Genomic DNA, 286,772 nt, shown 5'->3' on the forward strand with positions numbered 1-286,772 from the left:
AGCTTAGGTGGCTGTGGACACAGCTGAGGGGACGGCCGGCGACGGCAGAGCCACAGGTGTCCTGGCTGGCCCAAACGGGCGCCCTGAAGGCCCTCAGCGTGTGCCGACAGCCCTGGGACCTCGTGATGCCATGCTCCTCTTGGGCACAGACAATAAAGCTTCTTGGAACCTCAAAAGGTCTAGAGACCCTTGGATGACCTTATCTAGAAGCAGAGTGCCTGGATCTTGTCTATGGGGATACAGAGCTAACTCCTTATCAGTCCTTTACACTTTTCAGGACAAGTTTTGATAGGTGGCAAAAGGCGTTCAGAACCTAAGACTGTGCTATCGGCAGGCAAGACTCAGAGGGCCCTGGGCAGCTTAGGGAAACAGGGTGGGTATAAAAGAGAAAGTCTGCCTCCTTTGCAGGAGAATTGGTTTTGCCCCTCTTATTATAAGAGACATCTTTAAAGCTCCTTCTCTAAAGAAGTAGGAATAAGAATGAAACCGATCAAGAGGCCCTTAGAACATGCAGCTGCGGTACATGGAGGAAAAGAAGCTCCAGGGCCACAGGAAGCCCGTGGAAGCCTCAGCCAAAGGCCGTGAGCTCCTGCGGAGAGAAAGCTACTCTGTGCAGGTGGTCAAGGTCAGGAATGAGTATTCCAGACCTGCTTCACAACTGCACCCAGCCTAATGAAAAAAGTACTGCCATTCTGAGTCATGTGACCTGATTTTAAAATATTTTATTACATAATCTTTTCATGGCACCGTCAGGAGTAACAGAAAACGTTATTCCCAGTTCCTAACCACATCCTGAAAAATATACATTTTTATTTATATATTTATATCAATACTCCACCCCTATCCCACAATTACACCACCTATTATAGGTCTTTTGTTTAAAGCAGGAAACTATTCTCTCAGGTAAGAAAATATATATGGAAGCTAAGTGAAGTAATGGTTAGAATGAGTGGGGACGGCGTGGCTGAAGGGGCAGGGAGGAAGGGGTGAAGTCCAGGGAGGGCGGGACGCATCACCGGGGTCCAGCAGAGGTGGAGAAAGACAGTGTATAAAAAGGCAGCGTCAGGCAGGCGGGCTCTGGTGTCCTCGGTCCATTAGGAGATGGCCTTTGCCTCAGGAAGGAAGGCTTCCCAGTACTTTGCCAGCTGCAAAGAAGTGGGGACAGTCAGCAAGTGCCCCATCTAGTGGCAGAGCCTGAGCCTGGGAGGGGAGCAAGCAGAGACGGTGGCACCTCTGACACCCAAAGGGAGGTTGGAAGAGAGGCCGAGCTGAGGACATGGCCAGGCTAAGAGCGGACCCTGGGACAGGCTGGCTAGCCAGCTGCACTGCCCGTGTGTCTCTCCAGACCTAGAATAATCTCCAAAGACAGTCTTGGTTCTGCCCCGGAGGGAGGACCCCTGTGGGGTCCACGGCTCTGCCAAGCTTGGTCAGCTCCTCACAGCGGGGCCGCTGTTCCACACACTGACCGGGGGCCTCAGCTGCAAGAGCGTTAGGTGGTATCCAGGGGTTAAAGGGAGAGGAGAGTTGGGGTTTGTCCTTAAAAACTAGCTCATTTTAATTTTAGGATTAGGGCAATCCTGCTTAGCAAAAGACCCTATTGGATGCTCCATGGTAGAGCAACAGGGACTCCTTTTAATTATTGATTACAGAGGGCACAGCTGCCCCCTGCGCCTCCCCACCCCCCGAAGGGCCAGCCCATCCTGTCACAAAGCCGCCGGCGGGCAGCTGGCTGTGGGGCGCACTGCAGGGGGAACGGCCTGCGAGACTTACGTACCTGCTGCTGTGAGTACAGGAGTGTCTCAAGGTACTTGATCACGTGGTTTTTGAAGTCCTTGGATTTCTCTTTCTATAGGAGACAAGAGTCTACACTAAGCACCGACCACTGAGACAGCTGATTTTTCCCCTCGAGAGGATGATGTGATTGCTGACCAAGGCCAAACAAAGCCTCAGGAGGCAGAGCCAGCAGTGGAAACAGCTATAATTTCCAGGCGAACTGCCTCTGCCAAGGCCTTGCGAGGCTTTCTGGCATGGCAGGGTGTGGGGAAAGGGAGACAGAACAGGGACCAGAGGGTATATGACAGCTGCAGGCTTTATTTTGTGTCCAAGTTCCGCAGGAAGTGTAGCACACCCCCTTTGCCTTAGGAACAAACACGCAGACATGACCACGAAGATATGAAGACACACACACACACACACACACACACACGGCCACACTCTTCAGAACAACTGCCAAGACCCTGGCAGCTCCATCTCTCTCCACTCGACGAACCCGCCCCACCACTAGAGCCGGCACTGTGCACTTATGAGGAGTAGAGCCACTTCACCTCAAACCGTATCACTTCCTTTCGGACCACAGTTGAGATCCTTTCAAAGTCCCTTTCATACTGAGTCACCCGAGCCTCCCACTGGGAAGAAAGAAAAAAGAATCAGTTAATGTTATGGTACTATTATTAGTCTTTGCCTTTGGACAGCAATTCTGTGTATGAGACCTCAGTTACTCATTAAGTCTGTCTGTCTGTCTGTCCCTCTAGGCAAGACCAGACACCAAACAGGGACTCTGCAGGAGGTGCCCGTTGCCCCCAGGCCGGCCCTGGGTCTGGGGGAGCTTGGGCAACTCCAGAGCCTCTGGCTGAGGGTCTCATCAACGAGGCTGGGGGCCCCAGAGAACCGAACCTAATTCTCGCCAGCAGTCATATCTCAACTACCTTGGAGCTTTTCAAGGACCCAGCTGGGACCCTCCCAGCACAGCTTCTGACCGGACAGGTCTGGGCGAAAGGGTGGGAGAGGGAGGGGGCCAGGCCTCACGGTGAGCCTGGACTCCTGCACTTGCTCCCTTCAGACCCCGTCCTCTTTCTCGCCTGTTGTGGAGTTCTGAGCATCTGGGTGGGGCGGGACTGGGCTCACCGAGGAAGCAGCGGGAGCCCCTGCACGTAGGGCGGGGCTCTAGTGCAGAAGCCCTTGGGGCCTCACCTCTGCGATCTCGTCCTTGGCCTGCTGCAGCTTGTCAGGCTTGTTGGCCCACAGCAGCCGGGCCTCGGCCTCCCGCTTCTTCTGCAGTGTGGCCTGGGCGTCCTGCCAGCGCTGCCAGGTCTTCATGCGCTGGTCAAAGGCGGCCTGCGGGGTGCAGTGTCGGGGAAGAACACAGCCGGCCCTGCAGCAGCTCCACTGGCTCTGCCTGTGGGCTGTCCCAGCAGCTGGGCCAGGGAAGCACCGAGCAGGGACAGGTTTCACAGCCGAGTGTTAGTGCTCAGCTGAGGTTTAATGTCAAAAAGCACAAGCTTGGGTGAGACTCATCTCCAAGCCTCCAGTGGGCTGGCGCTGGGCAGCTTCACGCCACTCCCAAGGCTGGAAGGCCGGAGCGGTGGGCGGTCTGATGCCAGCACCCAATAGCACAGCTTCCGAACGGCCTCAGCCCAGCAGGCAGTCCCTGAGTCTACACACTTTTCCTGAGTGCCTGCCACAGGCCAGGAAACTACGAGTACACAGGGCTCTGCTTTCATGGAGCTTATAGTCTAACAGAAAAGACCAACATCATATTAGTAATTACCAGTAAGTGCCCTGGCTGGTGTGGCTCAGTGGGTTGAGCACAGGCCTGTGAACCAAAGGGTTGCTGGTTCGATTCCCAGTCAGGGTACATGCCTGGGTTGCAGGCCAGTTCCCCAGTGGGGGTGGGGGTTACACAAGAGACAACCACACATTGATATTTCTCTTTCTCCCTTCCCCTCTAAGAATAAACTTTAAAAAATCTTTAAAAAAGTTACCAGTAACTACAAGTATGCAAAGTTGAGAGAAACAAGCAGGGCACTGTGATAAAACCGAGGACCTAGCTGGCCTGGGAGATAACTCAGGGAAGGGCGACCCAAGAAAGCAGCCTTTAACTGACACCTGCAGGTGGACAGGGTGACTTCCCAGACCTTTAAAAACTTCAAGCTCCCACGGGGACCTGCGCCCCTTCACCCCATCCACACGCTCAATCACTCTAGGCGATCCCCCAAGAAGCTCCCTGAAATCCACTCAATGGCCCCACAGCCCCCTGGCTTTGCAGGCTTCAAGGGAAAGCCTGGAGGAAAGGTCTGTGCCAAGGGCGAGTCTCAGCCTGGGCCATTTGCTCCCTTCCCTGCCAACTTCCCCAGGTGTTTTCTAAGCCACCTTGGTACAGGGCTTTGCCAGCCACTAAATTCGCTTTCCCAGCAGTGCCACTGGGGCTCGCTTGAAATTTTTTAACAGCTTACAGTTAAAGGCTTAAGCAAAGGGTGACCTCATATCTGGGAGTCAACCCTACCGCCCTGGGCTCACAGTGGCACAGTCCGGGTTCCGGGAAGAGCAGAGAGACATCCGCTCACATCTCTTGTAGCGCCACCGCTCACGGTCATGAGGAGGGCGGATGGGGAGTCTCGGAGGACAGCGGCTTTCGGCCGCGTGCTCTGAGGTGCGCTGCCCCAGCACCGGCAGCGCTAGGCTCCCCAAAGAGTGCTCTTCCCTGAGGTGGCTCTCCAGTCTACGTAGCCTGACCAGCCCCAAGAATTCCAGAGCAGGTTACTTTTCCAGCTTCTTATCAGTCTGGAGTTAGCAAATGAAACAGCACAGGGAAAGGACAACAAGCAACCCACAGGCTCCACTCAGCAACACGAGCACAGAGGCAGCCAGAGCCCTGGGCGCAGGCGGCTCCTGACAACACAGACGCTTCCTGGTCAGGATGTGCTGGGGATGGGAAGTGGAGGTGGCTCTGCTCCAGCTCAGAGGCTCACACCCACTGGTGCCAAGTTGGATCAGGGACAGACTTAGGCCCTTATTAAAGGGGCAGGTGCCAGGCTCTTTTGGCTCTTTCCCATCTTGGGGGGGGGTCATGCAAGAGCTAATACCCCTGCTTGGGGAAGCTTCCTGGGCTGTTCGAAAAGGCCATGGGAAACCAGACTGTCCTGGTCATGGGGAGAAAAGAGGAGATGCACGACCCCAGGGCTGCAGCGTTGTTACCGGCGGGGTCAGCACAGCACACCAAGGGCTCCGGTGACAAGCTCTCTCAGCCCCTGGCCACACTCCTTCATGCAATGCCAAGCCGGCTCTGTGTAGTTACCTGACTGCTCTCACTGAAGGAAAAGGGGAAGCCAGCAGAGCTCTTACCAGGGCAAAGCCACCGCTCACTGCTAGGGAGGCAAGGCCCAAGGGCTGAGGAAATCACCGCTCCAGGGCCGGGACAGCAGGTCTGGAATAAGCCTTGCTGGAAGAAAGGAGCATGGGGGATGCTGTCCAGCGTCAACAATAGGAGGGGGCTACTTGGAAATTCCAGGCTGGGCCTCAAAATGACTTCGTGGTGAGCACCTCACAGCTAAATGAATTTCTTGGTTCATGGGGTACCTTCTCTGAGAGCAGAAAAAGTTACACCTATTTTGAAGTACAGTAAGTGAAACTTTCTTGGGAACAGGAAGAGTAAACGTAAGACAAATTAAGTCAAAGGGAGGAGAAAGAGGAAAGAAAACAGGAGCTTACTCGGACTATGGCCAGGAGGCGAATGTAGTCACTCAGGAGCTCGGCAAGGAGGAAGAAGTCGCTGTTGGCCTGCTCCTGGTGGAGCTGCTCGATTTTCTCTTCCACCTCAGCCAGCTGGGAGAGCGCCCGAGACAATGCTGTGTTGTCCTCTGAGCTCCCGAGCATGGCCAGACTCTTTGCGAACTGGGCTGTGTTCAGCGCTAGCTCTGGAAGGAGGAAGACAGCAGAGGCCTCTCATCTCACAAGGAAAAGGGACAAGTCAGCTGGCACTGCAGGCCTTGCAACCCGTTCACACCACAGTCAACTGGGCTGGAAAGCGACAGGGAAGGCAGCGACCACCGCACGTCTCCCCAGCTGGGTCTGCCTGGAAAAGACAGCTCCGGCTCTCCTGACGAGCCAGAGCCCGGTCAGTACAAGCAGGCCACAGGAACGACTCTGATGATTCCGTTAAAGCTCATGTGAATGATGTGCACACACACAGTCCTGTGCATTCTAGCCGAGGCAAACATTTTACGTGAAGGGCCAGATACTTTAAGCTTCATGAGCCACCTATAGTCTTACGAATGCTCTCTCTTCTTTCACTCATCCCTTTAAAAATGTAAAATCCGTTTCTGGCTCACAGCAATAGGCCCTGGGCCAGATCTGGCCCACAGGCTGAGCTCTATTTTGCCAACCCTCACACTGGTCTCATTCTAATGGTTTTTGTCTGTTCTGATTTCTGATGATAAGCATGCTTTTAAGACAGAGAAGAAAAGCATTCAAACTTGGCACAATTCACATGCTCTTTAAGCAAATCCCACCACAGGAAAGTGAGGAAGGGTTAGGAGATGTATCTGGTTTCCCTCCATTTACAAATTGCCCATTTGACTGTGTAGCCAGAGTGTGTGACGCCATTTTGTGGATACAAGCCACCAACTCAAATTATACCAACAGAAGCCCACGTCCCAGGCCTGGCTGTGTCTGAACGGAGTCCCTGTGCTACTCCAGGTAGGAAGTACAAAGTCCACAGTGGTGAGTCACGTTTCCTGCCAGGAGACGCGGGGCATATCTTTTCCATCGGAACATCAAGGACTAGGTGGGCTGAGAATTTCAACTTGAGCGGCTGAGAGGCTTGGGAACAGCATGCCCTCCCATCTCCAGTTCACTGGAGTCGCCCACTTCCCCAAGCTCCAAGTGCATTTCAGAGGCTGTTACCTTTCCTATGGTTGACTAGCATCTCTACAACAGCATGCAGTTTCCGTAAGCGCTGCTCCTCACACTCTACCTCCTGGAGCTTCTCCTCGAACCACTGAAACACACAAGCCCAGAGCTTTACTGAGGCGACTCACATGGGCACGGAGCAGTGTCTCCTTGGCAGCATTTTAAGAAGGGGGCTGAATTATCAAAGAAAGTCTGCGCTTTCAGAAATTTCAGGACTCATCAGGGCTTCCCACCCACAAGCCTGAGAGTGTAGGGGAAGCTGAGGCGTGCGGGGCTACTCACAATGTCTGATTCATTCATCTTGATGGTCATTTTGCTGACCGCATCCGTGGCTTTGTTGAACATCTTAAGGAGACCAGCGCCACTCAATGCCTGGGTACCCACAGCACGCGGCAGCTACAAGACCAAGAAGGCGGGATGGGAAGTTATCGGCTGCCCCTATTTGAGGCTCAGAAGCATTAATAGGCATCAGATGGCATGACCAAAACTTGCCAAACAAATTATTCCAACTATGGGTTTTTGATTTCAAAAGCAGACAAATCCATCACCAGCATGTACAGAAAGAAAAACCAAAGGACCATGCTAAACTGAATCAGCAAAATATTTTGCTTTTGACATTGTGTGCAGAAAGCAGAGTGTGAATGTCATGTGGCCAGGTGACCTCATTTGAGATTATCTGCCCGCCCAGGCATGAAGCACTTAGATAGCAAGTGTACCGTTGTTAGAAGTCAGACGTTCCCTCGGACGTAAGGTGTTGAAAGACTTTGATGTTGTGCTGTGATTCCATCTGGACTCCCCCCCGTGATTAAAGATCCAAGGACAGAAAATTATTTATTAACATTGAGGCTTTTAGAGATGATGTAATTAAGCCAAACAAGCCAACTATTTAGAAACAACTTGACTGGTCCAGTCTTCCACCACTTTCCCACGGCACGGACGGGACGCTGGAGAATCTCCATGCCCGGCACCCCGTGCTGAAAGCCCAGACTCAGTGCTCACAGCTCTCAGGGCAGCAGTTCTGAACTTGGTGCCGTTCAGGGGACACCTGGCTACGTATGGAGGTCATTTTGGTTGTTAAAACCGAGAAAGGGCTGCTACTGGCTTCTAGTGGATGGAGCCTAGTGGGTTTAGGAATCCCAGAGGAATGAAAAGATTTAAAGTGTTACACAGAATTTTTAATTAAAAAATTCCATTTCGAGGGGGAATACCCATATACTTAGTAGAATTTTCTCCACTGGAATACTATATACTATATGAAAATTAAAAACAAATTAAATATAAAAACAGAATGAAAAATACAAAATGATGGTTCCACCCTTTCATTTATTTCCTTCTAGTTTTCTTCCCTATGAGATACACCATTGTTTTATTCTAGCGTTTCTTTTGATCCTTATTAACTAACATGTGTCTATGGCTGTATTTTCAGTTTCATGTTTCACTTTTTATAATTTTTTTAATATGTGCTTGTAGCAAATGTATATAAGCATTTTTGTATATGTCCTGTTTATGATGAGAATAAAGTATTTGTTGTGATATGTTTTAGTTAATTCTTCAATTGTTAGTAATTGGGCTATCTCCAATTTTTCACAACCACAAATAGCCTACACATAGCCTGTAAAGAAAGACTGTCCCCTTTTGCTACATGGCATGTCTGTGGTTTGTGGCAAGGGGTTTTGGACCAATGACCCTCAGCTCCTGGCACAAAAAATGTATTCAATCTGAGCTAAGACTAACCCATGAGTGGCAGGCCAAGGACTCGCCACACAGACCACTGTGCTGACGCAGTGAGAAAGCGAGGCTGTGGCGTACAACCGGTCGCTTCCGACTACAGGCAGAGTTTCTCTTCTTTCAAAAGCTGAAAAATACTTGTCGCTCTTAGGGGTTTATAGTAAACTAAAATATAGTCTGGTACTAGCCGATATGCATGTTAACTGTTCAAATATCTGTTGAATGATTAGTTTTGCTTTACCAGGGACAGCTATAAATTAGGAACCTCAGTTTGTACAATACTAACCTCTTCTTTTTCCAAGAACTCCCTGACATCAGGGTCCTGTAGCATGGTGGGGTGGTTCACAATCCTCTGCAGGTACCTGTGGGGTGAGCAGTTAGCCGGTCAGTCAGGACGGCCATGGGCCTGCCTATCGTGCAGTGCTGGCAGGGTTACAATGTCTTTCATTGCTTTAAAATGTCCTCAGATAAGGCACCTAAGTATGACTCTGCTTGTAAGCACATTCAAGTTCATGTTCTTCACCTTCTAAAAAGGGAAGAAAAACAACCGGGCAGAAAGAGACCATAGAGAGAGTTATGCTTCTCTGACTGGCCCAGGCGAGCATGACCACCTGCCAGCTCCAGACGGAAAAGGAGAGATGACGCGCTGATCCTGAGCCGGCAGGTGAGAGACTTGGGGCAAGTCAGACGTGACGTGAAGGTGCGAGTCTGTCATTCGCCCAAGCCGCTCATCTCTACTAACTCCAGTGAACGCCTCGCAACTGAGCCCAAGGTTTCAGCTTCTCACTAGCTCTCACGTTATTCAGGGAAATGGCTGTAGGGCCGCACCTTTCTAGAGCGGCCCTCCGTTTTTCAAGAAATTCTGCAGAAGAGGAATCTTCCTTTCCAACTTTTACTTTCGTCATTCCTGGAATGGAATTTAGAAAGCAGAAATAATCAATACTCATCACAAAAAGAATAAACCTGTGAAAAAAGCCCATAGGAGGAAAGGCAATGAGAACAGTGTCGCTCCTGGGCCACACATAGGATGTAACAGAAGGTTCGCTGCAGGACAGTCATTTGCTCAGTTAGGACTGAAGTGCTGAAGGTTCTAGACTCTGGGACTAGCGGAGTCTGTGTTTGCCGGAAGGGCCATGGGACGCTGGGCACAGATCGAACACCAACTAATGGGAAGGTCCTTCCCCCACCCTCGTACCCCAACCCCCATCTGACTTATACTTCAAGTCGGAAGGAAGAGCAACAATTTAAGTCCCCTGGATACCAGCACAAACACCCCCGCCACACACACACCTATGGAAGCTAACACCAGAACCTTCCACCATACCCAAGGAATGAGAACTTGCTATTTCTCTAGACCTCATGAGACTTATGGAGCAAACACTGGAAACGCTTCTTTTCTAACCATAAGATTCTACATTGTTATATGAAAGTTTCATTAAAAAATACAATAAAGATTCAATAAAAAATAAATAAAAGGAAATAGAAATGTTTACAATAAAACTTAATCAAGTTTTAAAAAAAAGTTTCATGTACTAAGTAGAAAGTATACTGTAGAAGAATGCAGAGGAAAAACCCCGAGCAGAATTCAAGACCACAGGCTTACCTATCAGGCTCTTCTCTGGGGGAGGAGGGACAATGAAGCCGTTCGGAGAATGTTTCTCTGAAAGCTTCTCGTAAAGACCCAGAAAGTCACTAAATCTTCGTTTCACTGCAAACTGTTTACTTCTGAACACTGGTAAGCTTGTCTTAGGGACAGAAAAAAACAAGGAAATTTCATTCTAAAGAAGGATGGAGGAGTATCTTGAAGGTCACCCAGCTGACGTCAAAGGACGTCATTTCCCAGATCCCTGTCTTAGCCACCTAGTAAATAACTTTCTCCAAGGTTGAGATTTTAAAACTGTTTTGAGTTACAGCCCCTCTGGCTGACCAGAGTCTGTGGAGCCCTTCTCAGAACAATGATGTTAAGATTTTATTTATTAATTTTTAGAGAGTGGGGAAGGGAGGGAGAAGGAGAGGGAGAGAAACATCAATGCGCGACAGATACCATACATCGATAGGTTGCCTCTAGCACGCCCCCCACTGGGGGCCTGGCCAGTAACCCAGGCTTGTGCTCTGACTGAGGAATCAAAATGGCAATCTTTTGGTTCTCAGACCAGTGCTCAATCCACGGAGCCACAACACACCAGCCAAGGTAGAACAATGATTTTAAATGCATAAAATATATAGGATGACAAAAGGCCACTCATTAAATTCCAACATACAGTTTCATTCCTAGGTTAAGAACCTTTGCCCTAAGGGAACACGTCAAAGTCTAGTATAAAGCTCAAGTTCTATGGTCACCTACAACCTGTTCACCCTGCACTGACTTATTAAGGGTGTTAGCTGCTAGAAAACTAAAGCCAAGAAGAATAAACAGTGCTTCTAAGGGGAAGATCAGATGAAGTGTCTATATTGTGGACACTTTAACCCCTACGGTGTCATGGGATCTACAACTTACAGGAGACAGAGACACCTTGACTGGTATGGCTCAGTGGTTGAGCACTGGCCTACCAAATAGGAGGTCGCTGGTTTGATTCCTGGTCAGGGCTCACGCCTGGGTTGTAGGCCTGTCCCCAGTTGCAAGTGGGCATCAATGTCTCTCTCACACATTGATATTTCTCTCCCTTCCTTCCCCTCTCTAAAAATAAATAAAATCTTAAAAAGAAAAAGAGGAGGCAGAGACACAATATAAAGAAGACGTCTAGTAAAAAAGACTAGGTCTACATCATAATGCGAGATCATTTACTACTCACCATGTCAGTAACATGTAAGGAGGCAGGCCTTGCCAGTGATTGGCCAGAAAAGGTGTCAGTGGGGACTTTTACACCCTGCTGATGGCAGCACAAATCAGTGCAAAGACTTTTTTAAAAGTCTGTGTTCCTTTTCTTTAACATTTGCCTGCCCAGGGGAACTACTCCTGGCTCTAGGCCCTAGAGAAGCTCCTCTGTGCGCACACCAGGAGACACGTGCAAGAATGTTCCTAGTTCAGAACTACAGAAACTGGAAACATGCCAAAGAGTCACAACATGAAAACAGATGAATGTGCTCTAGTCACACCAGGGACTAACTACAGCTACACACCACAATGGTTGCTCTGAGAAATAATGCTAGTAGACAGCACTATTTTCAGCATGGTGACATTTTCATGACATTCAAGAACAAAGCAAAGCAGTATAATGTTTAGAGATACATATATGAAGACTTTTTTTTAATATAGGAGAGACCACTCTGGAGAGCAGTCACCTCTGAGGCGGGGGTATGATGGGGAAACACGCAGGTGATTCAGTGGTACTCATCTTAAGAACGATGGTAAATTCGGGGCTTCATTTTTTAATGCTTCATAATCTGCACACAACATTGTGTAAGTTTTGTATGCACTAATGTTATATAAAAAAGGAAGACCAGACCTGAGGGGCAAAAGGTTGGGGAAAGTATTAAAAGCAGCTCTATAAAGGAAATCTCAGAACTGACAATGTTTAAACAGGCAGCATACAGTTTGGGGCAATCCAGCAAACGAGCTCTAAGCCACATAGTTCCTCAGAGGGACAAGACTATGCCAGATACACTCACTGCATGTCTAAACAACACTTACAAAGTCTCACACTGAAGGGTTAGCTCTCTGGAGGAAAAGTGGAAAGGTTCAGATGAGATTATCAAGGGGATGCAGGCTTGCTCCATCTTGAGTAAACTTGAAGGAAGATGTTGGCAAAGAAACTAAAGAAATACCCAGAAATAATCTGAATGATGACCTTCTTGGTATAAGCATACAGTCCTTTAAGGCAGTCATGAGCAGGGGCACCTGGACTCACCTGAGTTGTAACTTTGTAGGCTACATAGGCATTCATACCGTCCCCTGTGGGAGAAGGAGAAAGCAGCAGAGGGTTATTCTGTAAGCCAAGGCAGTGCTAATCTTGTTAGCATCTGACCAGGAATCATGAGCCACAGAAGCCCTGTGTAAGAGGGGACACTTGTTTCATCTCCAAGCTTTCTATACCATCCTAAGTTCAGTTCCTACTTTGCCTCAGGGCATCCATGCATTTCACACCCCATGGATGCTGGCTGGGCCCCAGTTTGAGTTAGACAAGAGTCAGCTCCCTGTTCAGAGCCAGGCTCCATTTATGCCCTCCACAAAGCAGCACTGGATCCCGACAATCCATCAGTTGTTACCATGCCAATATTTGGGCTGGATGCACACATCTGTCTAAAACCAAACAATCCTCTTGCTGTATAAAGCAGGAGGAGGAGAAGGAAGCATCTGATGTAAAAGGAAACAAGTAGTTCTACCCTAAGCTAGCTCGGGGCTTGGTTTGCTCTTTCAGAAATGCTGTCAGGCACCCCACTGGCACTGGGGGATATGGATCTCTCTCATCTATCACGTCCACCCTGAGCACAGGGCCTGGCTGGAAGAGGCTTCGGCTGCCTGATGTCACACACAGCTCCCTTTTCTGGAGTGACTGTTTTTCTAAAACGGCCTTTGTTAAGTAATTTGGGATTCAAACAACTGTTTTTCTCTGTATTAGTGTCCTGACCAATGCCACGCAGGGGCCATTCAGGGACGTAAAGGCACCTCCGATCCCGAGCCCTGAAAGGATATACATCAGGCTGTAGACAGATATAGCTCCACTGCCAGACTCTGGTGTCTGGGGTGGCTTTTGTTCCTTTCTTCCCCACTTCTCGCTTCTTCCCCACACAAAACAGAAAACCAGGCCAACAGTCACTAGGTGCTTGTGCAGGTGCTTGAGCTCCTGAACTGGTGTTGTGGGAAGGGCCCAGGGGAGAGGGTGCAGCACGGGATCCGCAGGGTCACAGACCGCAGCTGGTCTCAGTGAGGCTGCAGCTGATCTCAGTGAGGAAAGCACACAAAGACGCTGGAGACTGTGCAGGAATAGCAGGTTTGCTTCCTCTACCTCTCCATCCTTTACCAACAATAGCATGTATAAAATGGAGATTATGTACTAAGCTTTAGAAATTACTTTACATTGATTATTGCTGTTCGTTATCTTCCAAACCATGCTACTGCATTGCCTAAGGCCACTAATGATGCTTCACACTGATAAAAGGAAAAAGATATCTAGATTTACTTTACAGAAAAAATATTCAAAACTTCATTCACAGTGGAATGGTTGTAGTCAAATATTCAAAAGGTCAGTCCCATAACCTAGAGCCTTCAATTAGGGAAAAGTCTCAGTGCAGATACACATAAAACACAGTAGCAAAGCAGGATCTTCAGACGCTTTGCCTGCACATCAGCTCTCTCACTGAGGAAACATGTGAGAAAAGGGAAATAATTTCATGTGCAGAGAAAGTTCAGAAGATATAGAAATGGGCAACTAATACAGCAGTTTTAAATTTACATTAATTTACTCCTGGCTGGTGTGGCTCAGTGGATTGAGCGAGGGCCTTCGAACCAAAGGGTCACCAGTTAAATTCCCAGCTGGGGCACGTGCCTGGGTTGTGGGCCAGGTCCCCAGTTGGGGGTGTGTGAGAGGCAACCAACAGATGTTTCTCTCTCTCCCTTCCTTCCCCTCTCTCAATAAATAAATAAATAAATAAATAAATAAATAAAATCTTCAAAAAATATAAATTTACATTAATTTCCTAAATAATCTCAGAATGTTGAAGACAGCATATGCAAATTACCAAGGCTCTAAAAAGCATGTCCCGGTAGAAGTAAAATTATAATTTATTTAAATGTGTTTGGGAATGAGAAGCACATGTTGAATAAACAGCCCACACAAATAGAAGGTGTTCTTATTCAGATCAGGCCTTGAATATGAAAATGCTTTAAGCAGCTTTCTTGGCTGAATCTTGATTCTTGACTAAGAATCTAGACTATGGTTAAGGGGATAAAGGCTTATCCTGAAAGCGATTTGTATTTAAATAAATCTGATCCATGTGATGTTTAAATTATGGGTTGAATTGTGTTCCCTAAAAAAGATACGTTGAAAGTGCTAAACCTCAGTATCTCAGAATGTGGCCTTATTTGGAAATTGCTCTTAATATACTCCCGTTGTTTTAATCCGCCCCATTCATAGTATTTTGTTATGGGAGCTCTAGGAAACCGATACACCACCTTCCTCTCCTGGTTCAAACATCATGACTTTAAAACACTACAACAACTTTTTACTTATAATTTATCTTATTCTGGCTAGGATTTAAAGCAGTTAATAAGTAGCTTAAAATCAATGTGCTTATAGAATATTCATAAACATTAGATACGCCAGAGAGTATTTCAGACATGTAATCCAAAGTTCTGGTCCGAAAGAATGAAAAGAAAAACAAAACAAAAAACCAAACCCCCCAAAAGACAGGGGGGAAAAAAAGTTCCAGTCCAGGCTCTGGCAGGGACCACACTGTACCTGACAGGAAATCTATACCTCACTATTGGTCCACAGTTTCCTCTGCTGTTGGATGAGGGAACTGTGTAAGATGCTCATAAACAGCTTACTAGTGCAACACTCCAGGAAAAGAAAAACTCAACATTTTAATGACAAACTATTTTGGCATAAAGTCTGTCTACTTAGACTTTATAGATTCCTAGTTCAGAACAGACAGAAGGTTGGACACTGCATTCTTCCTCTTAACCGTACAAACACCACCCTCCTGGAGGAGGACAAGGCTCTGCACAGCATCTTCTGTCGGGGATTCACCTGAACAGGGAAAGAGGAAGCCTCTAGCTCCCTGCTCACTAACAGCTTTCCCAAGCGTGGGACATGGGAACGCTATCCTAAAAGTCCAAGTTCAGGCCAAAGCCAACTATTGTGCTTTTTGAAAATCTAATTTTAATTTGACCAAGATTCAACCTGGATCTTTTAGTCTTCACCTAAGAAAGAGAGATGCAGACGCCCCCCACTTCATCAGTATATTAAGGGTACATGAGAAATAATACATGATAAAAATTCCAAACCTCTTGAGGGAAAAATAAATTCAGTATTCGCAAATTATACAACACGTGTTTTTTGGGTGTTTAAATGGAATTTATGATCTTAAAAGGGAGTAAAAGGTCTCATCAACTCTGTGGGAGAAGGCAATGTTCAGATTTTAAAAAGGGGATTCTAATAGTATTTGATGTCTGATTTTTCTGCCTAAACCTACAAAAATCCTAAATACAGTCCTGGCTGCTGTTTCTGGCCTTAGAGGCATAGTAAGGAGTATAATTTTACAGGGAAGATCACGGTGAAATACTTTACGATGGCTAGTTCAGCACTGGGGGTAATCACTTAGAAATCAGCCACCGATGCTTCACACAGCACATCCTGACATACTACGAGTCCCGAGTAACTCACCTATCTTCTCAGGATCAGTTATACCAACTGTCAAATCAAATTGGTCTTCCTGTTCTTCTTCCTCTAGCTTTTAAAGAGAAAACAATGATGAGAGTTGGTATACAAAAAGATTACTAATTTTACCCTGTATTAATCTTATACCAATATAATATCCAGGTATATCCTGCCCTGGCCTGGTGGCTCATTAGATTGGAGCATCATCCCATACGCCAAAGCGCTGAGGTTCAGTTCCCAGTCAGGGCACGTACCTAGGCTGAGGGTTCGATCTGATCCCCTGTTTGGGGCACATATGGGAGGAAATCAACTGATGATTCCTTTTCACATTCATTCTCTCTCTCAAAACACAATAAACATACCCCTGGGCGAGGGTTACAAAAACAGATACTTCCTACTACGTATCAGAGTTCGGCTGTCCATTCCCAACAATCCTAATGAACTTCCACAATTTTAAGTCGGGGTCTGCTCAAAGGCCTTTATTACAGTTATTATCTTAAAACCTGATTTTGATCGTAATAATTACTAGATTTTGGAAAATCTGACTCTGCCAGGGTAAAGAGGGAATGAAGAAAGAGACTATACTCTTGAACATGAGCGCTTCAGACACTAAATAACATTAGTGGCTGCTGAAAGCCTGCGTTATCATCTGGGTAACTGCTACCCTGCCCAAGGAGGAGCACTTATTGGATTCTGGCTGTCAATCATAAATGTCCTCCTCAAAAGTCACAAATATTCACTCAAGGTTCATATTCAACTGAACTTCAGACTGGCAGCACAGTCCTGAAAAAAAAAAAAAACCCACAAGACCAACAGCACAGATTCTCACCTCCTCGTAGCTCTGCTGGGGCTTAGAATTTGTGGCTTCCTGTGGAGGAAGAGATGTAAGGGCTTTGGCTGGCGCCTTCTTCCGATTATTCTGTGTGCTGTCCAGTGATAGCTCCACTGTGGCGTCTGAAAGTGATTCATATTTGTAATGAAGGTCAACAATGAGTCTTTCATGGCTAACCTTCAGTTCTACAGGCTGTGACAAGAACATGGCAATCACTCAATACTCAGGTTCTCGCACTAAGAGAACATGAATGAAGAAGTTTTTACATGGATAAAAGGGAAAGATGGTCAGGGCAGCTTAGTAGAGCAACATCTCTCATTTCTAACACAACTACTCGGCTACCCTTCCTACACAGAATTTAGGCAAGAACCACCTATTAAGCAAAAAGACTTCACAGCCAAAGTAAGTGTGCCAATTTATTTTGTCTTAGAAGTATTCCTTTGAAATCTTATAAGAATCCTATTTATTCTTGTTATAATTGTTATTAAAAAAGAACGAGGTTGATTATCTGCTTTATAAGCCAATACGATAGAAAAGTTAAGTATATTGAGTGTAAAAAATGACATCAAAGGAAGAGTAAGGAGAACTGTAAACTAGAAAGAACGGACCTAAGATACGAACACAGTAACACTTGGGAAAAGGCACTGTTTGCCACACACCAGGATGGCAGTGTTGTTTTCACACAGTTTAAGACCTGTTCACAATTATGGTTTTAGATCATCTTGCAAATATTGTTATGTTTAACACATGTGGTCCAAGGAGGATAAAAAACATGTTAATATCTAAAAAATCTTTCTACCCTGGCTGGTGTGGCTCAGTGGATTGAGCGCGGGCCTGCGAACCAAAGGGTCGCCGGTTCAATTTCCAGTCATGACACATGCTTGGGTTGTGGGTCAAGTCCCTAGTAAGGGGCAGCAATAGGCAAGCACACACTGATGTTTCTCTCCTTCCCTTCCCCTCTCTGTAAAAATAAATAAATAAATCTTAAGGTGGGGGGAGATCTTTTACATGTTCATGTACATAAAACAGAACCATGCAGTAACTCAGTCACACTAAGATTTCAGGTCTGCTTGTAAGGAAAGATCATAGGAATGTTAAGGTCCCAAAGGCACAGAAACCTTCTTTTCAATCTGTCATAACAAAGATAATTCATTTTTGCAATTCTCCTCCAGAAACTTTATACAAAATTAATCACTCAGAATGAATAGTGTTCACTTTAAGCTTCACAGATGAAAGGAATTGGAAAATATTCTAAATCTTTATAGACCTCTCTGAACGTCTTCCCCTCATGTCTTTTAAATTCCCTAGCCGAGTACTAGTATGAGTCTTCCCAGAACCTGACCTGCACCCCCGCATCTTTCCCCATCCTCACCCTTTGCTGCGTTAAGGATCCCACTCCAGCGGCAGCTGCAGCCTCTACAAAGATTCCCTTACCTCCAGCTCTTCCCTCTTCGCCCGGGTAGAGCGCCACAGTTCAAACCTCCTCCTGGGCATGTCCCTTTGCATTTCAGATTTAACATATCTAAAACCCAAACTCACTTTCCCCTCAAAGCCAGTTTCTTCTTTAGAACGTAGTTCTCAAAAAGTACCATTTTCTTCTCGATCCATGAACTCGAAACCTTTAACTCTGTCTTCAACCCTGATTTTTGGACACCCATTATATCCAATCACGAACACAAGACTCTGTTGATTTCTCTTTTGGAAAGTTTTCACCTTTCCCTCCCTATTTCCATCACCTTATTTTTGCTTTGTCATTTCACTCTTGAACTAATCTGTGAATGCCTCCTGAAGTCTCTAGTCTTTTTCCACTGCAATCCATTTTATATAATTCCACTAAATCAGTCTTCCTAAAACATCGCATTGCCCACATCACTTACCTAATTCAAAACTGTCAATGGCTCTTAACTGGCACCAGGATGGACATTTAACTTAATTATTACTGACATCTAAAACCCTACTAAACTAGAAGACCTGACTTGGGGTGGTGAACACACAATATATAGATGACGTGTTTGAAAACCGAACACCTGAAACCTACAAAATAATAACCAATGTCACAGTAAATTCAATTAAAAAATTAAAAAATAAAATAAAAATTGGAGAAAGTTAAACCAAACAATAAATAAATAGAATCCTCCTAAACTGCACTTCCAGCTCCATCTTCCACAGCTTCTCTCAGAAACCCCTGAGAAGCTCACCAGGTTTTCTGACTGTCCTTCAACCACACCTTGGACTTCCTCCCAACCATCTACACTCTTTCCTCGTTCTTCCTACATAAATTCTCCTTCCAGAGAATCTTCTAAGGTCACTCTAGACCAGAGTGACATTTTGGGCCGGATAACTCTTTGTTGTGAGGGTCTGTCCTGCGTGTTGTAAGGTGTTCAGCAGCATTCGTGGTCTCTACCGCCCAGATAATACTGGCAGCACTCTCAGGAGTGATGACCAAAAATGTCTTCTACTATTACCAAATATCTCAGGGGAGGGAGGGGGAAATTACCCCGTTGAGAACAAGGTACTCCTGCTCAACAAATAATTATTGGGCCCAAAATGTTAAGAGCATCAATGTTAAGAAACCCCCAGCCCTGGCCGGGTACCTCAGTTGGTTAGAGTGTCATCCTGATATGCCAAGGTTGCAGGTTTGATCCCCAGTCAGGGAACATACAAGAATCAACCAATGAATACATAAATAAGTGGAACAACAAACTGATATTTTTCTCTCTCTCTCCTTTCCTCTCTAAAAATCAATAAGAAATTTTTTTAAATTTTTTTGAAAAAAAAAAAGTCCATTCTATACTAGTGTTTTACAAACTGTGGATTGTGGCTCATGTGGTAACATGTGAAATCAGTTCAATGGGTTGAGAAACAACAAAAAACTTCAGACTGCATTTGAAGTAGTAAGGGGAAGTCATTTAATAAAACTTGGTTCAGTTTTATACAAGTATGTATATATTTTGGATGATAACACAGAATATATTTCTTACTATGAGTCTTGGTCATAGAAGTCTTAAGACGCTGCTTTAGTCTGACCCGAGGCCTCTGTGAGCTCCCATGACTGGGTGCTTGTCACTGCTCTGGCCACGTTTGCATTACTGTGTAACGGTCTAACTCATGCTCTGAAGTACCTGTACATGTATGTCTTGCTCCCTAGACCTGCAATAATCTTAGTGGCAGGGACTGCATATTTTATGTTTGGACTTCTCCACAATCCTACAGCTATGCTTACACACACTCATATTTTTGGGGGGCGGGGAGGGGGCTGTGGGGAGGTTCCTTTAACTCAGTAATTTAGAAAACCCCTGGTACAAGTGCTGAGTCTGTGACTTGCCTGCAAAGAGATCCTGTGGCTCCTGGTCTTGTTCCTCATGGATCCCATTTTCTGTGGAGCCGCTGCTGACAGGAAAGGAGGTGATTCTCTTCGGAGACTGGGGCTTACTCTAAAAACAAAGAGACATTGTGAATAAGACAGTACTGTTAAAAGCAAACCTAGAGTGACTTTTTGAGCAAAATATTTATTCTGAATCTTAATTTAAGGCAACATGCCTCCCGAGGACATCATTGGTTTCCCCGATTACAACCTTCCCACCGCATCCCTCGATGAGAGGGTGAAACTCAAATTCTTCAAGTCTTTGGATCATTGGTCATTTTTCTTTCTTTCTTTTTTTGAAATTAAATTTATTGGGGTGACAATGGTTAATAAGATTATATAGGTTTCAAGTGTACAATTCTATCAGAGTGACTTTTAACGCATCCCTCGGTCACTCCTGCAGGTGTTTAGCAGAAGACAAGAGCACTGGTCAGCCAGTTTAACAGGCAGCAAGTCAGCATTAGTGAAGAAATTGCTGTGCAAGTCGTCACAGAGCTAAAGGAAACTCGTGTGTTTTAGAGTTAATTTCTAACCCCATAACCTTGCCGGACTGCCCTACCCCAAAGCACATGATCCTGCTGCGGGTATGTGCACACAGAGATAATTTTCAAAAGAGCCTGTCCAAACGCATTTCTCCTTCTCAGTTGATGACCTTTATTCTTTAAACGCTGATGGGCACATTCTAGTGACTGGAACGCACACTGGAGTCCAGAATTTAAACTCGGATCTTGGCTCACTCTGTGGCCCTGGCTGAACTGTTCACTGAAGCCCAGTTGTGTGGATATTACTGACCCTTCTGAGGGACAAACGAAGGTTTAATACTTTACATCTAATGCCATTTGTAAACATAACTTATCTTTTCATTCTTTAACTTGCAGAGACACAATTTTCAAGCATATCCATGTCAGACTAGCAGAATAAAAATTAGTCCTGCTTAGCCTAGTGGGCATGTAGCGAAAATACTGTCAATCCATGGTCTTTATCAAAAGCTCAGTGATCAGCCACAAACGAGGGAGGGGAGAGACCCAGACCAGTCACCAGAAGGAACAAAGCTGGATTGTGCAGGACATGAACAGAAAGCTGGGAATCTGGCTTCAATAGCCATTGTGTGGTATTGCAGGGTTTTGAAGTCAGGCCCCAAGGCCAAATCAGTTAAAGACTCGACTTTTGGAATCCCTTATGAAACGTTTCCTTAACAAATCGGAGGGGTTTTGTTCCTCAGAAACAGGCCTTTTCTGACCCGACAGAGGAAAGTTCACTGTCTAGTGAGCACTGTGAATGTGCCATGCAGACAGCTTCACACCGACACTGGGACCACCCTCATGAAAAGAAACTATTACCAACACTTAGGTGTGTACTAGCAAGCAATGCTTCCACTGAAATTTTTCTATGTTAATAAATTTAATGAGCACTTAGCTGTACATGCTTAAATGTTCCAGCAATTGTTAAGAAACTCCCAACTGCTTCTACAATCTTAAAAAGCAGGGACATAGACAACAAATAATAGGACCGAACAAGCCCACATTTCCCTTTTGCCTCACACCTTGCCAACTACCTTCCTACATATTCACTCCCTTCCTATAAATATTACTGTGCTCTTGTACTGCATAGGGATCTAATAAAAAGCCATCTGATCTCTTTTTAATTCAGTTCCCACTGATACCAGTCATATGTAGATAGAAATCTGGGAGACTGAAATTCAAGATACATCAAGGATATATGTATGCAAATGTAATTTACTATTAACTCACCACAGACACCGAAGCATCAGGAAAAGCACAAGCTGGAATTTAGCTATTTTAAAAAGCAGCTAGAACTCGCTGCTGTGATATGGAGATGAATAAGGCCAGCTTTCTATTTCTGATTTACCTTCTCAAGTTGGAAGTGTCAAAACCATTTCCTAGAGCAGTGCTAGAATAGCAGGGTGTCTGTCTCTGGCTCTATCTCTGGGTCAGAGGAGACAGACCCAGAGGGATGGCAATGAAGTGACAGCTGGAGCTCAATTACCTGTCTTTCTCTCTCCACAAGACCATCTTTAAGTCCAAACCGTAGCTGCCTGACTAGAACTGTGATGCTACCTACGAGAACAGAAAACTGCTCCTTAGATGTCCTCTGGGACCCCATCCAAAACACCGTGCTGAGTTCTAAGGACGCCGAAGACCAGTTAGATTGATTATATACTTACTAACCGAATCTTTCCTCTGTGATTCTTCTGTGTACCAATCTTGTATGCAAATAAAACTTATGTTTTCTGTTTTCATCCCATCTGACTTTTTTTCCCACGTCATTAAGAGTTCTATAAAAACCCCCACTCTTAGTGACTTAGCTCTCTATCATACGGGGATACCACAACATAGTCATTTTCCTAATGGTAGGTGGAATTTAGACAGTTTCCAGGTTTCTTTTATCATTACAAATAATGATGTGATGCCCACTCCTATATAAGTCCACATCTGATTACTTACTTGGGATAGACTCTTAAGGAGAATAATTGGACATAAAAATTTCAAAGGCTCTGCTAAGCTGCCTTTCAGAAAGACCACCACCAGCTCACATCTCCCCTTCTTCCCCCAGAAATGTATAAAAGTACTGCACCCATAGCAACATTAAGCATTCTCTCTTTTAATAAATATTTGCCAGGTTTCCACATATTTTCCAGCCATCTAAAACACCCCTGTGGAAGTCCCGTAAGACTCAGCTGATTTCGCAAAAGAAACTTTGCAGGCTAGAAAGGAGTGGTAAGAAATATTCAGTCACAAAAAACAGGGACCTACAGCCAAGATTCCTCTACCCAACAGAGATATTATTTAGAATCAGAGGGCAGAAAGCTTTCCAGACAAGAAAAAAACTAAAGTAGTTCATCATTACTGAACCATTATTATATGAAATGTTAAAGGAACTTATTTAAGAAGATCACAACTATGAACAATAAAGTGGCAACAAATACATATCAACAAATGAATCTAAAAAACAAACTAAGCAAACAAAAACAGAGATGGAATCATGGATGCAGACACAATTTTGATGGTTGCCAGATGGTGGGGGCAGAGAATGGGTGAGAGGTGAAGGGACTAAGAAGTACCAATAGGTAGTTACAGAATAGCCGTGGGGATGTAAAGTGCGGTATAGGAAATGGAGTAGCCAAAGAACCTACATGCATGACCCATGGGTGGGGGGATCGCCTGAGGGAGGGTGCTGGGTGGGGGGCAAAGGGGTAAAAACAGGGACAACTGTAACTGCATAATAATAAAATATAATTAAAAATAATTATTGCTAATAAATAAATAAAAACGAATAAAACACTCTTGTGACTTGTCTTGACGTCCTTTGTCCATTTTTCTATGAAAAGTTAATTTTTATTAGTTAGGCGTACACTTTTCTTACACAAGTATGTTAACCCTCTCCCTGGCATCTTGTATACTATTCCTCCCATACTTTATCTCCGTTCAAACTTGCTTTTTTTTTAAAGAGGTTTTTTTTTTTTTTTAAACTTTTATTTATCTTTAGAGGGGAAGGGAAGAAGAGAAGGAGAGAAATATCAGTGTATGGTTGCCTTTCTTGTGTCCCTTGCCGGGTTCTGGCCTGCAACCCAGGCATGTGCCCTGACTGGGAATCGAACCTCGATCCTTTGGTTCGCAGGCTTGCGCTCAATCCACTGAGCTACTCCAGACAGTGCTTCAAATTTGTTTTATTTTAACCTTGGCAACATAAGAAACATCCAAACCTGTAGAAACAATTTTTAAGTTTATTTGAGCCCAAACTGATGACATATGTGAGGGAGCAAGATCTCAAATGCTCCTGAGCATAACAGTTGGCAGTTTCCTTGTATGAATTTGGAATTAAGGAGGGAAGGTAAGGAAGATTACATGCAGGTGGGAGAAAGCGAGGTGTGGATTGGACTACAGAACAGTTAAGATTATGTGCTCTCCTGAGGGTGGTCAAGACTTTCAGGGGCAGTCAAAGGTGAGTTAACCTAGATGCACAAGAACAAGAGGCCAGGGCTTGCTTAAAAGCCTTTTGCTAAAGAAGTTAAAGGCCTGGGACATGACTACCAACCATTACCTGCCCAGTTAGAAATGTATAACTTGTGCGCTGGCTTGTGTGGCTCAGTGGATTGAGTGCCGGCCTGTGAACCAAAGGGCTGGGTTGCAGGTTCAATTCCCAGTCAGGGCACCTGCCTGGGCTGTGGGCCAGGTCCCCAGTAGGGGGCACACAAGAGACAACCACACACTGATGTTTCTCTCTCTGTCTTTCTCCTTCCCTTCCCCTCTCTCTAAAAATAAATTAAATTAAAAAAAGAAATTTATAACTTATAACAACACTATTTTGGCCAATGACCTTACCAAATTTATTTTCAGTTAGTTATTTGGATTGGCACTGGACAAACTAAGCTTACTTCTTTAGGATTGTTAAACAACAAAACTTCTCCCTGTAAATTTAAAGATCTAGTTGACATTATTCATTGATTCACAAATCAAGAGGAAGCATCCCATCTGGTAAACAGAGGTGCTTCGAGAAGTTGTGCAAAATGGAAGGTTTTAAAGGCAGGAGAGTGGGGCAAGGAATCGCTGGTAAGAGAACAGTGTTGTTTCAGGCAAGGTCATCAACTTTTTGAGGGACAGGAACCTGACAGGGGTTTTATCCTGCAGATTACCTCATGAGCGCTAACCAGGAATTCAGACTGACTGACTGTTCTGAGGTCCCATTTCTCAGGAAGCCCTTGGGCACTGTTGGTGGGAATGCATATTGGAGCGACCACTGTGAAAAACTATATATGTAGGTTCCTTAAAAACTTAAAAAGAGAGCTGCCTTATGACTCAGTGACTCCACGTCTGGGTATTTATCTGAAGAAACCCAAAACACTAATTTGAAAGAACATATGCACCCCTATGTTCATTGCAGCTTTATATACAATAACCAAGATACAGAAGCAACCCAAGTCCCCACCAACACATAAGTGATAAAAAGGCTGTGGTACACACACATACACGCACAGACAGGAATATTACTTGGCCATAAAAAAGAACAAAATCTTACCATTTACAGCAGCATGGATGGATCTAGAGGGTATTATGCTCAGTGAAACAAGTCAGTCTGAGAAAGACAAATATTTTATCTATACATGGAGTCTAAAGAACAAAACCAAAGAAAACTGAAACAGACTCATAGACAACAGGCTGGTGGTGGCTGTCAGAGGGGCGAGGGATTGGAGAAATAGGTGAAAAAGGTGAAGGGAATATTGTAAAACCGTAAGTAAGAAGGGTGGTTATAGAACAGTCAGTCATGGGGATGTGAGCACAGCACAAGGAACAGTCAGTAACAGTGTGAGGACTACACGTGGTGGTGGGCCCCTGAAACACCAAGAGGGACACTGTAAAGTACGTGACTGTCCAACTACTATGACGTATATCCAAAACAAACACAAAATTAATGTTCGATCTCAACTGTAATTGAAAAATGAAATTAACAAAAAATAAAGTTTATATTTCTGGGAGAGGTGGAATTTGGAATTAAATCTTGGTTTGCTATCGTGGAGGCAAATGACTCCATTTGGGGCACCTGTTATTTCTTTTCTTTGGGCTGAAGAGTATCAAGCAAACAGCTGTCTTTGAGGCACGATATTCTCAAGCGTTATGTAAAATCGGATTCAGAAGCCGAGCAGAACTCCTCTCAGTACTGAGAAGAAATGAACCCCTACTGGTGGTATCCTATACTGGCCTCGGACTGTTAACAGAAAGAAGTCTGCCACAGGACTGCAAAGCCTCTGATACTGGTTCTACAAAAAGTGACCCCAGGGGGTGATCTGACCACAAATTCTTAACTGGGCAGGTCATAGTGAGGAGTCATGCCCCAGGCATGTACCTTTTTTAGTAAAAGTTTTATCTTTTGATCTTTGCCTTAAACAAGCCCTATTGATTTTTCTAGTGCATCTAGGTTAACGCACCTTTGAATTAAGCATATAATCTTGCGTCCAATCCCTGCCCTGCTTTCTCCCTCATTCATGTAACCTTCCTTACACTCCTTCCTTAATTTTGAACATATAAAAGAAGCTGCAAAACTTATTCACTGGAGCATTTGAGATGTTGCTTCCTAGCAACTGTTCAGTTTACATGAATTTTTGTAAGCCTTACTTCATAATCCATATTTTAAAAACCTCTTAGAAACTATACATTTATTCGAAGGGGACTAAATATTAAGCAACAGGAAAAAAATTATATTGTAAAGAAAATAGTACGTTGTGATGTACGTAACAAAGCCAAAGCCCAGCCCTAACTTCCTCTGCCTTCCCCATCTTTTTTTTTTTTAAATAAAGGACGCTTTCTTTCAGTTAGTGATAGGATCCCAGGCTAGGATATGCAGCACTTGCTGACTTTTTTTGACTGTTAATTCTAGCAGGTGGTTCTGCTGATAAGCTGTTTAAAAAGTTCGAGTGTTTCTGTTTATAATTTTAAGGGCATGCAGACAACCCAATTCTAATTCTCAAAAAGGCACTAGAAAGATTGGCCAGCAAGAGAGCACTTGTGTTAACAGCAAACAGGTATCCCTCCCCAACTACCAGCCTCAAACCAGGAGGACTAGGCTATTAATGCAATTTTCTTAGCTCAGGGAGGGACAGACCTGGATTGCTGTCCCTCAGGGCTGACGAAGCCATTCATTACTGAAAAGTCCTGTTATTCTGGGTAACTTCCCTTTAGGATATCCAGTAACCAGTTGAGATTCTTCCTTCTGTTGCTCCACTGTTTTTGCTCCATAGAGAACCCTTGCATTATGTTCACGGGACCTCAAAAGGGCAGTGCTGTTAAAGCTCAACTGCAGCCCTGGCGGGTGCGGCTCAGTGGACTGAGCACCAGCATACGGACCAGGTCCCCAGTTGGGGGTGGACAAGAAGCAATTGATCGATGTTTCACATGTGGATGTTTCCCTCCCTCTTTCTCCCTCTCTCCCCCCTCTCTGAAAACAAATAAATAAAATCTAAAAAAAAAACAACAAACCAACCCCCTTCCCCAAATCTCAACTGCACACATAGGTCAAATCTAAATTAAAAACTAAGGCAACACTGCTTCTGTCATTTTTGATAGAAAATTAGTATAATTTAGTAAGGTAAGACAAAGCTATGAAGTTTTGTCATTATACTAATGTAACAAGGCAAGGACAATGAGGAATAAGTCAATCCTGGAAGCTATACCCATATGTAACAGGTCAGTCAGAGAGTTTTTAAAAAATTACCCAGGAAGACTCTGGCATGAAATACTGCTGCTTTTGCCATCTTTACTTCTAGGGAGAAATGAGCAAAGTGGGACAGTGTGTTAGGTTTCTATTGCTGCTGCAACAAATTATCACAAATTTAACAGCTTAAAAATGCAAATTTATTTCTCATAATTCTGTGGAAGTCAATATAGGTTTTCCTGGGCTAAAATCAATGTGTCATTAGGACTGCGTTCCTCTGTGGAGGTTCTACAGGAGACTCCACTTCCTTGTTGGTTCTAGCTTCTAGGAGGTGCCCCTGTTCCTTGGTTCATGGCTAACTTCCTCTATCTTCAAAGCCAACAACGCAGCATCTGTGTGGCTCCCCTCCCCCATCGAAGGCAGTCAATCATCTTGTCTTCATTAAAAAAAATTTTATTTTGTATCCTCACCCAAGGACATGGCCATTGATTCTAGAGAGAGGGAAAGGGACAGAGAGAGAGGTAGAGAAACACTGACCTGCTGTTCCTTGCATGTGCCCAAAACGGGACCGAACCTGCAACCTAAGTATGTGCCCTGACTGGGAATTGAACCTGGTTCACAGAATGAGGCTCCAACCAACCAAGCCACACTGGCCAGGGCTCTGACTCATCCATCTCTAAAGAATCCTGTGATTACACTGGACCTAGGCAATCCAAGATAATTTCCCTACTTTAAAGGCAGCTGATTAGCAACCTTAATCCCTCTTTGCTTTGTAAACTAACACATTCACAGGTTCCAGGTTTAGGAGATGGAACCATCTCCTAAGGGAAAGGGAACAATCATTTTGCTTATTACAGGCAGTAACTCCTCTCCCACACCATGTTGCAAAAACAGCACACACGTACTGCACTAAAAGCCTCCGAGTCGGGACACCGACTGTCCACTGGACCTGGGCATAGCTGCATCTTACTCTACAAACTGGGTATCTGAGTAACCCAAATGATTTAGTAGTATCACCCCCCTCACACCTTAAGGAGTTAAAGTAGGGGTTCTTATCCTGGAGTCCATGAGCCACAAAACTCTGGATGGGTCTATAAACTTAGATGGGAATAAAACTATAACTTCATTTACACTAACCTCTAACTGAAATCCAGCATTTTCTTCCATTATAACAAATAGGCAATAAGCCATAGTAGTAATAGCAGTACCTGAGGCTTTAATAGAAATGAGACATTTTATATGACATTACAGTTGTTATAAACCTCAAAATACCACTTATACTCACTTCTATTTAAACACTATGGTAGTTATTAGACTGATCCCTAGATCTTATTACTTAAAGCATCAAAAAAGCACACGACTAATATAAAATTATTTTAATATTTTCATAACTGAATTTTAGTGTAGTTGGCTTCCTTCATAGTCTTATGTATTATACATTCAGAGACATTATTTTGAGACTAGGTCCACAGGCTTCCCAGGACTGCTAATGGGTCCATGACAAAAAAAGACAGGGACTCTCTGAGGCTGAGGAACTAAGGAAAATAGTAAAGGGGGAGCTGGAAGGGTGAGGAAAATGACCCCGAAGCTGACCCTGAGCTGGGGGGAAAACCATGAGCAAGCCCATCAGAGCCCTCAAAGTGAAAGGGCATACACGCCGTGATCTACCAAAATTCAGCTACTGACATTCTACCGAATTCTCTGATATAATTTTCCCACTGAACTCCTGGGGGCTCAAAGTACTGCAACTTAGCAGGGCCCAGAAAACTGCAGAAGATCAGAACACTAATGGGTGCATTGACCGTTAAATGGTAAAAGCAAACCCAGTTCAATCTGCCCTGCATGCAGAATGAAGCCCCAGCTGTTCATCTGACTAAGCAAAGAACAGGACAAAAAGTTGAGCAACAGGCTTTTCCGGGAGATGAGCTACTTCATGGCTACTTGCTCTACTAAGTATCCACTACTCGTGATGTACTTATACCAACAGTTAAGAGTGCTGAGCAGCTCTGAGGACCAAGAAAGAGAAACGATATAGAGTATTTTTTGCCTCTCTCCCCTTCCAAAGAAATCCCAAATGGTCTCCAGAGATACCGTAACACCCCTGAGTAAGCAAAGGAACATCGACTCCCACAGAAACCAGAAGTCTGACTGTCTTTCCCAAGCTCCAACTTGAATTTTAAATAATTTTTAAGTTGGGTTCTTATTAGTGTTTTTAAAGTCTTTTCTTGGACTGCTTCCTCCAAAAGGGTTTTGTAACTGTTTATTAGCTTTTCCTCCATTATTTTGAAAGCCAGGTTAACTGCCAGTACAATTCTGTGATCAAATCCTTGCAGGTGTGGCTCCGTTGGTTGGCACATCATCCTGTAAACCAAAAGGTCGTGGGTTCAATTCCAGGCCAGGGCACATGCCCTGGTTCGGTCCCTGGTCAGGGGCGGTAAGGGTGTCCTCTGGCGAGGGTAAAAGACAAAAAGAAATGGACGAATCTATGTACTTTGGGAAAACCTAAACTTATCAGGAGGAAAACTTGTCTAAAATTTGAGCTAAGCATTAAAATAAATCTTTGGATATAATACCAGTTTCTGACTTTTTCAAGAACATTTGTATCAGACCTGTGTGAAAAATGTAGAATTTAAAAAATATTTTTATTTTTATTTATCTTTAGAGGGCAAGGGGAGGAGACAGGGAGAGAAATATCAATGTATGGTTGCCTCTTGTGGGTCCCCTGCTGAGAACTGGCCTGCAACCCAGGCATGTGCCCCGACCAAGAATTGAACCGCAATCCTTTGGTTCGTAGGCCCGCACTCAATCCACTGAGCTACAGCAGCCAGGGCAAGATGTAGAATTTTAACTTATGAGCTTTTGACCAGATCTGACCACCTCTAATGACACTGGCTCGAAAAACAAGTGTCTGAGACAATATGCCTACAGAAAATATCATACTGTAGAGGCGCACATACCCATGACCATTTACTATCATAAGTTGCAAATGACTACACCATTAACGAAATAACTTAAGCAATAACCCTTTATTTAAAAATACTATTATACAGATTAACTTTCAGCTGGTTAAGAACACAGAAAGGATAGTATCAAGAAACCTACTGAGTGTTGTAGTATACCTTTGGGAACAGCCATCATTTTGCAGAACTTAATTCTCTAATTAAGATATTAACCAGCTAAACTATTAATCTCTTTAGGGTTTTTTATAAAGTTACCAAATTCTGTCCAGATATTAAGAAGTTATCCTATATGCACTCAAACAGGAAATAAATTAATCTTAAAAAAGAGCTGAGATGGGATTACAAAATGGTGCAACTGCTATGGGAAACAGCATGGAGGTTCCTCAAAAAATTAAGAGGCGTACCATGTGATCTAGCAATCCCCCTTCCGGGCACAGATGTAAAGGAACTGGAAAGCAGGGTTTCTGAGCAGCTGTCTGCACATTCATATCCACAGCAGCACTGTTCACAATGGCCAAGAGGTAGAAGCAACCCAAACGGTCACTGAACATGAGTGGATAAACAGAACATGGTACATACTCATAACCGATGGAGTGCTAACCAGTCTGAGAGGGAAGAAAATTCTGATGCATGCCAGACACGGATGAACCTTGAGGACATTAGGCTAAATGAAATCAACCAGTTACGAAAAAATAAATACTGCATAACTCCACTTATATGATGTTATCGAATGCAGTCAAATTCATAGAAACTGAAGGTAAAATGGCGGTTACCAGGTGCTGGAGGGAGAGGGAAAAGGGGAGTTATTATCTAATGGGTATGATTTCAGAAATGCAAGATGAAAAAGTTCTGGAGATGCGTTTCAAAAAACGTGAACACACTTAACACTACTAAACTATAAAACCAAAAATGATGATGGTAAATTGTGTGTTTCTCACCACAATTTAAAAAATAAGCTGATTTGCTGCCCTTCGGGATACCTGTTGTATTGATCACAGAAGCAGGGCTGGACTCTAAAAATACCATGTCCCTTCCTGTCTAAATGTTAAACAGCTGTGGAAATGTGTAAATAATTCTTTTATTTATTTTTTTCACTCACTCAAGCACATTGTTCATTGCTTTTAGAGAGAGAGAATGGGGATGGGGGTGGGGGAGACAGAGAAAGACAGAGACATTAATTGGTTGCCTCTTGTACACACCCCCACGAGAGGTCCAACCTGCAACCTGGGTCTGTGCCCTGAACAGGGATCGAACCTGCAACCTTTTGGTTTACCGGGTGCTACTCCAACCCAGCCACACTGGCCAGGGTGTTAATAATTCTTGATTAACCAAAGACTAACTATTCAATACATGACTTTTTACACCCCCAGCAATTACTTCTTTATCTTATTTCTTTTTTATGGCTATTTCTCTAATTACTGGGGTTTCAATTCAAGAATAAGGGTAGTGGGAAAATGTTTAAATTAGTCTAATATATCATCAAAAGTTATCAAAATCTGAAATAAGGACATCATTTATGTTTTCTCCCCCACTCTCAGCATGAGAATGGCCTTCACAGTTCTCCCTTTACTTACGTATTTAGGTTTTTATTTTTTGACTTGGAGAGTATGTTTATTAAAGTTGGGGACAGTGAAACAAGAAAGGGCTTAGGATACAGGCAACAGGAGACAGCCTAGGCGGGGCTGCTTTGGTTCTCTAGAGACATTATAGGAAAGGAGTGAGCCAAGGCGGGGCTGCTATTGGCTTACTAAAAAGAGGAAAGGGGACCCTGGAGACAGGTTCAGGGGGTTGGTGTTAGATGAGCCTCCACTGCCCATTGCTCCCCTGGCTGCAAGTCTCAGGGGGAATCTTATAGTCCAGGAGATGCCTGCCGGACAGAGAGGGAAGAGAGGGGTGGGCCTGCTCCCAGGAGGGAGAGGGTTCTGCCCGTATTCAGAAGGCAAATCTGACTGTGGTCCTGGCATACTTCTAAAAAGAGATGGCTAGATAAGAAATCCTGGGCTGACAAATAAAGAACTTACTTCACTTCTATCATTTAGGCTTAGAAATATGCCAATAAGACCAGTGGTGTAAAACGAGGTGTAAAAGTATGTAAGTGGCTTTTACAGTTTTTTAACATAATAATTTGAAGAACTGGGAGAGTCAAAGGAATGGTTCCAATTTAATCCACAGTTTTATTAAAGAAAAATTAATCCTCCCAGAACTAGGAAGACTTTAACTAAAGAGATACATATTCATATCAGAGGTTCAGATAATATATTTAGATTTTAGACCTTTTTATTTATAGACCCACAAGGTAAGAGGGGGAAAGTCTTAGGTATTCTTGAGAATCAGACCTTCCACAAGCTGGTTTTCAGTCTTAAAGCAATGACTTCAGACTTATTTTAGTAATTCTTTTAACTCCAGTTTTTCCTTGCAAATTCTAAGACACATTATTATTACAGGCTGCCCTTTCGATTATAAATCAAACCATACTTTTATTACTGAAATAACAAAGCCTCTTGGGCTGTGAAAAAGAGCAGATGGGATGATTAACAGCAGCAGCTGTTACTCAGTATTCAGAAAATCATACACGTATCATAAATGAGTTTTAAATTTTCTATGCCTCAGCTTCCCAATTCTTTAATGCTCCTCTCTTTGCCTCCAATATGCAACAAAACAATATGAAGATAAGTTAAATCAGGAAGATGTCTACGTTGATGATTTCTAGCTAATCAAATCAATTTCACTGGTTTGATTCGACAAAACATATTAACCATTCTGGAGTTACGTAATTTAACTTTGTAATCCATGATTAGATTTTGTGGATTTTTGAATAAGAAATTTCAGGTTACAAAATGCTCAACTGTCTGAAGTGTTTTATAGGTATATATTCTAATTCAGTCCTCATAAGAATCGCTAGAGGTAAATACTATTATTATTCACATTTGGTAGGTGTGAGAAAACTGTACAAAGTAAGTGCCTTGCCCAAGGTGAAGCCAGGAAGTAACAGAGCCTGGATTTAATCTCACTTCAAAGCCCATGCTCCTAACAATGTCATTCTTTAAGATACAGAAGAAATGCAATCCCCTATCTTCTCACATTGGCTCACAACTAAAGCAGGTATTAAAATATAATTTGTATTTAATGACTATTTAACAAGAAATTCACAGATGGAGGTCTTGGCTTCCTGAAGATTAACAGCAGGGCAGGCAGCTCAAAAAATGACTTACAAGTGGCATTTTAGTTTCCTCAGCAACTCAGTTTTCCTGAATCAAAATATAAAAAATAATTATGCTTTATGTGGTACAACAAGGTCATTCTAAACCTTTCCTTCTCCCTCTAGCTGGAAATTAGGCAAAGTATTTTTTACAGTCTTATAAGAGCGAAGTACTGATGCATCTGTAAAATAATATGGTTAGATCAATCAAATCATAATAGCCTCTTGAACTTTTTAAGGTAACTACAAAAAGCTCATCCTCCCAAGGTCCTTTTTTGGAAAACAAATCATTTGTCAGCCTCGGCCAGGTAGCTCAGTTAGTTAAAGTGTGGTCCCACATGCCCTGGTCAGGGCACATACAAGAAACAACCAATGACTGCGTAAGATAAGTGGAACAATAAATCAATGTTTCTCTCCCTCCCTTCCTCTCTCTCTCTAAAAATCAATACATAAAAATAAGAATTTAAAAAGTAAAAACCATCATTTGTTTCTGAGATCAATCACTCTTAGTGCCAGGGTTTCTATTTTGAGATATCAATCTGACATCTAACAACCCAGCAATTACCAACAGGAGGTGTTCTCCATGGTGTATGGGAGAATTACTAAAGGAACAGACTAAAGATTTGTTTTAAGTGGGCTACAGAAAGACTAAGCAGCAAGTTATTTCTCAGGATAACAAGGACTCCACTAAGCAGTTTGAGCTGTTATATTAGTTTCAGTAAATGCTTTTTGAGCTGGGATTATGAACTCAATTCCTGAATACAGTATATGGAAAATTCTAATAACTGTCATAGAAGGTATTTCCAAGAAACAATCTTTTTTTGAAATACAGGAGGAACAAACTTTCCTCCACCCTCAAGAATCTTTTGGCTGGTCAAATAATCAAATATACACGACACATATTAAGAGAAAATAGCAAAATAGGTCAAAAGAGGTAATCTGTTATTGGCGAGGCCTCTAATTCAAGTTTTTCTAGGTAGTGGCAGAAGTTTCCCTTGGGCCAGAGGCTAAAGTTACCTTTAGCTCAAAATAATCAGCATACCACAGAGGCACATCTTGGGGTGACTTGTTCTGAACCCCTACACTGACAAATGAGACAAGCCCCCGACTGTTTCAGGCACATATGTATAAAGAATTTTAAGCTGTTTTTTTATTTAGTCTCTCATACACTGAGTAGCTACTACGGAGAGAAGCATTACCCAAGACAGAAAGATACATAAATTCACAGATCTAATGCTTAAGAAGTTTTCATCCTGGAAAGAACTGTATGAGTCAGTATTCTTGCAAAACAGCCCAAAACATCCCCACTGGTTCTACAACTGAGAACTGATTTCCACATTCCATATACAAAGATTAGTTTCTCCAAACCGAACTTTTATTAGAAACCTGGATATTATTATGGGCAACACCGTTTTCTCCTCACATTTACAGATTAGCTCCCACGAAGATACTTAGGCACTTTAACACATCCCTTGAATAGGAACAGAGCCTGTGGTCTGTGCAGTGATTTATCTAGCAGGCCGTTTTTTTTCCAACAGACTCTGGCAGGATTTTCCCAGAGATCAGGAATCAACCTAAGGCTTATAAAATAAACCAACATCAAGAAAGGCCCTTTGGTAATTACAGGTTAAGTGTTGAGCTAACAAATAAATTGGTGGTCGGGTCACTATCCTGGGCCACTCCGTATAACATTATTCGTCCTCAGGGCAGTAAGAGGAGTGAAAGACTGTACCCCACGCGCTAATCTTGACCTATGAAATTAGCCCTGCAAGAAACAACCAGCAAAAACAGCCCCGTGAGTCCGTGGGGTCACTACAAGGCGAGGCCAAACGCCGGCCGGCCTCGGCGACTCCTTGCAGTCAGGGACTCGGCGGAGAAGCCACCACAGCCCTCACTCCTCGCGGTCCGCCCCGGGGGCCGGGAAGCCAGGCCCTACATCTCGGCGTTCATCCAGGAACCCCAAACCGCGATTACTGTCACCGACGCAGGGTCTCCTTGGGCCCACTCTGCCCAGCCTCCCGGACCCTCCCAGAGACTTTCTTCCCTTTTGGGGCACCCGCCCGCCCCCTGACCGCCCCAATAGCAGAGAACTCACTGCCGCCGCGGTGCCGGTGAAAATATCCTCCCCCTCAGTGTCGCTGTCCCCAGCCTCGGGTTCTGAACCCCCGGCCGCCCCCTCGGACTCCGGCTCCAGACCAGGGAAAGGCGGAGGGAGTCTTTCTGAAGCGCTACAGCCACCACCACCCGACGCCATCTTCCTGCACCCGCGGCGGAAGCCGCAACAACAACTTTATAGAGAGAAAACGCCGCGAGCAAATCGTTCCAGGGACGAGGAGTAGGATGATCAGGACTAACCCCGCGGCTCGCGCCGGGGCGGGACTTGGCCCTGGGGGTGGGGCGGGGCTGGCTCCAGGCTCCTGCCTAGCAAATCTGAGCCCTGGATCCTAATTCCAAGATCTTAATCAAGAGGTCAAAGGGGCAGAAAAGGAGGAGCTAGAGGCTGCTCAGGCTGCCAGGGCACTTTGTGCTCAGCATAGTGCTTAACAGGCCCCTTAAGATATCATTTGAGCAAAAAGGAGTCTGGAGACCTCTGCACACCACCTACCCATGCCAAGCACAGTGCCCTTATAGAGCTTCAGTAAATATGTTTGACTGAGGTCTCTGAACAGATTGCAGTAAAGTCTCGCCGTTGCTTCTTTGAACATTAGTTAATTCACTCAAGAAATACATGTTGAGCATCTACTACTGTGTGCCTGGCACCCTGCTCTGCATCTGAGATAAATAAAGAAGAAATAAAGAAGTTCCTGGCCCTCTAGGCGCTTGAGGGAGACAGGCGCATGTAATATGACATGTAAATTGACATGTAAATACAGTGCTATAATCTGCTGTGCCAGCCGAGTAAAAGAGATGATCGATTCTATTTGTTAAAGTCAGGAGGCCTCACACAGGAAGTGAAACCTCAGTGCCCTAAATTTGGTTGCAAGGATCACCTCAATCGCTGTGGAGTAAGTAAAGTGGAACAGAAGGCGGGGAAATTAAACTCTGAAGAAAATTTTCTTGGGACCTAAACTATTCACAGGCTGTCTGGTGAGCCTAAAGTCTAAATCAGATAGATAAAATAAATGGGATAGCTTATCAGGAGATAATTCTGAGAGATAATCCTGACTTTTCAGTAGAGGTTAGAAAAAACTTGGCATCGCCTTTGACAAAGGTTGTTTGTTTCTAACTGCAAATTCCTCAACAACAGGGTTGGCTCCCTCACAGATGTTAGCTCCTCAAGGCAGGGGCTCTGCCTTGGTACCTATAGATCAAGTCCGGCAAATTAGATACCCAGTAAATGTTTGCGATTTGATTGGAGGGATGAATGGATAAAATTAACATCATCAATCGTGTTACTGGGATTCACCACAGCCACGAAACACTAGGGGACTTATGGCATTCACTTTAGGATAGTGATCTTGAATGTCACTATTGGATGCAGTGGACACAGCAAGGAAAGCTCTCCTTTTTATTCAAAGCGATTGGCAGAAATATTCGGCCTGTAGTGGGGAATTGTGCTGGCCTAAACCCCTACGAGACTAGAAAACCAAAAAGCCCTCCCTTCCCCCCATCCACGCCTAATCATTCTTTGCTGGGCTCCCAAGACATCCCATTTTAATAACGAAAACTCACTTCCGGCCTAACTAAGGAAGTAAAAACTTTGGGTGGAAACTTCTCCTTCGGAGAAATAACAGGAATCTTCGTGCACAAGCTCCTCGAGGATGAGAAATCAAGGTCTATTTTCCCCTACCTCATCAGGATTCATCTTTAGTTTATAGAGGGCGCTGAGTGAGGCAATCGGTGGTGAGTAATAGACCGTTACACCCTACCCACCTCCCTTGCCCGGGGGAGACTACATGTCCCAGAATACAGCTGTCTTCCGAAGAAAACGTCCCATTTGACCCATTAGGCAGCGCGCCTCACGTGTCACGAGCAATTTTGTTTTTTAAAGTTCTAGTCCCGTAGAAACGGAGCAAAGCATGCTGGGGTTTGTGGTCCTTGCGGCGCCCTTCCCTGGGTTCCCCGCGCTACTGCGTCCAGATCCGCCTATTCTCTGCTCCCCCGAACCTTAAACCTTGTCTTGGCCCCTTTGGAGACCAGGAAGTTGATAAATCGCAGGGCCAGCTGCTGTAAGACGGTGGCTCGGGTGGGACAATCGCCAGGGATGGCGGAACGCGAGGATGGAGCGGGTGTCTGGACTGCTCTCCAGGACGTTGAGCAGAGTCCTGTGGCTCTCCGGCCTCTTTGAGCGGGGAACTGCCCGGCAGCCCCGGATCATGGAAGAGAAAGCGCTAGAGGTTTATGGTAATTAATTTTACTTAGGGTAGTATTTGGAGTTATACGTGGAGGTCGGGGGTAACGAAGACCTCACTTGAGGGCTGGGAGTGGCGACTCTAGTTTTTGCTGGATTTCGTCGGGAGCGTGGGAAGCGTTCTCTTTGGGGGGTCTTAAGTCACGCGGCAGTGTGAATCGTGGTAGGACCGAGGCTTTTCCTAAAACCGGGGCGAGCCAAGTCGGGAAGTTTTAAACGCTCCTTTTCCTCGTCTGCCCTACTTCCTAGTGGCGGAGCTGGCGTCTAGGGTGCTTGGTTAGGTTAGGAAGCAAAGCTGACTTGGTTGCACTTTTTGAGCCTCTTTTTTTTTTTCTGTCCCTGGACACGTGCACCTCCTGTCACCGTTGAGAGCACTGCTGTAGTGACTGTCGAGTCGGGGACTGGCCCAAGGTCACAGCCACTTTCTTCTGCAAAAGCAATAGGCAGGGATCCCTGAAAGAAGAGGATAAGATAGTCTCCTCATAGCTGGACCTCGAACTTACAGTTCCTTAACACAGCTAAGCCTAGAGTGCAAAAAACAAACAAACAAAACAACCAAACAGACACACAAACACACACCACCACCACCACCACCACAATGTTCTTTTTAATCCCTGGGACCATCTTCATTGTATAGATGAGAAAACAAAGGTCTAGAATGGTTACACAACTAGCTGGATGTCACACTGCCAGTAAGGAAAAAACTGAGGTCCATGTCTCCTGATTCCAAACTTAGTGCATTTTCTCCCTCTTCACAGTTAGTTACCTTATGACTCTCCTTTTAGGATTGCTTTTTAAATTTTTTATTTTATTTTTTTTAGAGATAAGGGAAGGGAGGAAAGAGGAGAGGGACAGAGACATCAATGTGCGAGAGAAACGTTGATTGGTTGCCTCTCCCACACCCTCAGTGGGGGGCCTGGTTCACAACCCAGGCAGGTGCCCTGATGGGGAATGGAACCCCAGACCTTTCATTTTTCAGGCCGGTGCTCCTCCCACTGAGTCACACCAGAGAGTACTGTCTTTGCAAACTGAAAAGGAGTAGCTAACTAACGTTCAGAGGTTTCTGCTGAGAAAGAAAAACATAACCTTAAGAATACAAATGTAATACAGATAAGAATTATAGGCCAGGAGAAGGAAGCCAGGGATGGAAAAGACCTTTGAAGCTGATCTAGTTTACCTCTCTGTGCCAGAGGCAGAACCTAATCAGTCCCAGCCAGATGATCAATATGAGTGGAATGACCTCCACAAAGTGGAGGACACGTTGGACATGTAGATGGACACGTTGTCCTGTCAGGCCTCTAGCTATGGCTTCTAGTGGCAGCAAGGCCCATGGGGTACAACTTTGGGAGAGAGAGAGAGATGATGTTGTCTTCAAACTTACAACGAGGTCAATGTTATTAACTAACCCTGTCTTCCCTTCTTTGTGTTTTTCTTCCTTCTTCTGATGCCTAAATTAGGTGCTTTTCACAGATCTGTCTTTGGGTCTCTTAAAGTCTCAATGCCCAGGCCATATGACAAATCAGTTAAATCAGACAGTCTGGGAGTAGGACTCAGAAATTAGTTTTTGTTCATTTTTAAATTATTTTTTAGTTATATTTTATCGTTTATGCTATTACAGTTGTCCCAGTCTTTACCCTTGTGCTCCCCTCTGGCCGGCCCCCACTCCCTCAGTCAGTGCCCACACCGTTATCCATGTCCATGGGTCATGCATATATGTCCTTTCGCCACTCTATTCCCTATGCTGTACTTAACATCCCCATGACTATTCTGTAACTACCTATTCGTACTTCTTAATCCCTTCTTCTTTTTTGCTCGTTTCCCATCCCCATCCCCTGCCATCTGACAACCATCAAAACGTTCTCTGTGTCTGTGATTCTGTTTCTGTTCTTCTTGTTTATTTTGTTTTTTAGATTCATTGTTGATAGATACGTATTTATTGGCATTTATTGTTTATATTTTTTATCTTAAAAAGACTTTTTAACATTTCATGTAATAATGGTTTGGTGATGACGAACTTTATCTTTTTCTTATCTGGGAAGCTCTTGTCTGTCCTTCAATTCCAAATGATAACTTTGCTGGGTAGAGTAATCTTGGTTGTAGGTCTTTGCTTTCCATCACGTTGAATGTTTCTTGCCATTCCCTTCTAGCCTACAAAGTTTCTTTTGAGAAATCAGCTGACAGTTTTATGGGAATTCCTCTGTTAGAGAAACTAACTGCTTTTCTCTTGCTGCTCTTCAGATTCTTTACCTTTAGCCTTTGGTATTCTAATTATGATGTGTTTTGGCGTGGGCCTCTTTGGGTTTATCTTGTTTGGGACTCTGCGCTTCCTGGACTTATATGGCTATTTCCATCACCAAGTTAGGGAAATTTTCTGTTATTATTTTTTCAAATAGGTTTCCAATTTCTTTCTCTCATCTCTTTCTGGCACCCTCGTGATGTGAATGTTGGAATGCTTGAAGTTGTCCCAGAGGCTCCTTGCACTATCCTCATTTTTTTTTTGAACTCTTTTTTTTTTCTTCTTGATGTTCTGAGTAGATATTTTTGCTTCCTTATATTCCAAATTGCTGATTTGATTTTTGGTTTCATCCACTCTACTGTTGTTTCCTGGTAAATTGTTATTTATATCAATTAGTGTAGCTTTCATTTCTGCCTGGATCTTTTTTATGCTTTTGAGGTCCTCGCTAAGTTCCTTGAGCATCATTATAACCAGTGTTTTGAACGCTGCATCTGGTAGATTGTTTATCTCCATTTTGTTTACTTCTTTCTCTGGAGTTTTGATCTGTTCTTCCATTTGGGCCATGTTTCTTTGTTTCCTCATTTTGACATCCTCCCTGTATTTCTCTGTATTAGGTAGAACTCCTACGTCTCCAGGTTTGGTAGGGTAGCCTAATGTACTAGGTGTTCTCTAGGGTCCAGTGGCACAGCCTCCCCTTTTACCCAAGTTGGGTAATCAAAGTGCACCCTCCATGTGGTCTGTGTACACCCTCTTGTGGTAGTTGGGCCTTGATTGCTGTTTTCACATCCAAGGTCAGCCACTGCCTGTGTTCTCTCCAGGGTCACACAACACAAGCTACAAAGCGATCTGCAGATGGCTGTTACGCATGCTGGGCTTGGAGGTGCCCAAGCAGGCCAAGGACTAGTGCTGCTGGTCCTGGGCCTGGGGTAACTTAGCAGGAAGTATAGGGCTCACTGAAGACAGAGGCTGCTTGCTGAGAGAAATTAGGAAAATCTGCAGCATGGGCCAGAACAAGCCATTCATGTGGAAATGCTGATGACAACAACTTGGGTGGGGCAGGCAGTATCACTACTGTCAAGAAAACAGAGTGAGCCAGGTTGATGGAATCTCAGATATGGCCCTGCAGGCTCTGTGGCTCTCTGGGGGAGGGCTCAGGAAAGGAACAATGGCCTCTGCCAGCCCTTCTGTCTGGGAGAAAGCTGCCCTCCCCCCCAGCTCTCGTCCTGATGCTGGACACTTCAGTTTCTCCCAGTATGTCTCTGATGCCTTTCAATCTGCCCCCCCCAAGCTGGAGCTCAGATGGAGTGAGTCTGAATAAGTTGGTGCATGGGCCTTTTAAGAGGAACTGCCCGAGATTCCAGCAGTTTCTATCTTCCACAGCCTCAATCCTCACTGGTTTTCACAGCCAGGAGTTATGGGGACTTATCTTCCTGGTTCTGGAACCCTGGGCTGGGGGGCCTGGTATGGGGCTGGGACCCTTTACTCCTGAGATATCTCTCCCAATTTTTATCTGCCACACATGGGTGTGGGAACAGCCTGTTCTGCATCTCCACCCCCTACAAGTCTTGATGTGGTTTCTTCTTTGATTCTGTAGTAGTAGGACTTCTGTTCAGCTCTATTTCTGATGGTTCAGAATTACGGTTGTTGTATAGTTTAGTTGTAACTTTGATATAGTTGTGCAAGGAGGCAAATGGTGTTTACCTACATTGCCATCTTGACTAGAAGTCCCGCTTTTTGTTTTTTTAAGGGTTTCCTGGTGATTCTGTTGTTCAGCCAAGATTGAAAACTACTGTTCTCAGTCTTCCTTGTGAGTCTCATAGGTTCAACAACTACTCTAGCCTTGGTGCTCTCTTAACCTTATGTCGTGGTTCATTGTTTGCTGGAATGTACCATTGGTTTGTTCCTTCAGCAAAATCATTATGTATACAATTAAAATCATTTGCCATAGCCCTCACTCAAATTCATTCCTGTGTTCTGTTATTTCAATGCTATCAGGGTTCTCCCAGACACTTACACTTAAAATCTGAGTCATGTTCCGTTTTTTCCCTTTCCTTCTTTTTTACTTTTAATCAGTTGTCAAATTCTGTTACCTTTTTAAAAGATATTATTTATTTTAGAGAGATGGGGGAATAGAGAGGGGAAGAGAGGGAGTGAAACATCAATGTGTGGTTGCCTCTAGCACACCCCACACTGGGCATATGGTCTGCAATCCAGGCATGTGCCCTGACTGGGAATCAAATAAATTCTGTTGATTTTGCCTCAGAAATTACTTCTTCCTCTGTCTCTCTCTGTTACCATCATTAGGTGCCTGTTTTAGGCCCAACTTTTTCAGCTGCTCTCCTTGGCCCTGCTCTTTAGTTCTTGTCCATCAGCTGGTGCGTGAGTTACCATTTGACAGTGTAATGGTGGCCATGTCACTCCCTTGTTCAGAATCTCTTGAGCCCTGGCTGGGCCCTGGTGTGGCTCAACAGATTGAGCAGCCTGCGAACCAAAGGGTTGCCGGTTCAATTCCCAGTTAGGGCACATGCCTGGGTTGCAGCTCAAGCTGTACACCCAGCAGGGGGCACGTGAGAGGCAAGCACACACTGATGTTTCTCTTCCTCTCTTTCTCCTTCCCTTCCCATCTCTCTTAAAGTAAATAAATATTTTAAAAAGAAAGAAAAAAACCTCTTGAGGACATCCTGTGCTTGGTGGTTTGGCCCAAACTCTCACATCGTCTTCATTTATGCTGGGTTCCAGGCAAACTAAATTTCTGGTTCTTTACTTTCTTTCACCTTAAATGTCGAATATTAAAATGTTACCCGTTCTCAAAGGCCTGATTCAGATTCCACTTCCGTAAGTCCTGATATTACAGTCTCATAAGCTAAAAGTTAGTGCTTCCTTATGAGCTTGTAGGACACTTTCCCTGTTCTTACGTCCTCCCTACAATGTTGAATCCAAGACACTGGATATCTTCTAATAATAATCTAAGAAAACACTTTTCTCAAGAGGAAACTACTAGTGGGGAATCTTGTGAGAAATCTGGTGAGTTTCTCCAGTCTTTGCTTAAATGCAAAGAAGAGTATACATTTTAATTAGGGCTGGCAAAATCATCTTATTTCGAATATTTGTGTTTTTACCGTGCCTGTCTCGATTCTTCAGATTTGATTCGAACTATCCGGGACCCAGAGAAGCCCAATACTCTGGAAGAACTGGAGGTGGTAACGGAGAGCTGTGTGGAGGTTCAGGAGATAAACGAAGAGGACTATCTGGTTATTATCAGGTTCACGCCAACAGTACCTCATTGCTCTTTGGCAACTCTTATTGGTAAGGTTTTATGTACAGTTATATGTTTAATTCTCAATTATTCTAGCTGATACTGACCCAGAATAGCAATTAGCATCATGTATCACAACTTCATGGTTTACAGAGTATTTTCATGTACATTCGGCTCATATCTGTGGGTTCTGCAATGGCGGGTTCACCTAACCAGGGATCAAAAACATTTGGGAAAGAAAAAATGACGTTGTTCTGAGATGTACTACATAGCTAGGCCTAAGGTGGTTGCATCAGTACTCAATATGTACAGACTTCTCTCTTGTCATTATTCCCTAAACAATACAGTATAACCACTATTTACATAGCATTTACGTTGTACTAGGTATTATAAGTAATCTAGAGATGATTGAAAGTAAACGGGAGGGTGTTCATAGGTTATATGCAAACACCAGGCCATTTTAATATAATGGGCATGAGCATCTGTGGATTTTGGTGTATATTGGACAGTGAGGGACGACTGTGTCCATCTTCTGTAGTCATCACAGTTAGCCTATGAGAGAGTTAATGTTGTATTATCTTCATTTTATAGATGAAGAATTGGAGGTTGAGAGTTTAAGCTCAGGATCATGTAGCCAAGGAGTGGTGGAGCTGAGACTGAAACCCAGACCACCTGACTCCAAATGTGTTTCTCCTCTAGGTGCTACTTCTCTTAGGTGCGCATGCGTACAGCTGGTGGAGAGTGGGTGTAGGCCATCTCTTAGTTTTGGAGCTTGAAATGGGCACTGTCAGACTAGCACTACTGCCATCACTGTCTTCTCCTTTTAAGGAGAAGCATCTGTGTAGTTTGGGCAGACGTCCGGTGAGAGGGTATTTTTTGAAGTGGTTTTCTATTGGAGAGGTTGCATTTGTAATATTTTAGATTAGTTAGCAGTAAGATATACAATAGATGTGTATAGGTGTCTACCTATTATTTACGTTTTAAAGAAGATAAAGGAATTTTATTTCAAACCAAATCTGTTCATCAGTAGCAGATTGATTAAATAATCAGTGATGGTGTGTTTATTAACACTGGAATACTATGCAGCAATAAAAAAGAGTAGATGTGCTGTCCATGTGCGTACCTGGGAACATCTCTTTAATATAATATTAGGAAGTAAAAGCAGTTATGCTGTTGTTACACTTGTGTAAAAAAGGCAAAAATGTGCATTTGTACTTGGTTGCATGTGCAGAAAGAATGCCTAAGAAAATGAAGAGCTGTGGTTGGGGACGGGTAGCAGTAGCAGTGGGAACTGGTCAGATGGAGGACAGGATGGGAGGGAGACTTTCACGTGTATCTTTTTATATAAGATGGGGCAAAAGTAGGTTTACAGTGGTGAGTACATGAAACACAGCTTATTCTTGTATTATTATTTATTAATTATTGTATTATTTTCCACATGAACAACTGTAAACCTACTTTTGCCCCCTCCCTGTATTTTTAAGTTTTTGAAGCACGGGAATATATTGCCTATTTAAAAACAGACAAGTTTATAAAATGGGTTGAATGGGTAAATATTTTATTATTATTTCTACTGTTGTGATTTGTGTGTTTCTCCTCTCACTTGTTGACCTGGGATTCCTCTGTTAGTGGCTTCCAGCCTATGGGCTACATCTTATCTTGAAGGATGGTTAAAACATAGATACTATTGTGGTTATTAAAATTCCAGTAGTAGAAAAAGCATTGTTGAACTCATAATTATTTTTTGTTATTGGACAAATTCTGAATCAACAGATATTGAAAGTACTGCTACTATCCTGATATGAAGGAGATGTCTTAAAATATTTTGAGCCCTCGCTGGTGTGGCTCAGTGGATTGAGTGTCAGCCTGCAAACTGAAAGGTGGCAGTTTCGATTCCCAGTCTGGGCATAGGCCTGGGTTGCTGGCCAGGTCCCTAGTTGGGGCATACAAGAGGCAACAAATTGACGTATCTCACACATCAATGTTTCTCTCTCTTTCTTCCTCCCTTCCCCTCTTTCTAAAAGTAAATAAAGTCTTTTAAAAAATGAAAATGTTGACTTCCGGCCAAGATGGAGGCGTAGGTGGAAACACTGTGCCTCCTCACACAACCAAGTTTAAAGACAACAAAATTTTAGTAACAAAAACACAACCAAAACACAGAAAATTGAACTATATGGAAGTCCGACAACAAAGAACCCTTCAGCCAGACCGGTAAGAGGGGCGGAGTCAGTAGCTGGTGGAGTGGGGTTGGGCAGGAAAAAACCTGCCGGATTGACTCAAGAGTGCAGGCTGCGGTTGGCAGATCCCAGGCGTGGGGTGGCAACGGGCGGACCCTGTGAAGGCGCTGGCGGCTGGCTGACTGCAGTCACACATTTGCGCACAGATAAACCAGGTGAAGGAGCGAGCAGTGAGACAGTCCGCACAGGCTAGGGCCCCAGTGACGGGAATTAAAGCCTAAAAGCACCAATTGGAAAAACTTTCGTGGTTGAGGTGCTGGGAGAAGCTCCCAGGCTCACAGAGAGTTTGTTGGAGAGACCCACAGGGTCCTGGAGGGTGCACAGACCCACACACCAGGGGGCTGGCACCAGGGGGGCCCAGTTTGCTTGTGGGAAGCAGCAAAGGGAACCAAAATCTGGGAGAGTGGAACAAATGCCATTGCCCCTCTCTGACCCTGCTCCCACACATAGCATCACAACCCAGCTACTGGGGTTGTCCCACCCTGATGAACACCTAAGGCTCCTCCCCTCATACATAACAGGGGAGAACAGACAAAAACATTATGGCTCAGAAAGAACTCAAAGCCCCAGAGCCAATACTTCTAAGCGACCAAGAGATACCCAACCTATCAGATGCACAGTTTAAAACATTGGTGATCAGGATGCTCACAGAACTGGTTGATTTTAGTCACAAATTAGAGGAACATATGAAGGCTAAACTAATTGAAATGAAGGGAAATGCTCAGGAAACCAATGTGATGGAAAGGAAACTGGGACTCAGATCAAGGGAGTGGACCAGAAGGAAGAAAAATATGACCAAACATAAAAGAGTGAAGAAACAATTCAAAAAAATGAGGAGAGGCTTAGGAACCTTCAGGACATATTTAAACATTCCAACATCTGAATTATAGGGGTACCAGAAGAGGGAAGAGGAAGAGCGACATGTGGAAAAGTTACTTGAACAAATAATAAAGGAGAACTTCCCCAATCTGGCAAAGGCAATAGACTTCCAGGAAATCCAGGAAGCTCAGAGAGTACCAAAGAAGCTGGACCCAAGAAGGAACACACCAAGGCACATCATAATTACATTAGCCAAGATTAAAATGAAGGAGAGAATCCTAGAAGCAGCAAGAAATAAGGGGACAGTCACCTACAAAGGAGTTCCCATCAGACTGTCAGCTGATTTCTCAAAAGAGACCTTACAGGCAAGAAGGGGCTGGAAAGAAGTATTCCAAGTCATGAAATCCAAAGACCTACAACCAAGATTGCTCTACCAGCAAAGCTTTCATTTAGAATGGAAGGGCAGATAAAGTGCTTCTCAGATAAGATCAAATTCAAGGAGTCCATCATCACCAAGCCCTTATTGTATGAAATGTTAAAGGGACTTATCTAAGAAAAAGAAGATAAAAAAGATGAACAGTGAAAGGACAGCAAACTCATAGTTATTAACAGCCACACCTAAAACAAAAGCAAATTAAGAGGACAGCTAGATCAGGAGCAAAACCATAGAAATGGAGATCACATGGAGAGTTAGCAACAGGGGAGTGGGAGGAGGAGAAGGGGGGAGAAGGTACAGAGAATAAGTAGCATAGACAGTAGATAGAAAATAGACAGGGGGAGGGCAAGAATAGCAGGGGAAATCTAGAATCTAAAGAACTTGTGACACATGGACATAAATGAAAGGGGGGAATGGTGGGGAAGGGGTGTGCAGGGTGGAGGGGAATGAAGAGGGGAAATAGGACAACTGTAATAAATATAATCAATATTTAAAATCAAAATCTATTTTACAAAATGAAAATTTTTTAGTGCAAGTTACTTAATCTTTCGCTCTCTCTTTTTTAAGAGATTTTATTTATTTTTAGAGAGAGGGGAAAGGAGAGTGAGGAGAAAGAGAGGGAGAGAAATACCAGTGGGGACCTGGTCCACAACCTAGACATGGGCCCTGACCGAGAACTGAACCAGCAACCCTTTGGTTCACTGGCTGGCCCTCTATCCACTGAGCCATACCAGGCAGGACAAAGATTTTATTTATTTTCAGCGAAAGGGGAAGGGAGGGAGAAAGGAAGGGAGAAAAACATCAGTTGGTTGCCTCTCACATGTGCCCAACCAGGAAACTGTCCTGCAACCCAGCACGTGCCCTGACTAGGAATCAAACTGGTGACCAGCGCTCAATCCACTGAGCAACACCAGCCAGGGCTGTCAGGCTGTATCTATATCAGAGTGCTGCCGTGCTGTAAGGCTCAAAGGAGACCTGCAGTGGATTGAGCCAAAGCTGTTTTCAGCTACTGTATTAGCTGTGTGCTTTTCAAGACCCAATAAAAAGGGATAATTGGGGCTTTTTTTTTTCCTTCACAGGACTGTGCTTAAGAGTAAAACTTCAGCGGTGTTTACCATTTAAACATAAGGTAAGGAAAATGTTTTTTGTTGTTTTATAAAGGTTTTGTTGAGATTTCATAGAAATTATACACTTCACCTACTCAAAATGTACAGTAGTTTTTAGCATATTCACTGCATTGCACAGAATCACTACTATTAATTTTGTTTCCTTTTACATTATAGTTTATTGATTATACTATTACAGTTCTGATTTTTCTCCCTTTGCCCCCCCTCCACCCAGCACCCCCCACTCCCTCAGCAATCCCCACACCATTGTTCATGTCCACGGGTCATGTGTGTAGGTTCTTTGGCTACTCCATTTCCTATACTTTACATCCCCACGGCTATTCTGTAACTACATATTTGTACTTCTTAGTCCCCTCACCTCCTCACCCATTCTCACACCCCCCTCCCATCTGGCAACCATCAAAATGCTTTCCAAACCCATGGTTCTGTCCCTGTTCTTCTTGTTTGCTTAGTTTGTTTCTTAGAGTCACTTGTTGGTAGATACATATTTATTGCCATTTTATCGTTGATAGTTTTTATCTTCTTATTTTTCTTAAATAAATCCTTTTATCATTTCATATAATTGTTTGGTGATGATGAACTCCTTTAGTTTTTTTTTTCTTTTTTGTCTGGGAAGCTCTTTATCTGCCCTCATATTCTAAATGATATCTTTGTTGGGTAGAGCAGTCTTGGCTGTAGGTCCCTGCTTTTCCCGACTTTGAATATTTCTTGCCAATCCCTTCTACCCTGCAAAATTTCTTTTGAGAAATCAGCTGGCAGCCTTATGGTGCTCCCCTGTTGGTAACTAACTGGTTTCTCTTGGTGCTTTTATCTTTAACCTTTGGCATTTTAATTATGATGTGTCTTTGTTACCAAACAGCAAGTGGAGTCCTGCTGCCCGCCACCACCCTCTGGGCAGAATTCCAGAGAAAAAGGTTTGGTATGAAGAAAAGGAGTCTTTATTCAAAAACAACACAATTTTGGAATAATAGCTTTCCACATACATTAGTCACTTACAGCTTCAATCACGTAAGCCTATCAATTAAGGTTAAACTCTTTAACTCTTTAATTAATTAACAGCTTTAATCACTCTGTTCTCCTGTCATTCCCCTGTTAGTTTATAATTATCTTCTATAAGATTAGTTTACAAACAAAGCAACATAAGGTACAAAAGCCACACAATTTTGGAAGATTGGCAGGCTCCTGCCTCAGAGCCCATTCCCTCTAGAACAGCCAAAGAAAATAACCCTGCCACCCTCTGCCAGACCAGCCCCGTCCTAGGCTGTGCCTGGAGTTTCTTCTCCCATCCCAAATCCGTCCAAAATACCATCCTTTGGGAAATGCAGGCAGCTGCAGCATGATCGCCCAGGCATCTCTGAGGAAGAAGAGTCCAAGCACCCATCTCTGCTCTCTTTTTATTTTAAATCTTCTGGGCCCTAATTCCTTCCTGGGGCTCTGGAGTCTTTCAGCTTATCAGCCAATCTAGCCCTAGACTGTTTACCATTCCCTCGGGTAACCTCCTGCGGCCCCTCCCTAACCCTCCTCAGTGATCTGGTCAGGTCTCTGTTTCCTCTTGGCCTGCATCCACCTTGTTCGGGGCTCTGTGCTTCCTGCATAGGCATGTCTGTTTCCGTCGCCAAATTAGGAAAGTTTTCTCTCATTATTATTTCAAATATAGATTTCCAATTTCTTGCTCTTTTTCTTCTCCTTCTGCACCCCTATGTTGTGAATTTTGGAATGCTCGAAGTTGTCCCAGAGGTTGCTTACACTATCCTCACCTATTTGGATTCTTCTTCTTGTTTTGTTTGGTTGTGTTTTGCTGACTTATGTTCCAAATCATTGATTTGATTCTCAGCTTCACCCACTCTATTGCTGTTTCCCTGTAAATTGTGCTTTATTTCAATGAGTGTAGCCTCTGATGGAGTGTAGACTGGATCTTTTTTATGCCTCTGGGATCCTCATTAAGTTCCTTCAGCATCCTTGTAACCAGAGTTTTGAACTGTACATCTGACAGATTGCTTATCTCTGTTCTGTTTAGTTCTTTTTCTAGAGATTTTATCTGTTCTTTCATTTAGGCCGTGTTTCTTTGTTTCCTCATTTTGGCAGCCTCCCTGTGTTTGTTTCTGTGTATTAGGTGGAGCTGCTATGACTTATCGTCTTGTTAGTGTGGCCTAATGTAGTAGGTGTCCTGTAGTGTCCAGTGGCACAGCTTCCCCTATCACCCAAGCTGGGTACTCAAGGTGTGCCCTTTGCGTAGGCTGATCACACCCTTCTATTATAGTCAAGCCTTGGTTGCTGATGGCAGGTCAATGGAAGAGATTTACTCAGACCAGTCAGCAGCAAGGATTAGCTGTGACCACTGACCATCAAACTTTGCCCTCTGTAGAGGGTCAGCTGTGCAGGGGCAGGGTCATGGTGCTCCAATGTGGTCTGTAGCTGTCCACTGGGTGTTTAGACTCGGATTTCCTGGGTGGCGCAGGCCAAAGTTAGCTCCCATCTGTGTTTTGCCCAGGCTGCCTTGCCTCAACTGTAAAGCAATCTGAGATGGCTGCTACTTGTGCTGGGCTTGGAGATTCCCAGGTGAAGCCAAGATGTGAATCCTCGCTGGCTGCTGCTAATGACAGGCCTGAGGCTGCTTAGCAAGAGGTACAGGGCTCTTGGGGCTCATTGAGGCCAGCTGTTGCTTATTTGAAAGGGCTTAGGAAGTTGTGAAGCATAAGCCAAGACCCACCATTCATAAGGATAAGTCCTGGTTAACGGTTTGAGTGGGCTTGTAAGTTGGGTGGATGTGGTCTCAGGATCTCCGAGGCAGGGCAAACAGTTTTAGCCAAGTTGATGGAGTCTCAGTTACGGCATCACCCTGCTCTCTCTGGCTCTGTGTGGGGGAAGGCTCAGAAAAGGGAGAATGGCTTCCGCCTGCCTTTCTGTCTGGGAGAAAACTGTCCTGCAGTTCTTGCCTTGCCACCAGACACTTCAGTCCCTTCCTGTGTGCCACTGTTGCCTTTCAAGCTGCCATCCTGGTGCTGGAGCTCAGAGGGAGTGAGTCTGAAAAAGTCCATGTGTGGGTTCTATCAGGGGAATTGCCTGGGATTCCACAGTTTCTTTCACTGACTCAATCCCCACTTCTGGTTTTTGCAGCCAGAAGTTATGGGGACTTACCTTCCTGACACTGGAACCCTGGGCTGGGGGTCCTCGCTCCCAAGATCTCTCTCTCAAATTGTTATCCACCACATGTGGATATGAGATCATCCCATTCTGTGTCTCTGCCCCTCCTGCCAGTCTGGATAGGTGTGATTTCTTTAATTTCATAGTTGTCAGACTTCCATTCAACTTGATTTCTGATAGTTCTGAGTGATGGTTGTTCTATAATTTAATTTTGATGTGGTTGCACACAGGTGTGAGCCATTTTTACCCAGGCCACCATCCTGACTGGGTGCCTAGCTTTAGTTCTACCTTAATGATTTTTGGCAGTGGTCCCAGTCTGGCACATCCTCTTGCTGCTGCCGCTGCTACTGTCTGATGCTGGAGTTTGGGCCCTGGCAGGGCCATGGCTCCCTGTACTATTAATTTTGGAACATTTTCATCATTCCCAATAAGAAATCCTGTTATCAAACAGTCACTCTCCACTTCTCCACACCCTCCTCCATTCCTCGGCAACCACTAACCTACTTTTTGTCCCTCTAGATTTGCCTGGTCTGGACGTTTTGTTTTAATGGAGTCATCCAATTTGTAGCTTCGACCGGCTTCTTTCTCGTAGAATAATATTTTCACAATTTATCCATGTCGTAATATGTATCAGTATTTCATTCCTTTTTATGGCCTTCTACTGTTCCATTGTGTGGATATACCATATTTTATTTATCGTTTGTCAGTTGATGGTCACTTGAGTAGTTTCTGTCTGTGTTTAACCTTCTGGGGGACTGCCAGACTGTTTCCCACAGCTGTTCCACCGTTTTACATTTCCCGGCATTGAATGAGAGCTCTGATTTCCCATGTCCTCGTCAGCACTTCTTTTTTTCGTTGCAGCTATCCTACTGCATTAAAGTGATATCTCATCGAGGTGTTGATTTGCATATGTCTAATGGCTAATAATGTTGAGCATTTTTCATGTGCCCAAAATTTAAAACCAAATAAGGTCCACTTAAAAGGGCTACAAGAAACCTCTTAAGTTTAGAATCTTTTATGCTTGCAAGGTACCAGACCAACTGCTTGGTTACCCTGAAGTATAGTTCATGTAGCAATAGCATGGTAAATGCTTGACTCTTCTTTGCATACCATTTTTCAGAATAATGAGTCATGCATAATTGTAAACCAGAGGAAATGAGTATGAAGATTTCATATCTATTACTCTGTTATCTCCTTGTCTAGAGTAAGAGTTAGTATTATGCAGCTACAGGAATTTATATGATGTTTTGTCTTTCAAAACACTGGACTAGGGTGTGCACCTCCAACAGCTAGACCTGGCCTGCTGCCTGGACTGGCACTCGGGCCCAAGGCCAGCTGGAGGTGTGGGGTCCCCAGAGCCACCTCCTTTCACCCCATGTTTCCCAGTGGCCTGACATGTCACCAGGGAGCTGGATACCCATGGCTGACTTGCAGATTGGACCCCTGTTTGGCACAGCTACTCCACTTCGACCTGGCATGCCACCCACCGTGATGGACCCATTCCGATAATGCCTGCTTGTGCCCTAGCCCCAAACCCCAATGCCCACCCAGCTACAGGGATGCAAGAGGAGGGACATGCAGATAAAGTTCTTCCTCAGCAAATTCAGGACCTTGTCCCAGAGTCTCAGGTGTACATGGGTCTCTTGGCTTTTGAGTGGGAGCTGGATCAGACCATTGCTCACAAGTGGATGGAGATCCAGGAAGTCATCAAAAAGCCTCTAACACAAAAAATGAAAGGTGCCCTGCTGGTGTAGCTCAGTGGATTGAGCCCTGGCCTGCGAACCAGAGGATTGCAGTTCGATTCTCAGTCAGGGCACATGCCTGGGTTGCAGGCCAGTTCCCAGCAAGGGGACTCATGAAAGGCAACCATACATTGATATTTCTGTCCCTCTCTCCTTCCATTCCCCTCTAAAGATAAATAAATAAGAAAATTTAAAAAGTAAATAAAAATTATTAAAGAAAAGAAAGGTATGGATCTATATTCCCAATACGTTAAATCCCAGCAAGGTGGGAGGGCACCATGCAGAAACTGCAGGGACACCTGGAGTAACCTCAGCAAGGAACAAGGTGGCTTCTTGGACATTCCAAGTGGAGGCAAACTCCTGGACAACCTTAGCAAACAGAAGAGGAAGTTCTTGTCACTCTTAAAGAGCCTTGTCTTTGAGCTAGACAAGGAATCGTTTAGCTCAATGAGCCTGACAACCACCTGGTGGAGTGGCATTTGCCCACCACCCAGGAGACAGATGGCTTCCAGGTGAAATGGCCTGGAGACCTCAAGATCAAGTGCACCCTCCTGCTCATGCTAAATCATCAGCCTCCCCAGTACAAGTTGGTCCCCAGACTGGCGGGGCTGCTGGGAGTGCACACATAGATGGGGGCCACCATCATGCAGGCCCTGTGGCTTTACAACACATACAGCCAGCTGAGGGACAGGCTTGAGCACGAGTTCATCAGCTGCATCGTTACTTCACCAGATCTTCAGTTGTGGTCAACTCCACTTCTCTGAGATTTGCATGAAGCTGGCTGGGTTGCTGCTGCCTCCAGACCCCGTTGTCATTGACCATGTCATTTGCATGGGCCCTGACAACCAGAAGACAGAAGAAGGCATCCTGTTATGACATTAATGTGGAGGTGGATGACCTACTCAAGACCCAGATGAGCAATTTTCTGGCCTTTACCACCAATCAGTAGGAGGTTGCCTCCGTTGTTGTCCAGATCCCAAAACCATTGAGTTCATCAACCATTTGAAGAGCCAAAGGGATTTCATTCTCTGCTTTAGCACCAACCCCCAGGACTTCATCCAGGAGTGGCTCCATCCCCAGCTCTGAGGCCTCAGTATCATCACTGATGTGATTGAGAATCCTGAGGAGGAGAGATGAGCTGTTTTCTACCACCAGCCCTGGGCCCAGGAAGCAGTGGGAAGGCCTGTCTTTGCCAAAGTGAAGCAGCGAAGGCAGGAACTGGGACAGATGCTGCAAACTCACCTGACCCGACTGTTCAGGGATCCCTTCCTTTTCTCCCAGCTTTGGAGCCATCCTGTCCCCAGCCCGGGAGGGACCACCACCTGAGGCTGCAGACACTCGGGATCAGGAAGGGGGTGTGTGGTTTTTCCTGTCATCCTCTGCCTCTCAGCTTCTCAGCTTTGGTTTTATAAATGTACTGATAGAATTCCTTATTTCTTGAACCCTATACCCTTATTACTGTATATGTTGGCTTTAATTGGGTTCACTGCTGATGCCTCTGCCCTCTACAGGCAGGCCCAAGTAGAACTCCTGGAGGCCCTGCCTTGACATTGTAATGGGGGTGTTTCACAAGGAAAGGCTACTGGCTTTACTTCTTAACAGACATCCCCTTGGGACAAGCAAGTGGCCATGCTGGCTCTGGGGAGCTGGGCAAGGAAGAAGGGCACAGCTCACACTGTTCCTAGCCTTTCTATTTTTTTTTTTTTTTTAGATTCCCCCTGTCCCCCAGTGAAAGGGGAAGGAAGGGAGGCGGAGAGGGAGAGAAATATTGCTGTGTAAGGGAATGGTTGCCTCTCACACACTCTCAACTGGGGACCTGGCCCACAACCCAGGCACGTGCCCTGACTGGGAATCGAACCAGCAGCCTTTCATTTCTCAGGCCAGTGCTCAATCCACCGAGCCACCCATCAGCCAGGGCTTCTCCTAGCCTTACTAAACCAATGTTCTTTGCTATGCCTACTAGCCTAGCCTTGCTGCTGGCTTTTTCCTTTCTTTTGGGTATTTACACTATTTGGGGAGCAGGCCGTTCTATGCAGGAGCCACCTTTTTGTACAAGGGATAAGTTGGGGGTTTTCAAGGAGCCCAGTTGGTGCCTCCTCCTCTATTTTCTTTGCTCAGTCTATGTAAGTGGCTCTGGCCGTCTCATCTCCTGGGGTGCCAGGGGGTTGCACCCCAGTGCTTGGGCCCAGGGCTTTAAAACCTAGAGGAAGGGGCTGCTCAAGTTCCCCGGCTTGGCTCAAGGTGTGGGTGGGGTGGGGGAGGCGGGGAGAACTCGTCGCTATTTGGAGCTTGGTAAGGAGGTTGGGGCTAGGGCTGGGAAACTGCCACTTTAGGCAGGTTTGGAAATTTCCACATAAATCCTTGTTTGTTGGTGGTACACCCCTCAAAAAAAAAAAAGACGGGACTAGATGATCTCTAAGGTCTCTCTTAGCCCTGATAGATATGCTATGATTTTTTTTCACTCATGAAAAACATTTATCTCAATAGTAAATAAGTATATAAGAATTAGTTCATATGTTCCATTGTTCTCTGAGGAGTAAACATGTCTTTACCATATAGCATGACTTGTTTACCACAAGACTGGTGGTAATTTCGTGGGTCCCACTCACAGCCTGGGTTCGTAGGGAGTAGCTGATCTGAGGGAGTGAGTGCGGCGGGACCAGGACGAGTGGCGTTCCCAGTGTCGTGCTGAGGATAGATTTGTTGGGGTAAAAGTGGATGGGAAAAGGAGGATACTGAAAACTGTATGCCGTGATCCCATTTTTGTAAAATAAGTAAAGGAATGTCCATCCGTGTGTGTGTGTGTGTGTGTGTGTGTGAAATGTGTTTGATTATGGGGGTATGGAGAAAAGTATGGAAGAAGTCACACTGGATCATTAATGTAGCTTTCCTGGGGAGTGAGGCAGGAAGCAAGTTTAGCTACTTGATTTGGGAAGACGAATTAGAGTGCAGGAGGGATATCATAACCGAAACATACATGAGATCTTATTTGTATAAAATTATATTGGTGTATATTTTAAAAAATGCAATGCCCCTGCAGACCTTTCCCAGATGACCAAAACTTAGAATCCTACTCATTTCAGCCTTTGTTTCAGAGAAGAGTCTGGGGACCTTGTTCCTACGTCTTTGATGGAAGAAATAGGATTTGGACTTTTATCCCTGGAATCTTGAATCCATTGTACATTCCACTTCACTTCTTATCTTGGAATGCTCTAAATGTTTTGCTTTTAATATTTTTTCTTTCTAGCTGGAAATCTACATTTCTGAAGGAACCCACTCAACAGAGGAGGACAGTAAGTGAATCCTGGATCATTATTAAAAACAGCTTCAGGTAGTACTTTGTCTGGGACACCAGGCTATTCCTCCGGCCAAGTATCTGTTGGGCCTTTTGCAGAAAAAATTCACAGTCAGTTACAAGCTCTTCCTCGAGGTGTGGCAACACAGGCATTTAATGGAAGTACTTTTCTCCGTAGGACCCTGGGGGAATCCGAGTTAGTCTCTGTGGGTGTCGCTTGGTTTAGGCCAGCAGTCATGTGTCTATAAACAACATCCAGGTCTAGGAACCTTGACTTAAAAGCTCTGAAGAGACTTGGTTCTTTTCTTTGGTGGCAGGATAGAGAACTATGTACTTGAAATTAAAGGTCTAGCAAGTAAAGCTTTAGAGACTCTTGGGGTAGGTGTTGTCTTTCTGGGTTAATGTATTAAAATGGAAGTGGGGAACCTTCTTTATATAAGGACCTCAGGGCTACAAAGAGAAGTCAATCAGTAGCTTTTTAAAAATAGCAGAGGGTGGGGTTTGGGAAAAGCAAAAGACAAAATGTTCTACATAACCTATGTGTTACATTAAAAACAGGACAGAACTTTACCTACAAGTAATAGAGTGCAAATAATGAGAAATTCACTTAAATGCATGTTGTGCTTAGCTTTCATCACTAGTAAGTTGAGAAGTTGGAAAACAGCAGAGGAGGTAAAGAAAGGGATAGTAATAGAGTAAAAGCAACAATGAGACAGACACAGAGGAAGACAGTGACTCAGAAACACACAGGAACAGATGCACAGAAGAACGAACACGGAGGGGAGATGCAGAGGGGGACGGAGGCCCACTGCTTTCAGAGGACAGTCCAATTGGGAGACTTCAGAGGTACCGTCAGGAGCGCTGCTAAAACCGCGGCCTGCTTTCACAGTTCCACACATGTAGAGTATTTTACTCCTCACACATTACATTTATTCAAATCCCAGAAAGGGGTGGCTTCTACCTCTTAATTTAAAACAGTTCAGGTACCCTAACTCCACTCTTGTTATGTTTTTAAAACACCACTTAATTATGGGATTTTATAATAGCATATTATAACTGGTTTTAAAGGATTTTTTTATTTGCGAAGTATTTATTGAGTGTTCTGTGTGTGTGGGCACAGTTTGACCTTTGAGATACGTACATCCTTGTCCTTGTGGAGTCTGCATTGTAGGAGGAAGAAAAAGGAAGAATTGCATTTCTTTACATAGGAATCTATATGGTTTCTACTGTGACATTTTAGCAGGATCCCCGAAAAGTTGGCCTACATTAAGAATGTGGACATCCTGCCCTGGGTGGTGTAGCTCAGTGGACTGAGCACGGGCCTGTGAACCAAAGTATCGCAGTTCGATTCCCAGTCAGGGCACATGCCTGGGTTGCAGGCCAGTTCCCAGCAGGGGACACATGAGAGGCAACCATACACTGATATTTCTCTCCCTCTCTCTCCTTCCCTTCCCCTCTAAAGATAAATAAATAAAAATCTTTAAGAAAAAAGAATGTGGACATCTCTCTTTTGACCTCTTCTGTCAGAATTATTTTTAGCAAATTATAGGCAACCAATATGGGGCAATAGCTTTATTTTATGAAGATCCATGCAGACTGGTTTAAAAAAAAATACTAGTTTCTGTTAACTGGTGAATAGAAAGGGACATAAACAAAAAATTTACACAAGAACTAATAAATAAACATGGGAAAAATCAAGAAATTGCAAATGACAGCAGTAATCAGAACTGTGTTCGCCTCCTGTTCTGTGTGTGTATATGTATATTTGGTTTTTGTTTTAAATAATGCCGGGCATGTCTGTCAAAATGATGGCTCACATATTGCTGTTGGGAATATAAATTGGTAAAAAATATGGGAAAGTTATTAAATTATGTAATTCAAACCACAAAAACACTCGTATCCTTGGATCTAATAATCCCACTTTGAAGAATCTTTCCAAAAAGGTTATATGTTTAAAGGTGTTCATTGTAGCATAGTCTTTGTAATTTGTTTTATTTTTTTAATTTATTTTTTTCTTCATAGTTTAGAGCACTTAACAATTTTTGCTGTGTTAAGTAAACCTGTAATTTAAAAAATAGGCTTCAGAGGTAAAAAGAGCAATATTCAAAATTGTATTCACCCTGAGTGTAACATTGAAATACGTATATGGACAAAGACTGGAAGAAAAGAAGTGAAAATAGTTGGGCAGCATCGTAGGATTATAGAGGATATTTTTCTCTTTAAGTCTCCCTTCCAAAACTTATGAATAATTAACTAGAATCAGCTGTGAGTTCTCAAGGAGTTGAATTCTCTAACAGTCTGAGACAAATACGGTCAATTGCCATACATTGACATAATTCTGCTAACTTTTGTCTGTGTGTTTTGCAGTCAACAAGCAGATAAATGACAAAGAACGAGTGGCAGCTGCAATGGAGAACCCCAACCTACGGGAAATTGTGGAACAGTGTGTCCTTGAACCTGACTAATAGCTGTTTTAAGAGCCATTGAATTTTAATTGTTTGATTGTTTAAACTCTTTGTAAAATGTAAAAGACTCATGTCTAATACATAGGTGATTTATACCTCAAAGCATTTTTTAAAGGATGGTTTTCAAGCAAGATTTAATATAAGGTAGTACTTAGTTTGTTCAATGTATAACATCCTCAGGATTTATAACGCTTAAATGATCAGACAAAAATATTTTCTAGTTATGTGTAAGAACGAGTTGCTATTTTTCTGATGCCCATTCTGATACAACTGCTTTTCATGTCAAATATTTACTGTGCCCAAATATATTAAATTGAAATCATTACTCTGTAAAATAAATAAAACAGAGATGACTTTTGTAATGACACATCTTATACTTTTTTTTTAATCCACACGCAAGGACATACTTACTGATTTTAGAGAGCGGGGACGGGCAGGAGAGAAAGAGGGAGAGACACATCGGTGTGAGAGAGAATCATTGATCTGTTGTCCCTCGTAGGTGACCAGGTACCAAACCCACAACCTAGGTATGTGCTCTGACCAGCAGTCCAACCCGTGACATCTTGGTTTACTGGACACGCTGCAACCACCTGAACCACAGTGGCCAGGGCCACCTTTGAATGCTTTATTGAATTTTCAATGTCAGTGTCGACTGTAAGACTAAGGTTTATTTTCTTATTATTATTGTGGAATCAGAGATCTGAGAACCAAAAAGAACCCTTAAAATCAGGCTGAGGCCCTGCCTTCCTTCAAGGAGAGTCCTGGACCCAATTATAGATGAGGAACAAATGTGGAGACGGCCAGATGACATACATCATTTTGAAGATGAAGAATTCCCCAAAGCAGTTTTGATTAAAAGTCTACATTTACAGTCTCATTTACTTACTTTGTCCAGTTCGTTTTAGGGGATAATGGGCATTTTGAGTAACAGGGAGTGGTAGGCAGCCTCCATGATGGCCCTTGGTTATCTTGATTCCTGGTATTCATGCCTTTCTGCAGTTTCTTTCCATCCTGAATCAGAGCTGGTCGACGGGAGTAAATAAAGAATCAGAGGTGACAGTATGTGATTTCTGAGGCTAGATCACAAAAGATGCTGCTGCTTTCACCTTCACCTCTTGGGTTGCTTGTTCTGCGGAAATCCAGCCTCCGTGTCTGGGGAATGTGGGAGCAGCCCTCTGGAGAATTCCAGTGGAGAGGAACTGGAGCCTTCCACCGACAGCCAGCACCAACTTGCAGATCCTGTGAGTGGTCCCAGTTGGAAGCGATTTCCCAGCCCTCATCAGGCCGATATCTTTATTGGAATCTCACAAGACCTTGAGCCAGTGCTGTCTGGTTAAGGCACTCCTTAATTTTTGACCCAGAGAAGCTGTGAGCAATAATAAATGTTTATTTGTTCACACCACTGAGTTTTGGGGTGATTTGTTGTGCGGCAATAAGTAACTAACATAAAAGTTACTAGAATGGAACTCTTCGGCCTCAAATTTAATTGAGGATTCTAGGGGAAAACAGGAGGACTTGTTTCATGGCTGTTGAGGCCTTTTACCTACTTGAATATAAGTTTTGAGAGAACCGAGACGATTTGGTAAGGAGATTGATGAAGAGATTTCTTTGGATAAGCCTGTTGCTGTGCTGATTCCAGCTCCCATTTTGGCAGAAGGGTAGGGAAGTGGCTCCTTCCACCACTACAAGCTGAGGAGGAATTCAAGGGGCCAACTCGGAGTATGCAAATGTGTTCTCCGCAATTTGGACACCCAGAAAGCTGATCCCTGACTCAGGACTGAGAAATAAAGCAAAAGTGGGCTAGGGCTTGGTGCCACTCCTACCTAGGAAACCTAGGGGGTAAGAAAAAGGTAAAGCTAACTACTTGGTGATAGTTCTCTCTCATGGCCAGGGATGCATAATGTTTCCTGTGGATTGTGTTGCGGGGTCATAGCTGACGTCCAGCAGGCCATCAGCAGAGCCAGGGAGACCTCCACAGAAACGTGTTTGCACATACTGCCTGCTGCCCAAAGACTGAGGACCAGACAGCGAGTGGACAGCTAGGGCGGTGATGCAGCAGCTGGAGTCAAGGGGCGCAGCAGCAACCTCTGGCAAGCTCATGAAAGTGCCAGCCCAAGAGAAAGCCAGCTCCCACCACCACGTGCGCCCAGAGAGCACAGAGTCAACTGGGTAAGTATAGCTGCTTTATCTCCAGTGTTTCTCCTCCAGCTTCTGAGGCAGTGGTAGAACTGCTGGCATTGAATAGGAAGAAAGGAGAGAGAGCAAAGGATTCCATCCACTGCTCTGCTATAAACTTTAGGCCTGAAGCAAGCTCAGACTGGCAAGAGTTAACGCCAAGTCTGTAGTCTTGACTGTTAGATGTGACTAGATACTCTATTTTTTAAAATGTTTTATTTATTTATTTTTAGAGAGAAGGGAAGGGAGGGAGATAGAGTAGGAGAGAAACACTGATCAGTTCTCTCTCACACACCCACAACTGGGGCCCTGCCCACAACATAGGCATGTGCCCTGACCGGGAATTGAAACTGACCTTTCAGTTCACACTGGTGCTCAGTCCACTGAGCCACACTGGCCAGGGCTGTGCCTATTTAATGTAATGCAATGAGATCATAGGGTTAAATGTAACGGGAAGATGGACAAGTCATGTGTTTGCCTAAGTCTTCACGCCTTGGCAGAGGAAGATCATATCTTCTCAACAAAGTTTTAAACGATAGTGGGGGCCAAATATAAAACTAATTCTTATCCCACATACAGGTTATAGAAGTCCTCTTAAGCCCTCTTGGCTTCTGTCAAGGCTCTGCACTGTGGGAATGTCTCAGCACAGCTTCCCCCTGTGTTCTTCCTCTCTTCCGAGACTACTAAAATGCTGTCAGAGAAACCACAGAGATTATTCATCAGAGTGCTAGCTTTATGGAAACGTCACTATCGATTCCTGATTTTTTGCCATAAAAGTCTTCATTGATTTATCTCTTACAGATATTTTAAAGTCTGTCCTCTACTGTACATGCATAAATGCAGGAGTAATGGGATGTTGCTGATTTTTAGTCATCACTGTATTACTTCTTTCTAAATTACAAACCTATCAGAAAAGATTCTTGGCACCAACACTAAGTTCCTTACTTCGTGGCAGATTACGATCAGGGCAAGAGCCAGTATAGTCGGTGTGCACACTTTCCTTATTTTCCCACACGGTGCACACAATAATTAAAAAAAATGAGAGACTGACTTAGGAACCTCCAGGACAAATATAAATGTTCCAACATCCAAATCATAGGCATGCCAGAAGGAGAAGAGGAAGAGCAAGAAATGGAAAACTTATTTGAAACCATAATGAAGGAGAACTTCCCCAGTCTGGCAAAGGAAATAGACTCCCAGGAAGTCCAGGAAGCTCAGAGAGTCCCAAAGAAGGTGGGCCCAAAGAAAAACACACCAAAGCACATCATAATTACATTAGCCAAGATAAAAAGGAGAGAATCCTAGAAGCAAGAGAAAAGGAGATAGTTACTTACAAAGGATCTCCCATAAGACTTAGCTGACTTCTCAAAAGAGACCTTATAGGCAAGAAGGGGCTGGAAAGAAGTATTCCAAGTCAAGAAAGCCAAGGACCTACAACCAAGATTGCCCTACCAGCAAAGCTTTCATTTAGAATGGAAGGGCATAAAGAGTGCTTCCCAGATAAGGTCAAGTTAAAGTAGTTCATCATCACCAAGCCCTTATTATATGAAATGTTGAAGGAATTTATCTAAGAAAAAGAAGATAAAAATATGTACAGTGAAATGACAGCAAACTCATAGTTATTAACAACCACACCTAAAACAAAAACAAACTAAGCAAACAACTAGAACAGGAACAGAACCACAGAAGTGGAGATCAATGGAGGGTTATCAACAGGGGAGTGGGAGAGGGAGAGATGGGGGAAAAGGTACAGAGAATTAGCAGCATAAATGGTAGGTAGAAAATAGACGGGGGGGGGAGGTAAGAATAGTATGGGAAAAGTAGAAGCCAAAGAACTTACATATATATGACACATGACATGAACTAAAGGGGGGGATGTGGGTGGGAGGGGGTGTGCAGGGTGGAGGGGGGTTAAGGGGCAAAAATGGGACAACTGTAATAGTATAATCAATAAAATATATTTAAAAAATAAAAGTAAATATTTTTTAAAGATTTTATTTACTTATCTTTAGAGGGGAAGGGAAGGAAAGAGGGCGAGAAATATCAATGTATGGTTGGTTGCCTGTCATGCATCCCCTGCTGGGAACTGGCCTGCAACCCAGGCATGTGCTCTGACTGGGAATTGAACCATGATCCTCTGGTTCGAAGGCCTGCGCTCAATCCACTGAACTACACCAGCCAGGGAAAATATTTTTTTAATTAAAAAAATAGAAATTTTGTTCTGGCTGGTGTGGCTCAGTTGACTGGAGCATCGTCCTGTGGACCAAAGGGTCGTGGGTTTGAGGTTGTGGCAGTTTCCATCTCTGGTTGGAGTGCACATGAGGAGGAAACCAATAAATATTTCTCTCACATCAGTGTTTCTCTCCCCTTGCCCCTGCGCCTATCCTTTCTCTCTAAAAGCAGTGAAAAATTATCTTCAGTGATGATTAAAGTAAATATATAATTTTTATTCTTAGCTTGTGGGTTGTACAAAAGCAAGCACTGTGGATTTGGCCTGTGGGCCATTTGCCAACCCCTTTTCCATAAGAATGATTATCACCCTTTTTGGAAGGTCTCAGACCTGTCTGAGACTGACAAAAGATTCGGAAGGGACCGTCTCGCTCGAAGAAAAAGGCACGCATACAAAATGTTCCTGTGACTCTAGGATTTGCTAAGGAGCCAGAGGACTCCGGATTCATAACTCTGGGGTACAAGTGATGACAGCTAAGCGCCTGGGCTTCCCATTCCCTAAGTCCTCAGAGCCCAGGGGTTCGCAGCCTTGGTTGGGAGCCACGACTTTCTCAGACCATAACAAATAATCCAGCTTTCTCGGCTCTGCTGTGAAGCAACCATTGTCTTACCCAAACCGTAGATGTCCCCAGCTTGTCCTAATACAATGAACTGTAATTAGGGGAGGGCTGTTCGTTAGGAAGGAACAGGATTGCTATAAAAGCTGTACTGCCTTCACAGCTTAGTTGGTGTCCCTGGCACTCATCACTGATGCACCGTTACTGGAAACATTCTATTTTTAAATCTGCTGGTGAGTACTGAGTATTTGTTATATTATTTCTCATATCTTTGTGTATGTAGTATGAAGTATTTTACAGATAGAAAAAAATTTTAAATCCACTGGATGTGGCCTGAGCCAGTGTTCGTCACTGACTCAGGTGAAGCTGCCTGGAAGGATGAAGGTAAACTCAGTCCCTTTGCGAAGTTACTGGGGCAGATGTGCCAGGGCACGGGGCTGCAGTAGCTGAGCGGGCTTTGAGGTCCTCTCCGAGTGCTGTCAGTATATACTGACCTTGACCCTCACGAAGGAGGTAGGTAGTTCAGAATACAGACCCTGGTGCCAATCTGTTACTTGTTCTAATACTGTTCTAATCTTACCCATTTAATAGCTGTATGACCCAGGGCAAGTTACCTAACCTCTGTTTACCTTAGTCCCTCATTTTGCAAATGAGGATGATAAAAGTCCCTATTTGATAGAGCTGTTATGAGGATTAAGAAGGAATGTTAGGAAACGCCAAGCACAATGCCTGGAACATAGTAAAATGCTTTATTAGCCCTGGCAGCTCAGTTGCTTAGAGCATCGTCAAGAGACACCAAGATTATGGGTCCCATGCTTGGTTAGGGCACATACAGGAATCAACCAATGAGTGCATGAATGGGTGGAACAACACATTGATGTTTTGTTTCTTTATTGATGTTTTAAATGCTTTATTAGTGTTTGTTAAATAAAAATAGAGGAAGAGGGCCCCTTCGCGCTAAATTACTTAATAGAGGAGACAGTTTTCCTCTCGACTGGGTGCAGTTACCTGGGGAGCACTAGATGGCAGCAAAGCCAGCTTCCTGGTTTCCAGTCGTTCATCCACAAACAAGACAGAGCACTGATGGCTTAGAGTCGGCTGTCCTAGGTGTTCCTGGCACCCGATGGGGAGCTGCCAAGGGATCCCTGGCCCCCGCCCCCTCAGGGCACACTCAGCAGCTGATGAGCCTGATTAGAGCCTGCATTAAATGGTGTCAGACCGCACTGGGCTCATTGCAGTCTGTGCCTTTGTTCTGGAAGACTTTTTTAGATACGAAATTACTTTCTCAAAGATTATGGATAACTTTGAAGCTTTGATACATATTACGGAATTGCCCTCTGAAAAAATTGTGGCAATTGATTTCCCACCAGGAATGCCCGTTTGTGTCCCTACCTCACACTGAGGCAGAATAGTAAGAAGCTAGGAAAATTCCTGGGCAAGTGGAATGGGGAAACTGAGACAGACAGTTGAACAAACTGACTGGGGAATTTATGGCCTCCTTAGAGATAACATCTAAGCCTCAATTATATTTCAGCTCCAGGCTCAGAAAAGCAGCAAAACCTGTTGGGCAATGCCAGGACCAGCTGCAATGACTAAGGACCCCCTGCCCAGACGCTGACCAATCAGTAGAGACCGCAACTCTGAAAGAGCACACCTGGAAAACTGGTGAATATCCTGCTGAAATCCTCCCCTGAGACCTCCCCTAAGATTTCTGCTTGCAAGAGAGAGAGAGAGAAAAACCTTCAAGACCAAGTACCCACACACTTCCCCCCTCTGGGAAGCAGCCCAGGCCTTTCCTTTCTGCCTCTTCTTCCCCCCCAGGCACTTATCTCCTAAACTGCAAGAGTCCCTGAAAAACTTGCAACCAGGGGAGCAGTGTGTAGCTGCAGCTTGTCCTAGGCTAACACCCTGAATCTGCCTTAAGGCCCCTTTTCTCTGACTTCCCAGTGACATAAGGCAGCCTCACCTAGGCTTTCTCCTATTGCTTCCTCGTTGCTAAGCTCTTCCTTGTTTCACTGTCCCCAGCTTTAATTTCAGCCTCCTAGTCACCTGGACTCATGTTGTAATATCTTGCCTGCACAAAGTCAAGAACCCACACACAACTGGCTGGCCCTAGGCAGACTGCTCAGGGCCAGGTCCCCTGTCTGGTAACAACACTATTTTGGGGCATTATTATTATTTTAAGATTTTAATTTTTATTTATTAGAAAGAAGGGAAGGGAGGAAGAAAGAGTGGGAGAGAACATCAATCAGTTGCCTCTCGCTCGACCCCTACTAGAGACCTGGCCTGCAACCCAGGCATGTGCCCTGATTGGGAATCAAACCAGCGACCTTTCAGTTCACAGACTGGCACTCAATCCACTAAGCCACACCAGCCAAGGTAGGTATTATTCTTTTAAAAAAATCTTTGCCTAATATGGAGGATTAAAAATGCTATTTTCTTCATGTGCATTTGTTAAGATTAAACATTAAAAATATTTCTATTGGGAATTTTAAAAAACCTGTTTCTATCCTTTGCTCATTTTTCTTTTGAGATATTCACTGAAAGCTATTTATATACAATGTGAATATTTAGCATTTTCTGTCATATATACTGCAAGTATGTTTTCCAGTTTCGGGGGGTTGCATAGACTTGTTACCAATTATTTGTTCAGTTTTTGAATGAGTAATACCTTCAAGAGGTTTAAACACCAAAAGACATACAAAAGATATACAGTGAAAAGATTCTTCCCAACCAGTTCTCAGCCTTCCCCACCAGGTTTCCTGGTTAATCAGTTTTTACTCATTGATCCAGAGAGTTTTCGTGACTACGAAGTGCAATACAAATATACATCCTCTTTCTGCACAATTTTAGCATACAGCATGCCAGCCCCAGCTGTTCTCTGCCTTGCTTTATTTATTTATTTACTTTTATTTAACATTTAGGGATTTTTTATTTTTTTTAACTTTAAAAAAATTTTTTTTATTGATTATGCTGTTACAGTTGTTCTATTCCCCCCTTCATTCCCCTCCACCCTACCCCCCCCATCGCCACCATTACCCCCCCTTTAGTTTATGACCATGTGTCTCAAGTCGTTTAGATTCTATATTTCCCATGCTATTCTTGCCCCCCCATCTATTTTCTATCTACTGTCTACGCTACTTATTTTCTGTACCTTCTCCCCCCTTCTCCTCCTCCCACTCCCCTGTTGCTAACCCTCCTTGAGATCTTCATTTCTATGTTTCCACTCCTGATCTAGCTGTCCTTTTAGTTTGCTTTTGTTTTAGGTGTGGTTGTTAATAACTGTGAGTTTGTTGTCCTTTCACTGTTCATGTTTCTTTAACTTCTTTTCCCTAGATAAATTCCTTTAACATTTCATATAATAAGGGCTTGGTGATGATGAACTCCTTGAATTTGATCTTATCTGAGAAGCACTTTATCTGTCCTTCCATTCTAAATGAAAGTTTTGCTGGATAGAGCAATCTTGGTTGTAGGTCTTTGGATTTCATGACTTGGAATACCTCTTTCCAGCCCCTTCTTGCCTGTAAGGTCTCTTTTGAGAAATCTGCTGACAGTCTGATGGGGACTCCTTTGTAGGTGACTGTCCCCTTAGCTCTTGCTGCTTCTAGGATTCTCTCCTTCATTTTAATCTTGGCTAATGTAATTATGATGTGCCTTGGTGTGTTCCTTGTTGGGTCCAACTTCTTTGGTACTCTCTGAGCTTCCTGGATTTCCTGGAAGTCTATTTCCTTTGCCAGATTGGGGAAATTCTCCTTTATTATTTGTTCAAATAAGTTTTCCACTGGTGGCTGTGCCTTTCCCCCTTCTGGTACCCCTATAATTCGGATGTTGGAGCGTTTAAAGATGTCCTGGAGTTTCCTAAGACTCTCCTCATTTCTTTGAATTCTTGCTTCTTGACTCTTTTCTGTTTGGCCATTATTTGCTTTCTTCTGGTCCACTCCATTGATTTGAGTCCCAGTTTCCTTTTCATCGCTATTGGTTTCCTGTGCAATTCCATTCATTTCAATTAGTTTCGCCTTCATATATTTGTCTAATTTGTGGCTATCATCAACCAGTTCTGTGAGGATCCTGATGACCAGTGTTTTAAACTGTGCGTCTGAGAGTTTTGCTATTTCTTCATCACTTAGATTTATAGGCTCTGGGGCTTTGAGATCTTCTTGAGCCATTTTTGGTCTGTTCTGGCCCTTTAAGTGTGAGGAGCGGAGCCTTGGACTCCCAGGTCGCTGGGTTGTGACGTTGTATGTGAGGGTGTGGTCAGAGCGGGGAAATTGCGACCCCCTCTGCTGTTTCTCACAGCTGGGTGAGGAGCAGAGGCTTAGGTGGTTCCCCTGGGCCAGGCCACTCAGAGTCGCTGGGTTATGACACTGTATGTGGAGGTGGGGTCAGAGCAGGGAAATGGCCGCGCCCTCCCTGTTGCTTGCAGTGGGGACCGGCTGGGTCCCGGTCCAATCGCCCACTCCCTTGCTTGTCAATCCGCGCACAAATGTGCGACCACAGTCAACTCGCAGCCCTGCTCCCTCGCTGTTTCCCCACGGTTGCTCGCTTGGGTCGCTCACTAGGTCCAACCCTGCGCCTGGATTCTGCGTACCTGAGTCCATCCGACCGAGTTTTCCTGTGCAACCCCCGCTCCACCAGCTGCTGGTTTTGCCCCTTACCGGTCAGGATGAAGAATTTGTTGTTAACAGACTTCCGAAAAGTTCAATTTTCTGTGTTCTGGCTGTGTTTTCTGTTGCTAATATTAAGTTGTCTCTAAACTTGGTTGTGTGAGAAGGCACGGCACATCCACCTATGCCTCCATCTTGGTGGAAGTCTTCGGTCTCCTCGGGTTTTTTTAAATATGTTTTATTGATTATGCTCTTACAGTTGTCCCATTTCCCCCTCTCCCCGCACCCCTCCCACCAGCATTCCTGCCCCCTTAGTTCATGTCCATGGGTCGTACATATAAGTACTTTTTTTTTAAAGGAATTTTTTTTTTAAAGATTTTATTTATTTATCTTTAGAGGGAAAGGGAAGGAGAGAGGGAGAGAAACAACAATGTATGGTTGCCTCTCGTGTATCCCCTGCTGGGAACTGGCCTGCAACCCAGGCACGTGCCCTGACTGGGAATCGAACTGCGATCGTCTGGTTCACAGGCCCACGCTCAATCCACTGAACTATGCCAGCCAGGGCACATATAAGTTCTTTAACTTCTACATTTCCTATACTTTTCTTAACCTCCCCCTGTCTATTTTGTACCTACTATTTATGCTACTTATTCCCTGTATCTTTTCCCCCATGCCTGTCCCCCCACTACCACCCTCCATATGATCTCCATTTCTGCGATTCTATTCCTGTTTTAGTTGTTTCCCACTAATAAGGGCTTGGTGATGATGAACTCATTTAACTTGACCTTATCTAGGAAGCACTTTATCTGCCCTTCCATTCTAAATGAAAGCTTTGCTGGATAGAGCAATCTTGAATGTATGTCCTTGCATTTCATGACTTGGAATACTCCTTTCCAGCCCCTTCTTGCCTCTAAGGTTTCTTTTGAGAAATGAGCTGATAGTCTTATGGGAACTCCTTTGTAGGTAACTGTCTTCTTTTCTCTTGCTACTTTGAAGATTTTATCTTTCTCTTTAATCTTGGCTAATGTAATTATGATGTGCCTTGGTGTGTGTTTCCTTGGGTCCAACTTCTTTGGGACTCTCTGAGCTTCTTGGACTTCCTGGAAGTCTATTTCCTTTGCCAAATTGGGGAAGTTCTCCTTCATTATGTTTTCAAATAAGTTTTCAATTTCTTGCTCTTCCTCTTCTTTTGTCACCCCTATGATTTGGACAATGTTAAATATGTCCTGGAGGTTCCTAAGCCTCTCCTCATTTTTCTGAATTCTTGTTTCTTCATTCTGTTTTGGTTGAATGTTTATTTCTTCCTTCTGCTCCAAACTGTTGATTTGAGTCCCAGTTTCCTTCCCTTCAATGTTGGCAACCTGTACATTTTCTTTTCTTTCACTTGTCATAGCCTTCACTTTTCCCTCTATTTTGCAACCATACTCAATCAATTCTGTGAGCATCCTGATTACCAGTGTTTTGAACTGTGCATCTGATAGTTTGGCTACCTCTTTGCTGCTTAGTTTTTTTATTTTCCTGGACCTTTGATTTGTTCTTTTGTTTGGGACATTTTTTTTTTTTGTATGGGTGCTCCTGTTACATAGTAAGAGTCAGAGCCTTAGGTGTTCACCAGGATGGGGCAGCCCACATGGCTGCTTTGTAACATGGTAATGTGGGAGGGGTCTGAGAGGAAACAGTGCTGCTTGCTCCTCTCTCTGCTGGTTTTCAGTCACTTCCCCTGCTACCCACAAGACAGTTGGGCCCTTCTGGTGCTGAGTCCCAGGTGGGTGAGTTTGTGTACATTCCAGGACCCTGTGGGTCTCTCCAATGAACCCTCTTGTGAGGCTGGGAGCTTCTCCTGCCACCTCAACCCCCACAGGTGTTTTCAACCAGAAGTTTGAGCCTTTATTTCCCCGCACTGGGACCCTGGATTGTGTGGTCTGTCTCACTCCCTAGTTGTTCCTCCCAGTTTATCTGCATGCAAATGTGAGACTGCCCACTCTGCCAGCAGCCACTTTGCCGGGAGTCCTCTCCCTGCCCAGCTGCTGGTCTCAGCCCCTCCTACCCATCTGGATGAATGTTTCTTCTTTAACTCCTTAGTTGTCAGACTTCATACAGTTCAGTTTTCTGTCAGTTCTGGTTGTTTTTTGTTTTAAAATTTGTTGTTGTCCTTCTTTTGGTTGTGCAAGGAGGTACAGTGTGTGTACCTACGTCTCCACCTTGGCCGGAACTCACTTAACATTTTATTTTTGAGATATTCCCATGTCAGTCTACAAAGAGCTTTCTCATTACTTTTTATCATGTTAGAGTGTACCATTCTGTGTATTATATTTTATTTAAGAAGCTTCCTATTGATATACATTAAGGTTTTTTACCATTATTTTGCCATTACAAATAATGCTACAATGAGCAACCATATGTATGTATACATATATATATCTCATATTATACATGTGAAAATGGATATCTAGGATAAACTCATGAAAATGGATTGTTAGGTAGACAATCTATGCATTTATAATGGATAGAACCTGACCAATGGCCCTTTACAGAGATCGTGCCACTTACTCTCCCACCATCAGTGCGTGGAACAGCCCTTTCACTACAGACACATAGGGCATTGTCAAACTTTTAGAGTTTTATCCAACTGATAGGTGAAAAATTATATCTCAGTGGAGTTCAGTTAGTATTTCTCTAATGAATGAGGTTGAGCACCTTTTTTATGTGAGAGACATTTGTATTTCCTTTTCTGTGAACTATCTGTTCATATCATTTGTCTGTATTTCTTGTTAGTCTTTTTCTTAATGATTTGTAGGTGCTGTTTACATATTAGAGAGTAGCTCTTTGTGGTGTGTGTTGCAAGTTTTTTCTAGTTTGTCACTTGTTTTTGACTTTTTTTATTGCTGTGAAGATTTTCTTTATTTTTACGTGATTGAATGTATCTGTCCTTAATTTTATGTATCCTGTATTTTTTTGTCATAATTAAAAAGGTCTTTTCTCCAAGATTATAAAACATGTTTCCTGCCTTTAACTTTTATGATTTAACATTTTAACATTTCAGTCTTTGAGCTGTGTGGAATTTGTACCTGTGTATAATGAGGAATGAAGCCAACTCGATTTTTATCCAGCTGGCTAATTATTAGCCAATAACGTCCCTTTTCATGTTTTTTTTTTTTTTCCAATCTAGGATCCAGTTACTCCTCACACATCGTACCGAGTTTTTATGTCTCTTCAGTGCCCTTCAGTCTGAAACAGTCATGGTTTGCTTTCACGACAGGTTTCTAGAGCACCAGTCAGCTATTTTACAGAACATCTCTCCGTTTGGGTCTACCTGACCGTTTTCTCATGGTTAGACTCAGCTTCCCCATTTTTGGCAGACTGCCTACAGGTGACGCATCTTAGTGCGATGTCAGCAGGTGCGTGTCAGTTTGTCCCATAATTATTGACGTGTTTCGTGATTATGTAGAATTCCCTTTACAAACAAATGGACATGAGTTTGCAAACTTTCCCCACCAGCTCTCCCCGCCCAAGTAAATCCATTTTGGTGATAAAAAAATAAATAAAATACAATGTTATTTTGATAAAAATGAAAATTAGAAAAAAGAAAGCAGGTGGGATCAGATTGATAGGGAAAAAAGCAGATAAAATCACAGCTCAACGTATAGCAGATCATTATGACGTAAATATTCACGGCTCAAAGTTGAGCTCCAGTATATTGTGATGAACATTTCCTGATACACCTTTTTGTTTTTTTACCCCCGGAATCAAAATCATTTTGTCATTCATTCATTTAATTTCTCTATTTACTTACAATAAAGCCATCCCCAAACTTTCGAAGAGCACCCCTCATTGGGTTAAAACACATTGCCAGATGTGGCAGTTTCACCTTTTTCTTGGAGACACCGCCCCTGGAGCCCTCTGTCCCCTGGAGATTCTCCTGCTCCCAGCTGGACGGGCTGTGGCCCAGGCCCACTGAGCACTGTATCCCGGGGCTGCCCCTCGCTGTCATCCGGAATTCCTGGGGTGCCACCCACCTCTCTCTTGTGTTAGACTCTCTGACAAAGTGAAAAACTCTGGATGTGAAAGATTTTCTTTTTTTAAATCCTCACTTGAGGACATTTTTTCATTGCTTTTTAGAGAGAAAAGGAGGGAGAGAGGAAGAGAGAGAAAAAACATCCATGCGAGAGAAGCATCGATTAGTTGCCTCCTGTGTGTACCCAGACCAGGGACCAACCCACAACCTAGGTATGTACCGTGACCAGGAATCGAACCCACAACTCTTTGGTAATGGGGTGGAACTCCGGCTAACTGAACCACACTTGCTAGGGCAGAATGAAGATGTCTTTGTTTGATTCCTGGCCCTTCAGCATTGAGCATGTTCCTGGCTCTCCCTATATGAGTCCGGTTTTTGCCACTCAGCACAAGGCTAGAGGGACTCAGGCTCACTGAGAAGCTGGAATAGCAGGAACCAAAGAGGCTCAAACAATCTGTCCAGAATGCCTCTACTACTTCCAATGCCCACTGCGGACAGCTCGGCTTTACGCACTTGGTATTCAACTGCTGGACAGAAGTACCTGACCGGTCAAGCCAATGGTCTCACTGATACCGAGGTTGGGGGAGGAGGATTTTCTCTTTTCAGTTTTTGTGATGGGAGATGGTTTATCATGTCCACTTATACCCTAATACTGCCTCATAGTTGTTTTCTCTCGAATAGGAAGGGGAGATTGGAAGTCGGACAGCCAAAACAAATGTGCATGTCCACTATACTCTTTGAGTCTCACTTTCTCCATCTATATATAAAAATAATAATTATATAAAGGTATTCAACTTGGAGATTAAATGAGACAATAGGAAACCATTTAGTACAGTTTCTATTTTATGAGAGATTCTCTATAAATGTTGGTTTGATATGAGTAGAAGAATGAATATATTCTATGTGGATGGAATGAAAGAAGTCAAGATGGAGAGGCCAGAAAATCTGAAAGGGATAAGTTGAGGGAGTCTGGAGTTCCTTAGCCTGGATAGCAGGTCTGGAGGGGAAGGAATAGGGACCAGTCCTGTTTGGGGCAGAGGTCACTACAGACAGCTGAACTTGGCCTTCTGTGCCTTTGTCTTCCTGGATGTGGCTGCTTGTAACTGAGTCAGGACATGATCTTAGCTGAGATGCAGTCAGCATGCAGATCAGTGACCCGAATGGGCAGGCCAGCTACACAGAGGTCATGGATCAGCCAGGGGTGTGGAAGGATCTGCCTGCAGGGTGACCAGGTCTGGTCCTGAACTTTGTGTTCAGAGGAAGATGAAGAGGAAATGCTGTCCTCCCATCCTTCCCTTATGGACCCACCAAAGGCCTCTGATGGTCCAACTACTTTATCAGCAAAGTGTGGAGAAAGATGACAGGAGTCACTCAAAGCGCCCGTTAACAAACACAGGAAGGTCAAGTCAGCATGAGTTGAGCAGAAATGATTTTGACATCTAAGAAGAGTTCTCTCCTCAGAACATCCTCCCTGCTCTAGCTCCCGGTCACTCAGGGATCAACTGTCCTTCCTTGGGGCTTTCTTGGGTCTCCCTTGGGGTCCTGCCCAGCTTCTGGCCCGGCTCCAGAACATGGGGTTCTGGGCATATATTCCCACGATATCTCCTCTGCTTTGCTTTGAGCTCCCAGAGGGCAGGGCTGGTGCCTCACTTCCCTCAGGGCCTGGCCCACGATGAGTACCAGGAAATGTCTGAAAAATGAATGAGGTCAGAATTGAGCTGAGCCTTAGATAAATGAAGAACAAAGGAAGAAAGTATTTCAGAGACAGAACAAATTGGCAGAACAAATGGCTGGAGAGGTATGGCATAAGCGACAGGCTGTCGTGGAGGGGGAAACATCTGTTTTGGAAGAGAAATGGACATTTGTGCCAGCGCTTTCTCAATTATTTTGTCTGGTTTTCATATTGGCCCTGAGGGAGGTATGATTATTCCCATTTCACAGATGAGGCCACTGAGGCTCAGAGTGGGGAAGTGACTTGCCTAGAAAAGGCTGAAAACAATATAAATAGGCCTATCTGATTCTTGAGCCTAGAGAAGTAGGTGGGTGGAATCTGTAGCCCTAAAGGTAGACATAGTTTGGGAGCCTTGGCCAAGCATCCAGTGCCTGTGTACCAACCTTTGCCCCAAACAGAAGGTGATAGTATATGGCTGGGTCCTGACCCCACAGAGTGACCCCTGTGCTGGTAATGGGGTCGAGGCAGCAAGTGGCAGGTGGTTTCATATCCCCAGCCTTCTGTACACCCAGCTGTTCCAGCTGTGGTCACTCCTTCTCTCCCCTGACCTCCTACTCTCCTGGTCCTCTTCTTTCAAGTTTGAGTCAAGCCTCTCCTCCTGCTCAAGCCCCTCATGATGTCTTCTGGAGTAGCACTTCTGGGCACTGAGTTTGCACCACCCCCAGGAGGTGCCCTTGGCTATTTACAGAGTGAGTGAGTGCACATGTGCCCAAGAATACCCATTCTCCAGGGCTTCCTAAGAAAGGCAAAGCCTCCCATGCCCTGGCCCCTTTCTGTCTTTTCTCCCCCCCTTCCCCGTCCCATCCCTGTGGTAGGGTCCAGGCCGTGCTGCATACAACAGGGCTAGAAGTTGAAGCAGCAGCCTCTGGCCACAGAAGCAAGCGGGCCTCCTGAGTCAGGAAGCAGGAAGAGCTGCCAGGTTCACTCCTCACCCCTGACCCTGCATGGCTGTGAATGGGAGAGAAGAGGGCACAGAACAGGGTGGACAGGACTGGGAAGGGCAGAGAAGTCCAGCTACTAGGCTACCTTTGGGAGGAGGGGGCTTCCTGACTGCCTTTCACCAGGGGGGCAAGCCAGCTGGGGGTCGGGGGGCCACCTGTGCCCTCTCCAGGCCTACCCCGATAGCCTAAGACAGAAGTCAGCACTAGGTGCGTCATCCAGAAGCCTGCCTTCCAGACTTTATTTGACACTTGCTAAGAGCCTACTCTGGCTCTTGCTGAGGTTGGGTGGGGTATAAGAATGGGTGAGATCCATTTCCTCCTCCAGAGGAGTTCACAGTAGATATTTAAGGAAGAACAAGCATAGCAAAGACTCATCGAGCACTTCATGTACCAGACACTGATAGGAGTCCTTCACATATATCCACCACTAAGTGGATGTTCACAACAACCTGCTAGAAAAATGCCATTCTTAGCTCCACTTGACCAATGGAGATAATGAGGTGCACAGAGATCCTGATGCTTGCCACAGACCACACAGTAATTTGCATGCTGGGTTCCACATCCAGGCCTCTGGCATCAGGGTCTCTGCACTTGGCCCTTACACTATGTATTGTCTAGGCCATCCCTGGTGCCAGAGGCCCCCTCTGTCACAAGCAGCATCTTCCTCCTGGCCCTGCCTACTTGTCAGCAGGTTACTGGGTCCTGTAAACTTGCCAGGCACCAAAGTATGCTTTAGGGTGTCCCCACCTTCATTGAATTTCACTGTCTGCCTTGGTTACATCTTTCCTGCCCTGGTTAAATCCTGCCCTGGTGGACATTTTGTAGGATGGGGTGAGGAGGGTGGTAGTAGAATAGCTTAAACAAAGGCTTGGAGGCAGATACAGCCAATGATCCAACCTGGCAGCAGAGCTAGAAGTGCATGCACAAGAGGGCAGAAGGTGTGTGCATAATGGGGACATGTGGGCTGGAGCCTTCACTGCCGAGGGAGGCATTTGGACTCTGTTTGGTCAGCTGAGGGAACCACGCAGGAACTGGAACATGTTGCGTAATTCTTAGCTCTTAATACCTGAACCTTCTCCTGGCTTCCTTCTGGAGTAGGTGTCCTCGTTGCCACCACCCTTGGGGCCTCCCCTTTTCTGCCCACTGCTACGTTGGCCCCATGTTCAGTGCTCAAGGTCCTGTTGCTGGTCTCCAGTGAGGGTCTGATAAACTCCTTTGCCCTTAAGCACAAAATGCATTTCCAGATGGTACCTTCCTAGGCAATTGCACTTTGCAGATTCAGTGGAAAGAGCACCAAACTGAGATTCTTGAGGAGGCCTGGTTCTACCTCTCACTGGCTGGATGGCCTTGGGCAAGTGGCTTCTTTTTTCTAGCCTCAGTTTCCACATTTGAAAAATGAGTAAGCTGGATGAGAAGATTGACAATGGCCCTTCCAGTTGCAATGTTTTTTGACTATTTTTCCAACTGTCGAATCCAAACATGTCTGTTTTGCCTCAGGCACGGGGATGCGGTTGCTGCACACTGAGTACTGAGCATGGTCTCTGCAGGGAGTGGATGGAGAGGCTACGTGTAGGTGCTGCAGCTGTGTCAGCCGAGCCCAGCCTTGGATTCACCATGGCTCAGGCACTAGCTATGTGCATGAGGAAGCCTCCAGAACATTCCATCGTTCAACCACTCAAGTCTCAGCTGAAGCCCCAGAACAGTGGAGCAGAGTGCTGTCCACGGTCTGAAGTCCTGACCCTCAGAATTTGTGAGCCTAGCCAGATTGTCATTTCAGCCTCCAAGGCTGGGGCGGTTTGTTATGCATTCATAGTTAACTGGAAATGAGCGGGTGTTTTGAGGGTGGGTGGAGGATGAAGCATCTCCTTATGCTGGTGAAGCCTCAGTGGATGTCCTCCTCTCCCTGCTGACTTTGCAAGCGACCACCTCTGGTCTTGGATAATTACTCCGGGTAGCATGGCTCTTGGCAGAGGAAGCTCAGAGCCTGCACTGTCCTGGGATATTGTAAAGTTTATAAATAAGGAAGCTCTGGGATCTTTCTGCAGGCTGTCCCAGACTTGGAGGGGTTGGTCAGCCTGAGGCCGGCTCATCTGTACTCGTCAGTGTGGGAAAGGCTAAAGGGCACAGGGAGGCTGTTGACTCTGGTCAGGGTCCTCTAGCGCACAATAGCCCCATTAGGCATGTGAGAAGGGGTGTTTCCCCTTCCTTATGGATGAAGGAAAAGCTCAGGTGCCGTGCTCGAAACTACACGGGGGGAAATGGCAGGGCTGGGCTTTGGGCACAGCCGCAGGACTCTACAGCTGTCCTGAGAAGCCCCGTGGGTGGCCGAGGGATGAGAGCTCTGAAAAGGGACCTCCATTTCCTTTAGCTAATCTCTTGGCTTGAACTAAGACCACTGAACTTGGCTGACATTCTGTTTCTCCTTCCTTCCCCACCCTCCTCATCCCTTTTTCCCTCCAGGGATTTTGAGGTAAGGAAGAGAGGAGGAGTCCATTCCCAAGTCCTTTAGGGAAGGCTTGATGGCCATAAGGGGCTTCGCTCACTAACTATTCCAGCACCCGGGGCACTGGATGGCAGGCCAGGCCAGGCTGCTCCCCAGCTGGGGAGTGGTGGAGAGGAGGAGACTGTCCTTCCCCATCACAGCCCCCTTCCCGCTGTGAACCGCAGTGGTGAGGTTCCCACAATATGTGCCGTGTCAGGAAGCCTGTTGGGTGGCAGGGAGGAAGCAGCCTATTCCCTAGTAAGACTTCCTCTCTCACGGTGTGTGTGTGCCTGCGCGTGCTTGTGTTTGCTGGGGGGAGCAGAAGGAGGGGTGTGCAAAGAAATCCGTTTTCTGAGCGATTGTGCCAGGCTATATCACGCCTAATCGATTTCCAGGCAAGACTTAGAGAGGTTAAGCTGACTTGCCCAAGGCCGCAAAGCACGTGAGCAGTAGAGCGAGTAAGGGCGCCTAGAGGGTCTCACCAGAGCTCTGGAGGTGACCGGCCAGACAGGGCAGCAAGGCTCTAGGCCCTCACCATGGGTCTGTCCCGAGGGGTTCCCAGCAGGGGGCGCCCCGAGCCCCGTCCTGGGCCGCTGGGCGCGCCTCCAACCAGCGCCTGGGACAGGGCTGGGCGCTCCGCCCCTGGGCTCCTGCACAGCTGGGCGGGCAGGCGGATGGGCTGGAAGGCGCCCGGAGCGCCGGGAGAGTGGAGCCGACAGCCGAGTGCTGCGCACCCTGCTGCGCCTGGGTGCCCGCAGTGCCCGTCGCAGTACAGCCTTCCACTGTGAGTAGCGCCTATGTGCCGCAACTGACAGGAAGGGGCGCGTGGTCCGACCGCAGCGGTACCCCGGGGCTGGGGCTGGCGGGGGCAATTTGCTCCGGGGCGCACTCTCAAGTTCTCCAAGTCCATCGCCCGGGTCCCTGACGCTGCCCGCGGGTATGGCCGGCAGTGGCCTTGGGCGCTGTGGCCTCACTGGAACGCCTGGACCTGCCCACTGCACACCCAGTGTGCACTCCTCTGAAGCCCTGGCAGTTTGACCCGAGGGACTGGGGCTGTGGCAGAGGCGTGGCACCCAGGGAGGAGATGGGAGACAGACTTCTTTCCATCAAGTTAGGGCCCCTTGACGGGGTAGAGCACCCCAGATTTCTGGGAGAAGAGGGGCCAGGTATTCTCAGCACCAGCCGCCTCTCACGACTCCTCCTCCCTCCTTGCTCCAGGAGGTGATGCGAGGAGGCTGCTCTGTATGCAGCTTCCTATGTGGCAGAATGAAGCTGAGAGGCCTGACACCAGGATCCCGGGGCAGGACAGAGCTGGGCCGGGGACAGGGCAGCCAGTAGGTCTGTGCGGGCTGGGACAGAAAAGGCATAGAAGGGTGCTGTCAACAGTTGCCCCTGACTCCAGGCCAGGGAGGCATTGTGGGTGTCTCAGGGCATGTGTGCACCTGGCCATTCCTCACCATAACTCTGCAAGGTGGAAATTAGTATTCTCACTTTAGGAGGAGTGAGCTTGCAGGCCACATAGGTAGTGGTAGATTAGGGGTGTACACTGGAAGAGAGGATGCTGGGGCAGGTGCGAAGACCCCTGTGAGCAGGGGGAGTGTGCACAGTCTCTGGCACCTTGTACCCTAGTATCCAGTGGAGGCCACTGGGGGCTGCTGCTGCTGCAATTTCTGACACGTGTTTCCTGTTAGCCCCTGTGGGAGGTGTTCCTGGGAGAAACCTGGTGATTGAAGGGTGCCCTTGCCTTGGCCCATTCAGCAATACTGTCAGAGTCCTGTTCTTCCCAAAGCACCCATCTCTCGGGAAGTGTTTTTAGCACTAAGGTGGCCCCAGTGATAACCCAATAGATCTGGGAGAGGCTTGGGCAGGGGGCACAAGTGGGTGTGGCTGTGGGGGCTGCGCTGTGCTGGGGCAAGTTTCCAATGGGCAGAAGTGAGGCTTGGACTGACCCTGACCACCTCCCTAGTTGTTAGATGTGGGGGTGAACAAACAGGGCTGCCCAGCGGAGCTGAACCTTCATCAGAAGGACATGTCAGCCTGGCAAGTGGCTCATCTTCTTTGAGCCCTGGCTTCCTTCTCAGAGACTGGGGCAGATCAAAGACTTGGGTGCCTGGAAGGGCCCTGTAGTGCTAAAGCCCCCTCCCTTCTATTGTCAGAAGCCTGAATATGATGGGTCCTGACAGCAGGAGGAGGATGGGCAGTGTAAGGGAATAATCACGCCCGCCCCCTTGCAGCATCCCATTTCACTGACTTGCACTGGGGGAGTGAGGGGAGTGAGCATCTCCGAGAGTTCAGCAGAGTGAGCTAGGGCCAGCGGGGAAGCCAGCTGCAAAGGGTTGAGAGGGTCTCCTGTGGGGCGATCCTCCAGCTCTAGAGGCCTCCTCCTAGGCTGTCCCTCAGGGGCCACTGACTTTCCCAACCCCGGTGCCACCCTCGGAGGTGCTGTCAACAGAAGCCTGGGAAGAGCAGCTGGAGTGGGCCAGCAGTGTGACTTTTAGTGATCCCTTCCCCTGTCTGGACCTCAATTTCCTCCTTTTGTAAAACGAGTGGCTTAGACTAGACAGCAGTGGTTTCCACACACCCCCCCCCCCCATAAATTCTTACATGGAAACCCGGCATGTAATATGGCTGAAGTGGAACTGCGTTGGCTCCCCTTCCTCACACTGGTGGCTTTTGAAGCAGGGTCTAAAAATCCCCAGATGACCTTTGATGCCCTTTTCTGTGAGGTTCTAGGAAATCTGTACTAACCCTCAGAATTGTTGCCTAGTGTTGGGGGCGGGGGCAGGAATGTGAATTCTAGAGGTTGCATGAAAAGAAACGTGGGCATGAAGAAGGGCCTCATCCTTGGAATGTCTGCAGCTGATGGCCTGCACCTCTGGCCAAGAGCTGCCGCTGTGTCCTTCCCCTCTGCCATGTGGTTTTGTCTTTTCAGGGCCAGAAAAGTGCCTGTGCCTCTGGGTCCTAACTGGTGACTGTCATTCCACCTCAGAGTTTCTCCCCTTTATTTTCATGTTGCTAAACTGGTAGCATGCAAATTCATCTTGGGGAGAGATGTAAGGCAAGGGCTTTAAGTTGTCATCAGCTGTTTTTACATGACGGGGTATCATGATTTACAGAGTGCCTGCTGTCTGCCAGCTACCATGAGGGGACAGAGGTGAGAACGTTACAACCCCTGCCCTCATGGGTCTCCAAGACAATAGGCAGGAGTAAGCAACTCACATTTTGGGGACTATCCAAGCAGTATTTAAAACATTTTACATATGTTACCTCATTTGTCCTATAAGGTGGATATTAGACTCATTTTTTATTATCTAAAACTGCAGACAAAATAAGTATATATCCTATCAACCCAGGCAACCACCACCCAGATCCAGAAACAGCGATGTCAGCACCCAGACACCTCCGTGGGTTTCCTTCTAGGCAAATCCCTCACCCGGGGCAGCACCGGCTGCAGCACCACAGAGCGGCTTTGCCCGGGTGAAGGCTTTTGTGTCTGGCTCCTCTCGTTCCACATTATGTTTGTGAGTTACACACATGTAGTTGCAGAGAGCAGTAGTTTATTCTCACTGTGTGTATATTCTGTCCACAGTATGGGTACACCTCTGTTTATCTGTTCTTCTATTGCTGGCCATTTGGTTGTTTCCAGTTTCTAGTTCACGGTGCTGCTGTGAGCATTCCAGTGTGGATCGTTTGGAAAACATCCGCCTGCGTTTCTCTTCGGTGTGTCCATCGAAACCGCCCAGAGGTTTTCCAAAGTGGCCCAGCGTTTAAGAACCCTGGTTGCTCCACGCACTAACCAGCACCAGGCCTTGTCTAGACTCATTCTCCACGTGCATAATTTGAAGCTCAGCAAAGTTGTCCTGTGCTAAGTGTGTGCTAGTAAGTGGCAGAGCTGGGATTTGAATCCAGGCCCATGTGACTGTGGCATCTGTGCTCCATCCCTCTGGGTTAGACATAGACATAGATTATGATGGGCCAGAACATGATAAGCTCTCACCCTAAAAATGTACGAAGAGCTCTCTCTGGGAATTTAAAAAGGAGCAGAATTTTAATCCGTTTTGGCAAGAAAAGGGGTCACGGAGCCTCACGGATATGGTAGCATTTGTGCCTTGAGAAGGAGTTTCTGGATAGGCCTCCCCTGGACAGGGCCCAGGCAGGGCAGAGGCATGGCGGGGGTGAGCGTTCTGGGAGGATGGGAAGGTCTTCTTTAACTGTAATATGGGGTGTGTGGGGGGGGAGGAGACCGAGGTCAGGAAGGGCCAAACTGGGGGGACTAGTTTGTCCCTGGGGACTCCCCGGCCCTCAGCCCAGCCAGCCGGGACGGGGACCCCGAGGATGGGGCTTGTCCCCTTACTGTGGAGCTGGGGCTGCTGTGAATCCAGCGCAGCCCCGATAGCTAACAGCCCTGGCCTCCAGCCAATGGCAGCTCTCAGCTGCTGCAGGGACCACTCTCAGGGTATCTGCCAACAGAATTTTTGGGGGTTTTCTGCTTCCATCTAGCTGTGTGTCATTAGTAACCTTACTAATTTGTAACCCCCACCCCACCCCCAAGGACCTGACCCAAATAGTCTATTTGGAAGGACTTTTTTCAGCACAAAGAAGATGGTAGGTAGCAGTCCTACTGCCTCATGGGCTCACCTCAGGAGACTTGCCAAGACGGAGGTGAGGGGTGAACATGGGTTGAGCCTCTGAGTCTGGTCAAGCCAGATTTGCTAGGAGGACCCCCAGACCTTTCCTCAGAAAGGAACGGCATTGGCTGTCTGAATGGCTGTGGGAAGCAGAAATGCAAATGGTAGTCTGGGATGAGTCAAACAATGACAGTAACAATCTCCCTGTTTTTTGCCCAGCGGTTTGTGCCATGTCATGGCATGTGAAGTAGGTGATATTGACATTGTCACTCCTGTGTACAGGTGCGGGGAACTGAGACTCAGAGAGGGTGCCAACCTGCTGTGAGTCACACGGCCAATAGACAGCCAGCCTAGCCTATAACTGGGGCTCTCAGAGCCTGCTCTTTGCAGTGTCCCCTCCTCGCTGGGCCCTGGCCCCAGGGTGGAGCACAGGGTGAAGACCAAGCAGGGAGGAGGGTGTGTGATGGACCTCGAGTGCCCACAGGCAGGGGCTCGGCAGGCGACCCTGAGAGTAAGGCCTGGCTGCCTGGCCAGCTCGGTCTGGAAGTCTTCAGGGGTGTGTGTGCCTTCGTGGAAGGGAGGGAGGCGGGCAGCATCTTGGTACCAGAGCTCTAGTTTGCAGGGGACAGAAATGGAGGAAAGAGGGTAAAATGTACACACCGCCTGAGAGTTAGAACAGCTCCAGCCACTTGGTGTGGATGAGACACACCCTTATGTGATGGTGCCTCCACCCAGACTGATGTAAACAGCATCTGGGGTTCATGGGGTCCGGGTATGGCTGGTGTCTGATTGACAGGCAGAAGAAGAGCTGCCAACGCTTAGCTGAAATGAGCTCTGAGAGGCCTGTGATAATGACTCCTGAAAGACACTTCCACAGGCAGCTGGTTTATCTTTGTGACTTGCAGACTGTGTCCTGGGCCCTGCCCTTGGGGTGCCGTTGAGGGAGGCATGCAGCCGTTCCAGGAATGGGAGCGCTTCTTGGGGAAGGGGGATCCCAGGGCAAGATGCAAACAGTCTCTTCTGATGGAGGAGAGGAGTGAGCAGTCCTCACGGCCCAGCTCTCTGTTGGGTGCCCTGGGCAGGCAGAGTTAGCTCCATTTGACAGATGAGGAAACTGACGCTCCTCTTTGTCCCCAGAGCCTGCTGGGGGCAAAGCTGGAACTAGAACCTGAGGCTCCTGCCTCCCGATGCCTGTTGTAATCGGTCACACCGCTCCCGCCCATCTTACTCTTGGGGTGATGAGTAAGAGACTTTACAAATTAGTTCAGACCTGAGTTCAGGTGGCGCAGCCCCCGAGGGAGCTGAGGTCATGAAAATCCCTTACCTTTCGACTGCATTTTACAGTTTACAAAATGATTTCATGATTTGTCATTGGTTTTTACAGTATTAGCCCCCTTTTACAGATGGGGAAGCTAAGTCTCTTGGTGTTTAAATGACTTGCCCAAGCAAAACTTGGACTTGAACCTACATATTTTGACTCAGAAATGAGTGCTCTTTCTCCTGCATCACGACTGCCTCTTCCCTCAGTCAACCCGAACTTCCTGAGAACAAGTCACTGAAGTTGGTTGGCATGGCTGTTCCTCTGAACTTGGTCAGAGCAGATCCAGATAAGTGAGGAGGGCTCTTTTCTGTCTCCTTCCTCTGAATCAAATCAGCCATCCAGTGTCGGTCACGGGAAAGGCTTGAGCAGACCAGTTCTTGAGGAACGAGGGCTGCAGATTGTTGCTGAATTATTAGCTCTCTTGCAGCTGATTACTTTTAGGCTCAAACTCTCAGGCTTGTGTCAATTTATACATCTCTCCCGATCTCAGGTTCATGGCTGTGTGTGCCAGGCCTCAATGAGGAGCCCAAACATGGAGACCTTCAAGCAGCAGAAGGTGGAGGACTTTTACGACATTGGAGAGGAACTGGGGAGGTAAGAGGCTGTGAGCGGCGAAGGGGATGCGAGGTGGAGCCAAGGATGCACTTCTGTGGGTGCACTTGCAGTCGATCTTGCCACGGGATTCGTGGAAAGCTTTAAAAACAATCCTGAGGTTTATTTACTTTTTATTGAATTTTTGGGGGTGGCATTGGTTAACAAAACTATACAGATTTCAAGTGTGCAATTCTGTAATACATCATCCGTATGTTGTGTGTTCACCACCTAAAGTCAAGTCTCCCTCCATCACCATTTATCCCCCCTTTACCCTCTTCTACCTCCCCTCACCCAGCCTTTCCTCTGGTAATCACCGTACTGTGGTCTGTGTCTATGAGTTTTTTGTTTTTGTTTTTTGACTTTGTTTAATTCTTTCACCTTTGTTACCTCCCCTCTAATAGCATTCAGTAATCCTGAGGTTTATTCAGCTTTACGGGCAGCTCTGCAAATCGTCATCTCTCTGAAAATAAAGCCTCCAGCCAAAGGGGCTAGAATTGTCAAGTTCTGTGTTTTGAGTACATTCTGGCTAAGAGTTATGTCGAATCTAACTGATTCTCGGTTTATCTGTTACTGTTCTCCCAAAGCCCTCCCCAGGCTTTGCATGGAGACCTGACCTATCAGTTTTCTTCTCCGAGTTCCACTTGGCATTCCCCACAGCTCCCAGGATTTTGTTTCATAAGCTCAGAGCCTGCATGGGAGGTGAAGTAATCCTCCTCAAAGTGGATTTGCATTGAGTAACAAGCCACACGAACCAGCATAGTCATGAAGCTTCCTAGGATCTGAGTTAACAGGAGGCCCTTCCTCTTCATTGAGCTCTTGGGGCAGGACTAATTCTTTACTTTCTTTAATTTTAAAAGACAAAACAGAAAGAGCTTCCAAGCCACAGCCAGACTCTGAGAAGAATGGGAGGCGCTGGCACTTCAAGTTCAGGCAGCACTTGTCCTGGGTGACTGGACGGCTGGGTGTTGAGGGGAGAAAGTGACATGCAGAGACCCCAGAGCGGGGTGAGTGGGCTCACCTAGGCCATCCAGGGCCCAGTGAAAGGGGGTACAAAGGAGGACAGAGGCCCAAAATCTGGGGGTGGCCAGTTGGAGTCTGCCTCTGAAAGGGAGGCTAGGTTCTTTTTGCCTCGGGTGCTTCTTCTCACCTTGGTGACACCCGGGAGAAAGTGGCATCCTCAACAGCAGATGCTGCCAGTGGCATTTGCTTCGGAGGCCTCACCTTGGTCACACCCTGCGTGTAGGGCTCAGTGCTAAGTGCTGTGGGGACGAAGATGAGGAGAACACAGGCCGCCTCTGCCTTCCTGGGACTCCAGCTGGGGGTGTGGGCAGCTGCTCACACAACAGGGATGAGACTGGTGCCAGAACTGGGAACTGAGCGGTGGAGGTGGGAGGCTCCAAAGAAGGAAATACAAGCAGTTTCCTGGGGGAATTCATCTATTCGTCCTTCCCAGTCCTGTCTTTCCCCACGCACTGCATCGGAGCTATGAGAACTAGAAGAGGTCTCACGTTTTCTGATCTTCCCTGTAACAGGGCGTGAAGCCCCACGTGTCTCACAGGCTGGGGGCCCTGAAAGGACTTCACCTACTTTTCTAAAGTGCTAACCAGACAAGGAGGGGGTCAGAGGCAGGAGAGGCCTTTGGAATGGCTTGACATGCTAGGACTTGTGGTCTAGAGGTCAGATGAGCTGGAAAGCCAGTAGGGGTCCCTTCTAACAGGCCCTTCCTCTGATAGTTGAAGAAACTGAGGCTCACAGAGGGGAAAGTCTTGCCTGGGGCCATGACCAGGCTGGAAGTAGAGCTGCCTCCAGGTGACAGCTCAGCTTCTTTTCTTTTTTTTTAATTTTTTTATTGATTATGCTGTTACAGTTGTTCTATTCCCCCCCTTCATTCCCCTCCACCCTACCCCCCCATCACCACCATTACCCCCCCTTTAGTTTATGACCATGTGTCTCAGGTCCTTTAGATTCTATATTTCCCATGCTATTCTTGCCCCCCATCTATTTTCTATCTACTGTCTATGCTACTTATTTTCTGTACCTTCTCCCCCCTTCTCCTCCTCTCACTCCCCTGTTGCTAACCCTCCTTGAGATCTTCATTTCTATGTTTCCACTCCTGATCTAGCTGTCCTTTTAGTTTGCTTTTGTTTTAGGTGTGTGTTAATAACTGTGAGTTTGTTGTCCTTTCACTGTTCATGTTTCTTTAACTTCTTTTTCCTAGATAAATCCCCTTAACATTTCATATAATAAGGGCTTGGTGATGATGAACTCCTTGAATTTGATCTTATCTGAGAAGCACTTTATCTGTCCTTCCATTCTAAATGAAAGCTTTGCTGGATAGAGCAATCTTGGTTGTAGGTCTTTGGATTTCATGACTTGGAATACCTCTTTCCAGCCCCTTCTTGCCTGTAAGGTCTCTTTTGAGAAATCTGCTGACATTCTGATGGGGACTCCTTTGTAGGTGACTGTCCCCTTAGCTCTTGCTGCTTCTAGGATTCTCTCCTTTATTTTAATCTTGGCTAATGTAATTATGATGTGCCTTGGTGTGTTCCTTCTTGGGTCCAACTTCTTTGGGACTCTCTGAGCTTCCTGGATTTCCTGGAAGTCTATTTCCTTTGCCAGACTGGGGAAATTCTCCTTTATTATTTGTTCAAATAAGTTTTCCACTGGTGGCTGTGCCTTTCCCCCTTCTGGTACCCCTATAATTCAGATGTTGGAGCGTTTAAAGATGTCCTGGAGGTTCCTAAGACTCTCCTCATTTTTTTGAATTCTTGCTTCTTGACTCTTTTTTGTTTGGCCATTATTTGCTTTCTTCTGGTCCACTCCATTGATTTGAGTCCCAGTTTCCTTTTCATCACTATTGGTTTCCTGTGCAATTCCATTCATTTCAATTAGTTTCGCCTTCATATGTTTCTCTAATTTGTGGCTATAATCAACCAGTTCTGTGAGGATCCTGATGACCAATGTTTTAAACTGTGCGTCTGAGAGTTTTGCTATTTCTTCATCACTTAGATTTATAGGCTCTGGGGCTTTGAGATCTTCTTGAGCCATTTTTGGTCTGTTCGTGCCCTTTAAGTGTGAGAAGCGGCGCCCTGGACTCCCAAGTCGCTGGGTTGTGACGCTGTATGTGGGGGCGTGGTCAGAGCGGGGAAATGGCGGCGCCCTCCCTGCCGCTTGCTGACCCGCTGGGTTCTGGTCCAACCGCCCATTCCCTCGCTTGTCTATCCGCGCACAAATGGGCAACCACAGTCAACACGCAGCCCTGCTCCCCTGCTGTTTCCCCACGGTCGCTCGCTCGTTCGCTCACTCGTTCGCTCACTAGGTCCAACCCTGCGCCTGGATTCTGCGCGTCTGGATTCTGCGCGCCTGAGTCCGTCTGACTGGGTCCTCCTGTGCAACCCCGCTTCACCAGCCACTGGTTTCACCCCTTACCGGTCAGGCTGAAGAATTTGTTGTTAACAGACTTCCGAAAAGTTCAATTTTCTGTGTTCTGGCTGTGTTTTCTGTTGTTAATATTTAGTTGTCCCTAAACTTGGTTGTGTGAGAAGGCACGGCACATCCACCTATGCCTCCATCTTGGCGGAAGTCAGGATCGACAGCTCAGCTTCTGAAGGGACAGTCCTACCTTTCTCTCCTCCCCTTCTCTTCTTCACTTAATGTTCTGTTGTGCACCAGCCACTGCCCAAGAAGTGGTAAGTGCACAGGGATATTCTCGAACTCTTGCAGCTCATGCTCCATTGGCAGAGAAAGGCACTAAACCAGTGAGCAGGAAAGGGAGCAGGAAAGGATGCGTCACTGTCACTGTAGCATGCCTTAAGGGCTGTGAATGGAGACAGCAGGGTGCTAAAAGGGAATAGGGGCCATAGGTTAGACTGGGCAGTCAGTGAAGGCTGTTCTGAGGAAGAGACTCTGAATTTGAGAACTGAGGGGTTTATGTGCAGGTACTGACAACAGCATGGATATAAGCCCAGAGATGGGGAAGGTCCTGGGGTCTGAGCTGCTGGCAGGAGGCCAGTGTGGCCTCCAAATGGGAGCTGTGGGCAAGCCGTGCCGGATGAGGTTGGAGACGGCGGTGGGGCCAGATGCAGCTGGCTGGCTCCCTGTCAGCACAGAATGGTGGAGAGGTTTGGCCTTAGGGGCCCCGCAGACTGGGGCTGGGGTCCTCTTCCTAGCTGTGCAACCATAGGATGACTTAATCGCTCTAGGCCTTAGTTTTCTTACACGTATCATGGGAATAATGATGGTACCCACCGCACAGTTGTGGGGATTAAATGAGTTGCTGAGTCTGTGGTGCTCCTCACAGAGCCGGGCACAGGGTAAGTGTTCAGTGAACAAGAGCTGCTGCCCTTGGAAGTGAATTTGGTCCTGTCTCCCCCAGGTAGAGCCCCCAGGAGACAGGTGTGGGACTCTGAGGCCAGGACAGCAGGGGAAGGAGGCTGTCGTTCTTATTTTGGACAGAGCTGTGCTCGATGTTCCCTCCGTTATCCGTGAGCGCCCTAGCCTCCACTCAGGCCTTTCCTCATCAAGTCCTTACTATGCAACATTGAACATGAGTGACAGTCCTTTTTCATTTTTACCTGCATTGATGGATGGAGCTCACAAACATAATGTTGAGTGAAGGAAGCCAGACTCAAGGAGTCCCTGCTGTATAATTCCATTTGCGTTAAGTCTGAAACAGGCAAAATGAATTAGATATGCTGGAAGCCAGACTACTGGTCATTTGGCGGATCAGAGACTGGGAGGGAGCACAGGGGGACTCCTGGGGCGCAGGTGTTTTTCTGTTTCTTCATCTGGTGCCTTTTTCACTACTGTGTTCATTTCATGAAAATACATCAAGCTGCACATGTACATTTTCCTGTAGCTAAAACCATGTATTAACAAGCAAAGAATCTTGAACTCCACTTCCTGCCCTGGTCTGGTCCCTGAGGCACATGTTTTTGATTCCTTCGGAGGCCTCATCAGTCCTTGTCCTACAAGTAAGAACCTCTGTGAGAAGAGCTGGAAACCCCAGCTTTGGACGGGAATAGCGTGCTCTGGCTGGTGTGTCCTGAGCTGGGCTGGAACTGCACCTGGGCCTGCACATCGCACCTGATTCTGGCTCTGCACTCACATTTTCAGCAGCAGCCTGCCTGGGATGCTGGAGCGGTTGGAGAAATGCTGGCCTGCAGATTCTGGCCTCTCCCAGACTTGGGAGCCACCCAAGGGCAGAGCAGGGGAATATTACAGCGGGGCTCATAGAGAAAAGCCAATTCAACCCCTTGTTTTATAGATAAGGCTAAGATCAGAGAGAAAGTGGTTTGTCCAAGGGCACGTGATAAACCAGTGATAGGCCAGGGTGGGGACAGGAGGTGTGGCTCCCGACCTAGGGTCTGGCCACACTAGAGGACCTGCAGGACACAAACTCACTTTTTCCTTTAATTTGCATGCTTCTGGGACGTGGGGGAGAATATATGGTAGGGTGGTCTTTTATGTTTGACCTGGAGGGTAGAGTAGGAGGATCAGCGTCAGGAGGCGGGCATCTGGGAAGGAGTAGTGTTCTCAGAAGAAGGGCACAGGTAGTTAGGTCCAGGGAGGAATGCTGTGTGGTCAAGGGTACAAGGCAATTTAACGTGCGCAGCATATAGCAGTCAGTGGTTTCTTCTTCCTATATTTACACTGCTTTCCTTTACTTAGATTAGTAGATTATTACATTAACATAAAATCTTTAAGTGTTACTGTTGAACTGGATCTCAACAAGAATTTAGTTCAAACCTCCATTTTATAGGCAAGAAAAGTGAGGCCCAGAGAGGGCAGGTGATTTGTTCAAAGTCACAGAGCAAGAAATATAGGAGATGGAATTTACAGAAGCTCTTCAACTACATTGTGCTGGTTTAAGGAAACAGATGGAAATTATCTATATGTACATTCCACAGTCCCCACGTCTCTCAGGTAGCCTGCCTCCCCATCACCCCACACATCCAGCAGCCATCCCCTCCTCCCTCCCTGTGGAAGACAGCAGCCTTAATGCAGCCCCACTCCTTACAGGAGGCTCACTGTGCTCGGAATCCTGTTAGGCACTTAACCTGCAGAATCTCCTTTTGTAGGGATTGGAGCTTCGGGCCAGGCAGGGATCCACTGCGCTAAAGCCTCAGGAATTCCCTGGGACAGCCACGTGGACAGGGCTGCCTGCCAGACCTGAGTCTCCCGACAGGGTCCTCTGTCGTTAGGATCACTCACCACACGCTCGGCTTAGCCTGGCAGCCTCTTTTGTGAGAGAAACCAAAGCCTTCAGGGCATGTGTAGAGCCCAGATTGACCTGGGCTGGGTGCTAGTGACAAGCACTACAGAATAGCAGGAACAGTTGTTTGCTTGCTTGTCTCAGTCCTGGAGAAAAGGGGTTTCAAGGGGAAAGGCTATTTCAAAGCAAAGAGCCTTTTACTACTTCTTTTTACATGAGAAACAATTTTGTTTTATTATAGAGGTGAAGCATGGCAAATGGCTTAAAGTTACGACGAGTTAAAGTAAAAAGTAGAATTCCTTCTGCTATCCCTCCACATTTCGTGCCCACAGGTAGATTCTGATGGTAATTTTCTCTTTTTTTTATTGTGACTTTATATAGTTTATTTATTTATTTTTTATTGTTGTTCAAGTACAGTTGTCTCCTTTTTCCTGATGGTGATTTTCTAACAGGCAAGTCAGAACTTTTTCGAAGTGAAGCCAAGTGTGCACTGGACCCAGGTAGGCTCACGTAGCCACAGCAACCTACGAGTTGCTCTTCTCACATAATGAAATGTACTGAACATCCTTTTACAGACAGGTATTAGATCTGTGAGACTTATTTTGGATGCAAGTTTTTTTAATGACAAATTTAGGAAGACAACTTAAGCCAATAAAAGATTAGCAGCCTTAACACAGCAGCTATTTTTATTTCCTCTGTTTTACCTTCTAATCTTTCCACGGCTGTTTCTCACATCCACACACCCCCTCTTTGGTGTCTACTCGAGGTACTCTAGGCCTACAGTTAACCTTCCCCCGAGTGCTAAGCTCCCAGGGCAGGTCGGGGAGGTGGCGGGGGGAGTGGGGAGCAGGAGCAGTGCTCAGGGCCCTGGGGTTGTCGGGGGAAGAGATTAGGCCGATCCAGTCTCACAGGTGTTGGTGCTGGGCCGTCAACTCCCTGAAGCCAGGTCCACGTCAGTTCTCTTATTTTGAGTATTGCTACAGCTACAATACCAACACAGAGGCCAGAGGTCCCCAAAACTCTGTCACTTTCCTCTACACTTGTTGTTTCCTCACTCTTGGAAAAATTAAAATTTCCCCTCAAGGTCAAGATCAAAAGCTATTCTCTATGGCAAAGCCTGCCGTGACCCACCCCATCCTAATTACCTCTTATCCAGGGCTCACACCTCTATTGAGTGCTAGTGTCGTCCTGTCTCATGTTACACAAAGGGTTCCTCTGGTCATCTACCCTCTGGACTAAAGTTCCTCCAGGCTGGGCTCCTGCAGGCCTCATCTTTTATCTCTCCATTCCCCTTCCCTGCCCCCCCCCCCAACCATAGTGTCCAGCCCGGGCCTTTTATACTTGATAAGCGCTCAGCTCCCATAGATGCTCATCAGTCAAGTGCAGAGCTGTCTGGAACCTGCCTTGAATTAAGTCTGAGGCAGCAAACGTCAGCCAAGTGCCCAGCTCCCACAGGCCTTGGAGTCCATGAACATCCACAGTTCCCCAAAGGCACAGTGGGAAACAAAACACAGAAATTACCTCCATTTCCCGGACACGCATTCTTGTAGTTAATTCTTATAACACCCTGGGAAGCAGGTATTATTCCCATTTTAGGGATTAAGAAACTTCGTCTTTAAAAGTTGGAGAACAGGGGGACTTTCCTCAAAAGCTAATGAAATGAGAAGATGGAACAGGCCACGAGATAATTGGGGGACCCCCACCCTCCCACCCGAACACTCGCTGTTTGTTTAGAGGAGGAAGCTAGGAGCCTGGGTGGGGCAGCTCCTCCCAGCCCGATCTGGGAAAATGCAGGCAACCACCTGAAGTGAGGGCTGAGCCAGAGGCTGAGGAACTGCAGGCCTGGGCTTGGGCAAGGGGGGACTCGGAGGGGGCGAAGGGATGGGGCTGCCAGGAGGACAGGCGGCTGCAGAGGGCCCTGGGTGATAGAGGCTACGGGCGAGGGAGAGAGGCGCTTTGATCACGCTTTGTTAGGAAAACAAAGCACAAAGCCACTCAAACAAAGTGGCTGCGTTGCATACACTTGGGGCAGAAGCTGGCACACGGAGCGCATTGCTTGCCTGAGGGGCAGGTCTCGTGGTGGAGCTCAGTTTGCATTGTGAAAGCTCTCAGAGCAAAGGGGAGGTACTTACAGGGTGGGGCAAACGTAGGTGTGCCTCCGTTCGTGTGGAAAATAATACAATAATTAATAAATGATAGTACAGGAACACACTCTGTGTTTCATGTGCTCACAACCATAAACCTACTTTGCCCCACCCTGGATGTGGGGTGATCAAAACCATTATATACCTGGATCTACTGTATATACTTTCTTTTCTACTTATTCGTTGCCAGTGTGTACATTTTTGTGTTGTGCTGTTTTTCAGTTCAACATTCTATTTATACCTTTTGTGTATACAGAGTCTAGGTAACTTGAAACATTTTTTGTTTTGAAATAATTTCAAATTGAACACAACGGTTTCAGAATAACAGAACTCCCACACGCCCTTTATCTAGAGACCCCAGTTTTTGACATTTCGTCGCTTCCTCTCCCGCTTCCTCCTCCCCTCCCTCCTTCCTTTCTGTCTTTCTCACCATTGCTGTTTCTGAACCATTTTGAGAGTCAGTCGCAGGTATTTTGCCTCTTTATCCTGAAATTCTTCACTATGCATCTCCTAAGACATAGATATTCTCTTTCATAACCACAGTGCCGTTTTTAGATTGAGGACGTTTAACTCTGATATAATATTTTGATCCAAGCTCTCACTCTTACTCCAATTTTGTCCATTCTCCCACTAGTTGGCTTCTTAGCGTTTCCCTCCGTGCAGAGCAAGACCCAGTGCAGACCGTGGGCTGCAGTTCGTGGGAGCATATATCTTCAGGCTCCCTCAGTCCGGACAGTCCCTGGCCTTTCTCTGACTTTCATGACGCTGACGTCATTGGAGAATGCCAACTTAAAAAAAATAGGTATAGAATATATTTTTTAACTTTGTAACATGCTGGTTTATAGACATTCCCAGTTTACTCAACTTTCCCCTATTGTTTCTTACTCCTAAAAATAAGTGTTTCTGTGGACAAATTTGTTTAATTTCCCATCCCTGCATTATGTCTGTGGGGTGTATTTCCAGAAGTGGAATACGAGGTCAAAGGTTATAACTGATTTTTAATGGTTAAAACCGGAGATACCGAACCAGTTTACTAGGTCACCAGCATGCACTTATTTCCTTGTGGCTTTGACAATGCTCACTGTTTTGTGTATTTCTGGTAGTTCCAGAGTTTTATAAAGATGCATTACTGTGTTTTTGCTGTAGGGAAATTTAAAGTGGTAGAAGTTTTCTGTGCTTCTCTGTTAATTCCGAAACTTATTCTCTCACTACTTTACCTTTTTTTCATAGTGTTTATACTTCATTTTCATTTAGTTACATTTTTACGGATCATTTGAAGTTCTGATAGCAACACAAGGCAGGTAAGGCAAATACGATACCTCCCATTTTATGGGAGATGATGAAAATAAGGCCCAGAAAAGGTACCTGAGACCAGAGACAGCGCTCTTCGCTGTAGATGGATGGTGGTACCTCTGGTAGAGACCATCAGGTCTTGGGGGGGGCGGGGGGGGACCTCAGAATGCCAAAAGAGTTCCGCTGGTTTGTCTCTATGTTTAGACGCTGGCAGGAAATGGCTCTATAAGAAAGCTTCCTGAGAGAGTGCTGTCGGGAGGGAGGGACTCCTTTGGGGACGGGTGCTTTGAGGCCAAAGGAGAGGGCTGTTGCCCTGTTCTTCCCTTTGCTGGGGAGACCAAAGTGAGGGGTAAGCGAGAAGGCCAGTGGTAGGAGTTAGGCCCTGCGGTACCCCTCACCTTCGCTGTAGTAAAGTACCCCAGGGCTCTGGCCATGGGGGACCGCAGTTTCCAGGGCTTCTTACAGGGGGAGGGCTGCCGCCCTCAGAGCCTGTCTCCCAGAGATTGTCCCACACCCCAGAGCAGCCTTCTGCCGGCTTTGTAGCCCAGGAACTGTCACCTGCAAGGACTCCTACAGTGTCTAGTCCAGGGAACAAAAAACTGTAGTTCTGTAGTCAAATCTTCTGCCACCTGTTGGTGAATGGCCCTGAAGCCTAAGAGCGGATTTTATAGAAGGACAGTCCCGACAGATTCGATGACAGGAACATTAACTTTCAAACCCAATTTAGCAAAATGCTTTTCTCCTCACTTAAAAAAAAAGTCTCTTCTCATTGGAAGACCTGTATTACCAAAAACAGGCAAAACAAAATAAAACCCAGTTCTTATTATATTTTTAAGTCCACCAATTAAATACTTGTTGAGATTTAGTTTTCTCCTTTGTTGTATGAGAACCTACATAATACCCTTGATTTTGCCTCTTGGCCCATGACACCTAAAACATTTACCGTCAGGCCCTTTGCAGAAAAAGCATGCCTGCGCCTGATCTGCTTCAGTAGAGTGTACTACATAAGCAGCAGAACTTTCGAAAGGTAGATTGTTGTGGGGTGGGGGATGGGCTGTAAACGGGTCAAAGTGAGGGTGCAGCCCAGGGAAGGAGAAGCAAAAGGTGAGCGCACATGGCTTGTCACCCCCCCACCCCCCACCCCCGGCCCTCTCATAGCCCATGAGGAACCTCTGAGAAGCCCAGGGTCAGAACCTAGGCCAATCCTAACCTCTTCAGAGAATGCTGGGGTGGGAAGAAGGGGAAGGAGCTCCCTGGGTATATTTTGTACTAGGCACAGGGTGGGGCTAGGGGCATCACCTGGTTTAATTCTCTTGAGCCCCATGGGGTGGTAGGTATTTTTCCCAATTTGCAGATGAGGAAGCTGGGGCTTAGAAAACTTCACCAACTTGCCAAGTTTAGTGTCAGAGCTGGGATTTAAACCCACGACTTCTGATTCCTGGTCCAGTGCTTTCTTGGAGGTGCCAAGCTGCCTAGGATTTTCTTTCTGCCTGTGGAGAATTCTCCAGAGAATAGAGAAAGAGGTCGATACTATTGTTTAGTGCTCTTGGTGGTTTCCTGGACAATCTGCTGAGATCCAAGGTGTCCCATGTCCAATCCACTTCCAGGGCTGGCACTGCTTCCCTGCTCACCCCACCCACTGGCTGCCAGCCTCTAACCCTGAAGCCCTACTCAGGACCCTAATCTTAAATCCTGATGGCCTCTGGTAACTTGGCCACAAGGCCTGGAGGGTAGCAAAGTATCCTTCCTGCCTTGGGTTGAGGTTTATTTGGGGGTGGGACACACCAGCTAGAAAGGAGAGCTTAGCTGCCGAGGGGCTGCCGAGGGGCTGGCTGCAGCATGGCTCTACGAGGCACAGTGCTCCTACTAGACTTTTGCAGGAGCTCCTGCCAACGGAGAGAGGAGACGGGGCAGAGGGGAGAGGGTAGCTGAGGGGGTGGCAGGGAAGGGCGCTGAGCCCTTCCTGTCAGGGGGAGGGGCTCAGGGCTGGAGGCTGATGAGCCTTAGCCCAGTGGTGAACACTCTGGGCACTTGAAGCCTCCAGGCCCCAGTCTGACCCTGGCTCTGATACTGTGAGCTGTTGGGCCTCAGAGGCAGCTTTGCTCTCCTACGGTCCGTTTCTTCATTGTAATGGTCTCTGTCTCACAGGTTTGTTGAAATACTGTGGAATCATGTGGAATCTGAGTCTCTTCATGTTTTCCAGCCTTCTGGGGTCCCATCATTAATGTCCAAATGGGAAAAATGCGCATTCCATTCCAGGGCAACAGGAAGTCCTGTTCCTGACCCACTGATTCTCCCCAGGGAGTGCTCACATCCTCCTCCACCTCGGGTCCTTGAACTCAAGTACCCCTTCCCCTTCACGAGAGGCTGCACTTCCTCTGTGGCCCTGTCTCAGGCAGGAACCCAGGCCCACTTCTGAGTGCCTCCTCACCACCGAGACTGGTTAAAGGGTAAACCAAGTTTCATGTAAGGCTTGGGGACAGTGAGAGGAATTTTGACACAAAGAAGGAAAAGGCTTAAAGCAGGAGAGAGATACCTCTGTTTTTTATTCCTGGCCTCTGTTATGATACTAGGGTCTTCCAGGATCCTGCCCCTGGCCCCAAACCAGTGCCATGCTTTCTCCTTATCACCCAAGGGAGATCCCTGGTTCTTTCACAGACAGACTGTATTGCTGTTGCAACCTCTGCCTCAGTGGACTCTAGGTCTCTCTTTTCCAGAATCAAAGGCTCTTTAAAGTTTCTTCCAAACAAAAAAGCCATCTCTGACATCCCTTTCTTCCCCCTCATTCCTGCCACAGACGTAAGGGACATAGCCTGGCAGGTAGGCAGTGCCTAGCAAATGCCACAGATATGGACATCATTGTGCTAAAATCCCAGCAGTCCAGTTGCTTAGAAGAGCTCACACGGAGGAACTGGGCTAGGCAATCGGTGAGATTCCCCATGTGGGGTAGGCCGGCAGATGGGAAGTCATTGTCTTCGAGTTACAGATCCGAGGCACGAGGACCCAGTCCCAGCCTTCATGAGCAGGGAGGCCAGATGGCGTGGAGGTGAGGCTGTGTGTCCACAGGCATTTGTAAACATAGGTCCAAGTAACAATCTTGAAAAGATTCTTAGAGAAAGATTTTAGAGGCATCTTAGAGCCAGCTAACTGCAGCATTTCCAGAATTCGGGGTCATGGAATTCTTTCTCATGTTTCACCTGAGTTCTGACATAGGATCCTTCTTGGGGTCCACACAGGTCTGAGAAAGCGTCAGCTCCCACCAGGCCAGGAAGCACTGCCAGACCCTGGCTAAGCTGGCCTGGCTCCACCGCACCCCACCTCCCCCACAAGCCCTCTGGAAAAGTCTGTGGCTGGGCCATCTCTCTGGGCAGCTGAACCACTCCTCTCCAATACATAGCCAAGAAGTCATCCCTCAGGCTCAGGGACAAACCTGGGTGCCAATCCCACCTTTACTACTGGTGGCCTGTGTGACCTTGGGCAAGTTACTTCACCTCTCTGAGCTTGGTTTTTCTTATTTTGGAAATGCAGAATGGACCACCTACTTTATCAGGCCAGGATTTAAACTTAGATCTCTCCTGACTCTAGAGGATTGAATGAGATTATGATTGAAACTGTAGACACGGTGGTTGTTGTCATGGGCAGTACCTCTGGATCAGAGAAGCATTCTAAAACAAACACACATGCATGCATACGTGCCAGGGATTCAGATTTAGAAGGTTTGCAGTAAAGAATGTACAACTGGATCCAAGACCATTCCCACAAAATGGTACTTGAGATACATAGTAGGCTCTTAGAGATGTTGGTTTATTCCCTTCTTTCCTAATAATAAGTCTCTTTATTATCCTCTGTCTAGTTATGTATTATTTTTTTTATAATGCAAAACAGATTTACTTGTATGTACAGCAGTGGGCATTCAGCTGACCTAAGGACCTATTGCAATGGGAAGACTTGCTGTATTGCCTTCAAGTCTCATTATCTGACACTTCAGCAGGCTTTTTAAATGGGTCTTCCTGCTGGGCCTGCATTTCTCATTTCTAATTTCTTGTGATGTACAAGCTGATGAACCAGATAGCCTATGTTCCTCTTCTGTTTATCCAGGTACTTTCCCGTGAAATGTGAGCTCAGTTCCACTGTTTGCAGAAGCCAAGTTCTTCTGGTCTTTCTGGTTAACATATTCGTCAACTCCAGAGCAGACTCTAGAGTTTGTATGCCTGTTCCCCAGTTACCTATCTCAGGCCTCTTAATTCAGGAAGGCAGATTTCACCCTCATGTTTTCTTAGATTATCTTAGAAACTGCTTTGCACATCCCCTCAGTGTGGTCTTCAAAAAAATGCAGGAAGAAGAGGTGCTCTGTGTCTTCGCACCATATGGCCTAGTAACAGGCCATAGATGAATAAGCGTCACTGACGTGCAGCTCATAAGATACCACTCGATTAATAGCCCTACATTCTTCAGAGAGGGGGCTCTGGCCCTGGGGTGCCATCTCAACATTAGAGAAAACCAGGCATAAGAAGTGCTACCCAGCCTGTTATGTTATTTTTACCTCCTCCCCTTTGCTCACACTAGACCCCTGCTGGGAGTCCTTCACCCCTACCCCCCCCCACTCTTTCATGGTGTCTACTACGCTCAACATTCCTTTCTTGCCAAAACTATGCTCTTCTTCTTTCTCCTCAGACCCCTCACAGCCCCTTGCCCCATAGAGCTGCCCCTTAGAGCTGTGCTGAGTGGAGTGGATCCTGGTACGAGGGTGGTCCCTGATTGGACTAGGGATGGTCACTTGACTCAGAGTGACCAATTCATTGGCTAGTTGGTATCCTATGAGACAGCTGGGCTGAAAAAGCTCTGCCCACTAGGAGGAGTGGTAATTAGCTAAAAATAGCTTTTCTCTGAGACTTGATGCAGAATGTGAGGAGGGAGTGGAGCTGCCAGGGAAGATGCAGTGATTCCATAAGCTAATTCCTTGTTGGCCTCTGGGTTTACTTTCCATTCCTGTGTGGGTCCTCGAAGAGCCCGGGCAGCACACTTTGCCTGTCTTATCTCTGTCCCGCCCATGCACGGGGCCTCCAGTTCCACAGGTGCCCAGGTTTTGCTTGCTCCCAGAAGCCTGCCCTGACTACTGCAGGTGCGTTGACTGCAGGCAGGGTTCGGAGCGTCTGCTCTGTGTTCCACAATGTCCTACAGTATGTTGTGGATTTTCTAGTTGTCATTATTTACCTTTGAGTCTGCTTCCACCCTCTCTGCACCATCCCTGAAGAAAAGCTACCCTAAAGCAGCTCGCAGTCCAGAGAGCTTTCTGATCACAGGATCTGGAGGTCATTCTCTTTTATTGCCCAGTGCCTTACGCAGTGATAGGCACATAGTAAGTGTGCAATAAATGTTGGAATGAATTCTGGTTTCAGTTGGCTCCTGTTCTGGGGTTGCTATTCTGGCTTTGCACTTTGATCTTAGTCAAGTTTCTCCTCCTCTCTGGTCCCCAGTACCCTTCCCCCCTCGGCTCTAAAATTTCATGGGTCTATGAAGTACCTATCAAACATGTAGTAGGTAGGAGATGCTTTGATGGGCACTAGGGTGGGGAGAGGTGTTGCTACAAAGATATCATTTATATTTCTAGGAGCTTACAGAGAGATTGCAGAGGTAAATAAGCAAATACATAAACAGCCTGTGAGAGTATCAGGCTCAGCAGCAACTCAAGAGCTATCAGAACATAGTGCAGCTGAAAACACACCCAGACAATACATGTGGTACCGGCTCAGGACCTGGCTCCTTCGTGGCCTGGCACAACTGGGAAGGTGGTGGGAGGTGGGAGCTAAACTGAATGGTAGGTGGGATTTGGATAGGCTGAGCAGGGAGGGTGGGTATTTCGTGCATAGGTGGACTTGAGCCACCTAAATGGACAGGATAATGCAAGGTATGTTTGGGGGAGTGGGTCCCCAGAGGCTGGATGAGGGGTCTGGCAGGGAGGCAGTGGGCAACCCCAGGGTGGACAAAAGCTTAAGCCAGCCATTAAAGTTTTTAATAATATTGGTCACAGGAATAGGGGGAATGGTACAGGTGTAGGATAGTGGATGATTTCATTGTTTTTTACTATACTTTTCTGTATTTTCTAAACTGAAAAAGTTTTACATGTATTTCTTATGTCCCTTAGAACAACTTGCTTTTTAAATATTTCATGCTCAGGAGTTCATGCTTCAGATTGGTTTTGAGCCGGAGGGAAGGTCGGTGGGATTGGATGGAGAAAAGCGCATGGGAAGAGGGCCAGGGGGCAGTGATCATTGTAGAGAATGTGAGCGGACGAGGACCTGGAAGTGTCACAGAGGAGGCATGGCGGCGTCACTGCCTGCCTCCTTCATGCAGAAAGAACAGACTCGGTGAACCCTTGGCGAGGGGTTAGTCAGCTGGCATGACAGTGGCTACAGGGGAGGGAAGGAGATGGTGAGGATTCCATTCTGGTACTGGCGACGTGTCTCCCCTTCCTTCTGCCAGAACATTCTGGCCGAGATACCCCAACAGGTTTGGAAGGAGTCATTCGTCATCATGCCGTTAGAATTTAGACTGGATGGGTCCCACAGTGCCCTCTGTCTGACCCCGTCAGTGCACTGTGGGCTCCTAGAGTCACTTTGGAATGTGAAGTAGTCTGCTCTCCACAGAAGTATTCACCCTACACAAGTTATTATTTCTTGGAGTGACTTGACTTCTTTTTCTTTTTCTTTTTTTAGATTTTATTTATTTATTTTTAGAGAGAAGAGAAGGGAGGGAGAATGAGAGAGAGAAAAGTGTTGATGTGTGAGAGAAACATTGACTGGCCATCTCTCACATGTCCTCAACTGGGGGCCTGGCCCACACCCCAGGCATGTGCCCTGACTGGGGATGGAACCAGCAACCCTTCGGTTCACAGGCTGGGACTCACTCCACTGAATCCCACCAGCCAGGGCAGAGTGACTTGACTTTTAGAGTCTGCTGTTCAGGGAACATGTCTGTTGGGTGAAGTATGCCTGTACATATGGTAGCTCAAGTCCTCATTCTAGCTAGTGCTGACTTTTTGGTAGCTCTTCCTAAATAAGAACTTTCAGAAATAAGTCTGGGGAAACGTCACCCAATGCTTGGAAGAAAATGACCATTAACTGAGAACAGAACTTGAACTATTTAAATGTTAATAGCTGCAGGCGCTCATTTAGTAATAACAACATTGTACATGTTCTTTTCTCTCTGTGGAGTTGCCCAATAGCCAGCACCTAGAGCACTGCCAAGGTTAGCTGACGCTTGCTGATATGGACTGGCGTTTGGGTGGTTGCTCTTGTAGAACGATCCTCTGTGCCCACAGGTGTACGTCTCTAATGCATTTCCCTTCCCTTTTTGTTGCCTTAGTTTCCAGGGTAAGTGCTTCCAGGCCAATGTCTGTCTAAGACATGTATTCCCTATATTCTCTCTGATACAGGGTCAGGAATAAGTGGCTGGCAGATTAAAGTGGAGGGTGTGACTACATTAGTCCCATTATTCTGTCCACTCTACCCGTCCAAATCTCTCTCAATACCTTCTAACCTTTCTCTCCTCTGGCTGCGGTCCACATCTTTTAATGAGATGTTCTTTTCCATCTTCTGAGCACCTTCTCTTTCATCTCCCTTCCTCTCTTCCACCAGTTCTACTCAGGCCTCAAGGCCAGCCCCAGTCATCACTCCATCCAGCTTCAAGCATCCATAACTCTGGGAGTCTGTGCCTCAGATATAATTCTTCTAAGTAGGTTTCTGAAGGTTCATTCTGTACTCCTAGCCAGGCTGTGAGACCCTTGAGGACAGGTGCAAAGAAAGTTGCACTTTCTTAGTGTTTTCACTGCCTCTAGCGTAGGGTGGGATGCACAGTAGTCATTCAGCAAACACGGGGACCAGTGCAACCATAAACTGCTCAGCCAGCTCAGCCTCCAGGGCTTGAGTTGCATCTTCCAGCCCAGGAACCAGTAGAAGTCAGCAGCATCATTTTTTGTCACAGCGACATTCTTTGTTTTCTTGTCTGGAGGGGGTGGAGCAGGGGAACTGGCCAAGTGTGCAGTGGTCTTTGACATCTCAGCAGCTGTACAGAATGCTCACTTGTTCTCCCTCTTATGTGCCAGAATCGCTCCACATCACAGCTTCTCTCTGCGCTGGGTTAACCTAGTGACTTCTGTCTCGCTCTTACTTCTTTAGGAAGTGGCTGAGCCTGGTTCTGCGAATGCAAGTGGAGTATCTAGTCCCAGGGCTTCCCTTTGTGGACAGGCCTGATCTCAACTGAAGAGAAGAAGTCCTGTTGCCATGGAAGTCCCAGATCAGGGCTGTGGCTTTCCTGGGGTTGTCTGAGGAGTAGAGAGTCTCATCTGAGGCGTTTAAGCCATCAGATGGACCTGGAGTAAAGAACTTGATTTTCAAGTCCCACTTTGGCCAAAAATACATCGTGTGGCCTTAGGCAAAACACTTCCCCCCTCATGGCCATGCCACCACATTTTGGGGGTACAAATGGGACCTAAGTGCAGGTCTCCTCACCCTAGGTCCTTTCTTCTTTCCACGATTGCTTGGAAACGCTGCAGACATTTGGTATCACAGCAAGTCACCTATTCTGTCCATTTTGACTTGTTTCTTTTAGGACCTGAGGTGCTCTTAGGACTAGGGACTTTCTTCCAGAGACCTGCTGTCAGACATCTATCCCCAAAACATAATTCTTTTATGTTTCCATCCTATGGATACTTTCCTTTAGGTCCCAGATTTCCCTGGGGCTACCCAACAGGTCTGTCTCTTGACAACTGCGAAGAGATTCTTCCCAGAAGTGGGCAAAGTCACATGCTTTGAAGCAATGTGTGAAGCAAGTAATGCCTTTCTGTAGCTGGGCTCAGTAAAAGTTTGTCAGACAAATAGATGAATGAATGAATGAATGAATGAATGAATGAATGAATGAATTCCAGCAGAAAACAAGAGAATTGCTGATGCTGTGGTATCACCTTAATCATTGCTGCAGGAGACCAGGCCAGTCTTGGGGTGATCCCTCTGTGAAACTAACCATCTCAGAGCAGCACGAGCCCCATTTAAATCTGGGGTGATGAAGTGGGCTCTGTCCCTGCTGCCGTCACAGCTGTTGCTCCATGTTTATGCATTTGACAAGACAGTGCAATAAGAACTCTTATGTAGGGGTGCAGGGACCCAGGTTCTGGTGCTGGACATACATGTGCTCAGCACCACAAGTCCTTCCCCCAGAGGGCCTCTGTTTTCCCATCTCTTAATGTTTAAATGCCTTCCAGCACTAGCCACCTGGACTTTCTGATTATGTGAAGCATCCTTGCTGGGCTGGAGCTATCTGTTTGGTGAGGGCAGGAGCCACTCACCTGGTGGTGTGGCCATGGTGTGGCAAAGCCTCTGGTGCCACCGAGACTGCTGCTGCTGCTGACAGGAGGCAGGGACTCTCAGCACCGAGTTATGTTGAGGGCCTGTTTTAGCAACACTGCAAGTAAATATTGACTCTGCAGCACGAAAATGGAAAGCAGAGATGACTGCATTAACTCACTCAAAGGGTAGAAGTTCACCAAGCCCTGATAAGACAAGATATAGTTATGAAATGTGTAGGTGTGTCACCAACAAATAAGTTGTTTAGAGGTGGGGAGAATGGAAAACACAGCAAGGAAGCTTTTGTGGGCAATCCATAGCTGCTGTCTCCTCGGCACTGGCTGGCCTGCTTTATCTATCTGTTTTAAACATGCTTCCAGCATATAGAAAAATGACTGGAAGGAAATACACCAAGATATTTACTGTGACATTTTCTAGAGATGGTGAAATTGCCGCTGATTTTTTTTTCATATGCTTTGTCTATTTTTCACATGTCTACAATGATCACCTATTACTTCTGTAATCAGAAAAGGGCAGTGTATTAGAAATGAAATATTTTTCTTTGAAGGGTGTGAGCTTTTAGAATCTTCTAGGTCCCTCAGATCATTGTGTGTTACCTACTGGACTTTGTATAGTAACATAGCTGTCAAGAGAAGAGGCCATATGAGAGGAGTTATTCTTCTAAATAAACCCTGATTTGAGTGTGTTTACTTATTAATTTGTACTCATGAAAGCAGAATGTTGGTGGGAAACATTCCAATCACTTGAGACTTCAGGGGTTTTTTCCTAAGTAAACAACCACTTACTGCTCTGTGTGCTTTCTGTTTGCCAACCCTGTACTTCATAGTGTCCAGGCCCAGCTTGGCCCAGAGCGGGGCAGTCTGAGAACAGGGCACTCTGATTAGTGGTTACCTTTGAGCCAAAGGTAGGAGGAAGCACGTATGGAGGAGGGACTAGGCCTTAGGATTTGTAGCATGGGGGCGGGGGTGCCCTTATAATAATAATTACCACTGATGAGGCACTAACCATCTACCAGGAGGCTTCCACATATTATTAGTACTGTTTAGAAAACTGTGTGTGATAAGCATCAGCTACCTTTCAGGGATGAGGAAACCAGGCCGGGAGTCAACTCTCCCCAGCTCCAGAGCCAGTCAGCAGCCAGCCCTGGGTTCAAGCCCATGTCTGCCCGACTGGGAAGCACTTACTCCTGCCACTGCACCAGGCCGCCTCTCAGTGGTTTGGGGTTTTGCACTGGAAAACAGAAACCTCCAAAGGGAGCCTGAGCCAACAAACAAGGACTGAGGGTCTTTGGGGGACTGAGGCAGCCCCAAGTGTCAAGCATATTTTTGCTGTCCCCAGGGGCCCACGAGACCACAGGCAGGCCTCTTTTGAGGCTCCTTCTGGCCAGTTCAGAGGGCCTTTCGTCTTTGGACTGCTTATGTGGCGGTGGTGGGACAGAAAGAGAGAGAGAGAAACTGATGTGGCAGAAACATCTGTATGTGCCCTGAACAGGGATCAAACCTGCAACTTTTGCTGTCCAGGACAATGCTCCTATCAACTGAGCCACCTGGCCAGGGCATGGCTGTTTAGCGTTTAGCTGGATTAGTAGACCTAATTTCTGAGTCTGCAGCAATGATTGCCTCTTTGGGCTCACAGATACAGTCCTCACAGGCCTTGGAATGGGCCGGGCGCCTCCCTGGCTGCCCACCTCCCCTGGAACTCTCTCTACCTGCAAACTCTCAGTGGAGAACACTGGGCCTGCCCCCATCATGGGGGAAGGCCTCCCTCCCAAGAATGATTGCCTTGGAGTTGGATTTCAGTTAAAGTTTGTCTCCACTGATTTTATTTTCTTAGGAGAAAAGATGTGTGTTTGCGGGGAGGGACTGAATTGTGATGTGTGGTGTCTTAAAAAAACTGTTTATTTTGGCCTAGGCAGCTGAGATGATTGAAGCTCAGTAGTGCCCATTATGGAAATGCCTTACCCTGTGGTTCTGCAGAATGGCGGCTGGAATATTTTTGGTTTTCTGGCAAAGCCATAGAGGAGTTTGAAATTTGATGAAGAAGGTTTCCAAGTTACTGAAATCAAAAGGAGGGGTGGGATCTTATACTTCCTATGGCCCAGGGGTTCGTGCCCCTCTGAGGCTCGCACCACTCTACGTACCTTTTATTCCTTACACAGTAATGAAAATCACACTAATTACCGACAGTCCCGTACATTATCTCATTCGGCTCTTGTGGCAGCATTCCTAGACAGGCAGAGGCTGTCTACCCCCTTTTACAGAAAACCAAGCCTCGAGGAGGGTAAGCGGCCTGGGCCCGCAGTCTCAGCAGTTAAGCCAAGGTTTTCTGACTCCAGCCCAGGAAAGGCAAGAAGGTTTGCACCCAGTAGGATGTGGGCCTGCCGTGCCCTGGAGTGCAGGCTCTCTGGGCTTAGGGAGATGTGAGCGCTGCCAGACCTCACCATGACTGTCCCGGGTCCCAGCAGGGGCATCCTCTGTAGGAAACGGGACGGCCTCTGGGGAGGTGCAGTTTGGGGCTGTGCGTGGGGCTTCGCCTTCATGGTTGCTCTTCGGTCTCTGCTGTAACTGCCCTGTGAGACAGCAGGGGAGGTAGATGCTGTTAGCCCCATTTTACAGATGAGAAAACTGACATGTCAAGAAATCTCGTCACCTAACTCGACATTGGGTGAGTCACCCAATGTCATTTATTCATTATTTACATATAAAAATATTTTTAAAGGTCTTATTTATTAATTTTCAAAGAGAAGGGGAGGGAGAGAAACGCTGACGTATGAGAGACTGTCTGCCTCTCGTGCACCCCCATATGCAACCCAGACATGTGCCCTGACTAGAATTGAATCAGTGGCCTTTTGGTTTGCAGGCAGTGCTCAGTCCACTGAGCCACACCATCCAGGGCTCACATAAAAAATATTTATTGGGTGCCTATTGGAGGTACATAGGGGACTGAGGTCACAGCTAGTGACCAGGGGAGGAGGGAATTGAAGGCAAGTAAGAACAGGGAACATAGTAGGTACTCACCTCTGACTGCTGAGTCAGAGCCCCTGAGGACAGCCCCTGCTTGTGGGTTCCTTTGTATCTGCCGCAGCAATGAAAACAGGGTGGGCTCAGGCCAAAGTTTCAGAGACACTTTGCCATTCATATAAGTAATGATGATGGTAATGACTACCATTTATTGTTCTATTGTACAGCAAACCCTAGTCTGGGCGTTTTATGTGAGCTGTTTCTAATTGTCATAGTAACCCATGCGGCATGGCAGTGATTACTTACCCCCCTTTACAGATGGGAAAACTGAGGCTCAGAGACATCAAATCACTCATATCCCAAGTGACCCTGGAATTAAAATCCAGTGTGACTCCAAAGCCAGAGCACTTTCCATGGACCCACACTGCTTCTCTCTGATAATGGACTCTGAGAAACTTGCTGGAGAAGGGTGGTCCAGTTACCTTTGGGGAGCTCATGCGCGCAGAGGGTCAGGTGTAGAGGGGGCTGGAGTGGGTGGACAGGATTTCAGCTCTGGGCAGAGAATCTTTAAGAGGCCATGGGCCCTGCCAGTGGCCGCTGGTGTCCTGGGAGATGGCTGGACAGGTGGGGTGGGTTCCTGTTTGTGGCCCTGCCTCCAGCGGGCCTGGAGTTCTCAGGCTACTACATCCTCCCGGGCCCTCCTGGGGGGGTCCCACTACCACAGGCCTTGTGACCCCTGTTACCCAAAGATATGTGACACCGTCTCTCAGAACCCTAATCCTAACCCTGACCCTAAACCCAGGCCTGCTTTTCCATCTCTTTCCCCTGCTGCGTTAGATTTCTGGGGCTGCCATAACAAATTACCACAAACAGAGCGATGTAAAACAACAGACATTTATTCCCTCACAGCTGTGGAGACCCGAATTCTGAAATCCAGGTGTCGGTAGGGTTGGTTCCTTCTGGAGGCTCTGGGGAGAATCGGTTTCAGGCTGTGCGACGCCCTCTCCTGCCACCTCACCCCGACTTACCACCCTGCGAAGACGGGCCCTGCTCCTCGGGCCAGATCTCCTCATCCTTCCCCGCCTGCTCCTCTTCCTCTCTGCCTCTTGCTTCTTTGGTAATTTCTCACTCTTCCCTCAACTGCGGCACGTCTTGTTTTTATTTAATAGTATTAGCTTTTTGTGTACAGGAACAGGTCTGCTTTTTTCCATTAGATGTGAGCTCCCCTGAGGTGCTTGCCTATGGTCTTTGATAAACACCAGTTGGCGCCTCACTGGCTGCTCACCTGGCGGCGGAAAGTGTTTGTAGACGCCCGGTCTCATCCAGAACCTGTTGGGACAATCATACAGTGTTCTACCTGAGACCTTTGGCAGCATCTGAGTCCAACACTCAGGTTTTCCGGAGGAAAATAAGAAAACTCACACAGCGGGTGACTTCTTCCTAAATTATCAGGTGGCTCGAGCAAGTCGCCCACTTTCCGGGTTCTCATTTCTCTCTCTGGAAAACCAGAACATTGGACTATCAGATGCCATCTGGCAAACAAACTCAGAAATAAATGATAAAGATTTTTCAAGAGTCTTAGAGTTTGCAAACTTAGAGTACAGCTAGGCAAAATCCCAGAAAGGAAAGTTAAGGGTTCTTGTAGTGGAAAGTGCATACTTGGGATTAATCGGTCCCGCATTCTTAGCCTCAGGCTTGGTCCAGGAGGGTTACCAGCCAGATGTCAGGCAGCCTGGGTAATGGATGTCAGGTGGTCTAGATAGTCCTCGAAGGGCAATCAGAGGATTACCTGGAGGTCTGATGTATATCTAGGCATTCACGCAGGACTGGAAAGTTTGAAAAGTTTAAGTTCTCAGGTTAGAACAAGAATAGTCTTTTCCTCGTGCTTCGACCTGTATAACATTAATAATTTTAGCAGCTCTGTTGAAGTGACTCCATCTTATTTATTCCCTATCTCCACTCTTTCCTCATCTCAAAGTTCCCTTTCAGGTACAACACCATGTTTGTCCCAGGGGCCTCAGGTCTCTGGAGGGCTGTGTGTGGTAATAGCAGGGCCCGGACCAACACGCAGGTTCTCCCCGTGCCGCAGGCAGGTCAGAGTGGCCCACTCCTTCCCCTCTGCCCCCAGCACCGCAGCCGCCTCTTGAACAACAAACTGCAGGGTGGACCACCCTTTTCTCTGCTAGCAGTTGAAGGCACAACCCCTCTTCCTAGGGAGTCAGGTTCTCTGGGCTGGCCAAGGCCATGGTGGAGGCCAGTGAGAGGAAAATGAAGTGAACAAACCCTTGATCCAAATTGGGGCAGCCTTGGGGAAGACCCTGGCAGCGAGCCTCCCAGCCCAGAACCCTGGCTGGAAGGCGTTTCTGTCTGGCGGAGCTGCCAGCCACGCCCCAAGAAGGTCTAGGATTTGCTAAGCGAAATGACTAATAAGTCCCGAACTGGAGATTTCTATCTTCTCACAATGGCATCATGATTTATGCATCTGAGGCTAGAACATTCGCAGCGACTGGGCCCTTGTTTCCTGTGGCTTCCATGTGATGAGCAGCCAACTGTATTTTTCCAGAATGGATAATTTTTCAAATCTAGGTTGCTTTCCCAGTGGCGGCCCGGAAACCCATAACTCTGGTTACTTAATAGCAGCCTCCTTCCTGGGTCTGCAGGCCCAGGAGGGAGGAATTTTAGGAGGAATGCATTCTTAGCTGGGCCTCAGCTCCTTCTTTGGTGGTGGGGGCGGATGTTTGGGCTCAGTGGTATTTCAGCACCTTCTGGCCCTCAGGTTCTTTGCTTTTAAATTCTTTCCCCTTCTCCTAGCCAGCCCTTCTGTTTTCTTGAGGTATTTGCTTCCATAGGGCTGCCGCAAGGTAATCAGAGACATCTCAGCTGCTTGGAAGCCTCGTGCAGGGTTTCACTTTCCTGCCCAGATTACCAGGTCTTAAAGGTACCTATTGTCGCTTAAGTTGTTAGTTTCTAGCCTTTTAAGATCGCACAGATTCACCTAATGTCTTCTGACTTGTGGCTCCCAGCCTAAAATCTCTGTAATGAAGAACAAGATGCCAGCCTTCAGGAAGAGTTAGGTTCACTCCATCTCCAACTCCCTCAGGCTGCAGGAGTGGGACCTGCCTCACTCTCCAGGACTTGCCAGTGCCATTGTCGCTGCTACCTGCACTCTGGCTGTAGGAGGAGTCAGGTCCTTAAGGATGTGGTTGCCACCCTGTGGATTGTTTGCGGCTAGGGGTGGCAGGGGGTCCACAGGCCTCCTTGGAGGACTGTTTGGGGCTGTCATGGCTTTTGCTTTTGCGCTGTTATTTTTGGTCTGTTTGACATTACGATCACACCAAAGATACCATTCGTATCCCATTTCCCCCAACTATGTTACAGTGTAAACATTTTTTCTGCCATTCCCTTGGTAAGCGTATTTATTGGCCCTGTGATGTTCCAGATTGAATTTTTTAACATAATCATGTTTAAATTTTTTTAAAGTAACGTACTGAATTTTTTTTGTTTTATTTATTTATCTTTAGAGAGGAATGGAAGGGAAGAAAGAGAGAAATATCTATGTATGGTTGCCTCTCGTGCATCCCCTGCTGGGAACTGGCCTGCAACCCGGGCATGTGCCCTGACTGGGAATCAAACTGCGATCCTTTGGATGTTTAACTTCTATAGTTGAAAAAGTAAACTGGCTAATTAAAAAAAAAAGGTGCATTTAAGTTTCATTCCCTGTCCTCCTGAGCCTTTCTATGCCCAGTCCTCAGAGGCGATAATTAAGTTTTTGTGTATCTTTCCAGAAATTGTCTGTGCATAAAATAGTACTATATGCATATTCTATATTTTTAAAAACATAGATGGGATTGTACTATGCATGTAGATGGGTTCAAAATGTTGTTCTGAAATTTGATTTTTGGATCTTGTGCATTTTCTCAGATCAGTGTGTGTCCATGTGCGTCTGGGTATGTTCTTTTTAACAGTTGCACAGGCCACCTAAGGTAGCAGGACCATAAAGAACTTACCCAGTGCCCTTGTTGACAGATATTTAGGTTGTTACCATAATGAGCATCCCTGTGCGTACATTTGCACACCCCATTTATTCACCTTCTACCTGCCAAGTATGGTTCTAGGCACGGAGGCTTCTGCAGTGAATAAGACAGACTTGTATGCACCACTCGTACCATTATAATTGTGAGATCAGTTCTTGAGAATAGAATCATCGTCAGGTTGATGTATCACATTTATTGAATACACCTAAGTCACATAGAATATTTTATGGAGTGTTTGATAAATCAGTGGCTGCCCGAAGCTTTCTCCCCTCCCCTTTCCCCGGCCACATTATGATCATCCTCTCCCCAGCCTCTGAGCAGTCGAAGGGCCATTTAGTGAGGCATCAGGAAATTCACTACAGCAGGAAATTGTGGCAGTTATATGTACCTGATGACACTTGGAGGGTTCTAGGGTACAGCTTTGCAGTGTGTCCTCACAGCTGTGTGGGGGAGTCAGAGTGGATGGTTTGCACTTTACAGAAGGAACAGGAGCCCAGAGAGATAAGGTTAGTTAACTAAGGTTGGCGGAGGGACTCCTAGCTGCCCACGAAGTTGGTTGGTAGCAGGGCTGGGATGAGGACCCAGGAAGAGGGGCATTCTGCTTCCTGGGACTCCTTCCAGGGGGACTTGAGGTTCCTACCATTTAAATTAAAGCGTTTAAAACCAGAAGAGAAGTAGTTTTTTTCTTTTCACTTATATGGGGTCTTAAAGGACTCGCATTTATGAATTGATTTAGAGCTGCTCTGTGTAACACAGTAGCCACCAGCCACATGTATTTAAATTTAAATGTAAAGTAATTAAAATTAACTAAAAATTACAAATGAATTTCTCAGTCCTAGTAGCCACATTTGAAGTGCTCAGTAGCCACCTGTGGTCAGCGGCTAGGGCAGTGGACAGTGTACTTACAGAACATTCCTATTACCCATAGCCCTGACCTACAGTGTCCATAAAGGCTGTAGCACTGTTTTTTCCCTAAATACTTGAATGTTTATGGAGAAATTTTTGAGATCATCTTCACTTTCTAATTTTACAAGTAGGGAGAAGGAGGCTTACAGATGGGAGGTGACGCTGCCCCCCCATCATGCAGCTGAGGGTTCGAAGTGACAGTTAGAACCAGTTCTCCTGCCCACCCTCCACTCCAACCCGTCCCATTTATCCTCAGGACCCCTTGGTGTGTGGCTGCATCTGTTCCCTTGCTCTGACCATTTCTGATCCTAAGGACCAAGATCAGGCGCCCTCTGCCATGTAGCCCCAGGTCTGCCTTCTTGCTGTGTCCTCAAGACCTGAAGACCACAGCGTGAGTCAGTCACCTCTGCATGGTGATGCTGTGCCCTGTAGGTTCTCTGCCAGAACTGTAGGTAGGCCAACTCTTGAACCCTCTCCTTATGTGGTCAGAACAAGCATCAATAGTTTCAAAACAAGGTTATAGGAAGCTGGGCTGCCACTCTGCACACAAACCCACCCCACCCAGCAATCCACACACTGGGACAGGTTTTGAAGGATGGGGGTGTGTGAAGCTTGGCTTGGATAAAACTGGAGATGCCAGCAGACTGACCCAGTGTTTTCAAAAGTGGGGGCAGGTATGCACATGAGAGACCAAAATCTCCTGTAGGGGCTTAGAACAATTAGAGTGCAAACTGAAAATTAAGATTATTGAGAGAGACTACCAGGCAAGATGGCAACATAGGTACAACATGGCTCACCTCTTCGCACAACCACATCAAAATTACTTACAACTAAATTATAGAACAGCCATCACTCACAACTGTCAGAAATCAAGTTGAATGAAAGTCTGACAACTATAGAATTAAAGAAACCACATGCATCTAGACTGGTAGGAAGGGTAGAGACATGGAATGGGCTGGTCCCACATCCATGTGTGGTGAGTAAAAATTCAGAAGGGAATGAGGAGTCCCAGCCCCATACCAGGACACCTAGCCCAAGGAGTCCAGTGCCAGGAAGACAAGTCCCCATAACTTCTGGCTGCAAAAAGCAATGGGGATTGAGTTGATGGAAGAAAGTTCTGGAGTCCCAAGCAGTTCCCCTTATAGAACCCACACAGAGATTTACTCAGAATCACTCCCTATGAGCTCCAGTAACAGGGTAGCAGCTTGAAAGGTACCAGGGGTACCTCTTGGTCTACCAGGAGGAACTGAAGTGTCTGGCACCAAGCTGTCTGGCTGGGGGACAGCTTTGTCCCAGACAGAAAGGTAGGCGGAGGCCATTGTCCCTTTTCTGAACCTTCCACCCACAGAGCCATAGAGTTGCCAGGCAGGTGCCATATTTGAGACTCCATCAACCTGGCTAACACTGCCCCACCCTGAAGATCTCCTGAGGCTCCATCCCACCCAACTTACAGCTGTTAACAGTGGCTTTTCCATATGAATGACTGGTCTTGGTTCATCCTAAATCCTCTCAAACAAGCAATAACCAGCCTCAGTGAGCCCCAGCTCCCTATACCTCTTGCTCAGTGGCCCCTGGCCCAGCACTAGCAGCAGCCAGCCTAGATTCACAGCTTGGTTTCACCTGGGAATCTGTAAGCTCAGCACAAGTAGCAGCCATCTCAGATTGCTTTGCAGCTCAGGCAGGGTGGCCCCAGGAAAAACATAGGGGGTGGGTCTGAACTTGGCCTACACCAGCTAGGAAACCCTAGGGCTTGCACACCCACTGGACAGCTACAGACCATGTTGGAGCACCACCACCCTCCCCCTGCACAGCTGATCTTCCATGAAAGATGCAGGTTGGCAATCAGTGGTCATAGCCAGTTCTTATAGCTCTCTGGTCTGGGGAAATCCCTCCCATTGACCTGCCAACAGCAATCAAGGCTTAGCAAGAGGAGGGTGAACTCAGCCTACAGGAAGGGCACACCTCAAGTACCCATCTTGGGTGATAGAGGAGGCTGTGACACCAGATCCTATAGGACACCTACTACATCAGAACACACTGCCAAGACACAGAGTCAAAGCAGCTCTACCTAAAACACATACATAAACATAGGGAGGCTGCCAGAATGAGGAGACAAAGAAACAAGGCCCAAATGAAAAAAACAGATCAAAGCTCCAGAAAAGAGCTCAATGAAATGGAGATAAGCAATCTTTCAGATGCAGAGTTCAAAACTCTGGTTATAAGGATGCTCAGAGAACTTAGTGAGGACCTCAACAGCATAAAAAAGATTCAGTCAGAAACAGAGGCTACACTAATTGAAATAAATAAAATAATTTATAGGGGAACAACAGTAGGTTGAATTAAGCCAATAATCAAATCAATAATTTGGAACATAAGGAAACAAAAAACAACCAATCAGAACAACTAGAAGAAAAAAGAATCCCCTCCAAAAATGAGGGTAGTGTAAGCAGCCTGTGGGACAACTTCCAGAGGTCCAACATTCACATCGTAGGGGTACCAGAAAGAGAAGAGAAAGAGCAAGAAATTGGAACTCTATTTGATAAAATAATGACAGAATTTTCCTAATTTGGTGAAGGAAATAGATATGCAAGTCCAGGAAGCACAGAGTCCCAAACAAGATGGATACAAAGAGGCCCACTCCAAGATACATCATAATTAAAATGCCAAATGTTAAAGATAAAGAGAGAGACTTAAAAGCAGCAAGAGAAAAGCAGTTAGTTACCTACAGGGGGATTCCCATAAGATCAGCTGATTTCTCAAAAGAAACTTTGCAGGCTAGAAGGAATTGGCAAGAAATATTCAAAGTCAAGAAAAAGAGGCACCTACAGCTAAGATTGCTCTACTCAGCAAAGCTATCATTTAGACTCAAAGGGCAGATAAAGAGCTTTCCAGAGAAGAAAAAACTAAAGGAGTTCATCTTCACCAAGCCATTATTATGTGAAATGTTAAAGGTACTTATTGAAGAAAAAGATGATTAAAACAATACACAATAAAATGACAACAAATACATGTCTATAACAACTGAATCAAAAATCAAACTAAGCACACATGAAGAACAAAGAGGGAATTATGGATTTGGAGAGCATTTTGATGGTTGCCAAATGGCAGGGTGATGTAGGGGAATGGGTGAGGAAGTCAGGGGATTAAGAAGTACAAATAGGTAGTTACAGAATAGCCATGGAGATGTAGGGTACAGTATAAGAAATGGAGTAGCCAAAGAACCTATATACATGACTCATGGGCACGAATGATGATGTGGGAATTGCCTAAAGGAATGGGGGATGCTGGGTGGAGGGGGCACAGGGGGAAAAACTAGGACAACTGTTATAGCATAATCAAGAAAATATAATTTTAGAAAAGATGATTGAGAAGGCAGATGGAGCCTTTGCCTGTAGTTGTCCTCTGGGGTTAGGGAGTGATGAGAAGTCACTGGTTTAAGACTGAGACAAATGTTGAAAGGGTCAAGAATGCCTATACTTTATATGCTGCATGGGTTTTATTTTCCATTCAACCTCATTCTCCTGAAAACTATACTTAGGTAGTTGGCAGAGAGTATTAAGCAACTGATACCTGTTATTACTGCTATTACTACTGGTACTGCTACTCAGTTCCTTCTTTACTACTACTACTACTACTACTACTACTACTACTACTACTACTAATGATAGTTACCAACTGCTTAGTTATTCTTTGCCAATTTTTCCAATTATAGTTTCAGTAGTAATGGTAATAGCAGCAGTAGTAATGGTAAACAGGAACATCTGAGCCAAAAATTATATCCATATCCATCTTTAGAGGCGGAAGGAGCTGATCCTTCTGGTGTCTGAGGATATTCCTCCGTGTGTTTGAACTAGTGGTTCTAAACATTAGTGGACATCAGAATCACCTGAAGGGCTTGTTAAACCATAGATACTGGAGCCCACCCTCAGGGTTTCTGAGTTAGCATCTCTCACAAACTCCTGGGTGATGCTGATGCTGCTGGTCCAGAGAGCACACTGTGAGAAGCACTGGTTTACATCAGCGGGTGCTAGAGAGAACTCAGCCTAAATTCAGTGGCACAGATTTAAATTCCTAAGCCCCTTTTGTGAATCCTCCTACCCATGTTCCAACTGTGCTGGCTGCCTAGAACAAGCCTCGGTGCCACCTGGAAAACACTTTTGTCGTTACTAACCTTGGCTGTGTTTCACATTTTCAGTCCTAACCACCAGAAAGTCTTGAGCTTCTCTGATGTGCTTGTCTTACAGTGGGTGTGGTGGGTTGTACTGATGAAGCATAAGGCATTGCCCTGCCCTTCAGGAGTTTAATCCAGTTTGGGGGTGGAGAAAAGACAAACACAGGGGGGAAAGTGTACAAAAAGATAAGTAAGTGTACTCAAGTTTGAAAGCTGACACATTCATGGGCGATGATCCCTGAGGGTTGGCATGGTTAGGAGGAGTTGGAACTTGAACTTAAGCAGAGGTAGGATTTAAGTGGGCAGAAGGTATCTCAGGATAGGCAAACAGGGCTAGTAGAAGCCTGGAGGTGGGAATGAATGTGTTGGGCTGTGCCTGCTGGGAAGCAAGAGTACAATTGAGCAAGTAGCGTGGGGCCAGGTGATGAAAGGGCCCTGGGGCCTGGCCAAGGCACTCAGGCTTGATGGGAAATGGAAAACAGGTCTTGAGCAGAGGAGAACGTGATGACATCAGTGTTTCAGAAAGATGGACTTGGGGATGTGTGGGGTAAACCAGAGTGTGGGTGGAGGACTGCGGGCAGGAATGCCAATCAGGAGGTGGTGCTAAGTGTATTATTTATCCATAAAAGTCTAGCTCAGGAGTGTAGCAAGTATGAAGTGAGTCTAGACGATTCCATTCAGAAAACTGGTACTGCAGACCTGCTGTGTGCCTAACACTGTATGAGATGTCTGAGGGATGGGTTACCATGGGCTCTGCTGAGGACCTCACAATTTAGTGAGGAACAGGGACATATAAAGAGGGAATTTCAGTAAAATGTGCAACATGCCATGAGGGAGGTGAAAACGGAGGAGGGCCTCGTGTCCAGGACACAGAACATTTCAAGGGGAAGATCAGAAGTGATCGAATAAATTCTGGCTGACTTTCCTGTGCTCCTTTTGACAGAGAGGAGCTCTTATGTTTGCAGACCAAAAACGGGGGCCTGCCCTTTCCTCCCATTGACTGTAAGGCCCTTGGTGACTCTGCAGCCCAGTGGCCTGTGTTGTGTAACCCCCTCCTTGGATTCACCCTGACTGGATAACTACAGTGCTCTGCTGTGCTGGTTGGGGGTATCCCTTCACGGGTTTATCATCTCCCTCCCTCCTTTTCTCTGCCCCTTCTCTCCCTTTTCCCCTTCATCCCTCCTGTTAAAACAACACAGGAAATTTTAAGAGGAAAGAGTTCACTCAACTATTCATCATCCTAGCACATTTTTGCATCTGTGTTCTCTACTACTTTTTGGGCACACATGTATATTTAAAAACAAAACAGAGATGTAATCAAACTGGTCATACCATTTGTACATGCTTAATATTTTCTTATAACATATGGAGTTCCTATTTATCATTTCAATGTTTGGGTAATCTTCCACTGCATCCGGAGCAACTAATTGCCACTGCTGCTCCTTAGTGGAGGATGTTTAGTTTCCATCTTTTCCACATCTGTGGAGCTGTGTTCTTTTCTTACGAAGTCTCTCCACAGGCTAGAACTCTGCACTCAGACTCAGGTCACCTGGGTTTAAGTTCCAGCTCTGTGGCTAGTTAGCTCTGTTACCTTAATGCCCTGAGCCTCAACTTCCTAGTCTGGAAAATGGTGATGACATTGACTGCACAAAGTGGTGAGATGTGACCCAGGGCCAATATACGTGGAAGTGTTTCATAAAGGATCTAAACATTTAGGCACACGGTTGACATCATCTAAGGAAAAGAATGTGAGTATTTTATGTTTTTTTCTTTTTTAAATCTCTTTGAGACATCATTCACATACCATGCAATTCAGCCATTTATAGTGTATAACTCAGTGGCTTTTAGTATGTTCAGAGTGTGTCATCACCACGGTCAGTTTTAGAACATTTCATCACTGTCTTCATTTCCCCCAGTCTCTCTAGCTCTAGGTATAACTCATGTACTTTTTTGCCCACATGGATTTGCTTGTATTGGTCATTTTATATTTGTGGAATCATACAATATGTGGTGTTGTATGGCTGGCTTCTTTCACTTAGTGTAATGTTTTCAAGGCTTGGCCATGCTGTAGCATGCATCAGTACGTCATTCCTTACAATTGCCAAGTAATACTCCATTGTATGGATATAGCACATTTTATTTATCTGCCCATCTGTTGATGGACATTCAGGTTGAACGGTTCTTGATACGTAATGCTAAAGGGCATCTATCAAATACTGTTGTGTGCCCCAAGGTGTTTGATGTGCAAAAAAGTAGGAGTCTTGGCCCCCTTTGCAGTAACAATCAAACTGCAGAAACTAGGTAACTGTAGGAAGCATTCAGAGAGCTGCCCCAGTGAGTCACAAGGGATCCCAATGCCAAGTAAGCACAGGCCCTCTAGGGGGTACTTTGCTTTCCTTTCCAGCACTAACTCTCTCTTGAGCTGGAAGATCAGAGGAGGCGCTTCAGGAGGCAGAGAAGCCTTCCTGGAGGAGGGGGGCTTCCAACTGGCCCTTTGAGGGTGGACAGCTCTTGCTGAGTGAGAAGAGGTGGACTTCTTAGGCACTGTGAGCAGGGGACAGGTTGTCATGAAAGGAGAGTGGAGGGAAGATTTGGGGGCACTGAAACTGGGGGTCCAGATTACAGGCTGAGGGTATCTTTTACCTTCCTATCACTTTGGGGGTAGTGAGAAAGGGTTGTGTGGTGGTGAGCATGATGAAGTGGAGATGGGCACACTCTTTTAGCTTCACCCTCTCCCTGTAGCTGGTAGAGGTTTTTCTGAGGAAGGTTAGCCTCCTTGCATTTTCAGTGGCTTCCTGGAGCCAGGCTACCTGTGGGCCAGAGGGAAGAATAGTCTCCACTCTTTTCTTGGCTACCTGCAAGAGTGACGTAATCTGGACTTGGGTTTCTCCTCTCCCAGCCGCCAGCCCTTCCCTGTAGGCGCCAAGGCTGAGCTGTCTGAAACATGAGACCGGTGGAGAGGCAAGAGGGCTGGGCCGCCTGTCAGGAGAACTGTCCTGTCCTGAATCTGTCACTGTCTGGGAGAACAGGGGACTTGGACAAGTCCATTCCCTTTGCTGGGCCTCAGTTGCCCCATCTGTAAAGTGAGGGTGTTGGTGAGAATTTGCATGGTTCCATGAGGTTTTCCAAGTTGTAATGTATGCTGAGGAATCTCAGAAAACTGACCCTGGTTGGTTCTGCTCTGCTAGGGGGAGTTTGCAGCTTCTCTTAAGAGTCCTTGCATAGGTTCTAGGGCTGCACATCCTTAGCTGGGGGGCGGCAGGGGCTGAAGTATATTGTACAGACTGCGATGTAACACGAGGAGGGATGTTTTGGTGTCCTCTGATCCCTGACCAGTCAGCCTGCAAGCCTGTGGCTCTGATTGCAAAGGTGGATTTTCTGACTCTGGCCTATTTTTGGTAAACTCGCAAAAGCTACATGTGTCATGATTCAGATGCATGCGGACCCCAGTGGCAGCTGCCGCTGTGGCAGCACAGGGGTCAGGTCTGGCCTGGGGAAGCGGGGTGGGCCAGTGTGGTGGGCTGGGATCACTCAGTGGGGGTTGGTCCTAAAGCCTTCTTGGGAATGATGGGGTGCCAAAGTGATGCTGCGCAGGCTGACTTTGCCCGTGTGGCCAAGACGTGGGCGGGATCTGGTTCTGCTCCTGGATCCAGGCCTTGTCTCTACTTTTCCTCTTCTGTGGGCAACACAGTTTCTTGTTTCCCCTTCCGCTCCCACCTTGGCCATCTGGCTCCCAGTGGTCGCTGTTGGCCTCAAGCTTGAGGGACTCCAGGCAGGTTGGAACAAGCCTGTTCCCATCTTGGGAGGGCACATGGCCTCCCACCTCCTGGGCTGTTTCGGGCATCCCTTTTCACGTCGTCTTCAGCACCCAAATGTCTTATCCAAACCGTGTGTGGTATTTCTGGACTAGAGGCTGGCATTTAGGTCCAAGGAGGACACTGTTTCTGCCCTTGTTTTCCATTTCTGTGGTGACCAGTAGAAACAGATGGCTTCTTGCACAGAGACTGAGAGTGGAACAAAGTGTTTGAAATAGCTGCTACTTTGGGACAATTGAGGCAGAATGATTTGCCCTGAGCTGAGTGGTTACCCCTCCTACTGAGAGCCTCCTGGTTTCCCCCACACCACAGGCAAGGAAGGCCCCACAGGGATGGGTATTGGACTGAACTCAGAAGACAGGCCTTTGTCTTGTTAAAGGCAAGATCTCACACCTTTAAGTGCAGGCCTTAGGCCAGAGCAGGACAGCAGGCAGACTGGCCAAGCTCTTTGGGCTCATTTTCCCCACCTGGGGAGTGGGGCTCCCTGCTAGTCACCTTCCTCACTCACCAGGTAGTAGAAGGATTAGGTAAGAGTATTTTGATAGCTCATGAAAATCCTCATCTGAAAGGAGCTATGGGAGTGAAAGGAATTATTGTTTCAAAGGAAAGAGAAGTCGTCACTGACTTCGGCCCTGAAGCCAAGAATGGAAGGTCAAAGAACAACCTGTGGCTGCTGCAAAGGAGGGCGTGGCTCTCTGAGTCACAGGATCCTTGGTCGTGCCCGGCGACTCAGGAGGCAGTTCTGCACGTGCTCAGTGGGCTTGTGTGTATGCTGCAGCCCCTGTGAGCAAGCCCACTGCCCAACCTTAGGCCCACCGTGTGACTATTGTGATGAAGGCTGGGGGAAGCCCCCACCTAACCAGCCAGCTGATTCTACTGAGGCCCAGCGGACTCCCCCTTCCCCTAACCCAAGCTTATGAGACTTTGAAAGTCTGTGTCCCACCAAGGAGTTCAAAATCCTCAACACTCTACACAAAGCTGTGCCGTCCGGGCAAACATATCAGTGTGAGGCAAGTCGTGGATGATGATAATAATGACTTTTTAGAAAAACAACCCCCCATTGAATTCATGGATCTAGGCATTGATTATTAAAGCCGCAATTATCACAAAGAGAAAGATGGCCAGACTGTATATGCCTCCTGATGGAAGCACATAGCACCACCTATAGAGATTTGCCACAAACTCAGACCTGGAGCTGATCAGCCTCTATATCCAACTACCAATTCATAGGAAATACAGGGGACAAAGGAACATGTTAAACAACACTGTGTGGGCACAGTCGGCAAATTCCAGACTGTGGGAAACTTAACAGGTCAAAAGACCTAGTATTTTCAGCAAATGAATTGTAGCATGTGTGTGTGTGTGTGTGTGTGTGTGTGTGTGTGTGTGAGAGAGAGAGAGAGAAAGAGAGTGAGAGGAGAAGGAGGAAGAGGAAAAGAGACCAAAACCTATAGATTAAGAGATTAAAAGAGACCTATGTAAGGTATGAACTTTATTTGTATTTTAATTTGGTGAAACAAACTGTAAAAAACCTTCATGACAGAATAGGGAAAATATTAGCACCAACTGGATATTGTGATATTAAATAATTATATTTATTTTTTATTTTTTAAAATATGTTATTTATTTATTTTTAGAGAGAGGAGAAAGAAGGGAGAAAGAGAGGGAAACATCCATGTTTGGTTGCCTCTTGTGCACCCCTCCCACAGGGCACCTGGCAACACAAGGCATGTACCCTGACTGGGAATCGAACTGGCAACCCTTTGATTATATATCTCACATCTTCTTTATCCACTCATTTATTGATGGACATTTAGGTAGCATTTCTATCTTGGCTCTTGTTTAAAATGCTGCAGTGAACATAGGGGTGCATATATCTTTTCAGTGTTTTTGTTTTCTTCAGATAGACACCTAGAGGTGGAATTGCTGTGTCATGTGGTATTTCTATTTTTAATTTTTTGAGGACCCTCATACTGTTTTCCATGGTGGCTACACCAATTTGTAATTCCTCCAGCTGTGCACAAGGGTTCCCTTTCCTGCGCATCCTCACCAACACTTGTTATTTGTTCTTTTTGACAACAGCCATTCTAACAGGTGTGAGATGACGTCTCACTGTGGTTGTGATTTGCGTTTCCCTGATGATTAGTGGCGTTGAGCACCCTTCCATGTGTCTGTTGGCCATCTGTATGTCTTCTTTGGAAAAAGTCTACTCAGGTCCTCTGCCCATTTTTCAATCAGATTTTAAAAAATGAGTTAATACATTTTAGGATGGTGCCTAGAATACAGAAAGAAATGTTATCTGTTTTATAAATAGCGTCATGTCTTTGCCATAGGGTATGACTGCAAAATAATGAGTGATTGGTTGTTGTTGAGGAGAGAAGATTGTGAGAGATGATCCTGGAACCTACGGATAGGATCCACAGGATGGGTATTTTGGGGGTAGGAGCCCCATGTCTCATACATACAGTTCAGTGGGCAGGCCTCACCAGTGAGAGAGGAAGAGGCATGTTCCGGTAAATCTGCCAGTCGGTCATCAATTAATTAACTAACTAAAAAATACTTATTGATAATTACGTGCAAATTGCCATGCAGTGGAAGACACAGTGATAAACAGGAGAAAGTTTAAGAACTTTTAAGATCTGCTACTTTGAAAAAGTTTTTTGATCAAAGCACACACACACAGGATATTGTTCAATACTAGGGCAGGGAAAGAAAGTTCACGTTCCCAACAAGAAAGACCAAATAAAAAAGGAATTTCTGTTTAGTTACAAATATTTAAAAAGTCAAATCATCTTATCATTTTCTCCAAACACTGTCTAATCCATGTTGAGCCACAATATTCGCACCAGATGTGGGTCCAGATGTGGAGGCTGATGGCGCACTTTCTCCGAGGTCCCTGAGCTCGGCTCCTCTTCTGCAGTAGGGTCAGGGGTATCTGTCCCAGGGGCCTCCAGGGGCTTGGCGACTATGAAGTAAGAGCTCTCACGTGAAACCATTTTGTAAATCATAAGGATTTACATAAAGAGTCTCAAAGAGTTACTTCCTATTCAAAGAAAGAGCCATCCAATAGATATTTATTAGTTTGTGTTATACTGCCTTTTCCAAAGTATGAAAGCAATCTCATAGGTCCAGATTTTCAGCAAGATGAACCAGAACCAAAGAGAATTTGGAGTGAATTTTGGGGTACCCAGGATTTCATTAAGTAGTGGATTGGGGGCTTGCTGTGTGTAGTATTTTATAAAACAGGGCTTCTCAGACTTTAATATGTATATGAATCACCTGGGTGTCAGGTTAACATGCAGATTCTGACTCAGCAGTGCTGGGGTGGGGGCGGAGATTCTGCTTTTCTAACAGGTGAGGTCACACTTTGAGGAGCAATGTTCTCAAGGGTGCAGGGTCCTGGGGTGAGGACAGGAAAGGAAGTGCAGCGCAGACCCTGGGAGGGACATTCCAGGAAGGTTGTGTTGGGAGCTGTGATTGCAACTCAACGCCCCCACTTCCTTCCCATCAGCATCTGGTGGGAAGAGGCTGTTGTCCTCCTGGGCTGTGTATTTGCTCTGAATTTTGGAGGGAGAACATGTACATTGTGAGTTCTTGGGGAAGGAGGAGGAAGGAAGGAGATTGCACCATCAAGTATGGTAACTGTCCTTTCTGGGTGGCAAGCTGTGTTTCCCCATGGCTAGACAATGATCTAGAGACAGCAGAATGAGCTTCCAAGTTCCTGTGTTCCGCCTCCTGTGGGGCTGCACGGCAGAATCCGGTGCAGACCAGAGCTTAACACACATTTGTTTGCAAGTAGTGGAAGTGGTTGAAGAGTGTTGACTTAGTGTTTCAAATAAGAGAGGGACTCAGGAGTAAGCAGTCAGAGGGGGCTCCCACCCCTTCTTTTTACATTCCTCGGATATCTTTGTCATTTCTACTCCCAGCTTGCCAACACCGGGTGCCCCCCATGCTGCCTTCTGGCACCCCAAAGACTTCCACGGCAGGACCCATCTTGTTCTGCCTTCTCCCTAAGCACCTCAGTTCTCCCCTTCCCCAGCTCTATTGCCTCTCCTCTTACATCAAAAATTTCTTTTTCTCTTCAGCATAGCTGAATTTTGCTTGTTGGTAGAAAAGCAATCTAATTCAATGAACTCATATTAAGGTATACATGACTGCCAATCCAACCAGCTACTAGTTACTTGTATTTTATGAGCTGTGGTCCACGTGGATTCCTCCCTATTTCTCTCCCTCCAGTCAGAACCTTCACCTTAGGGAAACCTGAGGCTCTGTACAGGCCTCTTTCACTGTAGACAGTGATACCTCAAGAGTCTGGGTGTGGGACACGGTCCAGGTCTGTCTGGATCAGGAGTGCCTGGTCAGAGAGAAAGGTTCCTTCTGCCTCCACAGCAGGCCCCAGTAAGAGCAGGAGGCCGTGACGTAAGAGAAGTTTGCTGTAGCTGTGTGGTTCTCACATCGAGTCCTATGGGACAGACTTAGGTAGGGTTCAGGGGTGTGTGTGTGTACAGTAATTAGGCAAGTGCTTTGTGTTGCTCCACTTTGAACTAAAGCATCTTTGCTTTTATATATTTTGTGCATCGAACTTCTGTATAAGGTTTATTTGAAACAGCATTCCTAAATGCAATAGGGCTTAATAGGCATTGCCTCTGGCAAGCAGAACTGGGGTGAGGGGCTGCTGATTCTGCTAAACAGACTTCAGTGCTATACCATTTTTATTTAGCCATGTTTGTGTCTATTACTGTGTTAAAAATGTAAAAAAAAAATAATGATAAGAACAGGAGCTGTGCTACTAGAAAAAGTTTGGAAATGCCTGCCAAATCCAAGACGCCAAGAACAGGTGTTGAATGACCTGGGGTCTCGGGCTGCTCTGCTGTAAGCTGCTCTGTGACCTTGGGCAAGCTGCTTTGAGTATTTCTTCAGCTGTGCAAAGCGTCCTTCCTCTCCCCTGTGGTTTGACCCTGCGATTCTGTGAGAAGCAGCCGTTGGCAGCTGTGGGGGCTGGACTGCCCCTCCCACACCCTGCAGAGCCCAGAAAGGCTTGGGTCGGACACCTTGCCTGACACCCGGCCCCATCATGCTCAGATAGTTCCTGGGCTGGAGGGGAAGGCGGATTTTGGCCAAGTCACTTTGTGTCTTTCTCACCATTGGGATCCATGGGAAAATTCCTCCTGGAACTTTTTGGCTTTTCTGAGGGACCGGGTGGGTCTCCCTCGGAGTGTATGTGTGGTGTCCCTGAGCTCGGTCTGTGCCAGACTGCTTACTGGGAACCCTGGGTGAGCTTCGGTGCCCCCGAGGAGAAGGCATGGATGTCTGGTTTGAAAAGAGATCTGCGAGGGTGCTTTTTCAGTGCTTAGTGGTTCTTATGTGAATGAGAAACTGCCGTCGATCACCTCTGTGTTCCCAGTACCTGCGTTCAAGACTCATTGATTGCGCTCGCACTCAGTGAGCATTTAGAGAGGCCAAGAGCTCAACAGTAAGATGGTGCCGACCCTGCCTTTTGGGAGTTTGCAGCCCAGGGTCGGGGACTCAGGCAAGTGGACAGTTGGAATAGCGCAGGGTGTAAGAGCTGTGTTGGGTGTGCAGTTGCGTGTGCACAGGGCACCTGTGGTCATGGTCACGGCAATCTGAGCTTCTCCTGGCTGGGCTTCCCGGCCGGGACCCTGTATCTGCTCTAGGGGTGGGCCCACCCAGGCCCACCCAGGCCCACAGAGACCTGGGCACCCGGGCAGAGGTCTCTGCTTATCTGGGGACCTTTCTCTGTGTGCCTGTGACCTTGCCAGGCAGACCCAGCCTCTGTCTGAAGACCCTGAACTGGAGGAAACGATGTGGTGGCAGGAGGCCCAAGGAGACAGTCTGTCCCCTGCCTGTCCTGGGCTCTGATGTGTTGAGACACAGCCTGGCTTCTCACTCTGCTCTGGAAGGAAAGCTGTGACCTGCCAGCTCTCAAGATAAGACAGGAATGTGTGGGGGCTGGTGACTGCTCTGTGGGCCTGTTTCTCTGAGGGTGGCGGTGGTTTTCTGGGTTACTGAGGGGCCAGAAAGGGCAGCCTGGAACCTCGGTGAGAACATCTGCTCTGAACCACAATATTCAGTGTCCAGTTTATCCACCCTTCATCCTTTCTCTAGCACCAAGCATGTGTGTGCTGAGTGTTCTCACATTATTCTAACTAAAATTTCTCCACAGTCCTGAATTCAATGTATCACTTTCTTTTCATAGGTGAGAAACTGAAGCCCAGGGAGCTAAAATGAAAACCATATGTATTGGTGTTTCTCGTGTGCCAGATGACATTCCGGGCACTCACCTGTGTCAATGCATTTAATCCTTGTCATGGCCTCTGAAGAGGTTGTCCTCCTCATCTTACTGATGAAGAAACAGACACAGAAAACTAAACTCACCCTGAGTCCTAGAGCCAGCTAGAACAGAAGTGGATCATCCTGTGGTCCTGCCCAGCTCTGAGCATGCTCTACCCCACCCCCCCCCCCCCCCCCCCCCCCCCCCTCCCCTCCCCTCCCCTCTCCTCCCCTCCCTTCCCCTCCCCTGCCCTCCCCGATCTGTTGATTAACCTCTGCCCTGGGGTTCCGTGAACCCTGTGGGTGAGGACAAGGCCACCCAAGGCAGCCTGCGAGGGAGGCCCAGTGGGTGGGCTTCTAGAGGAAAAAGGCCACGTTAGAAGCCGGGATCCATTCTGGATTACAGTTTGAGTAGACCGAGGAAGAATAATTCATGCTGGATGTGACACATACCTTTCCTGTGTCCCGACAGTTAGGCTGGAAGGGAACGTGTCGGGCAGTGCCAAATCCTGTAATGACTTAGAACAGAGTTAGAGGAACCAGGAAGGAGTGGCAGCCCTGAGGGTGCCTGGTGCCTGCTAATTGGGGCTGGTGATGACAGAGTAGGAGGCACAGCTGCAACTCTGAGTTGCTTGTCCAACAAGGCTCTGGCTTCTGCAGGGCAGACAGGGTTAGGTGGGCGGAGAGCTGGGAGGGAAATCTGCTTCTAAGAGGACTTAGACCTGTTCCATTCACTCCAGCCCAACCTCCAGGCTTGTGGGCATGGGGTGGGGGCTGGGTGTGGATCTAAAGTTGAGTCCCTTTCAGGGCCACCTGTGAGTGTGGGGGCAGAAGGGGGAAGGGACTGGTACTATATTATTCCTTTGGGAAATGCCTTCTGCTCTACAGTCAGTCTGCTTGGCCACCGGGATGGACTGTAAATGGGTGTTCCGGTGGTCCTGCCTTGGACCACGCCTTTAGCCACCTGTGAAATGGATCAAGTTCTGTCTTGGCAGGCGCGCCCTGCCGCTCACTATCTGTCTTCGTGCTGCGGTGATAGCAATGCAGAACCACTTAGAGTTAGCTTCTCCTGTTCGTGGATCTTAAGGATTTGAGGCAGCATACAATAAAAGGCAGAGAGAAGTAAAAAATCAAGGCAGAGGGTCAAAAGTCACATACCCTCCAAAAGGGTATGATTTCTCAAACCTGTGGTAAGGCCTGGATACCTGCATTTTAAACAAGCTCCCCAGATGATTTCGTTATATCCCCAAGTTTGAGATCCACTGGTATGAAGGAAGGAAAAAGGAAATACACCTAAGAATTGGGCCATCATAGTCGTCAGACACTGCTCAGAACAAAAGGGAGATAAGGTACATTACGTCATTTTCATTATCGGTTGTTCAAGGTAGACAGACAGCATCATGGTACTAATTTCCAAAAGAAAGCCATCACCTGCGTCCTGTTACAAAGGACACTTAACATAATGGATAATCTGGGGCTGGGGAGATACTCCGCATCCCTAAAGGGTCTGTCGGGCTGGTCACCCCTGCAGCTGTGGCCCACCCCAGGGGTACCAGACCTACTCTGCGGCAGGGGTCCACTCACCCTCAGATGCGGTCCCTTCTTGCAGTCGGCCAGTAGAAGGGACATTGCTGGGAGGAAGAGTGAGGTGACTTTGAGGAAGGGATCAGGTGTGGGGGATGCAGGATGGCGGTAGTCCCCCTGGTGCCTGTGCAGTAAGTTTGAAGGTGTAACCCTGATTCTGTGCCTGGATGGCCACAATGTCACCAAGTCACAAGGCATTCCCCCTCATAGGCCTCCTAGGGCACAGGAGTCGGGTTATTAAAGTGACAGGCAGGAGGAGACAGAGAGGAATTGAAAAATCTGGTTAATACCATTTGATGCTGAGAAAACCTAATGCTCTTTTACCATACAACCAGGGCAAATATTTGTAAGATACACAACAGAGGCTAATATCACATATATGTAAAGAGCGTTTTGTGAACAATAAGAAAAAGGAAAACACCCCAATAGAAAAATTAGCAAAGCATATATTGGTAGGTACTTCAAATTACCAACAAACATAGGAAAAGATGTTCATTCTTACTTGTATTTAACTACAAGTTAGTTAATTTAATTCAAGTTAAAACAAGCTATCATCTTTCAAGTATCAGTATATAAAGCTGAAAAAGTGATGAGGCAGTAGAAGAAATGTGCTTGGGGTGGGAAGCAGGGGTGCTGATGGTACTTGTGGCTGCTGGGGTATTAGCGGGACAGTCTTCTTGGAGGATGATTCGTCAAGTATCAGAAACCTTGAAAGGGTATATAATTTTTGACCAAGGCGTTCTTTATTTCCTGAAATTTATCTTAATGGAAGAGAATCAGGGATATACACAAGGATTTATACATAAGGGTATTTATATGGTGTTACTCATTATATTAGAAGTAATATAAATGTCCCACATGAAGAATTTGCTTTAAAAACCATGGTTTATCTGTAGAGTGGGATATTATTTAAAATTAGGTAGTAAAATAAATTTTAATTGTGTGCAAAAATATTCATTAAATATTAAGTAAAGAATTTTTTGAAAAACCAGTTTCCAAAATGGTATGTATGGTATCACCCCAATTGCACTAAACAAGTGAAAAGTGAACAGAAAAGACTGTAGTGTGACTGGAAAAAATCCAAGAGAGCACACACCAGAACGATGCCAATGGTTGTTGCAGGAACCCTCCTCCTTGTGCTTCCTCTTTCCTTTTTTTTCTTGGTTGTTGTTTTAAGTAATGTACATGCTCCTTTTCTAATAAAAAATATACCAAGAATGTGTTCTTTTTAAAGTAAGTCTGCCAGTGAAGTTCTCCGCATCGAGGGCTGCTCTGAGTGACTGTTTCTCTCCCACACACTTGATGCAGCCTCGGTTCAGGTCCTTATTTGCGTGAACACTGGCCGAATGCCTGCCTACTGCTCAGGCTGAGCAGGCCCTGCGAGAGTTACAAAGAGGACTTGGACAGTAGTTGCTCTCCAGGCTCTTCGGGGCTGGTTGGAGGTTGAGGGCTAAGGTGAACACCTAGGTTATTTCTTACAGAAATATGTTTGGCATTGGGTATTGTCAGCACGGGAATCCATGGTCACTTTATGTGGATTATGGAAAGGATACCACGGGGTATGGGCCCAGGTAAAGTGCACAACTCACAGGAGACAGACTGGTACAGGAGAACTTGGCACTGGAGGGAGGGGGTCTGACGAGTTTGGGGGGGAGGTATTAAAGAAGGTAAACTGTTCACTTCCCCATTTTATGAGGGATGACCCTGTACCCCCACATAATAGCAGAACCTCAACCGTCCTGAGTGTTCCTGTCTTCTCTCTGGAGTCCCTTTCTTGCTCTGCAGCATGGGTTCATGTTTAAGATCTCATCTACAGGTCCAGCCTCCTGGGCTTTGCCCAGTTTGCCAAGGCCAACTGGCTTCACACTTGGGGGTGATGAGGAGGCTGCGTGACCCAACTGAGCATTATTGTCTACTTGGCCCCTTGCTCTCCCCTTCCCTCTGCCCCACAGAGAGGAGGAGAAAGGGCAAGTTCAGCTTCCTGATGTATTTCCTTGAGAAAGTGGCTACTTGACAGGGAGGAAGTGAGGGAGAGGGGTGGTGACTTGGGGCCTCCACAGAATAGAGCCTTTCGGTATCACTCCCTGCCACTCCAGCCATAGTGAGGAGTTTCCCCTTTTCTGTCTGAATCCAGCTTTCCTTCCAGGCCTGGTTCAAATCCCATAAGGCTCCATACAACTTCCCCTGACCCGCCTCGGTCCATACTTCCCCCTCCCTCCCCTGAACTGCTGCAGCACTTACTGTCTGCCCACTCACTTGGCCCTGGGGTAGATGTTTCTACGCATCCAGAACATATTTTGTTTTTCTATTACTGTTTTGTCGGATCTCCCCAGTTGACTATAAGCCCTTCAAGTTGGACCCTGTTTATAGAACGTAGGATGCTGATTGATAAATGAGGGATGGAGGATACATGAGTGAATGAGTGGATTGGTGGATGGACAGTTAAGTGGGAACGGTGTGCGGGCAGACGGTGTCCTCCAAGCCCAACACTTCCGCGGTAACCTACCTCGTGTCCACGTCTGGAATCTAGACTCTAGACTGCGGGCAATGCCGGGGGCCTCTGAGCTGCATTTTTAGTGAAACCTTTTCTCGATATAACCAAGTCCATCTGAAATCAAACCTAATTTCAGGTACTGGACTTGTGAACTCATGTTCATTTGAGGACAGCCTCAAAATGTGCTTATGCTTAAAAATAGATCCTGAAAAGTAATCATACCTCAGCCCAACTTGGCTCTGCTCAACAATTCTTTCTGTTTTGTGCTTTAGAAGTATTTTTTTTTTCTGGCTTAAGAAAAAAGGTCAGAGGAAGGAAGTCAGTCTTCAGGGCCAGGAATTCAATGAGCTAACCTGTGAAAGCAGCTGCCGCAGGCCTGCGCGGGCAAACACCTGTGACTTTGTGGACCGGGGCCATGTATAGGTCAGGGCTCAGCTCCCTGGAGACTTCTGGTTCCTGATGCTTATCCTAAATGTATTCCCTACGGTTGACCCTGAGCTTGGCTTTGTCAGAGTCAACAGCAGAGTCCACCACGGGCTGGACTTCTTGGTAAGACTAGGTAATAATTTTGAGAAGTATCAGTATTTTCTATTTTTCCTTTTTTTTTTTTTGTCATTTATGGTTTGAAACTGCTTTGGAATGATTGAAGAACATGCTTCCTTGCCATAGAGCATACTTCTCAAATTGTTCCCAGGAGCTTTGGGGGATCCATGAAGCTCCTTTATGCATCATGGAGGTGGGCTTTGATTAGGTGGGCTGAGTGCCTCTCCCCCAAAACAAGTACTGTTTTTCATCCAGTTTACCTATTGGGCTTCTGTGCAGGATTAATTGGAGAGAGTTCTACACCTCAGATAAATTTAAAAACCATTGTCAGGAGACTGGAGAGGCATTGACAACATGGTTAGAGGGGAAACGGGTTCTTGAGACAGCGGGTCCTGGTCTCTGGCTGGGAGAAAAGGCCACTTCAGTGGCTCTGGGTGCTCTTGTGTTCCCAGGCCTTGTGCTGATGTTTCCGTCCACTCCAGAGTCCCCTCCCACCACGTGTGGCCCCGCTGCAGCTCAGCTGTGCCTCTCACTCTTCGCTGGCCTACCTAGTTCCTGATGTACTGCCCACCTGGCTTTTCATAAAGTTTTGCTCCTTACCCTCATCTCTGTGGCCTGAGACCCTGACCCACACTGTGCTCCAACTTTCCATAACTATATTTCTTCACCCTGTTTTGGCTTCCTCCTGGATATCTAATCCCTGGTTTGCCCTGACCTCCGGTAACCGTGTTCTAAGGTATTGTCTGCCTTCCTGGATCGTGGCACCACCTGGGGACCCTGCTCTTCGGCTGCCACGGTCCTCCCCAGCACTCTCTATTTTTAAGCTGGGATCTGAGAATGGGGTTCAGTGAGGCTGAATGAGGTTCAAGAATATGCTGGGATCAGAAAGTGGTGTCCAAGATCCAGATAGGGTGATCCGGTGGATGGAGAGAAAGAACAGTTCACACTCACAGAGAAATTACAGTTTGCATAAGATTTAACATAAATGCCCCATGTCAATCTCATTGCAACCTGGTGAGACTGGGATTGTCTCAGGTCTGTGTTACTACATGCAAGGGAAGCTAAGACTCAGAGTAAGTGATTTGCTAAAAGTAGTGGAGTGGAAACAAAACTTGGGTCTTTGACTCGAAATTCTGGACTTGGATATAGGAAATTAGAGACAGGTTGTTCACTCAGGCAGTGGGGGGGAAGGATCTTACTCGTGGGAACTAGGAGTGGTCTGGCTGGAGGCCGAATATGTTAGAAAGGGGTGGGGGAGCTGAGGGGCAGGGCAGCCACAGAGTCCCCACAGTCAAGCCTAACCAGACAGAGGAGTGAGGAAAGGGCTCGGTGACCCCATTCCCAGACAGGCTGTTGCTGTAGGGTCTGGGCGTTAGGTCCTCTGGAATCAGGCCAATCCGACTACAGATTCGAGTTGCCCCTGCCCAGGACTTTGAAACATGTTAGCTACAGGTCTCATCCTCTTCACCTAGTGAGCTGCACCTGGGGTGACCTTGACTGGAAGCTTCTAAGCATTATCCCTGCCTGTGGCCCTGAAAATTTGCAGGGTAATTCCAGAGGAATCTGCTCATTGTTCTCCAGGGTGGGAAGGGGAACTGCAGTGACTGTTGAGGGGAAGCAGGAGGAAGAACCTGGTCTCCGCGTCCTTCTGCCTTGGAAGACTTCCCATTTGATACCTCTCCCCTCACACGGCATCTCATCCCTGGGTTTGCCTTCCATGCAGCTTCCCCTCGCCTCCGCCTCGGTAAAGGGTGACTTCGGGGCAAGTTAAAAAAGTTGTGGACACTTTAGAGCTACTGAGCAAGAGAATGAATTAGGCTTACCCCATTCATAGACCTCACAAAACACCTGTAGCAGCCAGCCCCTGGAGCATTGCCCGTGTACACCTGTCTGGTTGTGGCTTCCCCTGGCAGGCGGGGGCCAGTGGGCAGGAGGAATGGTCTGCTGGGTGCAGGCCACACAGGTGCATTGTCTTTTAAGAATTCAAAACCAGTGATAAAATTGAATAAAGGTCAGTCTGCTTTTTATTATCACACTTGCTGGCAAATTTAAACAATCAGTGACAAAAATGCATCTCCCTTCCAGGGCGGGCCCCTCTCCTCACTGCTTGACACCCCACTGCTTGACACCCCACTGCTTGTTGGTTACCTCACGATCTCGCTGAAGCTGGAGGGCCTTGCCCTGCTCTCAGGGCCTGCTCCCTGGCTCAGCTAACAAGTCACTTCACTTCCCCGAACCTCACGTTTTCTGATTTGTGAAATTGAACTAACTGTAAATATAAATAGAATAAATACAAAATTAAGTTTTCAATATTAACGGAATAAATACAGAATTAAGTTATCAAAAGAAAAACTGGGTATAAGTATTGTAATGACCACATTGCTATACAAAATCTGAAGGGTGTGAGATTTGGGTCATGCCCGGGTTCATCCCCTATGGCAGTGAAGAATTCGGGGGCAGTCAAACCAGACTCTTCCATGAAGCTTTGGAGCTGGTATTGGAGACACCAACACCAGTTTGGGGGCTGAGGAACTGTGCTAGATTCACTCCTTATCATTTGGTTCCAGGCCAGATAGAAGGAGACCCTCATGGGGTGCCATCCTGGGCCCTGTTGGAGTCTGGAACGAGGCCCATCTGTCTCATTCTCTGTGCAGAGTGTTCTGTCCTCCCAGGGCGCTGAGTGAGTGAGGAGCTGAGCCTTCCATCTGGCAAGGGAGTTGTGTTCCTCACATAATTGCAGGACAGTATACTGGCAGAAGCAGGCAAGGTGGTTTCTGTGACTTGCAGATTTACTGCCTTCCTACGTGACTTTTGCAAGCCAGCCTCAGGCGCAGAGTTCCACCCACCCACGCCTCCTGCCTTTGTATAGCGCTGGATGGTGAAGTCCTTTCTCAGGCATTACCTTGTGATTTCCTCACCAATCCTGTGGGCTGCGCAGGCCAGGTTTTCTTATCCCCATCAGACAAGGGAGGGGACTGAGGCCCCGGAGGTTGAACAGACTGCCCAGGTTCATGGCTAATTGGGGCTTTGACTAGAATACAAGTCTTTGGACACCAGCCAAGAGCTAAGAATTTGGAGAGTGAAGGGAAAGCCCTTATTTTTGTTCAGAGTTGTCTCAGGCTCAGAGTTGTCTTTGGTGCTTTCTAAGAGGTAGCTTTTTTGAGGTTCCTTGTTTGAGCCCATGAAATTTTGATGGCAGATCAGGACTGGGAATCAGGCCTCCTAACTATTAGCCCTTTGCTGCAACTGACTGTGGGTTGGGTATTGACTGGTGCTGTGGGGGGAAGTATGCGTGTTTTGCTCACGTGTATCGCTGTTTTGGCATTCCCATAATTTTTTAATTTTTGAATGGAGATCATCGCCAACATAATTGTTTTGGCAATGATCTCCATTAAAGATTGGATGACTCCCCTCTGTTTCCTCCCTGCATAATGCCAACCTTAGAGGGACCCTCACTGTCACCCCTGGCCCCATCGCCTAACTGGGTGACCTCTGCGCTGTGGGGCCTGCACTTCTGGCTTTGGAACCTTTCTGATGAGTAGACAAGAGCCCATCACTGTCACTTTTTCACCTGCCCATGAGTCCGCTCAGGCCTGGCCTTGGTGTGTCTGCTCTGGGTACGGTGACCAGGGTGTGCCTGAATGCAAACTTCCACTCCTGGTATCCCCCAAGGCCCAGGGTGATCTTCTTTCTTGATATGCAAATAAATATTGGGGCAGTTAGATTGAGGACCCCTCAAATAAAAACCATGCTCGTGGGAAGGACAGCACTCCCCTCCTGCTTCCCTTCCCCCCTCCCTTCCTGTCAGATCAAAGAACTCTTGGAGAGGGGAAGGAAAAGGACAAGGAATAAAATGAGGAACAGCTGTGTGGGGTCTTCTTCTGTGAAGTGCAGATAATCGGAGAACTGCTGTAAGTCAGGGTTTCTTGGCCCTGGCCGCACAGTGGAGTCATGGGGGAGCTTTTAAGCATGGTTACGTCCTCACTTAATGTCATCAGCAGATTCTGCAACTTTAAGCAAAACAATATGTAAAGAAACCAACTTTTACCATAGACTAATTGACATAACAAGAATTAAATTTCAATAGCATCTCCTCATTTGTTATAATCAAATGACATTATTCAAGGATCTGCTGTATCTTGATTTCCAGGCTGTGGCCTCGACCTAGAAGAACAGCATCTCTGGAGATGGGACCCAGGCACCAGTAGTTCTAATGCCCCACACAATTCCAAGGTACAGCCAGGGTTGAGGACCACTGCTCTAAGGATGAAAAGAATTGTCTAATTACTCAGACCAGAGACATCCCCCAGCTGACTGTGCACTGGAATCCTCAGGGAGGCTTTTTGAATGGCACGGATTCCCTGGCCACACATTGCAGACCATTTAAATCAGCGGCTGCTGTGTCTAATGCCTCTTACTCAGCCTTCACGTGAGTCACAAACGGGTTGTCATAATAGCTACCATTTGTTAGTGCTGACTATGGGCCAGCATTCCAGATACTTCCAGTCTTCATAATTCCCATTTTACAGAAGAGGAAACTGACACTCAGAGCAGGTAGCCTCTTGCCCAAGGTGACAGCTTAAGTTCTGAACCAGACCTTGAAGCCTGCTTTTGTGGCCAGGGTCTGCCCCTAGTACGGCATATTCTCCACTCTTCCCAGGAACAGCCCAAGGAGAGAGAAAAAACAGCAATTCACCTTGGCTCTCCTGAGGCTCCCGAGGGCAGTTTGAGAAGAGGACCCCACCCTGTGAGGAGAGGGGCGCTGAGGGCTCTGGCCTGGGCTTTGACTCCCAGTTGGTCACCCCCTCTCAAAATACCTCCTTCGGTGGGAGGAAGAGGCTTGCTCATTAGGCCTGACCCCAGTCCCCTCTCATTGCCACAGCTGCTCTCACAAAGGGAGAACTCAATCAGGAAAAGCAAACACTCCTTTGCTTTTTGAGAGTCAGGAGAATTTTTTAAGCATGCAATACAGAGAAATGCTTTTGTTTCCCTCCTAAGAATAGAGGAAGTTACATCAAGGTCACCTGAAATACTTATTTCTGCCTTATAAAGACCCTGTGCCTCCACCTCCATGCTCTGTAAGCTTCCATAAATTGCTTAAAATCCTTAAGCTTCTGTTTCTCATCAGTCAGCTGGGAAGAGGGAGCTGTCTGCCTTCAGGGCCGCTGACGCCAGGCCCCTGGAGGCTCCAGAGCAGGAGGAGAGGAGTGTGGCCATCCCGGTGCTGAGACTCACAGCCGCCAGGACTGGAAGCTTCGTCAAGTGTTTGCTGGCACTCGCTAAAGGACCCGATGTCCCCAAGGCCCAGAGTGGCTCCTCGTCACCAGCTGTGTTAGAGATCTTGCTGAATGTATTCTCTCTGGCTTTGGGAGGACTGGCTTCACTCCACCTGCGTCAGCCGGGTGTGTGGACAGCCGAGAGCCAATGTTGGGACATACATAGCTGAAACTTTAACGTTAGTGGACAGTGTAACATAAATTTGGCTCCACCAAGCCTTTTCTGCCCAGCCCAGGCCCCAGGGCCCTCTCCCTTCCCAGAGCTCCCTCTGTACCTGTGTCTGGGCCTTCGGTCCCTGCCCTCGATTGCCCAGCACAAAGCCCGCACAGAGCAGAAGCTCAGCCAGCTCTGAGTGAGTGGAGGATGTGTGTCTGGTGGCATCTCTAAGGGGGTTGCCACGGCAGGTTGGCATATTCCCTGCTTGCTCTACTTGACTCTTTTTTCTCACTTAGGTTTATTTTGAAGGTTGCCTCACGGAGTATTATTCTAGTAATGCAATGGTTTAGATGTGATGCTATTTTCTGAGGTTGAGGCAAGTCTCCTGAGTATTTTATGGTGTAGCTCTTACCCCAGAGCCAGTAAGAGAGTACATCCTAAGTGTGGAGTCTGGTGGACCCTTTTTAAGCTTAACCTAAGATGTTCTGGGTTCTGTCTCAAGCAGTGGGCATTGTGGATAGCAAGAAAACATGGGGCAACGACGGAAAATGGCGCACGGGGAGTGGGAAGACTCCTGGGGGGAAGGGGGGTGGCCATGGGGCAGTCTCTGGGACTCAGCGCTGCCCCCACTGGCCGTTTGGACTGAGATGGTGAAACAGAGGCTGCTGCCCCTCCCTAGGGTGGGAGCACTCAGGGACGCTGGCTCAGAGCCACATGGACACCAGATTGTGGCTGCTGTCTCGGTCCACAGAGAGAGGGATTTCCAGGCCCAGCCCTGACCCCTGTACCTTAGAGGCTTTGTGGATGGTGGGCTATGCGCCTGTCTCTGGGGCCTGGCTCTGCCATTAACTCTCTGATGCCCTCAGGAGAACGCCTTGACTTCTGTGCCTCAGTTCCCAAACACTTTACAGCTCCATGGTCCCATCAGTTCTCTCACTGCAATGAGCTCCCACTACAGGTATTGACAGTGTTAGGCTGCCTCCAGCCCCACCAGGATCCCCGCCAGCCCAGCGCGCACGCCCTTCGTCCTTGTCTTTACGTCAGGTGCATCATCTGCCTGCTGTTTGGTCCCCCTTTGTCAGTTGCTTGGCTCATGTCGGGTAATTGAGATTTTATTTGTTAGGAGGGGGTTGGAGGCAAAAGGGAAAAAATGAGAATATAGAGGTGTTTGTTACCTCACAATTCCAGATGGACAAATCTACCCTTGTATCCAGATATGGGAGACACAGCTGGACGATGGTTACCATTAGTATTTTGGCCCTGCTGGTCTTTTTTTGTTTTTCCTTTTTAATCTTTTTATTATCTAGTATAAACCTCTGGACATTGTGATTTCCTCTGGTGAATACTAGACTTGGGTTCTAGCTGGGGCTTTGGAATGACAAGGCTGTGTCGCTTTGATCAGATCGATAACCTTCCAGGGCCGCAGTGTTCACGTCTGTACTCTGGAAAGGACAACGCTAACATTCCTTCGGGAGTCTCAAGAACAGAAGGGAAGCTCAGTGCCTGCCCCACTCAGCCACTGTTTGATGGCCAGGTGGGGATGCTGGCTGCTGGCGACAGGGTCTGTCCTGCTCAGCAGAGTGACTCTGCCCTCATGTTGCCTGGGGGCTGACAGGTCATTTCCCTGATGGCCACAGTGACACCCTAATTGTGTGAATCTGTGTCCCCACAGCGGCCAGTTTGCCATTGTGAAGAAGTGCCGGGAGAAGAGCACTGGGCTGGAGTATGCAGCCAAGTTCATCAAGAAGCGGCAGAGTCGGGCCAGCCGGCGGGGTGTGTGCCGGGAGGAGATCGAGCGGGAGGTGAGCATCCTGCGGCAGGTGCTGCATCCCAACATCATCACGCTGCACGACGTCTTCGAGAACCGCACCGACGTGGTGCTCATCCTGGAGCTGTGAGTGGGCTGTTGGGGCCCATGGTGGGCAGCAGGGCAGGCGGGGCGGCGGAAGCTCCAGCCGCAGGTTCCGGAGGGCAGCAGCAGCCAGACCTAAGCTTGGCCAGAGGAGATCAAGTCGGCGGTGGGTGGTTCCCCTCAGTTACCCCCAGCCTCCTTTAAAACCTGGGCCAAAGCAGGGTCCAAGCAGCAGGGACAAAGGGCAGCAGAGGGCAACAGTTTATTTAGGTCTGGTTTTTATTGGGCCCTGGGGATCAAAGGGAAGACATGGCTGAGGCTGGGGCCATTTCCTGGCTGGCAAATGGGTGGGAGGGGGAGGGGGGATGGGAGAGAGGGGAGCAGGGGAGGCTGTCAGGCAGGGGTCTGTTCTAAGGTCAAGGGAAGAGCAAACACCCTTCGGGCTTGGCAAAGCCCTTCTCCAGCCCTTTCCTGGAAAAATTCATTGCATTTGTGTTGTGATGCCTTTATTGTTATAATAACTATTATTTAGAGAGCATTTGCCACATGTTTCATGCTTGCCATCTGTTCGGTCCTCACAGGGACTGTGACGAGGGACATGTCCTACTAACGCAGTGAGGTTCCTTGGCATTCACTGTGCCAAGCAGAGCTCTTACCTCAGTTACTCCTCGTAATAGCCCTGTCCCTGGGAGACTCTTCCTAGTCCCACTTTACCAACAAGAATGCTGAGAGACCAGGTCACTTACCCGGTCTGGAAGCCAGGAAGTGGTGGGGCTGATGTTAGGGGACCAACCTTGGTCCAAACTCTCAACCGCTGCCAGCCAAGAGACAACTCTGAGATGATTTTGTGAAAAGGAATGTTATTGTGAGCTTATAAGCAAGAAATACGCGGGAGGGTCACTCCCAGAACAGTGCGTCCCTTAAGCAAAGCATCTGATCCCTCTCTGTTGGGGGAAGTCCTGCATAAACATCAAGGTGAGCTTTGTCACTGCATGGACAGGTGGGGACATTCAGGGCACCAGCAGTTGGACAGTGTGGCTGCATGTACATCGCATGTTCAAAACCAGTGGAAAAGGCCCACCTCCATCTGGAGATGTTGGTATGATCATGAGAAAAGTTTGTGAGGAGGTCACTACAGGGTCTTAAAAGCAGCTGGTCTCAGGCAGTTTCAGCTGGTTCGTCCCTTGGTCCTGAGAAACATCCGGGGCTTGTTCCTGAAAGCAGTCCTGGCAATTGTCAACGTAGGGGATTGCGGTTGTTATGGAAGGAATTTTAGCTGATTACCTCTTGGTCTTTCTGTGACACTTGGCAAATTACAACATACGCATCACACAAAACATATAAATTCTCGGGTGATCTAAGTGGGGTTGCAGGTTAACCAAGGCAAAGTTATAAACTCTGAACAGAATGTTAATCTATGCTAGGCTGCGTATCTGGGTTAGCTAACCCCAGGACTTGCGTCCACACTGCTGTGCAGACAACTGTGAGCGTGAGGTAGGGTGGCCTGATGCTGGCCCATCCTGTTGGAATCTGGATAGGTGTCACCAAGTTCTCAGGGACTGTCCCTCCTAGACGTGTCTCCATGGAGTGGAAATGTGGGGTTCTGCTAGACAAGAGAGTTTGAGTTGTGCTGTGGCACAAGTCACAGGGGCTGTGTCCAGTCAAGCAGCGAGACACTGTCCTGACACTGTTCTGAGCCTCATAGGCACGGATGCACCTGCCAGTCAGCAGAGGAGCGGTGGCATTAGTCTCAGCAACCCCTGACTTTGTGGTCTTGGGAAAAGTGACCTTATTCCCCTCTCATCGGTAAACCGGGCAGCCATCCTTACTTAACCTGCCTGCAGGTGGGGTGGACCACCTGACATTTGAGGTCACTCTAATTTGAGAACAATGCTCTAGTGTTGCCAGGATATAAATTTATGTGGCAGACGGGCACTTGAATGCTCTTACATTTGATTCTTAAATCATCATCTCAGTGTTTAAATGCATAGTGTTGCTCATGTTCTCCCCTTCTCTAACTCCCAGTGTCCTCTGCATTTCTCCCACGACCCTCTCAGCCAGCTGGACTAGTTGGTGTGTGCGCCTGCCTGGCCCAAACAAGCTTGGTGGGTTCCCACCAGGTGCCCAGCCATGTGGACACCCCAAGGTGTGACAGCCCCCAGGCTAAGTAGGGGTCAGCGGTTGGCACACTGATTCCTAGCAGAGAGTGACAAGCCCACCTTCACTAGGAAGGTCAGGCCATTTCTTTAAAAAGTCTATCATCAAAAAAACTTCACAGCAACTAAAGAGAAATTACATTCCTAATCCAACTGCCCAAACACAGCTACTTAGGGTTTTTTGTGTGTTTCCTCTGTCTTTATTTGTATACTATCACTGTACTTGTAGAATTTCCTGCTCTATTTTGCCCCCCGTTAACATGATTCCTTAAGTGGCTTTTCCCCTTTTAACCGACTGTATCGTTTCATTAAACTACATACTGTCTCTCCCTCTCCTTGATCATTTGGTTTTTATTTTCCAGCTTTTAATTATTATAAATTTTACTGCTGTAAAACAACTTTCTTCCCATAATTTCCCCCTTTTCTTTTGAACTAATTCTTTCAGATAATCCTCAGGACCGGGAGGAGTCGGCTGACATATTTAAGGCTCCCGGTATCCTCTCTTTCACAGGATGGTTAACCAGTACCGCCTGCGACACAGGTTCCTATTTACTGAAGCCTGGCTAGCCCAGGGCCACTTGTTTTAAAACAGGGTTCGTTACTTATTCCCTGTATAGTTATAAAAGGACACTTTGTTGTCGTTTTAATTGGTGTTTCTATAATTGCTGTGGAAATTGCCCGTTTCTCCCTGTTGGTGGAACTCCAAGGAGTCGGGGTCCGGGGTGATCCTGAGATATCCCTGTTTCTTCTGACAGGGCTCACGGTCAACCAACAGCTATGTGCCCTCTTCTTGTGAGCAGTCACCATTATTACATCAGTTGTCACACTAGTGCTGCTGTGACTTGCTTGAACTGCCGCGTTTGTTGAGTTCTGTCTGTTCCTAGTTTTTCTCTCCCCTCCTTTACTTTCCAGCTGTCTTACTGCTCAGGGTGCCTGTCCACATGGAGTGCTAGGAATCGCTAAGACTGCCTGAACCACTCATGACGAGGGAATGAGAGGGAAGACCTCCTGGGAGAGAAGGGCTTTCCGTGGGCTTTTGTGTTTGGGCTTGGTGACTCCTATTGGGCTGATCAGGGGCCTTTGGCCTCCTGGTCCTCATTGCGGCCCTACTAGGTTAGTGGGTTTGCTCAACGGGTGTCAGTGCCCACATGCTCAGTTGCAATTTGCAGGTTTGTGGATGGTTCTATGCTGATACCACTGCCCCTTATCACCTGTTGTCTGGTGTGGGCTTCTTCCTGAGTTCTGCTGAAGTGGCTGGCACTAGGAGAACATGCCCAGCTCTGATCTGAGTCCCTTTCAGCTGTTATTACCTGAAGCATAACCTCCTTAGCAGTAGCTGCCTCTGGTCAGGGCTGTTGAAGACCAGGCTGGGGAGGATTTAGTTGTCCATGTATATACGGTTGACTTCTATATGGTATAAAGGATATTTTCAAAATTTCAATAGATTAACTCATGTCACATGTGAAGCTTGCTCTGAAAAATGTATGTCTGCCCTGGGAGGGTTGGGCAGCTCTCCCATCCCAGGCCCCGGGCACTCTGGGGCCTCCTTGACTCTGAGTCCGTGGGAAGCTGTCCCTGGCAGTTGCACACCAAAGAATGGCCTGGCCGAGGGCTCCAAGGTGGAGGCAGTGCTTCCCAGTTCCCCGAACTGAGTCCAGCTTCCTGGGCCCTGGCAGCTCCACCCACATTCTTCACGTCACTGCCTATAGGTCATTGGAACACACATTCTCAAAGGAGTTCTGAAAAATGTTTCTAGCAGGGAAACCTACCTGCAGGGAGGAAGGACACAGAGGTCAGATCAGCAGGAAGGGGACTGACGTTGGGGACTCTGGAGCAGAGGAGTCCCAGATTATTAGGCTTTGCTTTCCCTCTGCAAACTAAACAGGTTTGGGATGTGAGAGGAGAGAGGCTTTGGAGGAGGCGGGGAACGGCCCCAGCAAGTGGTCTTGGGGCTGAGCGGCCCTTGGGAGAAACTCTGTCGGGGGAATGAACAGAACCTTGAGAAGAGTTGCCTGAGCATTGACGAGTGTCCCCAGCGTGGGTGTCCAGGACTTGGTGGCGGGCTCATCAGCCTTCCATCTTCTTGAATCTCCAGGGGAGATTCAAGGGCCACTGCGGCTATTTCCTTCTTCACTCAAAGGAGTTGTGGTCACACTGAGTCTCCTGCTCAGATCACACCTTCAGACAGAATGGCTGGTACTGTCCCCCAAAGTCATCACATAGTCTTCACATCGGGGGCTTTGTGTGACTGGACATGTCCCCATCACCACGCTATGCTTTTCCATTTGTGCAGCATTCCACTTAAGGTGGGCATGGTAAGCTGTGCCCCAGGTCACAGCCTCACAGAACCCCGCAGGGTCCGGGAGTATTAACAAGCGAGGGCTGCTGGGTCCTGTGTGTTTCCGAGGGGGACACTATCGACTTGAAAATTTGCAAACAGCCCTTAGGTCTCTTGCAAATGCCAAGGTTTCACTTCCATATGATCTATTCTATGTTGTGTTTATATTTTTAATTTTTTTCTTTGCTCTGTTCTTTTATTCACCTACCTTCTGTAGGTGAATATCTTTCTTGCACAAGGTGCTGTGAATGTAAAGATAATCTAGCTGGGGAGACACAGATAATGGTACCCGGTGTGACAAGGACATGGTGCTGCTAAGCAGGGTGCCAGGGGACTTGCCCGGTGCCCAGAGTGCCCATGAGCTTTCCTTTCCACCTCAGCAACTCCAGCTATATAACGTGGGGGACTGGAGCTGAGAAGGTCTGTGCCTAAATCATGGGTCTGGTGCTTACTAGCTGTGTGACCCTGGGCCAGTCGCTTGCTCTCTTGGTAGCTTCAGTTTTCTCACTTGGAAAATCAGGACAGTAGCTCCATCTGCCCCTCAGGGTGAGTGTGAGTCTCGAGGGAAAGACTGCTTGAGGAGGCACAAGCTCAGCTGGCAAACTCTAACTAAACTGCAGATGAAGCCCTCACCTCGGCCTCTGCTGGGGACAGTGTAGTGCATGGCGTTTACTCAAGGACTTGACTGAGGATCTCATAGCCCTGGTCCAGTTTAACAAGATTCTTCCCACTCCCCTCTCTAAAGGGGGCCATTAGGCTATTTTCTAAAAATTTCTGTCTTACAAGAAGGAAAACTGGGCTCTGGAACTCTCATGTTCCGCACCCCAGGGTGGAGGCAGAGTCTAAGTTGAGGGAGCACTGGGACCTGCAGAGCAGACTTGGGGGTGCTCCTTCAGCAACTGCCGGGGTGCTCCAGTTCCAGCCCCTTCCCCGGGGCAGGGGGCGGAGGATGCCCTCACCCATGGTCACATGGGTGACAGAGTGGGCCACACCCAGGTCTCTCTGAGTAGAGGGGCACTGCAGCCCTGCTCTGACAGACAGTACGCTCGCAGGCGCCATCTTGTCTCACCCTCTCTTCACCCCTTCACCTTCCTCTTTCGCTCTCCCCCCACCTTCTCTCTTTCTCTAAATATTTACTCAGCACCTATTATTTGGAGGAGACCTGGACATAAAGCCTAATTCATGGCTCCTGTCCTTGAGGAGCTCACATCCCAGCAGGAATATGCACTTCTGATATCTGTCCATCTACTTTAGGGAGACATTTTTAGCTTCATTTGACAGGTGAGAAAAGACCAAGGCAGAGAGCGACTTGCTAGTAAGAGGCAGAAGCAGTGTTCCAGCAGGCCTTCACCTCACTCCAAAGCCAGCGGGTGCACAGGGACTTAATGCCACCTACGTGTCCCACTCTCGTCCCCATTGCGGGCTTTACTTGTGCTGTTTCCTTGCCTGTCACACCTGCCGTCATTCTCTGCTCCCTCTGTCCAGGCCCTGCCCAAGTCTCACTGTGCTCCCAGCACCTTCTCCCACCACTTGAGCCTGTGCTAACCACATGTAACACAAATAATAACACCGTAACGGAAGTCCCCATGGATGGAGCCGATGGAGCGCTGTCCTCTGCCCGTAGCTGTGTGGAGAACCCTGCTTGGTGCCCTGGCTAATTTGCTTGTCAAAACAAGCTGAGGAGTAGACCTTCTTGTTCCCGGCGATGTCTGAGAGACATTGCTGAGAGAGTTGGGGCAACCAGTCCCAGGCACACGCTAGTGCACAGAGACAGTGTTAGAGTTTGTGCACGGAGACTGTGGCCAGGGCTTGGACGTGGTCTTGACCATGCACCCCTTGCTGGGGCACACTACATGGGCACTTCCCCTGCTATGGGCCTCAGTTTCTTCATTTGTTATGAAAGAACTTCCATGTGGTGATAGTCATTATGTAGGAGGTTGGACAAGGGAGAACATAGAGCCTCTTCCCCTGGAAGTTTGTTATTCACTTCTATTTTGGAGAATTTCAAACATATACAAAAGTAGAGAGAATAATGTCAGGAACCCCCATATGGACATCACTCAGCTTTGAGTTATCAACATGTGCCAGTCTTGTCTCAAACAAAATTCCTATTCAACTGTTTGTTTGCTTTAACATTTTAATATTATTAAATTTTAAATAATTTTGAATATTTTAAAGCAAATCTCAGAAACTGTGTCCTTTCACATGTAAATAATTTAGTAGGTCTCGCTCACTGATGACGGTTTTAAAAACTTCGGCCACTGTGTACCTATCAGCCCTGGCAGGATTACCCAGGCAAGCCTCGGGACTGCCGACGCCGTCTGTGCTCCAGCAAGTAACAGTATTCTCCAACGGACCCGCAGCTGTCTTTTTACAGTTGTTTTGTTTGAATAAGCATCCACACGAGGTCCCCACACTGCATTTGGTTCCTTTGTCTCTCATGTCGCTTTTATTCTGGAGCACTTCTCCTCCCCCTTTTTCGATGCCAGTGATTTGTTGGGGAACCAGGTCCTTTGTCCTGTTGATTGTCTCACAGTCTGGATTTGGCCCAGTCCTTCCTCATGGCGTTAACTTGTCCCTCTATCCCCAGTATTTCCTGTAAACTAGAAATTAGATCTAAATGAGATACCCTTCTTATTAGCATTGTCTAATAGAAATATAATACAGACCACACATGCAATTTTATATTTTCTGGTAGCCACATGAATAAGAAGTAAAAAGAAATAGGGGAATTAATTTTAACAATATTTCACTTAACCCAATATATACCAAATATTATTTTAACATGCGATCAAGAGAAACATCATTAATGAGATATTGCACATTTATTTTTCATACTGCATCTTCAGAACCCAGTGGGTAAGTATTTTATGCTTATAGCACATCTCAGCTTATCAGCCATGCAGTGGTTAGAGTAAAATGCAATCCTACCAAAGCAGTAGAGCTGTGTTTAGAGGAAAATATTTTACATCACTTCACTTTGTTCATTAAAATGAATTAAAATAAAGTGAAGTTTAAGGTTCAGGTCCTCAGTTGCACCAGCCATATTTCAGGTGCTCAGTAGCCATGCGTGGCTAGTGGCTGCTGGACTGGACGGCGTATGTGGAGACTGTTTCCGTCGCTGCCAGAAGTTCTGTTGGACAGCACGGGGCAAGAGGCTTAAGCAGATTTAGGTTTGATTTTAAGTTGCAATACTAATAGGTGGTGCTGTGTACTTCGTATTGTACCACATCAGGTTTTGTTATTCTAGTTTCGTGATGCTAAGAATGATTAGTAAGTCCAGTTGTGCTTCCAGACATTTTTAAAGAAAGGAGAAAGAAGATTTTGATGTTCTCCACATAGGAGAGACTGGGTGGCAGGCAGTGATTCCCAAACCTGGGACAGAAACCATTCTGGCTGTATAAGATTATCCTAGGGCCCTCAGTATGGCATGGTGGTTGAGAGTCATTCTGCCTGTGTTTGAATCCTGACTTACTAGTGGTGTGACCTTGGGCAAGTCACTTTACCTCTTGGAATCTCTGTCTCTTCAACTGTGAAGTAGGAAAGTAACAGGGCTTAACTCATAGGGAGTTGTGATGACTAAATAAGGCGATGTGCATGCAGCGTACATTCTGCACAGTGTGAGTGTTCAGTGAGTGTTACTTGCGGTTATGGTATTGTTATTGTAAAACTACAGGTTCCGGGGCCCTGCTGCTCAAGAATCTGGTAAGGTCTGTGGTGGAACCTGTGAATATGCTTTTTAAGTAAGTTCTGTAGGTGACCCTGAATTCCTGGACCGCTTGGCCAGATCCCTTCCTGAGACTTTCTCCTGCGGTGACCCTTGGCTCTACCCCTGCCCCAGAGAAGCACATGCTGGCTAGATACCCTACCACCTGTCAGAGGGTTGCCCGATTTAGCAAATAAAAACCTTCTGTTTTATCTGGCAGTCCTAAATCCCTAGTTCAGATAAAACTATAAACTAGTTTTACAGGGGAGATTCCCTTTGCTCTGTGGGTGCCCATTCCTGTCACATTTATCATAAGGTGCAAGGGTATGAAATGTGAGGACAAAAGTAGTATTTTATAGTTTTTAGAGATGATTATGATTAATAAGTCTTTATGTTTAAATTAGGCCATCTTTTATAAAATCAAAGAAAGGGGCTTTAGGAGCCCTCTTGCTCAATGGGCTCATTTTGCAGATGAGGGAACAGGCCTGCCTGGAGGGCATCAGTGAGTTGTCCAAGGTCAGTGGCAGGACTAGACTGGAATCCGGGCCTCCAGTTTCTGGCCCAGCGTATGTCATTCTTTGTTATCCTACAACTCTTGTTTCTGTCCTCTGCCACCTCAGGCACATGTGGGGGAGAGGTGACACCCATGGTAACCAGGGACCTGGTCCAGAGCATGAGCCCAGAGCTTTCTGGTGAACCCCTCAGAATAGTTCTCACCGCTGTGACCCAAAGGGATAACCACAGCAAACAGAAGCAAAGTCAGCGCCTGGTGCTGGCTGCACAAAGCCCAGAGAGGAGCGTGGGGATCTCGCCACACAGGGTGCTCAGGGGCCAGACTCAGGGCTGCAGCTTTTGCCCCACCTGGGGACGCACAGGGCTGACCGGGCCCTCCTGCGCTGTCTTGCAGAGTCTCCGGAGGAGAGCTATTTGACTTTCTGGCCCAGAAGGAGTCGCTGAGTGAGGAAGAGGCCACCAGCTTCATTAAGCAGATCCTGGACGGGGTGAACTACCTTCATGCCAAGAAAATTGCTCACTTTGATCTCAAGGTCAGTGGGGGGTGGTGAGGGAAAAGAATTGATGTAGGAAGAATGGGCCTCGTCTCTTCCGATGTCATTGCCAGGAGGGGCCAGTGCCCATGTGGCCCTCCTCCCTCATCTCAGAGTTGAAAACTCTGGGCTCCCAGGAGAGAAGTGATGCCATGGAAAGCGTCCACCTCCCCAGTTTCATTTGTCATATTAGGGTTTCTTCACAGAAGTGGACTGCAAGTAACCTCTTAATCAGACCACATGTTCCTTACCTCTTTGAGGAACAGGTGGGGCGTAATTTGTAAATAAGTAGGCCAATGACAGGACCTCGAAACCAAAGACATTCAGCAAGATTGGACTTTTCAGTAAGCATGAGCTAACTGCCGAGGAAGTGAACTGGAAGCCTTCAGAGGGGACGGCTGGGGCGGGCCGGCGCTCCAGCATCCCTTAACCAGAGTTGTATCCAGGATCACTGGCCTCCTTCCCCCAGCCCGCCCCATACTATGGCCATCAAACTGCATCCAGCTCCCACCGATCATTTGTGGTAACTGTTCTTCAGGGTCAAGAAGGTTCACTGTGACCACACAGGACCTTAAAGCAAGAGTGTGGTCAAAGTAGAATGATCATTTCCCGTAGTTACTGAGCTCCTTTGCACAGACCGATGAGCCTGTACAGGCACCCAAAGCATAAAGATCTCTAACCCATGATCCGAGGGACATGTTTACTCATTTTTCTACCCAGAAACTCCTGTTGTGTTTCAAGCACTGTGCTGGGTATTGCTACAGATACAGAGTCAACTGAGGCCCTGTCTAGGCTTAGTTCTTCTTCTCCAGTGAACTTAGTACAGAAGACAGAAAAGAAAGATCAACAGTTCTAAGTGTTGTGATAGAGGGAAGTGCAGCAGGGCTAGGGAGTCTAAGAGGATTATTTAAATCAGACTGGGGCATTTGAGAGGGCTTCCTGGAGACAGTGGTGCCTGAGTTGAGTTTTGAAGGCTGGGTAAGCATTGTGAGAGGGGAAAGGTCTTCTTAGGAAGAGGCCAGCAGTGTACATGGTCCCCAAGTAGCACATGCATTGAAGGAAGTACAGACAAAGGGTGAATATGCTGAATGGATGGAGGAGTTAAGCGGAGAGCAGGAGGCAGACGTGAGGGTGTGGGAGCTCAGCCAAGGAGGTGGAACTTTACCCCGAGGGGTACTGGGGGCCAGGTGAGCATGGAGGCGAGGTGAGCAGGTGTGTGTTTCAGAAAGGGTCCTTCTGGCCAGAAGGTTGGGTAGAACGGTGGCAGCCTGCAGCCTAGGGCCTCAGCTAGGAGGTTAGTTCATTAATCAGGTGAGGTATAACAACCATCAAACTAATTTGAGGAGACAGATTTAAGACCTGCTTCAGAGGTTGATCTGAAGATTGATCAGGTGCCTGATTAGATTTGGGAGATGAAGGAGATGGCAGAGCCCAGGCTGACACCTGAGTTCTGACTCGGGGGACAGCCCAGCGGCCACGGCATGCCCATGGCCTCACAGCGACTGCATCGGAGCGCGGGCTCTGTTCTGGCACATGGATCTCACCCCCACGTTTACTCTACATCCTGAGGCAACCTGCTGTGTGTCCCCTCTCCTTATCCCATCGTCATTGTCACAGTATATTGAAATCCTCCAACAGAAGATTTCTTACAGAGCTTCACAGGAGGTAAAAGTTGGGGTCACTGGGGAGGGCGTGGCCTGGGCAGACCCTTGCAGGAAACGCTCTGCCTGCATTACATCTGTGCCTCCTTCCCAGTGATACTATGGGCCGTTAGCTTGTTTTTGTGTCTTTGCTGGTTCTAAGCAGACCGGCCTCAAAACGGCCTCCTTTGTCTGTTCTCTAATGTGGGGGTCCCCAACCGCTGGGCCTTGGACTGGTACCGGTCTGGGTCTGTTAGGAATGGGGCTGCACAGCAGGAGGTGAGTTTGAATGTGATGTGCGTGAATCATCCAGAAACCATCCCCCTATCCTGGTCTGTGCACAGATTGTCTTCCCTGAAACAGGTCCCCGGTGTCAGAAAGATGGGGGACCGCTGGAAATGGGTCTGGTGGAGGTCCTCAGGGCCCATGAACTCGGCAGGTTTGTGCTGTATAGTCTGCTTCTACGGCAGCTGGAGTTAGCCAGGTCAGCATTTGTGTCTGCCTCTACCGTGTACCAGGATACAACTGAACTAAGTTTTCCAGCTTCCATGCAAACAATGATACCTGCCTGACAGAGCTGTTGTAAGGGCTACAGAGAAGCAGCGTGAAGTGTGGAATACCAAATAGGTGCTCCGTGATCGGAGCTGGTGGTGTTATTTCCCTCTGCAGAATAGAGGAAAAGAAATACAATTCTTGTTACAGTGTTTTGGGCCCCAATCAACTGGGGGAGACAAAGCCTGCCAGTGCAATTCTCCATCGCCCAGCAGAGAGCTGATTGGCTGCTGGGTGGGGCTGCCGGTGCAGGATCTTCACTGGCTCCTGGGCTCAGTCTGGACGTTTTCCGCAGTCTGGAGACATATGGATTTCTCCTGGATGCATGTAGGGAAGGGATTCGGCTAGCATCTGCCCCGGCCTTCTCTCCTTAGAGTTATGTGTGGACTCTGAGTCTTCCGACTTCCCGCCAGTGGGTCCCTTGGCCTGGGTCCAGCTAGGCCACTTCAGAAAGTGATAAATAGGGGGACCTCAGCTGGAGGGGATCACACATAGAAGACCCAGCTCAGAGGGGACCTCTCAGTTCCATGTTGTCTCCCACCTTATCAAATTCGTTTGATATGAACACAGTTTTATTCCCAGTCTTCATTCTCAACGAGGGGTCTCTGTTTTCCTCTCCTCTTTCATTCTGCCTCATCCAGCAAGCCAGGCTAACCACGTGGAGTCCACGTTCCTACCCATGACCCGTTCTCCACTCTCGCTTTCCAGCTTGAAGGAGCAGGTGATGGGGGAGGTTCAGCTCTCTGGCCTGTCTTCAGAATACAAATAACATCTACTCCTACGCCAGCCATTGTACTGGGGACGGTGAGCCTCTGTCCCTGCTTGCGACACGCTCCCAGCTCTGAGGCAGAAAGCAGATGAATGGACCCAGTAACGGTGATAAGCAGTCTTGGTAAACAGATCACGGCATGCCGTTGCCCAGAAATCTGATGGATCCTTATAACCCACAGGAAAAATGAACGAGTTCTCAGCATAGCTCTCAGGCCTTTCTTACGCTGCCTTTGCCTTGATTCTGGCTCTGTCCACCTTTCCTCACTCCAAGACGCTAGTCTCGGCCAGGCAGACCACAGATATCATTCTGGCCTCTCTCCTCCTCTGTTCGTGCTGTTCCCATCCAGGATGCTGCCGCTCTTCCTTTTCTCTGCCTGTGGACTTCCGCTCATCCTTCAAGGCCCAGCAGAAACACGATTTCCTCTGGGAAGCCTTTCACCTCGCTGTCACCTCCCAAAGCTTAGCTGAGAACTAACCTGCCTCCTTGCTTCTGTTGCCCTTTGTACAAACTACTGCTGAGAGCACTTATCACTGTGAATCACTTCCTGCTGCCTGTGTCTAGTTCAGTGACTGACACCTGGCAGGTTACTCAGTGTGGAGTGAATAAGTAAGTGAATGAATGAGAATGCCTTAGTGAGACCAAACGCATGCATGGATGGCTAAGGCCCTTTTATGTCAACCAGAAAAAGCAAAGAGGTTGCAGGCAGATTTCAATTCAGTGGTGTGAACATTCATTGAGAGACTACTTTAGGCCAGAAGGCAGAGTGACAAACATCAATGGGATATAGTACCCGCTTTCCAAGGGCCCACCATGCAGTGAGAGATGGCCACGGTGGGACTCTGTGGGGGGACCACCTGAAATAAAAGCTAACCCAAGAATGATCACTTCCAAGGGGCAAGCTCTCCGCCTCAGCAGGGTGAAAACCATCCTGGAGTGGGGTGTGGATTCGCCACAGAAAGGCCTGCTGGTGTGGGAAGCAGGAGAATGCCTGTGTGCACACAGACGGGAGGGACACGGGGGCTGACACCGCTCAGTACTGGGTAGCACCTGATGTGGCTTCAGACACGCCTTCCGCAGGATGGGTTAGCAGGGATTGGGGCTCAGTGCCACCCAGGGACCTCACCCTGGTATATAATCCCAACCCAAATAAGGGCCTTGTAAAGGGCATTTTGTGTGGTTTTCTGTTTATTTTGGAGTTAGGAGGTTCCTCCCTGAGTGAGGGTGTGTCCCCACCCTCCCCCACCACCTTAACCCTAATCGACTTGAGAATTCAGGAATGGGAGGTAGTCCTCAGGCCTGACTAGTATTTAAGGGAAAAAAAATAGGACATGAGCGTTGAATGAAATTGTATGCAAGCCCATAACCAAAAACTCTCAAGGGGGCCTTTCTGATTTCTATAAACAGTGTTAAGCAGCGGTAACTCTAAAAACCCAGATTCCTCTAGCCCCGAGCATCCTTTGAGCTGTTCTTCTGTTCATGATGTGGTGGGGTCTGTTCATCGAGCTTTCACGGGAATGGTACTAATAAATGCTTTAATGTATGTAGTGTGTTCTAGAAGGTACATGCTTACACCTGTTCTCTCATTTGATTCACAGCCATGCATTGAAGTGCAAGGTATGGCCACTTTTTTACACACAAGGCAATTGAGACTCTGGGCAGGTTAAGTAACTCATTCAAGATCACACAGGTATTAAATGTCAGGGCTTGGACTTGAGCTTAGTCAGTGAGGAACCATTAAGCAAAGCTGGGTGTCACCAGCTTTTATTTCACCAGATTCTAACAGTGCAGATTTCTCCCTTGGGCCACGCCTTTTACACATGGCTAATTCAAAGGTCTGTACTGTTGTATACATTTATTCTTTACACAGTTAATTCCTCAGCTACATTGTTTTTTCTTTCTAATAAGCTATTCCTCATTAGATATGAGGAATATTTAATTATGATTATACTATTTAAATTAAATGGATTAATTTGTATTTTATTAATTGCTATAAAATGTGCATGCATTTCAATGAGAGTAGAACTTACAAGAATGAGGCTATTTCCACAGAGATTTAACTGTCAGGATGGGTCAAGGGGAGACGGTGGAGGTCCAGGGCCAACCAAGGGGTCTGTGCAGGCAGGCAGTCCTGGAGGGCTTTTTTCCCTCAAAAGTTTTTATTATACATTTCAAAGCATTTGAAGAAATTAGAGAATACAGTAGATACTCTCCTCCTAAATTCAACATTTGGTCACACTTGCTTCACCTCTTTCTGTCTTTAAAAAACAAAAACATGTATGTTATATAAAGAGCATTATATATGTACATGTATCTGATTTTTTAAACTTTCGGTATCATTTGAAAAAAACTGTAACCATCCTGATACTTCACTCTAAACGCTTCTGTATGTATCTCCCAAGGTAAATGTCTGTCTCCTAACAACCCACAGCACCATCTTCACACTTAAGAAAAGGAACAATAATTTATAAAAGACCTTTAATTGGTGGAGAAACATGATTCTATTTCTGATATAGAAAAAAGTTCTCCCAGAGGGGAGAGGATGGATGGGAGAGAATTAGCCAGTAGGAAATTGTAGTAGCAATGTTAGAAAGAAGTGAACCAAAGATACCCCATCAATGTTTTAAAATGAAATTGATGGTCTTTTATGCTATTATAAGAAAATAATAGCATGACAATTATTATTCTCCAGCTTTTTATGAACAGGTGTGTGTGTGTTTCCAGGTACTTAGAACTACACTACTTTCGTGATCTTCCCTCCTGCTTTCTCCATTTGCATTCTCACCCAAGCAGCCCATGTGTGTTCTGAATTATTTTACTTTGCTTTAGAAGCTTTTATACAAGTCTTTCCTGGTTTCCCTATTTTTCCAGTGTGTTCTGAGGGATGGACCTATTCCCAGTTCTTCATACCCAAAGCTTAGCCTGTGCCCCAGCCTCAGAGTGTACTCCATGGGTCCATTTACCTCAGCCCTGCACCAGACTGTGTGCCTGGAGCCTAGAAATGTATGCTGGCTGCTTCATCAACTTTTGCCAGGCCACCCTACAGTAATCTGAGGACAGGTGAACTAAGGTTGCTGAACTGAATGGTTGAGGGAAAGAATAAAATGTGGCAAAAACTGAACGATGGAGACCCATCAGTAAAAGAGTTGAAATGAGGAGCAATACATCAACCAGCTGATCCTTGAAAGACAGAGCAGGAGGCCACGTGGCCAAGGGGAAAAGGGAGAAGACTGGGGGCTGGGCCTGCATTTGAGTCTCCCCTCTGCTGCGGAATTATGGGGAGGTCACGTCTCTAGCCTTTCCAGATCTTGAGTATGGAGATAAATCTGCCTTTCCTTCCTGTCCCACCGGAGTGGGGTGAGGCACCAGGGAGATGACTGTCTATGAAAGGGCCCTGCCAACTCGAAACTCCTTGCAAGCGCTGGCTGTGAGTTTTAACCAGCTTCCCTGTAAGGCCGGATTTCTCCCTATTCCTCCGTTGTCTCCAAAAGAACTCAGAATGGGCAGTGGGCATGGAAGCATCTAAAGGGAGGCTGACTAAGGTGGCATTTTCCAGCTGGCAGGCCACGCAGACTCCCAGTGTGGCAGGACAGTACGTGAGGCTGATGTGGTTGCGATAGATGGCTCCCGACCCCTGTGTTACACGTGAGGAACCTACGACAAAAATGCAGCGCCTTCTCCTCTTTTGTCCCTACTGCCTTTGCCATCAGGGTTAGGTGCTCAGAGGCCTCTTGCTGCTGCCAGCTATCTGCAGCCTCCCCTCCCCAGCCAGGCCTGATCCCCATTGAACTATCACATGTTCAATTATTTATTTATTTATTTATATTTAGAGCAAGAAAGGGAGGGAGAAAGAGAGAGAGAAGCGTCAATGTCTGGTTGCTCCTTGTGCGCCCCGAACTGAGGATCTCACCCACAACCCAGGCATGGGCCCTGACTGGGAATGGAACCAGCGACCCCTTGGCTCGCAGGCTGGCACTCAGTCCACCGAGCCACACACCAGCCAGGGCCAAACGGTACTTTTTAAAGTTCTATCCACAGCTCCACCGTTGGCCCTCCCACTGCAGCCCATCTCAGTACGAGTGAAAGAATCTTGATTCTGGAAGCAGTGGAGAGTGGTAGGCAGAGCTGAAACCTGTCACTGAGACCCGGGCTCCACCCTAGCTCCACCACTTATTAGCTGTATGACCTTGAATGAGTTACTTAACTTCTCTGTTCCTCAGTTTCTTGTGTGGAAAACAGAGACCGTAACCTACCTTGCTGAGGTTCTGTGCAGTGGTATTCTGGTAACAGCCAGAGCTTCAGAAAGCCAATGTATACACACACACGTTTACTATGAATGGTAAGATAAAAATATTTGTAGCACAATTTACAAAATAAAATATATAATACTCTTTATTATAAATTCCAGAGAGCCAAGTGATTTTTATAGAGCACTTTCCTCGGTTTCTGCCAACGTCATACATCAGCAGCCAACCTGTGGATGCATTTGGCAGATGAGTGTAGTTCTAACAAGGCTGTTGGGCCCTGGTTGGTGTGGCTCAGTGGACCGAGTGCTGGCCTGCGAACTCAGTGACAGGTTGCTGAACTGAGAGCCAGCTGCTCTTGTTTGTAGAGATGGAAATAAGAGGAAGGTCCCTATTCCCCTTGTGGGGCTTCCGTATAGTGGGAAGAGGACACAGAAGGAAGTAATTATAACGCAGCTGGTTCTCTGCTAGAGTCGTGTCAGGGTCCCACGCTGGCCCTTGGGTGGAAGCAAGTAGTCACGTGTGTTGGAGTGGAGGGGTCACAGAGGACGTTATGGTGTGGAAGAGCTGGAGCTGGGTGGTGAGGGGGAAGGAGAAGCTTGTCAGGAAGGCAGAGAGACCTGCAGCTGTGGGTGGGGGTGATGAGAAAGCCAGTCCTGCTGTAGCAGAAGGTGAGCTGGCCAGAGGTGGACACCTGCCTGGGGCCTGGGTGATACTGGAGGCCAGTGGGGTGTCATCTGCAGAGTGCCAGCAGGAGAGTGAGCTGCAGTCCCGTGAAAACCTGCCCACAGAGGTCTGGCAGCGAGCGGCCTTGCTTTCTCAGGTTACCCAGCATTTCCTGAATAATCTGGGGCTGTGTTTGACATCGCCAGTGAAGGTTCATAGGCAGCTTCCTCGTCCCGGGCTAGGCCCCTGCTCTGCTGAGCTGAGCAGCTTTATCTGGTGACAAGCAGTCACGCGGGCACCTGGAGAGGACACTAGGCCAGGGCCCAGCAGACTTGGACTCTGCTCCTTGATCAGTAGCCTTGGCGGATTCTCAACCTCTGAGGCTTGCTCTGCAGCATGAGAGGACTAAATGACCTGAGGTCAGCCCCAGTGCTGTGAGTCTGGGGGTGGGGGGGCGATGGGAAGAGGGAAGCAGAGGTGAGTGAGGGAGGAGGCGGGTCCATGACAGGCATGTTCTTCAGCCATACGCAGGTGGTGTAGCAGGGACTCGGGAAAGTTCCCAGGAATGACTGTTGTCAGCACTGTACCCCAGAAAGGGGAGGACAGATACAGCTACCATTCTCTGAATCTCAGCAGGCACTGCTCCTTATGTGACCATCTCTGAGTCCTCAGAACAACTCCGTGCTATAGCAGGTATTGTTCCATTACACAGATGGGAAACCAAGGCTCCAAGAGATCCAGTGACTTTGCCCAGGTTTTCCTGTGAGTGGCAGAGCTGGGATTTGAACTCAGACCTGCCTGACTCTAAGCTCTGGTCATTTACACCGTACTACATCCGCCCCCAGATGCTGCCTTCGTCCTGCAGGGGCTCCTGGATACGCTGTGCTGGGGATCCCCCACTGACACAGGTCCCACCTGGAGGGCCAGCTGCTGGGTTGGCACCACAGCAGGCGCCTCTGGCCAGATCCACTGGGACGTGAAGGGGCACATTGGCCTCTCCCACTGCTGCCTGGTGGGCTGAGCTGGGTGGGTCTGTTTTGACAGGTGAGGGCAGTTTCACCTCCTGGTGGCAGGTTCACAGGCTCCTATGGGATTGTGAGCCCTCCCTCCAGGTGTGCTTTGGTGATGATGTCAGGTATGTGGGTGAAGCATTTGACTGAAGTAAATAAAGCTGGAGGAAAATGACAGGGGCAAGACAGTATGGATAGGACTGTACTACCCTAGAGGCCAGTCTGGCTTGGGCCCAGAGGCCTGTGGTCGTAGCTGCCTGTTCTTCCTTCCCGACTTGGGGCCGGGTGACCTGAGCCTTTGCATGTCCTGCCTTCAGGCCCAGCGCAGTAGAAATTTGGGGTGTGGGCCCACAGCCAGCACAAGAGGTTGTGCCACCTTGCAGTTGCAGAGCCTAGAGCTCAAAAAGGCTTTGAACATCGTCCGCTGTCTACCTTAGAGTTGGGGCTGAGGCCAAGACAGGAAGTTGCCTGTCTGAAGCTCACACAGCCTCACACAGCCTCAGGTGACAGAGCTGAAAAAGGAGCTTCTCAACACCCCGGGCCTGCGGTCTTTCCTACCACCCCACCCTATTTGAGGAGGGGGGAAGCAAAGAAGCTTAGACAAAACTATCGGGGGCACAGCTCCCCCCAACTCTGGAGGGGGCCACTACCCTTGGGGCCCCTCCCTGAGACCCTTTCCCTCATCACTCAGCCCTACAGCAGCTCTGTGGGGAGGGGTGCCTCGGGCGTTTCTAGACCATTGGCCCCCAGTTCTTTCAATCCACGTCAGCAAATTTTAATGGAACTTGTAGGATGGAAGATACCACTGGGGATGCCAGAACCCTTGGCACTGATTTGAATTTTCTCAGGGAGGCCACCATCCAGGAAAGCAGCATCACAATATGAGAGAGAGCGCTTACATCCAGATCCACTCTCTGGTCAGCACTGAAGGCATGAACATTTCATTGAAAAGGAAGGGAGTAAAAGGAGGCAGGGATTCAGAGACAGGCTCTGAAAATGTGAAGAAGTGTAGGCGAGGTGTTCCAGGCAAGGGGAAGAGCCAGTGCAAAGTAGGGAATTGAGGCATTGTTCTGGGTGTTGGAGGAGCACTCTGAGGGGACAGGGGCAGGTGCAGGCAAGTGATGGGCAGTGAGGCTGGGAGGGCAGCGCAGGGCAGCCGGTACAGAGTCTCAGATGCCTCAACTATCAGACAGGACACCTGGGCTTTCTCTGATGGTCAATGGGACCAGTGAAGATGTTTGACCAAACTGGGTGATGTAGTGAAGAGAGCGGGCCCAGGCTGCCTGGAGAGTCCATCCTGACTGTACTGTTATGAGCTGTTGGACCCTGGACAAATGCTTTAGCTCTCTGAGCCTCTGTTTTCTCATCTGTGAAGTGGGGGTGGAGAACAGTACCTACCATCAGGGTGGCCACAAGGATGATGGAGCACAGTAGGGCACTGCTTGCCCTGGTAGAAGTTGGGTGAACGTCATTCCCTGTGTTGCCTCCTGGGTATTATCAGGCTATTAGTGAAGGTTGGGATAGCAAGAAGAAAGTCTTTTTGAAAGCAGGAGGAACCTTAGATATGGGGTCCAAATCCCTGGCCAGCCTTGAGACACCTTGGTGGCCAGGGAGGGAAGCAGGAAGCACTGACTGCAGTGAGCCCATGGTCTCTGTGTTCCTCCAGTCAGGGCAGGGCAGAGCCCAAAGGTAGGTGCAGATGGCCCAAATGGCCCCATGCATGAGCGCTGAGGTGGGGACAAGAACCCAGTGAATTCTCCAGTGGTCTGGTTGTAGATGAAGCGCTTCCCCTCAGCCAGGCTCTGGTTGAAGGGCTTGTCTTTCTTCTCTAATGATGTGTGCACCAATGGGGAGCAGAGGCTGTCTCTAGGGGTGGGGGCAGAAAGGCATGTGGAGGTGCCTCCTGGCTCCAGTGGTGCAGCCCTGCAGCCCCAGCAATAGTGACAGAAGGTGGGCCGGCCAAAGACATCTCCTCACTGCCTTGCATACCCAGGCCCCACACTGACTGCCAGGCAAGGCTGTCGCTGAGGCTTTGGGAGCCACACATCTGTGCCTGCTGCAGCCGATCCTGACGCCACTGGACTTGCACCACTATCACTACCCCTGCCATTTCCACTGCCTCCCTTTTTGTCCTTTTTCTTTGCCTTCATTACTCTTTATGACTAGTATTCCATTGTATGGTTATACCACATTTTGTTTATCCGCTCATCGGGTGATGGACATTTGTGTTGTGTCCACTTTGGGACTGGCGAATATGCTGCTGTGACATTTGGGTACAAGTTTTTGGGCGGATGTACGTTTCCAGGATGTCCTACTTTCCGTGGAGTCCGGGAGAGTGGTGGTGGGGATCGGGAAGGAAGAGGGTGAAGCAGAGGGACCTGCTTGCCCACTGGGTACTCGGGGCAGTGGGTGGGAGTGAGAAGAGGAGGCTGAGGATCCTGTTGGAGCCTCACTGGGCGCCCAGGCCGTGTGAGGCCAGGGGAGGGCTGCTCCCCGACCACCACACACCCACACGGTTGTGTCAGATTCGGCAGTTTGCTAGAAATAGCTTGGACCGCTGGTATTTTCCCTGGAAATCAGATGCATTTCTTCCTGTGCCCTACTGAGGGCCAAAATTAGTTAAACACAAAGAGAAGCACGAGCTGCTCGGATAGTCTAAAGAAGAAGAACGTTGTCAACAGGAAGCTGGCTGGCCAGGGGCAGGAGGTGGTCAGGAAGAAGATCAACAAGCCAAGTGTAAACCAAGGCTTGGCTCTGACGCCCCTGCCCACATCACATTTGCACAGAGGCAGTGGTTTTGTTTATCGGAAAGGCAGGAATCTCTGGCACCTTTTGGCAGATGAGGAAACAGAGGCACCGCATTGAGGGAATGTGCCATTCAGAGACAGAAGGGGGATTAAAGCCGGTTTCCAGTTCTTCTGCGAGCAGCAGGAGCAGCTGGTTTGGTAGAACCCAGGCCTGGCCCTGGGTGCTGGGCCTGGTTTTGAGTTCACAGCAGAAGCCTGAGAACAGGCAAACAAGAGCGAGTTCGTGTCGTTTCAGTCTCTGAAAAAGGAATGGCAAACCCCACCCCAGCCCCAGAGCAAAAACACAATACGGGGCTTTAATTACCATCTTTTCTTCCTTTTTGTGTTTGTTCTCCAGCCAGAAAACATTATGTTGTTAGACAAGGATATTCCCATTCCACACATCAAGCTGATTGACTTTGGCCTGGCTCATGAAATAGAAGATGGAGTTGAATTTAAGAACATTTTTGGCACACCAGAATTTGTTGGTGAGTGTTAGGCCCATTTCTCCCCCAGCTAAGAATATGGGATCAAAGGGTAAAGAAATTCCAGTAACAAGCGCTGTGTCTGGGGCTATGGAGATGATACCTTGGAGAGACCCCTGGAAACGTAAGGCGTGGGGAGGGCAGTGTCTTGCCGGGCACTTGGGTGGGGTCCGGGGCGGCTCTGAGTGCCTGCGGGGCCTTCGGAAGTCCAGGCAGGGCTGGCAGCCTTTGCAGAGTTAAACCTTCCCAGAGCTGGTCCCACCTCCTGCTCTCGGTTGAGTTTGTTATGAACATTTAAAATTACATCACCCTCCTACATTCCTGTAAATTCAACTTTTTTTGGAGAGTTTTTGGTTTCCTGGAAAGAAAAAAGGAAATTATCTGCCAGATGCCAGATCCTCCCACTCACCTCTCTTGTATGCCAGTCCTTTCTGTACCCACGGGAGGCCCACCTGCAGCAGGGCACTGGTGGCTGTCTCTTCCTCTCTTTCTCTCACACTTGGCCTAGGCCCCAGAAACCCCTTCACGGTGTTTGGGCTGCAGCCTGGGGTTTCATAAAGAAACAGCCTTGCAAAGGGGAAAGGAACGAGAATTGAGAACCACTGTCTGTCTGCTGTGGGGGTTGGGGTGGTCCTGAAAATGGCAGGAGGGCATGGTCTTCTCAAAACCCAGGGGCTGAAACTTCTGACCACAGTCTAAACAAAAAGGAAGACAGAATGTGTCAGGTCATTCACTCTGACGGTTTTGGGGCCACCCGTACCAGCTCTGCTGCCACTCTGGAATGATGCTGCAGAACACCCACTGGCAGGGGACCCTTGCTGTGTGCCAAGTACTATCTATGCCTTGTGCTGTACGGTATCCCAGTTAACCTTCAAACTACCTACGGAAACACATTTAATTATTTCCTCTATCAAGGGCTTTGTTCAGGGCAAAACGACCACTAGGTGGCGGAGCCGAGATTCAAACACAGATACGGCCCACACCGAAGGCTGAGCTCTTTCCCTTACACTGGATTGTCTCTTGGAGGAGACCCTGCCCCAGGGAGCTTACAGTTTGTGGAAACAACACATCAAGCCACCGAACAAGAGCGTGGGGTGGCCCTTTGCAGTTCGTCTGGTCTAGTTTAACAAATGTGGAACTGGAGGGCTGGAGGGTTTTAGTTAAGGTCACCCAATGGTTATTGTTCACCTTCAGTATGAAAGATATTAGGTGAGGCACGAGAGACACAGTGATGGTAAGGGCCACATTCAGAATGACATACAAAGCCACACAAGTTGAACACCTTGAGCCTGGGGCATAAGACATCTATTGTTGAACTTTTCTGAGATAGTAGTTGCTGCCCACAATTTATGTATGCAGTAAAAATGAGTACATTTATTCATATAAGTCTTACCAACTGTTAAATAACAATAAATGGTGCAATTAGAAATTCAGGGCAACAATGGGCCACAAGACAGGATGTGATTAATTGTAAAGAGAGTAATATAGAGATTAATATATTTTGTTCAAACAAGATATCCATTCTAGCAAAGCCAATGGGATAAGTTATCACCTTGAATGGGTGAGGCACAGGGCTGTTGCGGGTGGGAGAAGTGTCTGAGGAGGGGCGGGGAGGGAGCTGGGGTGGAGGAGGAGCGCCTCCCAGGGTCGGTCATCCACAGCAGGGGGAGAGGGCCGGAAGCAGTGCATTTACCAGGAGGATGCACTGTCCACTTGGGGTGGAGCCTAGAGCTCACGCAGACTGGTCGTATGAGTGGGATCTTAGTGAGTAGGGCCAGACTGTGGGATGTTTTGCCCAGTGGTATGGTGGTAAATGTCTAACAGTTGAGTCTCAAAACAAAACCTTAGTTTATAGTACTTCCCAATTTCACGCTACCAGTCTGTTCTCACTGAGTTCAGAGTTGGGAAGAGATGCACACAGCTGACTCTTGTGAGCCAGTATGAGCCAGCTCCAGCCCCAACCTGGTTCTCTTTGTCCCTTACGGAACATATAGAGTGGCTTCTCTAAGCACCTGCCAAAACTACGATGACCTTCTTTGCCCAAGACTCTTGAGAAACACGTCATAACCATTTTCCTTATTCCCACCATTTCTTCGAAATTTCAACCTGACACCCAGCGTTAAAAATGTACTGTCAGCTTCCAGGAGGGTGGTACACCTGGTCTTCCAAAAGCCCACCCACTAAAAAACTGGGTTCTTAAAAAATACTCTTTTTGAAGCTATTCTGGACTCACAGGAAATGAGTAAGGGTAGTAATTCCTTCAGCATCATCAGTCCCATCCCCAAAAGCCGATGAAATAAACTTAGAACTGGAGCTGTGAGCAGCAGGAAAATTCAGTAGAAGACCTCTCCTAAAGGCACGTCCACACGTTGGCGTTTCGGGCAGAGACTACCTAGATTTAGATGACCGAACACATAAGATACTGAAATGGTCAGATGTTGACTATAAAATAAATGAAATGTATATGGAAATAAAAGATAGAATCTCAAGAATGAGCAAGCAACAAGAGAATGTCACAAGGGAACCACATAGAACTTTAAGAAATTCAGTATATATTCATAGAAATTTAAAACTCAGTAAGTGAGCTAAATAGCAGATTACATACTGCTGAGGGGAGTGCTGAAGAATTGGAACACTGAGCTGGAAAAAATTAGCTAGAGTGACAGACATAGAAATATGAGAGGGTAAGCGAATGAGGATAAAAAAAGACAGCCCAACACAGATCTATTTGGAGCCTCAGAGGAAAGAATGGAAATGCTAGAGGCAACATTTGAAAAGACTGGCTAAAAATTTTCAGAACTGATGTAAAAACATTGGATACTAAAAGGATAATATGTATCAGGCAGAAAAAAAAAAGCTCCTACTTATCCACATTATAGTTAAACTCTAGGGTACCAAAGACAAAGAGAAGATTTTAAAAGCAGCCAGAGAGAAAAGATAGGTCACCTACAAAACAAATAAACAAACGAACAGTAGTTAGATCAACAGCACACTTCTCAAAACAAAAATGAAAGCCAATATTCAATAGAATATTATCTTCAAAGAACTGAGGAAAAAGAAAACCATAATTGTATATCCAGGAAAATTACATTTCAAGAATGAGGGTAAAAGCAAAAAAATAAAAACAAAAACAAAAGGAAAAGAACAACAAAAATAAAACAAATAATCAAATATCAACAGAACTTTTTGAATGAAATGTCTAGAAGGTATAGTTATAAGTTAAGGAAAATGACCTCTTAGAGACGTCTCCATGTAAGAAGTAATAGGAACAAAGAAATCCGTAAACATGAGGCACAGATAAACATTTTCTGTTTAAAATAATGGTGAAGTTTCAATTGTGAGAATAAAAAAGAACAGAAAACTGAACTAAAAACTGAAGAAAATGATCTTAGAAAGGACAGAATGCTTGAAATCAGGGCCCTGTATTGTTAGAGGAGGTTTGAAGTGTTGACTTGTGTTGGAATTTGTTATGTAGACATAGAAAGTCTGAAGCACAGCCATTACAAAAATATAAGTTGGGGGAAAATGATAAGAACACTAAAAAAGAAAAAAGAAAAAGGAAGAAGAAAAACAGAAAAAATGGACAAACAGAAAAGCACGTAGAAGGCAGATAAGCACCGGAAAGTGAGTTGTGTTCTCAAACTCTCTATGGTAAAAAAACTTAAACAAAAACTCTTCAACTGTACTGGACTGCTTCAGGAAGATACAAGAAAAATAAATTTCTAGAAAAATTATCACAGTTTGAATGTCATATTTCTCTATTTGTCTCTAAGTGCTTACTCCCAAATTCTGTACCTGTCTCGTCTGGACCAGTGACAGTTAGCAGACTCTTTGTCTGTGGACCGCACTTTGAATATTTCTCTCCTAGATAAAGCCTTGCAGGTGTGTGTCAGGAGACGGGTACAAAAAGTTCATAAAAACAGTGTTCCAGTAATAAAAGAAGTGGCAGTGGTCCTGAAGGTCCCTGAGAGGAGACGTAGAAGATGGTATGTGTATGTTCACACAGTGGACTATTAGACAGCAGTGAAAATGAAAGATACGGATGAACATTCAATTAGCACTGGAAGCAGAATGTTGAATGAGGGAAAAAACATCAAGTGACAGTAGGTCCCATGCCGTGTGACATCATTTTTACAAAGCTAAAAAATCAGCAAAGTCAGGAGAATGGTTCCCTGTGTCATGGAACCAGAGGGAGGGGGAGGGGGGATGATGGGCACACACTGTGGATGCACTGGCTTTGATGTTGTGTTGGACCGACAAACTTAGCCTGGCCCACTCCCACCCTTATTCCATTAGTGGTGACGCAGGCTCAGTTCTCCTCCCTTCTCTAGACTCTGCCCTCTCTTCCTCCTCCATTTCACAGCCAAGCTTTTGAAAAGAGTTGTCTGCACACGTATCTCCACTTCCCACACGCAGGGCATTCTCTGCTCACTGCGGTGAGTGTGAAATTCAACACTCTCTTCCCAGGGCCTGTCTGCTTGATCCCTAGGCTGCGTTTGGTCTCCTTCTCTCCTCAGTGGGGTCTTCCTTCCTAGACCCCGCACGCTTTCCTGGTCACATCGTTTGCACGGCGCCTGTCTCCACCTAGACGGTGACTCCAAACTGGACGACTCTGGCCCCTCCCCAGTCCCAGCTTCTTCCTGGGCACCTTCCCCCGATGCCCCTCAGGCACCTCAAGCTCATCATTTGCACCCCAGAATGTCCTCCTACCCATCAGGTGGGAGGTGCCCTCTTTCAGACCAGACTCAGAGGAACACACAGTCCCTCTCTGCCACCTTCGCCATCACCTTCCAGTGCCGGCTGGACCATTTCCTACCAGAGCATTCTAAATAGGCCTTGTCACTAGGCCCCATTCTCCCCTCTTACATCTTCCTCTCCCCACCCTCCTCTTCCTCTTCCTTTCCCAGACATTCCTATGTGCTTTCCCTCATCCTCACTATCAAGGCCTCTTTGTAAAAGGTTTCTATCAATGTAACAGACAAGTAACTTCCTCAAAATTTTTAGAGTGAGATTTTCTCCTTCCCTTGCTCTGATTTTTATTTTTTCAGTGGAGATCCAGGATGGAGACATTTGGCCTCAAGCTCCCTAAAATTCCCCACAGCCGGCTCTTCCATTTTCATTCCTGCTAACTCTTCGATATGGCTTTTTTCAGCTCCAGAAATCGTGAACTATGAGCCCCTGGGCCTGGAGGCTGACATGTGGTGAGTGGTGTAGGCCGCCCAGGGGGTGTGGGGACCCTTCCAAGGGCAGAGGACCTCAGACCTTGGCTCTGACTGACCCTTCTTGAAAATGAATACCCCTGCCCTGGCTGCTGTGGCTCAGTGGGTTGAGCACCAGCCTGTGAACCACAGGGTTGCCAGTTCGATTCCTAGTCAGGGCACATGCCTGGATAGTGAACCAGCTCCCCAGTAGTGGGTGTGTGAGAAACACACTGATGTTTCTCTCCTTTTCTCTCTCCCTCCCTTCCTTTCTGTCTAAAAATAAAATAAGTAAAATCTTAAAAAAAAAGAAAGAAAGAAAATGAATACTCCTTTCTCCATACTCCCCTTTCGGAGACTCGGGCTGCTCTGGGTGTGCTGGGTCTGAGGCCCGGGCACCTGGAGACAGCTAGGCTTGGCCCTGAGGGCAGTTCGAACACAGGAGAGGCAGAGAGAGAGGGGAGAGCTGAGGAAGGAGGCACAGGATCACTTCGGAAGCCCGCACAGCCATGACCAAGATAATATAACAATAGCTCTTTCAGTCAGTCAATCAAATGATCACTGAGAGCCTCAAGTTCAAGGCCCCGTGGTGGGCCTGGGATACTGCAGCGACTGATTCTCTGTGCAGGCAGAAGTTGTTTTCTTTGAACAGTGCTTTGTAGTTGGCTGAGCACTGTGATGAACTGGCTTTCTAAAATCCTCCCAGCAGTCCTGTGAGGTGGTGTTATTGTCCTCACTGTATGAGGAGAAAGAGGCTCAGAGGTGACAGGGGACATGCCCCGATCACAGCCTGCCAGGGCAGGAGTCTGATCTTGACTTACATCCTCAGGCTCAATGTCCAGAGTTTGACGACTCTAAATGCCTCTGTGGGTGCTGCTGAAGAACGGGACAGAGAGGGCTGTGGGGCCCTTCAGAGGCTGCCATGGAGGGTCCCGTGGCCACTCCCCCCGAGAACCATGCAGGGATTCCCTTCTGGTCTGGGATCAGGGCCAGGAGGCCCTGACTTGCCTGTTCTTTGTTTTGCAGGAGCATAGGCGTCATCACCTACATCCTGTGAGTATCCCTGATTCTGCATCTCCCACCCGGCTTAGACCTGGGGGACTGGGAGGAGTGAGGGATCAGCCCTTCTCACTCCTCCCAGACAGACAGGTTGGTATTTCCTGAGCACCCACCAAAAACCAGATGTGTTCAAGACACACAGCAAACCTAAGGCTAAGCCCTCTTAGCTCCATTTCACACGTTGACCCTGGGGCTGAGTTTGGGCCAGAACCCAGAAGAGCAGCCTGTGCCTGCATCCCCATTGTGGCCAGGGATCCGCTGCTCGGCTTCCCCCAGACCAAAGTGCTACAGGGATGTTACCTTACACTCAGAAGCCCTGGGACAGCTCTCAAGCTGCTGTGCCTTCCCTGACCCTGCCTTGCTCTCTCCCTTTCTGCCCTCCTTTCTCAGAGCTCTCATTCTGCCCCCTCCTCTCTCCCCAGAGTCTCTCTTTCCTGTCCCTGAAGGATTAAGTTGCTTAAGCAGAGATTTCCTGCACAGCTCTGTGTAGTGGATCTGACACTTTCCATCTTTGTGGCCTTGGGCAGATTCCTAACCTCTTTGCAGATCTGTTTCTTCCATCAGAAAAGTAGGAATCACAAACTTCCCATCAGGGGTATGTTGTGAAGGTTAAATATGAGGGGGAACCCCCCCAAACTGGAATTTATTGATAAAAAATGTATATTTAGTCTTACATGTTTAAACTTCAGTCACCTTCAAAGTACTCTCCATTTGATGCAGTACACCTATGGAGACCTTTTTCCACTGCTCAGAATAGTTTTTGAACTTGTCGATTTTGATCCTTTTTAGTGCTTCTGCCATTTTTGTCTCACCTCTTCCACATTGGCAAAATGTTTTCCTTTGAGGACTTTTTTCATCCAAAGAAATTTTAAAAAGTTGCTTGGGTAAGATCGGGTCTATAGGGAGGATGGGGCACAGAGGTCATGCCAGTTTTGGTCAAAGACTGCTGAACACTCAGCGCCCAATGGGCAGGTGCGCTCGTAAATCAACCACTATGAAATGGGCAAATGCATTGAAAGAGTCTTCAAAAAAAAATTCACTGAAGCCAAATGCAGCCTCTCACAATGCCAGCTGGTGCACTGATACAGATGGGTTCCTAAAACACGCACCTAGCAGGGGAAGCCTGTACTATAAGGGGCCCACCCTCAAGAAGTTAATTCCAGTTTTTGGGGGGTCCCCCCTTGTAAGCTGACATGAGCATATTTCTTAGCACTGCTCCAGCCCACAGTACATGACTAACTAGTAGGTGTTCATTCCATCAGTGCTGCCCAACAGGTTTCCCCTCACAGCACACTGGGAAAATGCTATTTCTGTGGCACATTCGGTAAGAGTCAGCCCACAGCCAGACTCAGCAGCTGAGGAGATATTCTCTCATTGCCCTGCAAACCAGTTTTTGATTCTTCCAGAAGTACTTGGACTGGAGCTCTGTCCGATGTGGGGGACCCCCTTGAGCTGCAGCAGAGGGTCTAAACCCTGGTTGCACATTAGACCTTTGAATACCAACCATGGTCCAGGCTCCATCTGAGATCTATTAAACTAGAATCACTAGGGGTGGGATCTTGGCACCAATATGTTTTAAAAGTCCCAGGGAAATTTGATGCAAAGACAGAGGATCTGATGCATTGCTCTGTAGTTTCACATCAAAGCCAGGGCATTCAGACGCCAGTCCTTGAAACTTTGATTTCTGCAGAATTCTGGTTCCCATGGAGATGTTAAAGAATTCCAGTGTGTACAGGGTGCATAGTCGTCTCACAGCTAATTTGAATTCCATACAGTTTTTTGAGTGCCTGCTCCATGGTGGGCATTGTGCCAAGCACTTGGCACAGCTACGTGATGGAGAATCTGCCCTGCTTGTCTGGAGCTCCGTGTGTTGGGGTGGGGTGAGGAACGGCACCAGATAGCTGTCCCTCTCTCGGTGGGACCAAGGTCCTGGTGGAGGTAGAACCATGCCTCTGTGAGACACAGATGGGAGAGGCGATGGCTGCTGGGCTTCAGAAGGTTTAATAGGGCAGCAAGAAAGAGATTGATTGACTGATTGACTGATTGATTGATTTGAACTGGACTATACAGAATGAGGTTAATTTTCCAGGTATAAAGGGACAGAAGGGCTGTCCTTCTAAGGAAGGGAACAGTTAGCGTGCTGAGTGTGGAGAAATGTCCTGAGAATGTGGTAGGCGCCAATTCTGATGCTGTGCTCAGGAGCTGAGATGCGATCCTATAGAGAATTGGGGAGTCATGGAAGGGTCTTTGTGTTCCAGCAATGACAGCAATAATGGCCATCAGTCAATTCTGGAGCTTTAGCATGGACCAGTATTGCACAGAACATTTTATATATGTTTACTCTTCACAACAATCACATGAGGCAGAGGCTTTCATTTGCTTCATTTTACAGACGAGGAAACTGCAGCTCAGGGAGGTTGAGTAACTTACCTAGGCTCACCCAGGTAACAGTGACAGAGCTGGGCTTCAGACCCAAGGACTGAAATGTCAATGATTTTCCAATGCACTGTGCTAGGAAATGGCGGTGTGGGTGGGGATAGATGAGGTGAGGAAATGGAAGGAAAAGTCAGAGCTGCCCCCTGTGTTTCCAGCTTGGACACATTCGTGGTTACATCATTAATCAAGGCAGGGCACTCAAGTTTGGGCACAGTGACTTCTGGGAAAATGGCACATCTAGGCAGAGGCTTCCCATGGGCAACTGACAGTAGATTCGGGAGTCACTATCTGAGTGACACCTCCTTGACAAACGCTGTGGGGGAACCTCACACCCGCTTCGGGTCCCTTATGGCTCATCTACTTCCACACCTGTCAGGCTTCGCTCAAATTGCCCCCTTAGCCTAGAAGACCTCTCACCCCCTCCTCTGACAGCTGACATCCTCCTCATTCTTCCAGACACACTGATGCAAATGCCAAGTCTCCCGTGAAGCCTGCCCTGGGCCTCCCCTCCACCCTGTGTTCCCACAGTCCCTTGTCTGGCCTTCTGTTGTATTCTGCTCCGTTCTGCTCTGCTTCTCTCCCCTCCTCTGTCGAGTCTCTTGAAGACAGTTTCTTTTTGTCAGGTGTCAGTAGGAGCTCCATAAAGGTTATTGGATTGGTCTCGGTCAGGGTCCCGAGTCCCTCTTCCCCACCTCCATCTGCTTCCCTGTAATCACCTATTTTCTCTCTGTGTGCTCAGCCTAAGTGGAGCATCCCCCTTTCTGGGAGACACGAAGCAGGAAACGCTGGCAAATATCACGGCAGTGAGTTATGACTTTGACGAGGAATTCTTCAGCCAGACCAGCGAGCTGGCCAAGGACTTCATTCAGAAGCTTCTGGTGAAAGAGACCCGGTAAGAGGACAGAGGAAGGCATGGGCTTCTCACGTACTGACCTGCTCCTGTGGCCTTTCCCCAAGATATGCTAGTCTGTCCCCACTTTGTCATGGACTGTCATCTGCACCATTGTGGTCTAATCTGGGCAGGTGCTGAGAAGTGTGGACTGGCATTCATCTCGTTTGCTTAAGTCTTTCTGCTTTTCTTCCCTGCTGAAATGAAAACACGTATGTGCACATGATGTGTATGTGTCTGTGTGTGTGTGTAGAAGTCAGTCTGGGTTTCTCCAGGGCACGTTACCTTGTGCAGTCGGTCCCAAAGGCACCTGGAACTAGATTTGAAAAGGAAGGCAGCAATTTTCGAGCCAGCTCAGGTGGGAATTGGGGGAGGTGAGCTCAGAGAGGCTAACATGTGAGAGAACAGGACATGATGATCCTACCCCTTCTCTGGGACCCGGGGTGAGCTCTGAGGCTGTGGGATCACAGGAGATGGGCAGGGAATTTTGGGTGTTGGGTGCCCAGAGCTTGGCCTAGCTGGGGCAGGAATAAGGTCCACAGACTCTAGAAGGTCATGTCTTCTTGGTCCTACAGACTTCAGAGAGAGCCAGAGTGGGGTCCTCTCCAGTATAGGAGCTGGCCTTCTCCATCTAGGGGCAGCCCTAGGCAGGATCGAAGGGCAGAGAAGAGATCTGGGAGGCAGACAGAAAAACAGAGACCAGAGATTTCACAGCAGAAAGCTGGAAGCTCAGAAGAGCCCTTACAGCTCCCCTATGGTGTGATGTTGGGCCCTTGGACTTTGGAACCAAAGATGAGAGTTATGTGATGTCACTCTGTAGAGAGGTCTGCCTGGACCGTTTTCTCTGGGGTGCAGAGAATTCAGCCAGTTCCCTGTCCATCTCTGCATCTCCTGTGATTACGGTTTGAGGGCGGTGATCGAAGAATGCCAAATGAAGGGCGTAGAACAGTAAGAATGAAGCCCTTTGCTCTCAGCTTCTGTCCCCTTGATTCATTGCAGTTTCTGATCCTCATTGCAGGAAACGGCTCACAATCCAAGAGGCTCTCAGACACCCCTGGATCACGGTAAGGGCACAGTGATGAGTTCCAGCGAGCAGGAAGTCTCTGCTGTGTCACCAGGGCTGGCTGGGGTGGCCAGATGCAGAGGGCCCCCGGAAAGGCCTTTGCTTGAAATGCTAACCCGTGGGCATAGATGAAAGCTGTTTGGGAGCTCCAAAGGTTCTGGGGCTCTTTCAAATAGGTTTATAGGTTTAAGTTCATATTTTATGGGTTCAGGTGACTTATGAAATGCAACTCTCACAAACCTCAGTTGTGACCCTTTTCCTTTGGGGCCATCGTACAAAGTGTTCTTTGTCAGATGCTATGCCACTGTCATTCTCAAAGCAGAAATTGGGACTCCCCAGTTGCAGAGAGAGAACCAATGACAATGAAAAATCTCAACTTTGTCACCAGGGCTCCTTCTGACTTTTGGAGCTCTGAGTGAAGGTTGACACCTGGCTTCCTCGGGTACCAAGAGCTCTCAGGGAATGGGGCTGAGATGGGGGCCTGGTGGGCAGAGAGGCAGCCGCTCCCTCAGGGCAAGTCCATTCCTTCTGGGGAGGGCAGGGACACAAAGGTGACGCGCTGCCTAACGTGCTTCATAATTGCGCTTCCAGTGGCTGGTGTGCTGGAAGGTCTTGTGGTCTAGTCATAGTAAAGGGCCATGAAAATCCCTTCAGGAGGGTGGGAATCTGGAGACGGGAGCTTTGGCCCAACTAGTTCTGTTAACTGAGCAGATGTACATCCAGGGACCTAGCCAGACTCCCCACTCACTTCAACTGTTAAATGAGAGAGCTGGCGAGGGTGACCTGAGGGTGTGGATGAGAAGGGATAGAGGCATTCGGAAGGTGGAGAGTGGGGAGGGCTTGCCTATTCCAGAAAAGACTAGGTTCCTCTGCTTGTTGAAGGGTGGAGAAGGCCAAGGGCAGGGCTCAGGGCTAAGAGGTAGTGAGTGTCTTACGCTGCCTCCCTGCTCAGCCTGCCATGTGCTGCCAAGCACATGGAGCTGACTGCCTCTGTCAGCCATGGCCTTGTATGTTCCTGCCTTCGAGTGGATGCCTGCAGAGTCCTGCTGCAGCCTGCTTATCTGTGCAAGTGCCCCTAAATGCTATGCGTGTGAAGACCCTCTAATGGCCATGGACCACCCTGCCCTGGAGTGAGCATGCAGGTAGCACCCTTGAACTTCTTGACCTTGCTTGTGGCCTGTAGGGGTGCTCATCCCACCCGGGTCCTCCACATGGCCTGACGCATGCAGTGAATGCCAAAGAGGCTGCTCGTGTGCCTTCTGCCTCCACCTCAAACTGCCCTTTGGAGCAAGTGTCAAATTAACCCTGGCTCTTCTGTCTAAACACCCATCAGTCCAAAGGAGAAGACAGAGCCCCAGAACAGCGGAAGACAGAGCCCACTGAGCTGAAGACCAAGCACCTGAGAGAGTACACCCTCAAATGCCACTCAAGCATGCCTCCCAACAACACCTACGTCAACTTTGAGCGTTTTGCTCACGTGGTAGAGGATGTGGCTTGGGTAGACCAGGGATGCCATGCCCTGGCAGGAGCCCATGGCACCATCCAGGATGATGTGGAGACCCTGGTCTCCATCTTCAGTGAGAAGGAAGCTTGGTACCGAGAGGAGAGCGAGAGTGCCCGGCACGACCTGTCCCAGCTCAGGTACGAGTTCCGCAAAATGGAGTCCTTGAAGAAGCTCCTGCGAGAAGACATCCAGACCACAGCATCCGGCCTCGGGAGCGTGGCCAGGAAGTTGGACCACCTGCAGGTGCAGTTTGAAGCTCTGAGACAGGAGCTCTCAGCAGACCTACAATGGATCCAGGAACTAGTGGGCAGCTGCCAGCTGGAGAGCGGCAGCACAGACGGCCTGGGTTCTGTGTTCTGCTGGGACGCCAGTGAGTCCCTAGCGGAGCTGCGCGGCAGGTCAGGCAGTGAAGAAGTCTTGGCCGGCTTGAAGCTCTGAGCACAGGAATCTCATCAGCAATGCCCCCTGGATGGCTTGCAGAAGTGTGTTTCCAATCCCCCTGCTGGGCATCAGCTAGAATTATCCTGCAGGGATATGTGTCTGTAGCATGCATTGCCTTCCACCCCCTTCACAGAATCCAGAATCACAGACGTGCTAGCAAGTTATTCATTCTGCACCGCCTCTCACCCACCTGCTTTTCTGGGAGGAGGGCTGTCAGGGCAGCCAAGATGATAAAACAATTGAGAATAAATACCCTTCAATGTATCTTTCTCCAGAAGGAGGACAGCTGGCCCTGGGGAGGTGCTTGATGACTGATTTGTGATCATGGATTTGTGCACACTTCACTTCCCACCTATATGCCTTAGAGACTGCAGATCTTGGCTAATATTGAGTTAACCACGGGTAACAGTTCATCAGCTTCGTGCTTTCCTGCTTCAGAAGGAGGAAGTTAAAATGCACAGAGAAAACACTATTTTTCATTTGCACCGACATCACTTACCAGGCACTTATATCTTTGATCCTTAAAAGAACTTTGTGAGACAGGAAGGTGGGTGGCATTATTGTTGCTGTTACTATTATTTTCATGTAACTGATGAGGAAATTGACTCAGAGGGGGAAAATGATCTACTCAGGGTCATTCATAGCTAGTTGATTTACACAAAACAAGCTCAGGATACCTGACTCTAAGATGAGGGATATGGGAAGAAAGTGTAGGCTTTGCTGTAAATATTCACCTTAATATTGAAGTTCAAATCCCAGAGGTAAAATAAGCACCTTAACGTGTTCTAGAGTAAAGGTGGAATGCCTCATCCCTTCTGCTGATTGTGTTAAGAAGTGCGGTCCAGAGGGTGTGGCCTGGGGGCTTGGCCTGGGACCTCTGGCCTCTGGTTCCTTATCCGGCCTGTGTCTGAACATCTGCCCGCAGAGCAGGAGGAAAGGGGCAGCATCTCAGCCTTCTCCAACTTTCCCTGCTCCGGCCTCAACCTTGTGCTGGGAGTGAATACTAAAGGGGATCTGATAAGATAAGGGGTCTTACGTGCTTAGGTCACTGGGCCCTGAAAGGTCTGAGGAACTCCGTGAGAGTGTTGGAAGAGGGTGGACATTGAGACTGGGAAGCACAAGGTTCAGCGGTCCCTTCTTGACTCCAAGCTCTGAGCACACCGCCCGAGGACCGCAGGGTCTTATCACCCTTTTCCTGGAGGAGGGCCCAGTCAGTGGGCGCGCAGAGAAAGAGCCTGGAGCTCGGGCCCAGCCCTGTGCTAGAGGCTCGGGGGTGGGGAAGCAGATGTATCATTTCAAAGTGTCTTCACAGACTCACAAAACACCCTTGTTGGAGAGGTAGGGTAAATTTATTCCCAATTGGAAGGTGAGGAAACAGAGAGGATGCGATTTGCCCGGTGTCACAATAGTGGTAAAAGTGGAGGTCTCCTCAGGAGTCTGTTGCTCTTTCTGCTTCTCCTGACTGCCCCAGGCTCCCGGAGTTCACTGTCTTCTTCTGAGGCAGGTTTTACTCAGACTCACCCACCCATCCATTCACAAATAATTTCTGAGCACCTACCAACTGTCAGGCACTCAGCTTGGCACTGGGGATACAGAGTTAAGAGAAAACAGGCACGTTTTGTGCCTGAACAAAGTTTGCAGTCCAGTGAAGGATTCCAACATTAATAAGAGCATTCTAGAGATGGAGAACTGTGGCTGGGACATATGCTGTGAAAGAGATGCATGCGGCCCTGCAAGAACCTGCAGTGGGGTCCGCTCTAGTCAGGGAAGGCATCCGTGAGGTGGTGACGCTGGAGCTGAGAGCAGCGAGGCAAACTGGAGAGAAAGAATTGTTCGCTACGGAGCAGTCATGCCAGGGCTCTGGGGTGGGAGGGGAATGGGAGGCCGAAATGACGCAGATAGAAAGCAAGCTGGAGGGGAGAGAATAAGAGTATTGTGTACATGTGGCTGCGGAGGACGCAGGACCAGCAAGGACCATATTAAGAGCTCTGCCTTCGTCCCAAGAGTCAAGGGGAGCCATGATGGGTGCCTGGCTAGTCATGGCCCAATGTAAGATGGGGGGAGGGGGGTGGAAATGCCCAATGAGCATGGGAAGTGGTTTAGGATAAAGCCAAGTGATTCTGATCCCATGAAACCATTTCTTCAAAATCTTACCTCCTTTTCTATTTGCATGTTGGATTATTTCAAATGGGATATATAATATTTGTAACAGAAACTTTTTCATCAAATATAAGAAACCATATTTTCACTTAATACACATCATTATTTTATGCACCAAACATAAGAAACATAAAAAGCCCACGATGGAAATTCCAATAGGAAACCCTCCCAGGCAAAGCCGGATCCCCTCAAAGGCAGGGTAAGCCACAAAGCCACCGAGAGACAGGGAAAGCCAGGGAACACGTGCGTGCTCCCACCTGGACACCAGGTGGCGAGATGCAAATTCCTCCCCTGAGAATGGGGGCTCCAGGTCCGTGGTCCTCCTGCTTTCTGAGTTTGCACAATCAGTGTGACCCAAAAGAACCTCAACATTGTGCAGACTCAGACTGTGACCCAAAGGAACGGCAGTGTGAGGCTGGGTGGCCCCGAAGGGCTGGCAGCAGCAGCGTGAGCACCGCCTCCACCTCAGACCGACAATTATGAAATGATGCCATTGATTGGGAGAAAAGCTCAGAAAGGTGCACCTTGGAATCAGTGGAAGATGCAAGCTGTTCCTAAGCCCTGCCTGAGAGAATTGGGACGAATGTCCCAACTGCAGTCTCTCCAAGAACTAACCTGGCCTGTCACAGGACGTGATGTACTCATTTGGCCCAGGGCACTGTAAATAGTAAAGGTCCTCTGGCCATGTCAACAGACCTTGACCTCACACAGCCAAGCTTCCTAAGGAAAGGAAGTGCCCGATTGAGCAACTCAGGAGAAACTTCCCTGTGAACATCAAAATAAAACGCAGTACAGGAGTAAGATGTCGATGAGGACTTGAATTAGGGAGGCTGGGAAGAGGGAGGGGAAGTGGTTATGTTAGACTCGCGGCAGCAACCACACATGCTCCATGCTGGGAGGTCCTCAGAGGCCAGCCCCCGGCCGCCTGTGTTTTATAGCATTTTATAGGACAGGGCTTGTCTGAAGTCACCCAGCAAGTCGGACCCAGAGGAGGTTTCCCTCACCATGGGGGAAGTGTCCTCCGTACATTCCAGTCCGGTCATTGGTAAGGATTTGTCATTTAGACATTTCATAAACAGATCCTTTTCAGTACTAAGAACTTCCAGAGACAAGTCAAGGTGAACTGAGGAATGCCCCCAAGTCTTTCAAGGAAATCGGAGAAGACTGTGATCTCCCTCTGTCACCTGTCCAGTCCAACCCACATGGCCCTTCGGCAACAGAACCCACGCTGAGGGGAACCCAAGGGGGCCCGGCCAGGGGGCCTGCTGGACTTCTCCCCACACTCCCGCAGCTGGACCTTTAACAGCAGGGCCGAGGGCAGGGTCCTGAGTATTGGAGTGTCCCCGGCCCTGGTTCGTAGAGAGAGGGGGCCTGGGGGCACCGCTCTGTGGGCAGACCCACCTGCTGCTGGATTTTTCATTCATCAGGCTGTTCATGAAAGGGCGGCCACCGTGCTCTGTGCAATGCCACCCCGCACTGTTGGGGAGGGGAGGCTGAGTGAGTGTCATCTTCCTGAATAACGGGTCCCCGGGGAAGCTGGGGAGTCAGTTCCTGGGGAGGGTGGCTGCTTGTCCCTGCTCTGAAGCAGAGGCACGTGCCACATGGCTGCTCCGCTGGCACTGGGAAGGGCGGTTACCAGGGATTCCACAGATGCAAGTGGTGAGCAGCGAAGGGGGGGGTGGACTACTAATGATAGGAAAAGCCAGGGTCAGTCTGGGTCTCCCACGCACCCCTCCCCATACTCCTTCCCGCACCGCCCAGCCTCCCCGACGGGCCATTACGAACATGGTGGCTGCCCACCTCGCCCATCACTGGGTGCAGTTGGATCATGAGGGAGGCGGCGTCGTACCCCCACACCATCCCCGCTGCAAATGCCTGTGGGAGTGAAGGGCCTTTTCTCCTCTGTCTGTGAAACTCTTGGCCTGTGGAGAAGCCTGCCCTGCAGGAGAGCGCCAGCAGTGGGCACCCCGGGGGAGCCGAAGGGGCCAGTTCAGCTGTACAAACACTGACTGGGCTCTGGAGAAGGGCGACAGACAAGGATAAGACAGCTCCTGAATAAAAGGCTGTGTCTGGGCCCAGCGGGGACCTAGCCCACCGAGAGCTGGGGGAGGCCGTGGTGAGTGGTAAAACAGGTACCTGCTATTCCAGAAAACAGGAGAGAGAGGAATTCTGAGTGAGAGAAGTTCAGAGGGGAGGCCCGGGGCAGAAACATTCTCAACACCAGCTCCCCACACCGCCCCCCCAAACTGTAGCAGGCAGAGAAGCTGCCAGGTGGAGCTGGGAGGGATGGGGGTAAACCCAGACTAGGGCCAGGAACCTGGATTGCGACGTAGAGATCGAAGAGACGGACACCACAGAGACTAGAAGGGGAGAGTTTGGGTTTTAACTTTTTGTTATGGGACATTTTCAAACCTTGCACCAAAGTGTTGAGAATGGTGCGGAGAATTCCCTGTGACCGTTACCACCTTCAGGAGCGAGCAAGCTGTGGCCAGTCAGCTCTCACGCATCTTCACCACTGCTTTTTCTGGAGTATGTTAAAGCAAATTCAAACTTATTTAACCCCTAAATTCTTCAGCTAGAGTCTCTGTCGAGGGTTTTCCTTTCAACATTACCACTGTGCCACTATCACACCGGACAAAATCAGGAATAATTCTTTAATATCCCCTGGATACGCATTCCGTACTCACTTGTCCCGCCTTCCTCAAGGATGTTCTGTTACGGTTGGTTTGTTCAAATCCGGGTCCGAACAGAGTCCCCTCATGGCCTTTGGTGGTTGTGTCTCTCAAGTCTCCTGTCTTCTGTAACAGTACGGGAGGGGCAGCTTTTGAAGCTTTTCTTGGGGATGAGAAATGGCTCAGAAGCATGACTGCCCTGGAGGGCGGACTAAAAGTGAGAGTGTATCCATGCTGAGACCTAACTCGGAAGAGTGAGACCAGGTCAAGCAAGGAAAAGGGCATTCCTGCCTCCTTCTGTTGACTTGTTTGAGGGAGGGACAACCTGCAGGGACACGCCCTTTGCGCGGCTCCCCCTCCCACTTATAGGGAGGCAGAGGCTCGGGTATCTGGAAGCATCCCGAGCTCCTTTCAGGAAGTGAGGTGAAACCAGCAGGGTCCAGGCTTTAGCCAGCAAAACAGCCAATAAAAGGGAGAAATGGAGGAGCCACCTACAGGGAGACTCCATTAAAGGAGCCTGGGGAGGGGAGGGGAGGGGCTAGAGTGACAGACCCGGGTAGGAGAGATGTGGGCGCCCAGGTGTCCCTGGCTTTCCGTAGAGGATGGGGCTGGGAAAATGGCACAGATGGAGGTTTGAAAAGTTGCAATCTGTTTGCAGTTCCTAGAGGAGGCCTGGTATTTAGAGAAAATCTTTTAGAGTGCCTCTTCCGAAAACCCAGGTGGCTGCTGCTCCATCTCCCTGCTGGGTGAATGTGGCTGCTGACCTAGCACATCCCGCTGGGCCTTTTCAAAGGCATTTGCATCTGCAAAACAAAACCTGACTTCAGCCACAGGATTCTGTCTTCTTGCCTCCCTGACGTTTTTCTGAGACACCAAACATGCTCCCCTAGGCTCCTGAGCCTGGCCAGAACTGCCCAGACACTGGCATCCTGAAGGACCACAGGCCCGAGGAAGGTGGGCAGTGTCTGTTTGCAGAGAGGAGGGGGTGGGAGTCAGGAGAAGGCAGAGCACAGCTCCGTTCCCCCTCATACTCCCCATTGAATCAAAAGTGTTAGTGCCACATTTCTTCTGAGACAGATTTCACTGCAGAATTTGAATCTCTCTGATTTTCAAGGCTCAGATGAGAGTGTCAGCAGTTGGTAAGCCCTCTTAGCAACCAAGGAGGCCCATCAATTAGGAAAGGCCAGGCCGATAGATTTATGGCCTGGGTGGCCTTCTCCTCAAGGCCCATGCTGTTTTGTGTAGCATATAGGCAGGACCCAAGAAGTAATGGTATCACCTCCTGTGAACAACTTCTGGGAGTGGTCCCACCTGTTACGTATTTTAGTCGGGCCTCTCTGCTCAGTCCCTGGCACTCCTGTGACCGGCTGGCAGATGGGATTCTCATTAACGGGACTCCCCTAGCCTGTATGTTGACCTTCCAGCCGTGGGGTTTAGGCATCTCTCTCCTGGTAAGGGCTCCCATTGGTAAGTGGATAAAGAGCGGTGTCTTTCCTCCCAGAGTCTACTGATCCTGCCTCATCAAACTCTCTAAGTGCAGGGTCCACTGCAAGGGTTAGGCTCAAAGGTGAGTTGCAGACATTAGTGAAGTTAGAGGTAAAAATGTTCAGTGGGTTGGGGAGGTAGGACATTACCTTGGAAAGGAGACAATAGTTGCTGGGAGGTGCACAGGAGGGGAACTATCAAGTGTAAATAAATAAGTGCAGAATAAAGTGACCTGCTCTGAAGAAACGGATCACAGGCACAGTGAGTCGTATGAAGAAGTCGAGGTGGTATTTTATATAGGATGGTCAAGGAAGGCCTCCCTGAGGAGGTGACATTCAAGCAAGGATCTGACCGAAGTGACAAAGTGAATATATGAAGGAGCCAGGGCAAAACCTTGAGACTTTGGGATCCTGGACCAGCAAGCAGACTTGTGATGGGAGCCACAGTGGTAGCAAGGAGAGAGGGAGGACATCAGATTGGAGAAGGAACCATATGGTTCAGCCCCTGGGGGTCTTGGTGAGCCTGTTGAGTTTCATTAAGAGTGCCCGGAAGCTGCTGGAAAGGCTTTGACACCAGGACCAGGCAGGCTGGCCCTCTTTTGCAGCTCCCTTCCCCGTGAGAGCTAGCCCCAGGGCTGGGCTTGCAGGTGAGGCGGGAGGTGCGAGGCCGTTAAGGAAGGAGGTGGGAGAGCTTCGCCAGGTGGTCCGTCCCTCAGTGCCCTTTTCTGGTGCCTCTCCATCTTCCTCCTTCCCCTCCCTTCTCTCCTGCTGCACTCTTTGGTCCAAACCACAGTGTCCCAGTTTGGGGGCGTGCCCCGCCCTGGCTTTCTTGCCTTCCCCTCACAGGCAAGGCTGTGTGTACTCTCCTCTCTGCCCCACCCCGGGACCCTGCCGACTCCCAGGCAGAGCTGTGGGCAGTCTCCGGGCTTGGACACCTTGTTCGATGTTATGGCTGCTGATCCAGGTGCCTGGCCTCTCACTGGCAGGAGTGAGCAGGCCCTGGGTCCTAGGATTTTATTCCAGTTTGTCTCTTCAGCTGCTCAGAGAAACAATTTCACCACGCAACTATTAAGCACCCACCATTGTATGCTCTGAGTGGGGAGGAGGTAGGACCAGGGACACTGACAAAAACATGAAGAAAATTCTGTGCCCTCAAGCTGTTTCCCACTAGTGGGATGACCCCCCTGCAGAGCTGACTGGGACAGGTGACATATGTGACAAGGGAGCTCACAGGTATTTGGTCATGTTGGGGAGAGGGACGTTGTTTATAGGATGTTGTCTTAAAGGAGGTCCCATTTAAATTGGGCTCTGAAACACACAGAGGCCTTCCAAGGGGAGGGGATTGGGTGGTCATGGGGAGGGCCTCCTGCCAGAAGATTTTAAGTCCAGGGCAGCGTGAGCCAGTAGCATGCGCGGGCCTCCCCTGGTGTGAGTGCCCCGCTGAAAAATAAACAAGCCTGGCTCAGAGAAGAGATCAGCACTCAGGGATCAGTGAGCTCCCTCACTCCACACTCACCGAGGTGCCAGATGAGGCGTTGCTGCCGGGAGAAAAACAGAGCTGGAGGGGAACTCATGGATCATGCCGGGCAGTTCATTTTCTTGAGGTCACGGAGTCCTTTGAGAATCCATGAAAGCCATTGACTCTGCAGAAGCAGTGTATATGAACACTGGCCGGGTTTATCTGTACATAAACACTAATTTTTTTAATTGAGATATAATTCACATTTCATAAATTTAGTACTCAAATGTGTACAGTTCAGTGATTTTTAGCATATTCTCGAGACTGTGTAGCAATCACCACTATATAATTCCAGGACATTTTGTTACCGGTGACAGAAACTCAAGGTCCTTTAGTCATCATTCCTCATTTTCCCTCTGTCCACCCCCTGGCAACTGGTCTACTATCCGCCTCTTTGGATTTGCCTATTCAGGACGTAGTGTGCAAATAGAACCACACAGTGTGTGGCCTTTTATGTCCGCCTTCTTTCCCTTGCCATGCTGTCAAGGTTCATTCATGGCGTAGCAGGGGTGGTACCTCCTTCCTTTTCATGAGTAGTATTCCATTGTGTGGAGAGGCCATATTCTGTCTCTCCACCATCATTTCATGCACATTTCAGTTGTTCCCGCTCTTTGACTGTTGTAAATCATGCTGCTGTGAGCATTCATGGGCACATTTACACACCAACATCCACAAACCGCTTCAGAAGGTTCATAGAACCCATGAAACCCATCTCTTGATCTCTTGATCTTTGAAAACCTGGTTTTATTTGTAAAATGGGAGGAATTCAAGAGGGAATGGACTCATCAAGTGGTATACATTATATATGTTTAGGTTTTTGGTAGAAAGAACACTTTTTTAAATAAAATAAATTTTAAAAAGAGAGGAGGGAGAGGGCAGGAAGGCTATCAGTGATTTATTGCTCTTTACTCAGCACCTCTAGGTTGAGCACTTCACACATCCGCATTCATTTAACCCTAAACAGCCCTACGACACAGTGTTATTTATTGTGCCCATGTTACAGGTGAGAACACCGAGGCTCGGAGAAGCCACCCGGGCTTCCTGGAGAAGTCAGGATTTAGGCTGAGCCTTGACTGTCAGGCGGTGAAAGGCACCTACACATTCTGTTTCCTCTTGACCTCCATCAAAGCCCCTATTTCCTTCCATTCATTTTTGGAGCGCCCATGTCCCATATGCCAATAAGGCATCCGATTCCTGAGGACAGTCAGGCCCAGCGCACAGTGGGCCTCTTAGGCTCTGTACAATGACCCTTCCCCAAAGGGATGGTGACTGAAAGCCCTGCCTCCCTCTCTTCCCCTCCCTGGGCTCAGCCTCCATCCTGGCCAGCATGTGTGTCTGGCTGTGGTGATAACAGCTCAGGGGCACTGAGGGCATCCCCTGAATAGCTGAGACCTCCATAAATGATGCCCTCAGTGTGATGTCCCTCTGCATGCCATGCCCAGAAGGAAGGGGCCGGGGTCAGGCTAAGGATGGCATGTGGTCAGAGGTTCTATGGAGAGGGGGTCACTGCCATCCGAAGCCAGTGTCAGCTGCTGTGCTCTACTTTGTCTCCCAGCCGGTGGACAACCAGCAAGCCCTGGTGCGCAGGGAGTCCGCGGTCAACCTGGAGAACTTCAAGAAGCAGTATGTCCGTAGGCGGTGGAAGGTATGTCAGGGCTTAGGGGTGGGGGCTGTGGGTACAGGGGACCCAGGTGGGCTCCTTGTTCCTTTCTGGGTCTCGGTGCACTTTCCCACCTGGCAACTCCTTTTCTCTCCCTCCCTCAGCTCTCTTTCAGCATTGTCTCCCTGTGTAACCACCTCACCCGCTCCCTGATGAAGAAGGTGCACCTGCGGCCGGAGGAGAACCTGGTGGGTAAATGCAGTGCCCTCTTCTAGGGTGGAATTCAGGGGTGGCCTGGAGCTCAGGGATGAGGGGGTGCAGATGGGACTTAACTGTTTCCAGCCAGTTCTGGTCCTGCCCACCTCTGCACTGTGTGGTTGATGGAGGCCTTATGTTCAGGGGGTCCACGGAGGTGGTGCCAGGAGAAGCCTCGATTCTGGGGGACCTCGAATCCTCTCCTAGAGGATTTTGCCACAGCACTGCCCCCACCTTTCCCTGGGGACCTGCAGCCTGCTGGGGACCTTGAGCTTGAGGACTCTGGGTAAAGGGGCCACCAAGGCAATCCAGAATGTATTCCTGACAATCCGAAGATCTGCAGTAGAACAGGAGCTTTATGTTCGTGTTTCAGTGGTTCCATTTCTGTTTTGCTTTACATTATAGTAATTGATTAACATTAATAGTCATAACAATTAGATATCATATTTAATTAGCTTGTTCCAGCTTTGTTACATTTAAATTGAGAAACTTGCCATACACTGATCAAGAGTGTGGCCTCTGGAGTCAGGCTGCCAGGATTCATATCGCCCCTTTAATGGCTGTGTGGCTTTGAGGAAATTATTTAACCTCCCTGTGCCAAATATTATCATTTGTAAAAGAGAGTTAACAGTACTTCCTGCCTCATGCGGCAGTCATGAATATCAACTGATGACATATTCTCAGAACCTGACACTCAAGTGCTCAATACGTATTAGCAGTTCTCGTCGTTGATAAAATGCTTCTGTAGACTTTAGATTCCCGCCCCCCCCAGTGCCTCCCCAGTGCCTCTGCATGCGGTGTTGCAGTGCTACACCCCACCCAGGTGTACCTTCAGCTGCTGGAGTTTCCGTGGACGGATGCTCCCCAGTGCTCCCTGTGTGCAGGGCCCCAGGAGTGTGTGGGACGGCACAGGTCAGGAACGGACGTGGCTGTGCTCAGGGTGGGGCTGCACGGCAGCTGCCTGACGCAGATGGGCAGTCAGCCCGGAGCAGCCTGAGAGCACACTGCACTTGGGCTCAGCCGCTGGACCGGCACAGCCCCTTTGCTCTCCTCCCACCTGCCCCCAGCCACACACATCCTGGGTCCTCTTGCTTCAGTCTGAGCTTTTTAAAATTTATTTATTTATTTACTTTTAGAAAGAGGAGAACAGAGGGAGAAGGAGAGGGAGAGAAACATCAATGTAAGAGAACATCAGATGCATTTCTTACACCCCCAACCAGGGACCCTGCCTGAAACCCAGGCATGTGCCCTGACTTGAAATCGAACCAGTGACCTTTTGCTTTGCAGGACAATGCTCAACCCACTGAGCCATGCTGGTCAGGGTCTGAGCTCTTGTTGATTCTTGCCCAGGACTTGAGGATGTGTGGTTCCAGAGGACTGCAACAACTGTGTGGCTTTGGCCAAGCCATGTCCTCTCCCTGGTTGTTTCCTCATCTGCTATAAAAAGGATTGGACTCCTTCCCTCTGAAAATCCCTGTTAATGGCTGACAGAATCCATCTCCCTCCATTTACTTTTTCATTGTTTGGCTCTGATGCATGCTAAAAAGTTGCTATTCAGCAGAGCTTGAGTTATTTTTATTGTTATAGCTGGGATGGTCCAGGAGGTATTTGGATGAAGTTGATCTTGACCTTGGATTTCTAGGTGGCTTCGGCCAGGGGAGGGAGAGAAGGCCCTGGGAAGGTACATGGCACACCTCCCAGCTGAGCGGCCCTGAGATAAAGCAGCCAAGGGGACACAGGACCGAGAGCATTGAAAGGACAGTGAATTTCTATCCTAATTTTTGTTCTTGTGTAAACATTTAAAAATAGTCCTCTCTTTACTCAAATGCTCAGCATTGTTAGCTCAGTGGCTCACCCTACAAATGGAAAAGGATCAGGTTCTAGACGTCCATTATAAAGTTTCCCCAAAGGGACGTCTCTTTTTTTTTTTTTTTAAAGTTCTTTTGCTTAGGAAGCATTAAAATTGAACATCTCACAACAGATATTTTTATGACTTGCTTATGTCTTTCTGAAGTAGTTCTTATAATACTTTCAATAGTTTGTGAGGTCAATGTGGCCTGAATGGAAAAGGCTCTGTGACCTTCAGGGCCCCAGCTGTGGTCATCCACAGAGTGGGCTTTACTGTTCCTCTTCCGTGAAGATGGAAAAACTGCCCGGCAAGGCTTGCTCAAGGTGCAGCCCAAGCCAGTCAAGGAAGAAGGTGTGTGGGGTCAGAGGCTGGGGAGGAGCCTTCTCCCCTCTCTTCTCTCTAGTCTGAGTTCAGGAGACCCACAGCACACACACCATGTACCCAAGTGGTCTTGATCCAAGGTGCAGCCACCAGATATAATTTTCATGATCGTTATAATTTGGCTTCTCCTGGCACCTGGTTCTTCTAGATACTCTGCCTGTTTCCCTCCTCCTGGGAGGAAGGCCTCAAAGCATTTGGTCTGGCCCCAGTTCAGTTCCTTCTCCTTCCCTCCCCGTCCCTCACCCATTCTCTGGACAGACGACAGCCTCCTGCCTCTCTGGCTTGCAGGCCCCCGCCCGTGTGTACCAGCCCAGGCGGCCCAGCACAACCCCAGTCCTGACGTCTCATGGCCCACTTGCCCTGGGTCTCTCTCTTTTTTTTCTAGAGGAACTGTGAGAGTGACACAGAGGAGGACATGGCCAAGAGGAAGGCCCTCCACTCCCGGAGGAGGAGCAGTAGCTCCTAACTGGCCCAGCCCTCGGGGGCCACCAGGAAGGCCCGGGCCCAGCAGGACCTCCTTCTGTGCGGACTCTCGGTCCCCGTTGGTCACCAGCACCCAGGCATTCTTCATTCCTGAACGTTCTGCAAGAGAGATGGGCCTGTAGGATTCTGAAGCATTTGCAGGGGGAGCCAGGAGACTGGGGGCTGTGGCTGTTCCCTGTGGAGGAGGCGCCTCCATTCCCAAAGCTCTTATCCTCCACTGAACAGGCTCCCACCTGTCTGCCAACCTGAGAGCCTGGGGTACGGGTGTGGCCTTCAGAAAACAATGTAAAGGACCATTGTCATCAAGGGTGAAGGTCAGACTCAGGCAGTTTTCCTCATAGGCTGAGGGAGTTCAGAACCAGCCTGGTCAGTAATTATACCAGCAGGACGGAGGCCTCCCCCATGGGGACAAGCCAAGTGAGAGAGGTGAATCTTGGGGTCTGAGGGACCAGTCCTGTGACCTCCGAGAACCCACGTGGAGTCAGCTCATCAGGCCGACCAACATATCAGACTTTCTAAAGCAGCCCATGGCCAGCCCACTGTATTGTAACTTTTTTCATTTTTATTAAAAGTTTGGTTTACCTGATGCTTGGCTTCTTTTAGGGCTATCTCCATCAGGAGGTCTCTGTGACTCTGGGGGAGCACCAGGGTTAGGGTGCTGAGTGGCTAGTGCCGCACACTGAACCATCCCCTCTGGACTACAAGGCATCCAGCTTCCGTACCCTTCCCTAAATCAGACACGGCACATAACGCCTGTGCTGTCTCCACGGCCATCTCCATCACCCCTGACGGCAGGGGCTGAGTTGTGTCTCCCAGCCTTCAGGACCACAGAATCTGACTATACTTGGCCATATGGTCTTTAAAGAAGTCATCGAATTAAAATGAGGTCAGTGGGCTCTAATTTCGATATGACTGGTGCCTTTATAAGAAGAGATTAGAACACAGAAGAAAGGCTAGGCGAAGGCACAGGGAAAATACAGCCATCCACGAGCCAAGGAGAGAGGCCGCGGAAGAAACCAAACCCTGCCGATACATCCACCTTAGCCTTCCGGCCTCCGAACTGCGCGCAGATACCTTTCTGTTGTTTAAACCACCAGTCTGTGCTACTTTGTTAAAGCAGCCCTAGAAACTGACACACCTGCCAACTATGGCCAAGATAGAGGCAGGCGGCTTTTTAAAGATGTGGTTAGAGAGGGACAAAGAACCCGCAGGGAGAAAGGAGAGGACAGAGAGAGGACACTGCTTGAACCCTTGAGTGAGTGTGGTAAGGGAACCTCGCGGACGCAGATCCCCGGGCCATGCTTTCCAGGCCGATGAAGGGTGTTGCTGGCCAGAAACCCAAGAGAAGACCCTTGGAAGACAGAAATCAGAAGGGTCAGGGTGAGGCCCTGAATTTGAGACAGCGCCCGAGAAGAGATGGGAAGAATGGGAAGGTTTTGGAAGGTGACCAGGGAAAAGTGAACCAGGAAGGAGAGGGGGAAAGAAGTAAAAAGGGCAGAAAGTGAAGGGCCTGGGGGACAAGGGGAGGCGGACTTTCCCTTTGTCTGCAGCAGGTTTGAAGCCCCTCGTGTGAGGGGGTGGACCAAGCTGCCTTCCTCCAGGTGGGTGGGTACATCCCGCAGGAGGAGAAAGGCCTTCCAGGCAGAAACGAAGTGGACCTGCAGACCTGTTGAGACGCTGTGGGGTTGACCTGTAGTTCTCAGGCAGCACCAGCTCTGGGCCTCTGTGCAGCCTCGCGGAGGCTGAGAACTGTGATCAGGGCCCCTGGGCCAGTGAGGGCTCGTGGCTGTGGCTGGTCACATAAATCGGCAAGGAATGTTGTGGAATGGGAGCTCACTGGGTGCTCCTAGAAAATGAAGTGCGGTAGTGGGTAGGGGACTGCCCTCCTAGAAAGGAGAGCAATGAACGGCTTTGACAAAACCAGTGTGAGTTTCCGATCACGACCACAGGATTAGCCTTTTAGAATTTCACCCAACGACGACATTTTACTAAAGGGGAAACTGAAGCCTAGAGAGAGGAAGGGACTAGTTCTACATCATGCAGCATGTTTGTGACAACGTCTGACAGAAGCCCCGACTTTCTGACTTCTCGCACAGCGCTCGTTCCTCCAGCTTGACAAACCGTGGCGCGCCGCCTTTCAGGAAACGGATCGAGCAGTCGCTTTGCCTCCTTTTAAACTAGCTCTCGTCTATCTATCCTTGACTGCTCCCTGCCTCATCCTTCTTTCCTGAAAATGGGAGAAGGGGTCACGCTTGCTGCCATCTGTCTTCTCACAGCTGTGGGCACTGCTACCGGCCGGGGGCCTCTGAGCAGTCGACCTCCATGGGCCGCGAGTCAGTCCGTGAGGCGGCCTGTGCTGGGCACGGTTCTGGACGTGGGGTAGGACAGCAAACAGGACAGACGCGGGCCCTGCCCTGCCGGGGTCCACACTCTGTGAGTCCTGTGCACACAGGACTGTCCACTCCACAGGCTGCGCCTCCTTGGTTTCCTCTCATCCGGGCAATTGGAAGCCCTGTTGACCACCTCCCGGCAGGCAGCCCAGTTCTCTGGTGTTGGATGGCACCTGCTGGTCTTCCCAGAATCTCTTGGGAAGCACAGGGCCGAGCAGTGGACAGAAGGGGCCTTTACAGAGGCATTATCCCAAGGATGCCATCGAAGCCCAGCAGCCAGAGCAAGGCACCCACACACTCCTGTACAGGAGCTGGTCCTTGTGGCCTCCCCGCTGGCAGGTGGCTGCTACCCTCCGGGTGTGAGGATGGGTAGAACAACGGCCCAGGGGAAGTGGGAGTTCCATGGGCTCTGAGGAGGACATATTGACCAAGCGCCACTTCAAGGCTGAAAGAGACCATGGTGTCCTCTGAGGCGTATGGAACACTTCCAGTGACGAAAACCGTGCTTGGTGAAAAGACAAGTCTTCAAAGAGGTCTGAGGGCGTCCTGCCCCAGAGCGTCTGCCTGTGCGTTTCCAGGATGCTGCATCAATATTTCACCGATGCACCTATAAATATTTCAGCGCATGGCATTTTAATGTCAACCTGACTGGCTTTCCTGATTCCAAATCTTAGATCGCACCTGCCTTTTCCACTCACATATTTATTTGCTGAAAACCTCATTTTGGAAGCAAATGGAAGCCATACCATAGAAGAAGTGAACCACAAAATCTCTATACAGGAAAAGCCAAGCCTGTGCTCTATAAAGTAGGCACACGTGAAAAGAGCCCAGCTGAGGGCTGGAACGGCACAAGGGGTTCCATCTGGCGCAGGCTCTTAGAACTTTCTTTCCATCTGGTTCCCAGCTTGATGTCGTCCTGACATTTTTCATTGTTCTGTTCACTGTGCCTTGGTGGTCCGCTGAGAGGATCCCATTATAAGCAAACCTTAACAGGCGTAGGGACCGGAGCAATTGAAGAGCTGCACACAATGGTTAATTGACATTTCAAAGCGCAGGGACACAGTTGGTGACCTCCCATTCATAGTTTCTCTCTTCCTGTTTTTTTCTTCTCTTCCACTGGTTCTCCCTTTCACTCCTCTTCCGCCCATTAGCAAATCATAATATGTAACCGAAGTACATCTTTTAGTAATGATGTGGCTTATTGAATAAAATGTGCATTCCAAGTTCTTAATCTAAAGAAAAGGTGATTATATGATCTAGGGACAAATACTGTTTTTTCCTTGTGGATCAGTGATTCCTCTCCTGAGCTAGAAGAAAAATGACAGAAAAAAAGCTCACCATCATTTTTAAAAACTTGTTCTGCAATAGGAACATTTCATACACAGCATTTACTCCCCTTCATGCCCTTGGAAGGCAAACAAGAGCCTTATTTCTGCAGTTGAGGAAGCTGAGACTCAGCAGCGTTAAGAGACTTGTATGCAATCACGCAGCTAGAGCACCTGGAATCTAGATTCCAGCCCGGTTTTGCCTACCCCCAAATCCACATTTCTTCTCGACTTTTTTTGGAGAAACACTGTTGAGTGAAAAAAGTGTCCCAGAGAACCACCCCATGCAGTCTAATACTATTTTTGTAAAGCTCAAAAACCATACCATGTGTTGTTTAGAGATACATACAAATGTGAAAAAACTGTATCTTGAAAGCAAGGCAGTGAGTACACTGAATTCCAGGTGAAGCTCACCCCTGGGCAGCTGAAATGAAGAGGGACACAGGGCTGGGTGCTGGCTGCTGGCAGTGTACTAGGTCACCGTGTGCTCCCGGAGTTCATTTTATCCTCATGCTTTCTTGCTTACCTATTAGTTACCTACTCTTTTGCATGCAGCAAATATTACATTAAAATAATAAAGGGAGGAAATGAGCTGAAAGACAGCAACCCTCATGGTCATCAGGTCCAGATGCTGGAGGGGACGGCATCTGGAGTCTGGTAGGGTGCCAGACCCCTGAGTGTGCTTTCCCTAGTGACTCAATGGCAGGCTTTTTCCTGTGTGGTTTCATTGGCACTGAGGTCATCCTGCCACCCTGTGAGAATCCCTGGGCTGGATTCCTGTTTGCATTTTAAAGGGTGGAATAAGCCCCCTGTCCCTCACAGCTTCACTTCCCCAGACACCACTTCCCCTCGGAGTCTGCCTAAGCCTCGGAGAGGCCCAACTGGGCTGTCCGCCAGCTCCCACCCCAGGAGCCTGCACATCTCCTCGAGTTTAAGCCCAGAGGCTAGCTGGGGTGTGAAAAGCCACTGAGCCATTCCCTTACTCCTGACGGGACCCTTGGGGTTTCTTCCTCTCGGTTTCAACCCAGAGAAGGCGGTCCTGTGTCTTCCCTCATTCCCTGTTCTAGTTCGTGACAGTCCTCATTGTATATCACCACTCAGGGGCCCTGGCCCTGGCCTAAGTCCTGCCACTTCCCAGCTGCTGTCATTCAAACTCTCGGGTCCCCCACATTCTCCTCTGTGAAATGGTGATAATAACGTAAGTGGTACTTGTCATGAGTGCCCCTTTGGGGCCAATTCTGAAAAGGAGATTTGTCAACTTTTAAGAACTTGGACAACCTAAGGGATTTTTTAATTTCTATAATTTATTTGCGCTCTGAGAAATGCAAAAGGAGAACAGCCATGGCCCACAGTGGCAGTCAACTCTGATAGCCTAGACTCTGGGCGGAGGGCTCCCACCTGGGGCCTAGGTGCACCTCTTATCTCTTCAGCTCGGACACAGCTGTGTGATGCCTGATTCTGGGCAGACTCTGCCTTATCCAACACAGAAGGCATGAGGGGCTTTCTTCTCACACCGGTGCTGGAGGGTCCCTGCTGGGGAAGCCAGAGGCAGAAGCAGAGCCCTGCCAGGGTCCAGGCGCAGGGAGGGCTGCATCCTGCTGCGTTGTCTTTTCATTCGGGACCTGTGTAGCTCAGTTCCAAGGGTGCAACAACTCTTTAAAGTAGTAGATGCTGGACTCCGACCATTTGTCCTCACCCTGTTTTCCTGTTTTCGAGGTCATATTAGTTTGCTAGGCCTGTCATAACAAAATACCACAGGCTGGGTGGCTTCAGCAACAGAAATTTATTTTCTCACAGCTCCGGAGGCTGGAAGTCCAAGACCGAGGTGCCAGTAGGGCCGGTTTCCTCTAGACATGTGTGTCCCTGGTGTTTCTTTCTGTATCCGAGTTTCCCCTTTTTATAAGGACACTGGTAATTCTGGATTAGAGCCCGCCCAAGTGGTCTCATCAATCACCTCTTTAATGGCCCCTGTCTCCAAAAAAGTCACACTCTGAGTACATGGAGTTAGGACTTCAACATAGACATTTTAGGGAGGGTGGGGAGACTCAATTTAGTGCATAAGTAACACTTTGTTTAAATCCTCACCAAAGGAAATGTTTTTGTGTTTTTTTTTTACTTTGAGAGAGAGAGGAAGGGGGAGAGAGAGGAACATCAATACGAGAGAGAAACACACATCAGTTGCCTCCTGTATGCACCCTGACCGGGGATTGAACCCGCAACATTTTGGTGTACAAGACAGCACTCCAATCAACTGTGCTCCCTGGCCAGGGTCTAATACCGACTTTAAGAATTACTTGAGTTTTTTATGTCTCTCTCCTCTGATGGGCCATAAGCTCTATGAGAGCTGGACTAGGATCCCCGTTTGCTGTGCAGTATCTGTGGATTCTCAGTAACTATTTATGGAATGATTTAATAAATGAGTTATCATTCTTTGTCTGATCCAAAATGGCAAGGATAGCTGCAGGACCTCAGACAGCAGGAAGCCAGAACAGAGCCCTGAGAACCTGGCACTGGCTGCCCTCTCCCAGCAGGCCTGTCCCTCACGGATATACTCAGTTCGATAGGTATTGGTCTGGAAGGCCCACTGTGCATCAGACTTTTGTCTGGCTTTAGAGAATGGGGAAGCATCTGATAAGGGAAAGAGGGCATGGGTTCGTATGCTGATTGCTTGTCCTGCCTTCCCGTCGCTGGGCTTTAGAATTTACCAAATAAATGAAAGAGCTAAACTTTTTTTTTGGGGGGGAGCATTGAATTAGTAGTGTGATAAACTAGTATTTCTACCATTTACCCCTCCTCTAGCCACTGTGACCCTGGTTTCAGGTCAGAGACCCAGGGGTCCTACTATGGAGCCGGCAGCCACATGTTGGGATTAGAAGAGGTGTTCACGGTCAGGTGTAGAGGACAGACCGGACATTGGCTGAGTCCTTTGGAGGAGTGTGTTTCTGGGTGTTCCTACATATTTGTGTGTACATCTGCGTGCATGTGTGCCGCTTGCGTGTGTGTGTATCGCGGGATGTGTTTGGGTTCTCTCTGCGTCTCTGTCTTTGTTTCCGTGGGTGTGCACCTGACCGTGTCTGGGTCTGTGCATCCACCTCTGTGGGGACGTAGCTGGGGGCCTGGATACTGTCCGGAAGGACTGCTGGGGAGAGTGTCTCTAGGCCCGGGCACCACAGCTTCTGTTCTAGTGCTGCCGCACCTCTAAGGCTGGTCTGGTTGACATTCCAGGGGACGAGGCTGAGGGCAGCTGCATTTGCTGAGTCATAAGGATGTGGACTCTGTGTTCACAGTTGGACATATCCCCTTTCACACACACACAGAGGAAATTTCAGACGTGCTGGCTGACCCTGCATTCTTTCAGAAGGTTATGACCTCAGCCAACCCCAGGAAGGGGAGGAAATGAGTATTCTCATGAGACCTAGAGGTTGACAGAAAGCGAGCCGAGACGCTGGTGTTCCCCAGCTGGGTCCCCTGGGTCATCACTTTCTCAGGCTGTTCCAATAACCAAGCTGCCAGCTTTGAAACTGATGGATGGGCACTTCCTAATGGGCTAGGAAGCCAGGGTAGATTGTCTTGAATGGTACAAAGTACAGACCTCACTAAACTCTTACAATCAGTGCTGACCTTGGGAGGCCCCACCAGGCCATGGGTCCAGGCTCTGAAAGATCCTTCTCTTCCTGCTCCAAACCAACCAAATAAACAATAGCAAGTGTATCAAGTGGGTCTTTCAAGCTCGTCTGATCTAAACAGTAAAATTTGCCCCAGGGATGGCGGGGCAGGAAGCCTCAGTCACGGGCTTTACAGGCTCTTTTCCAAGAGCAGATGGGGAAGGGCCAGAAGGCATTTGCCCCTGGTGGGGCACCAGGGACGAGGAAAGGGTTTGAACAGGCGTGGGGAGAAAACACACACCTTTCCGAGCATTGACACGCGTCTGGTGTGCTGCTAGGCGCTGCTTCCAAGGAGCTCAGGCTAGGGGCGGACTTCCGGATACTCAGCTGACTCACAGATAAACTGCTTTCTCTGGCCTGTGAAGCACAGGTGTGGATGAAGTGGATGTGGGTGAATCAAAGAGGGCAAAGAAGGGCTTGTTCCTTCTGAGGAGGCAGTCGTCAGAGTGGGGAGGTGGGCCGGCTCAGCGAAGGCCACTGATTAACACTCACTCTTGCCTGCCATCACCTGCCCCTGGGAAGGTCCAGCCAGCCCATAGGGCTGTGTGGGTCTGGAATGCGCAGTGCGTTTGGTGGGAGTCGGTTCTTTTGGGGAGAGCTGGGCCTGGGGAGGCCGTTGGGGTGTCAGCCGGCCTAACTGGGGACTCGGTGACTGTAGATGCTCATCCAACCCCACTGACCGTGCCCAGGGGCGATAGGGAGCTCAGGGTCTGCTGGCAGGACACTTCCGGGCTGGTGTCCACTGCTCACATTGTTCCAAGTTCTTTCTCAGGCTGAGTTCAGTCCACCTCCTCAAAGAGCCATCTGTTGTCCTGGTTCTGTCTTCCGGGGTCACATCCACTTAACAATTCTGTAGACAAAGATGAAAGAGACGATCTTGTCCTCAAGGAATCTACAGACTGATGACAAGAACTACTACACAGGGCAGGGTGAACTAGGGGCTGTGAGCCAAGGGAAGAGTCCTTTGTCCTGGCTGATGGGGCCCAAGGGGGAATCCAGAGGAGCTGGCATTTGAAATGGGCTTAAAGAACACGGGAGTTAGTGTGTACAGAGGGGGCTGGGGCGTCCAGGCCAGGAATGGCTGGGGCGAAGACGCCGAGGCGGGAGAGAGCAGCGAGTCTCTTGGGGATGTGGAGTAGCCTGGCAGGGTGGGGTCTGGTGTGGCGGGGCTCCAATAGCGATGGGGGCTGAGTCACAGCAGGGCTCGAACTCATGCCTGGACATTTCATGTGAGCCATGGGAGGTGCAGGGGTCTGGGGAGACTATCAGAACCGAGGTTCACACCAGTGATTCTCACAGCATGGTCCTGGCCAGCGCATCAGTATCACCTGGGACCTGGTTAGAAATGCATGTTCTCAGGACCCACCTCAGACCTGCCAACAGAAATTCCGGGGTGGGACCTAAAAGTCTGCTTTAACAAGCCCTCCAGGTGATTCTGATGCACTGCATTAGACAAACACCCCTGAGAGCTGAGGGAGATACTAATGACTTGGAGGTGGTGTGGAGGGAGCACAGTTAGGGCTATTAGAAGCACCTGAATGAGGCAGGCAGCAGGCCTGACCTGGGGAGGGGGCCACAGAGTTGGACAGATATGCACCAGCCCCTCACCTGGTAGCTTCATGGACCTGGGCAAGGGACCTGCCTCTCCTGCGCCTCAGTTGCTGCATCTTCAAAAGGGAATCACACCTGAATGACGGTAGGTGATATGGCCAACAACGGCCCAGCTTGCCAGGGACGAGGGGTTCTGCGGGACATGGGACTTTCACTCCTAAAACCAGGAGTATCTACGGCCAACTAGGATGGCTGGTCACCTGAACCCCCTAAGTGGACTCAGAGAGAAGCACTGCTCAGAATGTTCACGGAGGGAACAGGCAGAAGGTGTGGCTGCTGAGGAGCCCAGTGCCCATTCTCGAGCACTTTGGTGGCAGCTACAGTTCCTAGTCCCTCTTGCTACCCATTTCTGGTGCCCTTGGGGCCTGGCGTGGGCCCCTCCCACGTGCTTCTGCCCTGGTCTGGCTCTGGAGACCAGCAGAGAGGGAGACAGGGCCCCTGCCAGTGGCAAGGGCGCAGGGTTGTCTTCCCATGGCCATGTCGCTGGCCTGGTTCCTGGGTCACATGAAACACAATAAGGCTGATGTCTCTCAGGCCCCACTGATGCCACTGGAGGCTGAAAATACCCGGTGCCCTGGCCTGGACGTCTGGATATCTCTTCTGGGCCAGGAATCAGGGATCAGCCGTGGTGTCTGTTACCCCACTGCTCTGGACCGGACTGGGTTCTTGCCACTTTAGCCAGGGGCCTGGCAGGGGGAGGGGAAGGGTGGGTTACAGGGAGCTGTGGCCTCCCACCTTGCCTACAGGTCGAGTTTTCCAAACAGATCTCAGGTATAAACACCAGATGGAAAGGTTACCCATGGAAGCTTTCTCAGAAAAGTGGAGCAGCTTCTTTCTGAAGACTCCAAGGAACCTCTCTGTGTGTCTCACTGGTCCACATGCTCATTCGTGGGCTAATAATAGAAACAAAGATGGTTTGTTTTGGCTTGAGATCCAGGACTTAGAGCCTGGGGCAGAGTCACATTCCTCTGAACTGAGAGTAGAGAACTGAGGTCATTGCCAAGAGAAGGGGAACTTGAGGGGAGGGTCCCAATGACTCGCTCATTCCCTTCCCTTAATTAGTTCTGCTTTTCACCTGTCACTGGACACCTTCTGCTAGTTTAGGGTTGCCTCATGAGCAAACTCTCTGGGGTTCAAATGAGGCTCCCCACTCCCAGTACGCACTCACACCAGCCCAGGAGCCAGGCCTGCCGCAGCCCCCAGAACCAGCAGGCCCAGCCCATATCTACCACTCTTCCCTGGGAAGCAGCTTCAAACCCTGTAGGAGGTGCTGACCTTGGGTATGAAAATACCGGGTTTGAAGTCAGGCAAGGCCTCTAGGGGGTTTGCATCCAAGTTCTGGCACCTTCTTTTTTCTAAAATATATTTTATTGATTATGCTATTACAGTTGCCCCATTTCCTCTCCTTCATTCCCCTCCACCCTGCATACTGTCTTCCACCCACATTCCCCCTCTTTAGTTCATGTCCAAGTGTCATTAAGTTCTTTAGCTTCTTCATTTCCCCTACTATTCTTGCTCTCCCCCTGTCTATTTTCTACCTACCATCTATGCTACTTATTCTCTGTACCTTTTCCCTCTCTCTCTTCCTCTCACTTCCCTGTTGCTGACCCTCCATGTGATCTCCATTTCTGTGGTTCTGTTCCTGTTCTACTTGTTTGCTTAGTTTTTTTTTTAGGTGTGGTTGTTAACCACAGTGAGTTTGCTGTCATTTTACTATACATGTTTTTTATCTTCTTTTTCTTAGATAAGTCCCTTTAACATTTCATATAATAAGGGCTTGGTGACAATGAACTCCTTTAACTTGACTTTATCTGGGAAGCACTCTTTCTGCCCTTCCATTCTAAATGAAAGCTTTGCTGGATAGAGCAATCTTGGCTGTAGGTCCTTGCCTTTCATGACTTGGAATACTTCTGTCCAACCCCTTCTTGCCTGCAAGGTTTAAAAAATCAGCTGACAGTCTGATGGGAACTCCTTTGTAGGTTACTGTCTCTTTACCTCTTGTTGCTTCTAGGATTCTCTCCTTAACTTTTATCTTGGCTAATGTAATTACGATGTGCCTTGGTGTGTTCCTCCTTGGGTCCAACTTCTTTGGGACTCTCTGAGCTTCCTAGACTTCCTAGAAGTGTATTTCCTTTGCCAGATTGGGGAAGTTCTCCTTTATTATTTGTTCAAATTACTTTTTCACTTGTTGCTCTTCTTCTTCCCCTTCTGGTACCCCTATAATTTAGAAGTTGGAACATTTAAAGATGTCCTGGAGGTTCCTAAGCCTCTCCTCATTTTTTAAAATTCTTGTTTCTTCCTTCTTTGCTGTTTGGTTGTTTCTTTCTTCCTTCTGGTCCACTCCATGGATTTGAATCCCTGTTTTCTTCCTATCACTATTGGTTCCCTGTGCATTTTCCTTCATTTCACTTAGTGTAGCCTTCATATTTTCACCTAATCTGTGTCCAAATTCAACTAATTCTGTGAGCATTATGATCACCAGTGCTTTGAACTGTGCATCTGATAGGTTGGCTATCTCTTTGTCACTTACTTGTATTTGCTGTGGAGCTTTGAGCTCTTCTTCTGTTTGGGTCATTTTTTTTTTTGTCTTGTTGTGCCTGTTACGTATGAGTGGCAGAGCCTTAGATGTTCACCAGTGCAGGGCAACCCACATTGCTGTATGTTGGGGAGGGTCTGAGAGGGAACAATGGCACTTGCTCCACTCTCTGTTGGATTTCAGTCCCTTCTGTGCTTCCCCCAAGCAAGCTGGGCCTTTCTGGTGCTGATTCCTGGGTGGGTGGGCTTGTATATGTTCTAGGACCCTGTGGGTCTCTCCAACTAACTCTCCTGTGAGGCTGGGAGTCTCTCCCCATGCCTCAACCCCCACAGGTGTTTTCGGTTGGTATTTTGAGGCTTTATTTCCTGGCTCTGGGACCCTGGGTTGCATGTTCTGTCTCTCTCCCCAGTTTTGCCTGGTTTATCAGCACGTGAGTGTGGGACCACCACCCAGTCAGCCAGCTGCCTTGCAGTGCCTCGTTTCATAATCTCTGCCTCACTTCACAATTGCTGCCTCATTGGGTCTGCCTGTTGCCACCCTGCACCCGGGGTCTGCCAGGCACCGCCTGTGAGCCCAAGGTCCACCCACTGCCTTGCACGCCCGGTGCCACTGCTTTTTGTGCCGTGACCCCTCTACGCCCGGCTGCCCCACTACCGGTCTGGATGACTGTGTCTATTTTATCTCCTTGGTTGTCCGACTTCCATACAGTTCAATTTTATGTGAGTTCTGATTGTTATTTTGTTTCTAAATTTGTTGTTGTCCTTATTTTGTTAGTGGGAGGAGGCACAGTGTGTCTACCTATGACTCCATCTTGGCCAGAAGCCCTGGCACTTTCTTAACTTAGTGACTTCCAGCAAAGAACTGAGCCTCAGTTTCCCCACTTGTAAAATGGGGATGACAATGTGTTTCCCACAGGGCCGCTGGGAGGGTTAAACTGAATGAGCAAGTGCATGTAAGCCAGGATAGGCGCCCCATACACTGCACTCAGAAGGTGGTTGCTACTGCAACAACCCTGCTTCTTATTGACACCACACAGTAAAAGAATGAGAATAAATACTTAAACCAGGAAACCAGAGCAAAAGAGAGAGGAAGCCACACAGTCCTTGTAGCATTTCTGCCCCTGGCAACCACTTGGTGACTGCAAAGCATGTGATTGGCAGGTGCCATAATGTGAATAAGAGGCCAAGTCTCGTTGGCTCCCCATATGCAATGGGCTGGGCGGGGGGCCCCAGTAGCCTGCACACCCTGCAGGTTGAGGCTAGTTAGGACACCTCACTGCCCAGCTGTGTTCTTCTTTCCGTACATCTGGCCCTGCCAACCAGAACCCCACTCCCCCACCATGACCACCACCAAGTGCAAAGCAGCGTTGCCGCAGCAGTGGGCCCCTCCTACTGTCTGCGCCGGGGCAATGGTTCGGGGAAGCAGTGACAACAGTGATCCCACTTGTCACGTGCCTGCCATGTGCCCGGTAATTTGCATATACTATCATGAGCCTGTATAACAATCTTTTTTTTAACCCTCACATGAGACTATGTTTATTGATTTGGTGGAGAGAGAAACTTTGCTGTGAGAGAGGAACATTGGTTGGTTGCCTCCTGTATGTGCCCCGATGAGGGATCGAACCCTCAACCTTTTGGTGTATGGAAGGATGCTCCAACGAACTGAGCCACAGGCCAGGGCTCCCCAGCAATCTTGAGAAAGAGCAATTGTCTGTTTCACAAATGTGGAAAACTGAGGCTAAGAGAAGTGAATAAGACCACAAAGCTAGCAAACTAACTGGAGAGTTTGGTTCAAAACCAGTTCTGCCTGGCTCCAAAGCCCATGTGCTTTTCCCCCACACGATGGGGAGAAGACATGACTCCCAGGTCAGGGTCACCCATTAACTCACGTGAGAACAGGGCACGAATCTCTCCTCAGTGTTCCTCAGTTTCCTCACCTGCAAGTCAGGTGATGCCTGAGGTCAGGATTCTGTTTTGGCATCAGACAGCTTGGCAGCCCTCTGCTGTAGTGGGTAGAGAGCACAGCCAGGGCAGAGCTGTGACAGAGGTGACCTTGGTCTTCTCCAGTTTCCTCCCATGAGGCTCTTCCTCTGCCAGACAATTCTAGACCCAGTAGTCATGTCTCCCAGGCTACTTCATCCTATTCTCTGAACATTCCTGCTCACAGCCTCGAACAAAAAACGTTCAGGCTAGCGTCTCATTTCCCCAGGCTTCTGCCATGTTGAGAAAACCTAGGAGGAAAGCTAAGATGCACATCTGAATGAAGGGCTCTTAGTTAAGTCAATCAGGAGCTTCTAAAAACAGTCATAATTCAAAAGAGCAAGCGGCTAGCTCGGTCACTCTGTCACAGACTCTCTGAGACCCCTAGACTCCCTGCACATTCATTGCGATGTTTGCTGTTTGGCTCTCCCCACAGACTATGTGTTCCCTTCGGACTGGCCTTGCTCTCCCCACAGACTATGTGTTCCCTTCAGGCAGAGACTGGGCCTTGCTCCCCAGCCAGAGAAAGTGCTCGACAGAACACCTAGGCCTGCCAGGGCAATGGCTGGAATGGGATCCCACCCTGCCTGTGGGACCTGCAGCCACTTCCTGAGCTTCTTCCCCACCTCGGCTAGGACTACACTCTTTCTTGGTAGCTAAAGAAGAAGCAAGAAGGTGGAAGGAGGGAAGGAAAGTGCTTAGAAATGCCAGAAGCATACGGATTTCTTTTTCCTCAGCCTTTCCGATGCTGAACCCTCCCAGCACTGTGGCCCTTGTTTTAGGTTTGTGGGCAGCCTTTGTCTGACTTGTACCTACCTGTAGCTATTGGGAAGGTGAGAACACTGAGAACCTGAGAGGTTGAGCCATATGAGACAACAAGGCTGGTAACGGTGGAGCCGGGGGCTGAACCCAGGTCTACCCTTAGAGTCCATGTACCGTGTGCTTCTGCAAGGCACCTCTAGGTGGCTGCTTGGGGTACAGAGACTGTGGAATTCCAAGGGGCGAGTCTCATTCCAAAGAGGATCCAGACAAACAGCCCTGGAGGTCAACTGCGTGCCCCCCGGAGCCACCCCCACCCAGCCTGTGGGCATCAGTCCTTTTCTGTATCTGCCCAGCATCCCCACAGCTTTCTGGGAGGGATGCTTGGAATCTTGTCTAAGGCCACCAGGTGGCGCAGCATAGGCCGTGGGACCTTGGCTCCTGGATCGAAGGCTCTGCAGGTTTTTAGGGATCTTCTACCGAAGGCAAGGAATCCCCTAAGAAGGTTCTCTGGTCTCTAAAACTGAAAGCCCAATCCCTGACAGTTGGGTTTGATATTCTAGATTGGGTTCCGGGAATCTGCCATTTAAAACTTGTGCTTTTTAATTTCTGAATCAGTGAAGCACTGTCATTCACGTGGGTCAAAATTTAAAAGTGTGAAAAGCTATGCAGAGAAGAACCTCCCTCCACTCCCAGCAGGTATTCACTAGCCTTAGTTATTTGTGAACCCTCTAGCGATTATACGTATATTAAATACATACAAATATATATAAAATCATCTGTATAAGTCCACACATATGTATAAGGATATAGATTCTCTCCCCCTTTTTATACAAAAGGTTGCATGTCTTTACTCATTCTAATTTTGTCATATTCAGTTTCAGAATTATATCTAAGCATAAATTTTGTAAGAAAGAAAAGTTATTTTGCAGTTCTCCATTAAATAAGACTATTTGATATTTTAAATCAATGAAGTGACTGACCTTGAGCCACTTTTTATTTGATCACATACAGAGAAGATACAAAATGTGTATGTGCAACAGGCCCTGGCCAGGTAACTCAGTCGGTTAGAATGTTGCCCCGATATGCGGAGGTTGTGGGTTCAATCCCCAGTCAGGGCACATACAAGAAGAAACCAATGAAGGCTTTAATAAGTGGAACGACAAATCAATATTCCCTTTCCCCTCTCTCTCCTTAAAATCAATTTCAAAAAGAAAAAAATACATGCAACAAAAACAAAATGAATAGATTTTAATTAAAGTAACAAAATAATTTTTCTTTTGTTGCCTAGCAAAATAGGTTATCACAAGTAAAAATATTAACAAGCAATAGCTTTGGTAGGAATATGGAAATCTCAAGCACGATCCTTACTACCAAAGTTCACTTGAGTTTTGGTAAGCCAATCTCAAACTGGGGTTTTAGAATTGTTTCATAGTCTGGGTCACCAGGTTTGAGAGCCTTACTTGTTTTATCTTTCTTCAGTGTTAATGATACACACTTGCACATCTTTGATTCTGGCTGCACAAGACTATCCGAAAACTTCCTCTTAATGTGACTCCACTCAACTTCCAAGCAACCCCACTCATTTGACCTAACAGAAGCCCAAATGACATGATGCTTCTGATGGCTGCGTTGGATTCTTTCTCAATGTCACGCAGCCTCTTGGCTTTGGGGATTCTTGGCTCTCACGATCACCACTTTGGGAATCGAGTCATTAATCTCCTGCTGTATGATACCAAACACTGGCTATCCATTTTCAAGTACCCTTAGGGTGGGGTAACACTCTCCTGGGTCCCCAACCACAGCAACCTGTGGGACCTGCTTCCGTGATATGGAGGTCTGCTTGCCTTTAGAGGTGAGTGTGTATTATGTATTATACAGACATACTGTTCTGCACCTTGCTTTCTCCACTGAATATAGAGATTTTTTCCATATCAGTTCGTAAAAAGCTTCATACTCTTTGTTATAGCTGTATAGTAGTCTATTGTATGAATGAAACATACTTTTTTACCAGTTCTCTCGTGATGTGTGTTTAGGCTGTTTCATGGGCTGTTAAAAACAAGACTAAAAGAGACATGTGTCATCTCCCACGTCAATTATCTGAGGATAATTTCCTAGGAGTGGAATTGCTAGAATGAATGGCATGTGCATTTTTAATTTTTACAAATACAGTGAAATTGCCCTTGATGAGGGTTGTACAATGTATACCCCTACCAGGACAGAGTGGGAGCACGCCCCCCCTCGGCTTCGCCACTGCAGGGTGCTGTCCAACTTTAGGGTTTTGCTAATCTGATAATGTGGAAAAATGGTATTTCAGCATTTCTTTTATTCTGAGAGAATGTGTGGAATTTGTTCATATTTTAAGGTCTATTTATATTTCTTTTTCTGTGATTTGTCTGGGGAATCTGTCATGTATAATGTGTTCCTCCCTTATAATCTTAGGCAAGACACAAAAACACAAAACCTTAATAGAAAAGATGGACATATTTAACTACATCAGAAACTTCTATATAATAAACAATATTATTAAAAAGTTAAAAGACATAATGGGAAAAGTATTTGCAACATGCATTCCCAATATAACTTGCAGATGAACTTTCAAAGGAAGGGGAGAGGCCAGAGTTCTGAGTGCCCACCATGTCTCACCACCTTTGTTGCTTGCAAGGAAGTGCTCAGGCCACATGACCCCTTAAAAATAGCCCACTGATGTGGGTGTTATCATTCACAAATAAAGACTCTCTGGGCTCTGCCAGGTTAAGGGACCTGCCCAAGGTCACATGGCTGGGAAAAGGAGAGGAGATAGCGTGTCTGCACCACACACAGCTGCCTGCACCACATGCAGACCTGAGTTCCCGCTCCCTGTCTGGCTTTGCCATTACCTCTAGGTGACCTTGGCCAGGTCTCTCCTCTCTCTACCTTTGTCTTCTTGACTATAAAATAGCTGCATTTTTGTACTGGCCAGGTAGTTCAGTTGGTTAGAGTGGCACCCTGATACACCTGATACAGGTTGTGAGTTTGATCCCTGGTCAGGACACATACAAGAGTCAACCAATGAATGCATAAATAAGTGGAACAACAAATCAATGCTTCTCTCTCTCCCTCTCTTCCCCCACCCCTCCTTCCTCTCTGTCTCTAAAGTTAATACGTTAAAAATTTTTTTAATGTCTGGGTTTTTAAGGGCCTTTCTCTAGACTTCTGTGCATGGTGGGGAGGGTGGAGGAAGGTAGGAGTAAAGGGTGGGGTGGGATTTGTGGGGATCCGCTGTGGACGTGTGTCCACAATAGGGAGGTGGTGAACACAGGTGTGTGTGTGGTGTGTGTACAGTAAGGGCATTTTTCAGACTCAGAGCCCCTTCCAGGGATTTCACAGCTCTTGCAACAAGGAGCTCCCATCCAGAGCCATCTCTAACCCTACTCCAGCTAGCAAGGCAGGCCCCTGAGTAGGGGGAGCATTGAACCAACAACCTCGTTTGTCTGAGTGCCTGCTTGCTGTGCTCTTCCCCATTTTCCAGAGCTTATCATACTCCCGTTCTTCCTCAGGCTCTTCTTTTCCAATTTCGAAGGAAAGGCAGTGCAATAAGCTCACCCCTTTGAGCAGATGCATTCTAAGGAGGCCCCGAGGCCCTGTAAGGAGAGGACAAAGCTGAACCCTAAAGGAAGACAGCCATTAGCAGCAGCTGCAGGTGAGGCCAGTGTTCTCACAGATACACAAGTAGGGGCTGCTCTCCCATAGATACTGACCCAGGAGGCCTGGCGTGTCACGAGTCATCTTTCTACCTGATGGGGGACTCAAGAGCTGGAAAATTTTAGTAAGTCTAGTAGTCATTGCATGTGAAAAGCTATTGTTTCAGGAACTGCAGGTACAGCCCACCGTGACCACAGGAGGCCTAAGCAGCTCCATCTTGGTGCCTCAAGAGGACTGCGAGCATATCAAGGTGGTTTCTGAGCCATTCGGCCTGGGGCACAGCTCACCACCCAGGGCGAGAAAGCTGCAGTTTTCTAAATCTAATTTTCCATGAATTTCAAACCCTTCACTGCACTTTGTTCTCTGTTGTAAAAAGGTTGGCTTGAAAGGAAATGTAAGATGGTCTGATAGGGTACAAACAGGCCATCTTCTCAGATCGCCGGCCATCTGAATAAAGTGCCCATAAAGATTCCATCCCTGTCTCTGCTTATTGGGTCTGGTAGGTGACAGGCAGCATAAACACCAGCTTTTCCAGTTTCATACCCAGTCAGCCTTGGGGAAAATCTGGACAATTGACATTAGTATGGACTGGAGGGCAGTGAACTATGATGAGACCCATGAGATCCAGCCACAAAGTCTGCTGGGCTGATGTCCCCAGGTCCAGGCTGGGGCAGGGGCGGGACTAGGGAAAGGCCAGCCCCACTCCCATTCTGCCCACAAAGCACTGCCAAAGGGACTCGTTTGCCCAACATGGGCACATAACTTGACCAACCAGCATTCTCTGTGAGACGGAGAAAGAGGGGGAGGGAAGGAGGAAGGAAAGAAAGCACCGGATAAACAAACTTTGCAAATTAAAATCTAAAACAAAACACAAAGTACGCGTGATATCTATGCATACAGTGTGACATTCCTGACCTTGAAGCAGGCTTAGAAGGTCTTTGGTGTTGGCATCAGTTTTGGGTCCTGTGCAAGTGCCCATGTGCAGGGGCCTCCCTGGAGGGTGTGCATCTCCTGGGGTATCATGTGCACAGGGGGAGGGTCACACGAAGGCCTGCAGGGACCTGTCCCAGGCCCTATGGCTTTCAGGATGACAAAAGATGACCCCCAAAACAGAATCTGACCCTGCATCTGCCTGGAGGTCTTAGCCCGTCCCCCCTCCCCCGTGCTCAAGCAGAATGCTCCAGGCCCAGCCCCAGTTTCTCACAAGAGCAGCTGGAGGCAGCCTGCCCAGGGCTCCCACCCAGGGCCCGGCCCTGGAGGAGGGGCTGAAGGAAGGCCAGGGAGGCCTGGGCCGAGGGGCAGGAAGTCCTCCAAAGGAAGTGGAGCAGGGGTCAAAAAGAGGAAAGGGGGACTCATTCTTTGAGAAACCATAGTGGCCTTGGTGGGGTGAGCTCACCTCACCCCTGAATAAAGACTTGTTTTTCTCAGCATGGGTTTGGTGCCCAGAAAGATTCACCATCTTGGACACCTTGCCTTCTCCATCCACCTGAATCCTGTGAGTGGTGCCGAGGATGATAAGGGGGACAAGGCTTCTCTCCTGCACCCTGGGAGCCCGCAGGGCACACTGCGTGAGAGGGCTCGAGTCTGTGCTGTGGGAGCAGGGACATGGGACAGGCCCCTTAAAAGTGAGGGTGGTGCAGTGTAAGAGCCCTGTGACGTAAAGGACGAAACAAGCAGTCCTCCTCGGTGGTGTTGGGCAGTGGTCACGGTGGTCAGAGGTCAGGGAGAAACACAAAGGGACTTCGGGGGCTTCAGCTGGGGCTGGTTACACAGGTGTGTTCTGGTTTTGAAAACTAATCAAACTACTTGCTTATGATGGGTGCACTGTTGACACGTATATCAATAAAAAGATGTTTGTTTCTTAATGAGGGCAGCTTAGGTATTTCCTCAGAGGAGCTCAGATTTAACAGGGAGAGAACCGAAACCACCGGATACCTACCAGTTAGAGCTCGTCACACGTGCCGCGCCGCCGCAGCACTTAACAGCCTGTGTGCGGCAGCTACTGGGGGCCCCACATTACCCGTGGGGAGCCAAGGTCCAGAGAAGTTTAAAACTGGGGTTGCAGCTACTACATGACCAAGTCTGGAGTCAAACCCAGGCCCTCAGACTGTCTGTGCAGCCCAGCTTCCCCCCGTCTGGTAGGTTTTCAGTCAGCGCAGTGTGAAGCTAAGGGCAAGGGAGGGAAGGGCATTCCAAGCAGAGGCACAGGCTGAGCACAAGGCCTGATGCTCCTTGCTCGGGAGCTGGGAGAAGCCCCTGTGACCAAAAGATGGAGTCATACCTGAGACAAAGCCAGCACCTGGCTGAGGGGTCCCTCCCTGCTGCAAAGTTTTAAAGCCAGACCAAGAATTTGGATTCAATCCTGTAGTCAACGACGAGCCACTGAAGGTTGTGGGGCAAAGTGGACCCATGTCTTGAATGTTGAAGATGCTGTTCCTGGCGAATCCAGTGTGGATTTGAACTATCTCCCTGCCCATCTGCTCTCACGGTCCCCAGAGGATAAAGAAAGAGAATCCCTAGGAGCTGTTCCCTCCCAAATTCCCGGAGGGGAAACTAGCGGGCATTTGAGTGCTTAGCACTGTCCTGGCCAATGGGTGGGGGAAGAGGAGGGTGATAGGAAAGTAACATTAAAAAGTGGCCCCGACCCCAAGGCATCTGTAGCCCAGCCAGAGAAAGATGCACCCATTCACATACATAAAAGAGGTTCCCACGACTTGGGTGAACCTTGAAAACATGATGCTAAGTGAAAAAAAGCCAGACACAAAAGACCACATGTTATATGGTTCCATGATGTGAAATGTCCAGAACAGAAAAATCTATTGAGACAGAAAAGTGATTAATTAGTTAGGGCTGGGGGTCGGGGTGGGGTGGGGGGGAGGGTGCAGTGACAGCTAAAGCGTGCAGGGTTTCTCTTTGCAGCGGCAAAATGTAAATTTGTGCTGATGGTTACACATATCGTTAATGTACTAAAATCCATTGAATTGCATATTTTAAAGGGGTGAATTGTGTAGTATGTGAATTGTTTACTAAAGCTGAGGGGCAGATGTGAGGGTGATCAGGAGCAGACCCTATTGGGAAGAAGGGGTAGAGGTAGAGAAAGTCTAGTGCAGGCAGGAACAGCTGAAGGGAAGAGGGGAACTTGAATCAGGTCTAGAGGATGGGCATGATTTCCAAAGCCTTCCCAAGAAGAAGTAGACTCCTCCTCCTCTCCACCCCCACCCCCAGGCCTTTTAGAGAACAATCCAGGAGCCCAGGTCAGGAGCTAATGGTTGGGGGTGATCACAGGGCCAGGCTCTGGCAGGAGTGGAGAGGCAGCTCTCCCTGTGGCTGCAGCGAGGGCATCTGGGTGTGCTTGGCAGCGCTCCAGCTGGTGGCCTCATAGACAGGTCCTTGAGGGACTGAGTGGTTGACAACAGAGTCACCCAATGTTCACTGACAATCCACCATCCTCCGCCTGTGAACACAAGATACAAAAAGACACAGTTCCACAGCCACAAGGAACTTCAAAGTCAAGTCTGACAAGAGGTCTGAAATTTACCACGAAACACTTCTTTTGAGGTAAAGGCTGCTGATAGATTACAGAGTCTTAGATTCTGAGTACAGCCTCTATTTTATACGAGAATTGAGTTCAAGTTCTAGTAGCTGTGTGACCTTAAGCCAATCAGATGACCTGTTTAAACTTTAATAAAAGGTGATAAGGAAATCTCTGCCTTCATTAAGTTATCACATGTAAACAAATATGCTTTGGAAATTGAAAAATGCTATGCACACATTGGTTATAAAATTAATGAACTACACAGAATTATTCACCATAGCCAGAAGGTAGAAATAACCAAAACACCCATCAGGTAATGAATAAATAACAAAATGTGGTATATACAGTAGAATATTATTTAGCCTAAAAATGAAATGAAATTCTGACACATGGATGAACCTTGAAAATGTTGTGCTAAGTGAAATAAGCCAGACAAAAAAAGACAAATGTAAGATTCCACTCACATGCGGTACCTAGAACAGCAAATACATACAGACTGAAAGCAGAGCCGTGGTCGCTGAGGGCCGAGGGGAGGGGCAGTGGCAATACTGTTGGAAGGACGCAGAGTTTCACACGGGGAACCGGGCACTGCAGCCCCTCTCACACCGGGAGCAACGCAGCAGCCGCGTGGCCCTTCATTCCCAGTTTTCATTTCAGCTGGGATGGCGAGAAGTTCTAGAGATGGGTGGTAGCAATGACTGTGCAACCAGGTGAGTGTACTTAATGCCACTGAACTGTATACTGAAAATGATTAAAAGGCTGAATTTTAGGTACATTTTGCCACTAAAAAAAGAATGGACTAGGACCTCAAAGACATTAGGACAACATATCCTAGCACATGGCCTGGCTGGCAGCAGGAGAGTCACAGCAAATCTGCATTAATCTATACTGTGTGCGAAGCATTTTGCATTCTATTATTTCATTTAACCGCCCTCCCCCCCCCACAGGCCTACTAAGGAGGCTTCGTTGTTATTCCCACTTTACAGATGGCTAAGCTGAGGCAGTCTAGGAGCCTGTTCAGGCCTTGCTTTGGGCAGCAAACAGGAGAAGATTGATTTTAAAGGGTCTGAAGCAGTAAGAGGACTCGTTATCCGTTTTAAGAAGTTAGGTTACAATGAGGCAGTTCTGAATGGGTTAATTCTATTAATTCATCAATGAAGGAAGATTTTTTACTATTCATATACTAAACACACAAAAAAGAGACATAGAATAAACACTTGCATACTCACCGCCCACCTTAATCACATCTTAATATTACCTCCTCCATCTTAAAAAAACACAGATACAGTTAAGTTGCCCCATGGACCTCACCTCCCCCCTCCTTACCCTCCCATCTCCCCATTGGGACCACGGTCAGGGATGTGGCGTGTGTCACTCCCACAGATAAGTTTATGCTCTTGCTAATATATGTATGTATCCATAAGGATTATATAGTATTGTTTTGTGGATTTCTGAACTTTTTATGCACTATCATATTGTATATTTCCTTCTGCCATTTAAAAAAAATTCAGCCTTATATCTTCGGGTTAACACATATTGACACATGGGGCTCTAGTGCATTGATTTTAATTGCTATATAGTGTCCCATGTCTGAACTGGACCACAATTCAGCCCTTCCCCTGTTGATGGACACTTTTATTGTTACAAATGTTGCCACACTGTACATGCTGGCTGGCATTGCACCGCACCATGTGAGAAAGTTTCTCTAGTGTGCACATTCAGAAGTATGGTTTGTAGGCCCGAGGTATGAACATCTTCAGTTTACTAGATGTTGCTGAATTGCTCTGCCAACTAGTTCTAGTAATTTAAGGCCACACTAAGCAGTGTGGGCCATTTCATTGACACCCTAGTGTTGTTACCAGACAGGGACCTGGCCCTGAGCGGGTCTGCCTAGGGCCAGCGATAGTGTGCGGGTTCTTGACTTTGTGTAGGAAAGATGTCACAACACGAGTCCAGATGACTATGAGGATATGCTTATTAAAGGTGGGGGCAGTGAGACGAGGAAGGGTCTAGCATAGAAGAAGCAAGAGAGCCTAGGCTGTACCACCTTAGCTCACTGGGAAGTCAGAGAAAAGGGGGCTTTGGGGACAGGTTCAGAGGATTAGCCTGGGACAAGTGGGCAGGTGCCCATTGCCTTAGGGTTTACATGATACGTGCCTGTGAAGAAAGAAGTAGGGGAAGAAAATGCCGAGGGCTGCTCCTCAGAGGGACAGGATGTAGGCACTGGGTCCTTTGTCTTGAGGCTTTTATCTCTTTCTTACAGGCAGGAACCTGAAACTGGAGGTCCATCTGCCTCCGGGAACCCCCAGAAAGTGCCAGAAAGTGGTGAATGGGACTGACCTGTGACGTGTGCTCACAGCAGAGGGTAGTAGCAATGGCCATGATTGCCCAGCCAGCCCTCCTGGTCCTGGTAGGAAATTCCCTGCGTGCCAGGCTGCCTTCTGGAGGCCTAGGGGCTCTGGCACCTGCTTGCCCTTTCCTCATGCTCAGGAATCTCCCAAAAGGGCATGTAAAGGCCCCAGAGGGTGGTAAATTATCCAAGGGGATGGCGAAGCTGGAGCAAAACCCCCAGAGTTCCAGGTCCCTGGCTGTCCCCTAGCCCTCCCTGCCCTGCTCTCTCCTCACCATGGGTTGAACACAGGCCCATCCTCACAGGGGCAGGTCTCACACCTCATGATTCACCCTGCGGCTCAGGGCTTCTTGCCTTAACCCCTCAGGACTGACCACTGTGAGGAAGTCTGTGCAGTACCGAAACCAAAAAAGTCGGCATTGTGCTGCCTGCCACTGCCAGAACCGATAAGCAGAGATGGATTGAATCTTTATGGACGCTGTATTCAGATGGCTGATGATCCGAGAAGGCAGTGAGTTACGTACCCTAACAAACCATCTTACATTTCCTTTCAAGCCAGCCTTTTTATAAGGAGGAAAAAGTGGTGGGAAGGGATGTGGAATTCAGAAAAGAGGTTAATCAGACAAAAGCTGCAGTCCAGCTATTTCCCTGACATCCTTAGATCTGTGTGATTTTCTGTCTGGGTCCTGGGTGATTTTCTTTATCTGTGTCCTTGGTGGTGGGATGTCTCTCCCTGAAACACAATGGCTCATATACCATCTTGATTCCTTGCAGTCCTCCTGGGGCTCAAAGGTGGTCTCCCGGAGTCTGGATGGGCTGTACCTTCAGTTCTTGGAGGAACTTTTTACAGGCAGTAACTACTAAGCTTATTAACTGTTACTTAAAACTAAAACTTCACTAACCCTTGAGTTCCCCCCATCGCTGCTCTAAACAGCCCCTGGTCCAGCTTACTTATACCCACCATCACAGAGTTTGAAATGCTGCTCTTTGAGACTTTCCTAAACAGAAAACCATTTAGTCATCTCAGCCATAGGGAGTAAGATGGCAGTGAATTCAGGATGTCCCTTTCCCAGGAGCAGGCTTCTGTGGGGGAGGGGAGAGGGACATGCATCTGGGAAGTGCCCAGAGCTGGAGAGGAGCCTGGAGGGAACAAAAAGCACAGAAAGGTGTTGGGGGTGGGGCGGGGGGGGGGCCTTCTGCCTCACGCTGTAGCCAGGGCCAGATCTGAGTGTGCTCTTCTGGTTTTGAGAGAGAAAGACAGAATACACTTTAACTGTTCTCCTCTGTCAATCACAAAATGAGCGGTGTGCCGCAGGAAGGTGCCTTAGACAACGAGGAGAGCATGGACTTTGTGATGGGAGAAACTTGGGTCAGAGCCTGGTTTTGTCAGCAACTCAATGTTGTAGGCAAGTGACTTTACTCCTCTAAGCCTTAGATTCCTCCTCTGTTAAGATGGGCTTAATGCCCTGGTCAGGTAGCTCAGCTGGTTAGATCGTTGTCTCGATACACCAAGGTTGTGGGTTTGATCCCTTGTCAGGGCATGTACAAGAAGCAACTAATGAATGCATAAATAAGTGGAACAACAAATCAATGTTTCCCTTTCTCTTTGTCTCTCTCCTTTTCTTTCTTTCTCTCAAATCAATTTTTAAAAATGAGCCTACTAACACTCACTTCAAAATACACTCACTTCAGAATAAAGTAAAAAAATACATAAAAGGTACCCAGCCTAATGCCTGTACATAGTGGGCCTGCACTGAAAACAGGCTTCCTTTCTCACCTCCCTCTCCCCGGGTCCCTAGTCTATGCAGGTGGTGTAGCAGATGCTTCTTTGGATGAAAACAACAGAAGCTGCCTGGGGCCAGAAACCAGCCTTGAGAAGGATAGGAACCAAGGATGAGTCACAAACCCAGTCATCTGGGGTGCCAGAATTGGAACAGTCAGCAGCCTGCCATCAGCGGGTCCCTCTGCACAAGATTCTGGAGAGAATGCACATGCTTGGACAAGCATGGGTCGGACTGCCCTCCGTGGCCCGGGGTACGGAGATGGACAGCGACTCCAGGACACATGGAATGGGGAGGAAGCAGTTCCCAAAGGAGAGCAGAGAGAAGAGATGCTGGTTGGGAAAAATAGCAGGTATTTGACTCTACAGATGGGATTTCCTACACAGATCAGACCACTGTACAATGTGTTTTGAATTTAAAGCACAGGCAGGACTCCAACATTGGAAAGGTCAAGAGAAAGCTAGGGCTTAAATTTGCTATAGTCTGCAATCCCAGCTCATGGGTGGAGTGGGACAGGAGCAAAGCAACAGAAAGCTCACTGGGTGTGGAGTCAGGAAGTTTAGGTTCAAATCGCAGCTCTGCCACTTACTCAACAAGAATTAGGTAGATCGCTTTGCCTCTTTGGACCTCACTTTCTTCATCTGTACAATGGGGCTGATCCTCACAGGAGTGAGACTTAAATGAAAACGTGCATTTGAAACTATAACCTGCACTACAGATGTAGCGGTGCAGGGTTATTATTTGTAAAAACTCTGGCTCTGAAATCTGGAATCCGACTTGCATTTGCAGTGTCTTGGGTTACATCATTATTAACGACTTTGCTTGCTGAGAATGCAATATCTGGGATGCTCACTTTCAGTGTTGGCTATCTGGGAAAGTATTTGATAGGGGTCAAGGTGAATTGGTGGTGAGTCACAGCATTCTGCTGGAACCACTAGAAGCCCAGGCTGCCCTTGTGAGCTAGTAAGGGGAGAGGGTGCAGGAATAATCAGTCCAACTGGGAAAGTCTTCCTTCCCTCTGTCTCAAGGCCCTAGGCTTATTATAGCAGCAGTTAACTTTTTGCGGGCGTGGTCTCCTTTAGCAGTCTAGGAAAGCTTATCACTTGTTCACATTCAGACGGTACAGTGGGGCTGGTGCCTGGTCTTGCAGGGGCTCATCTTCCCCAGCTCTCCAAGGTCTTGCCACGTCCCCAAGAGCCTGGGCTCTGAAGACCCTCAGGGATGAGAAGGGCCTTAACAAGTCTTGGGTTGATCATAAATAAGACCCAAGCCCTGGTTTCCAGCCCAGGATTCCAACCACCGTTGAGTCACACGTGGTAACTCAACCCAGCAGGTACAGGCATGACAGCCTGGTGAGAAGGATTTTTCTTAAAATTATTCTAGCCATTTTTTTAAATTTGGAAGTTTTTTTTCTAATGAAAAATGCCAGAATACTCAATAAAAATTAACATATACAATTCCTTTGAATTCTCATAACTCTTCAGATCTCATGACTAGCAATATTTTAGAATATGTTCTTTATTTTTTCAGTGTAGACACACACACACATACACATTTTCTACAAAAATGAGCTTCTACTGCCAAAATGTTTTATCCTTCTTTATTCAGTAACATACAAGATTTCTCATGTCACTAAATACACTTTGCCAACAAATTTAATACCTGTAAAACACTTCATTGTTTCAAAATACTGTGATATTTATCATATTCTAGTCAACATTTAATGTGCTTCCAATTTTTCATTATTATAAGAGTCACTGCTGTGAAATTCCTATGCGTCTTGGATTTCTTTTTCAATTACTCCCTTGGATGAATCCCTCAATAGAATTTCTGAGTCAAGGCAAAGAATTTTGCAGTAAACTGCCAAATTGCCCCATGACGTTTATCCCAATTTCACATCCTATCCTGGAGTGTTTGTGTATCGTTTCTGGACATCTGTGCCCACCCTGAACTTTTAAAAACTTTCATTTTAGCCAATAGGAGAGATAAAAAATAGTATCTCACTGTAATTTGTTTAAGATTTTAAAAAATTTATTTTTAGAGAGAGGGGAAAGGAGGTAGAAAAAGAAGGGGAGAAATATCGATGTGAGAGAGAAGTATTGATAACGTGACTCTTGTACATGCCCCTACCAGGGATCAAACCTGCAACCCAGGCCCATACTCTGGCCAGGAATGGAATTGGCAACCTTTCACTTTGGGAAACTGTGCCAAATTAACTGAGCCACACGGTTCAGGGCTCCCTTTCATTTGAATTGTTTTGCTTACTAGTGAGGTTGAATATATATTCATGTTTATTAGTAATTTTTAACTTCTTTTGTGAATTGCCCATTCATTTTTTTCATCATTTACTTGAATATTCAACTTCCAATTGGTTTGAATAACTTTCTCAGCGAATATCAGAAATCAGCAGAATATCAACTCCTTATCTGTCATATGTACAGAAAGCCTTTTTTTCTAATTTCTTGTTTGCCTTTTAGTTTTGTTTATGGTGCATTATTTCCCAGTATAAATGGTCTGAGGTTTTGTGTAGTCGGATTTATTGATCTGTGAGTGGAAGGGCAGTCCTTCCCACTTTGCCTCAAAGACTGACCAGTTTGCAATTATAACCTGCGCCTCTCATGTTTCTTTGGGATCCCTCACCCCTCCCTGAGTAGGGGATGTGCCTTGCACCTCAGGATAAGGCCCAGACTATAGTTCTGTTTGTCCATCCCCATAGTCGGGTGAAGAACCCTCTCCTCACCCTGCCTTGGGTCAGCAACCTGAAGTTCAAATCCCATTTGGCTAAGATAACCTGCTGCTGATGTCAATGTTGAGGTCAGCCCAGATGTTCAGAGCAAGTCCACATGGAGGCCATGCTGTAGCAAGAATGGTCAAGGCCTGTCCCACATAATCTGCTTGGAGCCCTGCTCTAGCTTCAGTGTTAGTCAGATCACTCAGAACTCTGCCTGAGGATTTCAGTGCACTGGGGCCGCTTTCTGGCTTCGCCCTGGAGCCAGCTATAAGGTGGGCAGCCTTCCTCTGCCTGGGGCCCTGTGAGGAAGGCAGGCAGGCCCACAGGCTAACAAGCACAGTAACTGAGGACCTATTGTACACCAGGCATCTTCACTCAGGTGTCCCTATTCATGGTCTCAACACCCTTGGACTTGTAACTCCCCAACTTTTGGGATGAGGAAACTGAGGCTCAGAGAGGTAGGTTATTAGCCCCAATTCACTCAGCTAGCAAGCAGAAAAATCTGGGTTTGAATTTATATTCTGTTTGAATCTCCCAGATTGGTACCCTTTCATTCTAAGGCCTAAGGGCTTACGCTCTCTCCTTAACTTCTGGAAAAAGGCATACACCAGAGGGCAAATGACTGATACAGATTAACAATATCTTCTTTTCCAGGGGACTCCAACATATGGACCCAAGTATGACCTCTCTGTCTCATATGCCAGTCATGGCCTGGGTTGGCTCCTGAGCACAGAAAATTGGTTTAATTAAACTATTTCTTTTGGGAATTTCCCCTACAGCTGAGGCATTGCCCTCCAGGTGTCACTGGAAAGTCACCAAGAGCCTACTTCTCTACCCCTCTACTCTCCCTGCCAGTTGGCTCTTTGCCAGACAAGAATCAAGACAAAGATGTAGCAGCTCTAGGGCTTGGTCTGCCCCTCCTACCCTTGCTTATATGTGGTTTTTGCATAACTTCCTTGAAGAGCAGAGGAAGAACTGGTGGTAGGGTTGGGGGTAGGAGATCCTTGCCAGACCCACTGTGAGGAGCATGACTTAAAGGGGCCTGATTCCCCAGGGCCAGGCCTGATGCTAATTGAGTGGCTTGGGAATGGAAGTAAGGGAGTCCTGCAAAGGCGCCATGAAACTCCCAGGGGCTGCTTCAATGGACATGGTCCCTCTGGAGGCCTTCAGGCTTGAGGAAAGAGGGCAAATTTGGTCTTTGAATTTCCACAGATCGGATTTTTAAAAATTATATTTTATTAATTATGCTATTATAGTTTCCCAATTTTTCCCTCTTTTCCCCCCTCTACCCAGCACTGCTCCCCACTCCCTCAGGCAATTCCCACATCATTGTTCATGTCCATGGGTCATGTGTATAAGTTCTTTGGCTACTTTATTTCCTTTACTGTACTTTACATCCCCATGGCTATTCCGTAACTACCTATTTGTACTTCTTAACCCCCACACCTTTTTACCCATTCTCTTATACCCCCTTCCTGTCTGGCAACCATCAAAATGTTCTCCGTATCCATGATTTTGTCTCTGTTATTTTTGTTTGCTTAGTTTGTTTTTTAGATTCAATTATTAATAGATATGTATTTATTGCTATTTTATTGTTCATAGTTTTGATCTTTTTTATAAATAAGTCTATAACACTTCATATAATAATGGTTTGGTGATGATGAACTCCATTAGTTTTTTTTTCTTATCTAGGAAGCTCTTTATCTGCCCTTCATTCTAAGTGGTATCTTTGTGGGGTAGAGCAATCTTAGCTATAGGTCCCTGCTTTTCATAACTTTGAATATTTCTTGCCAATTCCTTCTAGCCTGCAAAGTTTGTTTGTTTGTTTGTTTGTTTGTTTGAGAAACCAGCAGACAATCTTATGGGAACTCCCCTGTAGGTAACTAACTGTTTTTCTCTTGCTGCTTTTAAGATTCTTTCTTTATCTTTAACCTTTGGCATTTTAATTATGCTGTGTCTTAGAGTGGACCTCTTTGTATTCATCTTGTTTGGGACTCTTTGCTTCATGAACTTGCGTGTCTATTTAGGCCTAATATAGCAGGTGTCCTGTAAGGTCCAGTGGCACAGCCTCCCCTATCACCTAAGCTGGGTGTTTGAAGTGTGTTCTTTGTGTGGGATGACTACACCCTCCTCTTTTAGTTTAGCCTTGGTTGCTGTTGGCAAAGCAATAAGAGGGATTTACTCAGGCCAGTCAGTTCTAAGGATTAGCTATGACCACTGATCACCAGCCTGTACCTTTTGTGGAGGATCAACTGTGCAGGGGCAGAGTGGTGCTGCTCCAACATGGTCTGTAGCTGTCCAGTGTGTACACAGGCTCTGGGGTTTCCTTGGTGGTGCAGGCCAAGGTCAGTCCTCACCTGTGTTTTACCCAGGGTTGCCCTTCCTGAGCTATAGAGAAATCTGAGATGGGCTTGGAGATTCTCAAGTGAAGCTGCATTGTGAACATAGGCTGGCTGCTGCTAGTGCTGCACCTGGGGTCACTTAGCAAGAGGTACAGGGGAAGGGTGCTCATTGAGGCCAGCTGTTGCTTGCTTGAAAGGATCTAGAAAGTTGTGAAGCTTGAGCAAAAACCAGCCATTCACATGGAAATGGTACTGTTAACAGCTATAAGTTGGGTGCGATGGAGCCTCAGGAGTTCTCCAGGGTGGGGCAAACAGTGTTATCCAGGTGAAGGTAGTCTCAAATATGGCACCTACCTGCTAGCTCTGTGGCTCTGCCCACGTTTCTGTCTGGGAGAAAGCTGTCCCCCAGCTCTCGCCTTGATGCCAGCCACTTCAGTTCCTCCCCTTATGCCACTGGTGCCTTTTAAGTTGCTACCCTGGCACTGGAGCTCAGAGGGAGTGAGTCTGAGTAAGTGCGTGTGTGGGTTCTTTAAGAGGAACCGCATGGGGCTCCAGCAGTTTCTTCTACCAACTCAATCCCCACTGGTTTTTGCAGCTAGAAATTGTGGGGACTTATCGTCTTGGCACTGGAATCCTGGGCTGGGGGCCCTTGTGTGGGACTGGGATGCCTCATCCTGAGATATCCCTGTTGAATTCCTATCCACCACATGTATGTGGCGAGGGATCAGCCTGTTCCACATCTCCGTCCCTCCTATTCTGGATGGATGTGGTTTCTTTAATTCTGTACTTTTCAGAATTCCATTCAACTCAGTTTCTGCCAGTTCTAAGTGATAGTCATTATATAATTTAGTTGTAACTTTGATGTGGTTGTGTGAGGAGGCAAGCTGTGTTTGGCTGTGCCGTCACCCATCCCGACTGGAAGTCCTCCACAGACTGGGTTTGAATCCTGGCTCTGCCGCATGTCACTAGTGCTTTGGGGGCAGTGACTTAATCATTCTGAGCGTCTGCTTCCTCATCATAAAATGGAAACATTACCTTTATAATGAACTGTTGTGAGGCCCACAAGGGGCAATAATGAGTCAGTTAGAAAGAGTGCTGGGATGGACAAGCAGTGTCAGCAGTGGGTGAGGCGGGGAAGTGGAGACACGGTGTGGCCTGCCAGCCATCGCTGGCCTGCCGCCCGGTGGGTGTCAAATAACTAGAAACGCCCTTCTCCGTCTTCTTGGAGGCCACCCTCCCCTTTGTTCCTGCCTTCCCTGTGTGTGCCTGGATGTCCCTGTCCTTTGCCCCAGGCACAAACCCATGGAGCCTGCGAGGGTCTTAGTGAGGTGAGCATCTCAAAGGATGCTGGATTTCTGTGTACAGAAATCTCACTTCCTCCTGTTTTGTCTCAGGAGGTACATCACTACGAGCCTGAGAGGGCTGACAGCACTCGCTTCAGATTAGGGAATATGTCTAAATATATAGTTTTGGAAGAAATCTGTACTTAGAAAATGACTGCAAGCCTACATGCTGAAATAGGAACAATGGCACTGTGTATATGTTATGACTCAATAAAAATGTATGCATTATATACATACATACTATACATGCAGAACTTCATCTCCTTGTTTTCATTAATGTATTTTTCAATGAACATCTCATTTATAATTAGGAACAAATCATACTGAAAAATGCATTTACACTTGTATAATTGTATCAATGTTGCTTTTTCTGAAACCTATATTGGCAGGCGGATCAAGATACAGATTGAAGAGCTCAAATATCTTGCAACCTCTCCTTGTTCATTTTGGTCCTATAAACACTCAGGTGCTTTTGAGAACCTCCAAGGAACCCAATTCAATTTCTCTCCCCTCAGCTCAATACCCATTTTCTGAAACCATGCATCCCTGCTCTGTGCCAGGGGCTGGGGGATTATGCTAAAGTCAGGGTGAACGGCATTCTCAAGTGGCTGGGCGGATATAGGAAGGAAATACATGCCTTTCAGTGGCTGGCATTTAGAGATGAAAGGATTATATAGAGGAAGGAAACAGGTCCAGGGAAGCTTTTTAGCTGGGCCGTGGGTCCCCATAGTGTTCTTGAAAGCTTTGCTGAAGCTCGGGATCCCCAGGTGTGTTGTGAGGACCTGCGGCCCCTCTGGGGCAGCTCTCTGAGGAGGACCTCTCTCCCCTGCTGACTCTGAGGGCAGATCTGTTGAGATCTGGGTTCCTGGAGAGGGTATTCTGGGGAGCAGCCACAAGGCTGGACTTCTGTTGGTGTATTCCCACAGCTTTCCTGGGGCCTGGCAGGAGTGCCGAGCCCAAGGAGCTCATCCCTGCACCTGGAGAGCTGCTTCCAGCCCAGAGAAAGAGTGACACTGCCGTCCTGGGGCCTCAGAGAGAGGTAGCCTTGGTGACTCAAATCCTGAGAGAAGGAGGGTGTGCCTGGTAATTCATCCGTGCACTCAATCTTCAGCTGCCCTCACTGGCAGAGGTCAGGGCACCGCCTGTTCCCTGCTACCAAGGAGGTCAGAGAAGCAGGGCCGGGCATGGAGTTCAGACACTGGGGTTCTAGCACTGGCTCTGCCACTAATTATCTGGGGAAACTTGGCAATACTTGTAACCTATTTATGCATCAGACACTGTGAGAAAATTGATACATTTTTTAAAAAGTATTTTCTCTGTTTTACAGATGAGGAAACTGAGGCCTAGAGAGGTTCCTTAAATTGCACAAAGTCATGCAACTGCAATTTCAGTTCAGTTTTCTTTGACTCCAAAGCTCTTTCTGGGTCTCTTTTCCATGTGCAGACTTCCCATCTCTTCCTCATTCTATAAAGAGACTGGATTTGAAAGGAGGATGCAGGAAGAAATCCCTTCAGCTGAACACGCCTTTCCATGCCCCTCACCCACTCAGGGGCTCTCTGGCATTGCCATCCAAGCCCCTGGGCCAAGGTTCTCCCACCAAGGCTTCCGGTTTCCTGGGGGTAGGGTTCAGAGTGACCCCATCTGGGGGCCTCGGGCACTCCCTATCATCTACCTGCACTGCCTCAGCCCACCCAGTGTTTTTCCTCCCTCCCTCCCTCCCTCCCTCCCTCCCTCCCTCCCTCCCTCCCTCCCTCCCTTCCTTCTGTTCCTTTTACCAGCTGGGGCCAGAAAATCAATTTAAGAAGGAAAGTACAAATACAGAGCTTTCTCTAGTGAAAATCCTGATCACAGAAGAAGCTGAGACTGGGGCCTACTTTCTGCAAACCTTGAGGAATTCTGTAGGGTCTACCTTTCTCCATCTGAAGCTCCCCAAATTCAGCCTCCTCTTCCCCCTGCTGCTCATGGAGAGTGAAGACCACGTGACCTGGCTCCTCTTCTGGTCCAGAGGACACTGCCCCCCAGCCAGGATTCTGAGGGTGAACACCCCTGCATTTCCATAGCCCTTTCCCACTCCTTGCTTCATCATCCTCACAGCAGCCTTTGGGCACATAGTTCCGAGACCATGAGAATATTTGACAAATGAGAATATTGAGGCCATACAATTTGTTGGAGGAAGGCTTTCCATCTCTGAGTCCTGGCCCTTGGCTTAGGTGAGTGACTGTGTCTTCTGATCTGGTCATTCTACGCTCCTTTCTCCATCTTTCCTGGTTTTCTAGCTGAAGCCGTTGGAGTCTGGAATGCAGTCTGTCTTCCTGTGTTTCCTAGGTTGGTGCCAACAGCTCCTAGGCTGGCTCTTCTACAGGAACTGGAGCTACCCTCTGTTCCATTCCTGCTGACAAGAACACCTTTGTTTCTCCCCCAGATGAAACTGGAAACCAGTCAGCCTGCTGAGGGCTTCACCAGAAAATACTTTCCAACCACTTGCCCTTGTCTCCCTCTACCCCAAGGAGGAAATGACACTCTCCCGGGAGGCCTGTGACGGGAGGTTGGCAGCTAGGTGTTGTCTCAGCCCTTAAGATCATGTGCATCAGGGGAACCAAACACTCATGTTCTCCTTCCAGATAAGATAAAGGTTTCATTTTGTTCTTGTTGGGGAAGGAGCCGACCTTGCCAGGTGCCAAAAATGCTAATGAGGCCCCAAGAGAGAACCTTCTTGGTGGAAAGAACACGGAACATGGAGGCACAGAGGGCTCTGCTGATTCCCAGAGGTGCAACTTTGGGCAAATCAGGTTGCCCCTTGGGCCTGCCTTGGACGGTTGATGGGAAGACGATGAGGCAATACTAAAATGCCGTGGCCTTAGATGCTTATGATATATTGGTTTGAAAAAAAGTGAGTCACAAAAAGATGTGAACAGTAGGCCCCTGTTACTGCAAAGCACAGAAAAATAGCTCAGAGCTGTACATCATAATGCTAATAGTGCTGATGGTTGGTACTGGGATCATCAATGTTATATTTTTCCTTTCTACTTATCTCTATTTTCTAACTTTTTTCTTCAGTGAGCATATATGTTATATATTTATCAGCTGTTTCCACAATAATGCTATATAACAGATTAGCCCCAAATGCACTGGCTTTTAACACAAGGATTTACACTCAAGCTTACGCATCTGCAGGGCAATTGCAATCTGACTGATCTAGGTTGGGTGTGCTGTTTCTCAGGCTGCAGGGCCATCAGGCCCGGCTCCTGGTTGCCTGCCAGGCTCAGGTCTGTTCCACGTGTCTTCATTGGGCACTTTGACTGAAGTGACAGCAGCTATCTGGGACTTACTTCTCCTTCCAGATCGCCAGATCCCAAGACACAAGTCAAACTGTACAAGCACATGTGAAGTCTCTACTTACATCATTTCAATAACATTTCATTGGCTAAAGCAAGTCACCTGGACAAGCCAATATCAGTGAGGCAGGGAAGTATATGCCACTCGCAGTAGGAATGGGAGGAGAGTAAATATATGCTGAGTAATAATCCAAATTTATTATTTATTACTTTTATAACAAAATGGGCATAATGTGCTTTGTTTTTATCTACTATCTACATTCATATCATCCTCTGAAATCCTAAAGGGTTCTCCAAGAAGGAGACAGATGAGGCATTTTAAATCTTACTAGAGGATAGAACAAATGTTAAAGGAATAGTTTGACTCTCTCTTCCTTCGTCCTCTCTGATCCTTTAAAATAACCAAACACTATCATTTATGAAACCTGTAGTCCCACAAAGGATGGTGGAAAACACCAGCACAGGCTTATGGGCAATTATAGCCAAAGGCCAGACCTCTGCCAGTTCCCATCCAGACCCATCTCAATCCGCTTCTTATTTACTTGCTCTCTTTGGTCTTCTCTCGGTTCGTTCAGTCATTCCTTCAACACGCATTTATTGAGCACCTGTTTTGTGCTGGCATTCTTGTTGCTGTGGGGCTGTTTTGGTGAACAGGAAAAGTGTTAAACAAGGAAATCTTCTCTCTAGGGTTTATATTCTAGGGGGAAGGTGGGTGGGCCCTGGGTGTGTGGGGAAATCCTAGTGATGTTGGTAATACCAAGTAGTGTAAATGCTAAGGAAATGAAATAGGGTAGTGCACCAGAGAGTGATAGGGCAGGGGATGGTTACTTTGGATGGTGAAATCCAGGAAGGTTTCCCCGAGGAGGTGTTGTTGGAAGTTATTGTAGGCGCCTCTTGGGACCTGGCACTTGTATCTTGGCTCTCCAGACCCTGACTCAGGGACCCACACAAGAACTTGGCTTGGATTTTTCCCACCAGCTCACTCCCCACCTTGACCTGCCTTGGGGAGCTCTCCTGTCCTACTCGTCTTTCAGAACTCAACCCAGTTTCCCACTGGCCGGCAGATTCCCCCAACCAGTTTAGCTAGTCCTCAACAAGGAGGACACCCAGAAAACCCTATTAAATCAAGCTGACCATTTACTGAACTCCTACTGTGTACCAAAGTAGCAGGCATTTACTGAGCACTTTCTGTAAACCAAAATAATAGGCATTTATTGAGCCTCTATTGAATGCCATATCAACAGTCACTTATTGACTGATTGGTATGTACCCATTCCAACAAGTATTTACTTACTGTGTGTCTGGAATTGAGGAGAATACAAAGGTTCCAACATTGCTCTCGTGGCTGAATTGTGGAGACAATGTCATATGAACGTAGCTGTAAAATGTAGGACTTAGTAGAATAAGTGCAATGTTGTACAGAGCAGCCTCTAATCCCTTTGAGAATCTAGAAACCTAGAGATCAGTTTGGAATAGGGTAGCCACAGGAGGCTTCATGGAAGTGAAACTTGAGCTGGGCTTTAGAGGATAGGTAGGACTTATCAAAGAGAGACAGGGACCGAGGCCACGTGGTAGGGTCTGGGGTGTATGTATTTTGGAACCCTGGGATATAATTCTGCACATTGATTAGTTGGGCCTGGTGTCCTCTTCTTTCTGGGTAATCAGCCCTCTTATAACATCCAACTCCTCCATGACTGCTGTTTCTTCAGGACCACAGCTGAATTCCTGGGCAGTCTGCAATATTTTGCCTGGGTGATCAAGGGCTGATGTCATCTGACTAATGTCAGAGTAGACAGCCCTGCAAAGAGGTGTCTGAGATGCTTCCAGTAGGTAAGGGCTTAAAACCTCTAATAGGATGTCCACGTACAGTGTATTTCTAGTCCAGGTGTCCTCCTACCTCCTAACACAGAAGTCATTAAGAATGGTCATGTTCATTTCCTTTGCCTGGAGCCTTGAGAGAGCAGCCAGGGCTACTTAAAATTAATTAGATTTGAAAGATGGGCTCAATGGTCTCTTACTATATTTCTGAAAGCAGGAAGAACGGCATATTATTTCTCTTCTATTCTGACAGCTAACAGTATAGTAGTCTACTTTCTGGAAATAGGTCATAAAAAAATCTGAATTTATAAAACAACTTCATTAAGGATCATCATTTTTTTGTACTAAAAATATTTACCCAGCACCCACTCTGTACAGTCTGGGACTGGGGAAAAAGGAGAATAAACCATAGATTCAGCATTTCTTTAGATAAGGAGTCCTCCCACTCCTTTAGTATAAAGCAATTTAATTTGTAGAAAGATCCCTTTCTCCTTTGGAGATGCTTCTACACCACTTGTAGAATTACTTTAGATGTTTTTTATTTGGGGGTTACAAAGGCTGTGCAAAGCTCAGGAGCCTTTGAACATTATCATTGTAGAGGAAATCGTTTAGACCTTGGGAAAAATAAGAACTGAAACCGAGAGGCATGTGCAAAGCAGGCCTGAAGATTCATTCTGAGGGGAAAATAAGCCTGCACAGGCTTTCTTCTCCACTGGAGTCTGGGGAACAGCGAGAAGCAGCAGGGAGGCAGGCACACAGAGTTCTCTGCCATCAGAGAGCCAGCCCCTCCAGAGGGAAGTGAGCGCATTGCAGAAGGGAGGAGGGCCAAGGAGCTCTGTCACGTACACGTTTAAGGAAAACCAGGCGGCCAGTTCCACATTTGTCCTGGATGCTTGTGAGTGTGTCATGGCAGGTGGCACATGACACAGAAGAACAAGCATGGGTTGGCCTGTGCCCAGCCGGCCAGGCACCAGTTGTGCGGCTGTGCTAGCTCCAGGCTTCCTAGAAGCAGACACACAGTCAGGTTTAGATGTGCAAAGGTTCAGTAGATGTGTAAAATGCCTGTGTGAAAAAAATGGGGAATCTGGGAGAGCCATCAGTCAGATGGACAGGACCATGTGAGAGAGAGGAAAAGAAGGAAGGCTGGCCAGGAGAGTTAAGAATACTGTGCAGTTCTAAGAAAAGGTCAGCAAGGCTAATGGCGGTCCTGGAGCCAAAGCCTCCCTTCGGAGGAGTCCCCCGACTTCCAGTCCTGCCACAGACTCCCCGCAGCTTGTGGGAAGCATGGCCTCAGCGTGAACACTTTGGGCAAGTTCTCTCACCGCTCTGAGCTTTGGTTTCCTCAACTGCAAAATAAAGGTTTAGAGGATTAAATAAGACAGCATATTTAAAGGTTTAAAATGGAGTCAAGTGCACAGTAAATGTTCAATGAATGTAAGTTTTCTTCACTCCCTTGTCCTACCCAATCTGGAGGCAACTTCAGCACAGCATCATGACCTGTGCCTCAGGCCTCCCATCAACCTCCCTTCCTCCCACGCCCCCAGCCACACATGCAAGAAGGCAGGTGTGTGCCCCAAGGCTGGGGGCTAAGGCTTGTGCTTTAGCAGCGAGACTCCTGAGTCTTTATCACAGAAGACATGGGGCTACCACCCATGAGTAGGCCCTGGGGTGGGAAGGAAGGAGACCCCAAGAGGATCGATGGCATTCTTACTTAGGGGAATTTACAGCATGCCTGGAGGGATAAGCTATACCCCTCTCAGAAATGCCCTCAGGGAGGACTTCAGGGAAATTCTGCTACCAGCTACTTAGGGTTGAGGTACAGACTATTTACTGCCCCAGGACAACTGGATATCTTCCCTCAGAGGGAGACTTTGGGGATGGCTGTGCAGGCTGTCCCCTCCCCTACATTCCCCACTACTTGGACCTCACCCTCACACTGCTGCCACTCTGTTCTCTCTCTGTCACCCATTCACTCTCCCATAAATCCCATAAATCCCATAAATCCCGTGCCTCCCACAGTGTTCTTCCTTCCCCTCACCCTCCAAGTGAGCCCCTTCTTCCCAAGTCAGCTCAGATGTCTCCTCTTCTGAGCAGCCTTCCCTGCCCCACTCCTATTGCTACTGGTTTCAGTCTCCTAGGCATGTCTCTGTGCCTCAGTTTCTGCATCTGGAAATGGGTAATGATGGCAACACTGCCATAGCTAATCACAGTGTAGTAGTGAAAATTAAATGATAATGATAAAAGCAACTAATAAAGGGCCATATAAGTGAGTGTCACTGTCAATGACAGGAGTGTACCCAATAGATGCTGGCCTGTGAGCATATAATGTATAGCATGAGGGGAGAAGTCCACACTGTGGCAATATGGCCAAAGCACTGGACTCAGAGGTGGAAGACCCGCTTCTGTTTCTGCTTCTGCTGCTGAGCTACAGGTCCCTGTGACAACCCACTCTGGGCCTCAGGTTCCTCCTCTGTACATGGATGTGGCCCCTAAGGGCCCTCCTGGCTATGCTAGCTTGACTCTGGGTCCTGGGCTGTGCAGGGTTGCCTGAGCTGTGAGGCTTTGCCTGGCTTCCAGGCTGGACAGCTCCTGTGGTATTTCCCGAGGCAGTGGAGGCTCCCCACTCAGCATCTGGACAGCACCGCAGGCTGGGAGGGTGGAAGCCCTGGCTAACATCAAACCTGGCTTCCAGATGTGGCTCGGGAGAGTGGGGAGCTCCCTTCTGGAGGAGGAGGGTAGGGCCCAGTAGTGGTAAGGAACTTCAAAGTCTCAGAGGAAAGGCGGGAGGGGTCTGGAAAAATTCTAGCCCCTTAGTGGAGGAGCTCAGAGACTGTGGCTTTTGAAATTTGCCTATAATCTATAGGGCCAAGATCACCAAAATCATTTAGGTGTCCAACCTGCGGTCCCTGGGCTGCATTCGGCCCAGAATGTCTGTGAATGCAGCCCAACACAAAACCATACATTTGCTTAAAACATTATGAGATTTTTTGTGTGTGCATAATTACATGTCACAACGTATTTAATGTGTGGCCCAAGACAACTCTTCTTCTTTCAGTGTGGCCCAGAGATGCCAAAATGTTGGACACTCCTGATAGAACTTGATGTCATGATTCACCTTAATCCAGATATGAGATACAGAGTTCTCAATAGATGTTATGAACACAAAATATGTTCCTTTGTGATTATTCACAATCTTATTAGCAATCAAAGGCTCTATTCCCTACACAGCAACTTCATCATATCCTTCATTACGGGAATTGTTTTTAAAAGCCTTTGGTGTGTCTTTGATGCTGGAGCTAGTAATTGGCTATTAGGTTTTAAAGGCTTGGCATTGTTACTGAGTCATAATTGTTCATTGACATACCTTATTCATTGCTTAATGCCATTTATAACCCCAGAGACAACATGCATGGCATGAAAAACTTTTAGATTGCACTTCTTTAACTAGATTTTATATCGACTACCTTTTTCTAGGTCCTTCATCCATTTTTTTATCCATCCAGGTTCACCTAGAGCCTCCTGCGTGCTGGCCACTGCACTCCCACTTTCAGGCTCATCATTTCATTCAGCCCCCACGACCACCCATGAGGCAGGGATTGTCATTCCCTTTTTACAAATGAGAAAACGTGACTCTGCGAGGCTAAGTGACTTGCCCAAGGCCACACATAGTGACAGAAACAGGATTTCAACGCAGGACCTTGAACTTCCAATTGTACTGAGTGGCCTCTTCTCACCTCCTTAGCTCCCCTCTCACAGTCCCCATGCCCTGCCCCCCACAACTGTGAGGCAGAGAACACTGAAGGAATTACAGTTTGGTGGATGGGACACAGAAGGATATTGTTCAGGATCAATTTTTTCATGTATCTATTTATTCTTTCAACACAGATCCATGAGAACCACCTAAACAAGGGTATTTGGTCTTAGCCCAGGCACCTAAAGGTCATGGTCACTTATTTCATGCCAGGACCCATGGAGGGTCAATGTCACTTTAGTCCTATCCTGAATAAGAAGGAGAACTAAAAAGGGGCACAAATAACTAGGACTCAGACAGAGGGGACTGGGTGTGTCAAAGAGAGTTCAATGGGGTAAGGAGAAAATTCTACCAATTAGAAGATGAGTCTGAATTTAAGGGAAGAAAAGGAAAAAAAGAGATCAACTCAAGAAACCCTCGGTTCCCACTAATCTCATGAACTTTAGGTTAAGATGTTTTACATAATGGCAAGTTAGGCTGTAAAACTATATCTCTGGGAGGGAGGTGTTTTTGGTGGGGAAATGGAAGAAGCATCAGGGCTGGCACCTATCAAACCCTGGGCAGTCCCTCAGGCAAGTAGCTTGATCTCTTCTGGCCTTTGTGCCTTTATCTGTGTCTTTATTGGGGTGTTTCCCATCTCTTGGGATGTTACAAGTAGATTAAATGTGCTAACATGCAAAGCCCTCAGTGTGGTTCCTGGCATGTGATGTGGCAGCTGCTTGAAAAAATTTTTGAATCCCTTAAGCACTTGGTCCAGAGTGGAGGGGGACCAAAATTTGGGGCAAAAGAGGGATCCCAGGAACTTATGGTTTAATATGGTATAGACATAAATCTTTGCAAAGACACATTCCTTCTTTCAATGTGCTGATGGGACTCCTACATCCCACCGAGTAGTTGGTCTACATGGACGTGAGATGAGCTCTCATTTGAGAACTATGGTAGATGATTCATGTGCCCATGGCAAATGCTAATGATGATTGCAAACAAAGAGTGGCAGCCTGCAAAAATGAATGGTCTTCCACCAGCGGGCTCTGCAGGAAAAGGGACATTTAGCTGAGACCCCAGGTTAGGTACTTCAGGTTGATGAAGGTCAATAATGGACACAACAGAAGGGAGAGAAGCCTAAACTTGAACACAAGGACCGAGGTTCAAGTCCCAGCTCTACCCTTTAACTAGTTTTGAGACCATGGGCAAGTCACCAAGTGTCTTGTCCTCTTTGTGGCAACAGTTGTCTTAGTATCTGCCTTATCTCTGTCATAAAATTGTTGCCAGAATTGCCAGCAGAAACTCAAACAGAAACTTGCACACCCATGTTCAGAGCAGCATTATTCACAAACAGCCAAAGGATAGAAACAACCCAAATGTCCACCAATAGATGAATGAATAAACAAAGTGATGAACATACAAGCAACAAAATATTATTTAGCCTAAAAAAGGAATGAAATTTTGGTATAGCAGGTCCTCTTTTTGATCACTGTGTTCAACATCATTTCTTCATGTCACTGATGATGAAAAAAAAAAATGACTCCTGGCCAGGGCCATTGTCGGTGTGGAGTTTGCACATCCTCCCTATGCCTGCCTGGGTTTCCTCCCACTTCCCACAGCCGTGCACAGGAGGTGACTTGGCCTGTCTACATTGCCCCATTCTGAGTGAGTGTGGCTGTGTGTGCATATCTCCCATGATGGAAGGGCATCCTGCCCAGGGTGGGTCCCACCTTGCACCCTGAGCTGCCAGGATAGGCTCTGGCCCCCTGTAACCACAAACTGGAATAAGCAGGTCTGAAAAGATTTATCTTACTTGGTTTTATTAATCTGTCTTAAATGAAACAAGCTAGACACAAAAGGCCAAATATTGCATGATCGAGCTTATAGGAGGTACCTAGAATTGTCAAATTCATAGGAAAAAAAGTAGAATGGACGTGACCAGGGGCTGAAGGAGTGGAACGGACAGCCGTGGTTTGACGGGTACACATTTCAGAACGGGAGACGAAACAGTTCGGAAGAGAGATGGTGGTGATGGTTGTACGACGGTGTGAGTACACTCACTGCCACTAAACCGTGCACTCAGAAATGCTTAAAATGATAAATTTTATGTTTTGGATGTTGTACCACAGTAAAAAGATAAGTTTTTCTTTTTTTGTTTTTAAAGAAAGAAGCAGCAGAGTATAGAGGAAAATGCTTTGCAATTTGTAGAGCAATATGAACCAGTTAGCTGTGGTACACGGGTTAAAATGCAGTTTTAACTTTTAGAGCCACCATCAAACTTGGGGCCCTCGTCTGGGCCGACATACAGCTGTCTTCTAACCCGTAAAACAGAAAGAAAAGGTGGATTCAAAAAAGAAACAGCACCCACTAAAAGAGTTGGAAGTGTTTCCTCAGGAAAGTGAGGTCCCCAGGAGTGGGGCACCTGCACTTTTCCTAATAGGCACCGTAGAGCAATAGGCCTCTCTAAACTAAGTGCATAGCCATATATTTCACATAAAAAAACCCATAAATTTGGCCTTAGCAGAGGCTAAATCAGAGGAGAAGTATCAAGTATTTGTAATTTTTAATAAATGTTTAAAGATTGTATTTATTTTTTAGAGAGAGGGGAAGTAAGGGAGAAAAAGAGGGAAAGAAATACCTATGTGTGAGAGAAATATCAGTTAGTTGCCTCTCGCACACCCCCAACTGGGGACTTGGCCTGCAACCCAGGCATGTGCCTTGACTGGGAGTTGAACCAGGGACCTTTGGATTTGCAGGCTGGCACTCAACCCACTGAGTGACACCAGCCAGGGCAATTATTTCTAATTCATTATTTTTATTTACTATTTAACAATTTTTTTGTATTATTTTTCAATTACTAGCTGTTCTGAGTCATTGGCTTTCATTCCATAAAAAATTCGGTCAGGCCAACGAAAAACCTGGGTGTGGTTACTGTTGGGGGGAGGTCACTGAAGAACGTGAGCACCTGATGTTCTTCCGCTCTGCTTGCCAGGTGCCTGGTGAGGCCAGGACCCTGCCTCAGGATCCTTGGTGTGTCCCCATTGGTAAGTGAATCAACTGACCTCCCCGTTTATTTAACAGTCTCTCAAATGTCTGGAGCTAAGGCGTGGATTCTCCAGAACTTGGTTCCCACAAGTGAGCTTGCAGATGGACTCTGACAACCTCTGAAAACAGAACCAGACCCAGAATCCCAGGAACCTGACAAGGTGCTCTTTGACTCTCTTCCTGAAACTGCCTGGAGGTCTTGGCCTTTTAACGACAACACTCAGGGTGAAAATTAACTGATAAAATGTTCACAGAGGCATTGGTGTATACCGACAAATAGAAGTGAACTTTGGAAGTAAGTTGGCATAATTTCTAAACAGCATCATTTCACAGGCAATAACTCAACATGCCTATTAATGTCTTTTTAAATGGCTCTATTGAGATGTAACTTCCATACCATACAATACACCATTGAATGTGTATAATGGGTAGGTTACATTATTAATTTTTTACATATGTGGGACAATATGTATAACACAAATTAGCCATTTTTAAGTGTACAGTTCATTTCATCCCTACAAAGACACTTTTTTTTATAGATGAAAAAACTGAGGCTGAGCAAGGTTAACAAATTCACCCACAGTTACTCAACTAGGAAGCTGCCAGATAGCTTCAAATCTAAATCCACCAATCCTACTAGCTGAGCACTTCTCAGCGTGTTGTGTTTCCGTCTATAGGGGCAGAGAGGCTCCTCAGAGGTAAACAGTCCAGAGTAGCCCAAGAAGATGGGCTCGTTGACACCTACAGGGGCTGGGGAAACTGCGGAGTATGCTTTGGTCCCTGGTACCTTCTCATTTGCCCTCCCTACTTGACTTTGAACCACAGTTACTTGTGCTCTCATTTGTGCCCCATCACCTGCTCTCTCTGGAGGATACAAATAGGTCACCCTCCTCCTCCTCCTTCTGGGCGAACTTTGTGAAAGAATGACCCACAACTTTCTCTGCTTCCTCATTTCTTGTTATTTCTCAACCCACTGAGATGCAGTCCCATCACTCCTCTGACACTTCCCCTCCCCCACCAGTGTCCCATCGCAGGAACAGCCATCATCCGTGCAGGCACCAGAGGCAGAAACCTGGGAGCCATTCCCTGGAATGTAAACTCGACCAGGTCAGAGATGTTTTTTTCTTAATCCTACAATCCAAGCCCCTTAAACTGTAGAAGGTGCCCAGTAAGTGTTTGCTAAATGAATGCTTGTGCTCTCCCTATATACTCAAATCATCCCCGAGACCTGTCCATTCTGCCTCCTAAACACTCTCTCACATACTTCAGCTTCCTCCAGCAGCTCTGCAGCCGCCCTAGTATAATCCACCCCATCTCTTGCCCAGACAAGTACAGCAAGGTCTGTCTGTACTGCTCTTTTCGCTTCTGATATCCCATTATAAGCCATTTCCCAGATCACTAGCCAGAAGATTCTTTAAAAAGTCCGAATATCATCTTGCCCTCATCTGCTTAAAATCTTTTAGAGAGTCCTATTGTCACCAGGATAAGTTTTCTGGTATTGGTGAGGGTGGTGGTGGGTGGTCAAAGAATGTCTTTTTTTTTTTTTTTCCAATAAATGATTTCCTGACCTCTGCAGCAGAGAGCCAGAGGCCTTGGCTCACCCAGTCTAAAACTTGGTTCCTAAAGGGTGGAGTTGATGAGTCCTTTAGCAGAAACCTCCATCAGCTCTCTGCAAAGATGCTGGCCTGGGTGAGGGCCATTTTGACCTCTCCCATCTCACTGTGGAGTCCACTCAGGTAGTGTGACTTGGGAGTTGCTCCCACAGGTCTGCAGAGCTGGGAGAAAAAAGAAAGGGGGAGAGAGCTGCCAGGGAGAGACACCCCACTCTTGCCTGGGATCCCACTTTCCCATCATCCTGAGTCTGCACCCTGATCTGCCTGTGGCCACTTCTGAGGGTCTCCTAGGGGCTTGGTAGATGGGGATCCAGCCAGGGGCTGAGACCTTTGTCAGGGCAAGTACTGGGGAGAGAGACTTAGCTTGCTCCCTCCGCTGAAGGAAAAGATTCCTGGTTTCAGATGCTGTAATGAGCTTGGATCTCTGTAATTTAGAGCCTGAGGGGTGAGCCTGAAGTAACAGGAACTGGGGCTACGGTGACTTCTGAGGCCAGGCAGGGGAATGGGAGTTTCTGGGGTATAGGACATAGAGGGGGTCAGGCTGCAAACTCTTCTTCTGGAATGCTTTGAACTCAGGCTGCAGGAACCCTTAAGAAGTGCCTAGAACTCAGGCCCTGGGGTTATCCTAGTCAAGTGACTGAACTGAGTTGTGGGACCTTTCTGTGAAATGCTATAAAGTTAGGCCGCAAATGCTCCCAGGGACTCATGAACTTAGGCAAAGAGACTTCTCTGACTGTGAGGATGTCCAGGGGAAGCTACTGGACTCAGGTCCAGTTGGGTGTTTGTGAGAACTGCACTGAACTCGAGGTATGGGAGCTTCTTGGAGGGATCAACGTACCCTGCTTATGGGATATTCTCAGGAGTTCACTGAACTCACACTACAAACCTGGAACTTTGCCCGCATATTCAAAGTACTTTTGGCTTCCCTCTGCCATACAAACCCAGAGTTATAGGAGCTACAGTCAGGCATGGATTCTCTCTCTTACACACACACCTTCTCAGCACCCTCTCCTGCTTCCTCCACCTTTTCCTGACCTCTAAACATGGGAGTGCTCAGGGCCCAGGCCTCTCTTCCTAGGGAGTTGTTTACACTCACTCTCTAGGGGATCCCATCCAGTCTCACACCTGTTCTTTGACAGCTCTCAACTCGGCCTCTCCTGTCAATTCCAGACTCACTCATACCCAACTGTCTGCTTGACACAGCCATCTGGTTGGCTGACAGGCATCTCAAACTCAACATGTCCAAAAACAATGTCCGACCTTCCCTCCCAAGCTCCTTCCTCCCACAGTCTTCCCCATCTTAATAAACGACAACTTCATTCTCTCAGTTTCCCATGTCTAAAAACAGTCACCTGTGATCCCTTCTTTCATACTCTGAATCAGTAAATCCTGTTGACTCGAGCTGTATAGTATAGTCAGCATCCAACCACAGATAACTATTTCTACCATTTCTACCTGGTCCAAACCATTACCATCTCATCCTGGGTTATTGCTCTGGCCTTCTGGTTATCGATATAGGTCTTCTTGCCATCCCCCCACCCCCAGTTTCTTCACAATGCTGCAGGCAGAATGGGTTTTCACAAAGACCATTGGGCCACTTATTTGTTCAAAACCTGCCAATGACTTTCATCTCAAAGTAAGAGCCAAAGTTCTTACTGCCAGTGCCCCATATGTTTCTCCCCTTCCCTCTCTTTCCCACGTTCACTCCAACCATCCATGTTTCCTTGCTGCTTTTTTGAATATGTCAAGGCCGTTCTATCTTGGGATCTGCTTTTGTACTTGCTTTTACCTCTGCCTACAATGTTCCGCTTTCAACTATCCTCCAAGCTCACTGTCCCAGCAGTCTGGTCTCTACTCAAATGTCACCTTACTGGAGGCATTTTCCTGGTTACTTATATAAAAAGGCAAACCTCCTAGGCACTCCCTACCCCTTTATCCGGCTTTGTATTTTCTCTGTAGCTCTTATCACCGTCTGATGTGCTATAGATTTATTTTCTTCCCCTACTAGAAGAGACTCCACAAACACGAAGACTTTGTCTTGTTCCAAACTACAACCCCAGACCCTATAGTGTGCCTGGAAAACAGTAGGTGCTCAATAAATATTTGTTAAAAGAATGAATAAGTGCTGGGAACCAAGTAAATATTTGTTGAAATTAATGGTAACCAGATCCCACCTCTGCCCTTTGTGGATCTCATGGACTATATCTTCCTTTTTAGAGGAAGATATAGAAAAGAGACAGGAATTTTCTAAATCAGTTACCAAGACTGTTGAATGGGAAAATTCAATACTCAGTCTAAGGGAGGGAGTTTAGGACTTCTAGAATAGTATGGGTAATTTCTAGTCCAGAAATAAATACTACTTTGAGTATTTAAAAAGAGAGATGTTAATAAAGAGAACTAGTTATATAAGTGATGAAAGAACAGCAAAACCACTGGGGAACATGATGCAACTTGGAGATTAGCAGCAGCAGAAAGTCCCTTCTACCTCTAGGTCAGAAGGTCAGTGGGAGGAGGTTGCCAGGACGCAGGAACCAGGTACACCCAAAGATGCTGCAACCATAGAGGAAAAGTAGAGATGCAGTCAGGGGTGTGTGTTGGGGAGAAATAGCCTGGCCTCTCCCCTGGTCTCCCTCCAGTGCCTTCCGTTGACTAAATATGCAGGAAGACAGCTGATCTAGAGGCCTGGAAAACACCAGGGTCACTTCCTATAATACAAACCAGGCAGGGGAAAAGGAATGGTATGGAGGCTAAATGGCACAGGCCCAGGACAGGTAGAGAAACACTCAGTGGTTTCAACAGATGGGAGAAGGAGAGCCATGGCAGAGAGGCAGGGGCAGCAGGGCCTGCACGTCTGAGGCAGGAAGAAAAAAAAAATCAGACTTGAGTTGTACTGTCAGTTTGGACTAAGGCTATAGAAGGTCACTCTTCAGTGCACACACCGTACCGAATTTTTATCGCTTGCTGCCAGTCTCAGTTCTGGTGGCTGCTTTAAAGAGAGGAGCCTGGGGCTCCTGGCTGGGCTTCCAAGCATGCTTCTGCCCTTCTCCTTCTAGGTCGAATCAGCTCTGCTACTGGGCATCGGTCCTGGGCACTTCCCTTAAGACCTCTCTATCATGTGACGGGCACTGCATTAGTATTGTCCATAGGACCCTGATGGCACTCAGAGTATCCACTATTACTGTGGCAGTGGGGGATGGCAGAACACACCCCAGGTGCATATGGTACCTTTGATTTAGCAAAAATACCCTTCAAAATCTTCATTACACTTGAAGTCCTCACCTCCTGAAGAGGCATTCAGCCTCAGTAGAGCCAGGACCAGGGAGTATCTTTATGAGGAAGAGGGCTTGTGTTAAGGAAGGACTTTTAACAACTAGAGCTGCAGCAATGGAACCTGTTGTCTTTGAAAGGAGTGAGGGTTCTGTTCCAGGGCATATTCTAGCAAGGGTCTGTCCAAAATGTGGAGGGGAAGCCTGTGATGATAAACTGGACTGATTGCCTTCTCCATTGCTTCTAACTCAGCCCAACTCTGAATTCTGTAGGTGATCATCAAGCTTCTTTCCTTCTGACCCTCTGCTCTGGACACGTCCTTCTGCAGATCAAGCTCGTGCCCCAGTTCCATTACCCTGATGAGGGAGCATCTGAGGGGAGGGGGGATTGCACCACCCACTCAATGGGCCTTTCCCTTGCAGCCTAGCTTTGGGTTGAGGAAACTGGCCCTTAGTAATGAAGGTTAGAGAAAAAGGAGATGTGACAACAAGTGAGGTCGGAGTGAGGTGCTTTGAAGATGAAGGAAGGGGCCACGAGCTAAAGAATGCGGGCTGCCCCTGGAAGCTGGACAGGCAAAAAAATGATTCTCCCAGAACCTCTGGAAAGAGTGAAAGAGAGCAGCCCTACTGACATCCTTGATTTTAGCTCCATATCGTAACAGGGGGATCTGGCCATATCACTAGGGAACGGGGGGAAACTCCAATCCAGCATGAGAGGCTGCCCTCCACCCCCAGGGGAAGGCAGGGCATGGGGAGAGAAACCTGAGGAGGCAGACTGAAACAACAGCTGGAGAAGGGACGGGCCTCTGCAGGGAGGCCGCCCACAAGGCAACAGTAGACAAACCAGCTGTGCATTGCCCTGGCCACCGGGCAGCTCGTGACCCAGCCAGAGGGAGCTTGCACTGAGGCTGTGCAGGCTGAAAGGGTCAAAATACACACGGGTGGTGGAGGTCAGTAAGCCACAGCAGGTGCCAGTTACCCTGCCCCAGGCCAAGACACATGTGCCCTTGCTCATGACTGCGGACCTTGCCCCCTTGAGGAACATAACATAGAAGCTGGAAGAGGGGCAAAGACAAACATGGCCAATACTAGCCCACATCATTTGAAAAGCGGGACAGTCCCACGGTGTGTGGGATTTGGGGAGGAGACTTTAAAACAGAATGTAGGCAGAAGTCTCTCTCTCTCTTTCTTCGCCCTGCATGGTCGGGAGCACTCAGGGCTTCGGCTGTGCATGGTCAGAAGCCCGCTCACACAGGCAGCCTCTGGTGCCAGGCCCCGTGGATGGAACTTCCCCTGCGGGGCCATCAGGATTGATCTGGCAGCGCACCCCAGACCCCAGGAGAGAGGGAAAGCTTCACAGGGTGATGGCGGCACTAGAACCCACATGTGCGCACCAGAGAGAGACCCTGAGGGTGGAGACCTGTTCATCATGTAGCTGCCAGAGGACTGAAGAGGACAGATGAACTGGGCGAGGGGTCTGGGTGCTGGGGGTGGCTGGCCTTCTGTGCTTTGCAGAAGAGGTTGGCATTGAGTGGGCATGCTTTCAGCTCCCTCAAATTAGGTAGCCTGGTAATGAAAACCTCTTTCCTTGCCCACAAATCTTTGTCTTATGCTGGCACACGGCAGCAAGTGGCCGGGTCCCAGGCTTCCCCGTTACAGTAAGACCCATCTCAGGCCCCTGACCTCCAGAACTGTAAGATGATAAATTGTTGTTTTAGCCATGAAATGGTGGTAATTTATTATCAAAATAGGAAACCAATACAGAGGACTTATGACCAGGTCTCAGGACAACTAGCACACAGCCCGGTGGTCGGTAGAAAATCCATTTCCTGTCAGGAGGGAGTGAACATGACAGTGAAAAGCATGGACCCTGGAGGCATATAGGCTTGGATTCAAATCCCGCCTTAGCTGCATTACACAATATCTCAGAGCCTCGTTTCCTCATCCATAAAACGGCAGTGTTAACACCCGCCTTGCCCAGACTGCTCGTGAAAGTGAAATAAAACATGCAGGCAAAGTGCTCAGCATAGCACCGAGCACACGGGAAGAGCTAAGTAGTGGAGATAGTTATTCCTACACGTGCCACCCTGTCTACCTTCACTACTGTCACTGTCACTGCTGGTACTGCTAATACTACTACTGCTGCTGCTGCTGCTGCTGCTGCTGCTAACAAGAAGAGCAGTATCCATGGCTGAGGAGCAGAGCAGGTGCCATGAGAAGGATTATTAGAGACAGCAGCAGCCATGAGGGAGGACGGGATTATTAAGGGTCAGAGGGTGGAAGTCACAACTTCAAACTGTTGTTCGAGACTGACTTCAGAATCCGAAGCCTGGCCCAAGGGCCCTTGAGGCAGAAGAAGATAACATCTGTGTGCACCCACCCCAGATGTGTGCCAAAGTGTCTGTGTCCACGGGGGCAGCCTCCTGGCTCGGACACCTCGGATCAGAGTCACCTTCTGTCTGTGCTTCTGTCTGGCCCAGTGCCCTCAGCGGAGGAGTTGGGGGAATCCTGGAGGAATACAGGGACATAATCGAGCCCAGAATTCAGTCCCAGTCCTCTGCTCTGGGAGACAAACCAGGGCACTGAGCCCATTTACACATTTCTTTCTTTAGTTATTTTCTAGAGGAGAGAAGTCAGACAGAACAAAAAAATGTGTGGGCAATGTACAAACACCTCATTATCTCAGTGGTTGTTCTCTCAGGGCCCTTTTATTGTTTAGGGGCCTTCCCTGCTTCTCTGAATGCGCAGAAAGGCGGCAGGGTCTTTTCCTTAAGACACTCACTGGGTCTTGATAAGCAACTCACTGTGATAATATGTTGTAGATATTCTTAGCACTCACCACCACCTAATATGGTGGCTAAGAATCTTCCTCTGGAAGTCAGATAAAATCTGGCTTCACAACCTAACTTTGCTACTTTTTTACTGTGGGGCTTTTTACAACCTCTCTGAACCTCAATTTCCTTATCTTTAAAATCATTGTAATAACAGACACCTTCTAAAGTTCTCATAAGGTAAAATGACAGGATTCATGTGTGGTACTCAGCACACTGCCTGAACTTTAGCAATTACTGAGGAGATATTGATTATTGTTTTCAGTATCATTGCCATGGTATCATTTTGGGAAAAAGCTTTAATTCCGGACCGGAGGCAGCCACAAATCTAGGTACCAACTTGGCTTTACTTCTTTACATTGTCACAGCAGCCTGAGCTGCCTGCTTGGCAAGGCCTGGGAGGTCAGGCTGCTTTCCCCTGCAGTGTTCAGGAGGGTGGGTAGCAGAGGATCTCCCAGGTGGCTTCAGCCAGGCACAGCTATGAGACTCGAGGAGGAGATACTGACACGACCCAGAAGTGCTCCACAGCTGTTGTAATGGTGCTGTCTCTCCTCCTAACCATAAAAAAATTTTCATTGCTAGGAAGCTGGTTTCTAACTTCATGTGTCTTGGGACAAAAAGGTTGAATTTGTTAACAGACCCATTCAGTTACGACTAACGAAAACATACCTGAGAAATCATGACACTTCAGATTTATCTCCAGTGCCAAAAAGCAAATTTCCCCAGAGCACAGGGGAGTGAGTCAAATGACATTTGACAACGGCTTTGAATCCCTGCTGCTGGAGCAACAAGGATGGATGGGACACAGCGAAACAAACATTCTCCTTTATTGCTGGTGGCAGTGAAAGTACTATATAACCTTTGGAAATGTAATTTGGTTGTTGGTGTCAAAGTGTTTATTTCCGTGGGTTGGGTAATTCCATCTCTGAGAATCTATTCTAAAAAAGCAATACACAAATTTAGAAAGAGCTGTGTGCTCATTACCTCGTTGTGTAGAAGAGCGGAAAGATGTACAAGAGGTGTTCAGGCATGCAAAGACAGGAGCCATCCTCTATCCATATTTTTTGTTATGAGTCATTGGTTTATCACTCCATAGTCTTCATAATTATTATATAGTCTTCATGGATTTAGGATTGCAGCATACCATAGCTTGCCTAATAAGGTGTTGGCTACTTGGATTGCTTCAAAAATTTTTCAATTATAAATAATGCTGTAACGAACATTTTCATGCACATAGTTTTTCTGTAGTTCAGATTCTTCCTGTAAAACAGATTCCCAGAAGAGGGGTTGCTAGGTTAAAGGGGAGAACAACCCATCTGGGCACGCTGTTTTCTGGGAGGGCTGCACAAACAAACAGGGCGGGGCCCGCTGCTGAGGCTGAGAGGTGAAGGTGAGCTCGCTCTCAGGCCCCCCGCAAACAGAGGTAGACCGAAGAGATACCACCAACGTTGTGCCCGGAGGTCATGACAGAAGCAACAAACAGGAAATTCCTTTGTTTAAAAACAAGATAGCATGCAAACTCAGTTGTAGTTAGGGAAATGTGGATTAGAACAGTGAGATACCATCTTTCATCCATCAGACTGGTAAAACTTGAAACCACTGGTAATATGCGGTTCTAGTGAGACTGGAGGAAGGGGCACCCTTATAATCAGCTGATAGAAATGGGAACAATTACAACCTTTTGGGAAAGTTATGTGGCCAACTGGATTAAAACTGATCTGAGAACACCTCCATGGCATCACGTAACCATTGCTTCCTTCTCCCCCCTCACCTGAGGTCATTTTTTTCATTGCATTTAGAGAGAGAGAGAGAGAGAAAGAGAGAACGAGAGACATTGATGTGAAAGAGACGCATCACTTGGTTGACTTCCATACTCACCAGTGAATTGTATGCACCCGGGCTGGGGATCGAACCTGCAACTTAGGAATTACCATTACATTTGTGATGAAGACATTTAAGATCTACTCTCTTAGCAACTTTTGTGTATATAATATAGTTATATACTATAAATGTCAACTATAGTCACCATACTGTGCATTATATCCCTAGAACCTATTCATCTTCTAACTGGAAGTTTGTGCTCTTTGACCAACATCTCTCCATTTTCCCTGCCCCACAACCCCTGGTAACAACCATTCTACTCTCTGTCTTTATGAGTTAGGCTCTTTTAGATTCAACATATAAGTGATATCATATAGTATTTGTCTTTGTCTGACTTATTTCACTTAGCATAATACCCTCAAGATCCATCCACATTGTCATGAATGGCAGGATTTCTTTCTTTCTCATGGCTGAGTGTAACATATGTATCGAATCAACACATTGTACACCTTGCACTTACATGATGTCATGTGTTAATTACATCTCAATAAAGCTGGAAAAATGATCTGAGAATCCCATTTTTTAAAATCTATCCTACAAGAAAAGGTACCAGGTCTATTTTTTTGTTCTCTACGGTTTATAGCTCCCCACATGAGCTAAATCCATCATGTGTCTGTGGTCTTGTCTCAGAGGTGCATATTCTTTTTGTCTTCAACAACTAAGCATTTGATAGGCACTGGCAGAGGCAACTAACTCCAGTAGCTACTTTCCCTTTCCTTTTAGTAATAGGTTTCACAGATCCTACAACGACCCTATTAGAGACCACATAACCCAGCCTCCCTTACAGTTAGGTGTGGCTATATGAATATGTTCTGGCCAATCAGAGATAAGTGGAAGGGATGTCTGCAAACTCTAGAGATGGAACAATCAGATGTGTTCATCTGGAAATTTTGGCCTTCAAGAGACACCAATGAATGTCTGCTGGTCACTCGAACTGAGAAGAGATAGAAACAGGAGCTGCAAATGGCTGCTTTCTGCCATGAGAACAGAGAAACAAGAGGTGGTTTGCAAAGAAAAGAGACTGGAGCAGATGAGGTAGGGTGGGGATACTGTGAGGTCTGAGGGTGCTCAAAGCAGCTAGTCCCAGGCTTGGCTCTCATTCTTCATGAGTGATGGATTCTTTGTCATTGGGTCCTTTTAACTAATCCCCCATTTTCCTTCAGCTAATTTGAATGATTTTTGTTATTTGCAAGAAAAGGGGATTTTGTAAAGATAGAGTCCTCCAAAATAACCCCGTTTGGGGTTTTTGTTTTTGTTTTTGTTTTGGTAAATGATAGCCAATAAGGTGTGGTAAGAAAATTTATTGAGATATTATATTTTGCTCTTGCTGGTGTGGAAGAATTAGAAAAAAAAAAAACAGCCATTTTTTTATCCTTGGAATTTTCCCTTCCGGCTCTGAGATGGTAGACAGGCTTTGGGTTTCTTGCCTCAGAGGAAGTCTGAGCTACTGGGCTGAGAGAAATTACCTAAGGCAGTCTGCTGCCCCGGGTTTGGTGTCCAAAAGTTTGAGTTCCATGGGGGCATTACTCTGGAGGGGGGGAGGAGAGTGTTCTAAGGTGGGGTAGGTGGAAGCAGAGAAAGTGAAAGGAGAGCCCTTGAGATAGAAGAGGGAGGGAAGTCTGTAGGTTCTGTGTGGTTGGGGAATCTGCACGCCAACCCGGCTAGTCCCAGGGAGACTCCAGGGCCCTAAAGGGCACTGGAAGCCTGGTGCATCCAGAGAGACCGGATCCTGGCTTTCCATGCCTCACTGTCACTTCCTGACAATAAAACTCTATTTTTAAAAACAGAGGAAGCTTGACAGATTTGGCCCACAGGTCAGTTTGCTAACTCTTAAATTAGAATATCATCATTCAACAACCCTCAGTAAATTAGTAGATATGAGCATTAGGCATATCTATTAATTTTATATTTTTATATTAAATCCGTTCTCATAACGGTCTATACAGTGAATAGATGCGATGTCTTAAAATAATGGATCATAACATCATAAAAAGAGAGCAGATATTATCATCATAAAAAGGGAGACAACCAGGCATTGTGTGCTCCCAATGGTCTTGCCAAATGGCACTCAGAGTCTTGTCTAAGGCACCACACCTAGTCTGGATGCAGCTACATATTTGCAGGAAATATAGGGGACAGAGAAACATGTCAAATTGCACCAAGAGTATGCAGTCAGCAAAATCTAGACTGGGAAGTTGCACAAATCAAAAAATTGCTTCAACAGATAGGGTGAAGTAAGGGGACAGAGAGTTTAGCTTTGAGCTGAAAGAGATTTAGGGATGTATCAACTTGCAGAAGGATGGGCAGGACTAAACTCCAGTTTAGGGATGCACATTTGGGTGATTACAAAAATCAGGATTTGGGGAGGGTTGTGATTGGGAAAGGGTCCATGGGTGGGACTTCTAGGGTGGGTGGCAAGGTTCTAGATAGTGTCCCCCAAACATTTTTGCTGCAGGCATTTTTTCCAGAAATAATTCTACTGCATAACCAACTGGTTATAAAGCAATGTCACCATAAATGACAAAAGAATGAAAATTAAAAGAGACATTAAAAAGGACATAAGGAGCCCTGACTGTTGTGGCGCCACTGGTTGAGTGTTGTTCCATAAAACAAAGAGTTTTGGGTTTGATTCCCAGTTGGGGCACATGTCTGGGTTGTGGGTCACATCCTGGGTCAGGGCAGCTGATCAAAGTTCCTCAAACTTTCTTTCTCTCCCTTCCCCTCTCCTTGGAAAAAAAAGAAAATAAAAAAAATTTAAAAAAGGACATAAGGTGCGTACAGAGGGCTGCCTTGAGAACGAAGCTGTACCAGAGGAGCTCCGGGCCTAGACATATGTGAGATATAGTTTGATTACCTATATCAAGGCATTTCTGAAGTATGACTTATCCATGAAATCTTAACCAAAATAGTCCATCTACATATTTGTAGATCCTCAAAGGCTGGTGAATATTTCTCAAGAAACTGGTTTTGTTGGATTTTTGGCGATTGCTTCAGTGGTTTATAGTAACTTACATTCACTGCCACACATAGGCGAACCTGTTCTTTCTCATTCTATGTTCTTAAAAGCTTTGTCTCATATTTCCTAGCGGTAGGATGCAGTTTCACTCACGGAGGCACAGTTCATTCTGTTTGGACCTCGTCTGAGGGTCTGCAGAGATCCCTGAGGGAGGGGATGGGAGGCAAGGTTCTGCCAAAGGCATATAAAAATCTTGCCAGTGGAACAGTTGGCACATTTGTTGGGTTAGTCCAAGGTCTAGGGGAAGTAAGGGGCAGTCGTGTGTTTCAGTCACTATTCACTTAGTTTGTATTTGTTAATTTCTAGTCACTGAACATGACAGCCCAAGCTTAGCTTTGAGGGGTGGTGTGGGGACTCACAGCAGGGGGGCAGAGGTGGGGCGAAGAGCAATGTGGCACAACCTGGGGAACTCTTGGAGGCCTGCTAGTCTCTGGTCGGATCCATCTCCCCTTCCAGGCTGAAATTTCCATCATTTGAGTTATTTCTTCATATTGGTGTCATATTCTTAGGAAGTTCAATTTAGAATGGGAAAGTGTGTTTAAAATGTGTTAACTGGAGGAATGAGCACACTTTAGGACACAATATCACTATGGTGAAAAGTAGGAGAGGACAGATACACTTTGATGAGAAAGCAGTCTTCAGGAATAGTCTGGAGCCCTGGACAGCCAGGAGGTATTGTCTAAGGTTGGGGAGGAGGACAGAGGGGAAAAGGTAGGGGGAAGAAAAGTGACTATTCACCATTTCCTCGGGTTTCGGTAGTACTCACGCCTTAAATATCTCCCTCTGGTAAGGAAGTGGGACTTACCTTGTATTCTAAGCTTTGAAGTCAGACAGACTTGCTACTTGCTAGCTGGAGTCACTTCTAATTTCACAGCCTCAGTATCCTTTGCTGTATAATACGGAGAAAACACTCACCTTACTGGATGGTGGGGGGAGTAAAAGATGTTAATGTGTACAAAGAGCTCACATAGGGCCCAAGCACATTGGTTTCTTTCAGTGAATGTTAGTTCCTGTCCTTGGTTGAATAATCTGATCGTTTGATAGCATTTAGGTCAGAGATGAAAAATTTCTAATGGATTTTTAGATCAGCTTTACAGGTGGACCTTTTTGGGGAAGTTCCGTCCTTTCAAAAAAATACAAAGAAAGACCTAGCTTCATCTCATTCAGTTGACATTCCACAGTCATATTTCTCAATATCCTACTTTCTCTTTATTTTGTAGTATTTCTTTTCTTACTGTTCCTTAGCCCCTATTAAGTCAGACCCTAATTAACCATCTCTGTGTCAGAGAGGAGTCATAGAGTTCTTCCCTTCCATTTGTTTTTGTTTTCTTAAAGTATCAGCTTTCGGTGTCTGAAGCAATCAGGAGATGAGGGGAGTTTCCTTTTCTGGACAACAGATAATTAAAAATAATGATGTACTGCATGCCAGCTGTGTGCCAAGCAAAAGCACTGTGCATCTTTTCCAGGGCTTCTTTAATCTTTACAATAACCCTATGAATGGGGGTTATCTCAGATCTAGAGCCCTACAGGGGTCTTTTGAGGAATAAATGAAATACAGGCTGAAAAGTTCTTAGAACATTTAGATTTAATCAATGTTAACTGTCATTATTACCATTATTTTTCAGTGAGGAAATTGAGGCTCAGGTTGGTTAAGATCCCCATTTAAAGTTACCCAGCTAGAAGGCTAAAGAATGAGTCCAGGTTTTGCTGTCCTAACAGTCAGCGGAAGAGATCCGCTATTTCACAACATCTTGAGTGAAATAATAAAACAGTAATCAACTTGAACAGTGACAAGATTTTCAACTCCAATTTACCAAGATTGTTCAGTGAATGTTTATTACAACTTTGGGCTAGCACATCCTCCGGCCCCTGCCCCCTTGGTGGTCTGCTCCTTGAACAGATGCCAACTTCAGTTCTTGTTGACTCCCAGAGCACAGTCTCACAAAACGGACTGCTGTCACAAGCCTGTCTCCCATTCTTTCTCACACTGTTAGCCAATATTGTGGTGCACAAGCCCGTCCTCTGGCCTTCCCCTGAGCTCCCTGGGATTGTTCTAGGCGTGGGCACTGATCCAAGCCTTGCTGATCAGCTCTCTCCCCTTCTCAGGGCTGTATACACTTGAATTAAGAGTGTTATTAGTACCTTTCTAAAGGTGGAAATAGTAAGATGTAAAACTTAGGAGTGCCATGTTTCCAGACATGTGAACAAAGCCAGTCCTGAGAGAGACTGAGGCCAACACAGCAAGGGGAGCAGAGAAGCAAAAGAGTTCTGGTGGTGCTCAAGTTTCTGGTTGCAGATGTTCCTGTAGCCTCTCCACCCCCTTTGTTTGACTGTTCAAGCTTCCTTTGGCTTTCTTGGGCTAATTTTTATCCTTCACTTTTACCCAAGCAAGTTCAGGTTGGATTTCTGTCACTGGTAACCAAGAATCCTGGATAACCTAAGGTCCACATAGCCACAACTAATCTGGACCACCTGCTGATCCTGAGCATGCTTTGCTTATGCTGTTCTTTGTGCCTAAAATGTTCCCTATTCCCACCTGTGCAAACCTAACCAGTCTTAAAGACTCATTTCTTACCAAGTATTTCTGATCCAACATGCTAGAATTTCTCTCTTCTAAGCTCTTGCTGTACTCAGAACTTTCTAACTTGTGTTATCATTATTTATATACATTCCCTGTCTACTATTTTTTTTCTAGAACAAAGATTTGCCTTGTTCATCATGTTCCCACTGTGCTGTCAGTGTCTGGCGTAGACAGCACTATGTAAGTGTTAGTTCCCTTCTTCTTCCCTTTCTCCTGATTGCAGACATACTTTTTTCCCTGTAGCTTCATTTTCTTTCTCCGGCATCAATATTCCATTCCCTGTGGCTGAGTGAGAAAATGTTCATCTGTGTCTGCCCCAGGCAGTTGTGTTTTGATGAAACAACACTAACAAACTGTTATCAAAATAATTTATCTAAAAATGGTTATTTCATTGAAGGCTCAAGGAACTAGTGAGGGAAGTTGTTAATACTGTTTAGATGGTGGGTTGTCTTGGTACATGTGATATTTCACTGAGAATATGGATTTGAAGTAGGAACCCTACAAAATTTGTATTAGCAAGAAAGGACTCCATTTCCAAAAGTATTACCTGCTAACCTTGTGTTCCCATTTTTAGTATCCCTGCTTCCCTTTAAACCTTTGGCAGATCAATTATCTATAAGAAAAGAGACCATGAATGTGTTCTCATATGTAGATACACAAAACAGAAATTTTAGGTAACTTTTGTGGCTTGGAGGTTGGTGTTTTGAGAATATATTATTATCAGAATATGTAACTTTTTGTACTTACTTCTCTTCTCAATTTTTTTTAATCCTCTCCTGAGGATATGTTCATTGACTTGTTCGAGTGGAGTGGCGGGGCGGTGGTGGAGAGAGGAAGATACTGATCCAGAGGTTGATTGGTTGCCTTCTGTACATGCCCTGACTGGGGAACAAACCAACGACCTTTTGGTGTGCAGGACGACACTCCAAATGAGTCACCTGGCCAGGGCTCCCCTCTTAAATTTTACCACCTGGATGAAGTTATCTCCGTCCAGCAATCCCTTTTCTGAGTTCTAGAAATATGTATTTTTCTACATCTTTTTTTTTTTAGCTCGTATCATACTGCTTTTTATTGATGCAAGTCATTGTGTTCCAGAATGTTAATTGATCCTTGGGTTTGGTTAATTTCAAAATTTACCCCTACCTAAAGAAAACTGTAATGGTTATGCTCTGTTTCAAAATGATGCATTCCAGAGGACCTGCTAAAATACCTATCAAACATCTAGAAAATCAGGTATAAATATCTTGCCCTTCCTTTTTAATCCTGCTTCTCTGGAGGAGCAGCAGCAGTGCAGAGTAAACAAGTTCCAGAAGTTGGGCACCTAAGTTTACAATTTTGCTCATTCAGCCAATGAAAAATAGAGGGGGTAAAAATCACATTGTTGGTTACTTAGCTATCTTTTCATGGTTATTTATCTCCATCTTTAGTTTTCAGGACCTTAGAGGGCATGAACCTACTCTATACAGCCTATAGTTCTGGAACAATGTTTTATACAGAGTAGGCACCAGTAAATATGAGAAATGATGGAATGATACAGATAGCCTACTCTCTTGGAGTTTCTTTGCAGAAAACACGATTAAGAATAAAGTCCTAATAATTACCTCAAAATCTTTTTGAAAAGAACTGGAGTATAAATAAACAAATAAATAAAAATAAAATAGTATTATCACATTTTGGAAATGCCTCTTGGCCTCTGATCTGCAATATTCCCTGGATCAGAATGATTGGCTGAGGGGAACTACTGGGGACCAGTCTGTGAGGTGGAACACATTCTCTTTTTCTGGTGTTTAAACACAAGCTGTAAGAACAAAATGTTTCTAATTAAGATACCACTAATTTTCCCCTCCATTAATTCCATCCTTCTTCAAAGCTAATGGGAGTATATAATGGCTCCACATCAAAGACTTTTTTCTAATGGTTTAGGGGCTGTGGGTTTTATTAGAACAAAGCAGAATTCACAGCCCACAACAGAACAATTTGTTGAAGTTATTTTAGAGTTGATTTACAAATCACTCTTCATGAAATGAGCTGGATCCTCATTATATGTGCCCTCCTTCTAAACCCCCATCTCCAAGAAACCTTTCAGCTCTTTGTCCTTCCTCTCATTCCGTCCTTCCCCCCCATACTCTTATCCTTACACTCTCCTCACATGGTATTATAATTATTTATTTTCTTCCCTGTTTCCTCCCATTAGACCATACGTTCCTTGAGGGTTGGTATTAAAGCTCAACCCGGTATATTTAGGGCCTTGCACGAGGACCTAAATATAGGACCTAAATATATCATTTTGTTGAATGATAGACATTCAACAAAAATCTGAATGAAGGAATTACATGAAGGAATTAATGGTAATGCCTCTCATTTATATAGAGCTTTTGGGTTACAGAGTACTTTTCTATTTTATGACTCCCCTGATACTCTGAGGCAGGCAGAAAACCCATTATCATCCCCATTTACAGATGTGAGAAGAGGTTTGGAAAGGCTGTATAACCTGAGGGCAAACAGGCCGCCATTACAGAAGACACCAGACTCATGACTGTGGATTCCTGCTCCGCAGCTCTTTTCTGAACATAGGAGCTGTTTGTTTCTTGAGACAAGTAAGTGCCAAAGGCAAAACAAACTTATTCCTGGAACCATTTTAACCTTTCCCTCTGCTCTGCCTTCACACCTCTGTTGCATTCTTTCACTTCTGACTTAACACTGCTTTTTTTTTTTTTTTTTTTTTAGTTACTTTTCAAGTACATTTTTTTCTCCCCCCCCCCCCCGATCTCCCCCCCTCCCTCCCATTCCCCCCCCCCCCCCCCAGTCCTCATCTCTGTGTCTTTCATACTTGTTCCTCAAAATCCCTCCCCCTTTTTCCCCTTAAGTTCCCTTCCCTCTCCCCTCTGGTTGCTGCCCACTTGTTCTCTATTTCAGCGTCTTTGTTTTTATTCTGTTTGCTTGTTTGTTTTATTCTTTAGCTTCCTGTCAAAGGTGAGATCATATGGTATTTGTCCTTCAATGCCTGGCCTATTTCACTCAGCATAATGCTTTCCAGTTCCATCCATGTTGTTGCAAAAGGTAGTAGCTCCTTCTTTCTCTCTGCTGCATAAAATTCCATGGTGTATATGTACCACAATTTTTGGATCCATTCATTTACTGATGGGCACCTAGGTTGCTTCCAACTCTTGGCTATTGTAAATTGTGCTGCTATGAACATTGTGGTGCATAGGTTCTTTGAAATTGATGTTTTAGGATTCTTGGGGTATAATCCTAGCAGTGGAATTGCTGGGTCAAAAGGCAGGTCAATTTTTATTTTTCTGAGAAAATTCCATACTGTTTTCCATAATGGTTGTACCAGTGTACAATCCCACCAACAGTGACCTAAGGTCCCCTTTTCCCCACACCCTCTCCAACATTTGTTGTTTGTTGCTTTGTCTATTATAGCCATCCTGTTAATGTAGGAGCCACGTATTTATTTCCTATATTCAGATAAAAGATGAAAAATCTATCTTCTATTGATTCTCCAGTTCCTCTGTGTGGAACCTCCTGGTTGGGGTGTGGGATTGTGGAATACATGGCTTAGGTGGGGGTGATGTGTGTGTGTGGGAAAAGATGTAGCTGACTGAAGTGGCCAGACTGCCGCTGCTCAGAGAACTATCAGGGCGAGGGCCTATGATGCTGAGACCTTGGCCTTGGGTTCCCTCTATCACCCTTCCCATCTCCGACATTTTTCTCTAGGGGGAATCTGGATAAAATGAACTGGCAGAGTTGGGAGAATGATGCTGACAGTAAGACTCAAGCATGGGTAGGTTTAAGAATTAGAGTGTTTAGGGAAAGAGGTGGGGTGGCCAAGGTGAGGTTGGACAGTAGTCAGGGCTTAACTTGCTAACATGAACTATTTGATAATTGTATGAAATTAGACTCCACTGTATTCAGTTCTTTCCACACAGCCCTGAGGGTGGAAGCTTAGGAGAGCACAAAAGAAAGAATCTCTCAAATGGCCTTTAAAATAAGCGGAGTCCCTTTCTTGAAAGAGAAAAGGCAAAAATAGTATAATTTTACAAATCCAAGAATGAAATGTCATGGAATGCTTGTGAGTGGCAGAGATGCCTACATCATTAGCAAGTTAAAATGAAAATGAGAAGAGAGTTTCTTGGACTTGTCTCAGCTGTATACAAAATACCCAGATCATAAAGCACTAGCAATGACATCATTCCACACATACATTCTCCTTCACATCTAGTTTACCGGAGAGGTACATATTTTATACGCAGAAACTTAAAAGTTACACACATAATAAGACCTACCACTTAATGAGTAATTTACATATACTTTCCTCCTTACAGGAACCCCGTGATAATAAGAACTAATGTTATAAATTGACAGATAAGTAACTGAGGTTCAGAGAGGTCAAGCAACTTGCTCAAGGTAAATGGGATTTCATGATTCTCATCTACCAACATCCGACAGAGAAACGAATTATTTCATAGTCAAATAACTTTCGAGCTAAACTGCCTCACGTACATCCATTTTAACCAGTCTGTCTTCTGCCTCTACCATAATTTTTTACATTAGTGACACAGACATAGCTTGTATGTTCTGAATTGCTTTTATGTCTCCGATTAGATTGTGAACTTCTTGTGGGTGGAGACCAACTCTATATCCTCAGTCAGTTGCATATACCTGATGCTCAGAATATTTTCAATGAAGGACACCAGGAAGGTGGCTAGAAATGCAGAAGCCTAGGAGTAAGAACAGGTACAGAAGAAAGACAGGGACATGAGTAACATTAAAAAATTTAATGAGTACCCGGACCGGTATAGGTTCTGGGGATACAGCGATGACCAAGAACCAGTTAGGTTCCCTCGCGGGACATCATTGTAAAGTTCGGGCTTATGATCGAGGATGTAAGTCACCCCCCAAAAATTTACTCTGTGTTCCCCCAGCACTAAAAAAAGCCGAGGATTGCAAGCCCCAGCATTCTCAGGATTCTGGCAGTTCTGCGGCGCAAAGACAGGAATAATAAGATACTAGTAGGTTAAGTGAAACGGTTTCAAGTGATTGAACAGGACTGGCCAAAAGCCTAGGGCCGGGTGTTGATCTTAGATAAAGAGCGCAGAGCAGGCCGGGCGTCGAGATAAAGGGGTGTGGCCGAAGGGGTCCGCGCAGTCAGCTTTTCAAACCGTCTTTTCGTTCCCAGCACCGGAAGGCCAGGCACTGGAGTCTTTCTCCCCACCAGGAGGAAGACCTGGGGCGCTGGCTGGACAGCCCCCCCCCCCCCCGCCCTCGCCGCCACTCCTCATAGCCCTTTGTGAAATGTCCCTATTGTGCCTCGTAGACGGAGTCAGGTCCACTCCTCAAGGACTGAAAGATGAGGGCTACGCGGCGCGTCGGTCTTTAAAGAACCTAGGTCTTTCAGGTCCCCCACACCCTTTCCTCCCCAGAATTAAATCCTCTTCCCTTTCCCCCTCCTCCCGCAACCTCGACCGGCGCTCCTCCCCCAGCCCGTCACGCCTCTCGCACTCGGCCTGGGGGGCGGGGTGAGGGTTCCGGACTGCGCGAGAGTTCCACCAAAATCCCGCGAGACTCGCCCGCCGCGGCCGCCGCCGCCTCTTACGTCTTTCCCTTTGACAAGTCGCCGCCGCTGCAGCAAAAATAAAGGACGCGGCCACCGCAGCCGCCGCCAAGCGGGGCTCGGGTCACAGGAGCCGCGCCCCACCCTCGCCAGCTCCGGAGCTACGTATGGTAACGCCTCCTCTTCTGTCTTTCTGGCCACCTGCGCTTGGCGCCCCACCGTCACGACAAGGCCGGCCGGGGCCGGTTCGGGGCCGCGGGCGAGCCGGGCTGGCGGGGTCTTGGGTGGGCTGCAGGCGAAGGCCTGAGGGAGCCCTCCCTGTGCGGTGAGGCCCCCTGGCCTCAGGGGCCTCTGGCGGCTGAGCGCCTACGGAGGCACGTTAGAAGCCAAGCCGCACGCCCGAGAAGGCGGAGGGACCCGCCCCTCCGGCAGCTAGCTGTACGTGTCGCTCAATCCTCCGGGGTCTAATCTCTGACCTTTTCCCTCACCCTTTTAATCCGCTAACGAACCTCCCTCCGCTGGCCAGGGCTGGAGCCGGGTGACAGCGGTCCGTCCCTCTCTTTTTTCAGATCCGAGGAGAGCTGCGACCTCTTTGTCCCTCTCTCGCCGGCCACCTTTTGAGGGGTGGAGGTTGAGGTTGGGACGAGGTGGCTTTCTCCTTTCCTTTGCATTTGGGTGGAGGAAGCTCATCATCAAGTAAACCTTTTTCTAAATCTGCCGCCTCCCGCCTCGGTAAAATAACAGTGTACAGCCTCTGCTACCAGGAGGGGAGATGAGATGCATTGTTTAGCCTTTGTAGTGAGTTGAGGATGATGATGACAGGAGCTGACCCAGAGAACGTGGTGATGGGTGGCGGGTTGATGGGAGACGGGAGGTGGTACCACATCTCCTGGGGAGGTTATGTAAAAGACACGTTTTCCATCCTAGAGAGCTGTGAAGCACAGGGTAATTTGCCTTAATTTTAAAATAATGTCTATAATTATGTGGCAAATATGGATAATCAGAATAGTAGGAACACCAAATTGGAGCAAACTAACGCATCATTGTAATTTTCATTTCCAGAGATAGCGTTTAATGGTTAACATTTTGGTAGATTTTGCTAACAAGCAATTTTTTCAAATAGTACTTGACTCATCCTTGATTGGGACTTCTCCAGTATATGTGTTCCAAAAGTGATTTGTTTTTATTTGAGTCAGTCACGTCTTTGGCCTGCTTGATTAAAACTGGCTTATTCATTATCACTGGCTGTACTCAGTCATCACTATCTCTTTCATTGGGCCCTCTTCCAAAATGATTGTTAGCTAAATGGTCTTAAAAATCAAATTAAAAAAATTATCTGCTTGGATCTAGAAGCAGTGAGTTTTTACAGTTCTGCCTGAGGCAGATTCTGAAAAGGAAGAGTGTTGGTGGAAAGCAGATAAACTTTATTTATAGTGCAAAAAAACTTTTTACCTCAAGGTTTTATAAAATTGATTTCTGTTGGTTATTTTTAGACCAAAATCATTATGTGACATTGTTTCCTAGTGCTTTTGTGATTGTGGATATGTCCCTTTGATTATATAGGTTTCTAATCATATATGTTTATACAAGCAAAATTGAGAGTCCTGGGTGCCTGTATGCACATAAGTGCACATGTGAGTTACATTCTTGATTTTATATATATCATATATATGTATGTTTATATTGTGTGTGTATATATATATAGTCTTGGAAGTGAGTTAGAATGTATCATTATATATTTGAGAAAAGAAAGTATAGGGCAAAGAATAGTGTTGTTGTATTTCCCCTAAATCACATTAGGATTTTATGGCCAAATGTAGGGAAGTTGGAAATCCCAAGGCTTTTAAAAATAGGACAGGTTGTCATCTGTCTGGGGTTGTCATTGGAATGGATTAAGTGTCTACTAAGGTCTCTAGGAATACTAAACTTTTATGAATTATGCTTTCCCTAAGGTTCTTACACTTTGTTTCTTAAATTTCTAGTCATGCTGTTGCATGTGACACCCATTCATTTGTGGGTCATGTACATATTTCATTCCCAGTATAGGCATCCAGGTGGTGCATGGAGGAGAAACTAAATGTAAATGTATCACTTAATCTGTTTATTAACATAAATGTCTCCTAAAAATCTTATTTGATTAAAGAAATTTAGAAGACTGTTGTGTATTGGGTTGGAGGGGTCAGTAAAAGATACAGATAATAAATAGCAATGTAATTCAAATATCCTAAGCATTTTTTCCTAAGAATGACTAAATGACTTTTTCTTAATATTCGAAATTTAAAAAATGGACTGAATACATTGAACAGCTGATTTTTTTTAAATTCAGATTTTTAAAAGATAAAATTACAATGACTTTGTGATTTGGGGTATGGAGAGACCATTGTGTTGGGATAAAAGCAAATTGACTTGTGAAACAAAACTTGAATTTTATAGTTGGACAACTATGTAATAATAAGTAGCAAACTTACTATAATCTGTTGAAGATAATTTTTAATGTAAATAAAAGTGATTTAATAGACAAGTGAAATACATTGTTATGTTCACATACTGCAGATTATCATGCTGTTGAAAACAAAATTAGTCATGTCATTTAAATAAGGAGTTTGCAAAGCCAGTAAAGTCAAATATTGCAAATATTTTTGACTGAAAAATTTATAAGGGGACATAAAGTAGGTAATTTACTTCTTAGATGCCAGATCTTATTTTTATGATGCTAGTTTGTTTTGCTGTTACTTAATGGGTCCTTTAAGTTAATGGCAATTTTAAAGTCCAGATGAGACCACTGACCAAGGAAATATGGAAGTGGAATAAGATGATTGATTAAGGGATTTTATTTTCAGCTGTTTATGTTGAAATAGAGACTTAGAAATGTTGCAAAAATAGTGCAGAGTTCCTGTATACCTTTCACACAGCATCTCCTAATGTTGATGACTTACATAACTGTAGCACAATGACAGAATCAGGAAATTAGCTTTGGTATAATAGTGTTAACTACAGATTTTATTAGAATTTTACCAGTTTTGCCCCTCATGCAATTTTTGTTTTGTCCTAAGATCCCGTATTGCATTTAGTTGTTGTATCTTCTTTGTCTCCTCCAATCTCTGTCAGTTCTTCATTTTTTCCTTTCTTTCATGACCTTGACATGATCAGTACTGGTCAGTTATTTTGTAGAATTTTTCTTATTTTGGACTTGAGAGTTATGTATGTTTGCAAGAAAACCACAGAAGTGATGTGTCCTCAGTGTGTCATGTTAGAAGGTACATAGTGTTGAAATGTCTCACTGCTGGTGATATTTTAACCTTGATGGCTTTGTTAAGGTGGCTGCTATTGTATTTCTCCAGTGTCAAGTTGCTAATTTTTACACTTTGAAATATATTGTTTCTCACATTTGCTCCCACTGATTTTAACATCCATTGTTGAAATCTTTTCTGCAGCAGTTATTACTATGGCATTTGCCTAACAGTGATTTGTATTTGTCTCATCCCTTTTGCATTTTTTATTGGAATTCTTCTGTAAGAAAGAAATGTCCCTTATTTATTTATTCAATTATTTATTGACATAAGTATGATCTCTTGGGTATTTATTCTACAGGTTATAATTCAAAAGTAGTAGTATTTTGTTGCTCATACTGTTACCAGTTTGGCCACCAGGAGCTCTACCAGGTTGGCCTCTACCCCTTTTTGAGCACTGCTTTATATTCTGGCACCACAGATTATTCCGTGCTTATTTTATACCTTTCCTTGAATCAACCACTTCTCTAAGGAGCTCTGGTTCCTTTTATTGGAGAATAGAATTTAAATCGAGATCTGGATGCTAGGTATGCTCACTGGGGTGTCATTACTCCTAGGCCTTCAGAAGACAGAGCTAGGAAATAATATGTTTATATACTAACCTGTCCATGCATGTGAGCAAGCATGTGGCACATGCACACACACATTTATTTCTATATATGATAAAAAACTGTGAGTGCATATTGCTATCTTCTGTTCCAGTTCGACACCACAAGGTTCATTCCAGCTTTTCTCCTATTCTTATTTGTAACTTTTTTCCTGGGGCAAGAAACCTGGCTCTCATTTATAGTATACTAACACTAACATACCTATCCACTTTTAGAATGCACATCAAGTATTTATGATTGCCAATCCATACCCTTGTGAGAAACATATTTGCTACTTAAATGCAGTTTTTGTGTATAGCTTTTTGTGTGTGTGTCTTTAGTGTTATAGTATCTGACACAAAATACTGCCTTCCAAAATTGCTTAGGTTAGTTCTTTCCCCCACTCCTTTTAGCGTGATTATGTTCTTCGTCTATAATGCAGTTAAGTTCTTTTCTTTGTTTTCCATTTTGGATTCCCCCAGGTCTGGTTGATTGCCATTATTTGTACAGTTACTTTGCTATATGAAACATTACTATTACTAAACATTAGTACATAAAAAGACATACTTAAAAGTAAGAAGTATTACGCCTCATTCCTGCTATCCTATTCCCATCTCTGTCCTCAGCCCTCCTGCTCCCCATCTGTTTTCCATGCTCTGTAGTTAACCGGTTTCTTCAGTTTCTGGTTTATTCTTCCATTATTTCTTCTATACAGATGAACAGATTGTGCAGGTTTTCTTATATTTTTTTCCTCATACAAATTTTTTAATTGAGATACAATTAATATACCATAAAACTTACATGTTTGACATGTACAGTTTAATCATTTTTAGTATTTACTGTTTTAGTTTTTAGTGGTTTTTGTACCAGGTTGTGCAACCATCACCACTGTCTAATCCAAGAACATTTTTGTCAGCCCCCCAAAAGAAACCCTGTATCCATTAGCAGTCACTTCCCATTCCCCTTCCCCGGGCCCTGGTAACCACTAATATACTTTGTGTTATTTTGAAATTGGCTATTCTGGACATTTCATGTAAATGAAATCATATAATATGCAGACTTTTGTGCATGGCTTCTTACACTTAGCATAATTTTTTGAGGTTCATTCATGTAGCATATATCAATGCTTTATTCCTTTTTTATGGCTTAATGATACTCCATTGTATGAATATACTACATTTTGTTCATGCATCAATTGATGGACATGTCATTTTCCTTTTTTTTGGCTATTATGAATGATACTGCTATGAACATTTATGTATGAGGTTATGTGTGGACATATGTTTTCAATTTTTTGTGTATATACCTGGTATTATTTGGAATTGGAAGTGGAATTGCTGGATCATATAGTAATTATGTTTAATTTTTTGAGGAACTATCAAGCTGTTCTTCTGTTCTCTCTTATATGAAAAGTGGTATGTTATATTCTTTTGAACTTTACTTATAATACTAAACAGTATATCTTGGAAGTCACTTCAAATCAGTCATTCTTTTGAAGAGATATGTTTTTTAATATTCTCTATTCTTTTTTATAGTTGTATACTATTCCGCAGTGTATCCTAATTTATTTAACTGTTCTTCTACCTAAGAGCATTTAGATTGTTTTGTGTGTTTTGCGGTTATAAACAGTGCTTCAATAAACACCTGTGCATATGTATTTTTGTATTGTTAGAGATGTACCTTTAAGATAGATTTCCTGTTAGTGGGATTGGTGGGTCAAAAGTTAGTGCATATGTAGTTTTTTAGTTATTGCCAAGTTTTTCTCCCAAAGCGTTGTACTAATTTGCATTCTTACCAGTAATGTATGGGAGCACCTGTGTTTCCCACAGGCTCACTAACAAAAATATGTTATTTTTTTTTTTGCCAGAGATGACTGATTTTAAAAAGTGCTCTGTACTCTTTGTTTTAAAAGATTCTATTTACTTATTTTTAGAGGCAGGGTATGGGAGGGAGAAGGGAAGGGAGAGAGACATCGATGTGTGAGAGAAACATTTATTTATTTATTTTTAAAAGATTTTATTTATTTATTTATCTTTAGAGGGGAAGGAGAGAGGGAGAGAAACATCAATGTATGGTTGCCTTTCATGCGTCCCCTGCTGGGAACCGGCCTGCAACCCAGGCATGTGCCCTGACTGGGAATTGAACCGTGATTCTCTGGTTCACAGGCCTGTGCTCAGTCCATTGAGCTACACCAGCCAGGGCAGAGAAACATTTATTGATTGCCTCTTGCATGCCCCAAATGGGGAACCTGGCCGGCAATCCAGGTGTGTGCCCTGGCAGGGAATCAAGCTGGTGAACTTTTGGTTTGTGGGGCAGTGCCCAACCCACTGAGCCATACCAGTCAGGATTTCTGTAGTCTTTTCAGTAACCCAAACCAGTGGTGGAAGGGCACTTAATGACTGCGGTTGGCAGGTCTTACAGCTTGAAAATGAAATAGATTGGCCCCCTAATACTACATTGATACATGTGGGTTATTATGGGCAGATGAAGTAGATTGAAATGCAGTTTCTGGTCTAGCAAGGATTATCCATTGGAAACCTTTTGTATTTATTGGAGGTGCTGCATTGATTCATAATATCCATTCTCATAAGTAATACCTGTGGAATTTCACAAAGGAGAACTGAAATCATAAGGAGAGTATTTTTTCCTTTAGCTATTTTTCCATAAACTATAGTAGTTATTGGTTCACATTTTATGCTAGTTATTTTGAACAGCACACACTATACATATTAACACCATACTATGGCAATTAAAAAAAAGATTTTATTTATTCTTCGACAGAGGGGAAGGGAGGGAGGAAGAAAGGGAGAGAAACATCAATGTGTGGTTTTCTTGCGCTCGCCCCCTACCAGGCACCTGGCCCTCAACTCAGGCATGTGCCCTGACTGAGAATCCAACCATTGACCCTTTAGTTCACCACTGGTGTTCAATCCACTGAACCACATGAGCTGAGGCTTTTTTTGGGGGGCCATATCTAGAACTTTTAATATTTCTTTAAAAAATAGGGCCAATTTTAGAAAGATGAAATCTAAAGTTCTGGATTAGGATAATCCTAGCAGATTTTACTGGTGCCAGTAAACTAAGATAATATGGAAAACATCCCTATCTTACAAGGTAACAAACTGTGCCCAGCAAGGCTAGAAATGTAAGTTCTTTCCCAGAAAAGGCACTGTTCAGGTGTTTGGAACACATTAATAAAAAAACAAAGATTCTTGCATTGGAAGAACTGACATACTGAGTGGTTTTCTGATGAACTGATGTTATCAGGAAAACAGATGCTGAGTCCTGATTGTTAGTGGACTCAGAGGTTTGGTGCAGTCTTAGTTAACATGAAATCACCTTTGGTGCTATGAAAATCACCAAATAATACTTGGTTTTACTGGTTACAAAGGGAGGGCCATGAAACATCACAGGATGTTTACTTAATATTGCCCACCAATCTTTCTCATTTTAAGTAATTTGTTGTAGTAGTAGTAGTAGTAATTAGTAGTAGTAGTAGTAGTAGAAGAAGAAATAGGAATGGAATAATAATAGAATAATGGTAGTATAATACAGTTTTTTCCTCAATTGGGGTTCTATGAGAGTACTACTAAATCCTAATGTTTTAGGATATTTGGATGTTTATTGTCTGTAAATAATTAACTTCACTCCAGTGCATCTAGAATGGGACTAGTTATGAACCATTCTTGGGAAAACAGAAAATACTCACTTTAAACTCTGTGGTTTTAGTGATGAACCTCAGTTGAGAAAGGTCATGGTCATTGTAGTCATCTTTTTCTCCCTAACCCAACTACTTATTAACAGAGTAATGTTGGTCAAGCCTTAATCTCTTAGCTTCAGTTTCCTGATCTGTAGAATGGGAATAATAATAGTTGTTCCCTATAGGGCTGGTGTGAGGATGAAACAAAGTCTTTCTAATCTACATTTATACATTTCTATGGCTTTAAAAACTATTTATATGCTGATTGACTCCTACATTTATATATTCATCCTTGACCCCTTTCCTGAGGTCCAGTGTGATAGTTCATCTGCCTTTTTCACATCTCATTTGGCTCTTCAGTAGGCATCTCAGACTAAATTTGTACACTACAGAAGTTGTGATTCCTACCTTGGCATTTCCTGTGAAACTACTCCTAGTAAAAGACAGGTCCATTTAACTGGTCACTCAGACCAAAAGTCTGGGTGTCATCTGTGATTCCTTTTCTTTATACCCTATTACCAGTCCATTAGCCAATCCTCTTGGCTCTATCTCTTGAATATATTTTGAATCTGATCACATATCATCATCTCTACCTTATTACTCTGGTCTAAACAGCCCCCTCATCTGCTTAGATAATTACAGTATTCTCTTAACTGGTTTCCATTCTTTTTCACTTGACCTACAGTTTATTATGTACTTCATAGCTAGGATGACCTTTTTAATCGTCAGATAGGCCACTCTTCTATTTAATATTGTACAATGACTTCCTTTTACAATGAAAATGGCCAAATTCCTAGGCATGGCCTACAAAGTACTGCATGATATAGTTAGGTAGCACCTGTTCACACTTCTTTCTTCACTCCACTTGTGCTACACTGAACTTTCCTATATTTTTAATCATTCTGGGTGCATTCCCAGGGCTTAATATTTGTTTTTGTTTGTTTGGAGTGCTCTTCACTCAGGTCTTTGCATTACTTGCTCCTTTGCATCATTCAGAGGGGATTTCAGAGTCTATCTATCTTTATAAAGAGATCTTTAGTGATGGCACTGTAGAAACCAGTGACTATCCCTCCTCCTTGTTTCTCTTGCTTTGTTTTTTATAACACCTATGCTTCCTGAAGTTGAATGAACCTTAAATGTATTGTTCATTCTGGTCCCTAGAAAGATCCTGGCCCATACTGAGCCAGGGGTGCAGCTCTAGGATGTTGTCTATGGAGTAAAATTGTCTCTAACTTAGATTAAGCAATTCTATCTTTTTTAAGGTTTTAAGCCCAACGGCAATTATTAAGTCAGTTAAACACCACTGTGAATTTCGCACATTGGGTACTCACATATGAAATGTTAAGTTTTAAAATCTATGATGTTATCAAGAACACATAATTGTGTATAGGATGTGCTAAGTGATATGTAAAAAATAAACTGGGAGTTCAGCTCTTGTGCGTTTGCAGTGTTTAACATGCTCTTTGGTTGTCTAATTATAATGGTAGTGATATTGATGTAGTGGTAATTTTTTTTTTTGCACTGGGAAGAGAAATATTTTCCTCACTCTAAACTCTTGATTTAAGTCTCTGTTGATTTTGATTTCCAGGCTTTAAAAAAAACCTTAATGTAGTAGCAATTATATGAGCCCTTTTAAATTTTGCTATATTTTAAGGCCTTTCCTGTTAGTCACTATACTATAAAACTGTTTGTCATGGCAACTTTGTATGGCACAATTCAAATAAGCAGCTTTGCCATCCTAATTAGAAATATGGTATAACTTAATCTAGAACTAGACAGATCCCCCAAATTCCTATGTCGAAATCCTGATCCTCAAAGATAATGGTGTATTAAATGGGACTCTCGGGAAGTGGTTAAGACATGAGGGTAGGAGAGGCTCTGCAGAGCTCCCTAGACTCTTCTGCCATGTGAGGGTAAACAGACAAATCTGCAACTGGAAGAGGGCCCTCACCTGACCATGCTGGCACCCTGATCTCAGACTTCCAGCCCTCAGCACTGTGAGCAATAAATTTCTGCTGTTGTTAAAGCTAAACAAACAAAAAAACCCTAGGAAGAATATCTGTGTGTTAATATGAGGGCTGTCCAGAAAAAGTCCAGCCATTGTTAATACAATGAAAACGGTTTGTGCTGATGTAACCTGGCAGCCAAGGAGAGTGGACTGGAATGCTCATGTGTGAAAGATGACAACATTACTGTGTTAGTCAGTGGGGGTGGTAGACGCTGTTGAGTGAGGATGAGTACTGTGTGGCTGTCACATTCAAAATGACTGAGCAAGCAGAGCAATGAATCTGCATTACATTTTGTGTTAAGCTTGAACGTTCTTTTGTGGAAACTATTTGAATGATTCAGAAGGCTGCAGCTGTGTGCAACTGGTGATTGACAGCTTCATCTCAACAATGTGCCTGCTCATATATCACGTCCCATTCAGAAATTTTTGGTCAAACATCAAATCACCTGGGTGACTTAGCCCCTCTACAGCCTGTATTTGGCATCCTACAATGTCTCGCTTTTCTCTAAACTAAAATCACCCTTGAAAGGGAAGAGATTTCAGACCATCCAAGAGATTTAGGAAAATACGACGGGGCAGTTGGGAGAACTCTGTGAGGTCCCGAGGTGCCTATTTTGATGGGGACTGAGGCATCATTGTCCTATGTACAACATTTCTTGTATGTTGTATCTTCAATAAATGTCTCTGTTTTTCACATTACATGGCTGGATACCCTCTGGACTGATCTTGTATAATTTAAAAGTATGTGGGAGCTGGTATCTTTTATATAAGGTTGTATTGAACTTTCTTATACAACCAAGTATACAATCATATTCTGAAATTCTGCCAGTAATATGGTACTAGTTTCTGTTTTCTCAAAATTGCTCATTGTTTTGAAAAGAAGGATTTTTGGAGAATGATGGAGAGATTTCTGTAATTAAGGTGGTATGGTGGAGTAGACAGATGCACACATAAATGAATAATAATGGGTAACACTTATTGAGCATTTACTTTGCATCAGGCACCATTCTAAGCACTTTCATTCGGACCACATTTGAATCTGGTTGAACTGTCTATTGCTTTAACTACATTTAACCTATTTATTTTGCAAATAAGGAAATTAAAGCATAAGACAGATTAAGTAACTTGCCCAAGATCACACAACTAGTAAGTGGTGGAGTCTGGTTTAGAATTAAGGAACAAAGTGGGGTCTTGGTGTAAACTGTCAGGTTAGAACATGGAAATGGCCAGCCTTAGCTTAATGGTTTTAGCTGACCTAAAATCCCAGCCAAGTAATGTCATATGGCCCAAGTGGCAAACGCAAGGCCCACAGGCTGACTCTGGCCCTCCACCTTGTTTCTACCTTGTTTAACTGTTGAGTAGTTACATGTATACAGACCTAAAATTACATTTGGCCCTTTGAAGGTAACTGCGCAGCCGACGTGGCTCCTGGTGAAAATGAGTTTGACACCCTTGTCATATGGGCATGATCATTCTTCTATATAGGTGTTCCGGAACTCATAATGACAAGTAGAATATTAGGTACTGCATGTTGCTTTGACTTTTAAAAGAATGTTTCTATTATTTTAAGTAAAAGATGCCAGTCACAAAAGATCACATATTGCATGCTTCTCTTTTTAAGATAAATATTAATAAATGTATTTTGCCATTTAAAAAAAATAAATAAAAGAATGTTTCTAGTTCTGTTCTTCCAAGGGGGGGGGAATAGATGTTAGAACAATAATTAGTGTAAGGATTGGACTTTTCTATAGTGAATCTTTATGCCTTAGAATAGGAAGTTTTTCTTAGTAGACCTCAGGAGCAAGTTTAGTCTGCCACCTGTATAAAATGCAAACAAGTTGTGAAATAATAATGACTTACATGTGTATATTTCTTTTTTTAAATTCTTTTAAAAATTTTAATTACTTATCTTTAGAGAGGAAGGGAAGGAGAGAAGGAGAGAAACACCCATGTGTGGTTGCCTCTCATGGGTCCCCGGCCGGAAACTGGCCTGCAACCGAGGCATGTGCCCTGACTAGGAATTGCACCGCGATCCTGTGGTTCGCAGGCCCGCACTCAGTCCACTGAGCTATGCCAGCCAGGGATGTATATTTCTTTTTAATTTACAAAGTACCTGGTAAACATTTTCTCAGTTGATCTTATAACACCTCTGTGAAATAGGCAGAGTAGATATTCTACCATTTGACAAGTTTCCACAGAGGAGAGAGGTAGTAGCTGCCTAAGGAAAGGGCCCTTGAATAACTTCTAATTGTGAGACTCTTTTATGAAGATTCTACTCATAAAGGAAGTTGCTATTCCTCAGCAAAACTGCCAGAGTGTGAGTGGTGGACTTTTGCATTATATGTTGTTATGGGCTTAATTTCTTAAATAAGTGATTGGAAATTTGCTTAATCTAGACACAGAAGAGAATTGGCATGGTGAATGGACAAAGATGGCCTGTTACAATTAGTATGTTCTTAATGTTTATTAAATGGGAAGCTTAGGCATTTTTAAGAAATATAATTTAGATTAAAATTGTAATTGAAATAGAAATCCTATTGTAATCTTTGTTAATCTAGTATTTTCATTAAAACCTACCAGTTAGGCTGAAGTAATATTGATGCTGTTTTTGTTGTAGATTAGCATAGAGGTGGGGCTCTTTACTTTTCTGAGATCAAAGAGTAAGTTTTGTAAAGTCTGAAAAGGCTCATGTAACATATGGCCTCAGTGAAATGTTTATGAAAGTTTACTGTGTTCCCTGGTTCCTTTGTTTATTTTGGGATAGTTTAAATTGCTTTAGTTAATTTAAATTGGTCTAAGGCTTAATTAAGAAGGACTTTTCAAAAATTCTTAAAGGTATCTTATATAAGGGAATGAAGTGAGATGCAAAAAAATCAGTAGAATCACTTCATTTAAAGTAGTTAACGATTGACAAAATGTGACTTTGTTTTGCAGAAATCTAAGAAATTGCTGAATCTTATGCATTCTTAGTATCTTTGTTCTCTGTTACTTTCTTTTTCCATGGTGCTCTCTTTTAACTTCCTCCTTATCACCACTCTTGCCCTCTTGGTCTGCCATCTGTTTGTTTGGCTATTTACTTCAGAGTAGGAAGGCAGGAAAGGGTGTTTATACACAAGATAAAACTAGTCCTGTTTGGAACTCAGTGAGCTGGAATACTTATGCAATAAGGCTGCTGCTGATAAATTTTTGAATTACCATAGACCCATAGGACTAGAACAGTTTTCAACCTTTATCGACTCATGGCACACGTAAATTAATTACTAAAATTCTGTGGCACACCAAAAAATTTTTTTTGCTGATAAAAAAATAGGTATAGTTTTCATGCCAGATAGTTATTGTTGTGTTTACTGTTGTCATTTTTTAAATTTGACGGTCTAAGGGAAAAGAGGTCAGTGTCCCTGACTACGTAGTGAGATATTGTGTGTTTTAAAAATTTTTGTGGTACACTGGTGGCATATCAGTTGAAAATCCTGGACTGGAAAGATGGTCATGACTCTGCAAAATTGTCTGCCAAGTTTTTTCTGTGACCATTGCTTTTTTAAAAAAATATATTTTATTAATTATGCCATTACAGTTCTATTTCTCCCCTTCATTCCCCTCCATCCTGCACACCCCCTCCCCCACCATTCTCCCCTTTAGATTCTCAAGGGAGGAATCTAAAGTTCTCAAGTCTCAAGTTCTTTAGATTCTATATTTCCCCTGCTATTCTTGCCCTCCCCCCTACCTATTTTCTACCTACCATCTAAGCTACTTATTCTCTGTACCTTCTCCCCCCTTCTCCTTCTCCCCTGTTGCTAACCCTCCATGTGATCTTCATTTCTGTGGTTCTGCTCCTGATCTAGCTGTCCTCTAAATTTGCTTTTGTTTTAGGTGTGGTTGTTAATAACTGTGAGTTTGCTGTCCTTTCACTGTTCATCTTTTTTATCTTCTTTTTCTTAGGTAAGTCCCTTTAACATTTCATATAATAAGGGCATGGTGATGATGAACTCCTTGAACTTGATCTTATCTGAGAAGCACTTTATCTGTCCTTCCATTCTAAATGAAAGCTTTGCTAGATAGATCAATCTTGAATGTAGGTCTTTGGATTTCATGACTTGGAATACTTCTTTCCAGCCCCTTCTTGCCTGTAAGATCTCTTTTGAGAAATCCGCTGACAGTCTGATGGGAACTCCTTTGTAGGGGACTGTTCCCTTATCTCTTGCTGCTTCTAGGATTCTCTCCTTCATTTTAATCTTGGCTAATGTAAAGATGATGTGCCTTGGTGTGTTTCTTCTTGGGTCTAACTTCTTTGGGACTCTCTGAGCTTCCTGGATTTCCTTGAAGTCTATTTCCTTTGCCAGAATGGGGAAGTTCTCCTTTATTATTTGTTCAAATAAGTTTTCCACTCGTGGGTGTTCCTCTTCCCCTTCTGGTACCCCTATAATTCGGACGTTGGGACGTTTAAAGATGTCCTGAAGGTTCCTAAGCCTCTCCTCATTTTTTTGAATTCTTGTTTCTTCATCCTTTTCTGTTTGGTTATTTTTTTCCTCCTTCTGGTCCACTCCCTTGATTAGAGTCCCAGTTTCCTTTCCATTACTATTGGTTTCCTGTGTATTTCCATTCATTTCAACTAGTTTAGCCATCATATGTTCCTCTAATTTGTGAGTAAAATCAACCAGTTCTGTGAGCATCCTGATCACCAGTGTTTTGAACTGTGCATCTGAAAGTTTGGCTATTTCTTCATTGCTTAGATTCACCAGCTCTGGGGCTCTGAGTTGTTCTTGAGCCATGTTTTGATCTGTTTGTGCCTGTTAGGTATGAGGAGTGGAGCCTTAGTTGTTTACCAGGGTGGGGCCACCCAGGTTGCTGGTTTGTGACGCTGTATATGGGGGCGGGGTCAGAGAGGGACAGTGGTGGTTCCCTCTGCTGCTTCCTGCCCTGGGGCCTGTGCGGTACGTCTCACTGCTAGCTCCTTCACCGGTTTATCTGCACATGAATGTGTGACCTCGATCAGCCCTCAGTGGGTCCGCCCCTTGCTACTCCACACCTGGGATCTGCCCAGGGCTGCTGGCGCACCTGGGTTGCTCGCCAGGTTGGTCCGGTGGATCTTTCCTGCCCAACCTCGCTCTGCTGCTGGCTCTGCCCCTCTTACCAGTTTGGCTGAAGGGTTCATTGTTGTCAGACTTCCATGTAGTTGAATTTTCTGTGGTTTGGTTGAGTTTTTGTTGCTAAAACTTTGTTGGTTTTAAACTTGGTTGTGTGAGAAGGCGCAGTGCTTCCACCTACGCCTTCATCTTGGCAGAAGTCACCATTGCTTTATTTAATAAAAAAACTAAATCATACTTAAACATAATTTTTTTCCATGGGAAACTATAAATTGGTTAGATATTAACAGGCTTGTAAATAAGAATAGTTATATAGAGAGTTTAGCATGTTGAACATTAGTGAAATTCATGTCAGATGATTTTTTGTAAATACAGTCTGGTCATGGTAAATTTACATTCACTTATGCCTGGCTGTGCATTAATCTATTATGGGGATATGTAAATTATTTGCAGTCCTAGGCAGGGAATCCAATTTCTTAGACAGCAGTATTTATTAATCTTTTTTATTACAAAATATTTAAAACCTATATTAATATAAAACTAGAGAGAATAGTGTGAAGAGCTGCCATGTATCCATCACTGTTTCAAAAATTATTATAGGCAGTTTTGTTTTTTCTGTATTTATATCCAACACCATCCCACCTGGAATTCCTGTACTTTTTAAAAAGTCCTCACCTGAGGACATGCTTGTTGATTTTAGAGAGAAGGGATGGGAAAGAGAGAGAGGAATAGAAACATCGATCAGTTTCCTCTGGTACTCATCCTGACCTGGTACAGAATCCGCAACCCAAGCATGTGCCCTGACCTGGAATCTAACCTATGACCCTTAGTTTTTATGGAATGACTGACACTCTAACCAACTGCACCACCTTGGCCAGGACTCCACGTACTTTGTGGAACCAAATGTCAGACATATTTCATTTGTAAATTTTCAATCTTTTGAGTATGGCTCGCTAAAAGATAGTCTTTATAAAATAGTCATGATATCATTATCATACTGAAAAAATTACAGTGAATTTTTAATATTATCAAGTATGTAATCAGGTTTCATATTTTTTCTGATTGTTTTATATATATATATATATATATAAATACTTATGGTTTGTTTGTTTGAGTGGGATCCAGATAAGGTCAATACTTGACAGTTGTTTGGCATGTTGATTAAATCACTTTTAATCTCTTGGACTCTTCCTACATCTCTGTTATTTTTTCCTTCTTTAACATTGTTTGTTAAAAGAAACCAGGTTGTTTGCCCCGAGAAGTTAACCATTTTGCAGATTCCTTCTCTGTAGTGCCATTTAACATATTTAGTCACCTGAATTTCCTGTAAATTGATAAATTTGTAAGAATTTACTTTCTAGGGTTTCTCCCCCCACACCTTATGAGTAGTTCATAGGAATGGTTTGTGTTTCCATCGGGGGTACATAAGGGCATAAAGTCTTTTTATCTCTTTTTTGTGATGTTATTAGCTATTGATGGTCATTGCTTAGATTTATTAATTCATTAGGGATTGCAAAAAGTGAAATTTTATTGTTCATGTATTATGTGGTATTCTTTTGGATAGTTAGTTCAAAGATGTAAATTGTATATTTTGGGTATTTTATTTATGTTAGAATTGGTTCTGGGATGATTTGACAAGATTCTGTGGTACAGTTCCTTTAAGGGATGAGTGAAAGTCCTTATTGAAAATTGAGAAAAAACTTGGGAATGTTGAGTAACTGGACTTTGTTTAAAGGACGTTTGGCCAATAAATAGGTTAATGTCCATTATGAGACGGCAGCTTGTGACCCAGCATGTGGAGCTGGTCATTGGTGTTTGTTCTTTTTAGTGGTAGGTGTCCCTATTCAGAAATTTCAAACGTGATTTGTGCAGCAGCAGTTATTAGATTTTTGAGCCAGATTTCTCAGCATGAGTTTGAGAACAGGCCTTGTGTGTGAATCAGATTTTAAATATTGACTTTATATAATATCATATTTTGTATTAGAGGTTGTTGAAGAACTGAAGCAGCATTTCCCAGTGTAGCTCCTTGAGAAAGGCTTTTGGGATCCAATAAACTTGGTAAACAATGTGCACTTTATTCTCTTGGACATGTAATGATACATATTAACTTGTAAAAGACCTACAGTTTTTTAAAAGCCCTGTTTAACATTAACTCAGCATTTTCCAAGTTTATTTTGATCACTGAACCCCCCCCCCCCCCATAACTCCTTGAAGAACTAGTGGTACAAATTTTGTAGAGGAAACTAATTTCCAGAAATGTTGAATTAAAGGACTTAAACAAAGAATAAAAAAATGATCAGTGATAAAGAGAGTATACAACTTCACTACAGTGATAGGGAGAAATTTTTGATAGGTAGGTCATTTTTTAAAAGGTTTTACTTATTTATTTGTATAGAGAGTGGAAGGGAGGGAGAGAAACATTGATGTGAGAAACATTGACCTCATACACACCCTTCCCAGGGACTGAACCTGCAACCAGTCATGTGCCCTGACCAGGAATCAAACCAGTACCTTTCACTTTACAGGATGGTCCCAAACCAACTGAGCTACACCAATCAAGGCAGTAAATCATTTTTTCAGCGAGAAAAAAGCAAGAGGCAAATGGTGGTTGCTTTATTGTAGCTTGTAAGTATTGTACTTTTAGGAAAGCAGTGGTAGGAAAGGACTTAAGTCATATAGCATTTATTACATAGCAGGAATTGTCAGTCCTCCTTTTTATATAATTAATAATTCATTTAATCTTCACAGCAACCTTATGCCATAGGTGCACTATTGTAATCTCAATGTTAAAGAAAACTGAGGCACAGAGACATTGAGTAAATTGTTCAAGGTTACATTGCAGAATTGGTGACATAGCTGGGCCAGGATCTGAGCATAGTTATCCTGGCTCCAGAGTTCCTGTGTGTAACCACTACTCTGTACTGCAAGATATGGCAGATGGAAATTATGAAGTAGAAGTAGGTTAAAAAGGGGATTTTAAGGCTTTTTTTGAGGGAACAGACATATTTTCTTTAACTTTCAGGCAGTCAGGACCATAAGAGAAGAATTTGGAGAGCTGGCTGTGTCCTAGTGAACATAGAAAACATGGAGACCCTGGAACTGTTACTCACAAAAAAGGTACATTTCCCTCCCAAAGAGATAGATTAAGTGCAGGTATGAGGCTGAGTTAAGAAGATCCTGTTAATACTAGAATTTCAGACTTAGGAGTGAATTGGAGCTCACCTAATAAGACTCCTTCATTTTATACATGAGATCTGGGGTTTCATAGTTTGTTTATCTAATTATAGTAATAATTATAGCTGACATTAGTATATTACATTAAAGCACTTTCACGTGGCTTTTCGTTTGATCCTCTAAACAAACTAGAAAGGTAGGTAGGTTGGTTTCATATTTTCTACAGCAAAGCTGGTTCTTGAATGTAGATTTTCTGCATTTGAAAGCTAAAGCTTTCTATATCACATTGTCTCAGTTATGAATAATATATATTAAAGTATGTGCGTTTTTGAAATGAGATGAAGATTTGGGTCGGAAAGAAAAGCTGTATTTTAACATGTAAATAATCTCCTAAGTGTCAAAAGTAATGCATGCTATTGTGAAAATAATTTTTAAACAATTTAGGGAACTGTAAAGAAAATAGTGAAAACTATCCCACTGTTTAAAGTAATGACTGTTAAATTCTAATGTGTAGCCCCGCCTTGGTAGTTCAGTTGGTTGGAGCGTCACCCCTATACCAGTGTTGTGGGGTTTGATGCTGGTCCATGTGCAGGGGCATGCAACCCCTGGGACCCTGGTCTGGATGATCCCCAGTCAGGGAGTATGTGGCAGGTAACCAAATCAATGCTTCTCTCTCTCCCACATTGATATTTCTCTCTCTCCCTCCCCCTCTCTCTAAAAGCAATGAAAAAAAAAGTCCTCTGGTAAGGACAAAAAAATTTTTTAAATTTGAATGTATAGTTCTTCAGATTTTTTCTAGATCTGTCTATAGGATTTTTTCAAAATTCTATACATACTGTTTTATAACCTGAAATATTATATTTGTAAAAGGGAACCTTCATAGGCATCTGGTCTTTTGCCTCTACTGTGATAAAAAGGTACATTCTGGAATAACAGGCATAAAATGGTAATGTCCTGGGCAAACTGGGATGCATAGAGTCATCCCCATCACTCTCCCCACACTCTAGCCAACTGGTTAGTAAAGGCTACGTTAGGTTAATTTAACAAGGCAATGAGTAGTATAAAGCTTATTTTTATTGTTTTTTTTGTGGAATTTGGGAATGTTTTGTTTGATGGGAAAAAACTTTCACACTAGTGGACTAAAAGATAAATAACTCATACCACTTTAAGTAAACATTAAGGAGCATAAAATATGGTTCTTTTGGAGTAACTTATATGGGCCTTTTGTGTGTGTGTGTGTGTGTGTGTGTGTGTGTGTAACTGTTGTCTCTAGTGATCAATACTGTTGGAATGGTGAGGGGGGAAAGGAGTCTGTTGTGTTGAGTTGTTAAATGGATATTTTTACTTGAAGTCAGTTTTTAGCATACCTTGCTTTCATTTTATTGACTGCATCTACTAATTTGCCTTGTTAATTGTTCTCTTCGCCCAATGAAAATTTTGGGATTGTCTTATTCTAAAAATATCTTTCTGTTTGAGGATTGGGTTGTATTTTATTTACATCTCTCAATACTTTGTTGGTTCTAAGCTGATGGTAAGACTTTGTGAGTTTATGTTAGTTCCTTTGCCAGTCCGCATAAACTGTATAATAAGCTTGGGATTTTGATAAATATTGCATTAAATCTTCAGGTCAGTTTGGAGGAGAGCTGATGTTTTTATATTTAGCCTTCCAATCTAGGAACATGACAGGTCTCTCCATTTATTTAGATCTTGATTTAAAAAAAATGTGTATCTTACAATTTTCAGTATATGGGATGTGGGTATTTCATTAAAAACTGTTTTTAAAGCTTTTTATTAAACTAAAATATATTCTATTTTATTAAACTAGAATATATAATATTCATAGAAGTATATGTATAGTAAATGCACAGCTTGATTGATTACACAGGGATGGATTAATTTTCAAATTCTGATTTTTTTTTTGTCAACCTGAGAGATTTTTCAGGAGGGAGTTAGGTAGGGTTCAAGATGAGAGAATAAGAGAAACTTGCCATTTCCTTCTGGGCCAAGTTGTTATAGTATTCTTCATTGTTTTGTTTAAAAGAGAATTCTCAAGACAATAGATGTATTCAGAGATTGTTAAGGTCATTTCCAAATGAGTTTCACCATTTATTTTTCCTTGCTGTGATTTACCACTAGTCATGTTACAATACAGATTTGTCTGGATATTTTCTGATATATAGGGATTCATACTATTTTAAAACAATACAAATGTGGGCTAAACATTTAAGATATGGATAGACTTGCCTTCTCATTTTTGTTAAACCTAGCTAGTTGCTGCCCTTTACCTTCTGTGTAGTTTGTAGAAAGTACAGGCTTAAGTAAACTGTCTTGCTGTCTGGCTTTTATCTTCATTCTAAGGAAGAGTAGACAACTTACTGTCTGTGTTTATGGTTGCAGTATTTTTCCTGCCTGCTCCTTTTTGAATTAACTTAAAAATCTTAACTCTTTAGTTTATAGAGATGGTATCACTGTTAATTACTTAAGGGGAAAAGAATTGTTACAAGGAAGTTAAAAGTGAGATTTACTTAATACACATACATACTCTGGGAATAAATAAGTTTACTACATATGCTCCATCAGGAAGTGTTACAGAACCCTGCCTATGCTGTTCTGGAACAGCTGTGGTGTTCGATTGCCTGCTGCCAAGAAGTGTGACTTCCAATGCAATAGTTTGGTGAAAAACGAAAGGGGTTGTTTATTTACAGATTATACAGATTCAGAAGAATAGAGGATTTCTGTTGTTCAGTTCTGTTTTCTTTAAAATATCCCAAAACATATAATCCTGACCCCTTTTGTCAACCCAGGCCAGTCTCAGAATAAGCCAGTCAGAGGTACCATCTTTCAGAAAAGCAGAAATCTGCAGCTCAGCATTCCTGGTCACAGTTCAGCATTCCAGGCATCCCCCACTAATCTGTTCTTGATTAGGCATGTCCCTGCAATTCCAAGCTCTGTCAGCTCTGCAATGGTGTTCTCCAGGCAGGTTTTCCAGTGGGTCTCCTCTTTCTTACTCTAGCTCTCAATACAAAACTGTGTGGCATCTCCTTACTCCAAGTCACATGGCATCTCCTTACACGCCAGACCTCATGGCCAAATCCTTCTATTTCATGGCTCCTTCCTCATGGCTGCCAATGGGGTAGTCCTTCTATGCCATTTCAAACTTCATAACTACTACCTACTTTCAGCCCTTATGACGGAATTCTCAGTGAAGCAGAAGTAGCTCCTCTGTCACTGCAGACAGCATGGCTAAATCCTTTTCCATCTTTCTGCCCGCCCTTATTTTAACTGCTGACTTGGAGCTTGCTTCCTATGTGACCCTATATCTGGCCCCCCCTACAATGAACTACTTTTTCGAGTTCCCTCATATCTTTTACCTTTTGGCTGCTGTCTTTAGTCAGGGCAAGAGTCTCCTGTGACACACAGACATCCGGGTTAGGCCACCACCTCTGGCTATATCACAATCACTATGTGGTCTGAAAATCATGTAGACTTGGGGTGGTGGTCACAGAGCTATCAATTAGCTACTAACTTTAAAAAGTCTGTTAACTGCCATATCATCTCCACCCCTGACCATGGGCTATAGGGAATATTTTTGGGGACCCCCACCCTGCTCTGCACCCTGTTACAGAAGGACTTGATTAATAAATGGGAAAACCATACTTATATAATCCCTATATATACTTTTATTGTAAAAGATAGTCTTTTTCCCCTCATTTTTATATCACCAGGACTCAGCTGTGTCTGATTCAGCTGTTTCTCCCCTCTTCTTTTCAAACTGTCATTTTGAAAATTTCTTAAACCTATAGGAAAAAGTTGAAGAATACTGTATTTGGCTATGTATAATGGGCCCCGTGTGTATTGTGTACCCATGTTTTGTGTGTGTTATTATACATGGGATTATTATACCCATTATTATTCCCATGGTATGTAATCATTATACTCATATAGGATGTGCATCCTTATTTTCCCTAAAAAATTTGGGCAAAAAAGTGCATGTTATACATGGCAAAATATGGTAGTACAATAACTACCCATATACTTTTTACCTAGTTTCACAAATTGTAACATTTATATTTTGTCACAGTTTTTTTCCTTTTTTCTAAACACACACACACAATTTTGCCTGAAGTGAGGGTAAGTTTTCATCACCAAGATACTCCACCCCCTCTAGTTCTTCCATTGTGCATCTCCTAAAACTAACTATATTCCCCAACATAACCACAATACATTAATCCATGCTTCAGGAAAATAACATGAATTTATTATCATTTAATATGCACTATCTATATTTAAATTTTTCTAGTTTTCTCCCACATATCTTTTATAACTTGTTTTTTTTTTTTTATGGTTCAGGATCTAATTACATTCATGTACTGCTTTTGGTTTTTATATCTCTTTAATCTATAACAATCCTCTGGCTTTTTAAATGACATTAATATTAAATGTTAATGTCATTAATGTCATTAAGTGACATTAATGACAATAAAGGACATTATTGAAGAATCTAGGGCATTGTCTTAAAATAAGGTCCTACAATCTGAATTTGCTGATATATTTCTTAAGATTATATATTTAGGCTAAACATTTATTGCATGAACACTATATAAATGGGGTGTACTTTTTGCATCACTTTAGGGGGCATTTAATGCTATTTTATAGGTGATGCCAATTTTGATCACTTGTTTATGATGGTGACTACTACATCTGGTAGTAGTCACCATCATTTACTTCACTATAAATGCACTCTTGCCCCTTTATAACTAAAAACTAATACCACCTCTAGATAGAGGCGGTATTTTGAGATTGCATGAAAATCCTTTCTCTCATAACTCTTTCCCAATAGTTTAAGCATCTATGGAAAGATCATTCTTGCCTGGATAAATCTTTTCTTTTTTTAACAAAAATATATTATTAAGCAATATACCCACATAGTACAAAGAGGGTTACAGCAAAACATGTATCTCTCTCTTTTATTTCCTAACTCCACTTTCCTAGTTTTTCTTAGAGTTAACTGTTACCATTTGTGTGTGTGTGTGTGTGTGTGTGTATCTTTCAGAGATTCTAAACCCTTTCAGTCATGGTTTCATATACATTTTCTATTTTTATTTCTTTTTGCACAAATGGTGGCATACTGCAGACTGTTCTACATCTTATTTTTTATTGTAAAAATAGGTAACATTTGACATTTTTTTAAATTGATTATGCTGTTACAGTTGTTCTATTCCCCCCCTTCATTCCCCTCCACCCTACCCCCCCATCCCCACCATTACCCCCCTTTAGTTTATGACCATGTGTCTCAAGTCCTTTAGATTCTATATTTCCCATGCTATTCTTGCCCCCCCATCTATTTTCTATCTGCTGTCTATGCTACTTATTTGCTGTACCTTCTCCCCCCATCTCCTCCTCCCACTCCCCTGTTGCTAACCCTCCATGTGATCTTCATTTCTATGTTTCCACTCCTGATCTAGCTGTCCTTTTAGTTTGCTTTCGTTTTAGGTGTGGTTGTTAATAACTGTGAGTTTGTTGTCCTTTCACTGTTCATGTTTCTTTAACTTCTTTTTCTTAGATAAGTCCCTTTAACATTTCATATAATAAGGGCTTGGTGATGATGAACTCCTTGAATTTGATCTTATCTGAGAAGCACCTTATCTGTCCTTCCATTCTAAATGAAAGTTTTGCTGGATAGAGCAATCTTGGTTGTAGGTCTTTGGATTTCATGACTTGGAATACCTCTTTCCAGCCCCTTCTTGCCTGTAAGGTCTCTTTTGAGAAATCCGCTGACAGTCTGATGGGGACTCCTTTGTAGGGGACTGTCCCCTTATCTCTTGCTGCTTCTAGAATTCTCTCCTTCATTTTAATTTTGGCTAATGTAATTATGATGTGCCTTGGTGTGTTCCTTCTTGGGTCCAACTTCCTTGGTACTCTCTGAGCTTCCTGGATTTCCTTGAAGTCTATTTCCTTTGCCAGATTGGGGAAATTTTCCTTTGTTATTTGTTCAAATAAGTTTTCCACTGGTGGCTGTGCCTTTCCCCTTTCTGGTACCCCTATAATTCGGATATTGGAGCGTTTAAAGATGTCCTGGAGGTTCCTAAGACTCTCCTCATTTCTTTGAATTCTTGCTTCCTGACTCTTTTCTGTTTGGCCATTATTTGCTTTCTTCTGGTCCACTCCATTGATTTGAGTCCCAGTTTCCTTTTCATCGCTATTGGTTTCCTGTGCAATTCCATTCATTTCAATTAGTTTCGCCTTCATATGTTTCTCTAATTTGTGGCTATAATCAACCAGTTCTGTGAGGATCCTGATGACCAGTGTTTTAAACTGTGCGTCTGAGAGTTTTGTTATTTCTTCATCACTTAGGTCTATGGGCTCAGGGATTTTGAGAACTTGCGACATTTTTGGTCTGTTCTGGCCCTTTAAGTGTGAGAAACGGTGTCTTAGACTCCCAGGTTGCTGGGTTGTGACGCTGTATGTGGGGGCGTGGTCAGAGCGGGGAAATGGCGGCTCCCTCTACTGCCGCTTGCTGGGGGGACGCTGGGCCCCGGTCCAACCGCCCACTCCCTCGCCTGTCCGCTCGCGCACAAACAGGCGACCACAGTCAACACGCAGCACCGCTTCCCCGCTGTCTCCCCCGCGGTCGCTCGCCTGGTGGCTCGCTCCGTTGCTCACTAGGTCCAACCCTGCGCCTGGATTCCGCGTCTGGATTCCGCGCCTGAGCCCGTCTGACCGAGTCCTCCTGTGCAACCCCGCTCCACCAGCCACTGGTTTTGCCCCTTACCGGTCAGGCTGAAGAATTTGTTGTTAACGGACTTCCGAAAAGTTCAATTTTCCGTGTTCTGGCTGTGATTTCTGTTGCTAATATTTAGTTGTCTCTAAACTTGGTTGTGTGAGAAGGCACGGCACATCCACCTATACCTCCATCTTGGCGGAAGTCTGACATTTAAAGCAGTTGTAAAATGTACAGTTCAGTGCCATTAAATGTGTTTACAATGTTGTGACATCACTACTCTCTATATGCAAAACTTTTTTCCATCATTCCCAACAAAAACTCTGTACCCGTTAAACAATAATTTCCTTCATTATTCTGTCCTAAAGCCCCTTTAATATCCATTCTATGTTCTTTATCTAGGAATTTGCTTATCCTTGGTGTCTCATAAAGGGAAAATCATATATTTATCCTTCTGAGTCTGGCTTATTTTACTAAACAAAATATAACAAGGACCATTTGTGTTGTACCATATATCGAAATCTCATTTCTTTTTATGGCTGAGTACTACTCTGTTATATGTGTATACCACATTTTGTTTATTTCTTTATGGACACCTGAGTTGTTTCTGCCTTTGTGCTGTTGTGAATAATTCTGTTCTGAATATTGGTGTACATATATCTGTTCAAGTCCCTGCTTCCAGTTCTTTTGGATATACTGAAGAGTGGATTGCTTAGTCTTCATCTTAGTGTATTTATAACTTAATATACCATGGTTATTCCAAATCAGCATGTCCCAGATAATTACAGATATTTCTCATTCGTTTTAATGATTGCCTTGAAGCCTGGTGTGTATGCGTTATTTATTTAACCAATTTCTTATAGGTAGATTTTAGATTCCCATTTTTGTTTTTTACTTTATTTATTTATTTATTTATTGCTCTTCAAAACAAGGCTGCAATGAATAAGATATTTTTTAGTTTAAGCAGTACCTTTTTTAAAAGTATTTTTTATTGATTATGCTATTACAGTTTTCCCAATTTTCCCCTCTTTGTCCACCCCCCCATCCTGCCCGTTCAGCCCTCCAGCATTTACTCCTGCCTTAGTTCATGTCCATGGATTGTAAGTATAAGTTCTTTGAGTCCTCTGTTTCCTATATCATTTTAATCTTTTCCCATTTATTTTATGCCTATTGATTATGCTTCCTCCTCCCTGTACCTTCCCCCCCCATTCTCCCCTTCCCCCTCCCCACTGAACTCCCTCTGTGTGATATCCATTTCTCTGATTCTGTCCTGTTCCGGTTGTTTGCTTAGTTTTTATTTTCATTGTTTTTCTTTTAGGTTCATTTGTTAATAGTTGTGAAGTTGTTGTCCTTTTATTGTTCATATTTTTTATTTTTTCTTAGCTAAGTCCCTTTAACGTTTTGTGTAATAACGGTTTGGTGATGAAGAACTCCTTTAACTTGATGTTATCTGGGAAGCATTTTATCTGCCCTTCCATTCTAAATGAGAGCTTTACTGGATAGAGTAATCTTGGATGTAGGTCCTTGTGTTTTATGACTTTGAATACTTCTTTTCAACCCCTCTTGCCTGCAAGGTTTCTTTTGAGAAATGAACTGATAGTCTTATGGGCACTCCTTTGTAGGTAACTGTCTCCTTTTCTCTTGCTGCTTTTAGGATTTTCTCTTTATCTTTAATTTTGGGTAACTTAATGATGATGTGCCTTGGTGTGTTCCTCTTTGGGTACAACTTCTTGGGGACTCCCTGGGCTTCCTGGAAGTCTGTTTCCTTCGCCAAATGGGAAAGTTTTACTTCATTATTTGTTCAGATCAGTTTTCAATTTCTTGCTGTTCTTCTCCTTCTGGCACCCCTATAATTCAGATACTGGAATGTTTCAGGTTTTCCCAGAGAATCCTCAGCCTCTCTTCATTTTTTTGAATTCTTGTTTCTTTTTTTGATCCAGTTGGATGTTTGTTTCTTCCTTTTGTTCCAAATCTTTGCTTTGAATCCTGGTTTCCTTCTTGTCACTGTTGGTTCCCTGAATATTTTGCTTTATTTCATTTTGGGTATCTTTCATTTGTTCTTTCTGTTTTTGACCAAGTTTAATCAGTTCTTTCCCTCCTTCCCCCAACTCTTAAAAAAATAAATAAATAAACTGTGTTTTGTGTGCTCACACCTGTAAACCTACTTTTGCCCCATCCTGTATAGTTAGTTATAGAAGACGTTTTAAAAAATGTGCAAATGGGACGGACCTTAGTTCATTAGTGAATATGCTAGGGTACACATCCCTTTGATTTACTTTTAAGCCAGTTAGTATTTGGTACTTTTGATATCATCAGATAGTTTAAATTTTATCTTTTTCTTCCTCAAAATCATAATCACATATTTGTATCTTGAGATTGTGTGAGGAGCTGGCCTTAGTACCTGCTTCCAACATTTTTGCTATTTCCCCATTATTTATTTTAGGAAGCCTCATAGGAATGATTTTTTGAGATGTAAATTGGACATATTGGGAATTCAGTAAGGATAAATTTACCAAAAACATTATGATTGCCATGACATAGGCTTTAGATGCTAACGAATTAAAGATTCTAAAGAAGGGAGAGGAGATTTTTCTCTACAATGTATGATGTGTACCACTGGCTTCTTCATGCCTCTAGAAAAATCTGCTTTTGTTGAGGTCTATTGTCTGGTTCATGGTCACTGGTCAGCCACAAATTAAAGTATTCTGCATGTGCTGACATTTCTATTTGCATTTGTGCACTAATTGCATCTATTTGTGTGACAGGTTTTTGAACTTGACTACTTGATAACTTGCTTTTACTCTTTTTGTTCCCAAAGATTCTTTCGTTATAAAGCGCATCCATCGATATTCTAAAACCCTGAGGTTGGTAGCAGCCAGTTCTTTGGAATCATATTGAAAACAATAATTCAAAACATAATAAATTTACTTATAGCTAGTTATCAACTTTTTTGTACTAAAACATTGTAGTGATATAATGAGTTAAAATAACTCCTATGTTTGTCAACAAGAGTTAGTATATTTCTAAGATTACACTAATTTTCATGATGGAATATGAAAGAACTTAAAATAGTTAAAACTGCTTCCTTTTGGGGATTACATGGTTAACAGAGACCATACAATGCAATTCCTAACATTTATTTTTACAGTTTCAAAGTACTTCTGTGTAAGAGATGTGGAAATTTCAATATGAGAAAGATAATTGTGGGTTAAGCTTATTAGAAGTTTTAATTGGGGTCGAAAGGGAAGGTGATAGATCTGAATTAGTACATGAAAGAAATATCAGACTTGTTAGGTAGAGAGGAAGGGGTGGGCATTCTGGGGGGGGCAATAGCATGAGTAAGAGTAGGAGTGAACACATCTCAACTGAATGCTGGTACGTATTGTAGGGTGCCTGCCTGACAATAGAGGAAGGGGCATGGGTGGTTAAGATGTGATAGGTTGGAGGAAACAGTTGGTCGTGAGCCATGCAAAGCAGAGTAAGGAATTCTAATTCTAGGAAACTATATCACTTAGGGTCCTGGCAGGAAATAAATAGATTAGTTATAGAGATTTGGGTAGGATTAAGGAAAGGAACAAGGGATTGAAGTTTCCAAGGCTTAGAAATATTGGGGAGCCATCGAAACTTTTAAGCCAAAGGGGGCAAGAACAGGAACCCTGAAGCCTGATGAGAGCTGGAGCAGTGGAAGCCAAACAATGGATAGGACCTGTAGCTGTAGAAGAAAGGGGTCTGAGGTGGAGAGAAAGCCAGGGACATAAGGACCCCAATAACTTTCTCTTCTGACCTCTGATTTCTTGCTAGTGCCTCTCATTGACCTGACCCAACTGAAGGCCAGGGAAGCTTTGGCAGTGTAGTCCTAGAGGTCAGCTTTAAACGGCACCAAGCAGAATATGGACGAGTAGAGATTTAGTTTGGAGACAGGAGTTAAATAGAGAATGTCTAGCACAGAACCCATTTAAAATTATTGTAAATTTGTAAACAGAGGAATGTTGCTTTTTTTGGTTGGAATTTAATCTTTATTTACAGGATATTGCAGAAATAGGAAGCATATTGAAAAGAGAAGCTTCATAACAGGATGTACAGTTTGGAACTGTTATAGTTTTGTTGTAAAAAGTGCTATAATAGCCAACCACATTTAGAAAGAGTTCTTAGTAGAGGAATACCAAATGTAGTACATAGCAAACAACTTTTTATGCCTCAGTTGTGCAGTCTAAAAGTTAAAAGTCCCAGGGGTGCCATCCAGAATTTGGAACATACAGCCATCAGAGGTAGTGGGCACAACATTCTGATCTTCCTCTTCCTCTATAGAGAAATACTCTCAATCAAGTTCAATGAAGATTTGTATACAGACTCATTTTTATGGTTTTGTAGAGCTTCAGTTTTGTCCAAACCTCCACATTCTTTAATCATTGTACTAACTTTCTTGGTTTCACCTAGTTTCTCAACAGCTTGAAGGATATTTGAAATGGCACCCAGAATAACCAGAATGATTTTGGTATCTTTTTCAGTTAAGCGGTTCATCAGTGGTTCTGTTAAGTCACAATGAACAAGTTATGCAATCTGTTCAGCTGTTCCACCTCTTGTATAGTTGGTTTCAGCCCATACAGCTTCCCTGTGTCTTACAGCCTGCCTTAGAGGAAACAACAATGATGACCAGGACTAATCCAGGATTCACAGCTTGCTGTATTTTGTCCTGGTGGCCAGCAGTGATGTTTGACATTGTCCTTGTAGCTTCCTTCTGAATCTTAGTTTAAGAGTTTATCAGCAGGCAGAGAAAGATAGCAAGTCTATTACAACCTGCATCTATCACAACCCGATTCTGTTCATCTGTCCTAGTGACAATATTTCCTATGATTCTTAGTGCAGGAGTTATAATTGGCACTTTAGTAGTTCCTAAGAGCTTCACAAATTGGGCCACAACTTCTATTTTCACAACCATTTTAATCCATTCATTTGGACCATCAGTAAGGTAGGAAATGGCCCAGCAGATATCTGCTAACACTTCTGGATCATCATGATATCATGATATAGGAAACAAACTAAAGTAGGAAGAATCTGCTCAATTTAGTGGGGGTTCAGGATTCTTGTTGTGACAAAGGTTTGAAAGTGCTTAGGTAAGATTACATAAGTAACCACATGATAACAATGTTATCAGGAACTGCGAGAAGAGCCAACATGGGTCAGCTGCACCATACTTTATAACCAAGTCTTAGAAAAATGAACCATCACCTGCTATGGTGATGTGTAGCTTGTTCACTGATGTGAGAATGGGGAGATGCCAATGGAGAAATAAATGCTGGGATAGCATTCTCCATCAACTATATATAGCCTTGATCTGTTCCCATGTCCTGGAAGCAATGTTAGTGAGGGCCCAAGCAGATTCGAACTGAATGGCACTACAGTTAGTTCTGCTAAAGGACACAAATTTTGGAATCAGATCAGCCCAGATTATGTTGTCTATGGGTGGCTGTTTTTCCCTAGAAAGTAGTTTCTTTGCAGCCTAAGTAGCTTGAAGCTGGCTTTTCAAATTGTTGCTATTTATGTCTTTGACAATGTCCTCAACAGAGCAATTTACAGAGCCCTATGGGTTGTGGTTTTCCTGCAGTGGAGAAGTAGCACCATTGGGAAAAAGAGCTTACATTTCTTCTTTTCAGCATCTGATCATCCTTCTTAGCTTTCCTCAGCTTCACATTAAACTTCTTTCAGCAGTGTCTCATTTCTGTACTGTCTCTCCCCTTGTTCTTGAATCCGTTAAGGTGTGCAGCTAGTGAATTTAGCATTCTCATTGGTGTACTTGGTTATGAGACAAAGGTGAGATAGCTACACAGCCCCCTCAGGCTTTCATAGGGGGTGGTGCAGGACAGACAGGCTGTGGTTCAGTTGCTCTGAAAACATCCAACCCAGATTAGCCTGCAGACTGTGTGGCCAGCAGAGGAATGTTATACTGAAAATGTTCTTGCGGGAAGATTGGTTTAGTGGATTTTGAGGGTCCTAAAAAATTATTACATCAGGCAAAGTTCTAATTTATAACAAAAAAGGCAGAATGAAATCTGTTAATCAGATTTATTCTCATTGCCCAAGGAGGACCTTTACAGCCTCTCAATTTTTAACCATCTCATGTGGATGTGGGACCTGCCCATTCCTATGTGGCTTCTTCTTTGTATCTTTATAGAACTTACATTTAGCTAGATTTCAGGTGGTTCTCAATGATAGTTCTGTAGTTGTGATTTTAATGTGGTAATGAGAGGATGTGAGTACCACATTTACCTAATCTACCTTAATGTGCTTTTTAAAGAACAAAAGTTTTAAATTTTGATAAAGTTCACTAAATCATATTTTCGAGACCTGTTTAAAAAATCATTGCCTAATCCAGGGTTTCTAAGATTTCTTTCTCATGTTTTCTTCTAGAGATTTTCTTCCTTGTGTTTTCTTCTAGAGATCTTATATTTGGGTCTATGAACCAATTAGAGTTGATTTTTGTATTGGTATGCAATTAGGGTCAAAGTTCATTGTTTTCTACAAGCATATCTAGTTATTGTAGCACCCTTTGTTGAAGATTATCCTTTCCCCAGTAAACTGCCTTAGCACCTTCAGTTAAAAATCAATTGACCATAAAAATGTGGGCTTGTTTCTCGAGTTTTAGTTCTGTTCTCTTGATTCCAATGTACACGTCTTGATTATTATAGCTTTATATAGTAAGCCTTAAAATCAAATAATGGCATTTCTCCAGCTTTGTTCTATCAATATTATTTTCTTATTCTTAGTTCTTTGCATTTGTGCCACAAGAACTTGTTCTTCTATCCTAAAGTCTCTGATCAGAACTGGGAAAAGTGTTTTGTTGTTGTTAATGCATTTGGGATCATTTAATGTTATCTCGAGATAGTGGCTAGGAGGAACAGTTTTTATAGCAACAGGACACTAAGAATGAGTGAATTGGCAATTGATACATTGAAACCTTCTGAGGTTTTTCATTTAAAAAAATTTAGAGTGATATAGAACAGTGAAACCACCATGATAGTGATAAGAAATAGCATGGTTTAGTGGTTAAGACGTCAGACGTCAGACTGCTCTGGTTTGAATCCTTACTCTACTAATAACTGGCAGTGTGACTTTGGGCTAAACTATTTAGTCTCTCTGTGTCTTTGTTTCCTTCTCTGGCAAATAGAGAATAATAAGAATAACTATTTCCTAGAGTTGTACTGAGGTTAAGTGAGATATAACACATGTAAAGTTTTAGTACTAGTGCCTGCCTCATAGAATGTACTTAAAGAATGTTAACTGCTGTTAGTTACTCTTTTTACTTAGAGAATGTTAGAAAGCTTCAGAATTTGATAAATTTGCTTGTAGGAGGTATTAAGTCTACACCTGTGCTCAAATCCTTCATCTTCCTTCATTTATTTGTTTGGAAAGGTAGTGGCAATGCTTTTTGGCTTATTTTCCAGTCCCACTTTTCAATGGAGAACTTGGTACTTTTATATATGCAACTAAATTTGGATTTGTGCATTTGACCATGAATGGAAAAAAGAACAATTGACCTATAGTTGTATTAACCATACTGTAAATACAAAACAACAGCAGTATTTTTTTCAATGCCATTATTCAGCTGGTTCATCAGGATTTTGAATTGGTGGTTCTTGGAACAAGCAAAAGCCCATTAGTATGATTCAGTTTTGTGTATAGTTCTTTACATGCTGAATAAGCATGTCTGCTTCTTAGTTTTCTTTGACTAGTTCTAATTATTGGTGTAGCAAAACAATTTGCCAGCAAACCCAGCAAGTCTTTTCTTTTTCTAAGTGTACCTTCCCTGTACCTCCCCTTCCTCTAGCATTCTCTGCCCTTCCTTAGTTCATGCCTATGGATCATGCATACAGGCTCTTTGGCTTCTCCATTTCCTATACTGTTCTTAACCTCCCCCTGTCTATTTTGTACCTACCAGTCATGCTTATTCACTGTATCTTTTCCCCCATTCTCCCTGTTCCCCCTCTCTACTGGTAACTTTCCATGTGATCTCCATTTCTGTGATTCTGTTCCTGTTCTAGTTTGCTGCTTTATTTTTTTTTAGGTTCAGTTGTTGATAGTTGTGAGTTGTCATTTTACTATTAATAGTTTTTTATCTTTTTCTTAGGTAAATCCCTTTAACATTTCATATAATAAGGGCTTGGTGATTTTGAACTCCTTTAGCTTTACCTTATCTGGGAAGCACTTTATCTGCCCTTCCATTCTAAATGATAGTTTTGCTGGAGAGAGTAATCTTGGATGTAGGTCCTTGCCTTTCATGACATGGAATACTTCTTTCCAACTCCTTCTTGCCTGTAAGGTTTCTTTTGAGAAATCAGCTAATGGTCTTACAGGAACTCCTTTGTAGGTAACTGTCTCCTTTTCTCTTGCTGCTTTTAAGATTCTCTCCCTATCTTTAATCTTGGATAATGTAATTATGATGTGTCTTGGTGTATTTCTCCTTGGATCCAATTTCTTTGGGACTCTGAGCTTCCTGGACTTGCATGTCTACTTCCTTCACCAGATTGGGAAAGTTTTCTTTATTGTTTTTTCAAATAAGTTTTCACTTTGTTGCTCTTTCTGTTCTCCTTCTGGCACCGATATGATTCAGATGTTGGAATGTTTAAAGTTGTCCTGGAGGTTCCTAAGCCTCTCCTCATTTTTTTGAATTCTTGTTTCTTCATTCTGTTCTTTTTGAATGTTTATTTCTTCCTTCTCCAAATTGTTGATTTGAGTCCCAGTTTCCTTCCCTTCACTGCTGGTTCCCTATATATTTTTCTTTATTTCACTTTGCATAGCTTTCACTTCTTCCTCTATTTTGTAACCATACTCAGTCATACCTGTGAGCATCCTGATTACCAGTGTTTTGAACTCTGCATCTGATAGGTTGGCTATGTCTTTGTTGCTTAGTTCTTTTTCTGAACTTATGGTCTGTTCTTTCATTTGGGCCATATTTCTTTGTCTCAGTGCACCTGTTACATTGTAAGGGGCTGAGCCTTAAGTATTTGCCAGGATGGGGCAACTCACTGGGCTGCATGGTGGAGCTATACGTGGGGGAGAGGTCTGAGAGGGAACAATGCTGCTTGCTTGGCTCTTGCCCCTCTTTCAGTTACTACCCTCACTTTCCACAGTGGGTTGTGCCCTTTCAGGTACTGATTCCCATGTGGGTAGGCTCGTATATGTCTATACGTCCTAGGATCCTGTGGGCCCCTCCAACAGACTCTCCTGTGAGACTGGGAGTTTCTCCTGCCACTGCAACCCCCATAAGTTTTTACAGCCAGTGGTTTTTGAGTCTAAGTTTCCTGTGCTTGGACCCCGGGTTGCCTGGTCTGTCTCACTCCTCAGTTGTTCCTCCCAGTTTATCTGCACATGAACATGGGATATCCTGGTCTGCCAGCCGTTGCCTGGCCCACCCTGTTTGCTTGTCACACATCCTCGCTGCCCTGGCTGCCCATCTAGGCCCCTCCTGCCAGTCTGGATGAATGTCTCTTCTTTAACTCTGTGGTTGTTGGACTTCCATACAGTTAGATTTTCTGGCAGTTCTGGCTATTTTTGTTTTGTTTTTAAATTGGTTGTTATCCTTATTTTGGTTGTACAAGGAAGGGAAGCATAGCTATCTATACCTCAATCTTGGATGGAAGGTCTGACATCTTTTTTTTATGAATCTGTGAAGCCATAAATTCAGAACTTCATAAAGTTACTATGGGTATGGCAGAGGTGGTAGTGAATGACAAATTTTTTTTAATCCTCACATGAGGACATGCTTATTGATTTTATTTTTTTAGAGAAAGGGGAAGAGAGAGGGCTGAGAAAGGGAGAAAGGTCGATATGAGAGAGAAACATCAGGTGGTTGCCTGTTGCATGTGCCCCAAGTGCAGTGAACCTGCAAACCAGGCATGTGCTGTGACTGTGGATCAAACCTGTAACCTTTTGGCTTACGGGATGATGCTCTAGCTAGTTGAGCCACACCAGCCAGGGCCAAATTCAGTTTTAAACATGTCAAAATTAACATTCCTTTGTGATATATCAGTGTGTATATCATGTTAGCAGTGGATATTCAGGTGTAGAAATTTGGACCAGACTCTTTAGCATATAAGAGGTTGGTGAAAACCTTGGGAGTAGCTGGTATTATTCCAAAAATATATGTACAGTGAGAGGAGGAAATAGAAATGGACTGAAGATGGAATCCATGGGGTTTCTCTTCTGTGGTACCACCATACTTGGAATCGCTTTTTTTAAAAAATTTCATTTTAATTGTTATTCAGGTACCGTTTTCTTTTACTCCCATCCCAGCCCACCCACCTATCCCTCCCCACCTCACTCCCATTTCCACCTCCCCCCCTCACCCCCCCCAGTTTTTGTCCATGTGTTCTTTATATTTGTTCCTGTAAACTCTACCCCTTTCCCCCTGAAATTTCCTCTCATCTCCCCTCTGGTCACTGTCAGCCTGTTCTCAATTTCAGTGTCTTTGGTTATATTTTGCTTGTTTTGTTGTTTAGGTTACTGTTAAAGGTGAGATCATATGGTATTTGTCTTTCACTGCCTGGCTTATTTCGCTTAATATAATGCTTTCCAGTTCCATCCATGCTGTTGTAAAGGGTAGGAGCTCCTTCTTTCTTTCTGCTGCATAGAATTCCATTGTGTAAATGTACTGTAGTTTTTTGACCCATTCATTTACTGATGGGCATCTATGTTGCTTCCAGCACTTGGCTATTGTAAATTGTGCTGCTATGAACACTGGGGTGCATAAGTTCTTTTGGATTAGTGTTTCAGATTCTTAGGATATAATCCTAGCAGAGGAATTGCTGGGTCAAAAGGCAGATCCATTTTTAGTTTTCTGAGAAAATTCCATATTGTTTTCTGTAGTGGTTGTACCAGTCTGCAATCCCACCAGCAGTGAACTAGGGTCCCCTTTTCTCTACAACCTCTCCAACACTTGTTGTTTGTTGCTTTGTTTATGATGGTTCTTCTGACTGGTGTGAAGTGGTGTCTCATTGTGGTTTTAATTTGCATCTCTCTGATAGCTACTGACATTGTGCATTTTTTTCATGTGTCTCTGGATCTTCTGTATGTCCTTCTTGGAGAAGTGTCTGTTCAAGTCCTTTGTCCATTTTTTAATTGGGTTGCTTGTCTTCTTAGAGTGGAGTCGTGTAAGTTCTTTGTATATTTTGGAGATTAAACCCTTGTCTGAGGTATCATTGGCAAATATATTTTCCCATACGGTTGGTTCTGTTTTTATTTTAATACTGTTTTCTTTAGCCGTGCAGAAGCTTTTTATTTTGATGAAATCCCATTTGTTTATTTTTTCCTTTATGTCTCTTGCTGTAGGAGACATATCAGTAAAATGTTGCTGTGTGAAATATCTGAGATTTTCCTGCCTATGTTCTCCGCTAGGACTTTAATGGTGTCATAGCTTATATTTAAGTCTTTTTATCCACCTTGAATTTATTTTGGTGTATGGTGTAAGTTGATGCTTGAGTTTCATTTTTTTTGCATGTAGCTGCCCAGTTCTTTCAACACCATTTTCTGAAGAGGCTATTTTTACTCCATTTTATGTTGTTGCCCCCTTTGTTGAATATTAATTGACCGTAGAGACTTGGGTTTATTTCTGGGCTGTCTGTTCTGTTCCATTGTTCCATTTGCCTATTTTTATGCCAATACCAGGCTGTTTTGATTACAGTGGACTTGGAATACAGCTTGGTATCAGGTACTGTGATCCCTCCTACTTTGTTCTTCTATCTCAAAATTGCAGCTGCTATATGGGGCTGTTTATTGTTCCATATAAATTTTTGAAGTGTTTGTTCTATGTCTGTAAAATATGTCATTGGTACTTCAGTAGGTATTGCATTGAATCTGTAAATTGCTTTGGGTAGTATGGACATTTTGATGATATTAATTCTTCCAATCCATGAACAAGGTATATGTTTCCATTTGTTTGTGTCTTCCTTGATTTCTTTCTTCAGTGTTGTATAGTTTTTCTGTATACAGGTCTTTTACCTCCTTGGTTAGGTTTATTCCTAGATATTTTATTTTTCTTTTTGCTATATCGAATGGGATTTTTTCTTGATTTCTGCTTCTGCTGTTTCATTGTTGGTATACAAAAATACCTTTGATTTCTGGATACTGACTTTGTATCCCACTGTTTTGCCAAATTCATTTATTAGGTCAAGCAGTTTTTTGGCCAAGTCTATAGGATTTTCCATGTACACTATCATGTCATCTGCAAACAATGAACAGATGTTTCCTCTTTTCTGATTTGGATGCCTTCTCTTCTCTTCTCTTCTCTTCTCTTCTCTTCTCTTCTCTTCTCTTCTCTTCTCTTCTCTTCTCTTCTCTTCTCTTCTCTTTTCTGATCACTGTGGCTAAAACTTCCAATACTATATTGAATAGAAGTGGTGAAAATGGACAACGTTGTGTTGTTCCTGATCTTAATGGAAAAGCTTTTAGTTTTTGCCCATTGAGTATGATGTTGGCTGTAGGTCTCTCATATATGGCCTTTATTATATTGAGGAATGCTCCCTCTATTCCCAATTTTCTTAAGTGTTTTTATCATAAATGGGTGTTGTATCTTATCAAATGCTTTTTCTGGATCTATTGATAAGATCATGTGATTTTTGTCTTTGCTTTTGTTTATGTGATGTATTATATTTACTGATTTGCCAGTATTGAACTATCCTTGCATCCCTGGGATGAATCCCACTTGGTCATGGTATATGATCTTTTTAATGTATTGTTGGATGCGGTTTGCCAATATTTTGTTAAGGATTTTAGTTCGTCAGTGATATTGTCCTGAAGTTTTCTTTCTTTGTTGTGTCTTTATCTGATTTGGGGATTAGGATGATGCTGGTTTCATAAAAAGAGTTTGGGAGTCTTCCATCATTTTGGATTTTTTGGAATAGTCTGTGAAGGATAGGGGTTAGCTCTTCCTTAAATGCTTTATAGAATACTCCTGCGAAACCATCTGGTACAGGGCTTTTGTGTGTTGGGAGTTTTTGGATATCTGCTGTTATTGGTATGTTCAGGGTTTCTGCTTCTTCTTCATTGAATTTTGGAGGATTATATTTTTCTAGAAATTTGTCTATTTCACCTAGGTTTTAAAATTTCTTGGCATACAGTTCTTCATAGCAATTTCTTACAGTCTTTTGTATTTGGGTCTTCTCTCTCTCTCTCTCTCTCTTTTTTTTTTTTTTTTTTTGATGAGCCTGCTTAAAGGCTTGTTGATTTTGTTTATCTTTTCAGAGAAGCAGCTCCTGGATTCATGGATCCTTACAATTGTGCTTTTAGTCTCTATGTCATTTAATTCGGCTCTGATCTTGGTTATTTCCTTTATACTACTTGTTCTGGGCTGTTTTTGTTGTTGTTCCTCGAGTTCTTGTAGATGTAGGGTTAGGTTGTTTGTTTGAAATGTTTCTATCTTTTTTAGGTAAACCTGTGTTGCTATGAACTTCCCTCTCAGAACTGCCTTCTCTGTGTCCCTGAGTTTTGGGTTTTTGTGAGTTTTTTTTCCATTTGTTTCCAGTAACTGATTTCTTCCCCAATTTCATTCTTGACCCATTCATTGTTTAATAGTGTGCTATTCAATCTCCATGATTTTGAGTGTTTTGCTTTTTTTTCCTTGGGTTTGGTTTTTAGTTTTAGTCCCTTGTGATCCAAGAAAATGCTTGGTATGATTTCAGTTTTCCTGAATTTGTTGAGGCGTGCTTTGTGTCCTATCATGTGGTCTACTTTTGAAAATGTTCCGTGTGCATTGAAAAGAATGTGTATTTAGCTGCTTTGGGATGGAGGGCTCTATATATTATCAGTTAAGTCCATTTCATCTAGGGCATTATTCAATGCCACAATATCTTTTTTGTTATTTTGTTTAGAAGATCTGTCCATTTTTGACAGTGGGATGTTAAAATCCCCTACTATAATTGTGTTGCTGTGCGTATCTTTCTTGAAGTCCTCTAAGATTTTCTTTATATATTTGGGTGTTCCTATGTTGGGTGCATATATATTTACAATGTTTATGTCCTCTTGGTGGATTCTTCCCTTGAGTATTATGAAGTGACCTTCTGGGTTTCTCTTTATGGTCCTTTTTTTTGAAGTCTATTTTGTCTAATATGAGTATTGCTACCCTGGCTTTTTTTTTCCTGTTCGTTTGCTTGGAAAGTTTGTTTCCAGCCCTTCACTTTCAGTCTGTGTAGATCTTTTGTCCTGAGGTGGGTCTCTTGTAGGCAGTGTATGTGTGGATCATGCTTTCTTATCCATTCAGCCATTTTATGTCTTTTGATTAGAGCATTTAATCCATTTATATTTAAGGTTATTATTGATAGGTTCTTATTCATTGCCACTTTTGTACCTGTGTTTCCCCCTCCCCCCTTCCTTCCTTT

The 286,772-nt window shown here is 45.9% G+C and overlaps 4 protein-coding genes and 3 pseudogenes across 19 annotated transcripts in view; 4 read left to right on the top strand and 3 right to left on the bottom strand.

The window, feature by feature from the left end:
- Positions 1-707: 707 nt before the first annotated feature.
- SNX1 (sorting nexin 1) lies at positions 708-37,076 on the bottom strand. 2 transcript variants are annotated; one of them, XM_037155768.2, is made up of 15 exons: positions 37,047-37,076; positions 19,892-20,000; positions 16,564-16,688; positions 15,741-15,807; positions 12,264-12,307; positions 10,019-10,160; positions 9,244-9,322; positions 8,702-8,777; positions 6,970-7,083; positions 6,682-6,775; positions 5,488-5,693; positions 2,971-3,114; positions 2,325-2,405; positions 1,775-1,846; positions 708-1,145 (listed from the first exon to the last, which is right to left on the bottom strand). In XM_037155768.2, the coding sequence occupies exons 1-15, from the start codon at positions 37,059-37,061 to the stop codon at positions 1,095-1,097; spliced, it is 1,419 nt and encodes a 472-aa protein (XP_037011663.2). In that variant the 5' UTR covers positions 37,062-37,076; the 3' UTR covers positions 708-1,094. The 2 variants fall into 2 exon arrangements, with proteins under 2 accessions (XP_037011663.2, XP_037011662.2); XM_037155767.2 differs by lacking the exon at positions 37,047-37,076 and adding an exon at positions 35,352-35,592.
- A 202-nt stretch (positions 37,077-37,278) lies between these two features.
- On the top strand, positions 37,279-59,766 carry CIAO2A (cytosolic iron-sulfur assembly component 2A). 2 transcript variants are annotated; one of them, XM_037155769.2, is made up of 5 exons: positions 37,280-37,600; positions 42,985-43,149; positions 47,671-47,720; positions 55,852-55,897; positions 58,267-59,766. In XM_037155769.2, exons 1-5 carry the CDS (start codon positions 37,477-37,479, stop codon positions 58,362-58,364), a joined length of 483 nt encoding a protein of 160 aa, XP_037011664.1. In that variant the 5' UTR covers positions 37,280-37,476; the 3' UTR covers positions 58,365-59,766. The 2 variants fall into 2 exon arrangements, with proteins under 2 accessions (XP_037011665.1, XP_037011664.1); XM_037155770.2 differs by lacking the exon at positions 55,852-55,897 and having other exon boundaries at positions 37,279-37,600; positions 58,267-58,374.
- On the top strand, positions 47,731-54,828 carry LOC128628128 (SWI/SNF-related matrix-associated actin-dependent regulator of chromatin subfamily D member 2-like; annotated as a pseudogene).
- Positions 59,767-77,795: 18,029 nt separating the features above from the next.
- DAPK2 (death associated protein kinase 2) lies at positions 77,796-183,715 on the top strand. Of its 4 annotated transcripts, XM_037155554.2 has the most exons (12): positions 80,746-80,978; positions 83,539-83,642; positions 136,559-136,780; positions 145,846-145,984; positions 158,010-158,139; positions 163,289-163,337; positions 164,361-164,387; positions 167,569-167,721; positions 168,737-168,782; positions 180,117-180,206; positions 180,326-180,409; positions 183,032-183,715. In XM_037155554.2, the coding sequence occupies exons 2-12, from the start codon at positions 83,566-83,568 to the stop codon at positions 183,110-183,112; spliced, it is 1,098 nt and encodes a 365-aa protein (XP_037011449.2). In that variant the 5' UTR covers positions 80,746-80,978; positions 83,539-83,565; the 3' UTR covers positions 183,113-183,715. The 4 variants fall into 4 exon arrangements, with proteins under 4 accessions (XP_053526012.1, XP_037011449.2, XP_053526014.1 ...); XM_053670037.1 differs by lacking the exons at positions 180,117-180,206; positions 180,326-180,409; positions 183,032-183,715 and adding exons at positions 77,796-77,883; positions 170,115-179,870; XM_053670039.1 differs by lacking the exons at positions 145,846-145,984; positions 180,117-180,206; positions 180,326-180,409; positions 183,032-183,715 and adding an exon at positions 170,115-179,870 and having other exon boundaries at positions 136,559-136,688.
- On the bottom strand, positions 97,256-97,776 carry LOC128628129 (ferritin, middle subunit-like; annotated as a pseudogene).
- A 64,141-nt stretch (positions 183,716-247,856) lies between the features above and the next one.
- Positions 247,857-286,772, top strand: part of HERC1 (HECT and RLD domain containing E3 ubiquitin protein ligase family member 1) — a 191,398-nt gene continuing 152,482 nt past the window's right edge. For 8 of the 11 annotated variants that reach the window (XM_037155565.2, XM_037155574.2, XM_037155571.2 and 5 more), the window contains exons 1-2: positions 247,857-248,009; positions 265,531-265,625. The gene's annotated coding sequence lies outside the window, so the exon portion shown is untranslated. Of the gene's footprint in view, positions 248,010-248,043; positions 248,278-249,402; positions 249,474-265,530; positions 265,626-286,772 lie in introns of those variants that run through there. The other 3 variants (XM_037155568.2, XM_037155566.2, XM_037155569.2) reach the window with 3 other exon arrangements.
- LOC119056958 (importin subunit alpha-1-like) lies at positions 276,614-278,183 on the bottom strand (annotated as a pseudogene).

The sequence above is a fragment of the Artibeus jamaicensis genome, unplaced genomic scaffold (genome assembly GCF_021234435.1).
Source record: "Artibeus jamaicensis isolate MK-2021 breed Jamaican fruit bat unplaced genomic scaffold, CSHL_Jam_final contig_548, whole genome shotgun sequence".
NCBI classification, from domain to species: domain Eukaryota; kingdom Metazoa; phylum Chordata; class Mammalia; order Chiroptera; family Phyllostomidae; genus Artibeus; species Artibeus jamaicensis.

Excerpts from the sequence above, each read along its gene's own strand:
- DAPK2 (XM_053670037.1), top strand. The coding sequence starts at position 83,566 with ATGAGGAGCCCAAACATGGAGACCTTCAAGCAGCAGAAGGTGGAGGAC. Across the intron at positions 83,643-136,558 it reads ATTGGAGAGGAACTGGGGAG|CGGCCAGTTTGCCATTGTGA; the intron begins GTAAGAGGCTGT and ends GTGTCCCCACAG. Across the intron at positions 145,985-158,009 it reads TTGCTCACTTTGATCTCAAG|CCAGAAAACATTATGTTGTT; the intron begins GTCAGTGGGGGG and ends TTTGTTCTCCAG.
- CIAO2A (XM_037155769.2), top strand. The coding sequence starts at position 37,477 with ATGGAGCGGGTGTCTGGACTGCTCTCCAGGACGTTGAGCAGAGTCCTG. Across the intron at positions 43,150-47,670 it reads CTCTTTGGCAACTCTTATTG|GACTGTGCTTAAGAGTAAAA; the intron begins GTAAGGTTTTAT and ends TTTCCTTCACAG. Across the intron at positions 47,721-55,851 it reads GTTTACCATTTAAACATAAG|CTGGAAATCTACATTTCTGA; the intron begins GTAAGGAAAATG and ends TTTTCTTTCTAG.
- SNX1 (XM_037155767.2), bottom strand. The coding sequence starts at position 35,510 with ATGGCGTCGGGTGGTGGTGGCTGTAGCGCTTCAGAAAGACTCCCTCCG. Across the intron at positions 8,778-9,243 it reads CGGAGGGCCGCTCTAGAAAG|GTACCTGCAGAGGATTGTGA; the intron begins GTGCGGCCCTAC and ends CTCACCCCACAG. Across the intron at positions 1,146-1,774 it reads TCCTGTACTCACAGCAGCAG|CTGGCAAAGTACTGGGAAGC; the intron begins GTACGTAAGTCT and ends ACTTCTTTGCAG.